Source organism: Carassius auratus, chromosome 27, assembly GCF_003368295.1.
Source record: "Carassius auratus strain Wakin chromosome 27, ASM336829v1, whole genome shotgun sequence".
Lineage (NCBI taxonomy): Eukaryota > Metazoa > Chordata > Actinopteri > Cypriniformes > Cyprinidae > Carassius > Carassius auratus.
Window position 1 is genome coordinate 25,039,658 of NC_039269.1, and position 284,049 is coordinate 25,323,706.

Below are 284,049 nucleotides of genomic sequence, written 5' to 3' on the forward strand. Positions count from 1 at the left end.
CTCAGATGATATAAAAAATAAAGAATTTCCACTCTTGCCTGTTTAAGGGTTAAACTGTCACAAAACATGTAATAAGTTGCATAATACCTGTGTAGCAGAAATGTCACCACAAGCACAAATAAAAATTCATGACTTGCTTGTTAGATTCTCCAATGATTTATTGTACTTTAGTTAATCAGCGAGTTACATCACTGTACAGGACACCGCAGTTTAGAGGATAGATTAGAAGCCAAAAGGGGAGATTTTACTTTTTTTAAACAATGCCTTTTTTAATAAATGGCCCAAATGCAGAAAAAACACTGTGACACTAGAGATACTGTTGAGGAACAATGCACTTTGTGAGTCAGGCCCCTGTGTACTGTCATGTCTGGTTTGCTTAAAAAAATCAGCTGCACAATTGCGTCTCACAGTCCCGGTTTCCTTCGCAATCACTGGTCATCCAAACAAAAAGTCCTCTGAAATGCTTCGAGTATCAGCCCGTGTATTCAGATTACTGGATGTTTTTAAACAATACAGAGCATTGCTGGTAACCAGAGACAGGAAGCAGCAGATTAGAAGCAAAGCAGCTCGCTCTCACTGAAGTGGATATTTCTAGGGCACATCCCAAGATACTCATTCATTGCCTTCCAGAAACCGAATCCCATTCCAAATACCCAAAGGAAAAATCAACTCTCTTTCACAGACTTAACAGCATTTTATGAATGTATTATTTGTTTGTGTGGTTATGTTACCGTCAATGTGCAGAGTTTGTACAACAATATTCAAAAGCGCACTATAATCCACATGGGAGGAAAAGAATGTCAATGTAAACTAAATATAATCTGTGAGTATCATGTTTGTCATTTACCAAAGGCCTTGAAATATGCAAATTCACATGAACTCCAACATCTTAAAAAGTTTTTAAATGTGTTTATTATTTTGTTCTGTTAAAACTTATATGGTAATTTATGACCCTATAAGCATATTTTGCATTACGTGTATGTATGCGTGTGTGTGTGCAGCAGTAAATGGTATATGAGAATACAAATTTGTATAATGACATGGATATGACATACCAGTCTGCTGATCAGCTTTGACCATCCTAGACCAGGCTGGATGAGCAGCTAAATCAGCCAACCAGCAGGGTATGTAATGAAAAAGTTATTTTCAATTGTAATAACGCAGCTGGCTCAAACATTCTGTTATATTGCAGTCGTATTCTTATGTCAGCGGGATATTGCCAACATAAGCTCATTGGAAATACTTGCCTCTAAATACATTTCTGGAAAATTTCTAGGTTACTTGTGTACCCTCGTTCCCTGAAGAAAAGAATGGAGATGTTATTGACATGACGTTGAGAGTGACCAACTGAAAGGGAACGTCTTAGTTATGTATGTGACAGACTGAAAGGGAACTGAAAAAAAAACAACATACCTATACATAAAAATCACTGCAGTTTCCAGCTTAAATAAACACTACAGACAGTAAAACCTTTATTCCTTTTCACACAAAGTATGATTTTCAGGTCCACAGTTTCGGTTAATAAAGTATAATTTTCACACAATTACTTGAGGAATATAATGTTCAATTCAAAACAATTATTACATGCATGAAAACGGATACTTTTGAACGTCAGCATCACATATCCAGCTTCATATATATATATATAGGCACAGTTGCATCAACAAATTAGTTTTTATATCGAGTAGTGTTAGAGCATTTCATTTTAGCGACTCTCCCCTGATGTTTGAATTATGAACCACCGCAATTCATACGTAACACGTATGAATGTAATCAAACGTGATAAAAACATACCAGGGTCACTGTGACGAGTGGGACGGTGCCAAGAGCCGTGGGAGCGGAGCGAGTCCCGTGGAGGAGCTCCAGAATGATAAAAGGAGGAGTGACGACAGTGAAGGAGGAGAAAGGACCAGGCCTGGACTATTTCTGTTGTTCTGGTTCTGTTTGTACGCAACTGTCGTCCATGAGGGGCTGTCGTACTATTTTCAGTTAAGTGTTTATTTTGTTATTAAAGGTCCCGTTTTTCGTGCTTTTTTGAAGCTTTGATTGAGTTTACAGTGTGAAAAATATAACGTGTTCATGTTTCGCGTGTAAAAAAAAAAGTATTTGTATACCGCTGTTTTCACTCTCACAAAAACGGGCTGATGACTTCCCTGTTCTATAAAGTCCCTCCTTCAGAAATACATAACGAGTTCTGATTCGGCCAGCGGTTCCTATGTTGTGATTCGACAGCAGCTTAGAGCAGGTTACCCTCCTGGTAACGCAATTGGACTAGTTTTGAGAAGCAAGTGGGCAGGAGCATGTGCTGGAGATGTACTTATAATCACAGGTGCGTTTTTACTAACGAGATGCGCATGAAAATCGCATTCGTTTTTTTTTTTTGCACAGCCCTAACATCTAGTTAACAAAGCTAAACAGTGTTGCCCTTTATGTAGTAAGCTACAGAAACTGTTAAACGCACTAACTTAAATAATAAAATACACTTACCAGTTGTGGTCAATAAACAACGCCTTCTCCAGACAAAGAGGGAACTGTTCCATCTTTCAAGAATAATCTTTTTGCTAATCCGGCATTAAACTGATTGAGATTGATAAAGTTGTTCTCAGCAAGCTGTCCTCAGCAAAATGTGCTGCACATAGTGTTACATGTGGATTATAATTTTCGGGAACCAAGTTAAACATAAATTGATCTCCATTGATCTCAAAGTACAGCGTCCCTGGGAAGCCCAAACAAAGATGATTGGACTCCGAGATGAAAATAGCAGCGTTTCAACGACATGGCAAACTCAAACGCAGCTCTTCTTCTTCTCCGTCGGAGCGCACCAGGGCCACGCCCCCTGTTCGTGAATTCATGTGGGCGGAGGTTAGTCAAAAAACTGTTTTAGTGACGTCATTACTGCAGGAACTAGAGGGCTGTAGTCCAACGAATTTTCATTTTTCAGTGAAGTATCCATTTAGGTATTTTTCTAGCTGTCATAAGGTGGTTTCAGTTTCTCACCTCAAATTGTACCAGCACATTAGTGAATATGTGTAAAATAGGAAATATGTGAAGTAGATTTGTATGATAGATAAAGGGACAAAGAGTGAAGCTTTAAATAAATAATATTAATACATTTATAAAGTTGAAGTCATTATGGTGTGTTGATTGTGTGCTTTTAAAAAAAAAACATATATATGTATATATATATATATGCCTAAAGCTGTAACATAAAATATATACCAGAGCGAGAGATAAAAGGTCTGTACACCATTGCTGTCATGACTGTAGGTGGTTAAGAAATTCAAAGGAATCATATGAAAACCATGACAAATTACTTTTCTAAAGTTTTCCAGCTCATTAGCAATACTCAATTCAGCTCATGTTTATTTGTATAGCGCTTTGCATGATACATCGCGTTTCAAAGCTTTACAGGATATGCATGTTTCTACATTAAGATTAAGAGTAATTTGTTATTGGAGGTGACTAAAGTACTGTTCATTTGAGAAAATGTACTGTTGTAAAAATGTACACATACTCTCTCTCACAGTATGAACTCCACATATGACTGAATGCAAATATAGAAACCTCTTCAGTAAGCTGGATTAACTTTATGATACATGTTACTGTACTTTATATGGCTGCTCATAGTTTTACATTCAGTTAAAGTCCCTTCCTGTCTAGTCTTTACAATGAAATCTCTGGTTCTCATTACTGAAACAAAGTTCCCCCTAAAATGTTCTGACATTATTTAAGGGCCATTTACACCAGAAAACAATCCTATAATTATAACTATATTGTAAACATAATGCACTGTGTATGTTTTTGAATTTTATTGTTTTGTTGATGTCTCTATCATTAAAAAACACTCAGGTTCCTCTGTGCCATTTTCACTGGAGTTGTTTTGTGAACTCCACTGTTAGAATGATTTCTCCAATCTCAGAATCACGCTCATGTCGTTTCAAACCAATATTCTGTGGAAGTCAAACGGAGAATTTTTGAAGAATGTTTATGTAGCTCTAGTCCAAAGATATTCTGGCCACCTAGTAAAAAGAAAAAAAGGAACATTACAGAATATATTTGATGGGATTTTATGTGAGATAAAAGTTTTATAACCTCATTTTGATTCAGATGTGTCCAAAAGTGGTTTTGTGATATCAACATATAATACACTCTGACAAATAAAGCTTCAGAATAGGGGTTTTCACAGCAATACCATCACTGCCAATAAAGAACATAAGGTATGATCATATTAACAGTATACACTACCAAACGTTTGGGATCAGATCAGATCTGGTAGCTGTTATCTCTCATGTATGGGAAAATGTTGTGTATAATGGGGAACTGCAATGACGCTTCACTTTTTCTGAGAATATCAGCATACAGGTTATTCTTGTAACGTTTTCTTTTGTACGTTTAGTTGTGTCATTTCAGAGAAGAGCTATGTTTTTGTGTGAAGCGCTACTGAATAGCAGACATGCTTCTGAATGTATGTGGTCACATCGTTCTTTAAACGCATCACAAAGTCTCAAGCTTTTGTCTCACTGACTTTGCACAAGAATATCTGGGTTTGATGACACAAAACCAGTTTTTCTCTGCCCCTGTCTGCACTATGCTAACTATACTTACTATCTTTAGTTTTCTCCTCCTGTACAATTAACACACTACAGCGAGGAGGACCAGAGCAATTAAAACCCCCAGGCCCCCCTACACTTCCCTCCACAGAGAGCTGAACTCTCTAACCTCTGACAGAGAGAGGGAGGGGGGGGGGGTGAATAGGAGGAGGAATGTAAATTGAATACTTTTCTTTTCTCTCACGTCACTTTGAAAATGACTTGCCAAATTGCAAAATGTGGAACGTATATATATATATATATATATATATATATATATATATACAGTACAGACCAAAAGTTTGGACACACCTCATTCAAAGAGTTTTCTTTATTTTCATGACTATGAATATTGTAGATTCACACTGAAGGCGTCAAGGGCTATTTGACCAAGAAGGAGAGCCATGGGGTGCTGCTCCAGATGACCTGGCCTCCACAGTCACCGGACCTGAACCCAATCCAGATGGTTTAGGGGTGAGCTGGACCGCAGACAGAAGGCAAAAGGGCCAACAAGTGCTAAGCATCTCTCGGGGAACTCCTTCAAGACTGTTGGAAGACCATTTCAGGTGACTACCTCTTGAAGCTCATCAAGAGAATGCCAAGAGTGTGCAAAGCAGTAATCAGAGCAAAAGGTGGCTACTTTGGAGAACCTACAATATGACATTTTCAGTTGTTTCACACTTTTTTGTTATGTATATAATTCCATATATAATTCCACATGTGATAATTCATAGTTTTGATGCCTTCAGTGTGACTCTACAATTTATAGTCATGAAAATAAAGAAAACTCTGAATGAGAATGTGTGTCCAAACTTTTGGTCTGTACTGTATACACACACACACACACACACACAAACATACATATATATATATATATATATATATATATATATATATATATATATATATATATATATATATATATTCACGTTCCACATTTTGCAATTTGGCAAGTCATATAGAGATATATATAAATATATATATATATATATATATATACATATATTTTTGTGTGAAGTCATATATATTCCACTTTCACTGTACATAAGAAGTATGACTGCCCAAGGACATTCTATCTATAGATCTCTTTTCACAAATAAAATAAAATAATGCTGGGTTTGAATAGCATACATCGCATACTAGTTGTTTTGAAACTATCCCTTAGTTCTCTGACATATATCAAAGACATTGCCAGAACTCTGATAACAATAACGAGTGAAGTGAACAGCGTAAACGGTTCTTTGTGGATCACACCCTGTAAAGACATCACACTTTCATTCAGAGGGTGTCTTGGAGGCAAATATCTGTCATTTTTATTATTCTTGCTGACTTGCATACAATTCTACGTAGGCTGTACCAAAGCTAAAAAAAAAAAAAAAATACAATAGACACCACAACAATTAGGCATCCACCCATAGTCACCTTCTTGAAAAGCAAAATATGGTATCTTCAACACTGAAACCAAGAAAAAATGGACCGCTATCAGATTTGATATCAATTTTCACACTCCATTTTGACTGCATCTGAGTCAAACAAGACAGATCATAATCTAAGAGGCCTGATTTCGACTGCATTTAGTTGCATGCAAAGTATGAGTGAAAAATTGAACCAATGTTCTGTGAACGTTATTTTTAAGGAAGTACTAAAAAGAAAAATTCCTTTATTACTCACACTCGAGCTGTTTCTTCCTTCCAGAGCACATGGTCAGGTCGTTCACATTGCTCTGTGACACTGTGAAACTCAACGAGGACTGGAGCTGACAAGCCAACAGACCAACAACTGAGTCTCTCATTTGTAAAAATCTTCTCGTTCACTGCGGATTCAAATCTTACTTGCATATATTCAAATGTGGGGCTTTGACACGTCACACTAGTTTTCAACTTCTATCATGCAAATGCCGTTGTCTACCATCGCCATTGTCATTTCATAACTTATCGCAAGGTAATACGTTTGAATGTTCATGAATATGAATGAGCTTTGAGATGTACTGAGGGGAAATTTTCTTTGAATAATGACTTATTTGGTCTGTTTCTCACACAAGGCTAAAAATATCTTCAGGAAACTTTGAAAAAGCACACAAATGGAAAACGGAAATCAAAGTTGATATCTCTTAAAAAAAAGTGTGCTGGTTAATTATGAAATGAGACGGTAAATAATTAATGTGGTTTAACAGTGTTACTCTTCCTTTACTCATCTCAATCTATTAAATATGACTCTATTTTGACTACTTTGATTAGTTTCTGCAGTATATAGCATGTATACTCCAATTCCAGTGTGAAGAATGAAGCATATATATACAGGTGCTGGTCATATAATTAGAATATAATCAAAAAGTTGATTTATTTCACTTATAACACTGAAAGTTAAAGGCCTTTGCAGGTGTTTTGAGTTCATTAGCTGATTAGAGTGTTGTCATGATCTCAGTGGGGGCTGAGGCCTTTTCTGTCCTGGAGCACATGATTTGGGTTTTGCTGGCTCTCCAGGTGTTTCACTATTCTCGCTATGTTTTCTCCGCCCCTCTTGTTATCCCTGTTAACGTTTTCTCCCTCACCTGCACCCTGTATTACTCTGATTATCTTCCCTTTATCTTACCCTTGTGTTTGCTATCTTGTGTCAGTCCGTAAGCGTTGCTAGAGTAAGCTTCTAGTTGCTTGTCTTAGTTTGCCTGACTTCGGTTTTTGTATCTTTTCTCTATCTAGTCGGCCTGTTTTTTGTTTTTTTCCCTGCCTGCCTTTCGTACTCAGTAGTCCTCATCAACCAGGCGGCTGTCTCGACTCACCTGTGCATTGCCTTCGGACGCTTCGGCTCGCCAGCGTTGATCTGCCACCTGTTCCTCCCTGCTGTGGCGGCGGTCGCCGTAGGGATCTTCGAGCTGGCTGTACATGCAGAGCGCTGACTCTCTCATGCTCCAAGGGATTAAGTCCTCTGAGTAACTCAATAAACGCCTCATTCATTCTACCGCAGTTGGGTCCTGTTCCTTTTCCTGACAGTACGGACTGACCAGAAATGGACCCAGCGGGTGAAGAGTTCGTTCGATCGGCTATCGCTCATCAAGGCGCTCTCCTCGGCCACCAAGCCAGCCAGCTTTCGTCCACCGCTCAGGAGGTAGAGACACTCACTACCCAAATGGCCGAATTAAGTGATCGCTTCCGTGAACTACAAAGTGTTCTGTCATCCGCCGCCCCGATGGGTTCCCAGCCTCTCGCTCAGCTCGAGCCCGAGCCGCACGCTAATAATCCGCCCTTGTATGACGGAGATCCGAATTCATGTCGGGCTTTCCTGTCTCAATGCGCGTTGGTGTTCGCGCTGCAACCGCGCCGTTACGCTACAGAGCGTTTGAAGATCGCTTATGTCATCACACTGCTGACGGGAAAAGCTCGCGACTGGGGAACGGCTGTTTGGGACGCGAGGGCCCATTTTTGTTCAAACTTTGAAGATTTTCGCTGTGAAATGATGAAGCTGTTTGATCGCTCCGTGAAGGGGGATGAGGCTGCTTCCCGACTCGCACGGCTCCGTCAAGGTGGGCGTTCTGTTACGGAGTACGCCATCCAGTTTAAGACTCTAGCGGCCTCTTGTGGTTGGAATGAGGAGGCGCTGCGGGCTATGTTTCGGGAGGGCCTGAGCTTTGACATTCAGGACGAGATAGCTACACACGAGCTGCCCAAGACCCTGGAGGATTTTATTGACTTGGCCATTCGAGTCGAGAGCCGTCTTCAACTACGTCAACGACGTTTGACTTCCCGTCCATCTTGGGGGCTAGAAGATACCCAGCCATTCAAGCCCCAACAACCGCCTCTATCACCCCAGATGGATTCTGAACCCATGCAGCTGGGCGACTGCATTTGTCGGCCCAGGAGAGACAACATCGGCTGGTGAAGGGCCTCTGCCTGTATTGTGGAGGGTCAGGTCATTTTGTTCAGTCATGTCCATTAAAAGCCAGAGCCCACTAGTCAACCGGGGAGTCCTAGTGGGCGTTTCTCCCCTCATCTCCCCTCAGTCACGTACCCAACTGTCTGCCACCATCAAGTACCAGGGCTCAGATCACTCCTGCAAGGCTCTTATTGATTCTGGCGCTGAAGCCAGTTTCCTGGACTATTGCACTGCAAAGAATTGGGGCATTCCAGCCGTCTCTCTTCCTTCTCCTATCACAGTCTGGGGTCTTTCTGGTCAGCCGGTCGCCACCATCACTCACACCACTCCTCGTGTAAGTCTTGTTGTTTCGGGCAATCACCATGAGTCCGTTGTGCTGTACCTTCTGAAGTCCCCTCATGCCAGACTTGTTTTGGGACATCCTTGGTTGGCTCAGCACAGCCCTCATGTGGATTGGTCCCGCAGTCAAATTGTTTCATGGAGTCAGTCGTGTCATGCATGTTGCCTTGGTTCTGCCTCTCCTCCTGTGTCTGTGCCTCCTGTTTTTCAGGTGGAGCCTGCTGACCTCACTGGGGTACCGGCGGAGTACTTCGATCTGCGGCTGGTTTTCAGCAAGTCTCGAGCCACTTCGCTCCCTCCTCATCGACCGTTTGATTGTGCCATCGATCTCCTTCCAGGCACTTCTCCGCCCCGGGGGCGCCTTTTTTCCCTGTCAGGTCCTGAACGAGAGGCCATGGACTCATACATTCAGGAATCCTTAAGGGCCGGACTCATCCGCCACTCATCCTCCCCTGCTGGTGCTGGGTTCTTCTTCGTTAAGAAGAAGGATGGCTCTCTGCGTCCTTGCATTGATTATCGAGGGTTAAATGACATAACTATAAAGAACCGGTACCCCTTGCCGTTAATGTCATCTGCCTTTGAACTTTTGCAGGGAGCCAAGGTCTTCACTAAATTAGACCTCCGCAACGCCTATCACCTCATCCGTATTCGTGAGGGCGATGAGTGGAAGACAGCCTTCAATACCCCCACGGGACACTATGAATACCTGGTCCTTCCGTTTGGGCTTACTAATGCTCCGGCTGTCTTCCAGGGCATGGTCAATAACGTGTTGGGAGACATGATTAATAGGTTTGTCTTTGTGTACCTTGATGATATTCTCATCTTTTCTCCCTCCCCTCAGGTACACACTCAGCATGTGCGCCAGGTCCTCCAACGGCTTCTTGAGAACCAGCTATATGTCAAAGCGGAGAAGTGCGAGTTCCACGCCAAGTCCGTTTCGTTCCTGGGGTTTATAGTCTCAGAAGGGGAGATCAAGCCTGATCAGGCCAAGGTCAAGGCTGTCGCCAAGTGGCCAGTCCCCAACTCCAGGAGGGCTCTGCAGCGGTTCTTGGGCTTTGCCAACTTTTATCGGCGATTCATCAGGAATTTTGGCCAGGTAGCTGCACCCCTAACGGCGCTCACCTCCATTAAGGTACCGTTTACCTGGAGTACGCAGGCTCAGGAGGCCTTTGATAAGTTAAAGTCCCGGTTTATCTCTGCTCCTGTTCTCTCTGTTCCAGATCCTGAACGGCAATTCATTGTTGAGGTGGACGCGTCGGAGGTTGGGGTAGGCGCGGTCTTGTCCCAGCGCTCCAGTAAGGATGGGAAGATGCACCCTTGTGCATATTTTTCCCATCGCCTTAACCCGGCTGAACGAAACTACGACATAGGTAATCGTGAGCTGCTGGCGGTGAGGTTGGCCTTGGGTGAGTGGCGCCACTGGTTGGAGGGGTCGGCGCTGCCCTTCTTGGTCTGGACGGATCATAAGAACTTAGAATACATCCGTTCGGCCAAGAGGTTGAGTCCGCGCCAGGCCCGCTGGGCACTCTTCTTTGACCGTTTTAACTTCACCCTTTCGTACCGGCCTGGGGCTAAGAACGTCAAACCTGATACTCTATCCCGTCAGTTCGAGCGCCCGGGAGAGGAGGTGCCTACCGAGACCATACTCCCGGATGGAGTGGTGGTGGGGGTGCTCTCCTGGGACGTCGAGCGGCGGGTGGAGGAGGCCGGACGAGGGGTGGAAGTACCAGTTGAGTGTCCAGCGGGTCGGTTGTTCGTGCCGGCAGTGTTACGCCCCGAGGTCCTTCAGTGGGGGCATGAATCTAAGGTCACCTGCCATCCAGGAATCAGGAGGTCTCTGGCTGCCATCCGTCAGCGATTTTGGTGGCCCTCAATGGGCCAGGATGTCAGGCAGTTTGTATTGGCTTGTTCAGTTTGTGCCCAAAACAAGGTCTCTAACCGTCCCTACATTGGCCAACTTCAACCCTTGCCCATTCCTTCTCGCCCCTGGTCACACATTGCCTTAGATTTTGTCTCTGGCTTGCCTGTTTCAAATGGTAACACTGTTATTCTCACAGTGGTGGATCGCTTTTCTAAGGCGGTTCATTTTGTGCCCCTCCCCAAACTCCCCTCTGCCAAGGAGACCGCCCAACTGGTAATTGACCACGTCTTCCGTATCCATGGGCTTCCGGTGGACGTAGTCTCTGACAGGGGTCCCCAGTTTGTCTCCCGGTTTTGGCAAGAATTTTGTCGACAGATTGGGGCCTCTACAAGTCTGTCATCAGGATTTCACCCCCAGACCAACGGTCAGTGTGAACGAGCCAATCAGGATCTCGAGCGAGTTCTCCGCTGCCTGGCATTCCGTAACCCTGCCTCCTGGAGCCAACAGCTCACGTGGATTGAGTATTCCCATAATACTCTTCCAGTAGCATCCACAGGTATGTCACCCTTTGAATGTTCTGTTGGTTACTCCCCTCCCTTATTTCCCTCTCAGGAACCCGATGCTGCAGTTCCGTCTGCCCTAGCCTTTGTTCGAAGATGTCGCCGCATCTGGAGGAAGGCTAGGAAGGCCCTGGCCCAGGCCTCTAGGCGGACCAAGGCAGCGGCTGATCGCCACCGGACCCCAGCACCCCGTTATGTCTGTGGTCAGAAGGTATGGCTGTCTTCCAAGGACCTGCCTCTCAGGGCTGTCTCTCGCAAACTGGCACCCAGGTTCATTGGCCCATACCAGATCACCAAGGTCATTAATCCGGCTGCGATACGGCTCAAGTTGCCCTCCTCTCTTGGTCGGGTTCACCCTGTTTTCCATGTATCCAGGGTTAAACCAGTTTTAAGATCCCCTCTTAATACCAACAGTTTCTCCCCTGCCCCCCCTCCCCCTCGTCTAGTGGATGGTTCTCCTGTCTATGCTGTTAGGAGATTACTAGATGTTCGTCGTCGTGGCAGGGGCTTTCAATACCTGGTGGACTGGGAGGGTTACGGCCCGGAGGAGAGGAGTTGGGTCCCAGCTCGGGACATTCTGGATCGGTCGCTGATCGACGACTTCCGCCGCAAACACGGTAGGCCCCTTCCTTAGGTCGCCTGGTGGCGTTCCTGGGGGAGGGGGTACTGTCATGATCTCAGTGGGGGCTGAGGCCTTTTCTGTCCTGGAGCACATGATTTGGGTTTTGCTGGCTCTCCAGGTGTTTCACTATTCTCGCTATGTTTTCTCCGCCCCTCTTGTTATCCCTGTTAACGTTTTCTCCCTCACCTGCACCCTGTATTACTCTGATTATCTTCCCTTTATCTTACCCTTGTGTTTGCTATCTTGTGTCAGTCCGTAAGCGTTGCTAGAGTAAGCTTCTAGTTGCTTGTCTTAGTTTGCCTGACTTCGGTTTTTGTATCTTTTCTCTATCTAGTCGGCCTGTTTTTTGTTTTTTTCCCTGCCTGCCTTTCGTACTCAGTAGTCCTCATCAACCAGGCGGCTGTCTCGACTCACCTGTGCATTGCCTTCGGACGCTTCGGCTCGCCAGCGTTGATCTGCCACCTGTTCCTCCCTGCTGTGGCGGCGGTCGCCGTAGGGATCTTCGAGCTGGCTGTACATGCAGAGCGCTGACTCTCTCATGCTCCAAGGGATTAAGTCCTCTGAGTAACTCAATAAACGCCTCATTCATTCTACCGCAGTTGGGTCCTGTTCCTTTTCCTGACAAGTGTGACACCGGGTGTCTTCAATATTGAACCTTTTCACAATATTCTAATTTTCTGAGATACTGAATTTGGGATTTTCCTTAGTTGTCAGTTATAATCATCAAAATTAAAATAAATAAACATTTGAAATATATCAGTCTGTGTGGAATGAATGAATATAATATACAAGTTTCACTTTTTTAATGGAATTAGTGAAATCATATTTTTGATGATATTCTAATTATATGACCAGCACCTGTATATATATATATATATATATATATATATATATATATATATATATATATATATATGTGTGTGTGTGTGTTTCTTTTTTTTTCCTTCTTTTTTTAATTATTATATAGTTATAATTGTAGAAATTTTAGTCTTGGAACTTAAGCAGATTTTATTTCACTTAATTGCCAATTAAGACAACATCTCAAATGTGTGTTTACATTTTTATATATATATATATATATAAAAAATATTTGAATTAATTAATTAATAAATAATATAATAAATAAATCTTTTTTTTTTTTTTTTTTTTTTTTTTTTTTTACCAACGCTGGTTCTGATTCACACACTATTCCAAAAAAAAAAATCCTATTATATTATATTATATAAAAGTATATAGTAGATACTGTGCAGTATTCATAAAGCAGTAACCTAGTATTCCATTCACTCAGAATTTCATAATATAGTGACACGTGTCTTTGTATATCAGTCTCTTATCTGACCTATTTTCGTAAGCCATCTCAGAGAGCTTTTTATTACAGAATGAGTGCTCGATTGTTCAGTCTGGCATTTATAATGCCATAACTAATTCACATTCTTGTTGCATAATTGTAATAAAAAGCAGTTTTGTTTTATACGAATGTACTACTTCAGACCCCTGATTCTGAAAAGATTTCCTTGTGTCTTCCGAGCCAGTGGGAAAACCACTGCAAATTCCCAGCAAGCCTTATCTTCACAGGCATCCCGCAGAGAATCCGATATAGGTCATGATGCCATTGTCCCGGCATCAGACACACTCTCACTTCTCCTGTTACTCTGTCCATCTCTATCTCTCTCTTTCAGAGCCACCTGCTACTCTGCCACTGTCTACTGTGGACTACTGGCTTTGAGCGAGAGCATGTGTCATGCCGTGTTACTCACACCTCTGTCTGTCTGGCTCCGGACTAAAGTGAAGTCTCAGCAGATGTAATCTTCACTTCCCAGACCTATTCACACTCAATAGACATTTCACAGAATTGAATTGAAGTCAGCTTGGGCTTCGCGAGAGTGACTGCTACCTTTTTCCTACTCCCCATGACGCTTTGCATGAATAATGGGTGTAACTTCCATATACAATGTAAATAATCAGAAAAAAGTTTGCTCTATAAACGCCATAATAAATATTTTCAAAAACTGGGTATGGGGTAACAGTAGTTTACTCACCTTTAAACCATCCATCATTAAAAGGATATTTAAAAGTGTAGAAGCATTAACAAATTACTTTCAAAGTCTGATTGTATCCACAGCAGTATCATATATGTTTTATGGATAATATATAGTGTAGTGTCCTTTTACTCGTGAACGAATCAGTCTATTGTTTGTTATCTGGCTCGGCTCGGTGTTCATCTTCAGTTCTCTCTTTACAGCAGTTCAGTCAGTGTACTGTTTGAGTGCATGCATTACTCCGGGATATTAGTTTGTTTTAACTCAGAGGGAGTGTCAGCCACATTAAAAAAGTTAACAGCTTAAGTCATTTGTGGATTAATGCGTATTAGAGATGCTAACCGTTAAAAACTATTCATATTCGATTTGGTGAACTGAATGATTCGTTCGCAGCCGGATATCCAGACTGCTTTGATTTGAACTCTCTCTCACAACAGACACGAAAGAGAAGACAATGCTGAATAAAGTCATGGTTTTTGCCACTTTTGGACCAAAATGTAATTTCGATGCTTCAAAATATTCTAACTGAACCTCTGATGTCACATGGACTACTTTGATGATGTTTTTCTTACCTTTCTGGACATGGACAGTATACCGTACACACAGCTTCAATGGAGGGACTGAGAGCTCTCGGACTAAATCTAAAATATCTTAAACTGTGTTCCGAAGATAATAGGTCTTACATGTTTGGAACAGCATAAGGGTGAGTTATTAATGACATAATTTTCATTTTTGGGTGAACTAACCCTTTAATTTGGAGTGGCTTCTTTGTGTCAAATATGTGTCTCTTTGCTCACAGCCGATTGGTCTCCTTTCAGTTTGAGATCTCTTATCCAGAGCGTTACCTGCCCCGGAGCAAGTTAGCCATTACTGAACACCGGCAAAAGCGTAACCATATGATGCCTACAACCCAGCGCTAGCACAAGTTAAACTGGAACTCAGCTGGCAAGCCAGATAAACAAGTTTTAAGGTATATGCCCCTGGAGTCAAAAAGAACAATAGACGACCATGTTGATGAACGCTTGAGGGTGAATTAAGAGATATCTGACATTTTAGTACAACATTTTCACTGTTCATAACTTTTGGAGAGAAATAGTGCAGACACTCGTTTTGTTCCAAACTTGTATGACTGACTTTCTTCTGTGGGACAAATGGACCTTTTGTTCCAGGCACATGCTGGCCCCAATTGTGAGTTCAGCTGGGGGTCCATAATAAAGGTCTTGTACCTAACTGCGGCACTGATAACAACTGTTTATCCCAAAAACTAATCTTCCTGTTCTACCCACATATATGACATCTTTTTCAGACAGTGCAATGCTCATGATAACTTTCGTTAACTCTAAAATAAGTAAATCCACCAACTAATAGCCCTTTAACAGTGACGCTACAGAGCTACAAAATGAAGTTCAAGGACATAATTCTAAAGATGGATGCGCACACGTTTCTCTATAGCCTAAGGGGATTATATTAGTATGCATACTGTATGGGAACCACATAACAAAAAAATATATAATCATTGTGCTTTCGTAACCCATGGCTCTAAGATCACAGGTTCCTCAATCAAATAGGTTCTCATAAATGTTTAATCACGAGATAGGTTGTAAGTGGAAGCAAAGCAGTGGAATCAGCATACTCAGAGCAGGCAGTATGCTAATTACACTTCACACCCAGGTCAGCGGAGATACGAGCCGATGCATATGCATGTCTGCATCTGAGATGAGTCTAAAGCTCTCCAGTGTTCACTAAAATACGACAGGAGCTCTGCTAACTAGAACTCCAATGTATTAACACTTAGACCATTTCACATGCATTTACCTAACCAGTGCTGCTAACAGTCGCTAAACTGCTTGGAAAAGACATCCAAAAATATGGACAGCATGCTTCATGGTTTAAAAAAATAACTCAGTCTGGGAGGGCAAAAATGAAGGGGATTTGTATAATAAGTGCTTATTGAGAATTAGCAGGGATTTTGTTAGGGAAAGATTCCTTTTGGAGCCTTTTATTCCCCCAGGTCATCTAAATACACTCCATCTTCTCAGCTGTCCTCGTCTGCATGGCCACCATCTGCTCTATTTGCATGATGGGCATCACTGACCAAGTAACCATGACAACTGCATTGAGGACGGTCTCTGTGGCCCTAGCAATGTGTGTGGAAGTAGTAGACAATGAGACTGAATTTGGAGAGTTAAACACATTTGCGGTCACAAGAGTAATCAGTCAAATTACCACTCACAAACCTCATGTTTATCCCAGGTATGACTTGTGTGTGTGTGTGTGTGTGTTTATAGTCTATTTTTACTTCTCAGCCTCTTCAAGCTGTTAAAGTCAGCATTATATTCTTTGTGACAAAGCCAACAGTGTCAAAACAAGTGTTGACATTTCTGAATATTTGGTATACTGTATATGCATTGCCAGTCAGTGAATACACTTTCTCAAAATAAAATAAAAATTAAAAAATAAAAACCTTATTTACATTCACATTTTAAATATTTGCTACAGTGTGCTTATTATACAAAAGATTTGCCTCTAAAAAAGGTTAGGGTTAGAGTCATACGTATGATTAGGGATAAAAACGGTCAACTGCAGGACTCCAAATAACCAAACCGTATATGAATATTGAATATGAATCTCACAAGACTCAACACACCACCGTCCCCTCTTTTCCTCAAGTGCAAATATCTGTTTCTGTTTAGCGTAAGTACATATTTACACTGGAGTGCAAATTGAAATGCATATTTCCAATAGTAAAAACAATATGATCAAAGTTTATAAAACTTTTAAACATTATAAATACACTGCTGTTCTAAAGTTTGAAAGTTTCTTATTCTCACCAAAGCTGCATTTAATTTGATTAAAATTTTTAATAAAATAGAGCTAAAGCAGTAATTTTACATCTATCATCATTACTCCATTACTCACGACATATTTCAGAAATAATTTTATTTGCTCAAGAAACATTTTGTATTATTATCAGTACTAAAAATAGTTGTTTAATATTTTAATATTCACTGTTTAATATTTTTATTACTAAAAAAAATATTTATTTGCAATCAAATTATTTGTGACCAACATTAAAGGGATAGTTTACCTCAAAATGAAAATTCTGTCATTAGTTACTCACTTATGTCATTAATGACTTACTTATGTCGTTCCAAACCCATAAGACCTTCGTTCGTTTTCAAAACACAAATTAGGATATTTCTGATGTAATCTGAGAGCTCTCTGACCCTCCATAGACAGCAACGCAATGTTCCCAGGTTCAGAAACATATCAAGAACATCAGTGGTTCAACTTCAATTTTTACGAAGCAGTGAAAATAATTTTTTTTGCGTACAGAAAACAAAAATAACATAATCTATTCAACAATTCTTCTTCCCAAATTACCATCTTCTGCAATTTTGGAGAGCACCACAACACATGTGCGCTTTGTATTAAACATAATCAGCATTGTTTACGTTAAGCATGTGCCTATTTTCTCCTGAACGTAACAAACAACGCTGAAATGTGGGAAATGAGGCTTATATTTACAGTAAACACCCGATTCTAAACTTCCTGCTTAACTTGAAGTGTAACAGTATCATTAGCGACATCCCAGAAGTCATTTGAGGTTTCTCCGTCACCGTTTACAGCAGCAGGATGAGGGCACAGAGATGGGGAAGGGGCAGGGCACTTGCCGGGACCCACATTGAGTGCCAACAGATCTTCAAGCCCAGCCATTCAACACCCACTCCCCACCCGGCCCCCTGCTCCGACCCCTCAGGGGCCTCCCCACCCGCAGCTGCTATTTGTGGAGAACAGAGGCTGCTCTCTCGTGGCTTCCCATCACTCAGTCGCTCTCACACACACTGCTGTAAACCACTTCACAGAATCAAGGATTCATAGTCACTGGATACCCCTGAGAGACAGACTGATCAGCGAAGATTTGTGGTCTCCTACAGCTGACAGTTTAAAAAGCGTCTACATCGATGACGTTAGGAACAGGGCAGCTGCCATTGCCGTTTCCCTGACATTACAGACGCTTGGCTCTTAAAATAGCTTTTGAACTGGTACAGACGTCACTATAGATGCATAATGGTAACCTAGTTTATACTAGAAAATATAAAAACTGGTGCAGATACAGCAAAGCACACAAACACATATACATTTCACATACACACAGTATTTTTTATATATATATACTGTTTTTGTATACTTTATGCTCACCAAAGCTGTTTTTATTTGATGAATTTTTAATATTGTGAAATATTATTATAATTTAAAATAACTGTTTAAAATGGTATTTATTCCTGTGATGCAAAGCTGAATTGACAGCATATTTACTCCAGACGTCAGTGGCACATGATCCTTCAGAAACCATTCTAATATGCTGATTTTCTTCTCAAATAACATTCCTTATCATCCGTATTGGAACAATTGTGCTGCCTATAATTTCTTTTGTGGAAACCATGATTTTCAATTAAAATGTGTCAACGTGCTCTATGATTTAAATCACAGGCTTACGATGCAAATGTGAAACTAGGAGATGATAAACACAGCCGTCAATCTATTGCGAATCTGTCCAGATTTCCAGCAGAGTTTAACATAAATGAGGGAAATGCAGATTGCATGTTAAAATATTTGCATACTGTCAGTCACGTGCTCTTTTGTTACAAGGGAGGCTGTATTTTTGAACGTGTTGGGATATCTACGCCTACCAAACCCAGAAGTGAAGATGGTCATAGAAATATTCTATAGAATCATATGCTGTGATCACAAATTAATATCCTCTTTGATTAAACCAGATTTGCATGCCGAGAAAATTAGCTAAATTGAAACCAGTGTTTTAAGAATGCAGTTCTATGAGCCACATTCAAATCTGGGCACGGCCCTAACCTTATTTGTATTAATGATGACAATTCTGCATCAAAAAATGGAAACCCAGACTTCTTGTATGGCTGAAAGAAAGCATGCAGCTGAGAGTGACTTGTAAAACTTGTTACATAAACCACGTTAATGCAATGATTGGGTCATTCCAGTTAAGCAGTACCTTTGAAGCTCCCTAACTTGTCAGCATTTCTATTAAGGAGTGTAGAAAATTTTAGAAGTATCAGGTTGAGCTCAAGCACTTAAAATGTAATTAGATCTTACATAACAGATAAAATGAAGTGTTAAAGTTAACCATGCTCCGAGAGACTGACTTACAGGAGGGTGTCAACTTAGAGTTAATGATTTCTGTCATTTTATCACAAAAAAAATAAATAATAATAATTGAATTGCTGAGTGTACAAACCGAATAATAGCACAAAACATCACACAATTCATGAAGTACACTGCTAATAATGCTACTGCTGTTTTCTTGAAAATAATTTAACTTCCTGAAGGATGATGTCATTAAGGAACTGGATTTTGTGAGTTAAAGTGATATTTCAAAAGAAAAAAGGACAGATAGAGAGACAGATAGCCAGACAGACAGAAAGAAAGACAGACAGACAGACAGACAGACAGACAGACAGACAGACAGACAGACAGACAGACAGACAGACAGACAGACAGACAGACAGATAGATAGATAGATAGATAGATAGATAGATAGATAGAGATTCACCCTCATGTCGTTCTAAACCTATATGACTGATTTTATACGGGGAACACAAAAAAAAAGAAGATAGTTTAAAGAATGTTTCTGATGTTTTTGTCTATAAAGTGTAAGTAATTGTAATTCAAAACAACATGTAACACATTCTTAAAAATATATCTTCTGTTGTTGCTTGGAAGACAGAATTACGTATATATTTGGCTAAGCTATACTTTTGGTAAATGCCAGTTTTCATGTTAAATTCACCCACTTCATTGTAATACTGGGGTTAAAAAAAAAACCAACATGATTTCCACCTTTAAAAATGGTTTTAATGTTTCATCCCTTAAATTAAGACATTAAAATGTACTGCATAACAAGAAGGACCTGTTTATGGATATGTTAACCCAGAGAAAAAGTCTACAGGAACTGGTTTAAATTAGACACACGGGACAGTGAGACTATTGCTATTTAGATAGATGTCCCTTTAGTTTAAACAGTCCTGAAATCAGGGAATGCCAGATCTAAATGTTTGGATTAAATAAATATCTTGGCGTAGCTTTAATGATCCATGACACATCATACACAAAGTTGTTTTTTTCTCTCTTATTTGGTCAAACATGTGGTGATGCACAGAAAATATTCTGGTCCCAACATACAATAAGTGGCTGTGCAAAGTATGATGCAAACATATACATTCCACTGAGCCATTAAGCACTGAACATAAATAGCAGTTGGTACAGAATGAGTATCAGGCTGTTATCAGCACAACTGCAAAACATCAAAAGTCTTTGGCGGCGGTGGTTCATATTTTGGGCACTGTCAATAATGGTCTGCTCAAATCCTTAGCCTCCCCGGCCGTGCGGACGCGCAGGTATCCCAGCAGAGACATGGCATGCTGACAGTACTCCTCCACCTGTCTGATCTGCTGGTAGTTCAACACAGTTCTCCAGGCGCTGGCCGCTTGTGTGGCGTTCCTGGAGGACACGATGAAGGGTTTGGTGGAGGCGTTCGGTCCTGTCGTCATATTCATAGCAAAGATCTCAATGTCGTGATTGGCTGAGAGATTAAAGAAGCGGTAAACACTCCGAACCGTTTTGATGGGGTTCTCCACCAGGTCCTCGTAGCGTACCGTCAAGTACTTGCCTTTGAACCAGGCGGGAGGCTGAAGAGCGGTTTTCAGAGTTCTAGACATCTGTTCGCAGATCACCTCCATGGCTCCAATGGAGTGGTAATCGGACCCGTCTTTTTTGTTCATTTTGTGGTTGGGGTCCACGAATGGCACGCGACGAAGCTTGGGGTCTCGGCTGCGTACGACTTGCAAATTCTCCCGTATGAGTCCGTGCCGGGATTTGATCCTGGAGTTGGCCACCGCCCTGGGGTCTCGCACCAAATGAATCACTTTCAGATTCAATGAAGGGTCCTCCATCAGGGGGGCCAGAACGTTGACGTCCAAAATGCGAACTCCCTTGATCACGATCGTGTTGTACTTTAGACACTCCTCCTCCAGCATCTCAAGACTCTGTGGAGGGCACTTTCTACAAACCTTCTCGTCCACCATTCCCACCACATCCTTCCTGTAGGACGTGCAGAAGGGGTACGAGCAGATGACCTTATTGATGGCGGCCCCAAACAGTCCGAGAGTGGTAATGTTCTTGCCCCCAGGACTGTTGTACAGCTGGAAAACGGAGAAGTCGCACCTGTAAAGAGAGCTTAGCATGTCCCTGGCCGCTCCCTGGAGGGACACGGCATCCCCCGGGTACAGCTTCTGCCAAATATGCCACATGGGCTCATACAAGAAAAAGACATCTGGGTTTTGGTTGAAGAGCTCCCCGAAAAATGATGAGCCGGACCTCCAAGTGGTCAAAACGTACACCAGCTGCCTTTTCTTGACCTGCGGGGCTTTGTAAAGGTGACGGATGTCTGATCTGCTTTGGAAGTTCACTCCCTGCATCGGCTGGTTGCACTGCTGTGGCTCTTTGGTCCATTTGTAATTAGCCAGGTTCAGCATGGTCAAAGCCACCAGCAGAAAATAGGCCAGAAACATAATGATCTTCTTCCGCCGTAGCACTTTCATCACAATTCCCGGGTTGGCGATTATTTTGGGGTGGTTTCTCGAGCAAGACTTGTGTTTCCTTCCAAAGCCAGCATTCTTCTCCCATGGTGGTGTGAATTTTAGAGGGTAGGGTTTGATTTTCATTTATGACACAGAAGAGCCAGTGATGTTACAAATAGGGCTGCGGTGTATCACGTGCAGCGATGATGGCACAGAAGAAAGCGTGACATCTGCCCCAGGTCCACGCAATCGGTTATCGATTAGGTGATGCGTGGGAGATGAGGGGATGCCCGACGCTCCAAAATACGAGACGAAACCAATACAAACCGCACCGCAATGCGCAGGCTTTCATTCGGATGCCAGACAGCGGATGCCGCTCATGTTATTTGCCGGCAAACAAAGCTAAGCCAAGCACATCTCGTTTTGCTTACCGATGGAAAGCGGCGGGGATTCATCCCGATAACATTTTGCGTCCAGTGCACGCGCTGGTGTAAAATGGCGATATACGTTCGAGCGCGATCATTTGCGCTCAGAAGAAAGGAAGAGCCGTCCTCAGAAAGTTCATTTTAAAAGCACTGAATCATAAGAAAAGCCATCTCCCGTCAGAGTGGTACCCAATCTTAGCTGTGTTGTCCGGGCGTGCGCTATAACTAATTGTACTGCACGAATTACACGGCAGCAAAGAACCAAAAGTCCCACCTCCTCTAAACGCTGATTGGTGGAGTGAGAGCGTCTTGACTTCTACAAATGACACTATTGGTTCGTATCGACGTCCGTCAAATCACACATACAGACAGTTAAGCCGACATTGAAACATTATGCACTATATATCATAACACATTTGGAGATTTCAATCACTTTATACGCGACCTGTTATAATTTTAGATTATGAAGTATCACATATTTCTTTTTCTTTACATTTCTGTACATGTTTTAATACTTTTCTGTGTAGATGTTATGCGTTTAGGGGTTTTTAAAGATCTGCCATGAATATAAAGCATGCATAGTCCTTCTAGTATTTATTATGTCTTATTTTTAGTTTAAGTCATTAAATTGTTAAAGTATATAAATATATTTACATGTATTATGCATTTTATATATAATGTCTGAGAATGGAATGCATCCTAATGTTTTTAATGAACGTTTTTAGACTTTATTTATTACTAGGGTCTCTTGGCTGGTCTTGGTGGGGTTCTCCGCATTTCTAAATGTTGAAAACCGAGTATTAACAGAATCTTGGGGATTAAAATCATTGGAAGCAGAATTGTGTTACATAAATTAAAAACAAAGTCGTAGTGGCAGTCAATTCACGACAAAAACAGAACCACAACTACAATTCTTTGTAGTTAGCGCCACCTGCTGTTTGTTCCTCTCTTTGTTCCCTCCACTTTTTGCATTCTACATTCAAACTCCCACATATTATGGAATAATTCAGATTTATAAATGAGGTTGGTATAGCAAAGGTGCTATTATTCACTCTGTCACTCTCTCACGTGTTTTTGCGAAGGGAGATGAGGTTAATACAGTAGACAAGCCTTTGCAGCAGCGCACTGGAGTCCTGCCATACTGTGAAGGAAGTCATTGCTTCAACCCACTCAAAAAAAAAAAAAAAAAAAAAAATGGTGTCATTGTGTGGAAACATTATTGCACAGAAGGGTTGAAAATAGGTGATGCATGGATCAAACATAACCTCTATAACATGCATAACCTCACTGTCCACTGAAATAACATTTTATTAAACTAGAGGAATTATTGGTGACATCCTTATCCCATGGCCCACAGCAACGACTTTGGAAACGAGGTAACGGATCCTCTTCTCAGAGCAATCAATAATGCAGGTGGCAACCCAAAGGCTGATGAGTCTCTTAAGGAGGGAGCACAGTATTGGGTATCAGTGAAACATTCTTGGCCCCTGAAACTGCTGCTTCTCAATCTGCTCATTCATCCAAAATATTTTTTAAAAGACCTTTTTTAACTAAGAAGAGTATAATCTGCATTGATTCTTTATTATGGACTGTTCGAAGCTCTTTTAGTGCCTATGAACTGTTGCCTGGATCTCTTAAACATTTTTTTTTTTTTTTAATTCAGGAAGCAAGGAGCTTTGTAAGTGGTAAGTTATATAATGTGTGTTACTTTAAGGGTTTGTGTCACTGACTCAGCTTGCATGTATTACAGTGTATTACAAGTGTATTAAAATCCATGATGACTTCTTATTCTCCTGGAAAGATTCTTTTGGTTGTTCTTTTCTAAAATGTATTCGCCCTATTTTCTGTGCTAATGTGTGTGATTTATCGTACTGTTTGGATCATCTATGTTTACTTATAAAGTCATTAACCGCATAACAATGTAACACTAAAGAATGTTTTCATTCTAATTATATAATTCTCAAAGTTCAAAGTGGTCAAAGTCCAATTAATTTATTACTGCTCAACTTGCTTTTACCTTTAAATATATGACAAAAATTTTTCCCCTTTTTTTCAGATTTTTTTTTTTTACTTTCAAATTTTCTTTTTCTTTTCTTTTTTTGCCCAGGTGCAATATTTTGCAGCCTTTTATAATCTACACCTTAACTATTTGTAGAGTACTTTTATAATGTTTCAGTCATTAAACTGTACTTTTTTAGTCATGAAATGAGGTTTCTTTCCATCCTCACCATGTGCTCGTACTGTAGTGTTTAGGGTCATGCTTAAAACATGAAGATCTGCTGTCAAACATCTGTCAGCTGAGGTTTCTTGTTCGGTCTCCAGTGAGTTGAACAGCGCGGGAGGGACACTAAAGTGCTAGAATGTTGTTTTCCAGGTCATTCTGATTCCTTCCTTCGATCCATCATCAGGTCATCTGATAAGGTCTGACTACAAAGCAGCAGGCAGCTCTGCTGTAGGCCTACTTTCAATCTGCTTCTGTATCTAATCACTCTAGTTATATTACCAATTAAATAGCTCTTTTCCCATAAATCAAAGAAGCCTTGCAGGTTTACGGGTGTGTGTTTGTGTGTTTGTGTGTGAGTATTGTGCAGTGAGTGTCAAGCTAGTTAACAAAACCAGTGAAATGTGAAGTCGTTTTGTTAGGTCACAAAATTAAAGACAAGTGTCAAGTGAATGATAAAGTATAGCCTCTCACGTGTCACTTTCGCAGCTAGAGTAAGTACAAAAAGCAAATGTCATGACAGCTTCAGCTGACACAGCGTTCGGTTGGGTGTTAAACGTTAACTCCAGATCTGTGTTAGTACGAAGCCATCGCCTTTAACAGACATTACGGGTCAAAGGTCTCTTTCCTTACCTAACACATCTCCACATACGCTCTGGAGAGGACAGGCGACGCTGTCAACGTCTCGACTGGAATATTAACATCTTTTCCAGGTTAATCTCAAGTTTAGTCTTGAGACGTTTAGGAGAAAGGTATCGTTTTCATCTAGCCTAATGTAATGGCAGCATTCATAAAGCTTTGATTTAATTCACAATCTAGTCGCAGCGAATTTTGCTGATGTTTATGTGTTCAATAGCTTCCGTTTTCGCTGTATGTTGTTTATTCACTAATATTTCTGTGATTGATGATTGAAGACTTGTATCTGTGGATCTGACGTGAATCACCGCTGGGATGTTGACACGTCATGTGGTGTGACTTCATAGCGTTTTGCTAATTCTCTTGTTTTGTGTCTTGCAGCTTTTATGGTCTCATATTACTTGTGCAGTACTTCTAAAATGCATTTATTACATCTTAGCATGATTTAAAACGAACATTGTAAAGGCAAAATGTGATTACAAATGCTAAAACCTAAACGTTTAATGCTGATAAAAAAAAAGATAATTTACAAATTATACATTATATAACAGAAAAATGTAGGGCCAGTAACATTTTTAATTTGAATATATGAATATTTAAATATGAATGTTTTATAATTAATACTTAGACTAATTAATTTGATTAAAAGTGAAATTAAAAAAGTTCAATTCAGTTTCAAATAGATTTTGAACTGTATTCAACAAAGAAAAATCCTCGCTCAGCTGTTTTTAACTGATGATATTAACAAATGTTAAAATTCCTTATTCCAAATTAGCCAATTAGAATGATTTCTGAAGGATCACGTGACTGGAGTCTGGAGTAATGGCTGCTGCTGAATATTCAGCTTTGCGTCACAGGAATAATGACATTTTAAAATATATTCAAAAAGAGAACAGTTATTTGAAATTATAATAATATTTCAGTTTTTACTGTATTTTCAATAAAACAAAGTTTTGTGTGCATAAGAAACTTGAAAGCATGAAAAAAATGGTACCAAACCCACACTTTTGGATGGTGGCACACGTCTGTAAATGTGTTTTTACCAGTTGTGTCCACCATGGATTTGCTTATCATAGAGATACAGCTGTGGGCAAACAGGTTTTACACCACGCAAACTCTCTGTGTGGACTTTTTAGGCAGGTCTTTTGCATGGTGAGAACTGCTGCATTGAGAACAGCATGGACAGCAAAGTGACACAGATCTCCCGAGAAGATCTGGAGGAGCTGAGAGAGGCTTTCAACAAAATCGGTCAGTTCAATTCTGTCTGAATCTCGCTGTAGTCTTAGTAAACTGTGCATTGGAACGAGTTTGGATCATCTGACTTGGTGCTTGTCAAACATTATCAAAGCTGCAATAACTGACTATAAATGTCTGTTTTTACGGCTGAGCATTGCCTCACGCAATTCTACACATATCATTTTAATGCTGAAGTATTATGTCCAACCGTTTGCTGCAAGAATGGACAACTGTCAACGCAAACTGCCGTTTTTTCATTGCAGATATTGATAACAGTGGCTATGTGAGCGATTTTGAACTTCAGGAGCTCTTTCGAGAGGCCAGCTTTAACATTCCTGGATACAAGGTACGGGAGATTGTGGAGAAGTTCATGGAAGGGGACACCAACAAAGACGAGAAGATCAGTTTTGAAGAGTTTGTTGCGGTAAGCCTGGCTATGGGTTTTTGTCTTATCTTAAAATGCTGGTGAGCTGGTCAAAGGGCCTGATATGTCGATTGTGCCATGCACTTTGAAAGCTGAGATCTCGCTTTATTCTTCAGATTTACCAAGACATGAGAAGCAAAGAGGTGAGAGAAACTTTCCGCAAGGTCATCTCCAGGCGGGATGGGATTCGTTCGTTTGGAGGAACATCGAAGATCTCAAGTGAAGGAACTCAGCATTCTTACTCAGGTGGTGGCGTTTACATCCTCACGGAAGTCACTGTGAAACAATAATGTGCTTAGTTATGTTATGCACATTTATGCACATTTCTGTTTTTTATGTAGAAACGGTTTGTCTAATTTTTGCCCACCTCCATTCTGCTATACAATGCCCAACTTTCTCCATCCAAGGAATTCCTGCTGCCTAAAATCAAGTCCAGCTCTACATATTTTCATATTGAATATCCTGTTTCACTTGGACATGTGTAAAATGTTCCTGCCATACTTGAGCACTACTTCAGAAAAAGTGAAAACCTGAATTATTTGAGATTTGTCAATGGATGACCCCTGACACATGTGGACCAAATGCCATTTTACTAATGTTTTGTTTTTGAATCCGTTCTCAGATGAAGAAAAAGTGGCCTTTGTGAACTGGATCAATAAGTCCTTGGCAGACGATCCTGACTGCAAGCATCTGATCCCGATGGACCCGGAGACAGACAGCTTATTCAAATCTGTGAAAGATGGAATATTGTTGTGGTAATATGAGATGAACTCAGTAATGTTTGTTATGCTGTTAAATGCACAGAGGGATTCATTATTCATCACAGTTCCTGATAAATACCAGTTCATGTTTAACAACATCTCGGCTGTCTCTTTACAGCAAAATGATCAACCTCTCACAGTCAGACACCATTGATGAGCGGGTCATCAACACCAAGAAGTGCACTCCGTTTACAATGGCCGTAAGCATTCTCACATTTGAGACCCAACAAACATCAAAAAAGTAGATCTTTGAAAATCTCACTCGATAGGTCAATCTACCACACACACACACACACACACACACACACACATGTTGGGTTTTCATGCATGTTTTACAAACTGTATTTTCTATCCCTTTACCCTAATGTTTTCCCTTAAACCTACCTCTCACACGAAACCTAGACATATTCTTAACTAGTTGTTTAAGATAACCTCAATGCGTTTTATGTATCTTTTATATTGTTTTGTGCTATTAAATTATCTCTAAGACCCATTAACACTTATTTCTGGGTGAAATATAACCAGGACATGTTCTTAACTAGTTTTTAAGATAACCTCAATGTGCTTTATCTATCTTTTTATATTGCTTTGTGCTATTAAATGATCTTTAAAACCAGTTTACAATAAGCATGATATCACTATATTGTTATAGATATAGCTATATTTAAAATCCTAACATAAGCATCCACATCACCACATGATAATGCTACAATATATTAATATTTTTAATGCATCATTGTATGAATACATGCAAATACAAGTTTTTTATAAGAACCATTCTTTATTAAGTTTTTCTGAGATTCTTCCTAATGCACTTTCTGTATGTTTATCATCTTTAGACCCACACACACTGAAAATGACAGCTATAAAGATAACACTATCTATATATAGCATCCATAAGATCACACGATAATGTTCCGTTTATTATAAGCGTGTGCTGCAGTTTAGGCATCTGTCATTTAATGCTCCAGCTTTTTAAAGTCAGGCGGATTCTGATTGGCTGAAAGTGACTCTTGTTTATTTGTTTTCTTACTGTTATAGTTATATATGCTGTCACTATTATCACACAATCAAAACGATTATTAACAATACTTGTAGTGTGAATGGGCCTTCAGTAGCTTTCGGATAAAAGATGTGTGCATTATATTTTGACCACAAATAGTTCTATCTGTTGTTTCTACAGGAGAATTTGGTGTTGGCTCTCAACTCTGCGTCAGCTATTGGCTGCACGGTGGTCAACATCGATGCTCAGGACATGAAAGCAGGAACCCCTCACCTCGTGCTTGGCCTCCTCTGGCAAATCATAAAAATCGGCCTCTTCGCTGACATTGAGATCTCACGCAATGAAGGTCATTACTCTGCTGCAATAGCATAAATTGTGATTTTTATAATCATGGTGCTGTCCAATGGGGTGTTGATTGCTGCCATAAATAAATAAAAGCATGCATGTGCGTGAGTGACTGATTTATGCCTCTTAAGAGGTTTGAGTAACACGTGTCTGTGTATTTATGCATCTGTAGCTCTAATTGCTTTGCTGGATGAGTCAGAGGATCTGGACCACCTGATGTCAATGTCCCCCGAGGACCTTTTGCTGCGATGGGTCAACTATCACCTCAAAGCTGCTGGCTGGGAACCAATCAGAAACTTCAGTGACGACATTAAGGTAGTTTATAAGCTTCATTAAAGATGCCCTCATTATCAGTTGCTACTGAAAATGGACATCGCCCCATTATATACAGTATATATACATATATCAATCAAATAAATGCAGCCTTGGTAAACAAAAGAGACCCCAAACTTTTGAACTGTAGTGAATATCCTAAATATATTAATTACAAATAGCATAGATAAAGGTAATATATTTTCAGAATTTTAAATGTATTTAGTGTAAACTTTCAAATGCAAAAATAAGCAACACTTTAGAATACTGTTTCTTACGTACTGCAGAACTAATAAGGAATTATTGAAGAACTAACAGGTAATCTTTCATTAACACTTAACTCACTACTTAAGAAGATGTGTTAATTAATCAGAATGTAATATAATTGTATGATTGTGTTAAGTAACAGTTGGCTAATCACTAACTAATGAATTATGCCATACCTCCTGAAGAACTACTATTAATTATCTACTAGTTAGGGTTTAAGAAAAGTAACTATGAAGTAACTACTAATGAACAGTTATACACAATTTCATTGAATTGTGACCCTTTCATATAAAAGTTATTAGCAGTAGTAGTAGTATGAAAATGCAATATTAATAAATGCAATACATTTTACAGAGGTTTTGCCTGTGTAGTGAATTGTTTTGTGAGTGTGTTTTGTAAGAAATCAGTTTCCAGTAGGAACCCCACCATGACGTGATAACTTACCTTAGTTTTTATATTTTATATACAGTACAGTACTGTATGTTTGCCTCATCAGCATATACCACATTATTTTTTTATTCAATTTCTGTATGTAAGGCAAAGCCTGAGGAAAAGTGAAAATACACGTAACAAATTAGTAATTAATAAAGAATTATCAAATAATTCTGCAGGACGTATTTCGAACCTGAAACAGCAGGCCTATTCTAAAGTGAAATTATACCCTTTAGTAATTAATAAAGAATTATCAGATAATTTATATTTTATTCAGTTTTAACATGCATACTGCCCACATTTAAACTAATTGAACAAACATTTTATAATCAAAGCTTAAACATTTAGAAGCAAACAAAATGCATATTTCATTTCCATTATAGGCTAATAAGTGGACTGTAACAATGTTGCTAGTGTAGTAGTACTTTGTACTTGTCCTTTTACTCAAGTCATTTTAAAAATGAACAGGCCTACTTATAATTTCACTGGAGTAATATTTTATTGGGGTATCTGTACTTTTACTCAAGTACTTGATTTGAGGGCCACAGCCTGATTATTATAGTGATTATTTGCGTATAACTGTTCATTAGTAGTTACTTCATAGTTATATTTCTTCAACCCTAACTAGTAGATAATTAATAGTAGTTCTTCAGGAGGTACATAATTCATTAGTTATTGATTAGCTAACTGTTACTTAACACAATCATAAAATTATATTAAATTTTGATCAGTTAACACATCTTCCTTATTAGTGAGTTAAGTGTTAATGAATAATCACCTGTTATTTCTTCAATAATTCCTTATTAGTTCTGCAGTAAGTAAGAAACAGTATTCTAAAGTGTTACCCAAAAATATATTACAAAATGCACTTCAGGGTTTAAGAAAAATATATTTAGTGTATAAATATTTTTGGATTTATGAAATATAAACGTACATACATGTTAATATATATTTGTTAAATATATATTTAAAGTATATTCCATATGGTAAATGAATCACAGGCCTATAGGCAGTATAAAAGCCCAGCCTTTGATCTGGTTTGACATCAAATTCTATGAGAATTTTTATGTCAGTTAAGATTGACTTGTGTAAATAAACAGAGCCTTTTTCTGCTCTCAGGACTCCAGGGCATATTTCCACCTGCTCAATCAGATCTCGCCTAAAGGAGACGTGGATGACGAGATGAGGATTGACATTGACATGTCTGGTTTCAATGTAAGTCCTTCTGAATGTTCGGTCTGCAGCCTTTGCCTTTTTACTGAGGAAGTCAACATGCTGATTCGTTTCCTGTGTCAGCGACTGTTTAGCACTTAATGACATGATGTAGTGCAGATAAGAAACTTCTTGACTTTTTGACACCCAACACTGATTGCTGCCCAAACAAAGCCAAGGGAAATATGAGAACAAAAAACAATAAGACAAGGACCTAAAAAAGGGAGAGCGGTTATGAGTGTTGGGTTTGTTTTTGTAAATCAGAATTGGACAGGTTTATTCGTCTATGAATTATACATATTTGTGGTGAAAATGTCACTATTGCTATTGCACTATAACTATTTTTCGAATCCCTTTTTGGTTTTGACACCCCAAAATACAACAAAGACCTTGTCCAGGTTGGTGCACATCTCACCACACATCACGTTAGTGACTCTCAGCTGATCCATGTCTACCTAAAAGAATATGACGCCTATCACGTCTCCCTTATATAAGGTTAATTCAGTATTATTCAGGAGCCAGTTATCCTTCTCCATCCCCAGCTCCGCTTCTCAATAAGCATACACTGCAGTTTTGTTGTCTGTTGTTTTAAATTATTGACATCTTTAAGGTCAGACGTATTCTGGGTAGAATATAACTATTCACTGTGTCCTTGTTACAGTATAATCACACAATTAAGTACTGAGTAATATTAATTAGCTACATGTACTTACTATATGATTAGGGTTATGATTAGATTTTGGATTAGGGTTACTTGCATGTAATTATGCATAATTATTTGTTATGAATATAGTAAGTACATGTTGCATGTGTAACAAAGACACCTGAAAATAGTGTTATTGTACATTTTGAAACCCTTAAGCCTAAGAATGACATGCCAAAATACCATGGAGTACATATTATCAAAATTTACTTAAAAAAAAGATAAATAAAAACAAAAAAATGTTTTTTTTTTCATCATAATGCATAATGTTTTGCTTATAATGGGTTTCTATCAGTTATTCTCGATGGTGATTCTCATTGACGCCCCAAATGACTTATTGAATTTAACTCTAAAACTGGTTAAAGTATAATTTTTTAATAATTTAATAGCCTTACAATCACCTAGAGAACCCTTAGAGCACATAAGTGCCACAAAAGTTTTTGTATAAGCAAGAACCACCTAAATTTTATTCAGACAATGCAAACTGTAATTTGAGATCTTATTTCGGCTCCAATATGTTAGTGCGTCGACATATAGCACAACTATGTGATTAAAAAACGGATTCAAAAATTTATAAAAACTATACTACTAACTACATTTTGTGCAATACAATGTTTATAATGTATGGGGAAAATCATGCAAATAGGGTCTATTTTTCATGCCAAAGAAAGTGACTGAATGTGGGTGTAAAGCGTATTGTTTGTAATGTTACACCTCATATTGTCCTATTATTGTGTTACAGAACATCCATTAATCACGTAGCAGATGTCTTTTAGATAATCACCTGCTCCAGATCTCTTGTTCTTTAGGTTTAATAAGTCTCTGTTTTAGGAGCGTGATGATGAAAGGCGAGCAGAGCTGATGCTGAAGCAGGCGGATCGTCTGGACTGCAGACAGTTTGTCACTCCCAGTGATGTGGTGGCAGGAAACCAGAAGCTCAACATGGCCTTCGTAGCCAATCTTTTCAACATGTACCCGGCCTTGAACCGAGCCGCCAGTAATGGCATTGATTATACAATTGAGGGTGAGTTGCATTATTTTTGATATGTGAATGTGCCAAACATGGGACGTGAGAAAGGTGTTGTGTATGCAGCCTGGGGCTTGCTGACTGCCTGTGATGAATGATGCTGCCTTATCTTTGCTCTACATCTGAGCTCACATCCTGTCTGAATTACCAAGCAGACATTTCCAATGATCAAAACAAGAAACATACTCAAACAACCGCATCCATGAAAGCACTTATTTCAAGCAATACATTCATCACGGCATACAAGTTCAAAAAAAAAGTCAGTATTTTAATCTTTATTTTGCAATGGCTGTATTATCTTCACCACCTACATATTATTCTTCTTCTTATTATTATTTTGTAACACAAAGCTGGATATAATAATAATAATAATAACTTAATAGTGTATTGTTTCCTATCATATTTTTGAGCATTTTTTTTTTCTTACAAGATTAATTCATAAAACCTGATAACAAACAGGAAACGTTCAAATGTAATGTGACGTCATAGGTGAGTTTTCAAGATAATCGGTTACAGGTTACATTTTATGAATACATAATTATTGAACTGATCTTATCGAGGTTTTCCTTGCACGCTCTGGAGTTAAAGCACGTGCAGTGTTCTTAGTGAGCAGCAGGGGGCGTGCTGTGGCTGTTCTGCACGTGTGTGTAAGAGGGTCACACGTGACATCAGTAATTGGGGTCACTGGGTTCATCTTACTGTCTGTTTATCTCTCTTCTGTCCTCCTGATCTGATTGTTCCTTTTTCTTCTTCATTCTGTCTCCTTGAATACAGTAGTCAATGCCATCAAGCCTACACATAAGTAGATTTGCCAGAACCTGTTAACTGCCTTTTCTCTTCCATTTACATTGCAAAAAGAGAAAAATTATAATTTTACCGTCATGCCCATTGCTTCATTCATAACAATATTTATTCAGTCCGCAGCCTGGTTTTATTGTTAATTATGACAAAGGTCTATTGTGCAAACTAATAATATTTAGCTCAGACTATCATCATGTAATCATGTAATCATTCAGGTTTAAATGGTTTTATTAAAAACGTATTTACTAAGAGTTTATCATGGGAAACTAATCTAGCTTTTTTTAGATCTGGCTTCATCCCTAGTTCACTTTTATGAAAACAACTGAAAAAAATCATTAGCATATGACTACCCACATTAATGTTGGTTTGTCAGTCTATATTTAGAAATCATAAAGGTACCACAGCCAAAGTAGCCAATTTAATTTTATGAGATGGTGGACAGTTTGTGCTTATTATGCGAGTATGGTATAAACATGGACATCCAATCAAAATAGTCAACATATAAAAACATAAAAATGCATAATAATCTTGAAAATGAATCCCATCGACTGCAGGGGAAACACGAGAGGACAGGACGTTCAGAAACTGGATGAATTCTCTGGGAGTTGCTCCACATGTCAATCACCTGTACAGGTAACACAGCCATCTGTTCCAGCTTACAGTAATGCCAGAGCTTTCTACAGCGACACTGAAACATAAGGGCTAGTCTTGGCCCTGGAAACAAAAGCTAAAAACAGTATAAACCAATAGGGAACACATAAGACTTTATTTTATTACTTTTTATTCATAACTAAATGATGGATCTGCAGGGAGGTTGTGAGATGGTATACCTATGGTGTTATATACAAAATATTATTTTACAGTTTTTAGTAGTTCTTTCTAAGGCAGGCATCCCTATTGGCAATGCTTAAACTTCCCAAAGTATTACATTTGGGCAGATACTGTAACTTGTGCATACATTTAGATTCATATTACTTTATTTAGCGGACCTTTTTTTTTTTTTTTTTTTTTTTGGTGTTACATTAATTTCATGGACATTTCCATTAACTCTAAAGTACAATCAAATGCAAGTTAAACGTTCCAAATTCCAGAAAATTTCCTTCAAATTACTTTTACTTTATATTAACAGTGTGGTAAAAGATTAAACAGGAATTATTGTTATATTAATCGATAGATGAAAAGGAGTGACTGGAATTTCTTTGGGCTGTAACTATATAACAATATTGTAATGTATAATTTGTGCGATAGATATGAATAAAATTGCAGATCATACTGTTGATCACAGTAAAGGTGGACTATCACTTACTTTTTCAAACTATTAAGTGATGATATATACAGTTTTCATCTGGTGAATGGTTTAACAAGCAGATTTAATATGGTGTGTTATGAAGAAACTTCCTGACAAATCAGTGGTGGTCTGCACCTTTAAACATAACTCATATTGATTCATTGTCTTTACTTGAGCGCATTATAACCAAGAGAGTGAATTTCATCATTACCATCTTCTTCTCCAGTGATCTGCAAGACGGTCTCATCATTCTTCAGCTGTATGAGAGAATCCAGGTTCCTGTTAACTGGACTCGAGTTAATAAACCTCCCTATCCTATACTGGGATCCAACATGAAGAAGGTTTGTATTGAAGTTTTATATCAGAGTTTAAAAAAAGAACAAGAAGCTACTGAATGTGTTAAACAACTGGCTTTTTTTACATCACATTAATAATGGGTCAAAATCTATTTGTTTCTGACAGCAAATTAAATACGGCTGTATTGCAACATGTTGAATTTGTGTCCCTGCTGAAATGATTTGCACAGCTGCCTCAGGGTACCGGCTAGCTGCGTTCAGAATTCAAAATGCATGCTTTCTTCCTCAAAAAATGCTATTTATGTATGGAGACCTGCAGTTGTTAGGGTTGAATTATACATGTCATGTTAATTTGGTTGACATATGTTTGTTTTGTAGCTTGAGAATTGTAATTATGCGGTCGCACTGGCCAAAAAGGAAGCAAAGTTTTCCTTAGTAGGAATCGGTGGTGAGAATATCAATGAAGGAAGCTCCATGCACACCCTTGCGTTGGTCTGGCAGTTAATGAGAAGGTACTTTATTTTTACAGTTTAGGATTCAACACAGTCCAATGGCAATTTGTAACTATTTTACATTTTGCGGAATTTGTGGAAAATTCATGACTTGTATTAAAGGTGCTGTATGTAGGACTGACACAGAGTGGTTGAACTAGGTATTACAGTCCAAATTCAAAATAATGGAGATTTTTTTTTCACCCGACCCCTCCTCCTCAGACTTGAAGCACGCAGGTTGCCAGATTGATGACACAAACATAAACAAGCGCACTTGACAATAAATGAATTACACGGTGTTTTCCACCAACTGTCAACCCAGGCTGCCGAAATACAATTGGATTAACCACCAGTGAGCGGGTTTGACAAACCAAAACAACTACAGACATTCCGTTAACAAGTATGTTAACTTAGCATGTTTCTTAAATATCAGCAAGCATATTATGGTGTTTTTATGCTTTAGTAGAGTAAAAATCTTACATACAGCACCTTTAATCTAATATTTTTTTCTACCTGCTTACTCCCCACTGAGTTTTTCTTATATGGGTGGATCTTTATTTTATATTTTATTGTATATATGTTTGTGTGTGTGTGTGTGTGTTAAAATATATAAATATATAAATACACACATAAAGTATATATTTTGAAAATAATTACATGTATATACAATTATATATTAATAAAATAATTACAATAATTAGATAATTATAATATATATATATACATATATATATATATATATATATATATATATATATGTGTGTGTGTGTGTGTGTGTGTGTGTGTGCATGTGTGTGTGTGTGTGTTATATATAAATATAAATAAATACACACATACAGTATATATTTTGAAAATAATTACATATATATACAATTATTTATTTATATTCTTATATTATATATATATATATATATAGATAGATAGATAGATAGATATATGTGTGTGTGTATATATGTGTGTATATATGTGTGTGTGTATATATATATATATATATATATATATATATATATATACATATATATATACATATATACATATATACATATATATATATATATATATATATATATATATATATATATATATATATATGTTAACAAGATATTTTTCTAAAATATATGCATGTGTTTGTATTAATATATACATAATAAATATGCAAAGTATACAGTCATATTGTGTAAACAAAAACTTTAATTTTGGATGCAATTAATCGCAATTAGTTATTTGACAGCACTACTATATATATATATATATATATATATATATATATATATATTAGAGGTGGGCATAGATAAATTTTTTTAATCTAGATTAATCTCACTGTGATCTTGAAATTAATCTAGATTAAAATGGCTCATTCGAATTCTGCCGAAGGCATTCAGAATATGTGTTACCCAAATAAAATTGACAAACAGTAAGTCTTTGAGAAGGGGTTCATCAAGCTAGGTGGTGCATTAGAAAAGGGGCTCATCTCCTGTTTCCAAAATGTATCACAAAGTGCTTGAGAAAGCTGTAAACTAATTCCACATTGCACAGGGTGCAAACAACATTACTCCTGTTTCACACCAATGTTTAAGTTTTTCAAGTTTGTAGGTGTCAAGGTACAGAAACCAAATAATAGCACTGGATAGTCTTCAATGAAAAAATGAAATATACAATCAAACCTACATTTATTCAGACACCTTCATTTATCACATTATTACAGTTTTGCTATGTATATATCAAAAATTATATCTGCTGTCTGAATATGTTTGGTTTGACTGTTAAAACTAATGCAAATTAATTCAGTCAAGAGCAGTGAGTGATTTTCATTTTCATTTTCTTGGATTAACATTACAGCAGCCAGTCGCTAAATTAGGCGCGGTCCCTTTAAGAGACCATGAACGCATCCAATATAATACACATCCTATGTTTTCCCTCAATTGTTAACGTTCACTTAAGAAATAACTGACAGTTTTTTCGAGTATAATTTCCAAGGTGGATATTTTGACATATTTTGTATGTATTTGTCGGCACAAGAGCAAAAATAAGCAAATTCGATGTTCAAGTGTATTGAGACGCCTTTCTCTGCGCGAGCCCTGAACACCAGAACACCGTGGTGTTGAATTGGGCTCTTTCACATCTTTTTGTTTGTTCAAACTGCGATTTGCATTTGTTCGTTCGGGTGCAGGAGGAATTTCGAGGTGAACTTCGCAGAAGAGAGCTCGGTTCAGTGTCGCTGTCCGTGATACGCGTCTCTCTCTCTCTCATGCGCACCCTAAGGCACGCGCTACTCTGATCAGCTTTTCCGCGTCTAGTTTTTGGATGCTTTAATGTTTAAATCGACAAGCGGTACGGCTTAACAACACGTGAGAAAGATAAGCGTTTTCATGAGCAGTGGCCCGTCAACTGTCCTGAGCATCTTTTTAGGCTGTCCTCAGCGAGTCAGTTATATAAAATATCAAGGTGAAAGTCATCATAGCTTGCTTAGTATAGACCCAGCTCCCAACCCAACTTTGAGAATAGATTAACGGCGATATTTTTTTTAACGCCCGATAAGAGTCTCGCGTTAACGCAGCACGTTAACGGCGATAACGGCCCACCACTAATATATATATATATATATATACATTGTGTGTGTGTATAATCTAATAAAATTTTTGTATAATTCGTTTGAAATTGCAAACTTATTTATTTAGTTATTTATTTCTTATATATAATTAGGATTAGGCTGAAATAATTATTTAGAATTTGATGAATACAAAGTTCAGAAGAACAGAATTTAATTGTTATAAAATTTTCTTTTGTTATATTATACATTTCTTTACTCTCACCTTTGGTCAGTTTAATGCATCCCTGCTGAATAAAAGTATTGACTATATATATGCCATATGGAGATGGTTATGTTATGGTCACATCTATTCTTGTTGAATATTGTTGATATGAATTATTTAGTCAGTTCATTACAATGAATAACTCCCGCAGGTACACACTGAAGGTTCTGTCTGACATCGGTGATGGGGAAAAAGTCAGTGACCAAGTTATCATTGACTGGGTGAACAACACCTTGAAACAAGGCCAGAAAGACTCCTATATTAACAGCTTCAAGGTGAATCCCGTTCACTATCAATGAATTCAATATCAAACATGCCCAAGTTGAAAAGTTTTTTCACTTAAACCTTCTTTGTAATCTATCATTCCAGGATAAATCAATCAGCACTAGCCTGCCAGTGATTGATCTGATCGACACCATCGTGCCCAAAACCATCAAATACGAGATGGTGAAGACCGGAGAGCTGACGCCAGAGGACAGGCTAAACAATGCAAAGTAAGTTCTCCCCACAGCTCCTCATAAATTACCCCGATACACATCTGACGCCAAATTGCCTGTTGTCTCGCCACCAGCAACCTTATCCGTATCTCTGCTTCCCACTCGCAGATATGCAATCTCAGTGGCGCGAAAAATCGGAGTCAGGGTGTACGCCCTGCCCGATGACCTTGTGGAGGTCAACCCCAAGATGGTGATGACGGTGTTTGCATGCCTTATGGGAAGAGGCTTGAAGAAAGCAGATGGCTGACCTTCTTGAAGGACACTGTCAGAAAGCACAACCCTCACTTTGCACTTTTTCTTCTCCCCACTTTCCTCATTCACCAATCCTTTCATGCATTTGTTTTTTGAAACATTTCTTCATGAATATTTTGTCTTTGATTAATTGACCTCCTATTAATTACATTTCGCTGATTGTTTCATTTCTCCTAGCTAATATGCTTCATGTAGATTATTCAGAGATGATGTCATTTTCTTAAATGAACAGTTCATCCAAAAATGAAAATGATCAGAAAATGTACTCACCCTCAGACCATCCAAAATCTAGATGAGTTTGTTTCTTCATCAGAGCAGATTTAGAGAAATGTAGCATCACTCACTTTCTCACCAATGGATCCTCTGTAGTGAATGGGTGCCGTCAGAATGAGAGTCCAAACAGCTGATAAAAACACTGCAACAATCTACAAGTACCGTATTTTTTGGAATATAAGTCGCACCTGAGTATAAGTCGCATCAGTCCAAAAATACGTCATGATGAGTTAAAAAACAAATATAAGTCGCACTGGACTATAAGTCGCATTTATTTCGAACCAAGAACCGAGATAAAACATTACCGTCTCCAGCCACAAGAGGGCGCTCTATGTTTTCAGTGTAGACTACAGGAGCACTGAGCAGCATAGAGCGCCCTCTGGCCGCTGGAGAAGGTAATGTTTTCTCTTGGTTCATTTCTCTCGGTTCATGTCAAATTAATTTTGATAAATAAGTCGCAGGACCAGCCAAACTATTAAAAAAAAGTGCAACTTATAGTCGGGAAAATACAGTTATCATGCACACGAAAAGCTGCATGCCTATAGGAAACAAATCCATTATTAAGATGTTTTTAACTTTAATCCATAATATCTGGCCAAAATACATGTCCGTAATCCATAGTAACACTGTGAAAAAGTCCATCTCCTGTTGTCCTCTCACATCAAAATCCTCTGACATATTTGTTTAGAACTGTTTTGGACTGCTTGTAAATAAATATGTGCATATGTCTCTCCTGATTCAGACAATATTACTTTTAATATTAGAGATTTAGGACTCATGTTTTCAGTCTTGATGGATTTGTTTGCAGACTACTTTCTTGTGGATTATTGTGATGTTTTATCCGCTGTTTGGACTCTCATTCTGACGGCACCCATTCACTTTAGAGGATCTATCGGATGAGCAAGTGATGCAATGCTACATTTCTCCAAATCTGTTCCAATGATGAAACAAACTCATCTACTTCTGGGAAGGCCTGAGGGAGACGGAATCGCAAGGAAATTCTGATTTCTGTGTGAACTGTTCCTTAATAATTGTGCATAACTGTTTTGATTCATTCATTGACTCGTTAAGATGATTCTTTCGGTTGAGCCAGATTGTAAATAGCTGGATATTTTTACAGTGCGTCAATAAAGGTGTCCACAAGAAATATTTGAGCCATGTACATATCTGCGCATTCATTGCGTTTGTTATTTAATCAAGCTTAGATGCAGCTGGCAACCTGTTTTGGCTTACAGACCCACATTTTGGATGTCAGTCTAAACAATATTTGCTCATCCAGGGCAGCGCATTGTAATCCAGAGGAGGAAATGATACGGTGAAATGTGAGTCGAAAGCAGAACGAATGCCAAAATCGAAATCTTTTCAAGCCATTTCAGCTCTCCAAATAGACAGAAAGAATAATTAAACCAGCATCCACGTCATTTAACAGTGGCCAGAGATGTATTTATAAAAGCAAACACTTTCCTGGACTCTGCCTCCTATTTACATTCATCACTGCCACCGTTGAGCGAGTCCAGCTCTCCTCTAGAGAGAGTCTCTCAGTGTCACTGTGAAACTCCAGATGTGTCGGAGTTTCTGGGATCATTTCAGCCGAGCTGAGTGTTCCCCTTTGACAACTGTACCATCACGTTGAGCTACGCTTGATTTCCCCCAGGAGAATACCGGAAGCCCCCTCTGGGCACAGTGGATTCACTTAACAATGTGCCTCATTCTCTCTACTGCATTATATTACTGGAGAGAAACTCTAGCAGATCTCAGTATTTTAATGAGTTTGCTGCCTAGTTCCAACACTAATATGCCAGTTTAAATGCCAAAGTAGATTTCTTCAATATATATATATATATTTCTTCATTCTTATATATATATAGATACCAATTACACAGTGCACTTCATTTTGACAACATTTCATTTTGTCATCTTCAATCTTCTTTCGTTACTCATTACAACACTAGATAGATTAGATAAATGTCAGATTCAAAGGCCAGCATGTCGAGATCTCCCGGAACGTAAATGTCACCACCCCGCAGCGAGTGCAAATGACAGAGTTTGTTTTGTAGCGAGTGCTTTCATTCATATACAGGTTTTTCTAGAAAGCTCTGCACTAAATGTGAGGGAATCGTTGATTCATGTGGTCAGATATATTTCAAAACACAATAAATGATCCTCAACGTTAAAAACAAAACAAAAACAAACATACAAACTATAGATTTTTTAAATGTTCTGTATTGGAGTAAACGTGCTTCAGAAATATGAAACCAATTAGACCACTCTTAAATACTGAAAGAGTCCTTCAGGTATGAATGTTATCAAAAGCGTGAAGTGATAGAAATGAAGAGTCATGGAGGTGACCTGTGTGCATTAGCAGCGTATGTTCTTCAGCACTCCCAGATCCCGTTGCTTCTTGGTTTTGAAGGCCATCACAAAGTTATGAGGAGACACAACACCTTGTCCCTGTTCTCCTGTCTGTCCCATGACAATATAGTTAAGCCCTGAAACCAAACAAATGAGTGGATGAATTAAATAGCAGTTCCATATGTTGCTCAGTGTTTCAGTGGTTCTGCTTTGACTTGTTAATGTTAAAGTTATTTTAAATGTACATTGCTTAATATTAAACTTTTCACCCAAAATTGAATCTTCTGTCAACTGCTGGTAAAAATTTTTAAAGCTGTACCAAACCTGTATGAGTTTCTTTCGTCTGCTGAACATAGAAGATATTTTGAAGAATGTTCTTAACCAAAATAACTCTTCTTTTGTGTTCAGCAAAAGAGAGACTTTCAAATGGTGAAAAATTATGACAGAACATCTTGTTTATTGAACTATTGTATAAAACCTGTATCACAATCGTGCTGCGTTTATGTTCTGTAAAAAAAAAAAAATAATCTAATTTATAAGAAAATATGGTTATGAAATATGGTAAGAGTGTACTGTTGTACATTGCAATGGTAAACAAATATATCTTAATACAATTTCTATTGAAACTTGTATGATGTGTAATTAAATGTATTTACAATAAGTAATAGTTATGATGAAGTTGCAATTTAGTACATTTAAAATATATTACAATCAAAAATTATATCAAATTAAAATTACAATTGTGCTTTACTATGCTCATAAACACATCAAAACAAGTTTACATCTTTAAAGCATGACAAACGTAATGATTTCAAATGTACTTTAAATTAATTTTAGCAGTAAATGTGTGCAGAGTGCTCTGTTCTTTAACTCTTTCCCTGCACGCATTTTTGAAAAAATGTAAAGTATATTTTATTATATTATAGTATATTTTGCTTTTGAATATGCAATACACCAAAATAAAGATCAGAGCCTCTACTTTTAAACAAAAATAAATAAATCTGTTTTATTCTAGCTTAAAGCATTCCTTTTTTATCAACACTTAAATATAGGTAGGCTTCATAAAAATGCATGATTTTGAGCAAAAAGCTGAGAAAATCGCATTTTTGTCAAAAACTTTATCTGGCTAATATTCAGTACTATTATTAAAGCATCCAGTAAATGGCTAAGTAAATGTCCGGTGCGACTTATATACCGTATTTTTCAGACTATAAGTCGCACCTGAGTCGCAACTATAAGTTGCATCAGTCCAAGAATACGTCATGACGAGGAAAAAAACATATAAATCGCACTGGACTATAAATCGCATTTATTTAGAACCAAGCACCAAGAGAAAACATTACCGTCTACAGCCGCGAGAGGGCGCTCTATGTTTTCAGTGTAGACTACAGGAGCACTGAGCAGCATAGAGCGCCCTCTGGCCGCTGGAGAAGGTAATGTTTTCTATTGGTTCATTTCTCTTGGTTCATGTCAAATTAATTTTGATAAATAAGTCGCACCTGAGTCTAAGTCGCAGGACCAGCCAAACTATGAAAAAAAGTGCGACTTATAGTCCAGAAAATACGGTATGTTTTTTTTCCTTGTCATGATCTATTTTTAGACTGATGTAAATTATACTCAGGTGCGATTTATAGTCCGAAAAATACGGTACCACTTCCTAGATCAACATTTTACTCCGTAACATTATGCAGTTTTCATTTATATGCGGTCTATTACTGATCCACGTTATTTTTAATAAGCATCTGTTTACATAAGAGACTCCTTGTTTCTCCATCCTGTTCATGTGTGGGGGGTTTTCGGGAGGTTTTGTACTTGTTCAGAAGATGTGTAATAGAGCCCCCGAGTGTATAACAGTGAAAACACGAAAAGCCGTAAAAACTCATTGATGGCGGGGGAAGCGTTATCTTCTAAATGACGAGATAACTCGGGTAAAGAGTTGAGTACAATTATCTGTCCATTTAACTGTTTTATGACAAAAAAACACAGCCATGTACTGCGTATATATGATATCACCTTCATATAATGTGAGGCAAAGTATAAAATATTTTGTTTAATCCCTTGCTTCTCACCTCAACAAAGGTTCCACTTCAAACGATTAATGTTAAACTGTTCCTCTCAACTGCCAAAAACTGTTCCTGCATATTTCAACACGCATTCCTCTATGGCACATTTCTAGAAATTTCCCTCAAAACAAAACAGTTGCTTTGCAGATTTTCCGAGCAGTGGCCTGATATTTCGACACTAAGTGATCTGAGGTGAAGCATGGCACAATAAAGTCCCATACCATCCATGTGGTTAAAGAGAATTATTATTCTAGCTGTCCGTGATTCAAGGAAACCAACTGAGGCTCTCTCCTGAGCGAGCTTAAGTTACACACCGTGGCGCTGAAATGGCATATCCTGCCGGAAATATCTCAACACCACAAATAGAGCCAAAGGACTTTGGGGGGGCTCAAAACTTTGCAAACGTTCACCTTCCGAAATCCACCTCAATCAACTTCAAACATCTGCTGGACTGGCCAAGTGTTCATCAGGCTGGGATGGTTTCAGTTCAAATGATTAAGGTTGGACGTTCTGTAGATCAAGGTCAGGGTAAAGATACTCGCCTCTTCTGACCAGAGGGCATTTTTTACAGAGGACCGTGACTTTGGTGCTCATGGTCTTCCCAGCCTGTTGGATGGCTAAACTTCCTTCCTTATAAAGGTGCAGGATGGAGAAGGTGGCGAGGACGCTGTGGTCCCTCATGGCTGCTGAAATAAGGGTGGCGGTAATCACTGTTGGGGAAAAAAGACCGTATATTCACTGAATCATGCTTCGTCTTTGAACAATTGCATAAAACGTGTGTGCACGGTAATGTATAAAGAATACATAGTTCTGCTATGCATGCTGCCATTTTTACAATGCTCAGCAGCTTTACTGCCACTGCAATTAAAAAAAGAGCTGAGTCTCAGTATCAGCCTGAATACATTTTCCATCTATAAGCATTATTAAAACAGAGACGGAGGCCGAGAGGTTTAGTTCACTTTTAAAACCAGCATAGTGCATTGTTTCTGTGAACAGAATTATACTATTATACTATTTTTTATTTAAGCAACCTGTTTGTAAATTACAGATTTATTTATTATATCAAGTTATTATAAAGTGATAGCAATACACTATCGGTCAAACGTTTAGAATAATTGCAGTGTCTTTGGTTTTTGACGTTTTAAAAACATTGTGAAAGATTATTACAATTTAAAATGACTTTTCTGTTTTAATATATATATAAAAAAAATGTATTCCTGTGATGCAGAGCGTAATTTTCAGCATCATTGCACCAGTCTTCAGTGTTACATATGCTGATTTGGAGCTCAGTTATTATTGGTAATCAGTCAGCAATAGTTTTTAATATTATCAGTGTTATAGTATTTTTTTTTTGTCTTAAATATTGTAAGATAAATGGTTTTATTGTTACTTTTGATCAATCTTAAGCATCTTTAATGAATAAAAGTATTTAAAAAATGCTCTTGTTAAAATCATACTTAAAATTTTGAATGGTGTATCATGGTTTCCACAAAAATATTAAGCAGCAAAATTGATTTCAAGAAATGTAAGAAACGATTATTTCGCACCAAATCCATCTTTTAAAATAATTTGTGAAGGATGAAAACATACAAGTGATTTGTGTCACATGAATACATTACATTTTCAAATATGTTCAAAAAGACTTGCTCAAATGTTTACTGCATTATTGTATTTATTTCAAATAAATGCATGCCCTGGTGAGCGTAAGAGACTTTTACAAATATGAAACATTTTACTGGTATTTTTCCTCAAATCAAATTGTGATTATACAGATTGTGAAATGATACTTCATAGCTAAACAAGACTAATTTGATTAATGTCTTTGCCCTAAATGTGTGAAAAAGTGCCTGAAGCTGGAATATCAAAGAAACTCCCAGAATTCCCTCCTGTTATTTTGTTTTGCATAAAGCAAAAACACATTTGCACCCAAAAGCGGCCACTCACCAAAGTTGCTCGAGCAGTAATGGCTTTCAATTGTTCCAGTCCTTTTGCATTTCTGCTTGCAGAGACCTTCTGAATATGTAAGGGCTTTTTGGAAAAGAGAGTGGAAAGATTAGCTTTTATAATGCCCAGCTACAGTATGTCCTTATGCACTAAAATGGAGTATAAACCACAGCAAAAGTCACATACATTTATTTCTGTTAAACCACTTTAGTTACAAAATAGAAGCACATTAGTCTTCTGTGTGACTGAACTAATGCTTTCCATATGATCCAAACATAATAAATCTTCAATACATTCCAATGTCATTACCTACACACGTTTATTCCCATAACGTGCAGCAGTTTTACACCGCGCCGCTACTTGCATTTTTCATTTGAAATGAAACCTTCTGGAAAGTGGGCTGTGGACTGACCTGCGGGCGGTGTGGTGGGTGGGACAGTGCTCGTGGGGGTGAGGGGGGCACTGGCTGTGCTGAAACTCCGTGATTTAAAGAGGTAATGACCGATGAATCCATCCGCAGTTAGACTCAGGTCTGACAGGAACAGGATGAAGAGATGATTGCCATCAGAAGAAATTGGCCTAGAAGACAAAATAAATAAATAATGTTGGAAATTATCATATATCCTTCATAGTATCTCTGAAAAATAAAACTTAATCTACCGTGTGGACACACTTTATTAATCATAAAAGGCTTAGTAGGTGTATCGGAAAAGAAGGCATTGCATTGACTGATTAAATGTACAGTACTGTTCAAAATTTTGGCAGAATTTAAATTTGTTTTTCAAAGACGTCTCTCATGGTCACTAAATTTGCATTTATTTAATGAAAAATACAGTAAAAAGAAAAAAAAGAACAAATATAGGGAAAACAGAAATATTGTGAAATATTTTTACAATTCAAAATGTTTTGTATTTGAATATACTTTTTTTTATTCCTGTGATGCAAAATTTTTAGGCAGTCATTAGTGTCACAGAATCCTTTGGAAGTCATTCTAATATTCTGATTTGGTACTCAGTTATTTTCAATTATTATTGGTGCTTTATTATTAATAATAGTTTTAATTATAATTTATTATTAGTGCCAAAAACACTAATAATATATATTTTACCATGATACATTTTTTAAGGATTCTTTTATGAACAGAAAGTTCAATAAACAGCACTTGCATGAAATGAAAATCTTTTGTAACATTTAAAAAAAGTGTTTTACTGTCAATTGTATGTAATTAAATACATTTAACTGATTCTTGCAGAATAAAAGTAATAATTTATTTATATTTTTCCTTACTGACCCCAGACTTTTGAATGATGGTACATTACATTTTTCACAAAAATATTCAGCAACACAACTGTTTTCAACATGTTTAATAATAATGAATGTTTCTCGAGCAGCAAATCTGCATATTAGAATGATTTCTGAAGGATCATTAGACACTGAAGACTGGAGTCATGATGCTGAAAATTCAGCCTTACCATCAAAATAATAATTCACAAATGTACTGTATTTAAATAGAAAACAGTCACTCTAATAGTATTTACATTCCTAAATAAATCAAATAAATGCAGCATCTTCCACAAACATTCGAAACTGTAGACCTGTTACACACTCAAATAAGACTCTGTATTAAATAGTGAGGAAAATTATAATAATGTTGCATCGACCATTGAAAAATCCATACCAGTCTAAATACTGGAGGTAAATTGTGTATTGGTGCATATTATGTGATGGACTGAGGGTCTCACATGGGTGGGCTGTCTCCACAAAACTTCCCAATCTTCCGTGACTCATTTGTTTCTCCACCATTAAACACAGCCACATGGTCATAGCGGCAGTAGCTGTCTCTCTCCACATCAAACTTCTCAAACTTCAGCTCAATGATCTGAGAGGGAGAAGTTCGTTTGCAATTTAAATAAGATATCTATTCATACTCATCCTGTCAAGGTGCTGCCAGTGACGCATGACTTGTAACATGATCTGAAAAGCATGGAAATTATGAATTATTACCTGGTCTTGAGGTGCAACAATATGCCAGGAACAAGTTACTCCTGCTGGGTAGTCTTTATCTGGCCAGTTAGGGGTCTTTATCGTCCCAGAGGGTTCATCTAAAAGACCCCCACAATAACGGTCACCTGCTGTGAACAATCATTAGATTACCATTAGTTGGATGACATTGAATACAGATTTGAGGCGAAATCTGGCAGTTTTAACAAACATTTTCATGCACTTAAATAAATCAAATCACTAAAATGCACTAAAATGCATCAAAATCACTTGTTTCCCGGTAATAAATTCAACAAATTTGCGACAACTGAACATAACACTTCTGACCAGCCAAACATACTAGTCTCTGAGTAACGTAATGTATTTAAACACGAAATAAGCATCATTCCATAAAATAAGTATAATGAACTATGTCTCCAGCATGTTTCGAAATTCAAGCATTTTACCCCTTTGCGCACGTTATCATGTCTGTCAAAAACGGTTGGAATATTATAATTTAAAACATTGATATAAAACACTCGTAGGCATCAGTCACTAAACTGAATACTCACCAGCTAAGAAATCAATAGCCTAGTTATTATCTTATGATCAGTCAGTTTTCTAATTCACATCATTTAAATATCACGTCATCTCTGTCTGTCAAAAATAACGTGCACAATGCAAGGTCCAGTGAGTACACTACCGGATATATTGACTACTTCATCATTAAAAGAGGATAGATTTTGATTACCCCTGCAGATTTTGGGACATTTATTTGAAATACGGAGGTCTGTAGTAAAAACAAATCCAGAAATGTAAGTGTGCATTTACAGTGCACTAAACACAGACTCTATTTTCGGAGGATTCAAATGACCTGATGAGCAAAATAAAGCACAGTCAAGCTGAACTTAAATAACAGGGAAGGGCACTTTCTATATTTGGATGGTAATGAGTTGTTACCGCTTTCATTTGGGCGAATCGCTGAGTATACAGCAAGGAAACCACTCCCATCTGTGTTGGCATCTGACACCATGACCACTTGCATCTTGTTTCCATTGGTGACCAGCGCTCCGGGTTTGGTGGTACCACAGAAGCGGCCGAGACGCTGCCCATTGATGTGGCCATCGTATACATCAACAAAGTCATATCTGCAAAGACTGTCACTCTCAAGATCCAGAGCTCTGAACAAGAGGGAGACAACCCTCCCTTGAGGGACCTGGAGATGGTTAAAAAGAGTCAACACAGATGGCATAAAATGTAAAACAGTTCCATTGTATTGTAAGATTAGTTTGAGAAGAATAAAGAATGACTTTTTAGCATAAATATCTACCCACATCTTTACCCAGCTTTCTATATTTGAATTAAAACCGCAAAAGTGGCACAGAAGCGCTTCTGAAGTGGCATATGGGTGTCTTTAAACAGACTGTTCAATGCGGCTCAGAGGTGGCATAAATGAATTACAAATACAAACACTGATGAAGCGGGTCAGAGAAGGCTTTTATGTGCATTATGTCTTTACAAAGAATTTTGAGAAGTCACAGAGTAGCCTTAACTCTGCTGTGTAATGATGACTTAAAGTTGCTTAAAAGATGTAAATATGTAATGCCACATTAAATCCTGACTAAATAATGCCAGCTCTGACCCACCTTAGCCCCAAAGTATACGGTTATCATTGCTGTATAAATGTATTAATGCCACCTCTTAGCAGCTTTAAACAGTCCGTGTAAAGCTATCTAAATGCCACTTCAGATGCATTATTGCAGTAAATTTGACATTATTCCTCAAAAATCGTATTAGGTCACAGCTAATTAAATAGTTATATTAATTATTAAGCTTGTTTCTTTGAGACAGAGAGAGATGAAGGGTGGCAAATCATAGTGGGAAACATCTTCTTTGATAGAAAGGCCTTTTAAAGACTGATATCTCCCACACATCTGTCCTTACAGTAATTCTCCACACACATTTGTTGTTGGGCGGGTAGACACCGGGATACCCCTGACTCCCAATCAGTCCTGTGTCTCCAGTCAAGTTCCCGCCACATGTGAAAACTGGTCTACAACGGGGACATATGGCAAAGCACATAGTTTGGAACTCATCAGGACTTCACAAGGACTTCAGTGCTCCTATTACTCAAATTATGCGCAACATTAGTACTAGATAATAATATTAATGAACAAAACCATTTATGCTTTGATTTGCTGTTGTAGTAAATCAGCAAATAATATAACAGGCTACAGGAACTATGTATAATGTTACAACAAACCGGATTCGTTGTATTCTTCATTCGTTAAAAATCATATCAGAGCTATAAATTCTTTATGGAGCATAATACAGAGTTCTAAATATTTATTTAGGAACTTACCTTCGATGTCGTTGGGTAAAAATGACGCTGAACAGGAAAGTGCTCGCGATGATCCAGATTATAATCCTCATTGTATGAGGCGCGTTTGAACAAATGTGACATTCAGAGAGAAAGAGAAGTAAATTCTCCAGAGATATATATACTGCTGACTGACTGACTGCTGCCTATGAATGTGCTGCTTGTTCTGTGAGAACTGCAGGGAGCAGTTTCCCTAAAATCCTGAAAGTGAGAGCAACTCGTTTCGCATTCACGCTCAAGCATTGTGGAGGTAGTAAAGTATTACAGCTGCTGCTGTAGCTACGTTTCTTTTATTAGGAACCTAAATGCGATTCAGCTCCAGAATGCGTTTATATGATGCAAATAATATAGCCAGTCTAATAACAGGGATTTAAATGTGTTTTGTGCAAATTATTTACTAGGCCTACTTCATGTCTGTAATGCGACTTTATCTCCGTATAGCCAGCAATACCTATTTTTAAAATAACATACTTTTAGATAGTTTAAAGTGTAGGCTATCTAATCATTTGATTTACCTCCTTGCACTTCACACTGATGGAAGACCACTAGATGTCTACCTTGTACAAGATTTTATCAAACTTCCTATAATGTATTTTTAATATGGCCAAACTATGTTATGTATATAATAATTATAATTTATGAGCAACACCTCGGCTTAGACCAATAATAGGCTAATGTATAAGTGGAGGCTAGTCAGGTTAATCAGAAATGAGTTAAAGATCAAACTGACCCTACTGAAGACCCCCCTGGCCTATCAAAAACATTCAGCTGTTCATCTGCTGCATTTGTTCTCACTTGTTATGGCTGCAGTTTTGATTTGATCCTGATTGGTTATCTTAAAAATATATTGATTGTTGCTGTGTCACACCAAGCATGGGGTTGGAAACCTGTGAAATTCCAAAAGCAGTCAAAGTTTAGCATTTTTTCTTATAAACGAAAAACTAAGTAACATGAACACGGTGTTACCAGTAACCAGATGCAATATAACTCTAAATGCTATTATGTTTTTAGGTTTTATGAGCATAAGTCTTCCCGGAGGAAAACTTTATTGCTCCACAGTTGCTCTTTCACAGCTCAGGAGATGATTTCCCATTTTAGTTTCATTTAGATATTAACTTGAACACGATTTTACAAGTAATAAAAAGATAAGCACATGGGACAATCGCTAACAAACAATCTTGTATAGATCTTGTATCAAGGTTTGCAGCATTAGGATCTCTACTAAAAGCCTATTGGAGTCACGTGATAATAATATCGTCTTTTTCTCCAAAGAAAATCCTTCTCAGAAGTCTCCATTTGTTTTCCAATTAATCACTTTGTCATCTAGGAGAACCTATTAAGATGTTAAAAAAAGATATCATTTATTATTTTTCTGATTCTGAACAGATTTGAATCGCAAGGCACATTGTGCGTTCTTCTCGGAAAGACGACAACTCTTATCAGAGAGCCACATGTGGGAGGAATTCCTGCTTTACTCTGAATATTACATACAGATTTGAGCAATTTCCTGCAGACCAAATGTTTGTTGATTGCCCTCTAGCATAGCTTGGCCCACCGCGAAATGAGGATAAGTGATTTTTACGATGCACTTACAAGGCTTTATTTATTATACTTGTCTCTGAGCCCTGGCACCACTATTGAATCGGCCTCTGGCACCACAGACAAGGGCTTCCATTTGGGACGAAGCCATTCTACGGATTAATATCAGGCTTAATGGAACGAAATGTAGCCTTACAGCCAAGTCGGTGACATATAATTCATTAATGCAAACTGTTGGCCCAAGGGAACGAACTGACCTAGTAATATTTACTCAAGTGTAAATTAGCATCTAATGACTCCACTACAGGTATTACGCGCAAAGGGGAATCGACGGTGAAACCGACAGGACTCCTTTCAGAACCTTTCGCCATGCTCTCTACCTTTGAAAGAAGATCGGATTTCAGTGCTTTTCTGAGGTTTTACCCAGATGTGGGTTCACTGGCCGGCTCAAAATGGATGTCAGTCTGACTTTATGGGAAACAACTCTGTAAACAATTTACATGTAAACAATTACAGGCAAATTGAAGGAGCCCACCCCTTTGTCACGGGGACTAGAGTTTCAAGTATGCACATGGAAGTCATGAAGACCATTACATGGTTTGTTTTTGTATGCGAGGGTCCAAATATCATATGTCAGCTTGTGCTTCTGCTGGAGTCTGTGTTATGGTGAAGCCAGTTCTGCTTTCCCTGGATAGTTTGTGAGTGTGCGGCAGTCATATAGAACAGCCTCGGTAAATATCCCCTACCCAGCCCCCCGGTAAGCTGGTTTTCATTCACACTGTTATCTGAGCCCACTCCCAAAAGACACACAGTCAAGCGATGCCAGACCCTGCTTGGTGTTTGATCTAAAGCTTTAATTGATTGAAAACTACGATGGTGCCTTTGAGGGAGGCTCACAAAGGCAACGTTAAAATAGGTTCAAGGATAGAAGGAGACACGGATTTGGATGATTTAGCATTTATACCAGCTGTTGCCAATTCGGTGAAAATGTCTCAAAACAATGCAGTCTCACACTGGATAAATAGCAAATGGGAACACAGAAGGCCGGGAAATTGATTAATGGCACTGAATTGCATCTTATGTTCAGTATCAACCGTGATGTCAGTTATTGAGTTGCACCTGTTCAGTACTGGGATTTAGTTTAATAAACCGACTGTATGTTTAAAAAAGAAAAGAAAAGAAGAGAAAAAGAGAATGGCCGGTGCCAGTTACTAGTGCTTGGGGATTTGGTTAAAATGAAATCTTCCATAAAAAAAATAGTTTTTTGGGTGATATTAAAATTAAAAAAGGCAGCTGTGAACCCTTGAAGAATGGAAAAAGGAAATCTTTGAGCACTGCATTAGGAAAATGCTCCAAGTCTGTCTCAGTACTGTTTATAGCAAAACAACAGAAAAAAAACTAATCAGTCCTAGGGACAATTATTAGTTCAGAAAGATATTGGTCGGTTAATTTATAATGTTGTTATTGGACAATGTACAGAGAAACGTTTTACTCAGCTGGAGCAACAAATCAAATCTATCAAAAATGAAGCAATTGGTTTTGTGCCACGTGAAATTCAATCATTTCAATAAGCATGAAACTGCTTTTAAATGTCAGTGCAGATTCAATTGCTTCCATTTTAGTAATTGGTTTAGTTCATTCACCAGGATTTATTTAGCATTGTCTCTACCATTCAAAAGTTTGGGGTCAGGACGAGTTTTTTTATTTTTATGGATGCATTAAACTGATCAGAACTATTACATTCATACAAAACATGTATTTTAAATAAATGCTGTTCTTTCTAACTTTCTATTCATAAACAAAATTATTAAGGTTTCCACAGGAATATTAAGTAGCAAAACTGTTTTCAAAATTAATATAAGAAATGCTTCTTCTTGAACACTAAATTGTCGTGAATGACTTCGGAGGAATCGTGTGACACTGAAGACTGGAGTAATGATGCTGAACATTCAGCTTTCCATCACAGGAATGAATTACTTTTTTAAATGTATTAAAATATAAGAACAAACATTTTTCATTGTAATAGTATTTAACAAAACAGCCCCCAAACTTTGGAATGGTAATATATTTCCAGATGTTTTATTTTCAGTAGGAGTTTTAAACAAACCCTGATTATTCGCCAAAAATTCCTGCAAATTTAATTTAAATGTGAAGACTGCCGTGAGAAGCCACAGGGATCACAAACCTCAAACCATAATCCCACTTGAACTAAGCGAAACTTCATTCACATTCCCACACAGGGTAGATTAGTGAAAATACAGTGTAAAAAAGTGTTAAAACCCAAACATAATTTCCTCTCCACAAGGACCTAGTTAATCAATGCTACGGACATGTGCAGACAGGGGGAACACTCTCCAAATGGAAAATGAATTCTGAGTCAGCCCACTGGAGATTAAAAACGGACAGCAAATGAATAATGGAGGAAGACCATGAAGCAAAAACAGCGCAAAAAAAAAAAAAAAGTGCTGAATCATCCATATTCCTTATTGAGATTGTCTCCCAATGAAAAAGCATAGTGAAAAACAAATCCTAATGGAAATGTTTTTGCTTTCTTTTTGTTGTCCAGTTAAGGTATCCGTTCCTAATGTAGAAAGCTGGGTGATAAAGAGATTCACATTATCTTCCCTGGACTCATTTGTATAAAGTGTCTCAAAGTAAAAGTGCTGATATAAGATATCCGCCAAATCTCATTCCACAGGAGAGGACCAAAAACTAATCCAAAATCACCGCCCCTGCCTTGAAACCTGACAATTGTTTACTGGTGTGCATCTAAGCACAGATGACAGAGGCTGCTCCAAACCGCTGAAAAGCGTGACTGAATATTTGTTTAATGAATGTTAAAGACTAGAAACCTACTCAGTGACTTCCCAGTGATTAGTATAATGTACAGTATATAGTCATGCACATTTGCATGTTTTATTGAATTTAGTAATACGGCTTAGCAAAAATCATAAGTCCAATGAATGGAACACATGTGTAGTATGTCTGAATTTATGGGTTTCATATTATAGTAGGCAAAGAAATTACCCAGATGAAATATTTTGCCGTATGTTGAATTTCATTCATACTAAACACATTTTTAACCATTGTGAAGTTAGTATTTCATAGTACAGAGATTACTGAAAAGTCTTCTGAAGTGAAATGATAAATGTATGTGTGAAAAAATTAACCTTTTGTCTGTTTATTGTTGCAATAATGATCTTGGACTTGGTCATGTGATCTCAAAATGGCACACTACAGGAGACAATAAAACAGCTTTTATTGGTCTACTGATATGACTGGAATCATCTAATGTGAGTGGACATTATTTTAAACACCTCAATTAATTGTAATTATTTTCAACACTTTTTTTTTTTACTGAGTTCACCTTTTAAAAAAATTAAATAGCAGAAAAGCAAAAATATATTTAACGCCCTGAATGTCTGAGCTTGATTTCATATTTTTATAGGTGCACTTAGTATTTTTGCCTCCTTAAAACAAATACATAAAAATAATTAGAAGTAATTCAACTGTTTCAAAAAGTTGTAATTCAAAAAGTTGAACATTTCAGTACATTAACTGATTAATGGAAAACATTCTTGAGGAAAGAGGTCAGGGCTTTCTAAAATCTCTCTAAACGCTTGCTGTCATTTGCTGCACCCATGATGTGTTGCAAGTCGGTGTTTGGTCCTTGTCATTCCCTAGCCGCTTAAATCATAATTGGGGTCAGTGAGGCCTTGATGATCATCACAAAGAAAGGAAAACAAAGTGTGTGATGAAGTGTTTTGAATAGAGAGGAAGTAGGTCGCAGCTATGGTCTGTTGCTTCTGTAATTATCAAATGCGTAAACGACTGAATAAATAGCCATTATCTGCTCATAGTTTGCCAAGTTAGAGCAGAAGAGAGCAGTGACCTTTGAAAGTGAAAGTGACATTACATTCAGCCAAGTATGGTGACCCATACTCAGAATTTGTGCTCTGCATTTAACCCATCCGAAGTGCACACACACAGAGCAGTGAACACACACACACACACACACACTGTGAACACACACCCAGAGCAGTGGGCAGCCATTTATGCTGCGGCGCTCGGGGAGCAGTTGGGGGTTCGATGCCTTGCTCAAGGGCACCTAATTGTGGTATTGAAGGTGGAGAGAGAACTGTACATGCACTCCCCTCACCCACAATTCCTGCCAGCCCGGGACTCGAACTCACAACCTTTTGATTGGGAGTCCGACTCTCTAACCATTAGGCCACGACTTCCCTTTATTGCAATTGGATTTAGCAGCTCTACTCCTGTTCTCTGAGGAATCTCAATATTCCTGTTATTCGCAGGCTCAGTGGTGACAAACTGAAAGCTGTTTTCATCGCCACGCCAGTTTATTGCACCCGTACGGCCCGAGTAGCTCTATATTTCAGCAGTGTCTTGAAAGCGAGCCACACAGGGAGAGCGCTTTATCCACCTCTGTCAGCTTACTGTATTGACTATGTGCCTGTCCTCCGGCAGCCTCCCTCTGTTCTCCTTCATCTTTCTTTCTTCTTCCTGTCTTCTGTTCCCTAGCCAACCTCTGCCAGTGGCTAAGTGTCCAAACACTAAAAAACAAGCTCCTGTTGACATCTGCCGCTTGAAACAGATGTGAGGATGGCCGAGGATTTGAAGTCTTGCATGTATTACAAGGTCTGAATTTATGCTGCACGCCGCTTGATACTTTGATCAATGTCTTTGAGCATCTGCTGGTGAAATCACGACTACATCAGATGATCAGACCGTACCAAATCCCTGAGATTTGAACATTCTCTGAACCAGGTAATATTTGCATCATCAAAGATTGTCTTACCTGAAGATTGAAGCTTTTTCCCTTAAGAGTCTGAGTTGCGTTCTGTTTACTGCAAATCTCTGAATGATCTCCCCTAAATTCCCAGGTTCCATGATGCAATGATTAGGTTAAAATGCTGTAGTTCTTCTGCCGAGTTTATTTCAGAGTATGAATCATATATTTTCCCAGAGATTATATCATGTTCTTTGTGGTTGTGATTACTTCAGACTGAAGTAATCACAGCACTCCTCAGCAAGTTGAGGTGTTAAGACCAAACAAAGGATTTCGCAAGAAAAAAAGAGGGGAAATTGGAACGCATTCTGAAAGGGTCTCTTAAGAAAGTTCTTTAATTAGCAGCAACAAGGGAATAAGAACATGTTTGTTTCAAAGTGGGAACTCTCAGTTTGCACTTTTATAGATAATTCCATAGTTAAATATTCAAACGAATCAACACAAGTATTTAATCATTACAAAAATGACAACAACTAGAATCAGACATATACTTAAGTGCTGTTCATTAAGCAATATTTTCTCCAAGACAAAATAAGCAGTAGCACTTTATATTAGGTTCTCTTAACTAGCTGCTTATTATCATGCATATTACTAGAATATTGGCCATTTATTAGTACTAATTAAGCACATGTTAATGCCTGATTCTGCATGACCTTATTCTACATCTCTAATCCTACCCAATACTGAAACTTAACAACTGCCTTACTATCTATTAATCAGAAGCAAATTAGGAATTTATTGAGGGACAAGTCATTGTTAAAAGAGAATAAGGTTTACCAAATTAACCAAAGAAGAAATCTAAACAAAACATATACTAATTTCATCCTTTTATTTATTTATTTTCTGTAATAGCGTTCTCTACGTCCCCAATTGGTTGTGATTACTTGAAATGGAATATCAATTATAAATTGTTTATGGTAAATTATACATTGTTGCAATCCTTGCTGTATCAAATTAGCTTAGTTATTACCATCACAAAAGACTCGTTTTTACTAGTTCTATTGTTGTTTAATTTAATTTAATTGTTACTCCATGAGTGTTAATTGGTATTTATAATACACTTCGAAATCAGTGATTAGGCTTTCGTGAAAACATGTAGATAATGAAAGAAACTGTTTGTGCTGATAGTGTAGTTTAAAGAATATTTTCCTCTATTTATGTTTGTGTTTTCAAATTAGTACAAGATTTTGGATGTGTAGCTGAATAAATAAGTTACTGTAGATCAAAATGAAGTAAGTGGTAACCAGACTGGATTTTATGTAATAAAAAAAACTGTTCTGAAGTAATATTCAGCACTGTGCATGATATCACTAATGTAGAGCTTTGAAGATTGTTAACTGTATCCCATAACATTCCTGTCAACATGCAGCCCATTATTTAATCAGCAGAAAGCTGGATGATGATTTTATTATTGGTGTTGGGTGACTGTTACACAAATATCCTGGTGGCCATTTGCCAAGTCACTCCCTTCTTAACTACAGTACACCAATTCCTGCAGTAAACAAACAGTGAGTGGCGCTGTGCAACAAAGAATACTCACACATTAGCAATTTGCCACAACTCGATTTATGGGGATTCTGGAGCTTTGTTTTGCCTTATAGTGGCATATACAATAAAAGAGTTGCACGTCGATTTAACACTTCTCTAAAACAAATAATGAAATGCATAAATAAAAGAACGTGGGGGAGTACTTGGTCTGTAAGTTATCAGCGGTATCCCGCAGGGTTTTGCCTTGGGACCAATAGAGCTTTCGCCCCCCATCCTTTCTCGCAACTGACACTCCTCCGTGCAGTCGCAGAGAATCAACAGCTTCTTTCACACTGAGGATGAGGATGATGCCACACATGTAGACGAGCATGATAGACCGCGTTTAGGATCGAGATCGTCCGTGGATTCCTTTGCGCAAAAAATTCTGAATGAAAGACGTGCATTTTTTTCTCCCTGAAATTTCTCAAGGCGTGAATTCGCTCCTCAAGTCCGTGAATGCTGAGATTTAACGAGACTTTCTATCCCGGTGTCAAATAGACAACAAGCTATTCATGTTGCAACCTCAAGCTTCATGACAATGGATTATTCGCTGTTATTATACAGCCTTTGGGTACCCGTTATTCTCGCTGTAGAGGGTAAGTATAAATGCTCTTTGTTACAGGGCTACTCGGTTTCCAAGCTGCTGTTAAATGGGCATCAGTTGGCTATTCCTTTTATTAATTCGATAGAATGTGTAATACAAAAAAATATATATTTACATAACTAAAGCATGTGATCTCCAGACCGCGCAGACTGTACTGGCTCAAAAACTTCTCGTTTGACGAAAACTTAAATAAGCCTTAGTGCGATTTTGCCTTTTATTCGTAGGGCAGGGATGTAGACGAATATGTAAACGGCTGCAAATGTAAAAATATTTTATGAAAGTGAATAAATGAAAAGACTAAACATATTAAGACCGTTTAGGTGTAGCCTTTACTGATTTGATTTTAGGGTTCATATAATCATTGCCAGGGCTCAGTGTGTCCGTTTCTGAATCATTACTGCATTTGTTTCCGATTATTCTGATAAATCCAGTTTCCGAAGGGCAGTTTTGTGGAAATGTTTTAATCCATGTGGGACCCTGTTTGTGGAAGCTTTACACAGACCTGTGAGGTGTTTGTGTTATGGTATGTTCATGTATTTTATACAGACGATGCTGTCTGTCCACATGCTCCGTACCTTTGTTAATATAGCATACTGTAAAACCATAGACTAAACCAAATCTAATAGTTATTGTTGAACTAAGGTGCTTGTATACATTTAAGCATCTCTTTAATTTGATTGGAAATGTAGAGTCCTGTGAATGACAGTGTACTGCTTTGATCGTTACTCTATTAAAAATCCCATGTAGCTGTTAGATTTTCAGATGAGCTTTGTGCTGAAAGCCCCCTGTTGCTCTGGTGTGACACATTTCACCCCAAAGGCTTTTAAGTCACCCAGATAGTGATGATAGCAGCATCACTTCAGTGTAATTGCCACACATGATGATTGGCTTGCATGATCACAGCTGTTCAAAGCACTATATACTAGGTGAGAAAAGGGAGTCGCTTCAAAGTAACAATGCATTTCGAAATTAAATCCAAGACAGTTGTTTTTTGAAAACAGTGGTTAGGTGAAACGTGCCGACATTGAGCCTAGGTGTGGTTTCTGAAAAGCTATTGATACCTTTGAGGTTTGTTCACTTCACACTATATTCTTGTTAAGGACTCTAATGAATGGGTTACTGTCCCTTTCATATTTTCTAGCCCTGAAATTGTAAATAAATATATTTTTACATTTGTAAAATTAGTTGTTTGCATATTTAAGAAAAATGCATGCAAGCAGTTTGTCTCTCTCTTTCTCCATGTAATCGAATGCTTGAGAATGATTCATTTCATATTCAAAACAAATTGCTGATGGGCAAAAATAAGATTGTTCCTTGTTGCAAAATTACAGTCTCCCGGCAGGATTTTGTTTGATATTATGCATAGCTGACTTCATTATGTACCTCGATCATATCCCAATAATCCTTAACTACAGTAGAGCCAGATACTCCTTCACCTTGGCCATGACTACCTCAATTCTTCATCACTTTCAATGTGAGGATCTCGATCGATAATGTGTGAGAGAGAGAGTAGGTGTTTGACTCATAGGTCTAGTTTCCGAGCAGGTTTCTTTGCAGACTACATTAGTTACACTTCAGACGGAGGTCAAGTGGGGCAAGCACCTCATGACAAGAGGAAAAGTATAAGGCTGCATCCAGGGTCCCCTGTGTCAAGTCAGTCCATCTGTCAGAAGCCTTCCAGGCACTATGGTGTCTAAATATAAAACAAACCATACGTAACTTGACCCTGTTAGTTAGTATCATTACTGTGGTCTAAAACAGGGTGACAGTTTTTGTCATTACAGTTTTATTACAACACTTTCTTAATTTACATGCACAGTCATCGAGCTACGGTTTTATTTATTTATTTTTTGCATTCCACTGCGCTGCTTTTCCATTGTTTTCCATAGCACTAGACAGACACATTTTACCGCTGTGTATTGCATATTTTGCAGTGTCTCGCACGGCACGGAAAAATGTATCTCTGTACATTTCTTTTGTTCATTCCACTACACTACATCGCATGCTGTTAAATACAAAAACACTTTTCGTGTGAATGGCCACTTAATCCGGGTTTCCAAGTACATATGACACAATGCACGAATAATCAGTACAGACCAGTATTATACCATGCTTGTGTTGCATCCATTGCACGTCAGTACTGTAAATTTACAACAGCAAGGCAGATTGCGGTCAGATCAACACATTCTGGATGAAGCCAAGTTACAGTCACATAAATAGGACTGTTGAGGTGCATTCAGATTGATGAAATGTCTGTGATCAGATTCGTTTTTACAGAATATGCATGCGGAAATCTGTGGTTTCCTGTTGAAATGACTGGATTTGGAATGGCGTGAAAAATCGCTGAAAAATGATCAATTTGAGCACACCTTTAGTCCAATTTTGCAAAAACGGTATTTGTATGATTTCATTTGGACTAGAGGTCCATTCTTATCAAGAACCAGATGACTATAACATGAAATATATTTTCATCCTTGTCAACGCACAATAATATTCTGTTTATTCTAATGGCGCGCTTCAGTTATGTCATGTTATGAAATGCTCAAACTCTTTAAAGTCAGGTAGATTCTGTTTAGCTGTTAGTAGTTTATCATTTATCACCTAAAAAAATTAAAACATGTTTCCAACCATATTGTTCCTCTGTGTTGTTGTCGTTGTGGTGCGAACTTCCTATTCTCACTGAATTAGAGTGATTTTTAAAACTTTATAGTGTTCGTTATTGTTATAGCCATCATCATCGGTGAGAACATTCCTTAAAGCATTTACAGTCCGACTGAAATCAAATATTGCATGTAAACATTTAATAAAACGAATAAGCACTATTCTTATTTTACTCCTTACAGCTGCCCCTAAATGTTGTTTGTTTCTCTTTATAGTCTTACGTTCTGATAATAGTGGAGAAACAAAAGATTTGAAAGAATAATGAGGCGTTTTGTACATCTGCTGACTGTACAAAACAAAGTTTCAAAGAACGTCCTGTACACTCGTTTGTTTGTAATAGACTGCGATGAGCTGCGTTGTGTAAAAAGAAGTATCATGACGTTGTTTTCCACAATGCAGCCAAATGCACAGATGCAAAGAGCCTTAAGGAAAGACTGAATGCGGTCATAAGGAATTGATCAAAGCATCAAAAGAACTTCCCTCCAATTTGATGAATATTTCACACGGCGAGATGCCCTATTTCATCACACAATTAACTCTCTCTGTGATTTACAGCACTGTAAAAGCGAGGTGTACAATCCACATAAACGCCATGTGTACGTTTGCCATATGCGTATTTGCCGGGGCCTTAATCAGCTAAGTTGCTGTTCTGCTCTAAATATTCCACGGATTTGCTGCGCAGATGTGTGCGTGTCACATTAATTTGAAGTGAGCGCTCGGCTTCATCGAACACTGACTTACAAAGTGAATAAAACATTCGTATGTGCGGTTCATTGGCGGAAGCTGGCTCATGCAGTCTCGCTCCACTGATCGGAGTGTATTTAGAGAACAGCGAGCGCCTGGGATGCAGAATGTCACTGTGCTGCGAGCATCCCTGCGGTACGCAACAGGATCTGTTCTCAGATCAGCCACAGGCCAGAGCTGGAGTGGGTAGATAAATGCGGATCACATTATTAGTGTGCGGAGTGAAAACAGCGATTAGGCCTTCCGCAGACTATGCGGGGAATTCAAATGAGTGAAGTGCTTTGATATGTACGCGTTTAAATGACAGGTTTTAGCGCGCTGATGCTCTGTTGTGTTTAGAATGGAGGCTGATGTTGCCAGAGCCTCATTGATTGCTTGTTTTACAGAGACTCTTATGGACAGCAGGTGGGCTACTACAGAGCTGGCGTGGACCACCTATCCAGAAAGCGGGGTGAGTTATAGCGTTTTCCTGTTTGTAATTGTCCAGAAGGGTGGATATTAATCAACCCATGTATTGACGAGACAAATGAAGGGTGGCCATTAACAAGAACGATCGCTCACAACCTCTCTGTTGGCAAGCAGCGGTTTATTTTACACTTGTGACTGGTGAAGAAATTAACCACAGCGAGTCTGACCTTAAGCGCGACACCCCCCCCCCCCCCTCCACCCACCCAAATCCACTCGCTCCCGTAGTATGATTTGTCTTTGGAATGTGCATGCGAAGTCAGTCAATGGAAATGATGGGTTGCCATGGCAACAATCTTAAGCAGCACAGCCCTTTCCGCAGGCTGGCGCTCGATGTCTGGCATCTCAAAAGCCGTGCATCATCATAAGTAATGTGTTCCTTCACACCTGGAGATAAACACATGCTACCCCTCGCTGTGATGCCTCTTAATTGTGTTGTGAGAAGTTCAGGCAACCCGAATGTCACCTTTGAGAAAGCATTTCTATTTACCCTAACTAGCGACATGAATTTAATTGAGCATTTGAGTCGTTCACTAGTCCTACTTCCATTTAGTGCTGCTTCGAGGCAACTTAGGTATTGTCTTCATAACAATCCCTAGATCCAGATCATTTTAGGATTTTTAGGTTTTGTGTGACACTGTGTCCTAACCAGACATGACGCAACACTTTTCCAATGATAATTTATCAGTACATGGTAAACAAGAAATGTGGCATGGTTATTAAGTCAATCTGAAAATATGTTCTGTTTATATACAACTCAATGACGAAGAATGTCTATGAATGTCAATGGCATGTGCCGAGTAAAAAGTCATATTTTCCTGGAATACATGGAGTATACAAATCTCAAATGTTGTTTTCATTTCAGTAATTTAAGGCAAAAAGGTAACCCTTTTCGTATTAACAAATATGAATTATTAATTCAGATGTACTTTTTTGAGTCGCACCACTTGACATTTTAAAACCAGAACCTTTCGTAAAGAAAATGATCTGACATTTGAAGAGACTCATTGACATTGACACATTTTCGAAGGTCCTTTCTATGAGATAATTTTAAAAATATTAAAAAAGCTGTGAAGCAGCATTTTTTTCTAAGGTATAATAATACAGTACGTCAATGAAAATGCAAATATTGATTGATTGATTGATTGATCATGTCAGGACAGTTGTATCATCCTTATATGTTTGACTTTATAATATCCAAATAAATTAGAATTTAGAAACTACAACATGGTCATTAAAAAAAATAACAACAGCATTTATTTTTCCAAAAAAAATGAATGCAAAGTATGTCACTGACATGTACAATTGTGGATAAATGTGAACTGTACTGTCATGGCCACATCATATTGAGAGAAAAACTCATGATAACAGTGAAGATGGCTTTATTAAATTGCACCTGGTCGGGACACTGTTAGATTATTTCTAAACTTTATATATATATATATATATATATATATATATATATATATATATATATATATATATATATATATATATATATATATATATATATTTAGGAATTCACTACATAAAGAGTAAGCAAAATCACAAGGTACTGTACAGCATCACTGGGTTTCATGGTCTGCTCGTTTCTTTGGAAGCAAACAACTCAATAAGACATTTTTCAATTGAACATTTCATTTCAAGAAATCATTGTGCAGCAGGTGACAGTGTTTTCTGCCCTTCTCAGTGGGAGGAAGTGAGTGGATATGATGACCACTTGAGCCCCATCAGGACATACCAGGTCTGTAATGTACTGGAGCCCAATCAGAACAACTGGCTCCGGACAGACTTCATCCCCCGTCGAGGAGTCCTTCGAGTCTACGTGGAGCTCAAGTTCTCAGTGCGGGACTGTGGCAGTATTCCCAATATTCCCGGCTCCTGTAAGGAGACCTTTAATCTGTTCTACTATGAATCGGATGGAGACATGGCCACAGCAAGCAGTCCACCATGGAGGGAGACCCCCTATGTAAAGGTCAGCTGGAATGATGACTTCTTTTAATTTAAGCCTTTGCATGAGTTTACAGTGTTTTGGTGACTGGTGCTGTCTTAACTATTTAATTGGGAATATAACAAATATTTAATGATATTGTCATCATTAAATCATGTTGTTCCAATCCTGTTTGATATTTATCTTCTATATGTGACCCTGGGCCACAAAACCAATCTTAAGTGTAAATTTTTCGAAACTGAAAACCGAACAAATAAGCTTCCCATTGATGAATGGTTTGTTAAGATAGGGCAATATTTGGCTGAGATACAACTCTGAAAATCTGGAATCTGAGGGTGCCAAAAAAATCTAAATATTGAGAAAATTGCCTTTAAAGCTGTCCAAATTAACATGATCTTTACTTAATATCATAATGATTTTTGGCATAAAAGAAAAATAGATCATTTTGACCCATACAATGCATTTTTGGCTATTGCTACAAATATACCCCAGCGACTTAAGACTGGTTTTGTGCTCCAAGGTCACATATATTATATCAGTGTATGTTTGTCTGTTTAATGAACATCAGTGGTTTAAGATGCGGTCACATTTTATGGGCAAAATCCAGTCATTCTGATAGGATTGAGTTTTTGCAAGAGGAAAAAAGAATTTGTGCAGATTTCACAACCGGTTTGAGTTGATCATGTGGATTTGTTACGCTGACCATCAGAAAGCTGAATTTTGTGGTTCATACATTGCTACACTATTGACAGTTAGACAATGGACCAGTGAAATGAAAAAGAAAAATCACCAAAGTGACCATAGAATGATTTAGGCAAGTAAATGATGACAGAATATTTGGCTCCCTTCTAGATGCATCTATGGAGAAATAAATTCACATTCCTGTGACTGGACCAACATATCTTCATTCTCTATCGTCTTTTGTCCCAGGTGGACACCATAGCCCCTGACGAGAGCTTCTCATTGCTGGAGTCTGGAATCGTCAACACCAAAGTACGGAGCTTCGGTCCACTTTCCAAAGCTGGTTTCTACCTGGCCTTCCAGGACCTGGGCGCCTGCATGTCCCTCATCTCGGCCAGGGTTTTCTTTAAAAAGTGCTCCACCACCATTGCCAACTTCGCTGTCTTCCCCGAGACGGCCACTGGTGCCGAGGCCACCTCTCTGGTCATCGCCGCCGGAGCCTGTGTGCCAAACGCCGTAGAGGAATCGGTCCCTCTAAAACTGTACTGTAACGGAGATGGAGAATGGATGGTTCCTGTGGGAGCGTGCACCTGCATGCCGGGCTTTGAGCCGGCCAAGAAAGATACTCAGTGCCAGGGTAAGTGTTTGGCTTTTTAAATCAGAGGAAAGCGGATTCTGGTTAAAGCTTTTGAGTGTTTGCTGGCAGATGCTACAATATGGATTATAAAAATCTATCTGAAGCAATGCAAAGGTTACTTGCAGGTCAGAGAGGTTTTATATTCTTTTTTAGGCAGTCACTGGCAAAACTCGTTTTTTGCAAACACAATACCCCATACTGGAGAACAGAATTACATTTTCACATTAAGTAGCTTCTTTTTGACGTTCAAAGAACTTTTTTTCATAATGTGGACTAGCGGTTTTCAATTTTTAGGTTAAAAATGAGTTTGTATTGACATGTGGCTCCAATAGACTTGAAGTTTTCATGTTTCTGTAAATAAATTTTTAGATATGTGACAGTGTTATGTATCATGATCATGTTCAATTGTATATGTTGTTAACAATTGAAGCAATTCAGCTTTGCCATCAATGAAATCAATTACATTTTAAATGATAGTAAGATAGAAAACAAATTGAAATAATATTTTAAAATTTAAAATGTTTTGCTGTATTTTGCATCAAATAAATGCAATCTCAGTACAAATATAGACTTAACGTAAGTTACTTATCAGCCTCAAACTTTTAATTACAGTGTACTGTACAATTTTTATCAATAAGTATGCTTTCAGATTTCCCCAAAACACGGATTTTCAGATATGTCCACACAAAAAACAACTCACAACACACATAAAATTACATGCATAGTTTACCCAAAAATTTAAATTAGTATTCTGTTTTCCATTTAATACATGTAAATGGGAATCCTTTATTTGAGTAATCATATTGACTGCTTTTATGAAACCTTTTGTGGTGCTTCTTTTGTTCACTTGTGTTAAATGAATAGCACAATCTGCAGTATTTCACTATTTGAATTCAATCGAAGAAAGAATGTCATTGACGCAAGTAGTGTTATAAGACTATTATCTAATTGGATTTCTCTTTGCATTCTGGGGTTAAAGGCCAAAACGGCTAATAGGATTTTTTAGGTGAATATGAGAAGGCCAGAATTTAGGAGCTCAACAAGACTAGTATGGCTGCCAGTCCAGAATCTGGAGAACAATGTGAGGATTCGCTGTACTGATCTACAGTCTCCCCGCAGACTTTATCTGGGCTCAGCACAGAAGAGAGAGAGTCTCAGTAATGGGTGGAGGACTGCAGTGGTGTCAGAGAACAAAGCTGCCAACAGCGGCAGCCCACAGCTTCCACTGACACATCTGATAGGGTCCTAACAGAGCGATATACCAGAGACGGATAGTTCTGCAGAAGGCGAGACCAATTCGCAGACGCGAGTCTGGGAGAGTAATGGGGAAAATTAAAAGAGAGTCTACAGAGAGAGCGGGGGAGGAGAGAGAGGGAGTGCGAACGAATGATGAGGTGGGCTCCGAGTAATAAAATGTGAATTGGATGGGCCTCCTGGACTGTTCTCTGGGAAGGAACTGGTGGACAGAGGGGAACTTCCTTTGAGATTGCCAGTATGTGGCGGCTCATTTGTTTCCATCTGGTTGTTCAAGGTTAAGAGCTTGCCTTAAAGGACTGATAAACGACTCTCCCGGGCCGCGCTATAGAGCCGTGAGATGTGCCGTGGCCAATGGAGAGTGCGTCTAATTTCCTTTATCACCTTCCAGCTTTAATCCGCAGGCCCACTCGCGCACACACACACACACACACGCAGAGAAAGGAAACATGTTCTCTCTCTCTCTCTTCTCTAAAAGCTCTTTCTGACTCGTTCTTGTGCTCGGTCTGAATGCGTAACGCCACGCGTGTTAAGGCTGGGAGCAGGGGCCACTCGCTCGGATTTTCCACTGTCTTATTACACTAGCCGTGAAGCGATATGTGTCATGGGAGGAATACTGAAGATGATTTTTTTTTTCTGCATTTGCTAGAATTCACCTGAGGTGTCACATGCAGACATGCACATCTCTCGGCACGGTCCCCATTAACTGCAGTGTGTTGTGTGGAGACACGGGTGTGGTGGATTGTTTACAGGAAAAACTGAAAGCAGCCGATTCCTCAGCCAGACTGTTACATCAGCCGTTTTCTTCCAAATGAAACGGACTGACTTTAGTGCATCATTATAGCACAGTTTGCCTCGTCGGTACGGTTTCTAAAAATTAGAAAATGAACTTTATCTAAACCTGGGTGATTCATTCTTGGTATAAATGTCTTGAATTCTATTCAAAAAATAAAATATTTTGTTATAGTATCTGAAGTATATGTATAAATATAGTATATGTAGTGGCGACACAATACTAAAAAAGTGTTATATAGAATATTCCAGGTTTAATACAAGTTAAGCTCAACTAATAACTGATCATGTTAATTACTACAAGAACTCTGTTTGTCATCCTTCTCATTACCTCCATTACAAAAAAGAAAGAAAAAAGAAAAGTTGTGGTGCGACGCACAATACAAGCCAATTTCTGGAGGATTTAAAAGTAAGGCAAGTCACCTTAATCTGTTTATACAACAGAGATTGTTTCAAAGCAGCTTTGCAGTATAATAAACAGGAAAATAATGGAATCAGTGATTCAAACTTCATCAAATACAAGAAAAAAATAAAAATTCTGCTGTAAACAGCTCTGGAAAGACAATAGTGTCATTATTCAGCTCCAATCTGTTCAGTGTTGATTTAAGCAGAAATGTGAAGCTTATATATTGAACACATTAATTCTTCTACTAAAACATGAGTATTTTGTTAGCTTTTTTAGGGTTGTATCTTGTAATGGCAATGACATTTCTGTAAGGCATTTACAATGGATGTGAATGGGGCCATTTTTTGCAGGATTCTGAAGCAGAAAGTGAAGTTTATAATATAAGACATCACATTAATTCTTCAAGTATTATTTTAGCTGTAAAGTTGTTCTTGTAATTGTGATGGTTGTTTTAGAGTTCTGGCATTATGTTATCATGGCAATGGATTGATTTTTCACCCTAAATAACACTAGATTTAAAACCCAGTTTTAGCCCATTGGCTAGGTAAATAGACGACCCAGCACATGTTAGACTAACCTTACCCAGCAAGTTGGGTTGTTCATTCAACACAGTGTAAAAATTCAATAATAAAATAAATCTAACTTTGTATGGTTTATTTTTGAAAAGGACATATTGTAACACACCGTTTTCTTTATGACCCTTTAGCGTGCACCCCGGGGACCTTTAAATCCAAACAGGGCGAGGGTTCTTGTATGCCGTGCCCTTCCAACAGCCAGGCCAGCTTTAGGGCATCCAGCATTTGCCCTTGTCAAAGCGGCTACTACCGCGCTGACAGCGACCCCCCAGATGCCGCCTGCACTAGTAAGTGATGATCATCAGCAGCACTTGTCAAATTAACATAGCTCCCACATTGTGCTAATGATATGTTGAAAAGGTCTGTCCCGTGCATTCGGCCCATTTGATGTGGCGACTAATGACACAGGAAAGCGTGTGGATAAAAAGGTCATGATCGCTAATGTAACCCTGTCGGTTCTCAGCATCTAGCACATAAAGCGTGCGATTACAACCGGTTAGCTTCAGCGCTATTGAATCTTGACATGTGGATTTAATTGGAAATATCACATGAATTCACACATTGATGCAATGTGTTGCAAAATCCCCAAGTTGGAGAGCTTTTTTTTTTTCAGCTGCGTTCTTTTGAACGCTTTCAGGAAGCCTGAATGTTGTTTGTAATTTAAGAGTAAAAAAAAAGCGCAATTGTGCTGGAGGTAAGCACAAAAAAAGGAAAAAATATTTATTCCTTTTAAATAATTGTTAGCAAAGCTTGCAGTTCCTTAGGCAGTTGTGCTTTGAAAATCCAGCCTCTGGATTTAATTAGTTTACATCATGATTCACTGAGCCAGATTTGTTGGTTAGAGATTTGACCCTGACAATTTAACTATGGAGTGCATTGTAAATTAGACGTTTTTGAAAACAAATATGCAAGAATAATTAGATAATTTAACCAATGACAGCCTTGATTTTTCATTAGACTTGGAATACTGTGTGTTTCCTGACTAAACATGGACTGTAGGGTATGTGCAGAAACTGTTTTGCTCCAGGACATCATATTTGGCCTGTTAAATTATACATGTTTCACGAGTATAACTTTTTTACCGTTGTCTTCCTAGCGGTTCCCTCGGCTCCATTAAACGTGATCTCCAGCGTGAACGAGACTTCGGTGTCACTGGAGTGGTCCGAGCCGCGGGATTTGGGCGGGAGAGGTGACGTGGTGTATAACGTGGTGTGTAAGAAGTGCCTGCACGATGGCGGGTCCTGTGCTCGGTGTGATGATAACGTGGAGGTGTCCCCGCGGCGCCTGGGTCTGGCCGAGAGGCAGGCGGCGGTGAGGAATCTACAGGCTCACACCCATTACAGCTTTGAGATCCAGGCTGTCAACGGGGTGTCCCCCAAGAGCCCATCCACCCCGCAATATGCCACTGTCAATATCACCACCAATCAAGCAGGTGAGAAATTCATTTTCAATTGTCTAATAAACCAGGAAACCACAAGAGACAGATTAAACTGCACCAATAACGTCAAATCGAAATAAAGCACAGGCTCAACTGGCTTATCGTTTTTAGAAAACATTGTCGCACGGGTCAATGACCAAGAACAGTTTTCTCATAAAGAAAATGAGAAATCTAGTACATCTTTGAAAGTTCTAAGAAATGTACTCTTTAAAATCATGTTAGCCTCATTTGGTTTTGAAAACATTTTTAAATGTAAAGATTTCAAATGTGATGAAGTTTAAATTAAGAACTGTAAAAAGTTTTTGGGGATACATACCATATCTGAACTAAGCTTGCCTTGCCATAAAAATGTGTAATATGATATGATATGATATGATATGATATGATATGATATGATATGATATGATATGATATGATACGATACACTATAATATAATATAATCATTCATTTTGCATGTTAGTCTCACCACATGAATATTACTTGGTGGGCAAAGGTTGTAAAAAAAATATATACCTATATATATACCTCATATTTTGACGTTGATTTTGGGATTGGGGGGATTAAATTATCAAAACATGCTCATCACAGGTTGCATGTATGAATCTTTGAATAAAATAAAAATAAATCATTGTCATTGTCATTGCCCCACAAGAAATATGATAAAAATGATCAGCAAATATTGCATTTTTAATTTTTCTGTTTATTACACACAATAATCAGAATACACTATTCTTATATTGCATAGTTGGATTCATCCACTTAATCCAAAGTCCTGTAAAGATCGATATGCAGTGTTTTCTCTTCCGATTTTGGTTTTATTTTAGTATTAGCATTTCGTATTTTATTTCCCAGCTGTCTGTTCTATCAGAACTGACTAGAGACCCTTTAATGGGTCCCGACCCACCAGTAAAGAGTCACAGCCTTAAATAATCTGCTGTTATTCTAATAAAGTTATTCTGCTTTTTCTCTCTCCATCTCTGAACAACCTCCAGCTCCATCAGCGGTCCCCACCGTCCACTTAATGCGGGCCACAGCTGGCACTCTCAGCCTCTCCTGGCTGCCCCCAGAGTGGCCCAATGGCGTGATCCTGGATTATGAGATCAAGTACCAGGAGAGGGTGAGGAACTGCTGTGCATCTAAATCACCCCTGACTGAAGAACTCTTGAACCCCAGCCAGATGACATTACACCAGGCACCCAGCATGGGTTAAACTGGCTTGAGCTCAAAGTAGCCCTGGCTCGTCTTAAAGTGGAGTACAATGGAACAACAGATGGCCACTGGTCAAAACCCAATGGCTAATTCTAAAAAAAGTGGAGCTTAATTCGTCTATAGGATTTACTTGCAGTTGAGTGTTTGGATGACAGTTTTAGCCCAGGATTGTCTTTTCAAATACTTTTGAGCCGCTAATTGCAGTGAAAACTGTTAACTAAACATTCACCCTGCGCATTCAGTGACTCAAGAGTCTAGTTTCAGTCTTTTAATCTCTACGTGTTTCTGTTTCTCAGGGAGAGTCGTTCTCGCACACCGTCACTGCACAGCACACTTCTGCCAAGGTGGAGGGTTTAAAAGCTGGCACGGTGTACGTCGTGCAGGTCCGTGCTCGGACCGTAGCAGGTTACGGACGCTATAGCAGCCCAGTGGACTTCAGTACAAGTTTGTATGGTAAGAACACAGACGGTTTCTTTCTTATGCATCTGTTACAAAGATACTGAGTGGCTAAGTGCATTTTTTATATGCCAAACCATGTAAACCTACTCATAGGGAGAAAAAAATCACAAATGAGATCCGAATTCATTATGAATTGAAGCATTTTGCATCAGATTCTTTCAAGGCTGTATGATCTGATGCCATCCATAATCATTTATTACCTTGTCAACAGCAACAGTCTATTTTCCTTCTTCCTGATAGATTTGAAAAGAAACATTGCATATGAAGTGCAGTTATGCATATTTTACCATCATTGGTATTCTAAATGTATTTCTATTCATGTGACAGATGACCCGGAGCGGTCAGTGCAGGACCTGTTGCCGCTCATTGTGGGCTCTGCCTCGGCTGGATTTGTGGTCATCCTCGCCATGGTGGTCATTGCTGTTGTCTGCCTTAAGTAAGTATTATTATTAAACACCCATACATGACTTCATGTCATCATTTAGCCACCCTCATGTTGTTCAAAACTAGATGATTTTCTTTCTTCTGTGGACCATAAAACAAGACAAATTTCGCATTTCGCTGCATTCTAAAGTTCAAGTTTGGTGAACTCTGACCTGCGAATTAGCATCACGTGAAGCTGTGGGACAAGTAGAAGATCGATACGTCACTGCGTGACCTCTCTGTAACGTTACAGAAATTCAAAAATGAAGGAAGCGCTATATAACTTTAGCTGTAGTGCAGCGTCCTATTTAATATAATACACATTTTAAAGATTATAAAAATAAAATAAAAAAAGAAGCTGCATGGTTCGCAATGTCAGTGTTTTATCTTGCTCCCTCCCATATTCGCAGCGGCGTCCGAAATAATTTCGCACGTTTAAAGTCTAGTGTGACCGCCCCTTTATGCAATTTTCCTTTTTCCTATTGGAGGAAATGGGAGCACAAAAACTATATTTGTTGTCATTTCTGCTCCCCACTATAGAAGTTTAACCAACTTTGACAAATTGCGTTTCTGAGAACCCTCCAAATGTGAAAAAGATGCAATCCATCGTGCAATCAAGAATTTCCCATGCAGATTTCGCAACATATTCAAGTCGGATTCACCAGACTTACCGAGCAATAGCTGCTTGATTTGAAAATGAGCATAGAATGCTACACTGTTGACAACAGACAATGGCCTTTTTGGCTGGTGAAATGTCCACGCCTTTAGACCAGGAACTTGTAGTAAGAAAGTAAACAGGGTCTATTTAGATTTCATGTTGATTTAGCAAAGAGCTATTTGTATTGTTTATCATTTCAATGCCTCAGTACTTGGAGTCAAACAAACTCAATAGCCCAACAGCAAAATGTGATCAGATAGCGACTGCAAAACAGACTTCAAAGTGCGTCTGACTCCGGATATTTATGAGACTCTCACTTGATGCTCATTTGAGGCCACTTCGCCCAGATCCGAGCAAAGACTGGGACATTGCCAATCACTCCAGAGACGACAGACTGCCACAGTGTCTATTTGACACATTCTTCTTGACTGTGACCGCCTTGTTGTGCCAAAGCGTCTCCTCCTCTCCGCTTCAAGCTCTTTCTTCTCTATCATTCATGCCCTCTGTGCTTGTATCCTAATGTGTTCTTTGTGTGTGTGTGTGTGTGTGTGCGTGTGCGTGTGCGCTGGAGCGTCATTCTTTTCCTTCTGACATTTAAATTGGAGATGAGATGCTAATTAGCAGCAGGCGTCATTGTTAGCACAGGTCAAGAGACAAAAGGGATCCCACAGATGGTGAATTCCAATAGGCCCCTTTGCTCCCGTTCCCTTTCAAACAAGCTACTTATGCAGAGTTAGCGAAACAAAGAGATCTTAATGAGAAGGCCGAGATTTAAATACACTGTTTACTGTCTTCAGACACTTGATACAGGCATGAACCCAGAACAGATTAGTATGTATGTTCTTGGGCCTGGTTATTTGTTCCTCGCTTAAGGCTCAACCTATGATTTGGTGTTAATTGACTTACTGTTTTTGGGGGACATCCTACATTTTGGCTCATCTGAACCGTGTAATGGAGCGGTTCTGGTTTGAAGTGGCGACAAGACAGTCTTGACGGTTGATCTTTCGTGCTGCTTGTTGTGCTGACCCGGCCTTTGAATCCTGCTCGTACCGTATTGCAATTAGGCGGAATGGCAAGAAATCATAAATGCATTACCTGTGTAAGTTTAGATTGATAAAACTAGCTTTGCGTGCAATTTGAGGGACGTAATTGATGATTGAAGCATATGAAATACCTAAAGCACTCAAATGTTCTCTTTCACAAAATGCCCCAGTTACTTTTTTTGTGCCTGTAGTGTGTAAATCCAGTCTAAAGCCAGACTCTCAGTGTGTGTATAATCTGGTTACAGACGGCAGCGTACTGGCTCTGAGCTGGAGTATACTGAAAAACTGCAGCAGTACGGTGAGTATATCTGCACTGTTTGCCAAAAACATATTTCTTGCTGTGACCAGAGAAAGCTTGTGAAAATGATGTAGTGACATATGGGAACAGCTCATAGTTCAAGATTAATTTCCACTTCTACACTGTTAAAATGTTCATTATTTTAATAATGAACTTAAAAATGTCCATTTTTTTAAACAAAGTATATATAGTGGGAAAATAACAAAACATAATTTTACTGTAAAATATATGTTTTTTTTTCAAAATTTAATGTCAAAATATAATATTTGTATTTAACAAGAATACAGCAGAAAATTATGCCGTTTCTGATAAAAATAAAAAAAGAAATGTTTATCTTATTATTTATAATGAAAAACAATAATAAGTGCTTAACTATATTGGCACATTGGGCTGTATTACATTTCCCTAAAACATTTACATCACATCAGCGCGTGACGTGTAATGTACGAGTCGAAAACGCTAGGCACGTTATAATTTCACTGAAGCAAGCGAACGATCTCAGCGTCAACGCGGAAAGTGAGGAACTAACTGATCTCTGCTTCATTACAGTTTGCACATATTTTTTCGTAGCAAACGTTGATCTTCCTTCAAAACAGCCGGTAAAAGAGTCGTGCGATAACACACGTCTTCACGACACGGAATTAGATCTGGCTTTTGTTCACACAGCGCTCGTCCCGGGTTGAATCTGGCAATGTTATTAGGTCACAGACCCGGGTTCAATGCGGGAATCAATCCCGGGACGTGGTTGCTTTCACACAGAAGGCAACCCGGTAATGTTCCAGTAATATGCCGGGTCCGACGTGCAGTGTGAAAGGGGCTTAAGGGAATTATTGCACTTTACACTCTTAAAAATAAAGGTGATGCCATAGAAGAACCATATTTGGTTCAGTCAGTGTTTTTTCAGATAACCACCTCTTTCTTAACTTTTTTATAATCTGAAGAACCTTTTGTGAAATAGAATGGTTCTTAAGATGTTAAAGGTTCTTTATGGAAGCAATTAGACAAAAAAGTTTCTTCTATGGCATCATGAAGCACCTTTATTTTTAAAGGGATAGTTAATCCAAATAGCAAAATTATGTCATTAATAACTTACCCTCATGTCGTTACAAACCCGTAAGACCTCCGTTTATCTTCAGAACACAGTTTAAGATATTTTAGATTTAGTCTGAGAGCTCTCAGTCCCTCCATTGAAGCTGTGTGAATGGTATACTTTTTTGGGTGAACTATCCCTTTAAGAGTGTACCTAGCCTATTTAAAGTAATTACAAAAAGAATGAACTGAAAAACATTCTTGGTCTTTTGGTTTTAGTATCCCCCGGTGTAAAAGTTTACATTGACCCTTTTACATATGAAGACCCGAATGAAGCCGTCCATGAGTTTGCCCGAGAGATTGACATCTCATGTGTGAAGATAGAGGAAGTCATTGGAGCAGGTAAACCACATTTATCAGTATTAACAACAGGCCTTTCTGATTAATGAAGAATATACTAACACCTAATATCTAATTTTACATACAGTATTGTTCAAAATAATAGCAGTACAATGTGACTAACCAGAATAATCAAGGTTTTTAGTATATTTTTTATTGCTACGTGGCAAACAAGTTACCAGTAGGTTCAGTAGATTGTCAGAAAACAAACAAGACCCAGCATTCATGATATGCAAGCTCTTAAGGCTGTGCAATTGGGCAATTAGTTGAAAGGGGTGTGTTCAAAAAAATAGCAGTGTCTACCTTTGACTGTACAAACTCAAAACTATTTTGTACAAACATTTTTTTTCTGGGATTTAGCAATCCTGTGAATCACTAAACTAATATTTAGTTGTATGACCACAGTTTTTTAAAACTGCTTGACATCTGTGTGGCATGGAGTCAACCAACTTGTGGCACCTCTCAGCTGTTATTCCACTCCATGATTCTTTAACAACATTCCACAATTCATTCACATTTCTTGGTTTTGCTTCAGAAACAGCATTTTTGATATCACCCCACAAGTTCTCAATTGGATTAAGCTCTGGAGATTGGGCTGGCCACTCCATAACATTAATTTTGTTGGTTTGGAACCAAGACTTTGCCCGTTTACTAGTGTGTTTTGGGTCATTGTCTTGTTGAAACAACCATTTCAAGGGCATGTCCTCTTCAGCATAGGGCAACATGACCTCTTCAAGTATTTTAACATATGCAAACTGATCCATGATCCCTGGTATGCGATAAATAGGCCCAACACCATAGTAGGAGAAACATGCCCATATCATGATGCTTGCACCTCCATGCTTCACTGTCTTCACTGTGTACTGTGGCTTGAATTCAGAGTTTGGGGGTCGTCTCACAAACTGCCTGTGGCCCTTGGACCCAAAAAGAACAATTTTACTCTCATCAGTCCACAAAATGTTCCTCCATTTCTCTTTAGGCCAGTTGATGTGTTCTTTGGCAAATTGTAACCTCTTCTGCACATGCCTTTTTTTTAACAGAGGGACTTTGCGGGGGATTCTTGAAAATAGATTAGCTTCACACAGACGTCTTCTAACTGTCACAGTACTTACAGGTAACTCCAGACTGTCTTTGATCATCCTGGAGGTGATCATTGGCTGAGCCTTTGCCATTCTGGTTATTCTTCTATCCATTTTGATGGTTGTCTTCCGTTTTCTTCCACGTCTCTCTGGTTTTGCTCTCCATTTTAAGGCATTGGAGATCATTTTAGCTGAACAGCCTATAATTTTTTGCACCTCTTTATAGGTTTTCCCCTCTCTAATCAACTTTTTAATCAAAGTACGCTGTTCTTCTGAACAATGTCTTGAACGACCCATTTTCCTCAGCTTTCAAATGCATGTTCAACAAGTGTTGGCTTCATCCTTAAATAGGGGCCACCTGATTCACACCTGTTTCTTCACAAAATTGATGACCTCAGTGATTGAATGGCACACTGCTATTTTTTTGAACACACCCCTTTCAACTAATTCAACTAATTGCGCAATTGCACAGCCTTAAGAGCGTGCATATCATGAATGCTGGGTCTCATTTGTTTTCTGAGAATCTACTGAACCTACTGGTAACTTGTTTGCCACGTAGCAATAAAAAAATATACGAAAAACCTTGATTATTCTGGTTAGTCACATTGTACTGCTATTATTTTGAACAATACTGTAAACCTATAAAATATGAAAGTTTGGTGAAATTCTATAACTGTGTTTTCAGGCATTCCTTGGAGCAGTGGTTTTAAACTATTTTAGCTTCAGGAACCTGGAGTAACAAAATTATTTATCATACAAAATGAACCAAGTTAAAACTAAACACTGCTGTATATGAATATTTTTTTACATTTTTATTAATTTAGCTGACGCTTTTATCCAAAGCGACTTACAATTACTATATATTTCAGAGGTTGCACTCCTCTGGAGCAACTAGGGGTTAAGTGTCTTGCTCAGGGACACATTGGTGTCTCACAGTGGATTCAAACCCGGGTCTCCCACACCACAGACGTGTGTCTTATCCACTGCGCTAACACCACCACAATATTACCATGAACTGCATATGTCTAACAATGTAAAGAAACATCATACACCAGTGTTCAGTGTTTTTGTCTTTTATGTCCATAACCCCTGTAAGAACAGATGTGCAACCTCCCAGCTAAGAACCACTGCCTCGGAGGAAACATTTTAAAAATATGTATTTATAATTGTTTATAACAAACCATATTCTTGAGAGATGAGTTTATTCTGTAACTAACCATATGCATGCTGCTTGCTGCCTTTACCTATGTTTTATTATTATTATTATTATTTATTTATTTATCCCTGTGCTTGTGTTTTGCTACTTCCATGTTTTTTACGATCTGAATCAATCCCCTCCACCTCATTTCAATCCTGCACATCCAGAATCCAGGCCCAAGACTCCCACAACCCTTAAATTCCTATCTCCTCCCTCTCCACAACGTGTCCCTAAACTCCTCTCTCCCCCTCTCTCTCCATCCGTCCCCTGCCTATTCAAACCCTAAACTGCTGCCATCCGTTCTTTTCTCTCGTTTGCACTTCCCTTGGTTTTCAGCGGTGCATCATTTCTTCCCTTGAATGATTTTTTGATCCTGAGCTCAAACCAATAATCCTCCCTCTCCCTCTCCCTCACACCCCCACTCCACTCCCTCTCTCCTCTTCCTCCGCTCCATTCATCCAGGAGAGTTCGGGGAGGTGTGTCGAGGCCGACTCAAGCAGCCTGGCCGAAAGGAGACCACCGTGGCCATCAAGACGCTGAAGGCGGGCTACACGGAGAGCCAAAGACGAGACTTCCTTAGCGAGGCCAGCATCATGGGCCAGTTTGACCATCCCAATGTCATCCACTTGGAGGGAGTTCTGACCAGGAGCTGCCCGGTGCTTATAGTTACAGAGTTCATGGAGAACGGAGCGCTCGACTCCTTCCTTAGAGTAAGATCTTTAATGCAAAACTGCTTTATTGCATTAGCCTTACTTCTCAGTAAACAGCATCAGGAGCTGAGCCCATGGGCATTTCAGACATCATTAGTGTGACCCGACTAAACTATCCAGGTCCTAACCATGTTAAATTTCCTCACTGGTACATTTGACAAAAATATTGGCTAGTTCTTAAAAAGGTTACCATTCTTGTCCAATTATTCCTCATAATGGATAATACACTTTCATTTCAGCATTTTAAAAACTGTATTTAACAACTGTATTTAATCTTATAAAAACCCTGTAAAAAATCTTAAAAGTATTTTAAATATTTTATTTGACTTAAAATTTGGGTCACACTTTATTTTAAATTCCAATTATTGCTATTAACAAACTATTAGCTACTTTTTTTAAAGGGTTAGGGATGTAGAATATATGCTTTGTCAATATGTTAGTTATGAGCATTTTAAAAAGCAACTACTAAATAGTGAGAATTTTGTTCGTGTGTTTTCCTGAAACTAAAACAATAGAGTGCCAGCTGCGCAAAGATTGATTCTTGGCGAAATGCACATGCATGAACTGATAGTTCAGATTTAGTAGTTGAGAAACTATTTTTATTGTTGTTGTACACCTGCCTTTAATCATGAAATTTGTGGGCCAAACTTACACGTCAACATGAAAATAGCAATAGAAATTGTATATGCATGCTCCACAACATTTCAGAGAGTTGAAACTTTGCAGGCATGTTCATGACCCTAAATGAGAAATACACAATTAAAAATGTGTTATGGATCAAACTGATCCAGGGTTAATTAAACACCTGCATCTCAGTCAAACTCATCAAATCAGTATTAATGCATCGAGTCTAATATTCCTTTACAGAGTTGAAAATTCACTCTTTATCCCTAAATTATTTCCTTGTACCTGTCTATGGTAGCATTATTGCTGTGAGTGATTCAAAATGACACATTTCCCTGGGAACATTTTCAGCTGAAAAGCACAAGTGCCCACTGCTAGACATAAAATAGACCAGTTTAGCTTTGACATTTAATTAAAAATTATCTTACCTGCTTTATAATAAATATAGAGAATGTTGTAGTTTTTTTACTCTAACCTTAAACCATCCCACAATCTGTGTCTTTGAGACTCAGGCCCCGTCCACACGGAGACGCGTTTCTGTGTATACGCCCAAATTTCTTATCGGATAGGCGTTTCGTCCACACGCATCCAGCGTTTTCATCAGGTGAAACCGTTTTTTTTTTGAAACCGGGTCCCAGAGTGGATAAATTTGAAAACGCTGTCTTTGCGTTTTCGTCTGGACGGCTAATCCGTATATTTTCTGAAACAATGACGTCATCAGCCCACGTCTCTCCCCCTAGTCAGACACCTCTACGTCACGTAACAGCAACAAAAACATGAACAAACACTGAACGATTGTCTTTTTATTAACTAACATTAACACTGATTAATAAATGTATTGTTCCATGTTCGTTTGTGTACCACGTTTGTTTATGAGCATAGTCCAAGTCTTCTTCTCTGTTTTTAGTGTATCTCTGTGGCAGAATTACAGCGCCACATACTGGTCTGGCATGTATACTATATCATTATGCGGTTTCGTGTGGACGCGGATATTTCTTGAGACAAGGAAAAAAAAGATCGGATCGGGGTAAGCTCCGTCTCCGTGTGGACGGGGCCTCAGTTCTAAACAAATTCAAAGCGTTTAAATTGCACCCCATTTATACTGCTGTCAATGCAATGTGACGAACTAGAACACTTCCATTATAATGAAAGAAACTGTTGAGTCGTGTTGCATTGCTCGCTTGCGGTCTAGATGGGGTGTTAAAATACATCAATCGCATATTAAATCAAGTACCATTGCAATAAAAACTGCTGCAGTGCATACATTAAAAAGAATGAAAGAAAAAGACCCAGCGTTTTCACAAAATATGTAGCTTTTGAAAAATATCCAGGGCTATGCCTTTCCTTAGCATGGTGCTATAAGAAAAAAAATGCTTGGCTTCGTAATCTTTCATCAAAATGAGTCAATTCCCACTGGACAAAATCAAGTTTCACTCAATATTCTGTTTCAATCTGAAGCACGTCACATTACTTTACATAATTTAAAAGTGAGCCAGAACTTCTTTAGTGCTGACAGGGGGATTTGATAACCCCTCAGCATTAAACAGTTTTTCATGGTGCTTTAGACAGAGCCTCGCTTCACCTTTAACTTGTGTCAACATCTGGCATTTCAAAACCGTAAAAATACCATAATAATCTAGTGAGACCTTGTATAGCCCCTCGGTTTCTACAGTAACACTTGATAAACAGTTCAGACGTCCAGAAGTGCGTCTTGCTCTGTCTGACTAGATGACACAACTTAAAGCCCACCCAACCAGTCCGTCATCTTCCTACGGCACAGCTTGTACTCACACAAAGTCCAGCCAGGGACACAAGCGCGCTCATTTCCACGCATACACACAAACTTGCGTCTAAAAATATCTATAAGAACAAGCTTTGGCATGATTCATCTTCAACTTTAGAAGTAGAAAAAAGCATCAACATCAAAATCTATCTCGTAGCAGAAAGTTTATTGTCACTGGAGCCATACCAAGTGGGAACGGCTACAGACGTGATGATGTCCTTTAGCTTGAAGGCTTAGCATGAACCATGTGCTATTTGTGAACAGTAGACTTGTGAATTTCCCCTTAGAGATTTCTTTAACAGCAGATCTTGGGCTGCAGCGTTACTGTTTCATGTTGGACATAAAACCTTAATAATAGACAACATCTCTCTTATGCTCCCCAAAGCTGCATTTATTTGATCAGAAATACAGTGAAAATCTTAAATAATGTTACGTAATATTTAAAAGTAGTTTTCTATTTTCATATGTTCGAATGTAATTCATTCCTGTCATATAAAGCTGAATTTTCAGCATCGTTACTCCAGTCTTCAGTGTCACATGATTATTCCAAAAAGTTTTGAATGGTAATGTGCATTGGTTTGTTATTCATTTTTAAAACGTCTGTTATTTCATTGTATATTCTAGGTTGCATGTGACCTGTATTTAATGTAGTTTAGATCAAATTTTCTAAAGATTTATTTTAATGCACCATTGGCAAATGGAGTCGCCAATAAGCCCATTTATTTTGCTGTCCCAACTCTGTACGATAATATGGTCATTTGCATTTTATTATTAGAATTTAGCATTGTTTTATTCCGGCTCTGACCCTACCCGAAACAGACTTGCAGCCCAGCAGAGAGCCACAGCTTCAGAGTTTCTCTGTTCAGAATATGAAAATGAAAACATGTGGCTTTGATATTCTTTGTGAAGTGTGTAATTGAATTACGCTTTCAAACATTCAGTGCTATTGCAAAGGAAATTCCTCCATAAGGATTAGCTTTGTGGAGACACTTCTTCATAGCATTGGCATCCTGATACTCTGAAGAAGATTACGGGCTGCTGCGAGTAGAATTAGTCCAGCGGCTCTGTCAGAGTCAGGCTGATTGGAACAAGTCGAATTGGTGCGGTGTCGTGTTTACATCTGTTAATGTCACTCTCCCTCTTCTATTGTACTGTTCCCGCTCAGCTGAACGATGGCAGGTTTACAGTAACGCAGCTGGTTGGCATGTTGAGGGGGATCGCAGCTGGCATGAAGTATCTGTCCGACATGAACTACGTCCATCGTGACCTGGCTGCCCGTAACGTGCTCGTCAACAGCAACCTGGTGTGCAAAGTGTCCGATTTTGGCCTCTCTCGCTTTTTGGATGATAACTCGTCAGACCCCACCTACACCAGCTCACTGGTGAGTTTGATTAAGGTCACGCATGTTTGCTCTTTTTATATAATAATACAAAATAAATACTCAAAAACCCATCTTTTTTCTCTGGCTGATTGCATATTAAAATGTGCTGTGTCTGGTGTTTTCTTTTCTGTAATTCATGTTGTTTATGGTGTTAATGTTAATGATATTTGAATTATTGTACAGCACCTTGGTCAACAATTATTGTTTTTGTTGGTGCGATATATCTAAAGTTGAGTTAAGATACAATTTTAAAAAGCATAATAATAATTCATGGTCCATTTTATTGACTATTATTATTACTATGTTATTATACTATTATTACTATATTATTATTACTATTATTACAACTAACTATGATAGCTGTTTATGTTAGCATATATGATGGTGCTAGGATTTGTATTTTAATTGGTATTCATGATATCAGTTGACAATACCATGGTACTTTGCTTTACACCATGATTTTGAATGATTACCATACCATGTTATTTCAAACGATACTACGATACCTTGCATACTCTAAGGTATTTATGGACTTGATACATCTCCAAAATCATGTTAACATGGTGCTGTTTGGAATTTTTTTAGTTGTTGTTGTTAGTTTATTAACCTGAAAGTCCCCATGAAATCACTTTCTGCGGATTCAAGTCTCTGAGGGAATTTTCTGAGAGCATTTTATCGAAATCCAGGTGCCTGACAGAAATGTAGCGATATCTGCGCTTTACAGATACAGTGTGCATTAAGAATTGATAAGAACAGCCTTGACCATCAGAATCGGGAGTACAGATGGCATACTTGATATGTGGGAGAAGCCTGTCTCTATCTCTGTCTGCTGGAAACATATGGATGTAGTCAGTACAGTACGTGATGGCTTGTTCAGTGTGTCCGACATTATAAGCTCTGGATAAGGGATCTAAATGACTAGAGTTCTGTATAAATCCTTTCACTTTATTTTTAGCATCTACATCAACTCTTTTTGCTAAACATGTTAAGTAAACAGTTGTGTCTTTACCGGGCATGCTAGTAGACAGTGAAGATTTAGCACTAGCATGCTAGTTTAGCTCGTACTTTGCTTGGATTAGTGTATTGATTAGTCTTCCCATTCACGTTGTCTGTTTGAGGGATAGATCAAACCGTTATGTTTCAAGTTAGATTCCTGCCATTTTATTTTTACTGGTTTTCATCTCAGATTAATGAACCCAGCCGGATGGCCCGTGGGGAGGAAGCCATGAGTAGGGGCTGAGTCTTAGCACTAATTAGGCAGCTGAAGACTCGAGCCGTGTCGTTGGTTTTAAAGTCTGTGTTTGAATTTAATGGCTTCTCTGTGTGTATGTGTGTAATTGTGTAGGGGGGAAAGATCCCAATCCGCTGGACCGCCCCCGAGGCCATCGCCTTCAGAAAGTTCACCTCTGCGAGTGATGTGTGGAGTTATGGGATCGTAATGTGGGAGGTTATGTCATTCGGGGAGCGCCCATACTGGGACATGAGTAATCAAGATGTATGTCAACCTTTTATATTACATTACAAATTAATCTCCTGAAATCTCATGTTTAGGTGACATTTTAATCCAGAATGACAAGAAATGTGGATGTTTAAAAGATTTTATATTGTAATATTATACATGACAATTAGTCATATTTCTTTCGGAATTTTGATTACTCTAATGTATCTGGATGTATTCTCAATTGTGCTTTCATATTTATGCAGAAATTTAATTTAAAAAATCATTGTCTTACAGTATTAATAACAGAAAAAATACTGTAATAGCACTTTTATTTTTGAATAATTTTTTTAATCAGCTTACATAAAATGTAAGTCAATAAATACTACACTAAACACTTAATATTTAATATTTAAATGATATATTATTTGTTTGCTGTACAGCAATGATAATTACATTTTTCAATGCATTTATTATAATGGATTTATGATTATATCTATAAATTAATTATATAAATTTATAGTTATTCTATATTAATATAATGAATATATTAATTCTTATTTTTATTAATAGCAATTATTCATACTTTTATTTTATTTAGTAACAATAAAAAACAAAACTTTGATCAAATAAAAGGTAGTGTTTTTTGTCATTCAGATAATTCTCAGTGGTGATTATCATCTGCAGGTGCATCTAAAAAAATTTAATATTGTGAAAAAATTCTCTCTTATGTTGTAACTTATTTCTAAAAGTGAAAATTTCATATATTATAGATTCATTACTTGTAAAGTAAAACATTTAAAATACTTTTTTTTATATATATATGTAATTATTATTATTATTGATGATTAGAGCTTACAGCTCATGAAAGTCAAAAATCCAGTATCTCAAAATATTAGAATATTGCATTTGAGTTTCATTAAATGACCATCCCTACAGTATAAATTCTGCCTATCTCTTGTTCTTTGAAACCACAATAATGGGGAAGATCACTGACTTGGCAATGGTCCAGAAGATGACACTGACACCCTCTACAAAGAGGGTAAGTCACAGAAGGTCATTACTGAAAGGGGTGGCTGGTCACAGAGTGCTGTATCAAAGCATATTAAATGCAAAGTTAAATGAAAGGAAGAAATTGATGACCAAAAGGATGGCCAAATACTTGAGAATACTGCCAAGTAAAGCTGATTCAAATACTTTGGGAGAGCTTCACAAGGAGTGGACTGAAGCTGGAGTCACCACGCTCAGATGACTTCAGGAAAACAACGTCAGAAGCATCTTACCTGGGCTATGGAGAAAACTCAACTGTTGCTCAGTGGTCCAAAGTCTTCTTTTCAGATAAAAGTTAATTTTGCAATTCATTTGGAAATCAAGGTCTGGAGTCTGGAGGAAGACTGGAGAGGCACAGAATTAAAGCTGCTTGAAGTTCAGTGTGACGTTTCGGAAATCAGTGATATTCGGGGTGCCATGACATCTGCTGGTGTTGGTCCATTGTATTTTATCAAGTCCAAAGTCAGTGCAGCCATATACTGGAAGATTTTGGAGCAAGCTTTAGATATGCTGATTTCCTTTTCCAGCAGGACTTTAGCACCTGCCCACAGAGCCAAAACGACTTCCATATGGCTTGCTGACCATGATATTACTGTGCTCGATTGCAAACATGCCTGGCCTAAACCCCATATGGAATCTATGGGATATTTTCAAGAGAAAGATGAGAAAGAGTCAATCCAACAATCCAGACAAGCTTAAGGCTTAATAATACCTCAGAAGAGCCACAGGCTGATTGCTTCCATGCCACACCACTGATGCTGTCATTTGTGCTAAAAGATCCCCAACCAAGTATTGAGTGCATCAATATTCAACATACTTTAAAGAACTTGATTTTTTCTGTTTTGCAAATACTTTTTTATATTTGTTTATTTTTTTATTGACCTTAGGACATATTCTAATATTTTCAGATACTGGATTTTTTACGTTCATGAGCTGTAAGATCTAATCATCAAAATAAAATAAAAAATACAAATAAAAACATTGTGAAATGTTTTACTTTACATGCAGTGAATCTGGAATGTCAACATGAAAGTTTAACTTTTTGACATAAGTTAAAAAAATATATATATTCACGAATTTCTGATTTTCAGAGATGCACCTCTGTATACTGATTTAGATCAATCAGCATTTTAATAAAAAAATCACTATATATATATATATATATATATATATATATATATATATATATATAATTTTTGTCCAAGCAAAATATTATTATATTCCTTTACTTTGACTATGTGGTGAAATATGTCACAGACAAATTCATGACAGATTTCATGAGATCCATCCTTTCACATTTAATACTAATCTCTTTTATCAAAATGTTTATTATCTCTGTTCGGTGCTATAGTTTATGCTGTTTTGTCTATATTGCAAGCATCTCAGATGCTCTTATTTTCAACCCTTTTGACTTTATTATGGTTTAACGCTTATAACATTCTGGTCATATACTGTATGCCTAATAAAGCTCTGGATAATGCAGATTTTGTCCTAAAGCAAAAGCACAGTGTAATTGCTCTGTCTGTTGATGCTGTAGGTAATGAACGCAGTGGAGCAGGACTACAGGCTGCCTCCTCCCATGGACTGCCCCGCAGTGCTGCACCAGCTCATGCTGGAGTGCTGGGTGAAGGAGCGGAACATGAGGCCGCGCTTCGGACAGATCGTCAGCACACTTGACAAGCTCCTCCGCAACGCCGCGAGCCTCAAAGTGCTTACCAGCACAAACTCAGGGTGAGCAGAACACAGGCCAGATTAGACACGGGTCAATTATGGCTTTGACTTACACGGAAAGACTGGTCTTCCCACTCATATATATTTGTGAAATCCCAGTTGGCAGAGTATGTGGCAAATAGTACACTGTTATTGCTACTTTTACTGCTGAACACAAATTTTTTATATAATGAAACAAAAAATTTTATTGCTCAGATGTTGCTTTTTCATGATTTAGGATAAGTAGTGGAGTTTGGAGGTATATTTCATTTAAGTATCAACTTGTCTCAGATATATGAAATTAATTGTCATATAAAATAAAATAAAAAATACATATTAAATACATTTTAATCACATTTTCTAAATTTTTATTTAAAAAAATTTACTTTGTCACTAAAATGACTAACAAGTTGCAGTTGCAAGATACATTCACTTTTGCACAATATACAGTTTATATTACAAGAAGTAAAGTCACAGTTGTGATCACATTGTGCTACGTAAAGTCAGTTACAAGAAACAAACTCAGTTTCAAGACAAAGTAACATTTTGATATTTAAAATCACAATTAGAAGTCGTAATGGTGCGATATAGCCGCCTAGCACAGTATAAAGTTGAAATTACAAGAAATAAAATCAAACTATTTCCAATACAAAGTCACATTGTGAGACTTATAATGACATTTATGAGAATGAAAGATGCAATGTGACCAATATGTAAAGTCACATTTTGGGATATAAAGTCACAATTATGAGAAACAATGTTGCAATTTGAAAAAGTCAAAGTTCCAAGATAAAGTCACACTGTGACTTTTAAAATGACATTTACAAGAATCAAAGAGGCAGCTGCGATATTTAACATTGTGGGATATAGTCACATTTGTGAGAAACAAAATCACAGTTGCAGTAGTCACATTGTCACAAAAGAATCACATTGTGAGATTTTAAATGTCAACTAAGTCGCAATTGAAAGATATCTTTTGTGCAATTTACAAGAAAGTCACATTTTGAGATTTGAAATACCGTGGCTCAAAACATCTATAAAAATAGCTCAAAATAGAAATAGTGGTATATAGTGAGGGTATAGCATTAAAAATGAATAAGCGCTAAACTGAGATAGTTCAGTCTTGTAGAGAATTGAAGAAGATAAGTTCTCGAATTTCGTGACATTTAACTGATGTTTGTAAATATAAGCACAGTTTGAGACATTACTGAGACCTCGGCATAAGGGTATGTGGGATTACTAGGGAGAAACGTCTGAGAAACAGGAAACTTTGCTCTTCATTCTGTCTCACTGCAGCCTAGGAGACACAATGGAGATATTAAAAAGAGATCTATCTTTCCTCCGGGTAAAGCACAAGCTGAACGTGGCGAAAAATACCTATCACGATAAGCTTACCCCACCCCGCAACTCACTATGCAAATCATTGTTTACCGTGTAGGGCTCCTCACGAAAAGCAGTTTCAACCACATAAATTATCCTGCAAATAAATGCAATACATAACACTGCTGAGTCTTAGTCAAAATAAGCAAGCTCATTTCACTTGCGTTTGTAAACGCTGCTCTCGCCTCGAGCGCTTTGCACCGCACCGTCTTGGGAACGGAGTAACGGCTGACTTACACACAGTGCAGTGCCCTTTCCTCTTCACTGGCTGCTGTGTCTGCTCGCTGGGGAAGCTGGTTCGGTTCAGACTAGGGCTAGCGGAGGTGGTGGAGAGAGCTTAATAAGGGAGATGGAGGAGATGCTAAAAGAGAGCAATGACTTTAATTAGTTGGCTAATAAGCTTTTTAATGTGCCAGCAGTGGAGCCTCATGCCTAACGGTCGAGTGTGTACGGGTGCGTGTGTGGGCACGTCATGCCTCCGCGTGACGCTGCATGTTGATGGCCTATGTATGATTCATTTAAGTTTACATCTGTATGCACCAGCAGCCCTGGTCAGGCTGTTGACATGCCATGATCCAATCTCCAGAGACAGCTGTGTGTCTGTGTGCGTGATTACTGTTTTCACTCCTCAGTGAGAGTGTACACATTTGGCCTTTTTTTATTAGAAATTGAAGGAACAGTTTACCTCAAAATGAAAATACAGACGTCACCCCTCTCATGTTGTTCCAAACCTATATATGCTGATATTTTTCAATGTTAATCAATATAAGGATATTTTGAAGAATCTTTACACGACTCTTTCTGCACCAGAGTAGTACTTCATCCTGAATTGAATTGAGAATGGCTCCAATTCAGTTTTCTAAATTAAAATATAGTAGCAGAGTGTACACATTTGGCCTTTTTTTATTAGAAATTGAAGGAACGGTTTACCTCAAAATGAAAATACAGACATATATATATATATATATATATATATATATATATATATATATATATATATATATACATATAGGTGGATGGATGGATGGATGGATGGAAGAAGAGACAAATATGGCTGAATTTGTTAAGAAATGGCTGGCTGAATGAAGAAACGTGGGTGGATGAGTTAATGGATGGATTGATGGATGGATGGATCGATCAATGGATGAATGGACGGATGGGTGGATCGGTGGATAAATTGATGGAAGAACAAATACATGGCTGGATGGGTTAATGGATAGATAGATAAATAGATAGATAGATAGATAGATAGATAGATAGATAGATAGATAGATAGATAGATAGATAGATAGATAGATAGATAGATAGATAGAGACAAATATATGGGTGGGTGGATGGATGGATGGATGGATGGACAAATATATGGGTGGGTGGATGGATGGATTGATAGGTAGTGATGGATAGATGGAGGGAGGGATGGATGGATGGATGGAGAGACAATTATTTGGAATCATGGATGGATATATATATATATATATATATATATATATATTAGGGGTGTAACGATACGCGTATTCGTATTGAACCGTTCGGTACGACGCTTTCGGTTCGGTACGCGGTACGCATTATGTGTACCGAACGGTTCGTTGGACTAATTAATTATATTTGAAAAAAAAAAGAAATATAAGAAATATAATGATATGCGTTCAACAAGGTAGCCCAATAACCCAAACGACGTAACAGGCAACGCCCCTGACACTCCCGAAGAAGAAAAAAACACCAACTTATATGTTTATGTTATGTTATGACTCAGTCAGGCGCTCGCTCACTCAGTACGCGCTGAAGGCTCGTTGCAAAATGGCCAATGCGTTTAACAGACTAGAAAAAGAAGATGACTCTCAAACATATTGTTTGAGATGCATGATTCCATCTATGAGCTGCTCGATCAGAGTGACATGAGAGCCCCTCCTTAGAACATTATTTGTAAATCCATGTTATGGTAAGTGTGCACGTGAAGTCTTTGCACACTTTCTGAAATCCACACTGTGGTAAGTTTGCACACTACACTAGTGCTCTGCATTCTTTCTAAAATCCTATATAGTGAGGGCTTCGCGCTGTTGCTTCATTGCTTCAAAAAAAAAAAAAACACCAGCGGGAATACTTGAAACATGTCAACTCATTTACGCCGACATCACCTTATTGTGTCAGTATCTGGGAAAAGACGAAAAAAAGGAGAAACATGCACGCAAGAAACTATGCCTGCAGCATTTAGACACCAGTATTATAGCTTGCAGGGAATCCAAAGTGCACCCAAACACCAGACCTGTTGGTTATTTTAGGATCTTATATTTCTGGTCTGTTAAATGCATTAGACATTTTGCAACGAGCCTTCAACGCGTGCTGAGTGAGCGAGCGCCTTAGGGGCCGTTCACATGTCGCGCCTAAAAACGCGTGGAAAACGCTAAGCACGTCTTTCTCCTCCTTTCCAAAGCCTCGGGCAGAAGCGCTCATGAGGCGTCTGTCTTTGCTAAGCAACAATGACGTGCTCTCTCCATGAGACGCGGAAATTTCAGCGAAGGATAAATGGATTTGCAGCTCTAAAAATCACTTGCAGTAGCTCTGCTACTAAATTTATTTCAAAATTGCAATCCATATACAACTATGATCAGCTGTTCCTTCATCTTGGCTGAGTTTTCAACGTTGTTATGGGAAAGGATGAAGCTGATTGGTTAGTTCTTGTCACATGACCCGCGGTGCGCTTGCGGCATTCTGAAAAGTTGAGATGTTTTTGCATTTTGCTGTATCTAAAACGTACCGAACCGAACCGAACCGAACCGTGACATCAGTGTATCGTATCGAACCGAACCGTGAATTTTGTGAACCGTTACACCCCTAATAGATTATAATTAATTTGTAATGTGGTGTGTGACAAATTCAAATCAAATTGAAAGAGTTTTTTGACATTAAATAACTATGCTTTGAAACTAAAACCTTCAGTGCTGTCATATGTCAGTGTTTCTGTTTCCTGCATTAGCTGATTTTTGTATTTTGTACTTCCCTTTCTGTAGTGATCTCTGTCGAGTTGGCGGGACTCTGCCGGGCCATCAGAGGAAGAGTATAGGAGATGCACAAGACATGAAAGAACAAATGAGCCAAACTCTGCCCATACGGGTTTGACTGATTAAAGAAAACACCTGCTGAGCCTCCAGGCTAGCAACAAATTCCCATTTGAAGAGTAAACCTGACTGGGACAATCCATAAAAAGCCAATGGAAAATTACTGGAGCCGACTATTGCTTGAAGAGCCAATGGAAAACCTGTATACAATTTGGGACAGTGTTGCACCCCTCCCAAGGAGCCTGTGGAAAACTATGGCGTGTCCAATGGAAAACTCTATGGGCCTGACGGACAGCCTGTGTATGGGGCACCTGGGGAGTGCTGGGAAAACACAGCACATGTTAATTGGAATTCTGTATGATGGCGCCTGAGGCAATCGTCTTTGTTCTTTCCTTCCCTTTTGTCATGACTTTCTCGTGTTTACACTGAATTTTAATTACATGGATCAAATTGACGACGTTTCTACTTCTCAGGTTTAGTTTGCATGTTTGCATGTGTTTCTCTAATGGCAAAAAGCGATCACTCTCTTCCATAACTCCAATCCCTTCCATTCTTCCTCTCATTTGCTGAGGCCACAAACGATAAGATGGACTCGGGAATTATAAGATAACTGTAATAATGTTTTAAAAATGTATTAAATGTAAGCCCGGGCTGTTTGATGTTGGCTTGAGGATATTTTGCCGCTCTTTTTCCCTCAAAGACTTGCTTCTTCTGATCTTTTCTTCATATTGAAGAAAGGAAGAGAGGAGTGGAACACATGAAAGTTTCGAACTAGCCAGGATGGACTCAAACTGAAACTTTCAGAAAGGGAAGAGGACATTTTCAAAGAATGGAAAGTCCTTTAAGGGCGAGTTGACTTTAAAAAGCAGACTGTTACGATTCAAGAAAAGTGTTTTATTTACCTCTGTTGTATTTTGTCTTCCATGAAACGCTCTTGAGAGATTTCTCCACATGGAGGACTTTGGACTGTGATTTAAAAACTCTTGTTTTCTCTGCCTGTGAGCAAGGGGGAATTGTACTCTTTGTGTGTATACGTGTGTGTGTGTGTGTGCGTGTGTTCAGTATGCTAATGTATGCTTGAGAGAGCCAGTCAAGCTCTACAGCTTTACATGCATGCCATATTCCAAACTCAAACCTATCCGAGAGGTGAGACAACGGCAGTTTGACTCGAGAGCTGTTGTTTGATGAATATTCCACTTATTTTAATTCAGTCTGTTCAAATATGCATAACTGTGTAAATAAATGCCTCATAAGAACTGAAGAGTCATCGAAATGATTATAATGGCTGATTTACGAGACCCATGACACCCACATGAAATGTTCCAAACTAGTTTATTCAGTGCATACTGCAACAAAACGCTACATTACTGGTTTTTGTTTCACACCCTATTGCACATGCAGCAATAGGCAATAATCAAATGACAGTTTCCCCTAAAATATTTACCCTCTCATATGAAGCATTAGGAAGTCAAGTTAATGTCAGTGAACGAGTTTGTTCAGACAATTCATATGGTTAAAAAATAATAATGATATCCATATTTAAAACTATTCTCTCACTTCCGCTAACTGTAGTACATGCAAGACATTCCAGGCAGAAGACGTAGGATGTATGTATTGTGCACGTGCTTAGAGCAAAGGAAGAAAGTTTCCTTATTTCAGCAAAGGAAAGCCAGTCAACTCTTGGCTTATATCGAATCCTCCTACATTTTTATTTACAAATCCTTGTTTTGTGCTTCTAATTCATAATCAGTGTTTTGTTGTACTCTCTCCTCCACACTTCTGTGTTCATCACTAATCACTGGCAGGTGCACCTACATCCTACGTCATTCGACAGTTAGCGGAAGCATGAGAAAAGTGTTTATAACGTTTTGAATATGGATATTTTTCATACAAAAACGCATGGATTCGCTACAGGTGGCCTTTATTTATCTCCCCGGGCCATCTGAGGCACGTTTTATTATGGATGATTATTTGAATACTTTTGGAATATTGAAGAAAAAAAATGCCCAGTCCAAGCTCGGACGCATAAGGACAATTTTTTATATAAATCCAATTGGATTTGTCTGAAAGAAGAAAGTCATATACACCTAGGATGGGAGGAGTGAGTAAAATAACCCTTTAATATTGCAGTTAATATTCGACATTTTTACATATATATCAATTCAACTATTCAAAGGTTAAATATAATAGCTACATTTTGTTAGTGGCTCTTTCAAAAAAGTAGCTTGACTTGAGTTTAACTACATTAAATTTTGATTCACTTGTTGTTTTTACCAACTAATTTCAAGTTTCCTCTATACTGCCAACATAACACCATTCCATGTGCGGACTGTCGTCCAACTTCCAATTATCCACAAGTTTGCCCTTATATATAATAAAGTATAATCCCCCTGAATCGCCAGCACTTATTTCTTTACGAGCAGACTTGGAAGGCTGTTTGTCAGTCTGATCAGAGCTTCTCTATCTCTTGTGTATCTCCCTGATTTCCCAAGTCAGATCTCCCTCTGCGTTGAAGCTCTGCATTCCCCACGCTGCACAAAAGCACGTTTGATCTTTCCAATTACGCCGGCCGTTCTGTGCAAGCCTGCAGATCGGAGAGAACAGCTTGGCAGCAGAATTGGTTGCACATCAGGCTCTTTTACTGGCGGAGTTATTCGCCCAGAGGTTCAGATCCATGTATCTGCCTGTGCTGCTGCCTCATCAGGAGAAAGGGACTGTTTGGGCCAAAAGTGCAGTAATAATCACAATGCGTGAACTCTCATTAAGATGGTGGAGGGATGTGTGTGTGGGTGGTTGTGTGTTTGTGTTTATGTGTGTATGTCTGTGAAAGAGGAAGGGAGAGTGTTAGTGTGGGTGGTTGAAAAACAGTAGCTTTGTTCCAAAACCTAGTGAGCTGTCGTGCTGTTTACTGCCTACATAAGCATCCTGACAGTAATGAAACCTCATAAGTGACCACTGCAGAACACTACATAGGCAGGATCTCTACATATGTACAAACAAATGGCTCAGTGCAATGGCTCTATATGTTAGCATGCTGCCCACCAGGCTATTGGTGCTGTACTGATTATATTTTAGCATGTTGCTAAGCTAAACATCTTGAAAGTCAATTATTGACTATTTTGAATTATTGACTATTTAAAAAACAAACGGCATTCATGCATTTTAATAGTTACAAGTTAGCATGTGACTATGCCTAATCTTACAAGTGACCGCTACTACATAGGCAGCAACTCTATATGCTGCAAATAGAATTTCACACAGCCTTGATTTTCCTCTGATTTTAATGGTTGCATGCTTGTTGCTAATCTAAACAGCCAAACACTTGGTGAAATCATAACCTCACAAGTGACCACTACAATATGTTCTACAAAGGCTTCATTTTTTAAATGGTTTAAAATATGGTGACCATATGAGCCATTTTCCCAGGACGCGTCCTTGCCTTCTATACTGCCTAAAACATCCAAAGTAGTTTGACCAATAACATGCAGGTATGTTACATAATCAACCAATCGTGGCCTGTGAGAAGGTGAGATCTACAGAGAACGATCAAAGCAATGCAAATACACATACATGTTAGGTGTTTGTTCGTTCATTCAACTTGAAGCGTTGCTGCGAACTGATCATTGTATGACACCAAAGTACCAAGAGAGTGATTTGAATGCATAAGGAGCCGTCTGACTGCTCTCTATAGCTCTTATGAATGTCATACAATGATCGAGCTGCACAGCACAAACAGCCAAAATCTGGATATTTTAGGCAATATAAAAATCCTGGCAAGGACGCGTCCTGGGAAATGGCTCATATGGTCACCCTATTTTAAAAGGCTAAACACCATGTTGCTAAGCTAAACACCCTGGAAGTCATAACCTCACAAGAGGTTGTGATGATAGGCTATCTCTGCATAGACACTAACTCCATATATGCTGCAAACTTATAGGACACCATCGAGAAGTCTGAATTAACTGTTACTTTTAATGGTTGTATTGTTTGTTAACATGTTGCTAAGCAAAAAACCCTTAATGTCATAGCCTCACAAGTGATCGTTACAATATATTCTATAGGCAACAATTCTTCATAGCATTCCACACAAGAATGTCATTTTTCCTTTCAATTTTAATGGTTGTATGTTAGTATTTTGCTGAGAAACTCTGTACATAGGCAGCACCTCGATATGCTGCGAAACAAACAGCATTTCACACAGGAACCTCAATTTTTTCTCAGATTTGAATGGTAATAAAATTTTAAGCCAAATACTGTCAAAGTCAAGTGACCACTACAATATGTTCTATGTAGGCAGCAACTCTAAATATGCTGCAAGCAAAAAGCATTTCACACAGAAGCCTCAATTTTATTTTTGAGATTTTAATGGAACACGTTAGCAGGAAGCTAAGCTAAACACCCTGAAAGTGACCGTTACAAACATACATGTTGCAATTTTAGATATGATGCAAACAAATTGCACACAGGAGTCTGATGTTGTTTCTCTGATGTTGATAGTTTTATGTCAGCATGTTTCTAAGCTGGTATTCAGTTACGTTAAAATGTTAAAAAAGAGGTCTTAGTGTTTGTTTGCTAATCTAAACACTCTGAAAGTCGTAACCTCACATGTGACCTCATAACTTTTTTTTTTACTATTCTTATTCTACATGTTGTGGGTGTCATTTTAAATTACTTTGAAATATAGTTTAATTATTTTCAGTATTCACTTAAGCAAGGCTATTTCTAATCTAAAAAAAATTCTCATTACATCCTACTGGATTTATTTTTCGCTGTGCTTCTTGAAGTGCATTCTGGGATTGCCATCTCTGTGGAGAATACATGTGATGCTGCTTTAGAATTTGGCCAGAATTAGATATCTAATGAGGCAGCATAATTAAGATTGGAATTAAGGTTTGGAACAGCCTTCAAATCGGGAGCGTGCCCATCATGCCTTCGAATGCTGTCTCCATAGTTTTGGAACAGTGCATGTAGGTTTGTGGGAGGACAAGGAAGACGCAGACAGACGGCCCGAGAGTGTGTTAGCATCTGTGCTGCAGGAGAGAAAGATAGCAAATAAGAGTGAATGGTGGAGTGTAACTGCGTGCTGAAGACTCAGGGGGTTGTCAGAGACACATCACGGCATGTTGCAGAAGTCGCGTCGACGTATAACTAACGTTCTCTCTGTACGTCTGTAAGTGGAAGCTGTCAGGACATGCTTGTTGACTGTCGGCTCAGGCTCGAAATTCCAATTAGATGGACATGGCAGATTCGGCATGTATACGGGATGGAAAACAGCTCGCGGTACAGTTATCGCTACAGATGTGGGAGGATGTGCCGACCTCTTTCAATTTCCATGGGTTTTACACTGATGACAACAAGATTTTTTTTTATTTCCGAAGAAAATGATCGGTGCTTGCAGTGCAAAAAAACAAGCTGCCATGATGCTAAAGCATTTTGGGTGACTGCCAGAATGTTGCTATGCAGTTTACAAGGCGTTCTGAGTCATTGTTATCACGTTGAGAACAAACCGTATGAATTGAGGCATAATTCATGTCTTTAGTGTGGAATGAGTTACACAATGAACATGCCTATATACGTATAAGCACAAATAACAGTAATGATTTTACCCCAGCATTTACTGCTAATTACAATTCTGTGCACTGCTTCAGTGGCGCTGCGTAATTGTCTGTAGCATCGCACCTCTCCTAATGGATAAGATTATCTTTCTTAGAGACCGTTCTGCCCCATTGATTTCCTCCCACATACACACGAGAGCAACACTGTGACACCATCACAGCATCTACTGACATTCATGCTCCTTCACAAGTGTTTATCCAGCGTCTACATGACAAGACAGTGCAAAAAACAGGCGGAGGTGTAGATATGAATGCACTGTTGGTTTGTACTTGTTTATTTAATAACCAGACACAAGAATTACATGCTTGTTACCTGCCGCCCATGTAAAGGAAACTACATAGAGTAACTACTGTATGTGTACGAATTGCTATTTGGGGTTTCTAGTAACTACCAGCAGTATAATAAGTTAAAAGTAATTGTACCTATTTCTGTGGGTGACAAGTAAGACAACCTAAGCCAAGTGAGTTGTTGGCTGACGGAGATTGATTACCATTTAGATCCAAAACCTGCATTTTCAAATGCATCATCTGTGACGGCTTTTGTTCTCCTTTAGTTCATCACACTCTATAGCTTTTGTGAGAGCGCAGTGTGCGGCATGCAAATATGACTGAATGAATGATGTCATCGCGCTGCTTACGAGTGAGCGGGAAATCAACCAAAAGTAAAGGATACAAATGAGAACGCTGATTTCGCAACAACCTAATGAGGTTTGAATCTAATGTTTTGGTGCACTTTCTCAAAGCACTCACATGTTTGGTTGTGGCAGTTTGAGTACATTTGACCACATAAACATCTACACTATGAAGGTCTTCCGTTTAAATGTATTTTCTACCTCTGGAGGAGGTTAAAAGTAGACAAGCTGGCCACTCCATTCACACCTGTATTTAGCATTGTCTACTTGTGATCGGATTGATGAAAACACATCTTAATATCTGTGTAAACAGAGCCCTAGTGATGGCAATGAAATGTCTGAACACTAGTCAAAAATCACTTGTAAATAATTTTTTCGGCAATAACAGTATAGCTATTGGTTAACATTATTTTCCCTGCCCACACAGCCTTGATGACATCAGCTATAAATGAAAGTTGTTTGAGATGCGGAGCCTTCATTTTGATGAAAGAACTTTTTTAGAATTACATGCACCAAAGAATCATAACAGTAAGTCCAGTGTGTGAAGAAGATAAATAACATACATTTTGATTCCATGAGATTTGAGGCACTCCATAAGATTTAAAAAAACACAGATGGCGCTCTTTTATGAAGCTCAGCCTGTGCATTCCCCACGTGAGATCTCAACCTTTCGTCAAACACTCCTTGGATTATTAGTGTGGACGTCAAGCTCACCTAAACCTGCAATGTTTGAGTCTTCGGGGCACAGGGGGAGCTGACCTGAGACCAGCCTTTAAAGGCACATTTAATGCCTGTCATTTATATTTATAGGGCACTTTGACTTAAACACCTAGTGAAGCGCTGCAGTCTTTCACTGCCCGCCTGAATGACTGAGTGACTTTCACCTTAGAAGGGCGACATCCCTCAGAATGGACTTTTAAGTGCTAGCACAGGGGCTTCCAGGGGCCAGATAAAGACTTTCTTACACTAGAGCTCAGTCACATTTTGGAAAGCACAGATTAGAGTCCCTCTGTTTGCCGATGGGATTTCAGGGGTTTGAGACCCCCCCCCCCCCCCCCCCCCCCAGTGGTGTTCCTGCCAGCAAAGCCAGATTGTAAATCAGAGGAGAGAGGCAAAGAGAAGCAGGAATAAAGAACCAGCTGGAAGCTCATACATTATCCTTGACGTCAACATACAGTAGGGATATAGACCTGTGGAAAGCACAGAGGGTTCTTTTCAGAGGCCTAATAGGCACACCAGGTCTCAGGGACCTGCTGAGGAGACCACCCTGCTCAATTCCTATCGACTTTGACAAAGTGAAGTGGCCCTCGGGACATTGGTGGGAAACCCTGAGAAAATCTGCACCGCATCCCTCCGAGTTTCCCTTCTCCGCCCGTTGCATTTTTTTCCACCTTATTTCTCTTGTTCCTTATTCTTTCCATCCGAGCTGCAACTGACATTTGCCACCTGAGTCATCCAGACAGAGATGGACCAGATACTCCCTTACGATGAAGTCATGCCAATGACCCTTGTCCCTCCCCCACCTTCCATTTGCGCTCCTATCCTCGCCTTCAGCAGAGATATTAATAGCATCCGCTCCTGCCTTCGTTTGTTTACCGGCAGTTGCAAAAAAATTGTCTATAATACAGTACGCTGTGATATATGAATGCTGCATATAGGCTCTGTTCCAAATCCTTTGGGCTGCCCTTAACATCCTAAACGTCTTGGAACCTCATATGTGACTCATTTAGAAATCTCTATATAAACAGCTACACAAATAGCACTCAACATGGGAGATTTGATTAGTGATCTAAACTGAATTTGACATTAGCATGTTGCTAATGTTGTGATTACCTAATAAGTGCAAAAATACATACAAAATTGAGTAAAATGAATTGTTACTTTTAACTGATTTACATCTATCTATCTATCTATCTATGTAGCTAGCTAGCTAGCTACCTATCTATCTATCTCTTTCCCCTTTTTCATGTGCAGGGCTCCATAGGGGTTAAGAGAGAGTCTTCCTGTCAGGATGTATAGTATACTTACATTTTTGAACTTACAGCCTTAAAAGTATACTCCTTTTTGTACCGAGCAGTCAGCACATGCACAATAGAAAATGTCATCCTTGTCCCATGTCTCCACCATTTACATCCCAAAATTGCAGGTGATAAAAATTTATTTTTACTTGTTTAAAATAGAGTTGCATGAATCTCCCTATCCACTCATACAAGTGTTTATTAACGCAGATGTCTATCGTTGTCTAAGTATTCGACCAATAAACTTCACCATGATGGTTTCTAAATTCAGATGAACTGTTGTCCACAGGGACCAGTGTTAATACTGAGTAAAAATAGAGACTGAATTAACTAAATACAATTTCTTTGATTAATACTAAGAATAAAATTTAGCTGAGCGTCAAGCTGTGTTGTTGTTGATGGCTGCCACAACAACATCATTAAACTGTATGAATTCCTGGAAATTACTTGTTTTTGTCACCAACAATTTAAAAAAGAATGTCCATGTCATATGCATTCGATTCCATGCCAAAGACTGATGAGAGATAATGATCATTTCTTGCAGTGCTTGTTAAAATAATCCCCAAAGAAGAAATATGAGTGCTCTTATCATTTTGTGGACAAAAAGCACTCCAAACTTCACAGCGATTCAGAGCTATATGTAGGAAATAAACGCCCACCTGTTATCTATGTAGTTAACCTCGGGTCGCTATATGTCATCTACCCACTCAATAAACTTTGACAGGCAAGGCACTGCCAAAAGATGATCATTACGAAAATGTAAAGTCTCAATGCTATGAAAAATAATTTTTTTTGAGCTGTTTTCATAGGTTTTACGTTACCGGCTAGGGGAATATGCTTTGACTAAACACCAGTAATGTAAAACAGATTCTGGTAGGAATAAGGCGAGACTTCCACGTTCAGGAAAGCGTGGACATTTGGGGTTTTTAAATGCTGCCTCCATAGACAGCTCACCGGGTTTTCAAGCACAAAATTCCACGTGTCTCTGATGATGAGGCCCACCTTTAAGAGCAGCATTATGCACTTGTCCACTCTAGATGCACTCTAGTCATTATAAAAATGCTGTGAAATTCCACTAAAATATAATCAAGAGCATTGGATATTTTAGAGGGCTCTAGTATACAGCAAAGATGGTGTTAAAACGAATCAGTGGCACAAATTAGTAGAGTCCACCCTAACCCAGGGTCAAATGTTTTTGGGGATGATCCAAAAAGCAATTAAGAAGCATGCGAGAGGAAATGCGATGATTGATTGTTCTCAGAGGGCCGTGTTTTACAATGCCCCTGTCCTTGCCGAATGGTTGCTATGGCAACAGGAAGAAGGAGGTGGACTTCAGGAGCGGGAGAGGATGACAGATCAGTTTTGGAGAGTATTGACCCTCTGTTCTTTTCAACTTGTCTTCCATTCGAGGCTGTAGCGCGGAATACTGCATTTTAATCACCCGATTTAAAATGGGATTCATGGAACGGCCCCAGCAACTGCTGAGTCACAGCTTTCATAAGACAAATGAACTTTCATATGTGAGTGGTGAATGATATATGCATCGTGCAAGACGTCTGAGCTCTCGGAGATGGATTTACATGCCATTTGCGAGTCCGTTTAATGCCGTTTCACCTCTCAGGGAAGTGACGTGCGTTCATGCGGGCTGAAAATATCAGCGTACCTGAAGTCACGAATTAAACTGTTTGAGTTGATGCAATGATGACGGCCCTGACATGCTTTGAAGTGCATTAAAGTCAATTAACGTGTCTATTGCGCTGACACGGTATGTAGATTTAAAACAATTATAGATGCAGTTAACCTTTAAAAAAATGACGAGGAACCAGGGCACTTAAATCTCCAGAGATGGCAGTGTACATGTTACCTAATCTTATTCTCGAACGAATCAAAACCACTTATTGGAGTTGTTGCATTTAAAGAACAAAGTGGCAATGATCAGTTTAGCATTTGGCCTTATTTGTCTTAATTGGACTAGTCAGTGTACCTGTCTGTTTGTTTGTTTGCTTGCTTGCTTTTAAGGCGTGAGGAGGAAGTCTACTTCAATCCCATCAGGGACGACCACCCAAACAGCAGCTGTGCTTTCTACCACCCTGAAACTGCCAAAGCCGTCTTCAAAGCGGTGGGACAGATGTGCCCCGAGATTAGTTTTTGGCAGACGAAGTGCGTCTGTTCGGGCGGCTGATCACACAAGGTTGAGTACTTGTATTCAGATAAGAACTTGCTTTGGAGGACCAGGTGCGTGATTGCAACAAATAAACTGACTGCAAATGGATTCCTATTGTCCACAAGCTGCGTCTGGCTATAACGCCCAATTACATGAACTGTGTGTGTCGCCGAGAACAAAGGAGGTAGAGCCTAGGAGAGGGAGATATGATCAGAATGGAATATTAGTCTGCCATTTACTACACAGAATATACCCTGTACTACATTATGGATTAATAAATATAGGTTACATTGTTGTCACATGACCTCACAGAGCACAACAGTAAAATTCACATTCATTAGAGTTAAGTCCCGTTCACACCAAGAACGATAACTATAAAGATAACTATAAAGATAACGATATTAGCGTCCACACCAGCGAACGATATCGTCTGTTTATTCTGAGCGCACGTGCGTCTGCCGCTTTAAATCCTTGAGCTCGTTATAGCAGGGTGGATTCTGATTGGATGTGTCAATATTTGTATTGTTCATCAGCTGGAAAAAAAATCATTCTGAAAATGATTCCAACGATACCGTTTCTCTATGCCTTTATCGTTATAGTTGTAGTGTGGACTCTGCTATTTATTAATATTGAGAACGATTTTTAGAACTATATCTTTATCGTTATCTTTATAGTTATCGTGCTTGGTGTGAACAGGCCTTTACTATTACATGGCCATGAATAAAGAAATAGGATTTTTGCTTGCATAATTGTTTCGTTACATCATCGAATGCATTGCAATGTGGAAGACAGAACCTAGTGCAATGTGCTTTTTGCTAAATGTAATAGGCCACTTGGTTATTCATACCAGAAAATTTGCATACCATGTACTGTACACACTGCATATGTCAGAAAATAGAACTATGCTAGGATGCTATTCTGACCACAGTCAAGAGAAATGTCAAAATAGAAAAGTGTGAGGGGGAAAAAATCAGCGGGTGTATGAGATGGGGAAGACGTGATGTTTGAAATGTTGGATTTAGTGGCATCTATTGTGGAAGTCAGACACCACCGGAGGAAAAAATTCATGGAGTTTTGGCACTGGAAGATATAGATGTTTGTGTCAACCCTTTATAAACTCACTTTAGGGAATATTTCCAGTTAAGGTTCAATTCTATTGACAAAGTGTCAGAGTAATGTTCAAAAATAACAATAATTCATTCCTTTGTTTGAAAACACTTACATCTCAAAATTACAGTATGGATGCACAATAACATATCAGTTATCTTTCTATGCAGCTAGTGTTTTTGTATTATTATTATCAATCGTATCAGACAACATAATTTTTTTAAGTTGTACATGCTAATTACCAGATTTTTTTTTTCCTTTTTTGTCATCTAGCACTTACTTTTTTACAAATATTGTTCAATGTAATCTTTAGCAAATCTTAAAATGAATATGGGGAGCTGTGCATTCTTTGGTAATGCATAACCAGATGTCCATCCACCAAAAAAAGTACTTCCAGCTCGAAAAGAACAATTTAGACGAGTTATAGATCAAATACTAGACAATTTTACTGAATTATTCATATAAGTGCTTTAAATAAAAATACTGCCTTCACATTTCTGCCTTTAATCCCTCTGGCCTTTGTAAGTGCACTACTTTAAACAAGACTTTCTGTTTGTTTTATAAAGGAATGAGTCAAGTTGTTTTCAATGGTAATTGACAGCATACCACAGATACTGTTGCTAGAGTTTGAGCTGCATTTAACCCAGAATATTCTTTTAAACAAATCACAGGGGACAGCGTGAAGCCAGTAGGCCCTCGGGGGGGACTTTGACGCCCTTCAAACGTCAGTACTATCGTTTAACAGCATTATATTATGAACCATTTAGAGCAACCTACTGTGGACCAACTGTGGAGTTGTAACCCCCTGAATTCATAAAAGCATGTCCTTGAAGAGTTTTTCCCAAGAAAGGAGGCCCTCTTACTTACAGTTAGCAAAAACAGACTGTGAAAGTGACACTGCGGCGGGGCTAAATTGGATTGATTATGTGATTAATGGTGACACGGAGGTTAGCTGGAATATTCCTTTGCTCCTGCAGTGACACTGTCATCAAAGCTCTGGCATGTAGACAAGACTGAGGTCCCTTTAATCAGATTTGCTAAAGTGAAAACTCTCCTGTGCACAAAGGCACCATTGATACGTGGTGGGTGTCAACAAAGGAAGAGCTTCGACAAGGGGAACGGGGGGTAGCTGGAGAAAAGAGTGGAATCGGATGGGGGGAGGGCATGAATGAATGGGTGCATCTCATTGTAAAGTTAACATTTGTATGGGCTAGACGAATCTGCCGGAGGACTGCTGAGGAGCACAACTGTCACTCAAGCAGCAACTCAACATGTCAGCAGTATCTAAAACTGCTTAAAAACATAATGCAGAAGATACATGGCTTTGGGAACTTGACATAAGACATCCGAAAAAAAATTGGACTTGTTGGTCACTTATGGTCTTCACATTTTTGCTTTGAGAGGAATTGGATTTTAGAAATTTTCTTATTTTATTTTTTTAAACAAACAATAAGTCATGATGTATAGATCAGAAGAAAAATATATCTTTACTTAGTATTTCTACTGAAAATAGTCTTTACTCCACATTCTTTTTAGTGTATTGGCTTAAAGGTGCTGTATGTAGGATTTACACCGAGTGGTTGAAATAGGTATTACAATCCAAATTCAAAATATTGGAGATGTTTTTTTTCACCGGGCTCCTCATCTTTAGACTTGATGCACATGTAGGTTATTGAAAATGAAATAGTATTTTCCGCCAAATGTCAACCCGGGATGCCAAAATACAATTGGTTAAACTGCCAGTGGACGGGTTTCACAAACCAAAACAACTACAGACATTCCGGCCCAGAACGTACATTTTCAAAGGAGAATAACTGACTGTAGCATTGTTTTTTCAGATAAACAAGTATTTTAACTTAGCATATTCCTTAAATATCTGCAAACATATTATGGTATTTTTATGCGTCAAAAACTTACATACAGCACCTTTAATTGAATTATTTATTGCATGCATAATTGCCACTTGGGTTTGGTTAATCAAATTAGCATTAGTCAAATACATTTGTGCTACCCTGAACAGTTTAGAGCTCAATCTGCTGTCATAAATGGGTTGTTTATTGAGCGACTCATTAACTACAAGTTCACCTACGTGCTCTGGATTCATGTGCAGAAAACATGGCATTTGCCATCGGTTTCCAATGTAAACAGCGTGTCTCACATTATATTCCGGATCAGCTGAGGACTAGTATACAGCACCAGAGGTACTTTAATCCAATTCTGGAAGTCTGAATTCATTGCTTATATTTCGCCCTGTGTCTCTGTCACGGTATTATGTGTGGTGGCAGGGCGCACACAAGCTCCCCTTTCACAGAGAAAATCACACAAGGCTTTGGAAATGAAGTTACCAATACAGGGACAGCAGATTCAATTAGGGACAAAGCCCTGGACAACAGTGACCTTCCACTGGCCTGCTTCTCCTACACTGTATTCCAGTTGGATTGAATTCAGTGGGAAATATCCTTAATCTACTGTAAGTGATATCAGATGATCTTTAGCCCAGCAAAAAAACATTCTACAGTTCTTGCGCCAAACATACCCTCACTGGATGCATGAGATGTGGATTATTATGAGTTCATTTTGGAATAAGTGGAAAATTTTTTCCAGATATTAATATCAGCGTGTAATGTTTCTTTAATGATGAGGTCTGGACGCATCTATCGTACGCAGATTTTCCCAGCTCCGAGGGAATGCGTGCAAAATCCCGGCAACGCATAAATTAGTTTTCTCAACAATACCTGGAACGTCTACCACAAAAAAATGCATTCCTGCTTTGAACAAAATAAAAGGCTTGCAAAAACGGATATGAAAGATTCTCATCAAATTTGATTTTCAAGGTGTGCAAGCGTCTCCGAGACGCCAACCCTAAAGAAATGTAATTTCCACACTTGCATATTTAAAAGACCCGCTGGAGTGAAGAAAGAAAAGGAAGGAGAAGCTTAAAATCTTTGTGGATACAAAACAAATAGACGTCTAAATTGTCAATGCGCAGTGTGGCTAGGGCGACAAAGCCGCCTGCACTTCAGGTTCAGTCTTAGTGCCAAGAGGACAGCTGGAGGGCCGCCATGTTTGTGTTAAGGGAGAAATGGTGATACACAATGGCAAATTGGACTGAAGCCCCCCAGCTGAGCCATTGTGTCTCCCACTGAGTGCCGAATGAGAGAGATTCCTGAGAAAATGGCCTGTGCTCCCAAACGCACGCACATCCTCGTGCAGAAAGAGGATCAGCGAGGTGTGCGTATAATAAGTCCAACACAAAACCAGACGTGCAGAGGCTTAGACTTGCAGATCCACCCTGCCTCATCGCAGCGCCATAACCTAAACCTGTTCTCTATCAAAATAAAGCTGCATAACCGCAGTAGAGTTCTCGCCTGAGCAGTTATTCAGCGCCATTTCTGCGGTTCGACTGTTGCGCTCAGTGGTTAATTGAAAAACATCAATAAGACCCTAAGATACATTCATTTGATTGTTTCATTCGGGTGCAGTTGTGTACTTCACAAGTGGACAAATGGAATCATTGTTTTAAACAGCTTCTGGACAGCTGACAAAAGCAGATTATGTACATTTTTTAAAGTTTACCCCCTCTAGGCTAAGACGTAGCCAGTCGCTAACTGCTATCTTTGTTATTGCTGAGTAGCACACAGACTGGCTATTGTGTAAGGCAAAAGATAGGATTTGCATGCATGCTAGACAGGATTACACACTCCAGAGTCTGGGTTGAGAGCCTGGGCCTCATTTCCAATGTCCCATTGTAGACATATACTGAACCAAAGACTAAAACATCCTCAAAATGAAGCAAACATTACAAGTTTACGTCTAAAACAGCACCGAAATTAGCACCAGACTAAATCCCACAACCTTGTTTGGGCAGACTTGTTGATTCGTGTTGTTACGGGCCGGACAGGACTAATCCATTAATCCCTGGTGGCTGATATACATATCAACTGCATTTTAATCCCCCTCCACAGGACCACGGGGCTGAACGTTCAACCTCCTGCATAATCCATTTGATTTCACGTCTGCAGTTAGCACGTACACAGCCCGTATACATGTCCTTTTAGAGGCGACAGGATTACTTTGACCGAGTCTCCTGTGGTGCTAGGTGTGAATTTGCCCAAGTACAGCTATTGCTCGCACACCTCACGGTGACCTGCAGCATTAAATATAAATGACTTTTAAATAATACATTGATACACAGTGGTGAGATATTTTCTGCAGTGCTGCTATCTGTGTGGGGTGTCAGCTCAGCCATTATCTAAAAGTAACAAGTGAATTTGTCATGTGAAGTATTACTTAAGTTGAAGGCAGAGGAGGAATTATGCAAAGTTGGACTCTTGCAAATGCACAGGAACCAAATGGATTGCTTCGAATGAATCTTCTTGGTTCTAGGACAAGTTAAACATTTGTGGAGTAATGTTGATAACCACTAAAATGTATTTATGCTTGTTTAGAAGTAGTAGTGATAGTGATAACTCATTAATAAATAAATACGTACATATGTAAATAAATACATTGCATTACTATATTTCTGAAGCAAAATTTCTGTAATAGTATTAATAAACTGGATGCGTTTCAAATACACAATAACCAGATTTATATCCTGAATAAATCCAATATTAAATTCAATTTCTTTCAACCTCATACTTTAAAAATCTAAAGTGAGTATTGCTTATTCCACAGCTAGATATATTGTAACCATTCTTTACTGAATTAACATATTTAAGATGATTCTAAGCAATATGAATAATTCATTTTGAAAATATATTTTATTACATTCATAATATTAATAACAATTGAATGAAATGTAATAGTAGCAGACTGTGCCTTTTTGAGTGTAAAAATACATTTATTTCATTTATTTTCAAATATGCATTACCTTAAGTGTATTAGTTATTTTAAAACTGTGTAAAAATATTAAACTTCTAAATATTTTTTTGGTGTACAGTGAGGCACTATTACAGATTCAATAGCATTCCCATAAGATGCAAAGAACAAGACTGTTGACATGATTTTAGTGTGGAAAAATCATAAAATGTGAAATTATATTAAATCTTATATTCAATTCAAAACTCTGTCGCCATGACAAAATTCCATAAACCTTAAAACCCCAAAATCACATTAAAAATAATAGTTTTAAACAGTTTTACAGCATGAAAAATACAGAGGACCAGAAGAATCAATGTTTTTTATAAAATTCTAAGCCTCACATTTCTTCCTTTAAATTCCACATAAATTGGCCCCATTCATAATTCACAACCTTGATTTGTGCTTCTTTTTTAAAGGACGAGTCAAAATGTATTTTGTGGTAGAACAAGGCAGAGGCCTATTCAATTTCCCCCCAAAAAATTTTTTTAATTAATTTAATTAAATAAATCTCCATTTGATGACTTTTGAAAGAAATAAAAAAAAACATTGTTTAGCAATGTTTTGTTACAAGGCGAATCTGTTGGTCAGTCTAAGTCTTTTTAATACCATCCCACTGGATTTATTTTCATGATAACATTCGACGAAGGGAACCATCTGACTGGTTGACTGGCTCATTTTGTCATAATGACTTATCTAGGGTGGATGAAGTCCTGGGCACAAGCCCCGGCAACATGGCTGCTTGGCTCGCAATATGGCAGCGGGGATTATTAAAACTAATAGATTACCTGCCAACCAGAATGAAGACAAATGGAGGCGGCTGCATCACTTCAAGGTTGATTTTTATTTTTTATTTTTTTTTTCGTGTGCCGTTTTTCAACTGACGCTGCATAGCTGTTATCGGTGAGCTAATGAAAGGTATTTTTCCTCACATGTGAGCACAGGTGATGCGGTTTAGGATCTAGTGAAAGAAAAGCCCTTTTTTTTCAAGCCATGAGTGTTTGTTTGTGTGTGTGTATGTGCGTCTTCTGTGCCCTTCAAGACGACGACGATAACGCAATTAGTCATCGATCTCTTGTTGACCTCCCATGGAGTCCTTATCAATTTGTAATAACTTCCATGTGCACTTCTAATGCAATCAAGAGGCGGTCTGTGAAAAGCACAGCACAGGAACGTCCATCTGAGTTCCCACAGAAACCAATCACAGCTAATTGGTAAGAAAAACAAAGCTGATGACAATTTAGACACCAAAATCCTGGTTTTCGCTCCAGCCGACTCATCTGTTAGAGGGGCTAGAGAACACTGCAGAACTGGACATTGCCTAGAGAAGACCCACACAAAGCCAACTGTTGCTTTTTAAACACCAGTCAAAGTCATTAGGAATTTGTTAGTATAAAGTATGAGGCCTTGATGGTAGAAGGTATTATGAAAAAGAAGTGCACTTAACTGTACTGAATGTGCATTTAAACCTTAAAAACATAGTCATTTTAAAATATTTAAAATACATATAAATTAATTTTGTTTCAATATTTTGTCATTCTTCAGAGTGCACTTATTTTAATGAGCACAAGTACTTGATTAGAATTTCAGCTGTAGAGAGTTAATTAAAATGTTTTTAATTTTCTAACACACACAGACACACACACACACACACACACACACACATATATATATATATATATATATGTGTGTGTGTGTGTGTGTGTGTGTGTGTGTATAGACTACATACATACAAGTTTTAATAAAAATGACTTTAAAGTATATTTTAGTTTGCCTTAAAGATTCTCAGTACATTCTAAACACATTTCAAAAGCAATAGTAGTGAGTTTGAAATTATATGTAAATATGTTAAGGGATTGAACTAATTTAATTTAATATAAATGTAGACTATAATACATTTCTGTTTAATAGCATATGATATCAAATTAAGGGTATACTTTATTTATAGAAATATTTACATCATTTATAATGCCGAGTGCGTTTGTCAAACTTAACCGTTCAAAATTGAACAAACAACTATTTTTGTTCAGTTTATGGGAAGAATCACATATAGCTAGTTTCAAGGAGACATGACCTAAGTTCAAGAAATCTTACCATGGAAACTAACAATACAATATAAGATGCTTAAAAACAGTTATGACTGTGTTGAAATTTGCCTAACCCAGACTAAGCTAAAACTACTATACAGCAGGTTTTTTTAATATTTATATTTTATCATTGCTTCCTCATTTTGTAAATTAAAAACATCTTGGTTTTATGTGTTTAGCAGCTGACCAATTTCTACTTCTCTCTTTATGCCATAGACTGAAGGCTGCATCTCATAATGTCAGAGCAAACAATTAATTTGTGTTGTTTTGAGATAGTCTTGGTTTGAAGGGGGTTATGAATGTTTGCCATTACATGCGCGTCCCGTACACAGCGCAGAGCTAATTGCTCCACCACCCGCTGCATAAATGTGATTCCATTTCTGATAATTGCTCCAAATGTGGTTCATAAACTAATCATAAACCAATTACTTACCATAATTTACCTTAAACCTGATTTCCCTCCTCCACAAATACTAGCTACTCCTCACTCAATATGCTACGAACATGTGCAATAAATGCTACTTCTCCCCCGTCTTTTCACTTTAAGGTTTTGGCAAAAAATCCAACTCTTCTCTCCAGGCCCCGAAATTCTCTGGTAGCACTGGCCTGAACTCTTTCGGGTTACCCTCAGCGTTTGGCCGACATGTTTAATCCCGAGCTGCTTATGACGTCTGGCACATATTTGTCAAATAGGATTTAAGAAATGTTATTCTGTGATGTTGCCGTGGCCACAACCTGCTGGTTCCAAATGACATTTTCAAATGAAGAGAGAGGAGCTGTGCAGAGATGGCACGAAAGCCTCTTGAACGCAAATGCCAACCCACTGGCAACCCATTATTCTGATGCCGAACATCCCGCAGGATAAAAAGCTGGCATTAATTTACTAAAAAAGATTTTTTCTTTTTTTCCCTGGCGCCGTCATTTCTGTCATTATCCTCTGATGTCCGAGGAATGCTTCTCATTAACATAAAATCTTGATGTTTTCTAGATGCCATGACCGGTATTGTGAGGGAAAGTCACCCGTAAACAATTTATAAACAGTAAAGCTATCAGGAAATAGATTTTGCTTTTAATATCGCCGAGCGGCTATCAGAGGACACCACTCAGAACCAGACGGACGTCTGATGTCTGGCAGATTTATGACAGTGTCATGATTATAACTGTCACAGTTGCTCTCAATTACAGGGACACGGTGCAGCCTTCTTCACGCTCAGCCTGCCCATCACTTCTACAGACGTGGACACGTATGTGGGATTGGGATTATAATCTTCTCGCAGGATTATGGAATCATGTGGATTGAGGGGTGAACGGTTAAATGCTAATTCTCTGATGCTCTGCGGTACATTGAGGGGAATGAACCGGGTTTGGGAAAATGGGAGACCAGCACATGTTATTGCAGCATTCCCTTTTACAGCAAACTGAAAAATTAAAGAGATAGTTCACTCAAAAATGAAAATTCTCTCAGTATTTATTCACCCTCATGTGGTTTCAAACCTGTATGACTTTTTTGGTAACATGATTAAATTCAAGATTATATTTTGAAGGATGTTAGTAACAAAACAGATCCGGTTTCCATTTACTTCTATTACAATGGAAGTCAGCATTTATTTATATATATATATATCTTATGTTCTGCAAAAGACAGAAATGCATACAGGTTTGGAATATTGAATTAGGACAGAATTTTCCTTTTTGGGTGCACTATCCCTTTAAATTTACACAGGGTACACACTGACCCTTACAACTGAAGAGATATCAGTCAAAAAATAAATGTAGTCTTTCAATAATCCTGGATCACTGTCACCATTTCCCATTAACTCTTTCACAGCCGTGATAACTTGTAATGCCAGTATAATATGACACAAAGTAGTGATAGCTAAATAATGAAGCCTACAATAAGCAAGAAAAAGATTGCTAGATTTACCCTGCTAAATTAAAGATGAACTACATTACTGAACTCTGTGAAATGGTACACAATCCAAAATGGTCATGAAAAATTTACAACACATGAATAAATAATCAGTGATAATGTATACATATATAATTAACCTTTAGGTATAGGACGAAAACAGGAGATGTAAGGGCGTCTCAGCAAAAGGAGAACTATTCAGTGACAGGATGAGAAAATAATGTTAGTGTTGATTAATTTCGTTTAGAGCTTCTGTATTTGAACACAGATTTTAATGAGTTTACAGTAATAATATTTCAAAACGATCTACAAACGGCAGATCGTGCGCTCCAGAGGACACATAAATATTCAATCCCCCTCTTAAGTTGAGTAAATATCCAAGGAAATGAGCGATGATCTGTGCAGAATAATCGCATGAATCATTTGTTTTTGAGAAACTCGGTTTCTTTCCCTTTGTCATTCCTCTCTCTCTCTCTCTCTCTTTCTCTTACACACACACACACACACGCATATAGAGTCCTGCAGTTAGTTGTTCAAAGTCAATCTCTTTAAGGAACGATAGCGCCATCATGTGTTGATTCAATACAAATATCAACACTCCATCACATCCCCAAATCAGGAGATCCTCAAACCATATAAGACATTTACATTAAAAGAGTCACTCAGTAAATACACTATGCAAAATGAAATCAGAAATAATAAGTACATTATAAATCATAACAATTCAGAATATAAAACCTGCAGGATTAAACCTATGTCAGAATTATGATCTTTTATATCAAATTTAATGTGTGTGTGTGTGTGTGTGTGTGAGCCCTTCTAGCTGTTTGCGGTCTGCTAGCCCTGGCGGGGCCTCTCATGTCCCACTGTTTCAGCATCTGCTCTGTACAGCCCCACACGAGCGCTAAACTTTGGCAGACGGACCGCAGAGAGAGGGGCTCCTGGTCTGTGCTGAAACATGAAAACCACACAGATAAATTCATTTACCAATGACAGCTTTCGTCAGACTGCAGAGAGTGTCATTCTGTGTTATAATGTCGACTGTCGCTATTCGTTATTCAGTGGCCCACTTCTTTGCTTTTAGCCCCATGTTTTGTCCTGTGTTCCAGTCCGAGCTGTTTCTGTATTTTGTGGTTTAAAGCTGCATGGCTGGAGTCTGTGGCAGTTTAACTCAGTTAGTGCAGACAAAATAAAAGTTATGAGTGGAATTTCCGTCTGTGTTCAAGTGACAATATGTCACCCTAATACAGATCGCACACAGTGAACCAGCAGATGGCATTTTTGTTTTTTTCTTTAAAGATAAAATGTGAATGCCATTTTTTCTCATGTCAAAATTGTTTTCCTTGTAAAAAAAGAAATACACTTATGCAATAAGTACACAAATTGACTCATTATGGAAATAATACTGTAAAAGAATATACTTCAGTGTGAACTGAGACAGGAGACCTAAATGCATGTTATTTGTAAAATATATATATGCTTTTAAGATTTGAAGTGCGCATGCAATACAGTTATTTGCTCTTCTTTTTCATAAGTGTTCTATTATACAAGCTTATTATACAGAGACAGCTATAAGACATTGATGATAAATGCTGTGGCATCAAAACATTCATTGCTCTGAATGTTTGAACAGTTTTACTGGCATGACACAGCAATATTAGCTCAGTCAAGGAGCTCTGAAGAATATAGAATAAGTAGATTGTTAACTTGTGCAAGAACCCAGATAAATGTGCTGTTTAAAATCTGCAATCTTATACACTGTGGCATCCAGTTTTTGTGAGCCAATAATATGAGTCATAAATGGAAAATGGTAGAGCAAGGGAAATGACATCATCATGATCCTGATTAGCTGATGGCATCACAGACGATCCTTTACTATGATGTAAAAACCAGGTGAAAGTTAAAAATATAAATCCATTTCATGCTTTTAAGAACCATCCAAACCATTGAGAACTGTGTCGCCTGTGTGCTGTGTAGTGAAGGGTGTCTGTGTGTGCTCCAGCAGCTTCTCTTAGAACAACACCATCATGATCTGAGCAGCACAATCAGTGTCAGTTTCTCTTACAAAAGACATTTTTCACATCATTAAAAATTCTGTAATATTATTTAGTTTTACATTTAATATATAAACTTAGCATATGTGGATGTATTTTTTTTAGTTTACATATTATTAAAATTATTGTTGCCATCATAATATTTTATTTAAAAAAATTAAAATATTATTAAAAAATCTACAAATATACTCTGCTTAGGACAAGTTTCCTTTTTTTCTTATTTATTCACTTAATTTTATATTTCCGTTTGTCTGAAAGGGACAATCTTAAATTGTCAAACCTTATTCCTATGATTTTTTGAACAGTACATAATTACTAATTCAATATGGACATTCACTGGAATTTCAATAATAACTTTTTATACTAAACTTCTTGATGTGCCAGGACCTTGGGTACAAGACCTTGATACTTGTGATAGCACTGTGCAATTTCTTAACATTTTTCACTATCTGATAAAGTTTTTTAATATCTTCCATTTATACGTATTTCCAAATCACCTTTTTGAGAGAAACAGTCCATAAACTCTAATGACCCTGCAATCTCTTTTAACAGAGATTTTTTCAGTTGACTGGATCTATAATAGTCACTGTTTGCACAAAGCAATAAACGTAACTATAATTGAGCTGGTAAATGTGGTTATGATGACATACTTAGGGAAATCTCTGATAATGATACAGAATCAGTTATAAAGGGTCTGTTCACGCACCATGATGAGGGTCAGTAGGAGCATCATCATACCCAGCATCACATATAGATTTCCTATTAGACCCCCGGCCCACAGGGGGCCGAGAATGGGGCTAGCCCCCCGACTGAACTGCACACCCTGAATAAAACCTGCACACACACACACTCACACAAAACACAACACACAGTCTTTAGAATCAGCACATAGTTTTTGAATATTTAAACAGTGACAATATGTGACATCTATACGAACATGAGTGTTACATGTTGTCTCAAAATCTCATCTATCTTTTTCTTCTGTCTCTTTTTGTATTCTCCATATCGTTTATCACCTTGTGTTTTCTCAGCTGTAACCTTAGAAAAGAGGGACACACTGCGACGAAAGGAAGTTCCAGTAACTGCAGGAAGTAACTGCAGGATGGAAGGATGGAAAAAAATGTTGGGGAGTGGATAGACGGATGAATGGATGAAAAGCATAGATAGATGGAAGATGGACATTTATATAGAGGCATGGATGGATGGACAGATGGATGCATATATAGATGTATGAATGAAGAGATAAATTTATAGATAGACAGACAGACGGACAGATAGATAGATAGACAGACAGACAGACAGACAGACAGACAGACAGATAGATAGATAGATAGATAGATAGATAGATAGATAGATAGATAGATAGATAGATAGATAGATAGATAGATAGATAGATAAACTAATAATGCATATCATTGAGTTGGCACCACACTGAGCAGACATATTGTGTCTGTCCATGCCCAGGTGTATGCCAGTTTCTCTGGACGTCTGCCACACACACACACACACCCTGTGGATTGGCCAGAAAGACGAGGCACCAGACACAAGCCATGCTGCAGATGATCAGCACCACCAGCACACGGCTCAGCCAGCGCAGCAGGAAGAAACCTGCAATTACCTCCACCCCACACACACTGTTCCCCAGCTCACCCAAGCCAAAGCACTTCTGCGTCAGAGGGGTCACCGTGGTCTGGAGACGAGAGAACACAGACATCAACCATTCAGAACACCATAGCAACAAGCTTAAAACAACTAATAGCAAATCTTACATGCTTCTGGCAGTGTAAAGTAAATGCAAAAATATAATGTGTCTGACATGTGATTTTTCGCATAGAAATTTGATTTAGTGTGAAAGAATAAAAGATAATGAAAAGGAAGATTATGAACTCTATAACCAGTTTGTCATGTATCTAGGTCAGGCAACCGGCAAGGTAAATGTGTGTCAATTTCAAATACCTGATTATATTAAATCAAAGCTTAGATTAGATTACATTAAATACATTTGTGTTCCTTCTACTGTTATCCTTTATCAATCATAATTGGAAAGACACTATTTATTAGCTCAGATGAATTTAGGACAGTGTTGGGGGTCTGAAAACTGCCTTTCAGAAGCATTGTGCACATTCAGAGCACATCCTGTATATAACTTCACTGTTAGACCTTACCAGGTTTTTTTTACAGTAAAATACTGGCAACACTGTTGCCAGTATTTTGCTGTAATGAATCTTTAACAGTGATTAACTGGCAACAGTGTTGCCAGTATTTTACTGTAACTGAACCATTACGGTGACTAACTGGCAACAGTGCTGCCAGTTATATACTGTAAATAAAGAATTACAGTGAATAACTGGCAGGAGTGTTGGCAGTTATTTACTGTAATTACACAAAACCACTCAGTATAATACTGCATATAAATTTACTGTATATAATATTTGTGTAACACCAGAATGACAATATTTTTATTTAATTTTTTTTTCTTTAAAAGAGAATGCATATAAAATGTTCATACAAATATATTTTATTCATTTGGGAAAAACAAATACATAACATGAAATATATCGCAAAATTTAACAAATCAGAACATATACTAAAATGAAAAAAAAAACCACACACACACAAAAACAACCACATTATCTATAGAATTGGCTAAATAACATCTTACAACATCAGTAAAAATATAAACAAAATACAAGTATTCTTATTTCCTTAACAATATAATAACAAAAGTAAAATAAACAAACAACAACGCCAGTGTATGTTAGTAAGTTAATTAATCAAGCATATTTTCAATAAAAGCAAATTAATGAAATCAATATTTACAAAAAAATTATAACCAAATAGAAATAATGTTTTCTTCCTTTACAATATTACACACACACACAAAATATGTAGTGCCAAAATATAATACTCAGTCACCATTGACCCACATGTTGTTCCAAACCTGTAATAATTCAACAAAAATGTAATTACCAGTTTATGTCTTTATAATGAAAGTCTTAAGAAATACTTCTTTTGCTTACTTAATCATATGTTTTCTATTTAAATTCACTATGGCTCTGCAAAAATTTATGGTCATGTGGATTCACATTTTGAACCTTTCTTAAAAAAGAAAAAATTAATTAATTAAATACCTGTATTATGAGAACCAAGTACAACAACAAATACATACTGGCAAAAAAGATATTCCTTAATTAAAACCATGATTGGACATAACGATTTTTAACACTTACCTTTGAATAAGCTCAAGTGTGGCACTGGCTGACTCCTGGTACCCAATATTAAAAAAATAAAAGCAACCAAAAAGCGCAGAGAGTGCTGCAGCAAAATCCAGCTTCTCTTCAATGCAATGTGTCACTTTCCCCTCAATGCTGACCATCCACTTAGATGAGGTTAGAAGTTTATCTCCTGAAAAATGAAAAGTCACCCTAAAAACTGCAAAGAACATATAGGTTGTTTACTATATGTTTTATGCTTACCATGATGAGCCTTGGTGTGCTGGTAGGGTTTGCTCAGTCTCTATTGAAGTTTCCTTGAAAACAACATTATTTATTTATTTATTTTAATAAAAATATTACTCAGCAAAAACGTAGCAATGTTCCCTTTAAAAGGGTTTATTTTTATAGTTTTATTTAATTATTTAAATAAAATTAGTGCATTAAAGGGAGTGAGCAAACTTTTCTACCATCTCATATGAATTTGCAAGTGGAAGCACAGCTCTGAAAAATTACAAGCCACAAATGCACACCCTAGGACCTGACAGTGGAGGTTCGCCTGTGGATGCCTATGTATAAAGTTATCTTGTTTTTATGACTGCCTGTGATTTCTATGCATATGAGACCTAAACGAGGAGAATTTCTTAAATGTACAAGGGAACTTCTGCATTCCACAGGCATATTGAAAATTTGCTCTATGTTGGTGTCTTTTTATATGTGCATAAAAAACACTAAGCTGGTGGAAAGGCACATTGCACAGTTTGCATCTGTACATTGTGGCAAATGTTGACTAACCAATTAAATGAATAAATAAAAAATTACTAAATAAATAAACAATCTGAGTTGGTAAATTTTTGATCAATTCAATATTTTGCAACACCAAGGGATGTCACTCAAAGTTTTGAAGAGAGGCTCAAAACTCAGCTAACCATATAGCATTCTGGAAACAAAGGAAGTCCAAGAACAAATAATAACGACAAAATAATTTAACTTCACATAAAGTATTCTAGAAACCACACTTATATTTGAACAGTTTACTTACTCCTTGTGTAAGGTTCCATTTAAAGGCTTAAAAACGTGAAAATGTCACAGCTGGTTGACTAACAATGCACGCTGAAAAGTAAACAAATGACTTGACCTCCAGGCTGCCTTAAAGAGGCAACACCTTCACTTTTAGGACAAGGCAGTCAGTGCGTGTGTATGTGTGTGTTAATGCATATTGCATAAATCCTTGGTTTCTGCCTGAATATGTGTACACTTCACAATATAATGTGGCATAATGCACTTGAGTAGTGTTGGAGGACAGTAATTTACTGATTAATGTTACAGTTGGTACCTGTAATGGGTACATAGAGTAATTTACTGTAATTTATTATTTGAGCTGCATAAATTCTTAAAGATGCACCTCATATTACAGTAAGATATTGTTCCCAAAAGATACAACAAAACACTGGCTATTTTACAGTTATTTACCCTAGAAAATACAGCAAGGGTTAACAGTGTTCATCATAAAAGTATTATTATTATACTTATTTAAACTACCTTATAGAACAAGGGATACACATTTTTTACAGATATTAGCTTCAGACTTATGCTTAAAATTCTCCAAATATTGGCCACATAGTACGTGATTATTTAGATTATTGTTATTATTAAATGAAGTACAAGTCAAAATAATTGTATAATTTTATAATTTTACACATTTTAGCATGTTGTATGATGAGCATGATGTTAACAGCATGTTTTAACATGTTGCTAGGCTAGCACATTTTGATGTTAACATTTCAGCATATTGCTTACATTCTTTTAGTGTGTTTAACATGTTAATATGCTGCTGTCATATTTAAACATGTTGCTAGTAGATTTTAGCATTTTGTTGCTCACATATTTCTAACACATTTAAGCACATTGCTATACCATGTTTTACACATTTCTAGCATCTTAGCATTTTCTAGCATGTTTTAACATGTTGCCATTATGTTGCTAGAAGCCTACACTTATATTTTAATGTTACTTCCATGGTGTTAGTGTTTTTTACATGTACTATATATGACATGTTAGTGTGTATTCATTGATTATTGTGGTAAATGACGTCAAGTTGACCATGCGTCAGCACATTTCTAACAGATTTTAAAACATTATAATATGATTTAGCATGATTCAACACATTGCTAGCATTTCCCAAGCTAGGCTGATCTAGATATGTTTTAGTTGCTAATAAGTGTTTTTATCTCCTATAATCATCTGACAACAAGGCACTGCCACTGGTGCTACCTTGAAAAAAGTAGATGGATGATGCTCCTGATGAATTTCACCGCAAGTGCTGTCTGACTGAAGAGAGTGATGAACTGAGCGGTGAGGAGAACCACCACCTCCTCCCTCAGAAACTCTAGAGAGAGAGAGAACGTTATAGATCTCAGGCATTTCAAAGCTGCCAAGACAGGATTGAATATAAAGGAGATATCTACCATGCACATACACACGCAGACACACTGCAATCGTAGAGCAAAGACAGAATGAGCTGATCGATGAAGCTTTTTCAGGCCACTACTCTCTCAGATTAGCACCTCGGATACAACAAAGAAGGAATCAATGCCACACCAACTTAAAATCCTCTGCCAAAAAATAAAGACAGCACTTTTGTCATTTGATAATAAACACTGGGCTTCACCTTGACTGGCACTGAAGATTTCAAAGGCGTCAGAGGTGTCTAGAGAGGGGGAATCTGGAGGAGAAGGTGGGAGTTCAGATGAGAGCTGGGTCTCAGTGTGTTCTGGGCTGGCAGAGCCGTATGAGTCCTCTGTTGCAGCCCTGTTTTCATCTTCCAGACTCACAAGGGGATCATCTTCTTCATCTCTGACCTCTCTGATGGGCATGTACTGCACAGGGAAGGAGTCCAGTGGTGGGATGTCCCAGTACAGGACCATTAATGCATACTTTATAAGCACTCACATCTCAAATATGAGGAGCTAGGTCAAAAAGAGAACAGGGCCAGCAATACTGAAATAAACAGGCCAACTTACATAAAAGGGCTTAAAAATTACAAACAAATAAATAAATAACTGGTTAATCAAAGAACATGTCTAAGAACATGTCATGTCATAATTTAGATATTTTTTTCTTATATATATCTTTTAATTTATTTTATTTAATATTATTGAATTTAATTAAGCTTAGTGTAGTCTAATTAGTTAATATTAAAGTTTGATTAATGTTTTAATAAACGCTGAATTTAACATTATAATTAAAATTACTAAATGCTTTAGGAGTATTTGATAGAATTTATTGTAATGTGTTACCATTTTATATTATTTCACTTTTCTTTTCTTTTTTATTATTTTATTATTTTTTGTATCACAGTAAATTTAAAGATAAAAGTAGAAGAAAAAAAAATTTTTTGGGAGTGAAATATCAGTTGGAGTGTCGGACATGTCTCTGTTATTTGATATAATAATACAAACTCTAATTATGATCTGAATCATGTCTGTTACATTTGAAAACATCCAAAATGTGCAGTGTTACCATGCTGTGTCAATCATGTGCCACATAATGTGTTCAAGTAAATTAATAAGAAATGAGCCAAAACAGACAAACCCAGGTGAGGTGTACGTATTTACCACAAATGGACCCAGTTTGAAAACACACAATCTTAGAAAGATATTGAAAGCAGAACCTCAAAGTAAAAATGCACAGTGTCTAAATATAACATGGGAGAAAGAACTTTTGCCACTTATTATGTAGATCACTATCTCACCGATCAGAAGTGACGGCATGCCATGACAGCTGCAAAGACTCTTGCTCGCTCATCAGGGAGAGTAGTACGTGTGAGGAACCCAAAAATTGAGGAACCAGCTCCTGCTCCAATACCTGATGGAAGAATGAAGTAATTTATATGTGGTGTGCTCTGCATTCAAAAAAACTTTTTTTAAATATCTAAAATAAAATAGAATTTGTATGTTGTGTACAGAAAACAAATACAGTTTTATTAGGACTTGTAGGAACCCTCCACCTCCCCCAGCTCCACCTGTCTGCTACTGGAATTATGTATAACTATTCATGCAGTATCGGCATATCTTAAACACACACATGGACAAAAGTATTGTGACATACCTCTTTATCACTAAATTCAAGTGTTTTAATCTAACCTATTTCCACTGGTATATAAAATCAAGCAGCTAGCCATGTAGTCTGCTGTGAATTTTAGCATTGATACCGGGGAAGGTTGCAATCTTTGCAATAAGTCAGTTCATGAAACTTTTCCCTGCTACAATATCTTCTCTTTTGACCTGGCCTATGTGCTACTCAACTTCAGCACATATATGGGCTACATTTGTGTAAGTGCAACCACTCAAGCTAATTAAGTTTTGTTTTAGAGTTTCCAAAGTCTTCATATGTTTTAACACAATTTTGTTCCATACCATACAAATAAGTGACTTTAAGCAATGGTGTTTGGTAGCACTTTACTAACCCTGAACCTACTCCTAAACCTAACCCTACCCCATGTAGTTACCTTATATTACCAGAACTTTCTTAGATAAAAACACTGCAAGTACACTATAAGTACATGTAAGTACACTAACTGTAAAATAAATTGCAACCTGGTGTTCAATAGGGGTTGAATATAACAAAAAAATTTAAAATCTTATAACTCAAAATTATTACATTATATATTAACATCACCACTTTTAATAGGATACCAAACTGTTATAAATGCAATTTCTTGTAAAACGCTTACATTTGTAAATGAATACAGTCTCTTGGGGGTTGAATACTTTTGACCGCAATTGTGCGTGTGTATATATATTTTATATTTTTATATATTTTATGCACTTAATTATACATAATAGATTCATACATCTAAACGAGTTCTTGTGTCTGGTCAGGATGATTCAACACTGCAGTAATTACAATCTAATGAGAATCATCAGTCAAACAACAGTTCTCTCTGTTAGTATCTGTTTGATGTCTCAAATTAGATTAATGTTGATGGTTTGCACAACAGGAGCAGAGAAGTTCACAATCAAACAAAACTCATTAAGACTAATAAAACAGTGCAACTTTAAAATATACTCACCTGCAACAAGATGGCTGGACAGAAGAAGCCATTTCGAAGATCCCATGAAATACACAAAGTTTCCTACCGTATAAGACAAGTGTGTTGCAATGAGCAAACAGATCACAGCTGCACAAGAACAAGGGATATCTGATCTCTTTCAAAACCCACATCAAATTATACATCTCCATTCTACAGCACTGAGCCACAATTTCCAACACATTGGAGAAGAGGATGATGTTCTTTGTAGTTATGGTCTTGTCTGACCAGTGACCAACCATTGGACCAGACTCCAGCCCACTGAAGCTGAACGCAGACAGACCCAAGCCAAGAAAATAAGATGGTGCCTCTTATAACTGCAGATATCGCCATATAACGGGCAGAATGACAGCTGGGAGAGAGAGAAGACAATTTAAACAGAAGATGTGCAAAATACAATCAATACATTCACCATTTACACATTAATACAGTTTAAGGCTTTCTCGAGGATATTAAGCACTATCGATTCAAACAAGCAATCTTGCTGCATGGATTTTTTTGTATTAGGAAGAAAAGAAAATATAAAATATACCATATTTACTTATTTACTTAACATATTTCATGCCACTCAAAAGAAATATCAATCCAGTAGTCAGAAAAAGCATAGTGTTTCTTTAGGTTATTTTCTTAGCACTTGATCATTCCTCTTCCTCATGGTCCAATTATTTTAACGAGACGGATGATGTTCTCCATTACTGGCTCTGGTATGTAACCTTGTCTTACTGTAAGCTATATCTCTTTTTTTGTTGGTCATTGCAAATTAACTTAAAAGAAAAACTTAAAACCATGTGTTGCTGGTGAGTTCGGGAAAGACTATAGGGGAAATAAACGGGGCTCAGACACTTCCAGGAGTCTCTGTACACAGAACAAGCACCAGAGATCTAGTGTAACCTGTGGGCTGGGATCCATTATATTTCATGTTCAGGTGAAGTGAACTATAATTCTACTTCCTTAAAGCTGTATCTTCACTACTTTGGATTGTTATTAGAGAAATTCAGCTAATTACTTACTGACAATGATATATATTTATGCAGGGTGGCATTTCATAATAACTTCATTAATTAGCCATTAAGAGACATTAGCTTAGTTTTTATTATTGGACCACTAACAAAATGTAATATGGCATTGCAATGAATTTTTGACACATGGAGGTTTGTATAATCATATCGTGGTAATCATATCAAAGTACCTTGATTTTACCATCTGCTACCATCAATGTACCTTTTTATAAGGGACCTTAGAAATTTAATAATAGTTTGATTTCTATATTTAATCACATAATTTATTTGTTTTTGAATGTATCTTCCCTTGTGAAAATAAGTGTGCTTATTTGCATTAAATGTGCACTTATAGTGCACTTATAAGTGTATTGTTAAAAAGACTGTATACTTACACTACAGATTATAATATTTATTAAATAAAAGGCTACTTAAAGAGGCTATGCTTGAATACATGACTGTTTGCTTTAGAGAAGTACACTTTTTTGTTTAATAAGTTTAAACTTATATTTTATTAATTTTATTACATGTATTTGCTCATTTATTTATTTAAATGTATTAAATGTATCTTTCTGAAATGTTTAACTACACATATATTTAAATACATGACATACTGTACAGGATTCAACAGAAATTAAAGCATAAGCATATTTTAGTTTACCATAAATTCTTGTCAGTACATTTGACAGTACACTTAGGTTACTTAAATTATTAAGTAATTATTAAATTAAATACAAAGATATGCTGATTGCATGTAATAAATGCTATAATATGTTTAATAATATACATTTTAATTAAGTTTCGAATTAACATGCAATTAAATGTTCGGAACCCTTGCATTCAGTTTGCACTCAAGAATATTCTTTTATTAACGTGTAAAGTATTTTATTTTCATATTTAGTATCCTAATAAGAATTATGCAATATTTGTTAATGACTTCTTAGAACATTTGTTTTAAAAAATCTTCCTGTTCCGTGTTTTGCATTTAAAATTCAATACAAAATTTGGTAACTCTTTATTTTAAGGTGTCCTTGTTACACATGTTACATGTACTTATTTTTATAATAACAATAAATTATGCATATACATGCAAGTAACCATAATCCTTACCATATATGATGTACATTTAGTTAATTCATATTACTCGGTACATAAACATATAATTACACTGTAACAAAGACACCTTTAATTAAAGTCCAACCCACTATTTAAACCAATATCACTTTTGTTGTCTATAGCAAACTAACAGCCAACTAGTAATACCTTATAGTTACTGTCTCACTATTAATGCCAGAACATAAGCCAAAATGTTACAAAAACGTAGGTCAATATATCAATATTTTGACATTTTACAACTTAATTCACTGTAAACTAAAGCTTAACTGTTTAAAACGAATAACATTTTGTTAGCCAGTGTTAGATTTAGTGTACTTGCTATACATAAAGGCAACTCTGAAACACATTCATGTTTATTGTAGTGTTTTAATTATACATCATAAAACAGTATTTGTTCTTCAGATCAAGACTTGACTGTCAATCGGAGATGGGCTACTCTTTAAACAAAATGGTTTGTTTTTGTTTTTTGTTTAGTTTTTATGGTGCTATTTACTTTTAGACAAACTGAACAAAATAGGTCGGAAACCATGATATCTTATTAGACCAATATAAAAATGAACTTTAAGTAAATGAGAGTCATTTCACTTATTTTCAGGAAGACAAATCAGAAAAGCTAAATCAAACACATATTAGCACCTAAAAAAAAAAACTTGAATGTTATTTCTATAAGCTGCAATACTTACAGCCCAGCTGCTGATCAGGTGCACAGTGTTGTTCCAACAAATTGTTTACCTTTTCATATACAGTAAATCATTCATTAATAATTAACATTATTTTGGATAAAAAACTCATTTATTATTGATGCACTGTTGTTCTCATAAAGCTAAAACTCCTAGTCTTGTCATTCAGTGTAGTGAATCGTTTAGTCAGTCTTGGTTAATAGTTACATAAAGCTATCATGCACAGAAGAACACATGTTTTGAGGTAAGATTTGAAACTTAAATCATTTAAGAATCTGTGTTACAGGACAGTAAAGATAAATCCATGAGTTCCTGCAGACAGGGTTGGGAGTACACTTTTACACAGGTTTTTGTTTTTTGCTCTTGGTGTTGTTTTATATGTATTTTTGGTAGGGGGTGTTCATTTACTTCATTCTTTTGTAGTTTATATGTGAAAATAGAAAAACAAAATCAGGAGTCCCATAGGACGTAATTATGGTCTGGCTGCAGGGGTTCCTATAGAAACCCTCTGTGGCATCCCTGTTCAGGCAAAGGAAGGATATTCCGCTGATCTCATCTGGATGAGAAGAAAACAATCCCTTAAGAGCACGCTATTGTGCATTACAGGTCTGAGGGCTATGCAGCACGCTGCTTCAGTGTCTGGATGTATACTACATTGACCTTGTCAAACTGGGGTCAGTGTTGTGTTAATTTAGTGCTGGAACCCAGTTAAGGGTTACTTAGTAATACAGAAATGTTGCTGAATCAGTCCCCGCGGGGGTCTTTCAGTGTTCCTGTTAACATCAACCTGCAGGGCGCGCGGCGACGACACATGCGGTACGTAAAGAGATCACATCCACTGCCTCAGTCTTTGTGATGCTAGTATGAGATACCAATGTATTAAGCATTGAGTTATTCCAAATATATAGTAACCGACAGTCCTTCATCTACTTCATCTCCACTACTGTTTTATATTTAACCTTAGATTAATTTAACATCATGAAGAGATTAAATTTGCATAATTTATTAACTCTCATGTTATTCCAACCTGTGAAAAAGTGCTTAACTGTATTAAAAGTGGACTTGTCGTGTACTTAAAATCTTTAAAGTGTATTTAAAAAAAACTGTAGTTACAGATAATATAATAATTAAATAAAAGGCCAATGTACTTAAAGAGAGCACACTTTCTTAATGCGTAAAAACACACTTTGTTATAATGTCAGATAGTTTTAAATCACTGGTGTCTTAACTTAAACACTAAAGCATTTGTAAAGTACTGCACTTGATTAATAGTGTACTTGATTATAATTTCAACTGTACAGTAGTGTGTTATCTGATGTTACATTAACGGTTTATAGTTTAAATATAGACTAAATATACTAAATTGATATATTTAAATGCGTACAAGTTATTTAAATTGCATTTAATAAAATACATTTTCATTTAATTGTATATAACATGCAAGTAACTGTCCAAAAACTTAACATCCAGTTAACACTTAATTATATTCTTTCTATAATAAGTATTCTTTAAGTAACCCCCCACCCAAGTCATAAGTCATACAATATAAATAACTATGCAAAATGTATATAGATGTTTATATGTATATTAACTCCTTTGAGTTGCTTTTGAAAGTTTGATCTGCTTTTATGGTTTTATTGGTTTATGTTGTTGTTTTTTAGCTTTAGGTTGCCATGATTTTCTGATGGTTCTTCAGAATTTCTCCTTTTGTGTTTCATGGACAAAGAACCGCGTATGAAGTTATGTAACGTAAAGTTATGTTTGTTTGTTTGTTTGTTTGTTTTTAGAGACGTCATTCAGGAAAATGGAGGCAAGTGGAAGAACGCGCGGGAGATGAAGGGCAACGAGAAAGCCAGAGCTCAAATCCCCGAGTCCAGCGTAGGAGAAGACCGAGCCGTTCTCTTGGGCTTCACCATGATGACCTTCTCCATCCTCACATACTTTCTGGTGGGAATCGTGATGGTGAAACCAAGTCTCTACAGGTCAGTTTCAGTGCTTCAGGACAAGACTGCTTACTAATAGAATAGGATCCTTTCATATTGTCATTTTCTTTTTTGCTGAACATCAATTGCTAATATCAACACAATGAATTATGATGATCTTAAGCATGTTCCTAACTGACACTTTTGTGCTCTAAAATATTTATGAAAAATTGTTTTATAGCATAGCCATACTTTTGAAAATTTTTTAGATTGTAAGCCTTCACATCATTTGTTCAATGTGTGTGTTTGTAACAGTGACTGGAAACCTAAGAACTGCACGCTGGTGAATATTGATTTGGTAGATGAAGTGATGGATTGCCGTGGCATTGATGGCTTTAAATGCCTGCGTGTTCTGGTGAACAGCACCCCTGAAAAAACACTTCGACTTTACCACGATGAAGACACTGTCAAACAAAAGCCAAAGGTACTTGACAATTTAATCACCCTGTCATTCCTTCTTCTGGTTTTATAGACTATGATTGTGCTGCCAAGCTCCAAAAAAAGCATGATAAAGGCACACACAGACTGTAACTTCAAATTAGATTTGACGTTTTAATTTACGAGTTTTATTTCGGTTTGCTCCTTATTACACAAATATAAAAAAAAACGAAATAAAAAATTTGTGAAATAATTTTGCATAATTCTAGAATTAAAGCTCCATTTGCATCTTAAAAGTCAAACAATTATACATTGAACTATATTAACTATTTATTTTATCTTTATCTGTTTGTCTCTATGTATTTGAACTTCTTATTTTATGCATGGTCACACTGAATAATTATATGATGATGATGGTGATGATGATGATGATGATAAATGACCAATTCATTAACTTAGATAATTCATCAGTATTTTGAAATCAATTTTGAATAACTGAAATTTTGAACATGATCTAAATTGTATAATCATGCATGGCAACTATGTATCATAAATGACAAAGAAGCTCAACATTTCAAATGGCTTTTTAATAAGTTCTGCATTATTGATACTGGAGTATCACAAAAACCATCTTTAGCAGTAATTTTAAAATTTCTGACAATTTTTTATTTAAATGAAGAAGAAAAAAATGTTAAATATAATACTAATTTTGACATTTCAGTGAGTCAAAAACACTGTATTTTACAAAAAATCTTTTTTTGCCTTTTTCATTTACTATTTAAAGATTATATATATATATATAGTTAATTTTTTATAGTCTTTGACCATGTAAAGGTCTGAAATATCTATTTCAATTTTAGATTTCATTAATGCTTGGCATAATCTTTCCCTCAGTGTTTCTACATTCCGAAATGCCAACGAAACAAGACAGACCAAGAGGCTGAGGCCAGTAACATCACAAATGGGTTAAAGCTCATGGAGAATGGGGAGAATATCACATGCTATCTCAGTGCTGCACACCCAAATGACGCCATCTTCAGGAGGAAATACACCGTTCAAATGGCCTTGTACTACCTGCTGTGGCCCAGCCTCATGTTGTTCGGTGGAATCCTGCTGGTGGGGCTGGTGAAGCTCAACCAGCATCTTGCTTTCCTCTGCACTGAGATCAGAAGAGAGGAGTTACTGGGCAAGCAGAGTAAAGTGACGGAGGGAAGGATCTACAGGCTCTTAAGATGGAGGCCTGGAGGACCCACGGAGCAGCAGGACCCAGTTAGATAGAAAACAGTAGAAAGTGCCCCTACTGCGGTGGGCAGGTTAGTAGTCATAATTACTTTTTTCAGTGTCTTATGAAGTTAACATTAGTGCCTTACACCCTGTGGCCATAGCTTTTTATAACATTGTGATTGTTCATTATAATCAATGAACCAATTCAAGAGGTTATATATTTGCAGTTAAGAGGGTAATTTCAATTAGCTGAATGTATAGGAGTTTGTTGCATCATTGGAACTGATGTTAATAATTTTAGCATTACAGTGAATGGGTGCCAACAGAATGAGAGCCAGCTGATAAAAACATCACATTAATCCAAAAGTAATCCACACCACTCCAGTCAAGCAAGTAATATCTTGTGAAGGAAAGGCTGCAAAATAAAAATGTATTTATTTTAATGACAGTGAGAAAAAGAAATCCGTAATATAATATGCTGAAAAAGGAAAAGATTACTGACATTTCCTTCAACCTTTAAACACAACACAATGCAATGCATAATTCAAAATGTGCGTGAAAAACCAACACAGAAAAATCAGTTCTTGTTTCTTTTGAAACAGACAATTTTCCTGATCCAATCTATGAAATCCTGCTGTATAAAACCAAGCCCCGTTCTACGTTCTCCCTGTTCAACATTTTGTATCACTTCACATTGCATGTAAATGGGTTGTGAATTAATTGAAGTCAAATTATTATTATTTAAAAAAAAAAAAAGATTGTATGAAACAATTCAATAATAAAACTGCTTAATATATGAATATTTCCCATTCAATGAGATATGACACATCTAAAAAGAACATTAGTCATATTCATCAGTGAACTAAACATTAACAAATGTCAAATATTGCATGTATTTGAAAAAATATTATAATAATTAATCAGTCATTTTTATTCATTAATTTCAATGAATTCAAATGAATTTTTTTTCAATTATTAATAAAAAAAATAATCAATAATAATAATACTTCCCAAGGCTTATAACAGATTAGAAATAGTGTCAGAAGGTTAGATTTTCGATTATATTGCACAATGACTCTGTATATTGTATCACACACATTAATAATGCCCTTCTACACAGCACTAACTCCATCTGGAATAGAGCAGCACTTCAGAGAAATGAGTTGTGGTTATGATAAAGCTTAGGCATGGAAGACTACCGTATCAGTTTCCAGTCAATCCTTGAACAGCAGGAGGCCAAAAAAAAAAACATTTGAAGAAGAAATGAAAGCTCCTTCATTCACTTCACGAAATCTGTCTATCAGTGTGCTTTGGGGCTTTGCCAGTTTGTTCATGTATGGAAAGGTACTGAGCGATCTTGACCATGAGTATGATGAGGGTTCCTCCAGATTACATGCAACTCTTTTTAATCATATCTTCTTAATTTTTTTCAAGCTTCCATTTGATAATAATAATAATGACAATTGTATTTCTAAGAGATTGCTCAGGAGTTTTCAGGATTCTGTTTGTGATTTAATCATTTTTGCTAACTTTTAACATTTTGTAATGTCAATCACTCTACAACCCTGCCCTCCAAAGGCTAGTTAGCCAATCCAACGTCTACACATCTTAAAATGCAAAACGACTGAGAGTGAGCATTTCTGAACGTCTAGTTTTTGGATTGGCTTCAATTCCTTATTTTCGCATCTGCATCTCTGATGGTCTGGGGTTGCATGAGTGTGTGTGGCATGGGCAGCTTACACATCTGGAAAGGCACCATCAAGGTGGAAAGGTATATCCAAGTTCTAGAACAACATATCCTCCCATCCAGACGTCGTTTCTTTCAGGGAAGAACTTGCATTTTCCAACATGACAATGCCAGACCACATACTGCATCAATTACAACATCATAGCTGCGTATGATGAAATGGCCAGCCTGCAGTCCAGATCTTTCACCCATAGAAAACAATAGATGCATCATAAAAAGGAAGATGCTACAAAGAAAACCTAAGATAGTTGAGCAACTAGAAGCCTGTATTAGACAAGAATGGGACAACATTCCTATTCCTAAACTTGAGCAACTTCTCCTCAGTCCTCAGACGTTTGCAGACTGTTATAAAAAGAAGAGGGGATGCCACACAGTGGTAAACATGGCCTTGTCCAAACTTTTCTGAGATGTGTTGATGCAATGAAATTTAAAATGAACTTATTTTTCCCTTAAAATTCTACATTTTCTCAGTTTAAACATTTGATATGTCATCTATGTTGTATTCTGAATAAAATATTAAAATTTGAAACTTCCACATCATTGCATTCTGTTTTTATTAACAATTAACTTCTTTTGGAATCGGGTTTGTAGTTATTGTTTTAGTTCACAGCTTGATATTATTAAAGCAGTACTGACATAACACTTCCTGTCTGCATAAGTACGCACCATGGTGATACAGATCACAAAGTACATCATGCCCGAGATGAACACCATTCCCAACCCCAGGAGAATGGCTCTGTCCTCCGCAGCCCTCTGCGCCGTTTCTCTCCTTCTTTTTTTTTTTTACCTTCAGATCATTTCCCCACAATGTTTTATAAATCACCCTGGGAAAAGAAGTCCAAACTGTGAAATAGTTTATAATTTATAAAATGTATATACAGTAGTTCCAGTCCTAGGTGCTGATTGGCCACAGATGACACCAATGACAATCACACAAATGACAGTTAAGGTACATAGAAGTATTGTGCAGTTTTGTTGTTTGACTTCTCTTCACAAAGAACATCTTGTCTGATACTTGTCAGTGAGATCTGGAAGACCTAAAAAACAGAGAAATCATTGGATAACGACACACAAACATTTTACATTCTGTCACACCAGACACTGAACTTATGGTAAAAGGCATTTGAATATTACATTTTCTAAAAAATGTACATATTGAAAACGATTTGAGTTTATAAATATTTCATTCATACCTTCATACAGCTCTCTGACTCGCTCACAGTTTAACACATTGTTTGTACAGAAGCCAGTAGTGTTGATTTTACAATAGGCTGGTTTTACTTTTTATATTTAAAGAATAAATTAACTACTGCATAAATCAGCAAGGAAAGATGGTCCATAACTCCGTGAGTGCAGTTTCTGAATAAATCTGAGAGGATATGGCCTTAAGAAAGCTCGAGGGGCAGACTGAGCAATGCCTCAGCAATATCAAGTGGTTTGTTTGAGTATGTCTGCTTCCATTAAAATCTCAATTAAGTTCGGAAACAAAATCCTTTTTAAATAAATATTTCTCAAATCCCTTTTAACATTGACTTTAGACAAACTACAGTTTCTGGATTTTCAAGTATGCCATGTCCAGCCTAATTGGAAATTATTTGGAACAGGATGCAGATTTATATTTGAATCTACGTGCATATATTCAGCATCCTGTGAGATGTGGCCTATTCCACTCAACTTAATTCTTAAATAGGAACTGTGTCCATTCTTGGTCGTTTTCTAAACTAATCAACTCAAACTATTAGCACTTTCACAACATACAGTGCTCAAACATGATTAGCACGTTTGAAAGTGCTCCCAAAACATTTTTTAAGGGTGGCCCATGCATATTAAAATCAAGTCTATTCATATTCAAACAAAGCTTGAGCACTCTTATTTGCAGCTAAGAAGAGCAGGTCAAAAGAGGGCAGCAATGGAGTTGACGGCTGATAGAGCCCCACTTTCAAGATTGCCTTGTTATTACTCAGAGCATCAGGGCATGAAGAGAATTACATTACTATTACAAGTACACACTCACGTATACATGCTGTATCGGCAATGTCAACCATTTCTTAAGCGGAACATGCTTTTGCTAAATGCAGAACCATGCCAAACATAAAGCATTCTAGAGTAAATGCATTATTGATTCACTGACCCTGGTTTGGAAAATAGCCCAAATCCTTATCCCTGAAACAAGGAGAAGGAGTCTACTTGGGCAAAAAATGCTAAAGCTCTTTCCTTTTGTCCAATGTCATATGATTTTTAAGTAACGAGATGATTGAAAGCACTCATATTTTTACAAGTTCCTGCTGAGAATGAATAGGCCTTTTTTGTCACAACTAATCGATAAAGGTTTTTAGTTGATTGAAACCGTCTAAAAACGTTGCATCCATTTGATAAATGGATTTAAAAATCAATGCACACAAAGTCCTGTATTCTTTGGAATTCACAAATAAAATCTGTTGTTCATTCACGTCAACAGACAACGGCTTAGTGGCTTTCTATTACATTTTTCTATGTCTCTCACTTGACGTGGCTTTGTAGAGCAGTCACGTTTGACTCCAGGACAACTTGGATCAAAGAAAGTACATGAGTGACAATGTATTTCGGAAACATTTTCCCTTCACGAAATGTGCTCTGCTGTCCTCTGAGTGCTTATCAAAAGGCATAGTAGCATTTAAACCCAACATGCATGCTCTGTCTTACTAATCAATATTCTTTAATCCAAAGCTTTCCGTTTCAATCCGTTGCAAGGCCAAGGTCTCTATACATACCTGTATTGATAGATTTGAGCCAAAGTAGAGCAATGAAATTTCAAGAAAGCATGTTGAGTCAATAACCGTCGGCCTTCTCTGGCTCTTCTTGAGACCTGTAAGGGTTTTTAAAATACCCGATAATGCTGCTGGCAGATTTGTGGCTTTGTGGGCCGTGTGCCAGTGTGGGAAACTGTGTAGGGCAGCAATTTCCTGCCAAATGATGTGCGGAATGAGTCCTTCCTAGCCTGCCCGACACCCTGACCTCGCCCCTTTGAAGCATGGAGGTGAAGAACTGAACAGAAATAACCATGTGCCACTTTTCGTCAAAGCCCTGTCATTGAGCTTGGATGGATGATCAATGGCGTTTACTAAAGCAAGCATCACCACTATGATTACTCATACTTAGGATTAGTGATTTGATCCCCTAAACCTAAGGGCAGAAACATAAAGCATTTTTACACTGTAAAACCGAACGATTCTGAGCATGCTAAGGGAACGGTTCCAGTTGCATTTCTGTTTGGACATGGTCAAACTCCCTTTCAAGGCAATTTAGTTCCTGAATGGGGAAATGCAAAAATCTAAATGTGCTAAAAAAAAAAAAAAAAAAAAAAAAGACTGCTCCTACAAGTTGTATACCTTAGAATATAGCACAACAAAGAGCAGAGGCTCAGCACAAGTTTCACTAAGGACAAAGCGGTTTTGTTTGTATCTAACTTACTTGGGAAGATTCGCTTGAAACAATTGACATAACAGTTGACCTGAAAGGGAACACTGACTGTAAGAAAAAAATTAGATTACGGCACGATTACAAACTGCTCTCTGCCTGAAATTCTCAGCACAGTTAGCTCTACTCCTATAAATTTTGCTTCTGAAAGGAAAACTCCTACAAATGCATGCACTATAAGATCATGTGCATATGCAAGGTTGATAAATAAACTATTTTTACCCCACTTTACACACTGATTTTGCAATCACTTGCTAAGCGTATGATGGGTGCAAACTCAACATTTATTTTGATTCCATCCAGTTGGAGGATCTGAAACACGATTGAAATTTTGAGTTGATTTTAGAACTACAGTGTGTTCAGCTTCATCGCTGGGAGATGCATGTTACTGAATGAAACCAATTAAGTCCTTCAGTCCTTCAGTGGATGATGCCCAGTTTTTCCTCTGTAGCCGTTTACAAAGTCTGCAAATGTTTGATGCCTAGTGTTTCCAAATCTGTTTGATTCGAAAAGTCGAGTAGTTCAGCTGTTCACTTTCTATTAAAAAAGAAAGATGGTGGACTTATGCCTATAAAAAGCCAGACGCTCTTTTGCCTTATGCTGGAAAAATGTTAGCTGCCCTTTCCTTGGCAGAAAAACGTAATATCAACCTTGGCTCTTAAAAACTTACAAACATATGCAGTAAGAAAGAAAGCATCCAAAGTTTAAGGACAGCGTTTTTGGACTTTGAAGAGGTTCTGGATGTGTTCTGTAACTAACGAATGTATGGTATTAACTGTCATATGTTTATGCCCTTTTTCTTTTTACAACACTGCCAGGGGTTTACTCTGGGAGAGGGGGGTTGGCGTATACGGCGGATCATAAAAGCATACTGGCAAATATTAAAAACAATGCAACAACACATAGCAACTTTCCAGAATGCCTAAGCAACCATATAACAATATACTAAAAAACCAACCTCTGATGACAATTGAACTAGCAAGCGCCACTACATCGAATACAAAAATACATTATGTTGAAGATAAATATAAACCTGCGAAATATTCAGTGGCAATGACAGCAAGCTCTTCAGTGACGGATCACACATGTCAAACATGGCTTTATTCTAACCTCCGTAAGACAGCAGGCTTTCTTTGCTGACTAAAATTCACTCCATATCTGAAAGATGACAGATATATCATTTTGTCCCAAGGGCAAACTGATGAGAAGAAGCCAGAACTGCTGTGCAAGAAGGCACACTCTTTTATCTCAGTGCAGTCTGTCCGTGTGAATGCACATAGGGATGATAATTGGACTTTTTGATGGACTCTTTTAAATTCTGAAATCCATTTAACACTTTTCACACTTCGTCGCAAATGGAATGGAGTCAAATCTTTTCATTTTCCTTTTTTTTTTCTGCAAAGAGCTCGTGTCTCAAAATGATGCTATCTTCGACTTCATCTCAGTATACTCTGCTGAGGCTCACTAGTTCTTTTTTGGGGAAAAGTACTAAATCCACATTATTTTCTAGATTCCATAAAACGTAGAACTCCCAAATCTTTAATTTTACAATCAGACCAGTCACACACCCTTGTGTGATTTACAGATGCTTAACGGTGGACATTTACACCTGCTGTTGGCAATCGTTTTTCAGCTTCTTCTCTTCATGTGCCCATTCAACCCTCTATATAATGTTCCAGGTAGTATTTTCTGCGTAGTGTTGGATTATTATAGCATCAAGTGTTCGGATGAGTTGAAAGGTCTTTAAGTCCTGTCTCATAATCACAACATTCAAAACACATGTCAGTTGGTTTTGTAAATATACCGTGGCATCACAACATGTTTGTTGGCTTCAGTTTGTTTCCCGTGCTCTCCACCGAAGGTCTGTTGTGGGAGGATGTAGCGATACTAAATTCTTTGAAAAGGGCAGATTAATTTATGACATCAATACAATGCATATGCACAGCTATTCTAGTGATATACTTAGAAAGGTGAAGTCTTTCATTCATGACTATAGGGGAAAGAAGAAAGTCATATACATGTCTTATTATTAATATAAGCATGCTTCAAAATATCTTCTTTTGTGTTCAACAGATACATTTTTTTTTCAATCATACATGTTTGGAACAATTTGAGGGTGAGTGAATGATGACATAATTTCCATTTTGGGGTGAACTACCCCTTTAATATTTTTGTGGAAACCGAGATACATTTATTATCAGAAAAGAACATTTGAAATGGAAAATCTTTTTTTAACAATTGTTTTTACTATTACGTTTCACAAATTGGTCCTTGCTGAATGAAAGTATTTATTTAATATCTTGAATTAGATTATTATGAGTTACATTTTATATATTCTTGAAAATAATAGTTTAAACTAGCATTATGAGTCAGGGAGAGAGAAACAAAATGTACAGTGTTGAACTGAGGGGGGAAATAGGCTCAGTGCCAGTGTGCACCACTGGGTCTCTCTGTTGGTGTTCATGCCTGTGATTTCAGTACTGGCTAAACACATGTCTGTGTGCTAGCTCTGTTTGGGTGGAGTTGTTCCCTTTTCCCTCAACTCATACCTAAAATTACCATTAATAGGCCTATTTTAAATCTAAACTTGATTCATAGGTCAAGACATTAATCAAAGAACTGACAAAACTGGTTACTATGTGCCTAAATGTTGTTTTGAGTCCAGTCTGACCTGCTTGAGGAAATAAAGTCCAAGCATAATTTGTTGCTTTTGCACTAAATGCCTCCCAGTTGCAGCAATTACAGATTTTAGTTTTTATATATACAGAGACATGCTGGGTTTGCAATCTGTATCTACAGTGTATTTATGGAGTGCTGCGAGTTATGGATGTACTGCTATTTTAAGTGTGCCATCTCCTGGTACCATTCATTACTCAGACATAATATTTCAGGTTAATGGTGCATACGGCACGTTTCACAACACTGTAATCTCGGGAACACACAGCTCTGGAAACCATCCATCTAGTAGTTATTGTGATGGCAGACTCAGACTTCGCTGCTAAGACCGATGACCTTTCCACGATCAAAACCGAAGTCACATTTAGATGGATTGGGCAGTTTCCCAGCTTGGTGGTGCATTAAATCTGGGGTTTATGCGATGCAGCATAATGGCATAATGGGGCCTGACACAGACGTGCTTGGATTTTAACACGTCGAATGACTGTGTTTCTTATCTGAATTCATCTATTATCATTTTGTTTGAAATTACATTGATTTTAAAGTCATTTTAAAGGCCATATTTCCCCCTGCTTGCCAAAAGCATTGCTCTTGCTCTCTCATTGTTGGCCAAAACAGTCCCACAACTGGATTGCAAAGGTCTTGGTAATTAGGGACTTCTATGCAAGACAACCAAAATGCATCGCTTCCAATTCTAATTAAACAGACAATATGTGTTTTGATAGGAGACCAGTGGCTGAGAATCTCATCCAAATGTGTGATGTTTAACTCCATGCTAAATTTGGTGTAAAATGGATAATCGTGCCTGGCTCAGAGTGTTCCAGTTTTTACTCTCTCTTTCCCCGCTTTATGTTCCAGCATTAATTTGATTGCCTCATTTACAGCCAGCTCCAGTACTGTTGCCAAGGATACAGGAAACACTTTTATTGGTCTGTTTGTATCCAATCTTTGTATGGCTGGTATTGAAGCGTGGAAAACTCTACAAACATCTGACACAATTGCCAAGGGCAAATATGCATAGAAGAGACAAGGACAGAATTATTTGCACATTAAGCCACTCTGAGCGAGAAAAGGGGCAAACCTGATTGTACCGTCTTTTTTAAACCAAAGTTGTACTATTAACAACAGAAAAACATTAATTCCTCACTTATTAAAGGAATATTTCACACAAAAATTAGAATTAGAAATTAGAATAAAACCCCTCTGGTCGTTAATGATAAAGATGAGTTTCGTTCTTCATCGAAACAGATTTGGAGAAATTTAGCATTGCATCATTTGCTCACCAGGATGGTCTGCAGTGAATGGGTGCCGTCAGAATAAGAGTCCAAACAGCTGATAAAACAGCACAATAATCCACACAAGCAATCCACACCACTCCAGTCCAGCAAATGACATCTTCTCAGGCAAAAAACAGTGTGTTTCTAAGAAACAAATCCATAATTAAGATTAACTTTAAACAGTCACTTCTGGCTATTTTAATTTCAATTGTATTTATTTATTTCACATTACAAGTCCATTGTCCATAAAAAAAGCTTCATCCAGTGAAAAAGTCTCACATCAAAACCCACTGACATATTTGTTTAGACCCTTTTTTTTTACTGTCTTCATGTTTGATCTGTGCATATTTCTTTCCTGATTCAGACCTTTTCACTGGAAAAAGCAATATTATGTGTAGATGACTTATGGAAGTTATGTTAGCTGGAAGCAACCGTTTTAAGTTAAAAATAGACTTGTTTATTACAAATAGATTACACATAGATTTTTATTATTGTGATATATTGTGATGTTTTTCTTAGCTGTTTGGACTCTTATTCTGACACTGGCACCCATTCACTTTAGAGGATCCATTGGTGAGATAGTTATGTGATGCTTAATTTCTCCATCAAATAGTTTCTGATGAAGAAACAAATTCTTGGATTGCCTGAGGGTGAGTACATTTTCAGCACATTTTCATTTCTGGACAAACTATTCCTTTAAAACAAATTAATGAGTGATCGGACTGACCTTTACTCTTAGGTCTGTCAGAGAGTGATTGCATGTTCATTCAGAAATCAATCACACTGCACAGTATAAATTATTATCGGTATAAAAAATCAAATAAGCCAATCATTCCTTGGCAGAAGTTGGCACTGTGACATTCATGATTTAAGATGCATTCCTTCAGTACCACGAACATAAACAAGTCACGTTCTTATACACTGATACTAGCTCTGCTTCCTATATAAATACATCTCAGATCAATTTTAGTAATGTCCAAAATGTGGTCCTTATATAATGCGCATAAACACTGATCTCATCATAGCCTCCTGTCTGAGAACAAATTATGGAGGAATCACAACAAAATGATATACAGTATGGATTATGATGTGTCAAGCAGTAATTCAAATGGACAGGTGGTTTATCTGATGGGTTCTTAACCAGCAGAGATGTTTCATAGTTGTGTCATCATCTCCCAAATGGGGGGGGGGGGTTGTACAGGGGCTCCTAAATTAAAATAGGCCAGACTTTATTTGTGTGTGTGTGTGTAATATATATATTCCAGCTATAGAGGGAGAAAACAGGTGTAATACTCAAGGGACTGATTGTAAGTCACTGCTGCGATGCTTTTAGAAAACATATGGTATATTCAAAATAGCAGTGTAATACGCAGACCAATGATGTCAGTCTGTTATTGAATGACTGAGCGGAGGAGATTGTGGGTGTGGCGGAATTACTGGCAGTGACCAGCCAGGCAAAAAAAAACATTTGTTTCAGTGGTGGGGGTTGGGCATTCAACCGTGTTGTTGATCATCAATCCGATTTTATTAACTTTACAGTTTTTTGTTCCATTTTTTTTATTAATCATGTTTAATAAGTTTGTTTTTAATTTATTTGCTCGTTTTTTATATATATTTATTTTTGTGACTGGCAGGAAACCCCGTTGGTCCGATATCCAATTTTCGCCTGGAAAGTCTCCGCCCAACTGCTAGTCTGAGGCCGTCGGCTTCCTCTGAAGCGCTTGGCTGTCCATAAGCTGCTAAATGTTTCTTTTATTCCTTTATGTATCGTACAGACAAGCAGGAAAATAGATATTATTCGAGGACAGAAGTATCACGGTGGATTTGAAAGGTCGAGGGATACCCTCCTGTCGGATCTGCGTCGGCACTGTGGCACATTTGTTCAGTGTTTTAGCTCCAGAAGCTAGCGGTTGACGAGACTGGAAGCATCGGCACGAGTAAGACGAGCCCCTCCGTCGCCCCAAACACATCCCGTATCCCAGTTGTGCGGGCGCTGACCGTGCCGTTCTCCGTTTGCGTTTTTAGATGGCTGAACTGCATTTATAAGCCATTAGAAGTGTGGCTTTTACAGAGTGAAACTGCAGCGCGTGCGGCCGCGCGGTGGGGGATGGGCGCCCTGCTTCCTCGCGCCGTGCACGCGAGATGGACGTAGACAACAACTAGCTTTTGTTCAACCGACTAGTTAGCAGCGTTGCTATGGAAGCAGCCACGTGCTTGAACTAGAATCGCTCATTTTTTGCATTTGTTTGGGGAGTCTGTTGTTTCCGGTGACGTTTATCCATGATGCGACGTGCGTTAGCCGTAAGCTAATAATCGAATGACATGCAATGGCGCTTCCGGGGTGAAATGTTCCGATCAGATAAAAAAACAAATATATATTTCTATTCAGTTTTTTAATTGTGCACTAAATTGTTTTATTAACTAAATATATTAATGCGTATTAACTATTAGGTAATTTAACTTAATGACGTGTTATAACTATTAATTATCTAAGACTTGACTAATCGACCTGTTTAACGATGATGATGATTATATATGATTATATCAGCTGTGTAATTAGAATTTTGCTCTGTAGATATTGTAGATAAAGATATTGCTTTGTTTAATCTGAAGTCTGAAGGACATTTAGCTATTTGATACAAATACAATACAAATTTGATTAAAAAGTTAAAAAAAAATTTTAGTGCCCCCCCTCTCGCCTTGACCCCCCCCCCCCCCGATTAAATAGTTTCTTGTATTAAGACCCTATTTACGCTATTAAATATTTAGCTTATAGTAGGCTATCATCTTACACTGCTTTACTATTAATTATTAGAACGTATCTAACATTGAAAAACCCTGTACGAATGACACATTCTTGAGTCACATCCTTACAGACTTTCAAGTTGTTCTGAACATACAGATTCATGGCAAATACATGTCTTTGTTAAACACAACAGAAGATTTTTTGAAGAATTTTGTTGGTCTCCATTGACTTCCATAGTAGGGAAAGAAATACAGTCGAGGTCAGTGGGGACCGTCAACAGTTCGATTACCAGATTAGTGTCAGTTCCAATATCTGCCAACAGCCTGACTACTACTAGTGGATAATGCAGTTCTTTTCAAATATTTCTGATGGATTTTGAGTAAATATTTTGCATATCTTTCATGTTTTATATATCAGGCAGTGGTCAGCCATTTAAAGCCCATATCTGTCGACTACTAGTGCAGTGCAAGTCTCATTCTTGTAGTTTCAGAGGCTTGTTTTAGGTTGATCTCAGCATTGGCTGCCAGTTCAGTGGTTTGATAGCTGTGTGATCAGAGCCAGACTGCTAAAGCGAAATAGGTCACAGCCTGCCAGTATATCAGATACTTTCTAGAGACCGCACCGGTGTCTTTATGAATGAGTAATGATGAGTAATTTTGTACTTGTGCTTGAACTGTGAGAATAGAATAGTATCATTAGTTTGAATGGCCAGGAATGTTGATTTGATTGTATATACATACACATACAGTAGTCAACATTTGAAGTGGATCAAAAAAGTTACCCTAAGACTATATATATATATATATATATATGTATGTATGTATATATAATGTATGTATGTATATATGTGTGTGTGTGTGTGTGAAATATAAACAACATTGAATTAGATGAAGACAAATTGCAATTTAATTTTCACTTGAATTCTGTTGAACTGTTGCCTCTTCTTAATGAAAGAGAAAAAAAATAAAAGACGTACTGTACTTCTGATTGTATCTAATACATTGTCTTTTATTGACAGGCTGATTTGACTTTGCTCCTATGGATCGCAAGAGAATGAGCATCTAATCAACGCTTGGTATCATGGTAAGCAAGTGTCATACTATATTAACAGGGATCTTTAAAAATCATGTATATATGTTAAATACAACCTTGTAAAATCATAAGAAGTCTTGAATATCATTAATTGCATAAAAAGTAGTTTGAAAAGGTCTTAGATTGGATGACAGAATTCAACTTGTGCCAGTTGAGTAACTACTGTTTAGATTAATGGGTATTAAAAAAACAAACACAAAAAAGACAGTTTTGCTGTCTGAATAATCATTGCTTTTTTCTTAAGAAAGTAAGTGTTCTGGGGTGTGATTTATAAAATTCTCTGTAGATTTCATCCTGAAAGTGTACATATGCATAAAAGCTAGATTTTGTATATGCACAATATTTTTCAGATTTATAATACCATGCGTACGCTAGAAATGGTGCAAAAATCCCTTCATAAGTCCCGGTCAGGGGAAGATTGTGCATACACGTGCATCTCCACCCCATTTCCCCGAAATCATCACATATGGAGCTTGAAACGCCTAGTTTTACTTTGCATAGCCTCAGCTGCGTACCATTTCAGTGCATTTTCCCATCCACGTGACATCTTGTTTAACACCGTCAAAGATACAAGACATATTAAGGAAATCTGAGATACGGACTATAAATGCCAATTGTGCCATAGCCATACATACAGTTTTATTGCTAAAAATCATCGTTTTAGAATAAACTCATCAAAATATCCATAAAACAAAACTGTTTAAAATAGTAATCAAGATAAATATTGTAGAATAGAGTTGATCCCGTTCTTTTACATGGGCCCAGTAATATTTCAATTGTTTAAACAATTTAAATCAAATGTATGCAGATTTGCTGATGAAGTGAACATCTTTAAGCTCTTTCTAGTGGAAACCGATAAGCCTATATATATTGCAGTGAAAATAAAGTATTCTGCGTCAATGACAAAGTATTTTAAAAAGGAAACATTTAAATTGTACCGTTTTCTTCAAGTTGTATTCTTCAAATATCCTTCTTTTGTTGTTTTTGATTGCTTCCACTGTCCTCATCTGTAAGTCGCTTAAGATAAAAGCGTCTGCTAAATGAATAAATGTAATGTAAATACAGTGGTATGCTATTTTTCATAATGTTGATGTCTTGTGAAGACATCGCTACAACATCTCTGTGCAGCAGCAGTTGAACAGTAAGCTATTATCATTAGACCTATTCAAACCAAATCAGTATCTGCCGTAATATCAAAGTAAGTGCGCATCGTTGATCATTGTTCTCGCGAATGTTTTCTCACAACACGAGTTTAGCCGTTTAGTTTAAAGATGAATTATTGTGCACCTATAGCACTCCTCGCTGTCATTAAAACATAGAATGCCACAGGAAAAGTGATCAAGCACATCCACTACAAATGTCTAAATTCATATAATTTTGATTTAACTTCTGCGTAGTGACTACATGTAATTTCAGAGCTTATCTCCACTAACGAGGGTGGAATATTTAATTTAGATGTGTATATTGATATGAAAACTGAGTTTAAAACGGTTGTTTGCTTCATTAATTTTCTCACTCCAGAGAAAAGAGTTTGTAGTCATAACTGGGTGCTGGTGTGTACATTTTCCCGTCAAGTTTTGCATAGGAAGTGGCATACGCTTCTTTCAGGGCAAATAAATGAGGTCTCTGGACAGTGATTGCTATGACTGTCTGATCAAATAATTTAATGTAAAGACATTTAGGCAAAATTGATTTTGCACTGCTTAAGAATGTTGTGTAAGCACATTTTCTTTGATTATCAATATGAAAACCGTTGCACTTTCGGGGCTGGTGACGCGTTGTAAACAACAGGGAGTCGTGTTATATATGATGGGTTGCTGTTTAACGTGAAGGCTTATTAGACTGTGAAAGAGGCTTAAAGACCGAACAAGAGGCTGTACGAGTTCTTCTGGAGTATTTCCTCTTGTTTAACACATGCAGTTCTTCCTATCACAATATCCGTCCCTACTGTGTAGCTTCCTATCAGTTCTTTCCAGTGCTGAGCAAATGGCTGGAAAATTTCCCCAGGGCTCAAATGGGCTTCCATGAGAAAGTTCAGTCAAAGATGGCAGGTTCAGTTCTCTGTTTGGTTACAAGGTTTGTGTTTACTAATTTTTACTGAGAGCAGGTTTACTACATCTAGTCATTCTGTATGGGATGATAAAAAAAAAAAAAAAAAAATTATAAATTGTACAAGCCAGTCAGATAGATTTACTACATCTATCTATCGATCTATTAGGGGTGGGACGGTTAGCTGAAAAAAAACTTTCGGTTCACCACACGGTTCGTTCGGCACGTGCTGGGACCGTGGTTCAACTTAAATCTGACAAAGCACCTGTAATATGTTTTTTAAACAAACAGGGTTCAGCTAATATATGTTTCTGTTGATCGATGCACATTCTGGCTTCCCAGACATTACAACAACAGCAATGAGGAAAAAATATATATATGAGCAGTCATTTATTCTGTCATCACCCGGGTGGTGAAAGTGCGCGCTTACAGATGAGACCTGAACAGCACATGTTAATGTGTTTAAACTCATTTAAGCTTTGCCAGTTTAAACATTTAAGGACGCAAACTTGCGCAATGTTTAGCTGATTTCTGAGACATGTTCACCGACGAGAGCAGTCTTGACTCGGCTAGTCCTTCTGACATTTGTCGCTGGCTCTGATGTCTCTAGTTGTTAAACATAAAATATAATTCATTTTGAGTAAATCTAACAGGTAATCTTTGGTCTGTATTCAATTTATCTAGTAATATGTTTAAATGAAAATGAAAGGAGGCAGTGGTATTTGATATCATATTTCATCTTATTGTAAATATACAGTGAGGAAAACTGCAGTAGTCAAGACGAGCTGATGTTGTCAAGTACGCACGCTGCTGTTTGCAGAATTACAGGACTTGTGATCACACTCCTGAGTCGAACACGCATATCTATCTACCTACTGCTTAAAACCTATTATTGTATGTTTTTTTATGTCAGGAAGTTATAACATATAAAACATTTAACTTTATTTTATATTTTTTTCACATTGGTAAAACAAAAAAAAGTGTTAAAGCAGCAGGCAAAATTCAAATACTAAAATTATGAAGAAAAAACCATAACATAAGTAATGTGCATGTTTTTTTTTTTTATCAGCTGGTGAAAAGTTTGGTAATATTGTGACCTATACAATTTAAATGATCAATTTTTGTGTTAAAATATTTAATAATAACATTTTATCAGCGTCCTTACTGGTTTGCTGCCTGTTATTTTTTCTGGGCAACCAAATTTCTTTAAAGTATTGCATTTTAAGGAGTCTAAAAAAAACTTTTATTTGAAGTAGAAATCTTGAAACATTATAGATTCCTGTCCATGTTTTAAGAAAATATAAATTTCTTTACAAAAATCTAGCTGCCCCTGAACATTTGCCAGTAGGTGTGTACTATATGAAGTGTGTCCAGTAAAGTCCATGCTCTGTGCTGTTGGTGAAGCACAGTAACACAGCGTGCCTTTGTTTTTTCAGGCCCTACTCTCGCCTTGACCTCTTGGTTCACCCAGGATCCAAAATGAGCGTAAGCAGTGATGAGGTCAATTTCCTGGTCTACAGATACCTGCAGGAGTCAGGTGTGTATCATACTCTGTATCCTGTTTCATATTGCATGCAGTGGCAGGTTTTTGCTCTCTGTCGTGTTTATTTCCTAGGAACTAATTTTTGGTTCCTGGTTCGACCACCTAACAAACCACCCAGAACACCCTAGAACCCACAAGACATACTAAAAACTACTGTCAGAGCTAATATCAGTGGTATTTCACTATATAGTTCACTTTAGTTAGTGTACTATTTCAGTAATTTCTTAACAATTTGCCTCCTGCAATTTACATCCTAAAAAACTGACATTTAGTCGCCTAGCATTAAAGCTGCAGTAGGGAACTTTTGACGCTCTAGCGGTTAATAAACAGAACTGCTTGCGTCTTGCTGAAGAACATCGTAGCCGGATCTACTTCTCTCTGTTTATGTCTATGAAGAATCACAAAGGTACTGGGTTACTCCGCCGCGGTATCCCCGAAGCAATCTAAAATAGTCTGAATATAAACACTTATTATAGATGCACCCTAGTGATTCAGGACAAGCTAAAAACACGGTTTGGAAAATGGATTCATGGTGTACTCGCTTATTATATAAATTTTTCTATATTTTGAACACAAACAAAGTTACGGACCACAGCTCTGATTGGTTATTTTTTACCGGGAGCGATGGAGTTTCTGCAAATGGCAATAGGACCACTGGGAGGAGCCAGAGGAGCTTGATTTTTTTCACAGATTATCTGTCTCATATTCTTCTGTCAGGACATAATGACAGGTTTAACAAATATGTAAAAAATGTATATTTACAAAAGTTACCTACAGCAGCTTTAAATGAATTTGTATATGCAGGTGATTTTCTTGAAATGTGCAGGGTTGTTTAAAACACAAATAGTTTTATTTTCGAGTGTTTATTATCATTGATTTTCTATTGTAGATTTTTATTTTGTCACTTTAATTTTAGTTCTAGTAATTTTGATGTTTTTTTTTATGTCTAAGTAGTTTTTATTTATACAATTTATTTATTTTAAAATAAAAAAATTGCCTTGGCAGCTAGCTAAAATAAAACAAGTTAACTGTTCGTTTAGTCATTTGAATCATTTAATTTCAGTTATTTAGTTTCAAGGAACAAAATGCTTTTATGGTTTTGAGTTATTGAGAAAAACCCTGTTTTGAAATCAGCTGCCTGACAAAATTGGGTCAGGAGGACTGTTATCAATTATGTAACATTTTTAAAGTTTCTTTGAGTACGGATACTTTTGACCTCACTATTCACAAATACTTGTTCCTAAATGGTAACAGGAGCTGTCTTCCTTTCCCCTGCAGGCTTCTCGCACTCAGCGTTCACCTTTGGCATAGAGAGCCACATCAGCCAGTCCAACATCAACGGTGCTCTGGTGCCCCCTGCTGCCCTCATCTCCATCATCCAGAAAGGCCTGCAGTATGTGGAGGCTGAAGTCAGCATCAATGAGGTCAGCGCTGGTACCACTACCAGATATGGATATTTCACAGTTTGCCCATTACATATGCAAGACGTGCTCAATCTGTACTCCGTGTTCTTGTACCTGTTGTGTAACGTGTCACAGGACGGTACTCTGTTTGATGGACGACCGATCGAGTCGCTGTCGTTAATCGATGCAGTGATGCCAGACGTGGTGCAGACGAGGCAGCAGGTGTATAAGGATAAACTGGCTCAGCAGCAAGCTGCCGCCGCCTCCAGCACCACAGCGGCCAAGAATGGAGAGAACACAGCTAATGGAGAGGAGAACGGATCTCACACGCTGTCTAGTAAGCTCACGCCCCACATTACTTTGTCAAAACTGTTGGAATTGCCAATAAGGAAAGCTATTTAGTCCATAACACGGTTGAACCTGTGACTTTACCAAAAACAAACAATTGGCACCGCTTACCCACCCTTTTCACAATATTAACTATTGATGATTAGCCATTAACCCCTGGTCATTCTCAATTCTGGGTTTAAGTGAATCTTGGGTTATTGTTTTCAGTCTTAACCCTGGATTAGGAATTAATCTTGGATTGTCAGGTTGCAAGTTTTCACACAGTACATTTGTAAACCCCAGATTAATGTTTTTTACATATTTGTGGCATTGATGAAAATTTGGGGTGCACAATAAATATCGGCCGATCGTTAATGCGCATCTCGTCAGTAAAGCCGGTTCTCTAATCAGCGGTAAAGTCCATCAGGTGCGTGATTTCACATCGAGCAACTGTTACTACACAGTGCCGTTATTAACTGACAAGCTGCACAAATCCACGTTTAATTATCAGCGTTGATTTGCGCAGTTTGTCGGTTAAACACAGCTTATATATATTTTTTGAGATTATACTATTATATTTTGGATAAGCTTGTATTTGCTAGTTTTTGAGTTCCCATTTTAGTTTATTGCTTTTTTTAATTATTATTCTGATTAGCTTTATTTTTATTACTATTTTTATTTTTTTAAATAAACTAACTCAAGCTTATTTTAGTTTAGATCAAATTTTTTAAGTTTAAAAAATATGCATTTTTAAAGAACATCATGGCTATACAGTTAAATATAAGAATAACACATTATTAACACTGTACATTATTGTAGGTCCTTTATGCCCTGCCTCTCTCAAATGCGTTGTTTTCTACAAAGTCCCTCTTTCCAACAAGCACAATCTGCTCTGATTGGCTGAACACCACAAGCACTCGTCGGAAATGTATTGACCCTTTCCATAATCACAAGCTTGATCTTTCAAAATAAATGTAAGGACAGTTAATAATGTTCTTAGTTTTATCATCAGTTCAAGCCCAAAAGGGGAACAGAGTCGTGTGACATACACAGTGATGAAGCTCGTATGTGTTTGTAGTATACAAGCCATGGATGGTTAAGACAGCTGAACCGTCTCTTTCTCTCACGCACACGCGCAATGTGCCAAACTCCGCATTTGAACAGTCAATAGCAAATACTTAATAAAAAAGCATACTTCCAGTAGCTGATTCAGAAGCGCCAGATTGTCGTATCAATGTCAGAATGACCTCCTCTCCAAGGTTCACGAAACGGTTGTACATAAAATGCATTGCTGTTCTGTTGTAAGTAATCTTAAAGATTTCTAAATGCATCTACTTTCAGAAGGCCAACTAAAATGCTTTTGTTTTCGCCTAGATACACACAGCATCTCTCTGACATGACTGCTTCAACACTAACTGTGGTTACTGAAACCACGCCTTATTTCTTTGCGTGAACATTTGGACGGCATTACGCAAATATTTACACATAGTGACACAGACATGTGGGGCGTGTTTGAATGAGCCGTTTTAGGGGTGTGTGGCAGAGTCTTAATTTTGATAAAGAATATCTCTTTGGATTTGAGACTTTAGTCTTTGCATCTTTACAGATCTCCACTATGTATCAATAGCTTGTAACACTCCAAAGAGAAAGGGAAAATTTAAATCGCATCATATAACTCCTTTAAATCAAAACATGTTGAGAATTATTAACTTAACTAAATAAATATTCAAAACATCAAAGCAAGTATAAATAAATGGGGGGAAAAAACTCATTACATGCAATGAACAAAATGTGTTTTCAGTGTCTGAGAGTGTTTTAAGTATCTACATTTTTCCAGAAAAGCACAGTATCTTTTTCCTCAGCATTATTCCTGTCTGACTATTACTGCTAATGTCATAGACGGCTGCAATGCTAATAGGCTGTAGTCACACTAATGTACAAATCTATTTAAACGTATCAATGTTTTATCCTGTCCTGACTGACATAAGACATAACTGACTGTGTTTACATTAAAATCACAATCACATAATTGCTTACATGAAGTCACGCACAACCTTATGCTCCAAACTAACTTTCAGAACATAGACACAAAGGGCACTTGAGCATTTGAAAGCAGATGTCTGTCCGTAAGTGAGCTTAGTTTATCAAATTATACCTGCATTCCGAACAGCATAAAAGAGGCATTCGTAGAGAATTCGGAAAGAAAAAACACTGAAACCTCACTCGCTCAAGCAAAGTTTCTCACAATGTGTATATACTGTGCGATAAAAGTCCATGGTTTTCTTGTATTTGGTTTCAGCCATGAAAAGAAGTTTATTTACTTTATGGTTTTGTGTGTTTTTGGGCATAATTGGCAGCAAACTGAGTACAACTGTCTCTAGTGTACATGAGTGTGTCTTCTCACACGTACAGAAAAAACGATCTCAGAATCATAGAAGAGAGAATTGTGATCCATTGTGTAATCTACTGTTGTTGTCTCTTCCCTAATAATCCCTCTTGTTTTGACAGATCACCACTCCGACATGATGGAGGTGGACAGGGCAGTGGAGATCCCAGCCAGTAAAGCCATGGTGCTGCGGGGCCACGAGTCTGAGGTCTTCATCTGTGCTTGGAACCCTGTCAGCGATCTGCTGGCATCTGGGTCGGTACTAAGCCAAATCCACGGTTTATTATCTCAAACTGTGAATTTGAATACAAAGTTCTGTCATGAAACTCTAGATGGTTGCAGCATGATAGTTTCTATCTCAGTCTGATATAATGAAACCATTATTCACATAGCGCAGCTGACTGATTTTTTTCACATCAGCAGCCAATGAGTTTGCTGCACAATGTTCAAATACTTGGCTAGAGCTTGCTGTAGAAGTTGTAGTGCGCTTTAGAAACCCTCCTCAATCCCCAGCTCCACCTGTCTGCTACAGGGCAATTTTATATGTGCACCAGCAGTATCTCTTACATGATCTGTACAGCACGTCTGTGCATGTATTGGCTGTAGCAAGTCTCTGCAGAAGTGTAGCAGATCTGTTCCATCAAACTCCAGTTATTGTTATTGAAGTCCAGTTATTGTTTTGCATGTCTTAGCCTAATGTCCTGTACTTTTTGAATGGGAATTCATCTGTTTTGTTGTTGCCATCAGCTCTGGAGACTCAACCGCACGGATCTGGAACCTGAGTGAGGGCAGTTCGGGAGGATCCACTCAGCTGGTGCTGCGGCACTGCATTCGGGAGGGGGGGCAGGATGTACCCAGTAACAAAGACGTCACCTCACTGGACTGGAATGTGAGTGCTGGGACTAGCGCTTGTGAACTGCAGTAACCCTGCATGCAACGTTTGCATCTAAGCCTCTTTCTTTTTTCCACACACTTCATGCAAAGAACAAATCACTCCGACTGATATTTTTCTGTCTCTTGTGTTGGACAGAGTGAAGGTACACTTCTCGCCACAGGATCCTATGATGGCTTTGCCAGGATATGGACTAAAGATGGTGAGCTTTATACACAAATCATAACATCATCAATTACAAAATCCTGTTTATCTAATAGGTATCCCATAACTGTCAGGTAATCTTGCCAGTACACTGGGGCAGCACAAAGGTCCCATATTTGCTTTAAAGTGGAACAAGAAAGGGAATTTTATCCTCAGCGCTGGTGTTGATAAGGTACAGTATAATCTTATGTGGTTATCATATACTGTCAAAATAAGATGATGTGGTGAGGTTAAGATGCTAATATGATTCTGCACCTTTCAGACCACCATTATTTGGGACGCACACACAGGAGAGGCCAAACAGCAGTTTCCATTCCATTCAGGTGAGTAACAAAGATCACCACAAGCAGGAAATTCATTTATCTAGAGCTGATCTTGACCTTCTTGCTAATACAGTTGAGAACTAAGAGAAAACTCTTTGTTAAATACACTAATTAATGCACATTAATAAGCATGCATGGCAGGTTTTCTCAGCTGTGTTGTTTGTGATGTGAACTGCAGGATCTTCAGAGTATTTCTGTATAGCTGTGGGATTCTTCTTTTCATGCCAACTTAGAAGGGTTTCATTATTCTATAGAAAGAAATGTACTTTTGGTTTCAGTTTAGAAAACTTTTTCCTTGTCACCCAAATGTACATTTAGCTAGTTTCAAAAGAATGGTCAGGAATGATGTAGTTTGCATTTGCCGCCTGCAGCTCCGGCTCTGGACGTGGACTGGCAGAGCAACAACACGTTTGCATCCTGCAGCACGGACATGTGCATTCACGTGTGTAAACTGGGCCAGGACAGACCAGTCAAAACATTCCAAGGCCACACAGTAAGCCACTTACATTAGATGTTCTACCGTTGCATATATTCTATTTTTAATCTTCGTCAATATTTACTTGTTTTTTTTTTCTTTTTACATTGACTCTTTAGTCTCTCAGAAACCCTAAAAAGTGATATAGACCCTGTAAAGTTTTGCAGACAGAAATATCACTTTTTTTTTTTAAATCAAACTGAACAATCAAAAAAAGCAGTGTGTGTGTGTGTGTGTGAGTGAGTGTACACATACATACATACAAATATCTATCTCACATTTGAGGCTTTTATTTATATATATTTTTTGTAAACTAAAAACATTTTGGTGGTCAGAACAATGGATGAAACCAAAGAAATTATATAAATATATTTATTCTTATTAATATTTAATCCAAAGTAATATAATTTACACAGACATAAAATGGATTGTGAATAAATAAAATTAACGTTGCAAAAAATATTGTAACAGAACAGGTTGCATATTTAAAAAAACAGATATAATCTTAATAAAATGACCTTAACAGTTTCAATTGTTTGAATTCACTCATAAATGTTGAGTTTTATTATGGTTGAAAATGCATTACCATGATGACTGAAATACATGTACCCATTTCATTTTCAATAGACATTTTCAGTTTTGTTTTTAATTTGTCTCGTGTACGAAATATTTAGTAAACAAATCCAAATTTCTGCATTTGGCAGGCACTTGTATCCAAAGTGACTTACGCTGCTTGCAGACGACACATTTATAGTTCAGGCATTATGTGGGAATCAAGCCCATGATATCAGCATTGCTAGTAGGGCTGTGTATTGCCAAGAATCTGGCAATACGATATGTATCACGAAACAGAGGTTGCGATACGATATGTTGCGATACATAGCAAAACTGTCAGCAAGGCGATATATTGGGATATTTTTTATTTTAGGAAGAGGATCTGTTTTTAGGAAACCTGTCATTAAGAACAGTTCAATTCAAGTTTATTTGTATAGCGCTTTTTACAATACAAATCATTGCAAAGCAACTTTACAGAAAATTAAGTTTCTACAATATTAAGTAGTCGCTTATCAGTGGTGATTGTCAGTTTAAGAACATATGGCAGAAATGTACCGAAAAATCAATTAAGTACATGATCAAACAGTCGATGAACACTGTTAACATCAATTATATTATATCATGCAATCAAACTTATAGCAAAAATTGGCAGTTCTTTATGTTGTAAGAACACACCACCATATGCAAGCCTTAGGAATAATTAAATAAAAATAGTTTAACCAGAACACATTGGATCTGCATTTGCAATAATCAGTCCCTGTAACATTCAGCGTTATTGAACCAATTTTTGTGCAGGACGAGTAAAGGGTTGGGGGTGTTGGGAATCAAAGTACTTGCAGGATCCTTTAGTTAAAAGTGTAATGCGTATAAAATGGATTACATCACTGATGATTTGCACTCCTTTATCCTCAGAATGAAGTCAATGCAATCAAATGGGATCCAACAGGAAATCTCTTGGCCTCCTGCTCTGATGACATGACCCTTAAGGTGAGATACAACCAATCATCTCACTGTGGATGATTTAGCTCATTTTAATTTCACTTATGTGTTTGCATTAAAGTGCTCCTATTACGCCATTTTTATGGTCCTTCAAATTGAATTTATTTAAAGTCTCCTACAAAAGGATTACATGCTTGCAAGGTCAAAAAAATCTTTAGTTTTCTCCAAATATGCATTTAATATCACCTCATTTTCCAACGATTCTCAAACGATTTGTTCGAAGCTGTTCAAAGATTGATTCTCTCTAAACCCTTCCTTTTCTGTGAGCCTGCTCTGCTCTGATTGGTCAGATGGCCCTGTCTGTTGTGATTGGTTTATGGCGTACAGTGCATTTAGAAAATGATACTCCTATTTCAATAGTTTGTATATTGAATGCTCTTTAGAAAATATAAACCTCATTATTTATCATACTTGGAGGTTTTGATTCAGTGGAACAGCTGGTCCAAATAAAAAGGGTACTGATCCATCTTTCAACAGCAAGTGTTTTGTGAATCTCGCGTTGAACTCCCTGAGATTAAAGAAGCAGTCGTCAGTAGAATGACGTGTTTGCGGCCGGCCAATGGAGAACATAACACATTTGCATAATGTATGTCTATCCTGAAGTGGTACTAACGACTCGTTTCAGCTGTTCAGAGTCAATTCTGTATTTTTTACGAGGCAATAACTTTATTTATTGTGCACTTTCAGCTTTTTTACTTTGCAGATCATTTACATTCACATACAGCTACATTACACATTGCATGACAAGCAATGTTGGAAATGGCATAATAGGGGCACTTTGTGAGTGAGTAAGTGTTATAATCCAATGATATTGTGATTTGTATCGAACATTAGCTTTGGAGCATGAAACAGGACACTTGTGTTCATGACCTGCAAGCCCACAGTAAGGAGATCTACACCATCAAATGGAGCCCAACTGGCCCTGGAACCAGCAACCCCAATGCCAACCTCATGCTGGCCAGGTACACAACCAGCCACCACTCAGTTCAGTTCAAGTTTATTTGTACAGCGCTTTTCACGATACAAATCGTTGCAAGGCAGCTTTCAAGAAAATGAAGTTTCTACAATATATTTAGTAGTAGCTTGTCAGAGGCGACCATGTGAAATTGATGTACATGGCAGAAATGTACAGTAAAATTCAGTTAATGACTTAATCAAACAGGCGATGAACACTATTAACAGCAATGATTATATGTTGCAATCAAACTTGTAGCAAAATTTGGTAGTTTATGTTGTTTCAGGGTTGGCATCATCTGAGGTCCTCTGAGGGTCAGCATCATCTCTTCTCAGGTGTTCTGGATCCAGACTGAAGCTTGTGTAAATCCTAGTTATGCAAAACAGAGAAACAAATAGAGACATAATTTAGCATAGCTGCAACCAAGCAAAAAGGACTTGTTCAACCCAAGCTAAAGAATAATAACGCATATTTGATCAGATATAACTGCAGTACAAGATTATGAGATGCATTATTTGAATTGAATCCAGATTTAAACAAAGAGAGTGTGTCTGAACCCCGAACATTATTAGGAAGGTTGTTCCAGAGTTTGGGAGCTAAATGTGAAAAAGCTCTAACTCCTTTAGTGGACTTTGCTATAGCGTTTTTAGACCTTAGGGAGCGTGATGGGTTGTAGTGTGGTAGAAGACTAGTTAGGTACGCAGGAGCTAAACCATTAAGGGTCTTGTGGGTAAGTAATGATAATTTGTAACTGATACAGAAGTTAAAAGGTAGCTAGTTCAGAGACTGTAGAATCGGGGTAATATGATCATACACATCACCACCGTCACTCTTCATTTGGAAAGCCTGTCCTTTTTAAGTATTATTTAGATTTTGATTGGCTAAATGTAAAATCTGTATCTATTTTCAGTTTATAACTTGTATATATTATACACATTGAGTAGCTGTTATCTTATTTTCTGCCTCAAGTGCGTCGTTTGATTCAACGGTGCGTCTGTGGGACGCGGAGCGTGGCGCCTGCATCCACACACTGACCAAACACCAGGAGCCCGTCTACAGCGTGGCATTCAGCCCAGATGGGCGGCACCTGGCCAGCGGTTCCTTCGACAAGTGTGTCCATATCTGGAACACACAGGTACTGTAGGCTCTTGAGCAAACTAATACTCATTACATATTCACATGAAAATATTAAAGTCTTCATTTTATTAGACACCGTTGATTTGGCCGACTGTTTTGTAAAGAGAATGATTTGAAATGTCTTTTGTAACTTTTGATAAATCTAATGCATCCTTCCTGAATAAAAATATGATAAAAAGAAAAACAATCTCACCAACCCCCAAACCTTTGAAAGGGTGTGTATTAGCTGATAATTCCTTTCATGAACAAATAAAATGTATAGAATGAACAGGTTTATTAAAGATTAACTATATATGAGAATTAGAAGACGTCAAAGGAAATCTAAATGCAAAATCTGTAGAAATCATTGTGTATTATTAAATACCCATTGTTGACTGATACAAGAAAGAAAACAAAATACATCTAATACAGTCCAATGTTAATAATATAAAATGCTAACAGATAATATAACAATGCAAATTCCATTACAGCCTTCACAATCACATCTAACTCATCCATTTCATTTTTATTAGTGTTGTCAAATGATTAATCGCATCCAAAACTGTGTTAATTTTGACAGCCATTTTTGATTTAGTCTTAACCTTTATCTTGAGACGAAAAATGCTTAATATTTTAGTCAAACTGCAGTTAACAACATTTGTTTTGGTAGCTATTTTATATGTAGTCTTCAAATTAAAATAATCATGAATTCTTCTCTCTTTAGACCAAATCAATTAAGCTTAATTTGAATTAAGGATTGAATTTGAAAAAAATTTCATTTTTGTGTGAACTATCCATTTAAAGAGTAGTGAAAAGGGAGCAACTTATAAAAATTCTAGTTGTTCATATATAATATAGATACTTTATTTTATTTATTTTTTTTGATACAGTAGCTTTACTTAACGTATACATTTATTTATTTTTTTTAAATTCCATTAATGACACGGATAGGTACGTAATAGGAATGCTGTTCCTTTAAGACAGAAGGCATACATGTAATACTGACACACGTTCAGTTTTCACCCTCCTTTTCACATTCACTTAAATAACTGTATTTAGGCCTACGTGAGATACTCTGTCTACACGACAGACATCTGGACTGCTGTTGTTTGGGCACTGAGAACTGATTGTGCGTTGTATATGAAAACCGAAGAAGTGGCGCGCTAAGTTAATCAACAATGAATTGTGATTCCTGGGAAAAACGGGACGTCTGGTCACTGTGTCCCTACCCCTTCGGGTGCTGAGGCCATCATTTCACATCGCTAATTCAAGTTTTGGTAGTCTATCCATCCACTGCGGCTGCCATACCGAGACTAGATATGCGAACACCCCTTTTCCAATCCAATAACAGGGACGCACAATTTTTTAAGGACAGACTACTATAGGATGTATATAGAATGTCCGGTAGTCCGCCAATAATACTATTGTCCTTCTCGTCATGTTAATGAGGACCGGCATAAATTTCATCATTGTTGTGATCATCAGATATTAGGTTTAGCTCGTCAATGTCTTATCTTAATCACAGACGTCCTCGTCTTCGTTGACAAAATTAACACTGATCCAAAATTTAACTTTTTGTTTACATTGTGTGTGTATATTTATGTGTATATATAAATACACACACATGCATGTATATATTTAAGAAAAATATGCTACATTTATATATTTAATATATTTTTATGTAATATAAATTAATTATATATTTTCAAAACGTGCTGAATGTATGTCTTTATACATAAGTGTAAATAAAAACTTTTTTTATTTTGGATGCGATTTATTGTTTGACAGCACTTATAGTTTCATTTTTGTTTTGTAAATAAAATAATTTAATATTTGATTGTTTTTAATATTCAGTTTTAAAATGTTCTACCTTCCAACTTTAGTTTAGCCGTTTATACCCTAATTTAGACGTTTAGGCATAAGACCAGTCTATTGAGTGTTTTGATAAATATACTTCAGTGTTTCAGACGTAAGTACTGTTCACACCATGGATGATAACTATAACGATATAGTCGTTCTCAATATTAAAGTGTGCACTTCGATTAAACAGAATGGATTTCATCTGCTCTCCATTAACTGGGCTGGCTAACATATTGATCTGTCACTATGATTGGTGTTTTTAACTTGGGTTTCATTTTCCTCCCGACAGACTGGTGCTTTAGTCAACAGCTACAGAGGGACAGGGGGGATTTTTGAAGTATGCTGGAACTCCACTGGAGACAAAGTGGGCGCAAGTGCATCAGATGGATCGGTGAGTATCTGTGTTGCAAAGCAAAGTCACTTAGATGTCCTTTGGCTATGATGTAGACTCCGCTTGAACTGAATCTGTTTGAAAGCCATTATAGTTTTAAGTAGGGCTGCATGATTAATTAAAATTAAACCAAAATAATGAACCTTCTTAAACGTAAGCGGTTCATTATTCACCGGTGTTGTCAGTATCAGTTAGTTTGCAGTAAATGCTGCTCCATCCATTTTTCGGGTTCGGGTCGCTTTTACATGCATTTGAGAATGCAATGTGCCAGCGTTCCTTCCTTACTTGTAATAAGCACAAAAGTAGGGCCCTATGAAATCCGTTTAATTTTTTTCCCAAATTCTGGATTCCATTTTTATCCATTTAATTTTTTCTTGACTCCTTTATAATGGTTGAATAAAATTGTATTAATCAAAAAGCATGTTTATTAATTAAAATCATGAAACTTAAACAATTTAACCTCTATGTATTAAGTTTAACAAAAAATTACATTTTGTGCTCTGAAATGTTCTATTTTTTCACACAATATGTTTTATTGTTACCAAATTCTGTTTTAGCATGTCTAATTATTTGAATGTGTTAAAACAAGTCATTTATTTTTACAATAGCTGTATGAAATTATTTATTTTTTTGTTCCCTCTTTATCTGTCAAACAAACTAAAAGCAAAAGCACAATATGGCTCAATCCATTCATCAAGTCTGATTTTGCTGCACGTTTCTAAGTGAAGTGCACACATTTTTGGGGCGATCAGCTTGTGATCTGGTGTTTGTTTTCTAGGGCTGTGTATTGCCAAGAATCTGGCGATCAATACGTATCAAGATACCAGGGTTGTGATACGATATAGAGCTGCAACTAACGATTATTTTTTTCTGTCGACTAATCTAACGATTATTTTTTCGATTAGTCGACTAATCTAACGATTTTTTTATTACAATAAATGTATCTAAATGTTCTTTTTTTTAATTATCTTATGAATCCTTTGGATAACTTTATAAAAAAAATATAAGTACAACTTCTAATATAATATTTCAACCTTTATTCATTTTCATCCAATGTGGTTGAAGTTTTTACAGTATAAACTAATAGAGGCGCAAAAAAAATTATTTTACTATAGTAAATATGAGTTTATGATAGCGTTTATAATTAAACCACAGTAGCCATAAATGTACAGTTGTCTGAGACGTCATGAAATGTTCTTTAGCATCACAAACCATAAAATGTAGTCAGGGTTCTGCTATGGTTTAGCATGGTTTCCAGAGATCTGGAGCTGATTCGGGGTAGCTCGGTGGTTTGTGACTGTTGTCTTGCAGTAGGCTGTCTTCTAAGGGGCCGTTTGCATATCACGTCTTTTGCACGCTCAAGTTCATTATTTACAATGTAGGCGCGCGATAAGCTAGCTCATAATGGAAGCTTGTTTTTTCCAGGCGCGTCCACACCGCATCGAGTTAAAAACATCTCAACTTTTCAGAATGACGCAAGCGCAAGAATATCAGACCTGAACCAGGTAGTTGGTCACCAGATCACACGGTAACCAGTTAAACCATAATTTACACCGGAGAGCGCCAAGATGTTTTCCTCTGAGGTGCTCGGGCATCGCAGTTGTGCTGCTGTGGCACACCATGTCAGTTTTGCAAAGGGAACAAAGGGCCATTTTATTTGTCCTCTGTTTAAAGTATTCCCATACTTTTGATAACAGTGGTCGGTTTTTTTGATAGAATGCAACTTTCTCCATTCCCAGTATGCCATTACGCGAGATGTAAACAAGGAGTGTGACGCGTCGACGCATTTCACGCACGTCGACGTATTTTTGTAGTCGACGTAATCGATGACGTCGTTGCAGCACTAATACGATATGTTGCAATTACTATAATCAAGGCGATATATTTGGACAATTATACACCATATGCAAACCTTAGCAGAAAATTAATAAAAATAGTTTAACCAGAACACATTGGATCTGCATTTGCAATAATCAGTCCCTGTAACATTCAACCTTATTAAAACAATTTTTGTGCAGTACGAGTAAAGGGGTGGGGGGTATTGGGAATCAAAGTGCTTGCAGGATCCTTTAGTTAAATGTGTAATACGTATAAAATGTATTTTATAAAAATATATATTTTTTTAGACCCTGCTTTAAGGGTTCACGCCATGCCATAACATTTTGATCTGAACAAAATAATTACATCTGCTTAATATCAACTTCCAATTGGATGCTCTTCTGTTTTGGTCTCCATATGAACCCATTCAAGTAGTGCCCATCTGTTTTTAATGTAGCTAACATCGGCAGCATCTTTGTGTCATCTACACACACTCATGAAGCTGTGAGCAGTGGGGCAAATGACAGTCATTGTGACACTGTGAAGTGATGGTGCTAAGGATCCATGTGCTTTTTTACAAATATTTATATATATAAATATTTTAATAGGTTTAACATTAGATTATCAGCTCAGAATATACACTTATTTGATTAGAAACACCGGAGACCAGAAATTCAAAGCATCATTCCAGTTAAGAATCACTTCCATATTCAGGAAAAATGTCTATTAAAAAAAAAAAAATTCTGATCTGCAAAGAGTCATAATTGTTGTGAGAGAAAAAGTATTTTTATTTTTTTATTCTGGGCCTTATAACCAGAAAGATTTGTGAGGAAAGTTGCAATTTTAAGATATATAACCGCGGTAACGAGTTTTATTACGCTTTTTTTAAATCCCGCGGTGGAAACGAGTTTCCATAATAATCCATAAATCAAAGTGCATCTAATTCATAATCACTTTTCTTCCCTTTCTCAGGTTTGTGTATTAGACCTAAGGAAATGACACTGCCACTTGGAAGCCATGGACCGACTATGAATGTGTGCAACGGTGACACTTACGACACAAACGAAATCAGTGTGCCAGAGAACTGTTATACACGGACACAATGGACACAAGAGAAATACACCACTTATGCACACACACCTCATTAGTTCCTGTGTTCCTCATTCCAAACCCAGAGGGCCACGGTCCACACCGCTGTCGTGCACATATTGCACACGTCAGCGCTTCAGTGACGGTTTAGATCTAACTGCATGAGTTCTAGAGCAGAGCAGTTGAATATGGCCAACTCGTGGCCACGTGATATCGACAATTCAGAGTATTGGCACTGTATGTTTAGTGGCTCTGCGACTTTTGGAACTGTTCTCCAAAAATGCTCAAGGATTTTTTTTTTTTTTGCCAAACTTTGAGAAATAATTTGTTTTTTTTTTCTTTGTTTTTTTTTTCTTTTTAAATACAGAGTTATAAGAGTACAGAAATCCTATTAAATTACTCGACTATATTTTCTAAAACGAATGCCCTGTGTCATTTTATACAACCTATGCAACTTTGTGGAAAGACAAACCTGAACTTGCAGTGCATGAATGGGTGAAACTCATAGCTGAAGTCTGGACATTTAAAATATCTGATAGGCCCACCCTAAAAACGCAACGGCACATTCACTCTCGCTGTTACAGAAAACATAGCTATCAGGTTATTCATTCTTTTTTTTGGGGGGGTGAGGTGTCATGTTAAATACTAGTGTTTTCCTACATTGGTATTTAACATGACACCTCACTTAAAAATGTTTATTACAAAGATTTGTTCCTCCGGTTTGATGTCCTTTCTTTAGTGTTGCATTGTTAACTGTTTTGCTATAGAGGTTCGAACACTGACTGATCCGGTCTGGTCATTACTCCTTCAGTGAACTAGTATGTGTGTGATTGTAACTTATGGGTCGGTGCGGTGTCGGTTTTATTCAGTTCCAGCCAGCCAGTGGTAAAGTAAAAGTTCAAAGTCCGGCTCCGTTTTCTCTCATTTTGCTCACTCTTTTCCTTTGTAAAACGATGTCATTGCGCAGTGATGGTATGGGTGTGAACAGAAACTGATGTGGAAAAACGTAAACGTGACCACAGGTATTTTTATTATTACATGCTACTGTTGTATGGATTTTAACGTTTGGGATTTCTCAGTGCCTGGTTTCTTCAGGTGCTGGGACGCTGAGTTCACGAGATGCTGTCACGTGTCTTTATAAAATACCATTAGACAGTCATAGGCCAGAGAAGCAGCTTTTCTCCAGCTCACTCGTGTCGCCTCTCAGCACTTTACAGCACATACTCCAATGAAATCCAACGAGCACTTAAAAGATTTTTTATCCTTTGGACTGAAATTACTTGAGTGACATTAAACATTTACTTGAATAAACCAGATCTTCTGATGATTCTTAGAGGTGAGGCGGCTGGTTTAAATCTTTATAACAGTTTTTTTTTTTTTTTTTTTTTTTTTTATAAGCGTAGTCCAAAATGCTAACAAATGCCTTTTTCTTTCCACGGATCAAGTATAACCTGCATCCCCTCCTAAAAGTATCAAAATGTTCTGATTTTTCTTAACTTTTTTTTTTTTTAAGATGAGTATTTTGAAGCTTGCTCTAATATAATCAACAAGTAGATTGTACGAAAAGTTTGCTATTTATTATATTGTCTATGACAGTGGAATGGTATTTTATAATGTTTTAATTTGAGAGAGATATAGTTTTTACAGTGTGCGTGCAAGCGTGTGCTTCTCTTGGTCCGCGAAGCCTAGCACTCTGCTTGCTGTGTCCACAGCCCTTTGAAATTTTGTACTTTAAAATCTTTTGTAATTCTATTGATGTTTTTAGCTCTAAGCTAAGGCACGTACATGGGCATATCAAAACATCTTGGACCATGTAAATACTTGTTCAGTGATTTTTGTCTCACTTTAGGTAATCTTTAATCTAGTTTTTTTCTCTCTCTTTAGTTATGTTTCCTGTTTTGCTCACTCTCTAGCAGAAATCACTCACTGCAATGTTGATTTGACTGTTGTGATTTGAGTCAGATTAAATGAAAAGTCCAGAATAAAATATATTTTGATAATAGTGTTCTCTGTCTGTGCTTATGAATGTCTTTGAATGCAGAAACACTGCCTCCAATGTCATCAAGAGTATTGCAGTAAGATAAAGTCTGATTACTAGAATCTAGTAGGTTTGTCTCTCTTTGGTTTTAATTACAGCAGCACTCAAGCTGAATGAACTCCTCAAGTTTGTGTAAAACCTGATGATCATGTTTTCCAGCTAAAGAACGATTCTGTCGAAAACAAGAACATCTGACTGTCTGTATAAAGGAAGTCACATGATCAGTTACACAACTGCTTATTTCATCAGTGATGTACAAACAGAGCACAATCATCATTTGGTCTTTATTTTCTTTTCACCTTCAAAATCTTAAACAAAACAAAAAAATCACTAAAAGCATAATATGCCTGCACATTATGAATGTTATACAGAGTAATATATTCTAAAATCTAATAAGCCTAAACTGATACAGTGATGTTTCTTATGGAGGTAGACTGTGCTCGAACACACCCTTTACAGTCTATGGACCACACAAAACAACACAAGCAAAGACACAAAGGCAGCCTCCAACAAAAAGGCCATTTCATTGCAAAACAAACAAACAAAAAAATATTCAGTGTATTTAAAAAGCCTAAATGGATAATTAAATTTACTACAGTCTTGGAGTGTCTGGGTCAGGAATGGAAATAATCTTGTATTTAGTTGGGTTTAAATTTTTTTTTTTTTATTTGTATTTAGTTGGGCTTAAAAAAAAATGTGTGTGTGTATATATATATATATATATATATATATATATATATATATATATATATATATATATATATATATATATATACCGCAAAGAACAGCAGGAGGAGAGATGAGCACTATTATCATCATTTATCAAGAGATTATAAATCGCATCAGTTCAAAAATACGTCATAGGAAAAAAACAAAGATAAGTCCCACTGGACTATAAGACGCATTTATTTAGAACCAATAGAAAACATTACCTTCTACAGCCACGAGAGGCCGCTCTATGTTTTCAGCGGTAAACTACAGGAGCACTGAGCAGCATAGAGCGCCCTCTCGCGACTGTAGACTGTAATGTTTTCTCTTGGTTCATGTCAAATTCATTTTTGCGACTTATACTCAGGTGCGACTTATAGTCCGGAAAATACGGTAGTCACATACTAACTCTTCATACAGTTGCCCAGTATTGTTGCACATCTGGCTGTCTTTGTTGTTTTATTGACTGTTTGTACAGGTTCGAGTAACAACAGGCTTCTTCACACACGTTGTGCATGTGAGGTGGTGCTTTTGAAGACTACAGAGTACGTCTGCTCAGAGCCTCCCAGACATACTCTCCAATGACGACTTTTACGTCACGCCTACCACTCGGACCTTTGAGTCTCGTTCAGCAAAATGAACAAATCTTTTTTCGAGTCATTCTGTTCATTTTATCAAAATATAATTAAAATGTTATGTTACTTCCCTACCATGTCTACTAGTACTTACGCAAACGTTGATCACATTACAAACAATACAAAACTATAATGCTATAATAAACAGAAAAGATGAATTCATCGTTTACCTGGCACTTCAGTCCATGATTAATTCACCTCACCTCTTTTCTGACAAGTCTTCGGGTCTGAGTCATTCTTTCATCACGTGACTCACCCATAAGCTTTAACCATGTACTGTATAAAAGGCTTTAAAGGGATAGTTCACCCAAATAGCAAAATTATGTAATTAATAACTTACCCTCATGTTGTTCCAAACCCATAAGACCTCCGTTTATTTTTGGAGCACAGTTTAAGATATTTAAGAATTAGTCCGGGAGCTCTCAGTCCCTCCATTGAAGCTGTGTGAACGGTCTACTGTCCATGTCCAGAAAGGTACGAAAAACATAATCAAAGTAGTTCATGTGAATTTTTTGAAGCATTGAAAATACATTTTGGTCCAAAAATAGCAAAAACTTCCGTGTCTGTTGTGAGAGAGAGTACAAAACAAAGCAGTTTTTGATATCCGGTTTGTGAACGAATCATTCGATGTAACCGGATCTTTTTTTGAACCAGTTCACCAAATCGAACTGAATCATATTAAATGGTTCTCGTCTCCAATACGCATTAATCCACAAATGACTTAAGCTGTTAACGTTTTTATGTGGCTGACACTCCCTCTGAGTTAAAACAAACCAATATCCCGAAGTAATTTATGTACTCAAACAGTACACTGACTGACTGCTGTGAAGAGAAAACTGAAGATGAACACCGAGCCAAATAACAAACAATAGACTGACTCGTTCACGAGTGAAGAACCAGTTGCATCGGTTTTCGCATCACCAGTAATTCTTACGGACAATTTGATTCAATAAACCGGTTGAAGAAAACGGTTCACCGGTTCTTTTGCACTCTATGTAATGGCATCATTGGTGATTGCCCTTGATTCAAGCCTTCGGTTTACCAGCGCTCACAACATTAGCACAGAATCAATTCAGAATCAATCACCAAAGAATCAGTTTGATTCAGATGCTCTGTGTGTCGGTCTGCTTCACGCTGAATCACACATGCGCAGTATCATCAGCTCCTCGGTTCTCGAATCGGACGCGTCCGACAGAAACTGTTCTTGACTCGAGAACAAGTTCGTTATCTGGCTCGGCTCGGTGTTCATCTTCAGTTCTCTCTTCACAGCAGTTCAGTCAGTGTACTGTAATAAACCCCTTTGTATGTTGCAGAAGAATACAATGTCCAGTCTTGATTATGTTCTTTGAACTTTTACTGGAGCTATTGGTGAACTTGTTTACAACTATTCAGTAGCCACACTATACACACACACTTTACGTCTTTCTTCCTATACGTCATCCATTACGTCATACATTCAGACATAACTAATCTTTATTCTATTTCATCTCCCCCTTTTCAATCTCTTGTTCGCCTTATAACAAACAAATGTTTATTGTTACTTCAAGCATACATGTAACATTTAGGCAAAATATTTCCTTCCAAATGTAGAACATACACAGTCTCTAATGAAACTATATTAACTTGGGTTTATTGTGAACTGCATTTAACATCTCAACATTTCTCAGAGTACCCATACTATACGATTCTGTCTCTTATCTTTCTTTCCTCATTTATAGGTCCAGGACTTGTGGTGATCTGCTAATCCTGCCAGACCTGCTTCGTACCAGTCCAGGATATGGATTTATTCCATATTGTTCTGGAACATTTGGTGTCCTGACAGCACTCAGTGTTGTTGGTAGTGCGGTCTCATGCTGTGGGGTATTTACAGATGTTGTTATTGGTTCTTTCCCCACTGGCACTTCCTGTAGGTGGCGTCTGTTTCGGTGTAACATACCCCCTTGCTCTGTCTCCAAAAGATAAGATCGTGGTGTGACACTTCCCTTCATCACAGTTGCCTTTGTCAGCCAGGATTTTTAAGTTACCACTTTGGTGAGGACCTGATTCCCTGGATATAGCAGAGGTATATAAGTAGTAGTAATAAGCTTGTTCCTTTTTTTTGGCTGCATCATTTCTCTCGATAACTTTTTTGTTTGGCCATTTAGGTAGCAGATTAATATCAAGGGTGGGTAAGGTTGTCCGAATTTTCAGACCCATCAAGAGTTCTGCTGGACTGGCACCTGTACTACTGCATGGAGTAGATCTGTAACACATAAGCGCCAGAAGGGGTCTTTTTGCTTTAAAATTCTTTTGTACGGCTCTTTCAGCATGCCCATTTCCTTGTGGGTGATGTGGGCTGGAGGTTATGTGTTTGAAATCTAGCTAACAAGCCAGTTTCAACTCCACACTGGTGAATTGTGGCCCATTGTCACTGACCACCTCCTCAGCTATACCATAGCGGGCAAAGGTGGCTTTTAGTTTTCTCACTACCTGTGTACTGGTAGTTGTGGGCATGTGTAGAACCTCTAGAAAGCGTGAGTAGTGGTCGGAAATGACAAGGTAGGTATGTTTGTTATGTTCGCAAAGATCAATTACGATTCTCTTCCTTGGCCTTTCAGGAAGTGGTTCTCTGGGCTGAGCTCTTCTCATTTCTTGGCAGGACTGGCACGACGAGATTTTAAGCTTAATTTGGGAAGATAAACCAGGCCACCACACCGATGTGTTTGCTCTTTCCCGGCATTTGCTCAGTCCCTGATGCCCAGCGTGTATGCGATCTATGATCTCCGCCCTCAGTTTTTCAGGTATGATCATTCTGTTGCCCCTGATGACAATTCCATCTAGAATGGAAAGTTCATTTCTCACGAGGAAAAAGTCTCTGGCCATCTGATGCACCCTGGTTATTTGTTTAGGCCAACCTGACTGAATATATGTGATTACCTTTTGCAGGCTTTCATCTTCGACAGTTCTAGACCTGTTGATGTCCATCTTTTCCTTTGAAGCTGGCATGTTGTCAATAATGGATGCCACATAGCACTCCACATCTAAATGGGTGTCACTACAGTCCTGTAAACCGTCTGAGGGGCTGCTGGACAGAGCATTGGCCACTATGAGTGTTTTCCCGGGTGCATATTCTGCAGTAGGGTTGAATCTCATCAATCGCATCAGCAGCCTCTGGCAACGGAGTGGAACCAAGTCCAGGTCTTTGGCGTTTATTAGTGGCACCAATGGCTTGTGGTCACTGATAAGCTTGAACTTATTTAGAATCTCTCACATGACCAGACAGCTACCAGACACTCCTTTTCTATTTGAGCGTATCTGGTTTCAGCTTCGCTAAGTTGTCTGGAGAAATAAGCCACTGGTCTCCAGTTCTTGTTTGTCATGTTGCTGCATCAGTACACCACCGATTCCATTGCTACTTGCATCTGCTGACACCATTGTTGGTTTTCTCGCATCATAAAATGCTAAGGTAGGTGAGGACATGAGGAGTCCTTTTATCTCCTGCAAAGCTGCTTGTTGGGCTGGACCCCATGTCCATGTTGCTTTGACTTTCAGCAAATCGTAGAGTGGCCTTCACACATCTGCTGAGTTAGGGATGTACTTTCCCAGGTAATTGATCATCCCGAGAACTTTTTAACCCCTGGGTGTTATCAGGTGGAGGCAGTTTGTTAATACCCGATAGCTTGGCCGGGTCCAGCCGTATCCCATCAGCACTGATTTCATGGCCTAGGAAGTGTTTCTTCTCTTGCCTCATCCTACATTTCCCTGTGTTTAACCTTTGGCCAGCTGATTGTAATCGTTCCATCACTGACTGTAGTCGTTGGTCATGCTCCGCCACATCCCTTCTGTGGATGATAATATCATCCATGTAAACGTTCACTCCCTCCAGGCCTTCTAGAGTTTCCATAATTTTCCTTTGGAAGATTTCAGGAGTGTTGGAAATTCCAAAGGGAAGACGTTTGAAGCAGTACCTGGCTAATGGAGTAATAAAGGTTGTCAGTCTTTGACTGTCTTTATCCAGCGGTATTTGCCAGGACCCTGCAGCTGCATCCAGTGTGGAGAACACTCTTGCGCCATTCAGTGTAGCTGTTATCTCCTCTGCAGTAGGTAAAACAAAACTTTCTCTTTTGACAGCTTTATTTAACTCCTTGAGGTCGACACATATACGCACCTGTCCGGACTTTTTAGGAGCTGGCACTATCGGGGCACACCACTCTGTGGGCTCCGTTACTTTCTCTATGATACCCTCGGCTTCCATGCTGTTCAGTTCCTCCTTCACAGGTGTCATGAAGGGGATTGGAATCCTGCGCGCAGTATATACTGCATAGGGCTGTGCATTTTCTTGTAATGCAATCTTCACTGGCTCTGTTTTTAGTAAGCCAACTTCCATTACAGCACTGTGCACCTCCAGAATTCTCTTCACCAGCCCCATCTGCTTGGCTACTGTTCGACAAAGTAGGCTGCTAGGGGTCTCTCCTATGATAACATACACTTTGAATGAGTACCGCTTATTTTTTAATTCTGTGTGTGCTGTAAACTGACCGATAAAGTCCAGACGGCCACCTGGGCTATTCAGTACAGTCTTAGCAGCGAGTAGTGTTTTCTCAGGCTTGAGCATTCTAAATTCTTCTTCAGTCATAATGCACACATCAGCACGGGTGTCTATTTTAAAGCTAACCGGTGACTGCCAATCTCTAATTGAACAGTCCATTCATTGCAGGAATATGTGCTATTAACTGAACCCAGAAAGTGGTAATTATACTCTTCACAGCCTCTTACTTCACTCACCACTTTGCTCTTGCACATCTTTTCCCAGTGTCCCATTTTCCTACATCTGTTGCATGAGGATTTCAGTGCTGGACAGTCAGATTTTTTGTGCATTCCTTTTCCACATCTGCCGCATATTTTCTCTCTTTCATTGTCTCTGGCTTCTTGTTTAAACATTTTGTCCTGGAGCTTGTTGCTTCCGATGTGTGTATCGTTTATGTGCTACCTCTTGAATTGCGCACGCAGCAGCTTCTCCTTGCGCGCTAACTTGTGCGTTCACTTCCTCCGATTGGCGGCTTTCTTGCACCGTCATCTCGAGTGTGAGATTTGAAATTAGCTGCAACTTGCGCGACAGCTCCTTGTCCTGAATTCCGACCACAATTCCGTCTCTGTGTTCCTCACGAGCGGCCCCAAACTCGCAATGCTCTGACAATTCATAAAGGGAGCAGATAAAAGATTCCGCTCTCTCCCCTTGCCGAGCACCAGTTCGTATTTGTCCTCATCTCCCTCCTCCTCAAAGGCGAATGAGCTGAAAATATTCTCTGCTTCGCCTCCCAGGGAATAGATAAGGGTGCTTACTTGTACACTGCCGTCCTCCTTATCCAGTTTAGTCGCCGTTCTGTAACGTGTAAATCGCTTTTTCCAGTCAGTCCATTCCACGGGTCTCTCAAAGCAAAAGCTTTCAGGTGGGTTAAACTCCACCATCCAGATGATCGGCACTCTGACACCATGTAATAAACCCCTTTGTATGTTGCAGAAGAATACAATGTCCAGTCTTGATTATGTTCTTTGATCTTTTACTGAAGCTATTGGTGAACTTGTTTACAACTATTCAGTAGCCACGCTATACACACACACTTTACGTCCTTCCTCATATACGTCATCCGTTACGTCATACATTCAGACATAACTAATCATTATTCTATTACATTACTATTTGAGTACATGAATTACTCTGGGATATTGATGTCCTCCTTCCCCACAGTGTCTGTCACGTCCTGAACCACATTCCCCACGATCTCCGTCTTCTCATTGCACTCAGCTGTCACTAATCATTAATCATTGCACTCAGCCCATTCCCCATTAGCGTTTGTCATTTCCCTGTGTATTTATACCCTGTCTGTCTTAGTATGTGTCACGGAGTCTGTAGAGTTATCCCGTCAAAGTCTAGTCTTGTTCTTGCCCGTGTGTTTGTGTCTGTCTAGTATTGTTTGGATTGCTTCTTTGGTTTTGACCCCTGCATGGACTGTTTACGATTTGGATTACCCATAATAAAAGACATACTAACATTTGGATCTCTCACCTTGTTTTCCTGTATCCTGGTCGTGACACCGACATTGTGTACTGTTTACCAAGTACTGCAGTCTCTGTTTTCGGATGAGTGCCACATTACTATTTATGTAAATGTGTGTTTATATGATATTTATTGTAATATTTACTTAGATGTTTCATCTGTTTAAAAGCAACATTTAATTAGGTACTATATTGGGTAAAATAAATGTATTTCAATTAGGCTTTAACTAGTAAAAATTACTCTATTTTATTGGCAAAATTGCTTGTTGTCTTTGTTAAATTTACTTAGTTAAGTACATTTTACTTAATTGGAAATGAGTTTTTGAGTTTTTTATTGAAAGGATCCCCATTAGCTACATCATTAAATTAAATATAATTATGTAATATTAACCTAATTTCTTTATGAATGTTAAGTTCAATAGCAAGTATATTGTACAGAGTAGTAGCAGTAAAATTTACTTCGAATGTGTTAAAATTAAGAATTTTTTTTTCAACATATAGAACAAACATGCACTTTAAAAGAAAGTTGTAAAAAGAAACTTTATCATGGATTTTAAAATAAATGTTTGTGCTTTCTGATTTCAGTATTTGACTAACACTTTAATTTCAGGAAGTGTTCACAATAGTATTTTCTGACACATTTCTTATAAACTGGCATGAACTGTAGGTAATAATTCAGTGTAATAAAACATTTATTTGTTTAATATTTCATCCTCCCATTGTTAAATTGTTTGGGTGTTTCTTCAAAGATATTCAATCTTGAAGACACATTACACATAATGCATGTAATAAAATATATATGTAAAAAATGAGCACAGCTGCATACAATATATTTAAATAAACAAAACATTATAGAAGAGAACAGAAAACTGTATGGTAGCTTTCATTGTTTTAAACATACAATAATCAGCTTTAAAGCATAAGAATTATTATAAATAGAGTGAGTAACCTTTAAAATACAGAAAAACTAATTGGTTTGTGATCTCCATCCAACTTTGTCAGGTCTAAAAGCTTTTATCTTCAAATCGCAATCACGATGATAACATTAACAATAATAACAAGGGCAATGCCACTGATGATATAATTCACGATGAGTGCTGTCTTGGAGTACCTCTCTGCTAATTCTCGCTGTCCTGAGTAGTTGGCTTTTCGAGTCTGAAAACAAAAGTAATGGCAGATGGGGATGTTCAATATTTATTGTTCCATTTAAATTTGATGGAAGAGCTACAATGAAAGCAAAATTGGTGTAAAAACATTTACAACTTTAATTTTATGTAGAAATTGCTAGTAAGTTTGAAAGATACATTACATAATCATGAGAAATAAACTTGTAACTGCCATAAAAAAAGTTGAGTTTTAAGATAAAAAGTTGCACTTACCTTTACTAAAAATGTACTATGTGCAGTATTCAGTTATTAAGCCATTTAGCTATGTTTGCAGCAAATTGTACATTAATCTAACTTTGTGAAGTTGTCAATGGTTTATTTTAATCTTTTCTTGAATGTAAACAGGTTTTTGGATAGGTTTGTTAATGTAGTGCTGTTTTATTATGCACATTGATAATCAAGATAGCATGATAAAGAGTTAAACTATAATATAGGCATCATGCCCATTTAAACCGGGCACATGCCCCCTCAGATTTTCGAGCCAAGTGGCTATGGAATGCAGCTTCCAAAAAACAAAAAAGGCTGAATAATATTTGTAGTAATTATGGCATTTTTTGAGAGTTCTTGAACTCTGGCTAGACTGAAGCAGCTGCAGTTCTAGACCTCGATAAAGGTGGTGGTGGCGGGGTTCGATTGGGGGGTTAGATGTTGCAGCCAGGAAGCGGCCACTTACGCTTTTGGGGGCCACACTTTTAAAATTGATTTTATCCTACTTTCAGTATCAGTATTAATTTAGTAATTTTTCACCATGTCATGCATCACTGCAATCTCTAGAAGTAAGCTATGACAAATTCAGCTCAAATGTAGTGTCAGGGGAGCCATGCACTCTTTTTCGTGGGGGTGAAGAGGGGAGGCCTCGTCATGTTTGTCATATGACACAGAGAAGCCACAATAACACTGTAACTGATATAGGCTTATGTTTTTATATATTTTTTCCTTTTTATTTGAAATATTCCCAGACATGCCACCTATATCATGAAAAATCTTGATTCTCAAATATGTGCAAGTAAATTTACATATTTTTCAACTTTAAAGATTATGTTAGTTTATCTAAAATGAGCGATATTAGTAGTATAGTGTGTAGCAAAGTAGTATATAATGTAATCTATTAACTATGAATAAAAACCCAGCTTTTTACTTAAGTACCAAATATGGGTGTGATTTAAAAAAAAAATTTTAATATGACTTTTAATTTGTTGTGTGTGTTTGTGTATGTAGGGAATAATTGATGGTGGGCCATTGAATTATTAGAAAAATAAAGCACACCCGATGTGGTGATGCGGCCAAGATGCGAAGCAGAGTTACACCGTTACACCTCGGGTGTGCATTATTTTTCTAATAATTCAGCAGCCCAGAGTCAATTATTCTGCTTATACTATGGTTACCACACCTCAAGACGTCGATCAGATGATATATTTAAAAGGATTCGTCTGTTTTTTGTACTTAAGTACCTATTGTGAGTAGGATTTCTTCTGCATAGAGAGAGAGCGAGAGAGCGCTTGTGTGAATTAGGCTAACAGACCTCTGTGCATCCCTCAACACTCTTCTGCTGTAGCATCTCTAAACAGCACTGTTATTACCTCGCTAGTGAGAAATGTCATGTGTAGCCTTTAATTTGATACACTATATTAACTACCTGACAACACCTTTGTGCAAACTGTGTGACCGTATTTAAAAAAAAAAATAAATAAATAAAATCTCTGTTCAAATTTTTTTACTGGTACTTTATTTCAAAAAAGTTTGGTCACTGTTAAAAATGTGAGTAAAAAAGGAATGGAATAATTAGCAAATCTCATAAAATTATATTTTATTCACAATAGAATATAGATAACATCAAATGTTGAAAGTGAGACATTTTGAAATGTCATGCCAAATATTGGCTCATTTTGGATTTCATGAGAGCTACACATTACAAAAAAGTTGGGACAGGTAGCAATAAGTAAATAATAAAAAAATGTTTTAAAATTGAATTTAAAGTATTGAGTAGGGTAGGGGTAGGGAGGGCTTTATTGTCCCAAAAAGGTGGCATCCATTTAATAATTAGAATTCAAATTAAAATGTACACTCGATAAGTTTTTATTTCAAGTTTGTAATGTACTACAATACTGAGGTGCAGATAATTGCCACTATTTGCAATAAGTAGTATAAATAGCAGAAAATCCTGTTATTTTAATATATATTTGCACTTAGACAATAAAAAGTGTTAAGACCAAGGCTGGCGATGCAATGTTCCCAGATATTATTATTAAAATAAACAAAATCCTATAAATCAAATAATTTAAAATATTTTGGAATTAGATAAGATAAAGTTATCGATGACCCTCAGCCGCAAATTCCTACTTTTAAGTAACTTTAGTAACTTTACAAAGATTAATGCACATGGACTAATATACTTACAGAGCATGAGTAAATCAGCCCAACAATGCCCAGAGGAAAACAGCACAACATGATAAAGATGGAGTAACCCAAGTAATCTGGCACTGGACTGGTCAGTGGAGCAGTGGTCACAAAAACTGCAGGCTGTACAGCGACGTCGGACTGTCCTGAATATGGCCCCTGGGTGTAGAGGCCCTGGGGGACCGGCTGGTTTGGAAGGAAAGGAGGATATCCAGGAGGATTGTACTCGTATGCTGGTGGGGGTGTTGCAGGCAACGCTGGATCCTCAGATGAATTCCAGGCTTCTGGAGCATGACTGAAAGACTTGCTGGGATCCATTCATCTGATTTCTTGATTTTGATTGTAATTTTCCTTTTGCCTTGGGCTCTGGAGCAACGTATTTATTACGGCACACTGCTTGGTCTTTTCTGTGCTGAAGGTAGCCAACAAATGGGAGGTGAGATGTCGATCATAGGGGAGGAGTGACAAGAACTTTACCACCGTTTCCGTTACACTCTGTGACTGCAGACACCAACTTGTGGTTTTCAGTTTACCCTGATGAAATATTGAGTGAGTTAAAAGGATTATTTCATCACACCCGAGCATATTTTGGGGACCTTGTGGAAGTGAATCTTCCTCTTTTTAATTTTTTTTCCTTCTGTCACAATTGCATTTTTTTTTTTTTTTTTTTTTTTTTTTGTTGTTGTTTTAAGAATTAGATTTTTTTTGGCCAAATCATTCCTCACCATGCCTGCAGATGAACTCATGTCAAGTAAAGTCAAGTCACCTTTATTATACAACACTGATCGTGTCAAACAGGAAAATAGTTTGTTAATAATGGAGTAATATTTTCCAGCTAAAGTCAGTTCATTTATGATTCCGTGATGTTATCATACAGTTCAGCTATCTTCCTGTAATTGACTTAGGTCGTCCTTTTGCCTGAATTACTGCAGCATATTGCATCTTCCTCTTCACAATACCGGTCAGGTGAGTTTGCTGGCCAATTAAGTACTGGGATACCATGGTCCTTAAAAAGGTACTGGAAGCTTTGGCACTATGTGCTGGGGCCAAGTCCTGTTGGAAAATGAAAAATGCATCTCCATGAAGTTGGTCAGCACCAAGAATCATAAAGTGCTCTAAAACTCCCTGGTATACGGCTGTGTTGACCTTGGACCTCAGAGAACACTGGACCAACACCAGCAGATGACATGGCACCGCAAACCATCACTGACTGTGGAACTGTACACTGGACCTCAAGCAACGTGGATTGTGTGCCTCTCCTCTCTTCCTCCAGACTCTGGGACTCTGATATCCAAAGGAAAATGCCAAATTTACTTTCATCAGAGGACATAACTTTGGACCACCTAGTAGCAGTCCAGTCCTTTTTGAAGCGAGACTCTTCTGACGCTGTCTGTTGTTCAAGAGTGGCTTTGTAAATCTTCCGCACATTTTTGAATGGGTTTTGTTTCACAATCCTCTCCAGGGTGCAGTTATCCCTATTGCTTATAAACTTTTTTTTCTACCACATCTTTTCCTCCCATTCACCTCTCTATTAATGTGCTTGGACACAGAGCTCTGTGTACAGCCAGCCTCTTTTGCAATTACCTCTTGTGTCTTGCCCTACTTGTGCAAGGTCTCACATGATTGTGTAGCCTACAGAACTAGACTGAGAGACCATTTAATGGCTTTGCATGTGTTTTGAGTTAATTAACTGATTAGAGTGTGGCACCATGTGTCTTCAATATTGAACCTTTTCACAATATTCTAATTTTCTGAGATACTGAATTTGGGATTTTCCTTAGTTGTCAGTTATAAACATCAAAAGTAAAAGAAGTAAATATAATAATGTTTCACTTTTTGAATGGAATTAGTGAAATCAACTTTCTAATTATATGATCAGCACACACACACACACACACACACGTTTGTTTTTGTGAAAAGTGGGGACATCCCAGAGGCGTAATGGTTTTTATAATGTAGAAACTGTATATTCTATCGCCATTCACCAACCCTACCCCTAACCCTAACCCTCACAGGAAACTTTGTGCATTTTTACTTTCTCAAAAAAACTCATTCTGTATGATTTATAAGCATTTTGAAAAATGGGGACATGGGTTATGTCCTCATAAGTCACCCTCTCCTTGTAATACCTGTGTCATACCCATGTCATTATACAGAGTTGTGTCACAAAAACATGCCCACACACACACACACATTCTACTCCACTCCTACTTCTCGTTTAGACACTGTTTGCCCCTTGTCTTCCAGCCCGTACCACCCCTTCTGCCCCTTGGTTATCTGATGTTCTATGTGAACACCATTCTAAGCTTAGAGCTGCTGAAATGGCATGACACAAATCCAAAAATACTACTGACCTTAATGTGTATCAGTCACTCCTCTCTTCCTTCTCTGCTAATGTCTTCACTGCTAAAATGACATACTACCATAACAAAATAAACAATTCATCTCTCTCATGCTTTTCAAAACATTTTCCTCGCTCCTTTGTCCTCCTCCTCTCCCTCCTGCTTCATCTCTAATTGCTGACGACTTTGCCATGTTTTTCATTAATACAATTAAAAACATCAGTGCAGAATTTTCCACACCACAATCCGTCAAATCCGTTTCTAATCATCCTACAACTTGCCCGCTTGATCCTATTCCATCTCATCTCCTTCAAGCCATTTCTCCTGCAGTTGTACCTGTACTCACTCTCATCATTAACACATCCCTCCACACTGGTGTTTTTCCCTCGTCATTTAGACAGGCTCGTATAACTCCATTACTTAAGAAACCCACCCTCAACCCACCTCTTTTAGAGAAGTACAGACCAGTTCCCCTTCTTTTCATTGCAAAAACACTTGAATGATCCGTGTTCAACCAAGTCTCAGTATTTCTCACACAGAATAACCTCCTTGACAGCAACCAATCTGGCTCCAGAAGTGGACATTCAACTGAGACGGCCTTGCTCTCAGTTGGTGAAGCCCTAAGACTGGTAAGAGCGGAATCCAAATCTTCAGTACTTATGCTGCTTGATCTGTTCGCTACTTTTGACACAGTTAACAACCAGATCCTCATATCAACTCTACTGGCAAAGGGCATCTCAGGAACCACACTTCAGTGATTTGAGTCAGATAGGTCCTTCACAGTATCTTGGAGAGGTGAGGTGTCCAAGTCACAACATCTACAGTAACTACTGGGGTGCCTCAGGGATTAGTTCTTGGACCACTTCTCTTCTCTGTCTACATGTCATTATTAGGTTTTGTCATTCAGAAACGTGGCTTTTCATTCCACTGCTATGCTGATGACACTCAACTCTACCTGTCATTCCATCCTGATGATCCGATGGTACCTACTCGCATCTCAGCTTGTCTAACAGAAGTTTCTTGCTGGATAAAGGACCATCACCTTCAACCCAAACTTGCCAAGACAGAATTGCTTCTGGTTCCAGCACACCCATTATTTTATCAATTTCACCATTAAGTTAGGCACATCAACCATAACTCCTTCAAAAAACAGCCAGAAACCTCAGAGTTATGATTGATGATCAGCTTTCTTTCTCAGACCACATTGCTAAAACTGTCCAGTCCTGCAGATTTGCTTTATTCAACATCAAGATGATGTCACGGCGTAGTAGGGAAGGCGCTGTGGAAAGAACAGGGTCTGGGTCCAAGTGCAGGGAAGAAATTACTTTTTAATAAATGAGAACAAAAAGGCCAGCAAGACAAAAACAAAACAGAAACAAATCACGGTGACAAGAGCAGACGCAGCCAAGAACAAAAACACGAGTAACCAGGAACACTTACAAATCACTGTAAACAGAGCAATTCCAATAGGGTCCTCGCACTGCAGTGCTCAGGCCCTAATTAACATTACACGATTAATCCAGCCAGACAGAGTGGTGTGAGAGTGGAGAATATAAAGTATTGTTCAAAATAATAGCAGTACAATGTGACTAACCGGAATAATCAAGGTTTTTAGTATATTTTTTATTGCTACGTGGCAAACAAGTTACCAGTAGGTTCAGTAGATTGTCAGAAAACAAACAAGACCCAGCATTCATGATATGCACGCTCTTAAGGCTGTGCAATTGGGCAATTAGTTGAAAGGGGTGTGTTCGAAAAAATAGCAGTGTCTACCTTTGACTGTACAAACTCAAAACTATTTTGTACAAACTTTTTTTTTCTGGGATTTAGCAATCCTGTGAATCACTAAACTAATATTTAGTTGTATGACCACAGTTTTTTAAAACTGCTTGACATCTGTGTGGCATGGAGTCAACCAACTTGTGGCACCTCTCAGCTGTTATTCCACTCCATGATTCTTTAACAACATTCCACAATTCATTCACATTTCTTGGTTTTGCTTCAGAAACAGCATTTTTGATATCACCCCACAAGTTCTCAATTGGATTAAGGTCTGGAGATTGGGCTGGCCACTCCATAACATTAATTTTGTTGGTTTGGAACCAAGACTTTGCCCGTTTACTAGTGTGTTTTGGGTCATTGTCTTGTTGAAACAACCATTTCAAGGGCATGTCCTCTTCAGCATAGGGCAACATGACCTCTTCAAGTATTTTAACATATGCAAACTGATCCATGATCCCTGGTATGCGATAAATAGGCCCAACACCATAGTAGGAGAAACATGCCCATATCATGATGCTTGCACCTCCATGCTTCACTGTCTTCATGGTGTACTGTGGCTTGAATTCAGAGTTTGGGGGTCGTCTCACAAACTGCCTGTGGCCCTTGGACCCAAAAAGAACAATTTTACTCTCATCAGTCCACAAAATGTGCCTCCATTTCTCTTTAGGCCAGTTGATGTGTTCTTTGGCAAATTGTAACCTCTTCTGCACGTGCCTTTTTTTTAACAGAGGGACTTTGCGGGGGATTCTTGAAAATAGATTAGCTTCACACAGACGTCTTCTAACTGTCACAGTACTTACAGGTAACTCCAGACTGTCTTTGATCATCCTGGAGGTGATCATTGGCTGAGCCTTTGCCATTCTGGTTATTCTTCTATCCATTTTGATGGTTGTCTTCCGTTTTCTTCCACGTCTCTCTGGTTTTGCTCTCCCTTTTAAGGCATTGGAGATCATTTTAGCTGAACAGCCTATCATTTTTTGCACCTCTTTATAGGTTTTCCCCTCTCTAATCAACTTTTTAATCAAAGTACGCTGTTCTTCTGAACAATGTCTTGAACGACCCATTTTCCTCAGCTTTCAAATGCATGTTCAACAAGTGTTGGCTTCATCCTTAAATAGGGGCCACCTGATTCACACCTGTTTCTTCACAAAATTGATGACCTCAGTGATTGAATGCCACACTGCTATTTTTTTGAACACAACCCTTTCAACTAATTCAACTAATTGCCCAATTGCACAGCCTTAAGAGCGTGCATATCATGAATGCTGGGTCTCATTTGTTTTCTGAGAATCTACTGAACCTACTGGTAACTTGTTTGCCACGTAGCAATAAAAAAATATACGAAAAACCTTGATTATTCTGGTTAGTCACATTGTACTGCTATTATTTTGAACAATACTGTATACTCATTGACAATGGGCACCAGGTGTGTTTGATACCTAAGACTAGCTTGCTCTATGCTTTTTCTATTCTATCGGTTTTCTTTTTATTATATTATTTAAAAGCCCTTGCTACGTGTACTGTATTTAAGCTAATTGAGACTTGTTATAGCACTTATATATCATTACTCTTTTGTTGTTTTTGATTGCTTCCATTGTCCTCATTTGTAATTTGCTTTTGTCTGCTAAATGACTAAATGTAATGTAAATGTAAATAGAAAATTAAGCATCATATAAACTTGTCCTAAATTCCTGAAACATCAGTTTCTCATATTTTAGAGCAGTCAATGTAATTCGGGAAAGAAATCTAATAAATCTGAATTTGGGTGTGTGTGAAAATATTCAGTTGTATCCTCCTTTGTAATTTACATTACATTTACATTTACTAATATTAATAAGTAACTGTAATTTAATTACACATTTTTCCTCAGTAACTGTAACGGATTACAGTTACATTTATTTTGTAATTAAACTACCGGTCAAAAGTTTGGGATAAGAATGATTTTTTAATGTTTTTTTTTACAGGAGTTTTTGTCTGCTCATCAAGACTGTATTTATTTGCTAAAAAATACAGGGACAAAATGAAATATTGTGAAATATTATTATGTTGTAAAATAGCGTTTTTCTGTTTTAATATACATTAAAATGTAATTTATTCCTGTGATACAAAGCTGAATTTTCAACATCATTCTTCTTTATCCTTCAAAAATTACTCTAAAATTCAGATTTATTATTTTTTTAACTGTGATCATGTTTTTTATGATTCTTTGATGACATAGACAACGTCAAGCTGTTGTGGTCACGTTCTCGCCTGAGCAATGGTGTGTAGCACGTCCCAGAGGAGGCTTGAAAGCTCCCATCGAGGGACCATAGGTGCAGAGCCCAGAGTTCTGGCTGTAGATGCCAGATTGTCCTGTTCGCCTGAGAGAGGAGTTCCCGCATCAGGGGGATCGGCCATGGGGCTTTTGTGGAAAGCCTGAATAGCTCCGAGGACCAGACTTGTCTCCTCCAGAGTGGGGCCACCAGGACTCTGTGCTTGTCTTCCATGACTCGTCTGATGACCTGAGGGATCAGAGCAATCGGGGGGGAAAGCATAAAGGAGGAGGCTGGGCCAGTTGTGGGCCAGCACATCTGTGTCTTTCAAAAAATAGGTTGGGCAATGAGAGTTGCTTTCTGAGGCGGAGAGGTAGACCTCTGCCTTCCCGTAGATCTCCCAGATTCTGAGAACCGTCTGGGGATGGAGCATCCATTTGTCCGAAGGGACATTGCTCCAAGATGGCATGGCTGCTCCCAGATTTGTCTTGCCAGGTATATGCGTCACCTTGAGCGATTCCAGCCTAGGTAATGCCCATTCCAAGAGGTGCTTTGCCAGTGCGCAGAGGTGGCTGGACAAAAGGCCGCCTTGGTGATTTATGTAGGATTTATGTACTGTCATGCTGTACAATTGGACTAGGATGTTGCACCCCTTCAGAATCGCCTGAAAGGATTGAGGCAGTTGATATGGAGATGGCTCTACTCATGTGACCACGAGTCGAAGGCTGGTCTGCCCTTGCACAAAGCGGCCCAACCCAGGTTTGACGCATCGGTAGAGAGCACCATCCTTCAGGAAACCACCTGCAGGGGTACTCCACGACTGAACCAAACAGGGTTCGTCCAAGGTACCAGAACTTCCAGACAGGCCTGGTTGACCCTGATACGAAAGCGGCCATGCCGCCAAGCATGTGGTGAAACCCGGAGTTCCAGCCAGTATTGCAGGGACCGCATTCGAACAAGGCCAAGCTGTAAAACTGGGGAGGCAGAAGCCATCAGCCCTAGAATCCTAGAACTTCAGAGGGAAACGGGCTTTGTTCCTGGTGGAGAACGCGAGCTGCTGAATTACCAGAGTGCAATCTGGTAAAATTAAAGCCCTCATATGGACTGAGTCAAAGGCTGCTCCCAAGACCATGATACGATGTGTGGGGAGCAGTGAGTTCTTGGCAAATTAGAGTGCCTTGGACTCAGAGTCAATGGATCTGTGATGGTCTAGTTCATTTTCGTGACTGGGCAAGAATGAGTCAGTCATCGAGAGTTCAGAGTACTGATTACCGTCAGTCTCAGAGGGGAAAGCGCCTCGTTCCGGCATTTCGTGAAAGTGCGAGACAGCTGGAGACAGTCCGAAGGGAAGGATTGTATACTGGTAAGCCACACCCTCGAATGCGAATCTCAAGGATTGTCTGTGATGGGGGGCTATCTGGATGTAAAAGCAAGCATCTTTCAGGTCCGGAGAGAAGAAACAGTCCTCGGGGCAAATCTGCATGAGGATCTGTTTCAATGTCAACATCCTGAACTTCTGTCTCATGAGAGACAGGTTCAGGAGTCTGAGGTCTAAGATGGATCTGAGACAGCCATCTTTCTTGGGGACAAGGAAATAATGGCTGTAGAACCCTGATCTGCTTTCTGAGGGAGGAATTATCTCTATGGCTCCCTTCCTCAGCAGAGTCATCACTTCCGGTTTTTCCAAAGTGGGAATTAACCCACAGAAACGCGGGGGTCTTCTGGTGAACTGCAGTGAGTAGCCGTGTTTTATTATCCCCAAAACCCACTTGGACACTCCGGGGATGGCCTGCCAGGCCTCGGCCCGTGTGACAATAGGCTGGATAGTGTCGGATGTCAGGCCGCTGATCAGGGGCCTTTATCAGTTGTTTATTATTCATTTAGCAATGCATAGACCTATTACTGTTATAGTTTTCATTAATAACCATTGCTATATAGATGATAACTTGGTCTAGTGCCCTTATGAATTTTGTTTGCCCGACTGAAAATTTAACAACAATATGAAATGGCATAGACGTAACAGAGTCTACTTGTTCTACAGATCTCTGTAGTGTTATATGCCTACTGCATACTGTTTTGATACCGTTGATAACATTTCTGACAGATAATATCATAATGTATTTTTTTTCTACAAATTCTGCCAACAACAGTAAATTTGGTGTTATCTATATTAGATCTGATCAGGTACAATAATTTGATTAGACATTCTAATCCTAAGAACATTGATATTTTGTACAACATTATATCATCTATTTTTTTGTTTGAGCCCATACTGAAAAAAGTAGAATATCTTTTTATTTGATAATTTATTTTAGTAAATATCAAAATGATAAAAGGTGTGCATTACACCTAGAAGAACACTTTATTAGTTCTTATGACTGTATAGTTATTCTGCTCAAATGCTACTGAAGTTAGAAAATTGTAAACTAATATCGCATGTAACTTCAGAGACGGTCTCTACATTTTTGAATATTGAACGTCCAACATCAAGCCAGTTTCATGCCAGTGCTACAAGCTCTTGGTGAATAAAGAAGATCTGTAAAGTTGCAAAGACGAAAGACTCAAATCCAAAGAGATATTCTTTATAAAGGTTGAGACTCAACCACACCCCCTGAAAGGCTTATTCTTACATGCCCCCACATCTCTACAATATATCTGCAATATTTGCATAATGCCCCCCAGATGTTCAAGCAAAGAAAGAAGGCATATCTTTTATTCTCATTGTAGTATTGTTGTTGCCACTGCTGCCCTATCGTATAGACACTGTGTGTTTCACTGTGAAAGCTAAACTACTTTGTTTGGTCTTCCAAAAGAGGACGATATCTGCTTCATCATGCCTGGAGCTGATCCGTGCTGGTTGCTGAGGAAATACAGTTACATTACATTTACATTTAGTCATTTAGCAGACGCTTTTATCCAAATGAGAACAATAAAAGAAATCAAAATCAACAAAAGATCATTGATATACAAGTGCTAAAACATAAATGAAAAGAAAACAGAATACAAAAAGATTTGAAAGCTAGTTAGATTTTTTTTTAAGAATATAATTAGAATAGTGAGTGCAAAAGTTAGAAGGTCAAATAAAGATGGAAGAGATGTGTTTTAAGCCGATTCTTGAAGATGGCTAAGGACTCAGCTGCTCGGATTGAGTTGGGGAGGTCATTCCACCAGGACGAACATTTAATTTAAAAGTCTGTAAAAGTGGCTTTTTTGCTTTTTTGCGATGCCGCAATCAAGTGACGTTCACTTGCAGAACGCAAGCCTCTAGAGGGCACATAAGTCTGAAGTAACGAATTTAGGTAAATGGGTGCAGAGCCAGTGGTAGATGTAACAGAAATGAGTCGAACCAGACAAATTAAAGAGTCTATCAAAGCCATGTTTGAAACACGAGAGCCGAATTCCTCAGGAAGTCATAAATCAGTTCTAGTGCCACATGAACCAAGCAAGATGACCAACCAACTTGTTCACACAACAGCTTCCAACATTAACACCACTAGAACTATCATTGACAATTTCAATTAGAAGAAGAGAAATTTGGTGTCAAATGTGTTGTTCGTAAGGGAAATGCAACGCTTGACATCACATGTAAACCCAGGAAATCAAGTTAAACACTTCCATTGACTTCCCCCCACCTAGCAGAACCAGACTGAAATTCCTAAGGGGGGGACGGGCTTTAAGCCTCTGTCTCTACAGAACATCCCTATGTCATGAGAATGGCAAAGAAACTGCTTTTTGTACATATATATGGACCAGAATGAACTCAAAAAGACTTATGAATGAATCAGTCCATCGCTTCACTCCATATTCATTTATGTGTAACCCACACATTTGACTATCATGTTATAATCACTTATTGTGTATGTTTTTTTTTAATAACTATGGCATAGCTTAACGATTTGTAATTATGTTTGGTATGTCTGTGATTGAATTTTCTTGCTTGATATTGTCCTGACAATCATTTATTTGTAAAACATATCATAACTTGGTAATAGGAATCATGTCCAAAATTACACCCTGCAAGGCAGGAAAATTCAGACCACATGCTTGGTAAGATAAACAAATGATTTATCTGATTGACAATATCTGATTGGTCAAGACAACATTTGAGGTGTGGCCAAGAGGCCACTTTAAATACTTTGGACACCATGAAATCTTGCTTTTTAGTTCTAGCCTTGCTTGTGCAGTCATGCGGGCTCTTAGTCTGCTTTTAGTTCTAGCCTGCTGCTACTTAGCCACGATGAGAAGGAACAGAACCTAGTCTCGTCAAACTTTATTTCTTTTCTTTTCCGTTTGAGAGTTTCGTGTTCTGAGTTAAGTTTTGTAACGTCGAGTCTCCGACGCCTGACCTCGGGTGCACGTTTCAACTTCAACCAGCCACACGACTCATCTTCAGCCAACGCCCAAACATGGGCTTCCCAAGACGTCACTTCAAGGACTACTGAACTTCCAGCCAATCAGCGACAACTTTTCACAGGAGACACAAGTAAACTCCAGACTGTGACCTTTACTGGTGTATCTAATATAATTTTAACGTCATTGAGGAACTCAATGCGAGCGCTAATTACGTGTTTGATGGTTGTTCATGTCTATGCAATTTAACGTATTGCTGTAAACTTGGGATTCCATATTTCCATTCTCTTAAACTCATCTTTTCCTAACTTTCGATCTTCATGCAACTTGTGTGAGTGCGTGCGTTTATGTGTTAGATTAGTTTATATGTCTTAGATTTATCTAATAAAGCCTTATTCATATTGAAAAGAAAAGTATCTTGTGTTTTGTGCTTACAAGTTAATGTCTTAAACTGCCGATCTTGTTACTGTGCTAATTGATAGTGTTTCACTATAGTTTGGATATTAATATCCAGCGCAGATGTTAAACGGCTTGTTCAATGAATCGCAGGGCGTCTCATTGATCAGCCGTGAAACAGTGATTCTGTTCAAATTCCCTTTAAAATCTTAAATGATTCCCTTTGAGCTAATATTGACCTGTTTTCCTTACATAGTTTTGTAGGCGAACATCAATGCCTTGAATTTTATGCGAGCAGCTATTGGAAGCCAGTGTAAATTGATAAACAGAGGTGTGACATGTATTCTTTTCGGCTCATAAAAAATGTATCTTGCTGCCGCGTTCTGGATTAATTGTAAAGGTTTGATAGAACTGGCTGGAAGACCTCCCAAGAGAGCATTGCAATAGTCCAGTCTGGACAGAACAAGAGCTTGAACAAGGAGTTGTGCAGCATGTTCCGAAAGAAAGGGCTTGATCTTCTTGATGTTGAATAAAGCAAATCTGCAGGATCGGACAGTTTTAGCAATGTGGTCTGAGAAAGTCAGCTGATCATCAATCATAACTCCAAGGTTTCTGGCTGTTTTTGAAGGAGTTAGTGTCACTACTTTGTTTTTGCTTTCTAAAAGAAAACACAACTAGAAATCATGTTGATATCACATTTATAATGGGTTTTATGTTCTTGTCTCGTCGCTGTGGTCGGACAAAGCTTCACGATATATACGGTGTGTGTGTGTGTGTGTGTGTGTGTGTGTGTGTGTGTAAACTAATTTAACCATTTATTGGAAAATACATTTTGAATGGTGAGTCGTGAGAATGATCTTCTAGTTTTTAAGAGACTATTTAATCTTATCCATATAATCTGTTTGACACTCAACTTCTATCCTAAAAGAAAATGCGCCAAATCCTCACATCTAAAGTGCTGATGCAAATGCAAATTTGAAAAGAAAACAGTCCTGAAGGTCTCTGTTCGTGGAAACCCAGTGAAATCACAGAAAGACTTCAGGGCCCATATTCATAAAGAATCTTAATGCAAAAAGTAGCTCCTAGTGACAAAATTCTAAGAAAATTCTTAGAAATGTGGGCGTTTACTCTTAAAATTAAAGAAAAAAATGCAAAGTTTTCTGAGAGGATTCTTAGAATCTTTATGAATACAGGCCCAGGATACATTTGGACAAGAGAGATACGTCAGAGCACTGAGTATCCAACAAATACTTGGCTTAACCAAGATATCAATAGTGTAATATCATGTTTTAATCAAAATAAATGTCGTAGTTTAGTACTTTTTGGTAGTTTCGCACAAGACAATGTAAAATCACACACAGGCAGAACCGTTCTAAGGTTTCCTAAATAATAAGGTACCTCTGAAACTCTCACAATGCTAAGAACTGTTAACTCGTTGAACATGAATAATTTTAACATCACATAACAACATAGAGTAATCAAGTGTTCACCAGTATTCATCTGGGACATGTTCATAAAGATTCTAAGAATTCTCTCAGAAAACTCTTAATTTAGCTTAAAAACTTTTATGTTGGAGTCTTAGCTTAAGAGCAATTCGGGACAGATCTGAGAGCAGCTCTGAGTAAGGAAAAGACAAAAACGTTCATCTTAGTGAGGAGGCGGGGTTGACCCCGTTGCTATGTATGACACAATCTTTTGAAGACTGTGATTGGTTAGTTGTCCAAGAAGGAAAAAAAAAAAAGTGATTTTAAGTATAGGTCTGTTCTAATTCTCACTTTAATTTACATGCGTCTGTCTCTCTCTCTCTCTCTCTCTCTCTCTCTCTCTCTCTCTCTCTCTCTCTCCCACACACCCACACTATATGTGTGTATCTAAATCCTTCTTTTATTTACCATGCTTTTAATTTCCTATAAGGTATTTGATTGGCTTAGAATAATAAAAATTCTTCCACTCTTTCCAATTACAGTGATTGCTGTCCTATTTAAGTGGCAGTTTGAATGTTGGTTTTAATGTATCAAACATGGAATCAAAACCAAGAAGGGCGAGAAAGCCAAACTGGACAGAGGAACAGTGTTTACTGTTAGCCCAGTTATATGAACCTGAAGAGAGGGTGAAAAAAATCAGAATGTCGTCTAGGTAAACGAATACAAAGATATTCAGCATATCAAGAAGAACGTCGTTTATAAGTGCCTGAAAGACGGCGGGAGCATTTACGAGTCCGAAAGGTAGAACCCGGTATTCAAAGTGCCCGAGAGGAGTATTGAATGCGGTCTTCCACTAGTCACCCTCCTTTATGCACACCAAATGGTAAGCATTGCGCAAGTCTAACTTTGTGAAAAACTTTGCCCCCTGCAAGATCTCAAAAGCGGATGACATAAGCGGCAAAGGATATTTATTCTTTACCGTAATGTCATTGAGCCCCCGATTATCAATACAGGGATGCAAGGACCCGTCCTTCTTTTTCACAAAGAAGAAACCTGCGCCGGCAGGAGAGGAGGAGGGAACAATGTTACCCACATTAAGAGCTTCTGAGAGATAATTCTCAAGAGCTTCGCACTCAGGAATCGACAGAGAATACAGTCTACCACGTGGTCATGTAGTACCGGGAAGGAGATTGATGCTACAATCATAAGGGCGATGGGGAGGGAGAGAAGTGGCTCGGGAACGACTGAAAACCGCTCGCAGATCGTGATACATCTCCGGCACCCCAGACAAATCACCTGGCTCCTCCTGAAACACAGAAACAGAAGAAACAGGAGGGATGGCAGAGACAAGACATAACACGACAGGTTCTATGACAGAATAGTACCCTTAGACCAGTTAATATGGGGATTATGCTGAACTAACCAGGGGTGTCCTAGCACTATGGGAGAAAAAGGAGAACTGAAAATTAAAAAGGAAGTAGTCTCACAATGGTTTCCAGAGACCGTGAGAGACAATGGAACAGTCTCTCGGCAGACCTTTAGAAGGGAACTACCATCTAGGGCAAAAAGGCGAGTGGCCTCCTCTAGGTCAATGAGAGGAATACCTTGCTTGCGGGCCCAGGCTTTGTCGATAAAAATCTTACTCGGCCCCAGAGTCAATCATGGTGCTGGTAGAGACAGATAAACCCTGCCAGTGCAGATGTACCAGAATGGTAGTGTTGGTCTTGTGAGAAGTGACCAGAGTAGCGCTCGCCAGTACCCCTCCCATTACTGGCTAGTGTTGGCTTTTACTTGACACTATGACACAAAATGCTAGTCGGAACCACAGTAGAGTCAGAGGCGGTGCAAATTCTCCGTTCTCTTTCCTCCGGAGAGATATGTAAGCCCCCCAGCTGCATGGGTTCTGGAGCAGCTTCTGCAACTGAAGAAGATGGAGAAGAGGATGGGGGCGGAGAGAAAGAAACCGTTTCAGTATACCTCACCCGTTGTCGCAGGTGGAAATGCTTCTCCACTCGGATGGCGAGGTCGATGAGTGGATTGAGAAGACTGGAGACCTCCCTGGCGAGGATCTCATCCTTGACCTCTGCGTTGAGCCCTTCCAGGAAATGGGCCACCAGCGGCGGCTCGTTCCAGCCGCAGGTTGCAGCAAGAGTGCAAAACTCTATAGAGAAATCCGCAGCAGAACGTCTGCCATGGCGAAGAGATGAGAGCAAGCGAGAGGCCTCAGCTCCCTGTGCGGAGCGATCGAACACACGAATCATCTCCTCCTTGATCCAGAAAGTCTGCTTCCGAATCCCAGCTGGCTGCTCCACACTGACGAGCGCATCCGGTGAGGAGAGAAATCACAAAGGCGACCTTGGCACGATCCCTGGTGTAAGTCAAGGGTTGAAGAGAAAAAAAATTTCACATTGTGTCAAAAATGAACGACACTGGGTAGGCTAGGTGGTAACAAGGTGGATTATTAATTCTAGGTTCAGGAGACGGGCATTTGAGCTGTTGAGGAGGACTCATGACGAAGATGATGCAGCTGCGTGGCGAGATCAGACACTTGCTTCGTGCCTGCCCAGCAAAGCACCTTGATGCTTGACAGCAACTTGAAGGGATGTCTGGTTCGCTGGGTCCATCCTGGTCAGATTGTACTGATAAGGTGTGAGAGAGGACCCAAAAGCGAAATGACAGTCAATAGATTCTTTAATAAAAGGTAAATGAGGCAGCCACCAGTAGGGTAAAAAAACTGAAATCTTCTTGACAAAAAAAAAATCACAATGAAAACAGCCAAAAAATAAGGCCAGTAATCAGCAACAGAGAATTCTTCTTGGAAACAAACTTAGGCAGAGTTCAATGAGGAAGCTCGGGCACAGATGGTGGCAGGCCTCTGGTCTCACAGAAGCGTACACAGAAGAAGCACAGCAGTAGTTCTATCCAGTGCAGCACTGATACAGAGCAGAACATTGGTAAGAGCAAATAAAAAATACTAGCTGCTAGTTGAAACCACGACAATACAGGACAGGACTTATCAGTGGTTAACGAACAAGCTAACAAAGAGACAGGAGGAAGAAAGGGGAGAAGTAGCAAACGTAATCAGGGGGAAAAGGGGACAGGTGTGTTGTACTTAGAGTAAAGCAGGAGAAGATAGAGAGCAGCTGGGAAGAGGAGAGTGAATGATTGAGTAGACTAAAAGGCCGGTGGCCACAAGAGGACGAAAAAAGGATAGAAAGAGCCAGGCTCATAACACTAAGCCACAGTGGCCACAAAAAGTATCTGGACACTTACATAATTAAAATGCATTGTATTTGCATTTATAAATGCATCAAACCAAAAGTAGCAACACCAAACAAATGATGCTGGACTTCTTATCAAAACTAACTTTGCTTGCCTGAGCCTATTATCAATTTAATAATTAAATTTAACTAAGTTGTGTTTTGCCAGGTTACCTTAATGTCAGGCATCTTCATTTTTGATTGATTTCCTGGTCCCTTATCTCCTCACTTACTGGTGATTCTTGTAAGTCCACTGAAGTTGTCATGTACGTTTCTCTTTCAGACTTTGACAATCACCGTGGAAGCACCTCACTGGCCTTTTGTCTTGACAATGGCTTCAACATCAATGGCAGCTGAACAAGCACTGTACCGGACTGTTTTCTCGTTTCATATTGGAACCCAGACTTGGACACAATATGAAGGCTGCTGTGACTAAATGAGTCAGGAATCTTATGATTTGCAACAGAAGCCAAAGTTCATAGGAGCCATGATATTTTTCATAATGCCTAGATTAAAAAAATACCAACTACGGCTAATAATAATATGCTTTAGTACTTTAATGCTCATGGTGTACTGGGAACAGATTGACAATAACCTTGTAACCTATGTAATGTCTTTCTCGTACCACTACCTTCTCAATAGCTTTACGTTCATTAACGCAAGCTTTAGAGTCAATCCCGAAGACTCTATCAAGTACAAAATCGCAGATACCTAATAAACCACGAGGGGAAGTGTGGTGAAAAGGACGTTCTGTTCCTGCTCTTTGTGAAAAGCTCCTCTGGGAACTTTGAGAGAAGACAAGCCATTCGCTCTACTTGGGGAAACGAGGCATACATTGAAAGGACGCTGGGTGTTACTGTAAGGGTGTTGTTTGCTCTTGGCCTCCATCCTGAACCAGAGCAAAGAAGACTACTTAAGATGCAGCTGCAGTTTGAGGACCAAAGATATCACAACCTCATCCAGCAGGACTTCATGCACTGTAAAAAAAAATATGCCTCTCCAACATAAAAATTTCTAGTGACCCGTTGCACCTAAAATTTTTAGTTGGCCCAATTTAAGTTGCGGAAACCAACTTTTTTGTGTTGTGCTGACAACCCCTGAATGTAGACTGAACTAGAAATAGAATGTTGTGTCAATTAAATATTTTCTGTTGACTAAACATAGCTTGTTGGGCCAACAAGCAGACTCAAATTGAAATAAAATGTTGTATTAAATATTTAATCTTTGTCAAAATAGTCTATTTTTCATTATTTCAAATAAATTACACACTATGCTTTGATAAAGAACATTTTGTAGTACATTCATGGAAATCATGCAATCATTGACCAAACATATTTTTCTTTTTTGACACAACCATTATGTTGAGCCAACATGTATTTCCTCATTTGTACAACTTTTTGCATCAGTAATTTTTTACAGTGTGGACACCTTCCACAATCTTACTCTGAAGCTACTTTTGCAGCTTGGCTGGAAAGAAACCTACTACCACCGTGCCCAATTTCTCATGTCTGCAGATGACGATGTCTTTGTTCACATTCCCAACTTAATTAACTTTTTGCAAGGGACTGGCCACAGTAATGCCAAGGACCTGTGAATAGGAACTCTTCACCACGGTTCACCACCCATCCGAGACAAAGAGAGCAAGTACTACGTGTCCTAAGACTTGTACCCATAGTTGTCTTACCCAGATTACACCCCTGGATCTGGGTATGTCCTCTCCAGAGATGTGGCTACCAAAATCTATCAAACATCACCTTAAACGCTTCCTTTCATATCGATGATGTCTTCCTCGGGATCTACGCCACAGTGCTAGGAATCGCTCACAAGGACCATGTGTTCTTTTCAGGAGAGGGAAAAGCTCCTAATCACCCTTGTATCTACAACCAGATGATGACTTATCATGGACACGTCAAAGACATTTGAGAAATGTGGAAGCTTGTAACAGAAGCTGAAGTTTGTCAGATAACCTCAGGACTGATTTGGAGGCTCTACTGCACTGATGCAAAAGTGAGGCTCCTATGTGTACCATTCCTGTCAAACTCTTACCCGTGTAAGGCAGCTTTTTTTTAATACAACAGTTATTAAAATCGAAAAGACCTCTCAGATTACTAGAGTAACTTTGTAGTCTAAGTTAAACTTTACAAACCTACATACTATTTTGATTGATTTTGAAATAAAGATTAGCAATGTCATAATACTGATCTGAAAACATTCTTCTATCATGCCACTGTCAACTTCAACACCAGTGTCTTTTAACATATCTGTGCTACAGTTTTCATGTGTACTTGCTTTATAGAAGCAGATTAAATATGTCCTGTCCAGAATACTTCCATTTAATTAGTTTCAGCCTGTCTTTGACATATTCACCTTATAAGACTGGTATAAAATTTCTGAATACAATATGAACGGCTGTTGTTCTTTTAGTGTACTAGGTTTGCTTTACTGGTCTCTTTAAGGCTTAGGATACGTCCTCTGTAGCCACACATAAAAATCGGCAGATTTGGATTTCACATGTGCTCAACAAGAAAGTTTAATATGATTATTGTCCGATACATTATGCACCTATACATTACATGGCCAATAGTATGTAGGAACCCTCTACTAAATAAATGCTGCAGTGAGGATATATTTTTGAATGCCAACCTGGAAGTTAATCACCCTGGGGTGCGTTTCCCAAAAGCAACTATGGTCACAAGATTCATCGTTACCAATAAGAGTTCACTGGAACTTGCAACTATAGTTAACTTAATGCTTTTGGAGTAACCCCCTCACCCCTGGTTCCCTCAACAAAACCCCATTAGGATTTTTCCAAAATAAGTTGTGGCTGACAAGCGTATGAATCTTAAAACCATTAAATTTGGATAATGGTCTTGAGAAAGTCAGCAAAAGGAAGTGGGAGTGTGTGTTCCATTCATTAAATCGTTCATTTATATAAAATTTTTATAAATGAACGATTTAATGAAATATATATTACACACACACAAAAAGAAAATTCAGTAGTTACTCCTAGTTCAAAAAACACTGGACAACAATTCATTAACAGAATAATCCGCCTCTTTATTGTCAAATGGGCCAAACACTACATGGAACATAGTTAATGTGTTAAGACCCACCTTTGAAGAGGACTTCACAAAAGTACTTTATAATATACATTTAAAGTATACATTCCACAAAACTAAAAAGTGCCATATATATATATATATATATATAACTAAATAGGTGATGTCAACAAAGTTATACTGCACACATATGTTAGCATAACATAATTGGCAGACTTAATACAGCACTTATATCTTTTAGTCCACAAGTAAATTACTAAACGATGAAGAACATCCAACACGTACATTATGAACATACTAGAGAAAAAATACCTGAAAAAGAATACATGTAAAGAACGCATGTTTTGTAAACACCACCTCCAGTAAATACTGATTTGGTTGGAGTCTACAACCGTCCACACAGAGTCAACGTCACGTATTGAATTTGTAGGTCAGATCCGCAGCCAGCATTGAGGAGTGTAGGTTTTTTTTCCTTCCAATAAAATAAGCGCAAATGGAAGTGATCATTCAACGGCTATCCCTGCATTAAAACTCCAAAGTTTAAATCAGGTCAGCGACATTCATGGGCATCTCCTCAACAGTTGTGTTGTAAAATGTCTCTATGTCTCGAAGAATCCTTTTGTCTTCTTCAGTAACGAAGTTGATGGCTACACCTTTTCTACCAAACCGACCTCCACGGCCAATCCTGAGAAATGACAATTAGAACAATCAACATTAAAAATTAATCACTGAATGCAGACACTGTCGACACCTGAAAAATTTTACTCACCTATGAATATAATTCTCCCGATTTGTTGGCAAGTCATAGTTGATGACAAGTGAAACTTGTTGCACATCAATCCCACGAGCCTGAGGAAAAGTGATCTCAGGGTCAGTAATGCTAAATATGCTCAACTTTTTTGATATTGTAGTCCCTTAACACCAAGCCCTCTACGAGCCATTTAATGTCCAGGCTATAAAACTTAAGCCATTTGTAATAATTTAGACAGATTCTGGACAGACTATTAAGTTTTCCATGGATATTACTAGTATACAATAGTTCTCAGAACACTAGAAAATTTAAAATGTTCAAAATCGGTCAATTTTCTCATACAAGTAATGTGCTGAATCTTACCACTTCAAACCACTAATATTTATCTTAGTTTTATGGCCATTTGTCCCAATGCTTTTAGAAACTCTAAAAATAGAAGCCCTACTCACCAGTAAATCTGTAGTTATGAGCACTCTGCTAGAGCCAGACCTGAACTCTCTCATGATTATGTCACGCTCCTTCTGATCCATGTCTCCATGCTTATTAAAAAAAAAAAAAAAAAAAAAAAAATTCCTTTAACCAATGCAAGTCATCACAAAAGTCACACTAGTTTGGAAACTCTGGACAAGTATGATCAGTAATGTTTAGAAACAAATCTCTCCATAAAAGGTCAGTCCCGAAAGATGGTAGACCATCATTTCATACTTCATCCAGCATTAAACCTGATGTGCAATCTCTCATGTCAATACCTGGCCTATCATGAACTATTAAGCCATTTCTCATGTTTCATCCATTAACATGTACGTACATCAACTTACCAGAGCAGACACCGTGAAGTCTCTGGCATGCATCTTCTCAGTCAGCCAGTCAACCTTTCTTCTCGTGTTCAAGAAAATCACAGCCTGGGTGATTGTAAGGGTCTCGTAGAGGTCACACAGCGTGTCCAACTTCCACTCCTACAGCATAAGTTATAAATTAGCATTAACAGAATCACCACAAAGTGTCCGCCTACATCAACATCCCAATTTCATAATATGTATGGCACAAAATCTTGAGACCTTGGACACCGGACATTAAGAAAGAGGTCCTTCCTAGACTCATTTCCAACCGTGTGCTTTTGCTCTACCTTCTTTAAGATTAACCAGTACTAGCATGAACACCAGAGCAAGACCAGAAGGCCTTGAGCTGGTGATTTTAGTATGGCGCTTTTAAAAGAAGGGAAACGAGACACTAAAAGAGACAACCAGTGCCTCACCTCTCGCTCTACATTGATGTAAAACTGCTTAATACCCTCCAGAGTCAGCTCCTCCTTTTTCACCAGGATGCGAACAGGTTCACGCATGAACTTTGTGGTCACCTCCAGCACATCAGCAGGCATTGTGGCCGAAAGCAGCACAACCTGGCAACAAAACACTATTAGAACATGAACAAAATTCTGGGTCAATTCTGAAAACACTAGTGACAGATTCTGCATTTAATAACTGGTAATGGGGGAAGACTTTAGCAGCGTAGCTGAAACTAAAGCATTGACAAGTCAACAGTCTGGCTAACTGCCCAAGTTCGTTTTTTTTTTTTAAGCCGCAGTGTTTCCCCTTACATGGCATTCAAGATTTCTTCCAGTTGAAAATGTGATGTTGCTCTGGACCTTGAAACATAAGCCACTGGACATTAAGAAAGAGGTCCGACTCTGTTTCATTTCCGGTGCAGGGCTATTGCTCTTCTTCCACGTGATACTCTGCTAGCATTATTGCATAAACCAGGAGAACCTGGAATCTGCAATTTTAGCACAGTTCTTTTGAGCGGAAGACACCTCCATTGAGAATCTGGCATCAAGACATGGACTTACTTGGATGTTTGTGCTTAACTTCTGGAAAATCTCATAGATTTGATCCTTGAACCCACGACTCAGCATTTCATCAGCCTCATCAAGAACAAACATCTTGATCCATTTGGGAGCTGTTAATAAAAACAAAACAATTTTGTGTAATTCAAACCCATAATAAACAGTTAAAACATGGTAGTCAAGTGTATGATCAGTTAGGTTGTAAATGTCTCCATAAACAGGTCAGTCCCGAAAGATGATACCATCACATCATACTGCATCCCAACTGGGTGTGCCTGTTTTAGTCCAATTTATTTGCATTCACTACTTACACAGGTATCTCCTGTTTAGCATGTCAAACACACGGCCTGGCGTGCCAACGACGATGTGTGGAGCCTCAGCCTGGAGTTTTTGCATTTCGTTCCGCACGTTGGTGCCTCCAATGCAGGCATGGCATGAAGCGCCCATGTAGTCACCTAAGGCCAGGATAACCTTCTGAATCTAGAGAGCAGAGAGATAGAAGAAAAATACAAATTTAAAGAACGCTTCATTTCCTCAAGTAATGCTGTTTGTTGGTCAGCATGCACTAATAAAGCCAAACATTGGACCGGTTTGACCAGATGAAAAAGGTCAGTTTGTCTACAATCAACCCATGGAATTCACCTGGCAGTCCAACAACCAAACCATTAACTAAAGTCTAATTTCCAGCCACATACAGTAAATTACTCTGGCTGAAGCATCAAATAATTACTTCCTGCTGAAATAAAAATTATACAGATGAAAATTACATCCACATTTAATGTCTGAGGAAGCAGGAAGAACAGCGAAAGAGTACCTTGAATCGGGCTACTGCCAGAATATGCCGCCTTGGTCTGAGACACTAAGTTTATGGTGACCTCAGGTACAGCATACCTGCTGAGCCAGCTCTCGGGTTGGTGCCAGGACCAGAGCCTGAGTCTCTTTCTGCTCAATCTCCAACTGCTGCAGAATGGAAATGGCAAATGTGGCTGTTTTACCAGTGCCTGACTGGGCCTGAGCGATAACGTCATATCCTATGGACAAGTGAAACAGCAATTCACACTAATGCATAACACATCGCCATCAGTTTAAAAGGAGCAGAGATACACACTTTAAATATAGCCTACATTAGGCAAGTTGCATACAAGAAATCTTTACTGAAAAAGCATATTAAGCAAATGTTAAAATGTAACAACTTTTGTACCTTTTATGCAAGGGATTATAGCTCTCTGCTGGATTGCCGAGGGTTTCTCAAAACCATATGCATAAATTCCACGAAGGAGAGTTTCCTTCAGGTTCATGTCATCAAAATTGTCTGTAATCTCGTTCCAGTTGCTCTGTAAAATCATGTGTATGAGATCTCACTTAATACATGCAGCTCACAAAGCAGAGAAAATATCCTTATTGTAAACTGATGGGACGGAGTAATATGCCGCCTTCGAAATCACAAACAATGAGTACACATGAAAAGCACTAATATTGTAATTAGAATTTTCAATAAACACATTTGTTCTATATTGGGGCATATCAATTGGTCAAGTTTTATATGGCAGCAAAAGCCCTGATTGTTCTCTTTACAGGTTCTCAATCTTCCAACTTCTGAATTCGTAATTAGGAGTCAATGCATTCAAGTGTTTGTAGTCGGAAAGAACAAGAATCTAATTTTCTTCTAAAAGACTGGTCATTATTTTGCACACATAAAATGTAAATTGGTCTAATTTGAATCTGAAAATCAAAAAGCCTGACCCACTAGCTGTTTGAAGGGGAAAGAGACTCGGGACAAAGGCTGAGTTTATGCAAATGGCTCGTTCATTTTTGCTTAAAATAATGTTACTGCAGCATTAGTTTCTTATTTAAATCACTGATTGTTTACATGTCCAGCAAGCTTGAGTTTTGTTTCTTTAAACTGAGGTTAGTATTAGTTTGTGATACTGACACTTGTGACAAGTATAACATTTATATGGTATCAAAAGGTTGATGTCAAAAGACCTTATTAAAAAAAAAAAAAAAAACTATATTGTGATAGTTACCAAGAAATATTTCGGTCATATCACTCCCTGAACTCTCAAAAATATCCCCAAGTTTCCCAGACACTGTGACTTGAGACCATTCATGCCCCATTTCCAACTAGGAAATTTAAAAATACCATAATTCAGACCTCAACATGTAAATGTGCACTCAACATTTATTCTTGCTAGTTAAAATCCAGTGGGTTTTACAGGAATCTGTGCAATCACACAGAATTTGTGAAGAAAAAAATCTAAATCAACTCCTATTTACTAAATCACCCCTCCAGGCTTCATTAGGATACAGACCTCGATGACACCATCAGGCTCCATTCCTTCAGGCCCCCCATGGTCTCGATCTCGTGAGCTTAAAATATAAATAAAAACAGTATAAACTTGTAGTTCAAGTAGTCGCTGAAACTAAATAAGTTATATTGATTGTTAACGGTCGTCCACGTGTCTTTTTCGGAATGTGAACTCGCGTTTCCAGAACTGAAACTTCAGGAAACGCGCGTGCAAGCCAGTGCACGTTCCAAAAATGCCACGTGGACTACGGTTAACAATGACAACAGTAAATAGCCATTTTAACGAATAATAGGTTGTAATCAGTGAAAAGAACCAAGTCAGGGTCTACAATAAAGCCCACGCCCATATTTGGTCCGACTTGTTACAGTAGAATCATATCGTCACGTTTGATGTGCTAAAAGCGGTCCTATAACCCAGAATTATATCAATTATTTAGCTCCCGAAACAGAAATGGCAAAATAAATAAAATAAAAAGACAACTACGTATTTATGAAATACAACTGCAGTGATTAAAGGCAGTGAACACGGTGTGAATGTAAGGCCTCAAGCATGGAGGCCACGAGTTAGATTTCAGGGTGGGCGCGAAGACTAAATAGTCATCATTTCGATCTCTAATGTCGGCACTAAAACACACAAAAAAGTATTAAAATTTAGTCACAGACGCATATGAGCGCGGAGTACGTGAGAATACACATGTAAGCATAACTTACACACCTAACAGGCGTTAGTTAGCCGCGTGGCCTGCGCCACGACAAAATGCACAGCACCGGCGATATAATTAGCCCAACGCCTCTCTCGTTCGACAAGATACACATTTAGGGTCAGTATTTGACAAAGTGAATGAAGGTTACGTGTCTAAAAGAGTTTAACGTTACCTGTTGTAATCAGCAGAACCGGTAGACATGGTCCGTTCGCGACCTCGGCATTCACTCGGAAAGGAAGAACATGTCAATCTCCGGCGATTTTATCTACGCGGAACTTCTTTTTCTTCATTTAGAGTAAAACTTTATAAACGATAAAGCAGCTACACGCGATTTACGTTTTATCGTTCGCGACAAGCGACGCACTGCGAGCTAAATACGTATCAATTTTAGCTGTCTTTATCTTTGTTATGTCCAAGATTGTATGGGACTATTTGAGGAAGCGCAAGGATATTGCACCATTGATGGGGAGTAGTGGCGTCGCTACGGGGTCTCCACAGTTGGGACTCGCTTAAAGTGACAGTTCGCCTTAAAATATGGAGCCAAAAGAGTCTCAATAAAGATAAATGCACACAGTACATTCACATATGCACACACAGGATTCATACATGCACACACATGATTCATAAATACACACACAAGATACATAAATGCGCACAAAATATACAATTGCACACACTACATTCACATATGCACACATAGTTTTCATACATGCACACACATAATCCATAAATACACACACAGGATACACAAATGTGCACAAAATTCACAAATGCACACACAAAATTTAAAAAGCACAGAAGATTCACAAATGCATACAAAATTCAGAAATGCACACACAATTCTGAAATACACACACAATTCAGAAATGCAAACAACATTTACAAATGCACTCAAGATTCACAAATGCACAGGACAAGATTCAGAAATGTATTTCTGATGCACACACACATTTATCTTGATTTACAAACTGCTTGCTGTCTGTGAACTTCACTGCATTTGTGTGTGAATTTTGAGACTCCCCTGACTTGGCTAGACACACAAATGCTTTTTTTTTAAACAGTTAAAATTACAAGAATGCACTCCACGTGGGGGATTTTTTACTTATAAGCCAATCACATGAACGTGTTCACAGAGCCAATATGCCTGGGCATATTATAGCCTACTTATTTATGAAATTGTATGAAGATACAGATGTTTAGATTACAATTCAGGTTTATTTTCTATTATTTTTCACAAAATATAAATTAAAAAATGTCTCAATACATTTAGCCCAGTGACTGCAGAAAAAAAAGTTAACCATGGATTCATAAATTTGAAATATTTTAATGAAAGTAAAAAAAAAAATGCTACACCTTTTTGAATATTTAAATATATCTAAATATTATTTTGGATGCAATATAGAAGTCACTTTAATTATAATATTCGGTCCCTACATGAAGAGAGAGTCAGTGGTCCGCTGCGAGAGGAAAGTGACTCTCCGGCTGCGCAAAGTGAGTCGTTCGCTGAGGAAAGTGAATCGTTCGCTCAACTTCGCTGCGTGAGGAAAGTGAGTCGTTCGCTGAGGAGAGTGAATCGTTCGCTCAACTTCGCTGCGTGAGGAAAGTGAATCGTTCGCTGAGGAAAGGGAGTCGCTCGCTGCATGAACAAAGTGAGTCGTTCGCTGCGTGACTCGTGAGGAAAGTGAATCGTTCGATGAGGAAAGTGAGTCGTTCGCTGCGAGAGGAAAGTGAATCTCCGGCTGCGGAAAGTGAGTCTCCTGCTGCGCAAAGTGGGTCGCCGGCTGCGCAAAGTGAGTCGCCGGCTGCGTGAGCTAAGTGAGTCGTTCGCTGAGGAAAGTGAGTGGTTCGCTGCGTGAGGAAAGTGAATCGTTCGCTGAGGAAAGCTAGTTGTTCGCTGAGGAAAGTGAGTCGTTCGCTGCCTGAGGAAAGTGAATCGTTCGCTGAGGAAAGTGAGTTGTTCGCTGAGGAAAGTGAGTCGTTCGCTGATTGGCTTATAAGTAAACAATCCCCCACGTGGGGTGCATTCTTGTGATTGGCTAAAACAAGGGAGATATCTGATTGGTTGCAGATCATTCCCTGTTTAAATAAAGACATTTGAGTGTTGAGCCAAGTCAAGGGAGTCTCAAAATTCACACACAAATGCAGTGAAGTTCACAGACCGCAAGCAGTTTGTAAATCAAGATACATGTGTGTGTGCATCAGAAATACATTTCTGAATCTTGTCCTGTGCATTTGTGAATCTTGAGTGCATTTGTAAATGTTGTTTGCATTTCTGAATTGTGTGTGTATTTCTGAATTTTGCGTGCATTTCTGAATTTTGTATGCATTTGTGAATCTTCTGTGCTTTTTAAATTTTGTGTGTGCATTTGTGAATTTTGTGCACATTTGTGTATCCTGTGTGTGTATTTATGGATTATGTGTGTGCATGTATGAATCCTATGTGTGCATATGTGAATGTAGTGTGTGCATTTATCTTTATTGATACTCTTTTGGCTCCATATTAAAATGTAGGTTTTAATTTATTCACCTTCATGTTGTTCTAAACATGAATGTCTTTCTTTCACCGTGTAACACAAAAAACAATTAAATTTAACTGTATGAAACACTACAAAGGAAGTGAATGATGACTACAAATATTGTATGGCTAATAATTAAAAGTTTTTGTGTGAACTATTCCTTTTAGTGATAGAGGTTGAGAGCCTTATTTATCTTAGATTTATTTATTTATTTGTATTTAATTATATACTATAATTATTTGTATTTGTATGTAAGCATTAACAAAGAGTAATACCTAGTTATTTAAATATTATTAAAAAAAAGTATTAATCAACGTATACTGATTTTAACTTTTAACATTCTGTTACAGTTTTTCTCAGTCGCTTTGGTACATTTCTCGAATCAAACTCACAATTTGCAAAACAGTAAGTGCATTTCTCAAAACAATTTGTACAAATAGCAAAACACCATGTATCTCCTGCAAAAGCCAGTCTCTTACTCAAAATCCTTAGTTCATCTCTCAAAAGTGAATATCTGTGTCAATGAACATGTGTCAGTGCCATCAGAATGACAAGTCCTTGTGTCATTGTGTGCGGATAAGACAGTCAAATTGTTTAGTCATGTTGTTACAATTTTCTCAGTCACTTTGGTACAATTCTCAGATCAGAATTGAAATTCTCAAAACTACCTGTTCAATTCTCACATCATTTTGTCACTTGTGCACATCATAAAAGCAGTTTCTCATTTCTTTGAACAAGTTACAAATGCTTTTGTACATCCATGCAAATGATTATGTACAACTCTCTGTTGTTTCCTACATTATCAGTTGCTAATGTCATGTTGCTCAAAGTGTATTATATAGTTTTCTGTGCAATAGGCTTACCCCTCAAAACATCTAGTCTTTAGTTCATCGTATAAGTCATTAAATGCATTTAATTTTTACACATTATTATTAGACTTTTTGTCAATTTGCCATGAATTGTGTAAGTGAATCTTTACTAATGAAGAGAATGTAGATGATAAACCAATGACAAACCATTTCTCTAAAATAGCTCAAAAGTTCATCTCATGAATCTTCAGTTAGAAAGCTTATACTGTATAGACAGAGGACAACACAAGAGTTACACATTCTGACAATTGACTTATTTTCATCTTTGTGCCCATATTTCTTTTTTCTTTTCTATATCACAGTGACATTGTAAAGGTTTTTTTTTTTTTGGAAAGACCACTAGTACTGTAAAAGTGTAACTGGGAATTCAATCCAGTCTCTTTCAGTCAATACCCCACACACAGTAATGTGTACTTTTGAAATGATTATATGGCATACATAAGCATATGACATACTGTTCAATACAGTGACTGTCATCTAAAATGTTGCCATAGTTTACATCAAAACATCCCTCCCGAATAAACTGTTCGACACTGTTAGACGGCTCGACACAGAGCTGGAGAGCCACTGACGGAGCCACAGAGGTCCTCAAACAGTGCAGCACATATAATAACATCAGAAATGCCTATTTCAAACAAATAGCTCTAGTGTAAGCGAGCAACATAGAAAAACGATTTTATATTCTAGGAGAGAAAGAGAAGTGTATTCACCTGGCGGCACAGTATATATCCTCCTGCCATCAAATGAGGGACAGATGCTGATCCCTTTTTTCCATTTTCCATCTGTATTCATTTACGTTGTTTTTTCATTACAGTTTTTCTCAATTGCTTTGGCTCAGTTCTCAAATGATTTTTTTATTTCCCAAAACATTAAGTTCAGATCTCTGAACAATTCGCTTCTTTTTCACATCAGATTGGAATTTCTTATTGATTTTAACAAATTGCAAATGCTTTGGCACATGTGTGCAAAGAGTACATACAACTGTCTGCAGTTTGGACAACAAATAATTGCATATGGCTTGTTGATCAAAACTGATGACTCGATTCTCAGTTACACTGTCAAACACTTCAGAACTTCTCAGACATTTTTTATTGTGTAAGCCATCACATTCAAAACGATCTATTCAATTATCATAATTAGTATACATGAATGTATATTCTAAAATATATCTGACATTGGCATTATTTGTAATGTCTGCTAAATTGGCAAGTTACCTCTAATTGCATTCGCAATCTAATTGCAAATTACCTCTAATATGAATCAACCATTTAACCATTTACGTAACCAATCAACTTTGGGAGTATATATATATATATATATATATATATATATATATATATATATATATATATATATATATATATATATATATATATATGTATATATATATGTAGATTGCCCACAGCACAATCACTGCTGTAGAAGTTTTTGAGAATGGAGGATGTTCACAACCCTGAACTGCAGCAACATGCTCGTGGAAGAGCAATTGGAAGGCGTGTAAGAAGGTGGTGGTAGAGGAAGAAATAATCGAGGAAGAGGTGGAAATAGAAGAGTCAGAGTCTCTGATGAAATCCGAGCCACGCTTGTGGGTCATGTCATAAATCATGGTTTTACAATGGAAGAGGCTGGTCGAAGAGTACAGCCTAATGTAAACCGGTCCACAGTGTCATCAATTGTGCAAACCTTTCGTAGGGAAAACGGGTAAATATGTTTTTTTTTTTTTTTTTTTACAGTATGTAAAGTGTTTTTACAGCATAAACAACAATATTGTAAAGGTAAATTGCAAGTCTATTTGTTTATTCTATAGAACTGCACGACAACCTCGCGCCATTTCAGAGAACGGTGTGAGCACACATATTCCACACGCTGGGCCCTATAATACCCAAATCCTGGCCTTCCTAAATGCACTTTACAGAGACCTGATTCCAGAAGAAGAAAGAGGTTGTCTGGGATAATGTCAGCTTCCACCGAACCAACAGTGTTAGGGACTGGTTTGCTGCACATGAAAGGATAACAGTGGAATTCCTTCCACTATACTCTCCATTCCTAAATCCAATAGAAGAGTTTTTTTCAGCATGGAGGTGGAAAGTGTATGATCATAGACCACAAAATCAGATGTCTTTGTTGGATGCTATGAATGCTGCATGTGAGGACATCACAGCTGACCATTGCAGGGGATGGGTGCGGCATTCAAGGAGATTTTTTCCACGGTGTGTGGCAATGGAAAACATCAGATGTGATGTTGATGAAAGTCTCTGGCCTGACCAACGTGAGCGACAAGATGTCCACCAAGAATTTTTTTTTTCATGTTATTTGTTGTATTTGTGGTAATACACAAAAATGAAATGTAAAGTGAAATCTTGTTACTCTTGTAAGTTACTTTACATGTACAGTAAATACACTTGTATTGTGTGTGTATATACACATGAAGTACAAAAATAAACACTGTAAAAATACAAATGTTCATAGACTTTTTTTATTTTTTTATTTTTTTTGTTTAAACCCTTAATTTTCATGGTTGACTGTTGTGGGGAATAAACAACTAAACATTTTGACCAGCGTGAGTAACACAATGACAAAAATACTTTAGATTTTGGTGGCCTTGGCCAAATTATTGACACAATAACTAGGTTTTGAAGCATGAGTTAAATGTTTTGGGTGAGTAACTACATTTTGCAGACATGCTATAAAGTTTTGAAGTTCCTGCAAACAGTTGTGACATTAGCACTCACAGTTTAGAGAATGTTAAGACTGTTTAGAAAAATGTGCCAAAGCAATTGAGAAAAACTGTATACAAACATTCTGGTGAATAATTGTGTGATTGTGTGACTCACACTGGTCAAAATGTTTAGTTGTTTTTTCACCACAATGGTTAACCATGAAAATTAAGGGTTTAAACAAAAATATCATATTTGTTGAGAAAATTCAATAGCATGTAGGAAAAAAAAGAAGTCTATGAACATTTGTATTTTTACAGTGTTTATTTTTGTACTTCATGTGTATATACACAATACAAGTGTATTTACTGTACATGTAAAGTAACTGACAAGAGTAACAAGATTTCACTTTACATTTCATATTTGTGTATTACCACACATACACAAACAACAAATAACAGTCATGGGGGAAAAAAAACAAAAAAACAAATTATTCTTGGTGGACATCTTGCAGTAAAGTAATACAGGTAAAGTAATACAGGCATCTTAGAAAAACAGGAAAACTCACTAAGTGCACACCAATGGTTTTCCTCTACCACCACCACGTATTCTTACATGCCTTCCAAGTGCTCTTCCACAAGCATGTTGCTGCAGTTCAGGGTTGTGAATGTCCTCCATTCTCAAAAACTTCTACAGCAGTGATTGTGCTGTGGGCAATCTACATATATATATACATATATATATATATATATATATATATATATACTCCCAAAGTTGATTGGTTACGTAAATGGTTAAATGGTTGATTCATATTAGAGGTAATTTGCAATTAGATTGCGAATGCAATTAGAGGTAATTTGCCAATTTAGCAGACATTACAAATAATGTCAATGTCAGATATATTTTAGAATATACATTCATGTATACTAATTATGATAATTGAATAGATCGTTTTGAATGTGATGGCTTACACAATAAAAAATGTCTGAGAAGTTCTGAAGTGTTTGACAGTGTAACTGAGAATCGAGTCATCAGTTTTGATCAACAAGCCATATGCAATTATTTGTTGTCCAAACTGCAGACAGTTGTATGTACTCTTTGCACACATGTGCCAAAGCATTTGCAATTTGCTCAAATCAATAAGAAATTCCAATCTGATGTGAAAAAGAAGCGAATTGTTCAGAGATCTGAACTTAATGTTTTGGGAAATAAAAAAATCATTTGAGAACTGAGCCAAAGCAATTGAGAAAAACTGTAATAGGCCTACATATTTGGCAACATTGTGAAATTTTATATAGTCATGCTAATAAAGCTCATTTGAATTGATGTTGAAGAGATGTTAGATAGATAGATTTATATACAGACAGAGAGATAGATAGATAGATAGATAGATAGATAGATAGATAGATAGATAGATAGATAGATAGATAGATAGATAGATAGATAGATAGATAGATAGATAGATGAACAGACAGACAGAAATCTAGATAGATAGATAGATAGATAGATAGATTTATAGACAGACAGACAGAAATATAGACAGACAGACAGATAGATAGATAGATAGATAGATAGATAGATAGATAGATAGATAGATAGATATATGATAGATAGATAGATAGATAGATCATAAGAAAGATAGATAGATAGATAGATAGATAGATAGATAGATAGATAGATAGATGGATAGATAGATAGATAGATATATAGATAGATAGATAGATAGATAGATAGATAGATAGATAGATAGATAGATAGATAGATAGATAGATAGATAGATAGATAGATAGATAGATAGATAGATAGATAGATAGATCATAAGAAAGGAAAACGCCTGAGAAGTTCAGTTCAGTAGCCTGGTCATAGAACATATTTCAAATATTCAGCTTATTCATTTTAATATAATATTACAATTCCTTATTACACAGGTGGACGCTAGATTTACCTCTTACAGATTGCCGTTCATAAATAAATACATACATAAATAAATAAAAGTATTTCGTATATGAGCATAGCCTTCCGAGTGCCGTACAAGTGTCACTGCGCATGAGCGGAAGTAGGTGCAGGGCAGAGAGGGATAGCGGAAGAGGGAGTCTGGAAATCACAAACATGGTAAATGTGTAAAAACAACAACAAAACAATTATTTCACTAATGTGTGTTGCAGTCTTAAAATACCCATGACGCGCTACGACGAATCACGTTTAGATATTAGGCTGTTTTGACGTCGACATTCCTTTAAATCTACCCAGCAGGACAGTGGGTTTATTGATGAATTGATGTCAGACATCTATACAGAGCAGGTAGCTTTGAAGCTAGCGAGGTCAAAGCTGTTGGACAGCAGGGCTGTCAAGTTCATTGTGCAGATGAGAAGCCGGACTAATGGGCCACAGTATAGGATTATTTGTTTGTTTATCGGTTACGAACCCTTGTGCAAACAGTGTCAAATGCTGCTGAAAGGCAGTTCAGTAGACAAGCGCTCGTTATGTATGACGTCTTCGTGGTATGTAACTTATATTCATACTTTCTAGTATATAGCAGATATATTATTTCTATGACTAGTCATTAAAAATAAAATTATATTGAAGGATATGCCATTTAGTGTCAATATGCCATTGAGAGACAGATTCTTAACACAGACTGGGTCTATATACAAGAACATGCTGCTGTATTATACAGTATCTTACTACGTGAATGTGACTTTATGCTTTTTCCCTTTTACAGAACAAGCTGAAATCCTCTCAGAAGGATAAAGTTCGCCAGTTCATGATCTTTACCCAGTCAAATGAGAAAACCGCATTGAATTGTTTGTCACAGAATGATTGGAAACTAGACGTTGCTACAGACAACTTTTTCCAAAATCCCGACCTTTACATACATAACCTAAAGGGAACACTAGACCGGAAGAAGTTAGAACAGCTTTACAATCGGTACAGAGGTAAGGATTGAGCAGCATATCATAACTTTTTAAAATAGTGTTTTGTGTGTTAGAAAATAGTTTTATTACAAACACACTAAACCATGCTTTGTGTAACTTTTCTGTGAGAAAATGTCTTGCATTGTTTTCATTTTACAGACCCTCAAGATGATAACAAGATTGGTATAGATGGAATCCAACAGTTCTGCGATGATTTGGGACTTGATCCAGCCAGTGTAAGTGTTCTGCTAATAGCTTGGAAGTTTCGGGCGGCAACACAATGCGAGTTCTCCAAACAAGAATTTATGGAAGGAATGGCTGAGCAAGGGTAAAACATTTTTTTTATCACATTTGAGCTCCCTGAATCATCTTTTCCCCTCATCCTGTAACTTGCATGCTTAAAAATAAAAATCTTTGCCTTTGTTTTGTCAAGGTGTGACAGTATAGAGAAACTCAAAGCACAGCTACCCAGGATGGAGCAAGAGTTGAAGGACCAAGGGAAATTTAAAGACTTCTATCAGTTCACATTCAACTTTGCTAAGAATCCAGGACAGAAGGGCTTAGGCATGTGTTGGGTTCATCCTCATTTGTTCCTTTAATTTTTATTTATAGTTAACTAGTGTTTTTTCAGTTTTATTGTTTTGTTTTTCTCTAGACCTAGAAATGGCAATTGCATACTGGAATTTAATATTGGCTGGGCGTTTTAAATTTCTAGATCTATGGAACAAATTTTTATTGGTGAGTATTGTTCTGTTCATGGCTTTAAGTTTTTTATTGATCTGACTATTAACCTGAATATGTTTTTTTAAATCTATACTCGTATAGCATCACCAAACTGAAAAACACATAGTGCTGCCCTAAAAACACAACACTTAAACATGCACTTTGTTTCTAGATGATGCATGACTATTTTAATATGTGTTACAGAATAGGCTCAAAATACCAAACATGTTTGGATGGATTCATAGTGTGATGCTAAAAAAAAAAAGAGTCTGTGCCCATAAAACACTGTGAAATCTGTCTACTCTGGCTACACTAAATCTGCAGACTGTCTCTGGTTTATGATAATTATCATTGATGTTTCCAGACTGACAATTGGGGCAAAAAGTTGTAATCCAGTCTTAACTGGTAAAAGTAATGTTTAATCACTGTAAAACTGAATGAAAATGTTTTGTTTGCTTTTGCTTATGCATTACAGGAGCATCATAAGCGATCCATTCCCAAAGACACATGGAACCTCTTGTTAGATTTCAGCACGATGATCACAGACGATATGTCAAACTACGATGAGGAAGGTTAGTTTGAACTACTTTCACTTAATTCATCTTTTACCTGTTTATATAAACTCACTGGTCACTTTATTAGGTACACTTTGCTAGTACCGGGCCGGACCACCTTTTGCCTGCAGAACTTTATTTGAGTAAAGTGAACTCATGAATTGTCATGTTCAAGAAACCAGTTTGAGATGATTTGAGCTTTGTGACATGGTGCATTATCTTGCTGGAAATACATGCTGGGTACAGTGTAGTCATAAAGGGATGGACATGGTCAGCAACAATACTCAGGCTGTGGCATTGAAACGATGCTCAGTTGGTACTAAGGAGCCCAAAGTATGCCAAGAAAATATCCCCCACACCATTACACCACCAGCAGCAGCCTGAACCGTTGAGACAAGGCAGGATGGATCCATGCTTTCATGTTCTTTACGCCAATTTCTGACCCATCTGAATGTCACAGCAGAAATAGTATAGTGCTGCTTGAATATTTGTGAACCCTTTACAGTTTTCTGTATTTCTGCATAAACATGACCCAAAACATGAGCAGTTTTGCTTAAGTATTGAAAGTTAACAAATAGAACCAATCAAACAAATAAGTCAGAAATATTTTCTTTGTCATTTATTGAGAAACATTATCACATATCAGTGAGTTGGAAAAGTATGTGAATCTTTGCTTTCAGTAACTGGTGTGACCCCTTAATGCAGCAATAACTGCAGGGAAAGTTTCTAGTAACTGCTGTTCAGTCCTGCACATATTTTTAGCCCATTCCTCAGTGAAGAAACAATTCAACTCTGTGATGTTGGTGGTTTTTTTCCTATGAGCTGCTTGCTTCTGCTCCTTCCACAACATTTCAATTGGATTAAGGTCCGGACTTTGACTCAATCATTCCAAAACATTAGCGTTCTTCTTGTGTGCTTGGGGTCGTTGTCTTGCTGCGTTGCCCACTTTCTCTTGAGACTCAGTTCTAGGACAGATGTCCTGACCTTTTACTTTAGAACTTGCTTGTATAGTTTAAAATTCGTCGTTCCATCAATGATGGCAAGCCATGCTGGCCAAGATGAAGCAAAACAGGCCCAAACCATGATACTACCACCTCCATGTTTCACCATTGGGATAAGGTTCTTATGCTGGTATATAGTGTGCTCTTTTCTCCAAACATAACGCTACTCATTTAAAACAAAAAGTCTTATTTTGGTCTCATCTGTCAACAAAATCTTTCTCCAGCAGCCTCGTCCACATGATCTTTAGCAAACTGCAGACTGGCTCCAATGTTCTTTTTGGAGAGCACTGGCAGTGGCTTTCTCCTTGTAACTCTGCCATGAACACCATGGATGCTCAAGGGTTCTCCTGAATGTGGAATCATGAACATTATCTTTAGCCAATGTGAGAGGCTTTTAGTTACTTAGAAGTTACCCAGGGTTCTTTTGCACCCTCGCAGACTAATACACATCTTGCTTTTAGAGGGATCTTTGTTGGTTAACCACTACTGGGGAGGGTTACGATAGTCTTGAATTTCCTCCATCTGTACACAATCTTTCTGACTGTGGATTTGTAGTCCACACACTTTAGAGATGGCTTTGTGACCTTTAACAGCCTGAAGAGCAACAGCAATTCTTTTTCTAAGGTCTCCAGAGATCTGTTTTGTTCGTGCCATGGTACACTTCCACAGACTTGATTAAACTTTGATTGATTCCAGTTCTTTAAATGAAACTGCAGACACTGAAACCTGATAGTCATGGACTCTAACTTCACCTTCAAATTAACAGCGAATCCTAGAGATACACATACTTTTGCAACACACCAATATGGGAAACTGGATAATTTTTCTCAATAAATAAATCACAAAGAAAATATTTTTGTCCCATTTGTTTGATTGGGTTCTATTTGTCTTCTTTTAGGTCACATTTATACAGAAATTTCTAAAACTGTTTGCAAACTTTCAAGCAGCACTGAGTAGATACATGTGTGTTTGTTTATATATATATATATATATATATGATGTCAAAGCATTAGACTTAGTGCTTGTTTTAATTTTGCGAGTAAATTAAAAAATGAAGTTTGCATTCGTACTTCTGACGTTTTCTGTTTTTTGTTTTTTTTTAGGAGCATGGCCAGTACTTATTGACGATTTTGTGGAGTTTGCGCGACCGTACATTGGCACCAAGAGCACAGCTGTATAAGGAGACTTCTTCTGAGGACCATCTGGACCTCACTAAAAAAAAAACAGCTTCTGCTGAGCACAGAGGACTGGACTGAGATCTGCAATGCCTTTTCCAAGCTCTCAGGACTGAGACATTTATACGAACCAGAGACATTAAAGGCATCTTTTCTCTTCAGTCGTCTAATGGTGGTTTGGGCTTTTATCATTTTGGGCCGGTTTTTGTTTTGACTTCATACAGGATCTTATTCAGTCCATGGGACTTCAGTGGTCTCATTCAGATGAAGCGGTTTGTCAAACAAGCCGTCACAGATACAGTTAGGAAATGTCAAGATCTTAATTTTAGTACTCCTTGTGCATTCTTGCTTTGAATGTTTGTTTCTTTCCAATTGTTTTTTATGAAAATTATACGTCAGAGTTTGTTGATCGTTCTCTCTTTTTTATAAAACAGAGTAGCTGGTGTCTCGAGAGCCAGAGTCACGTTCATGCTTTCTTTTTGTGTTTTTATTGTGACTTAATGTACTTTGTCTGTTGATATCCAGACAGTGATTTCACTTTGCTTGTTTGGTTTTGATTAAATCAATAGGTCATAATAACTGAGAATATTATATTTGACAGTCCTAGAAATAATATTGATTTGAACATTACCTCAGTTTTCCTTGATGAATGACTCCATTTGATGTATTGATATACTGTGTTTGCAGTTCATTCAGCACTTTGATAAGTCACATAATCCATACAATAAAATCAGGTTATAGTTGATGAATAAAGTCGGATGGCCTTGAAAATATTGTGCATGTGTTTGTGTGTGGTAGTTCAGTGAGTGTTTACACACACAGTGCAACTTCCTTGTAAAGTTATTTGAATAATTTATGATTCCCCCAAAAAGGAAAATCATCATTTACTCCCCTCTATGTTGTCAGTCACAAACCTGTATGACTTTCTTTGTTTTAAAGAACACAAAACATGATACCAAACAGTTTTGGTAACCACTATGGACTTCTGTTATAAAATCATATAATATATTATATGTTCTCCAGAAGAAAGTTTCTTACAGTTTTAGAATGACATGTGGGTGAGTAAATGATTTCCAAAACTATTTTCTAGATGTCTGATTTGATATTTCATTGTGAAGAAACTCTTAAATCACAAAATTAAACCACGATTTATAGTATTTTTTTCAATGGCACAATAACGAGGTAATACATAGTGCTTTTAAAGCATTACGTTTTCAGTCCTTTTTTTCAGGTTTCTATATAATTAAACGTCATTTTAAAAAAAGAAGTGAAAAGTGTGTTTGGCATGTGATACATTTCTAGTAAAATGAATAACTGAATAATACTGCTCTTTAAAAAAAAAAGCAAATCTTCAAAATTCACAGGTTAAAGATTAGTGAAATGTTTACTAATGAAATGTTTAGTTGAAATCTTTAAAAACATACTGGATAAATCCTGTGTAATATTTAGAAAGACGTTTTCTTATAAAAACAAAAACAAATCTTAATTAGCGTCACCTAACGGCCGATAGTTAGCGTCGTTGCTAGGAAACAAGTCTTTAAAACACAACGATAAACGACGGCGTTTCTAAATGACTAACGTTAGCCGGTCTAATATCAACGAGCAGTTTAATTTTTACTCCTGAACGTCTCTGAAACAATAAAATGTCTAACACCCTGTTAGCAGAAGTTGGTTGGGACGCGGGGTTTGCCATCCCAGTAGCTGACGCAGAGAATAAAGCATTAGAAGAGGAGGTGAGTGAGAAGTTAAAATAAACGTAACGTTACTTGACTAACGTTAACGTTCAGGGTTTCCCATACATTCATTAATCTGTGGAGGCCCGCCACAGTATCAACGCTGACCGCCACGGATTGATTCAGATTTTTAAAATATTTAATATGGGTACAATTGTATTTTATTGTAGAGCTGCGCGCTGCTTGCTCCCTCCCTCTCACAAACTGACAACGGAGGCACGCACGACCAGCCCCTCCTCTTCGAACACGATCTGAATCAAAACATGAGCATGTGTTAGTTAGAGGACAGATCACCGATGCTTAATGCTTATTCCCCCAGCGAAGATTCCAGAATCAATCCGGAGTTGAATGGTTAGTAATGAACACTGTTGCTCAACATAACTCTGAGAAGTTAGTCTACGTTAAGCGCTGTCGCGTTTGCATTACAGATTCGCGCTAATTGGTCAAGTATTTTTTTTCTAAATATAGATAAACAACTATTGCGAAATGACGGCGTTTCCATTAACCGATATTATGCGACTAAAACTTCATTTTTTTCCTCTCGCGATCAGGCATTCCAAACATCATGGCAACGGACGTTGGTAGGTTTATATATATATCACAGCCACCAGACTAGACATTTATATAATTATTATCTCCAGGTTCAGGTTGGTGTGTGTTGGCTTTTGTCCACCACAATCTCCAGGTTTGTGTGTGAGCCTGTGTGTGTCTGAGTCTGTGTGTGTGTGAGTCTTTTTTAATGTTTGAGTGTGTGAGCCTGTGTTTGAGTGTGTCAGTGAGTTTGAGTGTGTGTGTGTGTGTGTCCATCTCCAGGTCCAGGTTTGTGTGTGAGCAAAATTTGCAACAAGAAGTCTGTGGAGCAGTCATAGCATAGAAAGTGTAGCAATGGCATAGCAATGTAGCAATAGCAATGTCTTTAAAGGGATAGTTCACCCAAAAATGAAAATTCTATCATCGTTTACTCACCCTCAAGTTGTTTTACAAACCTGTATGAGTTTCTTTGTACTGCTGAACCCAAAGGAAGATATTTGGAAGAATGTTTGTAACCAAACAGATCTCGGTCCCCATTGACTACCATAGCATATATTTTTTCCTACTATGGAAGTCAATGGGGGACCGAGATCTGTTTGATTCTGTCATTCTTCCAAATATCTCCAAATATAACCAAATTATCAAGTTATCTGACACTAAGTGTTGGCAATGAAAATGTGTACTTGTCACAAAAAATATGATATATATATATATATATATATATATATACACACATGATATATTTAACTTAACCCCCCCCCCCGGTCCCTAAACACCACACCACCACAGATAGAATCGAATTTTGTGGGAAACACTGACGTTATATCACAATAACGGATGTTTAATAGAATCACCCCCCCCCCCCACAGCTTCAGAAGAAGCAAAAGGAGCAATTCAATCTCGAGAACAAAATAAATAAAACCAAGGATGTGATAAACGCCTTGACTGAACACCTCACACATCTAAGGCAAGAGGTTTCCCACACTCAGGTAACGTTAACTTATGAAATTATTGTGGAGGAACTTGATTCTTCCTTTATTATTCCTTTTTTTTTTTTTTTTTTTTTAAGATGCGGTATTTGAATGTGTTCAGGCATTGTGCAAAGCCAGAGAGAAGGAGACTGAATCAGAGGTGCATTTCAGAGCCCTGGCGGAGCGAGAGACAGGCCGCTTGAAGCAGGAGATCAGTCAGCTGGAGAATCAACTGAAAACACTGAAAGAGAAGAAGAACGCACAAGAGGTGCAGCAGACACACACACCACCCATATAACACAACCTGCTCTTACAGAACTAGAAAGAAACCATCACTGTCTGTATACAAGTGGGATGCGAAAGTTTAGGAACCCCTTGCAGAATCTGTGAAAATGTGAATAATTTTAACAAAATAAGAGAGACCATACTAAGTGCATGTGTTTTTTTTTTTGTTTTTTTTGGTACTGTCCTGAGTAAGATATTGTACATAAAAGATGTTTACATTTAGTTATTTACCATATAATTGTGATTTTTTTTTTGCTGAAATTATTCAAAAAACCCCATTCATGGTTCTTAATACTGTGTGCTGTTACCTGGATGATCCACGACTGTCTTTCTGTTTTGTGATGGTTGTTCATGAGTCTCTTGTTTGTTCTGAACAGTTAAACTGAGTACTGTTCTTCAGAAAAGTCTTTAAGTTCCCGCAGATTCTTCAGTTTTCCAGCATCTTTGCATATTTGAACCCTTTCCAACAGTCACTGTATGATTTCGAGATACATCTTTTCACACTGAGGACAATTGAGGGACTCAAACACAACTGTTTAAAAAGATTCAAACATTCACTGATGCTCCAGAAGGAAACAATGCATTAAGCTGGGGGGTGAAAACTTTTGGAATTTGAATATCAAGGTACATTTTTACTTAATTTGTGTTCTGGGACACATACAAGTATCTTCTGTTGCTTACGAAGGGGAGAACTAAATGGAAAAAATATATATTTCAACAATATAAGAAAAATGTGGCCATCTTCATCGTGTTCAAATGTTTTCGCCCCCCAATGCATCTTGTTTCCTTCTGGAGCTGTAATCTCACAGACTACAAATGTATACAAACAAACTACAGTTAAAAAGTCTGGGGTCAGTAAGTTTTTTTTTCTTCATGAAATTAATGCATATTACAATGCAGTACTCATTAAATTGATGTAAAGTAATAGTTAAGACATTTATAATGGCACAGACTTTATTCATTTCAACACTGATATTATTAATAAATGTTTCTTTAGCAGCAAATCAGCATATCAGAATGATATGTTTGTAATGGCTGCTGAAGGTGCAGCTTTGCCATCACTGGACAATATTTAAATTTCAACTAGATTAAAAAACAAAGCATTCATTTTGAATTGTAAGAGTATTACTGTTCTAATATTTCTGACTCCAGATGTTTGAGTTGTACTGTACACATGATGTTATTTTATAATGTGATTAAAAACCTGATGTAATCATCTTCACAGAACAGCATCTTTAAAGCCACTCAGAAGCTTGATGAACTGAGGAGTCAGCTGAACTGGGATCAGCAGACCCTGGAGGCCTGGCTGCAGGAATCAGCTCACAAGGATGAAGACACCATGGCCATCATCAAGTATGCCAAGCAGGACGAGAGCAAGATTCGAGTGAGTTCCCACTAACAGTGGCAGGATCAGCTCTTTGAGTCAGGTTATAGCCAGTTCGGCTGTCATAAGGCAAATGTAAGAGGCTGCCTTGCACAAGCTGTCCTTGCTTTAATTTATTTTATTTTATTTTGTTTTCTATTATTATCATCTATTATTATTTTCTTATTATTATTTTATTTAATTAACTAATATGATTTTTTTCTGCATGAGATTCACTCACTTGTATGGCACATATTTTTTTATTAATTTTTTTTTAAGTGGTGTGCTGTTAAGTTTATAGTTAATGGAATTGGCTGGTTTCATAAACGGCTTAGACTAGTCTTAAAAATTTTGTCATCTACTTTGTTTTCTTAAAGACTGGTCATAACTTTTCATAAAGACAATTACAAAATAGTAGATTGGCCCAATTACTATCCTTAGAGTAAATGACCCCTTGGCTAACTGCTAGTTGGTCAAACTAGTTCTTAAGACACAGTCTTACCATAGGGGCCATGTTTATGCTGTTTATTACTGGCTCAATGTCTGCCTTTCGAAACAGGAGTTGACGCTGAACATTGAGAAGCTGACTCTTGAAGCCAACCAGAAGAGAAAAAACCTGGACAGTGAAGTCACTGAGACTGTTACAGCACAGGTGATAGATGTTTTTCTTGGTCCCTCACGTTTTGTGAAAAAACATTTTTAGGATTTGATCGTGCTTTTAGACTTGCAAATGCACTTGTATTTTGGGATGCAGATTGCTCTTGACAAGACAGCCGAGAGCTTTCGTCAGGCTCACACTGAGAGACAAGAGCTGATCAGCCAGTGGGAGAACACCATTGAACAAATGAGAAAAAGAGAGCAGGAGATACAGCAGTGTGCCATGGTAACCTGAAGATGGCACTCTTTTCATACAAACACATGAATAAATCCACAGTGTTTCTTTAGATGAAAACCTTTTTTTATTACTGAGAAGCATTTAAATCTCAATATCTACAGTTTAATTCAGAAAATGGTTTATTCAACTCTGAATGCCAATCACTTGATCTTCTAGTCGCAGACAGAGGTGAACCAAGTGATTAGAGAGAAGAATGATATGCTCAAAGAGAGGAAGGACTTCATGGAGCGCGAGATAGAGAACAATAAGGAGCTGGAGAGGAATATAAGCACGGCTGAACGTCAAGCGCTTCGACTGAGGCAGCAGCACCAGGAAGAGGAGAGGAACCAAAGACGTCTGCATGATGAGGTGGGTCTACCAAAGCTTCGCAACACCGCAGCTCATTTCCTAAATCCATGTTTCCACGCTCCACTGTCCTCAAGCTTATGACCCAGAAACCAATCAAAGTCTATCAAGATGAAGGGCGTACCATGGTTTTATCATATTATAATATTAGTGTACCATGTTATAGTACATCTATTTGTTATAGTGCATATTAATACATCAGTATTTCATGTAAATTAAATGGAAATGTCTTTATTAATTTTATTAAACTTATCGAATGTGGTGTTTTGCTCTCAGGTGGATGTGCTGAAGGGAACTTCAGACCGAACCGCCACAGATGTGGAGTCCACCAGATCTCAGTTAACCAGCATGAAAAAGGACATTCAGAACACAATAGCTAAGTAATGCTTTTTCTTTTTTCAGACAGCTACTCAGTCCAGCAGACACTTTCTGACTTGTTTCTGTCACTATCTCATCTAATAAGCAAATCCATTCCAAGTAAATCAGAATCAGAATAGAACAAACAGACCAAAACAAGTTCTTCAACAACAAAACACACGGAATGTGGGGCCTAAAGTCAGATCTGACATTGAATAAACAATGTAGATTCTTTGTAGGAATATATGCAGTTCTTCTTTGTAGAGTTGAAGAGGCAAAGCTGCAAAACTCTGCTCTGAAGGAGAAGCTGCGGTTGGTGATGGAGGCGGTGCTGGATGGTGAAGATCAAGCAGCACAGATGGAGCAAGTGCATAAAGAACAGGAACAGAACATCAAAGTAAGTTTCACTTTGACTTATTTTAACTCTTCAGCAATTCACTGCCAATCTGGGCATTATTTTGTTCTGCACTGAATAGCCATATGGCTCATAAATAAAAGGAGTTTCTCTCTCTCTCTCTCTCTCTCTTTCTGTTTTTATAAATGTTATTATATTGTGTGCCATTTATCGACCATTCAGTGTCCAGGAGTAGAATTATGCAGTATATTATTATTATTATTATTATTTATTATTATATAGATTTAAGTTTTCATTCAAATTTTGAATTAACTTTAATTTAAATGTTTTATTTTAATTAGTCATTATGTTATATTTTCCATTTTGTCATTTTTATTTGTATATATTAGGTTTAGGTTTAATCTAGTTTTTATTAAAGTGTTGTTTTATTAATTTTTAAAAATTAATTAATTTATTTCCAGTTAGTAGTTTTAGTTCAAGTCTACTTGAACTAATTTTATTTAGTTGCTGAAGCAACATTTATAATTTTAATTTCTTTAGATATTTCATGACATATTTCAGCTACATTTTAATTAAATATGTTTTTAATAGTTCTAGTTTTAATGACCAATAATAACCCTCATGCAAAGTTTTGGAAAGAATAGAACACACATTGCACTATTGCAGTCCATAACCCAAGAACACATTTTTTTTTCATAAAATAAAACACTAAAAACTAAAATCAGTCATTCTCATTCTACAAATGATTTTAGTAATCACTATATTATAATTTACAGTATGAAAAATTGATATTTGACTCCAAGTTTTCTAAAGATTACATTTACTTGTGACATTTTGAGTACAGTATATTTTTCAGCAAACGTAACCTAAATGTTTAAAGTAGTGGAAATGTGAAATTATCCAATATCGACTGATACATATACTTTTTTTTGTTTTTATTATTTGATTGTATGTAAACTACACATTTTTAAGCATGTTTGATAATCACCTGTTCATGAAAGTTGTTCCAACTTTTCCATTTTTCTACAGGTCATATTGTATTTGCTATTATAATAATTGTTATTTAATAAAGCATTAGTGCATAATCCTAGACTGATCAATACGATTTAGTAAACATTTAGGATGTATGAGAAGACAGTGTCTCCATGTTCATCTTTAATTATATTTGTAATCAATTTTATGCTACTCTTTGTGTAGGAGATCGATACTCAGCTGCTCCGGCAGAGAGAGCTGATGTTCAGAAAGAGTCAGGAGCTGCAGGGAATGAGTGATAAAGAGAAGAACATCACGGCTGAGATCTGCGCCACCCGGGCCGCTGTCTCCAACCTGGACAGCAGACTCAGCAAACTGGACCAGAACCTGCTCAAACGGCAGATGATCGTCTCCAACCAGGCAAGAGAACCATGTCTCTGTTAACAAATAGTTATTATCATCCAGTTAACACAAACTGGATGGTTGCTTTCTAAAAGTTGACAAACGACTTGAGTGGTGTTCTTTTGTTTGATCTAGGATTTTCAGATCCAGATGCTGGAGAGGAAGACTTTACATTTGCAGGGGAAAGTGAACACAGAGGAGAAGGCAGCTCTGGAGAAGAGGGCCTCTGATCTGGAAGAAGCTCTAGAGGAAAAGAATAGGACAGCCACCACCCTCAACACACAGCTGAAGAAACTCCAGGTGCGAGTGTGCACTGCACTATATATGTGTATATACACACACCTTAACATTTAAGAGTTTTAGATCAGTTATGTTACAAACTGAAAATTTAGTTGAGCCAAAACAGGAATAAATTGCATTTTAAAATATATTCAAATAGAAATCAGTTATTTAAAATTGTGAATATATTTGACAGTATTGCTATTTTTTTTAGTTTTTTTTTATCAAATTAATGGAGCCTTGGTGAGCATAAGAGACTTTTAAAAGCATTAAAATATCTTACCAATCTAAAACTTTTCTAAAACATGACCTGTTTTGGTATGTGTATTCTCAGGATGATATCCGCTGTGTTAGGAAAGACACAGAGAAGATCGGAACTGAAAAAAGAGAACTGACCACCAAGATCAATGAGGTGGAACTCTTTATTGACAACTCTGAGAAAGATCAGAAGAAACTTAGGCTCAAAAAACAGGTGAATAACTTGATTGAACCTGAAAGAATCAGAATTCTTCAGTAAAGAAACAGAAATTTGCAAAACTCTTGTCTAAGTACTTTTGGTAAATTTAATAATGCCTTCAATTATCAGTTTCTCAATAAACAGAATTTATATTCCACACAATCTCCCACACCATCAACACTTTTTATCACTTCATTAACTAATAAAATGTCAAAAATATTTTTAATCTATTGCAGATTACATAATATAGCAAAGGCATTTTAAATGTCAGCAGTGAAAAATAGGATAGAACAACAAAGCACATTTGTGTCCATTTCACACGTGTGTATGTCTCCTCCCTTCAGGACAGCATGGTGGAGAAAGGTCTCCTGAAGTTGGAGGTGCAGCGGCTGAGAGATCTACTGTATGACCGAGCAGATGGAGTGCTGAGCCTGGAGAAGAGACGTCTGCAGCTGCAAACAGCCATGAAAGAGAGAGAGGAGGAGATCCGTGTGCACCGAGAGATGCTTTCTAAACAGATCAAGCTCACTGAACAGGAGAGACAAGGGCTCAGGTAAAACACTGCTGACTAATGGAGTCTTAAAATGATTTCAATGTGAAGTGTGGCTTTAAAAGATAGATTTATACTAAAATGAATATATAAATAAAATTGAAATAAATGAATACCGTGATTTATGATTACTAACTACTATTCATTTTGTATTTAAACATTTATAAGTGATATATAATCCTCTAAGTTGTACATCATTTTTAGGGATCAGGTAAAAGGAGCCCAAAAAGAGAACTTTGTCAGAACATTGGACTTGTCTGTGTGTGTTTTTTCCCTGTGACCCAGTTTCTGTCTCCTTGATTGTTGATTGGTGTGTCTCCTTAGTTCCCTCAGTATCCCATCTTTATAAGCAATGTCCTTTCAGTTCAGTTTTGTCGGGTCTATAAGTAACTTTTGTGTGTTTTCCTCCTGTTTTCCATGTTGGAGTTACCCTTGTGTTGGATTAATAAAGACTTGGCTCTGTGTTCCTTCCGGCACAGTAGTGTGACAGAAGAACCGACCTACAACAGTTTATTGCATGTCTCTCCTCTGTTTGTTCTTTACATTGTGTTTCATGGATCCCCTCCTTCACTCCGAATTCCTCCTCCTCCTGCTGGAGCAGGAAGGATGATGGATCTCTCAAGGACCATATTAGACATTTCATGTTATAGCTCACATCGCCAGTTACCAGGACGACACACTCTACGCTTTCTATGACGCGTGCCTGAATGCTGAGTTAAGAGCGTCGTCGTCTGAGATGGTCCTCGGGAGGAATTTGCCACCTTTGTGGAATCAACACTGGCGAGAAACAGGGCCCCCTCTTACAATCTGCCCCATGGAGGATCCACTCCCCACCCAGAGCTCAGCCCACTATCTCCCCACGGTATGGAGCATAATCCCGAGCCCACCGATCCGACCAGGGCCACCGGAAGGGAGAAAGCCGTGGACAGTGTGAGCGCGGAGTGGAGTTTCGCTCCCTCCACCACGGCTGAGGTTGAGATGAATTTGGAGCTCCAACAGGGCCAAAATAATCTTATAGATTGGGAATTGGAACTTGAAAATGAACTGCCCCCTCTCCTCTCTCCATCTTCTCCCCTTGTCCCATCCATCCCTCCTTGTCCTTGGTTTCTTCATCCAGCTCTAAGGGGACTTCCGATCCTCCAGTGCCTGTTCCTAGAAAGTGTCCTCCACAGGCCGATCCTCCAAAATGCCCGCCCTCCCACCTGCTCCTGCCTCCTCCACCGCTGTCATCTGGCAGCCCCTCTGCTCACCCTGAGCCCACCATCTATGCGGTGCGAGTCCCGTGGGAATGCCATCCTCCAGCCTCACCATTGTCAGAGTCTCCCTCACCTTCGAGGCCCGGACTCGGTCCCAACGGCTCCATCTTGACTCCTGGCTCCCTCACCTCCACTGTCAAGTGTAGATCCATCTGCTTCGCCTGACTTCCTCATCCTTCCGGCTCCGCCTTGGTCTGGCGTCAACCATCCTGTGTCTTGGGACTCCATTCCTCTGGCTTCGCCTCGTCCCTTTGGCTCCATCAGGCTCCTTCATCCCCTCGGCTCCACCTGGGTCCTTAGTCACTCTGGCTCTGCCGTGGATCTCTGGATCTCCACCTCATCCTCGGTCGCCAGAGCCCTCACCCTGGCCCCCCAGATCCTCGGCATCCCCTTGGCTTGTTGGCTTTCTGTCTCCACCTCAGGCTCCTCCTCCACCTGCTCCATCGTCATTGGTCGGCCCCTCTGGAGTCGATGACCATTCCTCCTCATTGGCTCCTCCCACCGTCAGCTCCACCTTGGGCAGTCATTATCCCTGGTTCCTCCCTCTGTGGTCTCTGTATGCCGGCCCCCTCACTGGGCTCCGTCCTCCACCGGAGCCTTCTGCCAAGTTCCCAATTACGCCTCTTCCTGTTGTTGCCTAAAGTGCAAGGATCCACCTTCTGGGAGAGGGGTGAAATGTCAGAACATTGGACTTGTCTGTGTGTGTTTTTTCCCTGTGACCCAGTTTCTGTCTCCTTAATTGTTGATTAGTTCCCAGTTGAATCTCCTCAGTTCCCTTATTATCCTGTCTTTATAAGCAATGTCCTTTGAATTAGATTATCCTCGGCTCTGTGTTGGGACTTCATTTTTAGTCCATTTCTGCAAGACTTCAGCTTTGAATATGGTCTAAAAATAGCACTTGAGACTAAATGCTTCCTGATGGTTTTTTGCACATTATTCTTCACATTAATTCTTAATTCTTTAGCAGTTAATTTGTCTTTTCGTCTCGACCAGTTTTTCTCAATGTGCTGACCCAATAAGCATTTTAGTGTCCAATGGTCATGTCTTAAGTTTGCACAGTCTAGTATTGCATCTTTCTCATGGGCATTTAATAAGTTAAATCTTATCTGATACCTAATAAATATGCACACCTGAATATAAGATTTTTTTTTTTTCTGTTCCAGCCTTCATGGACAATTATAAATCTATATCACTTATAGATAATTAGATATAAATGTAATAATAGTTATTAATATTGATGTTGTTTGAAATTGGTAAAATATGCTTTGAAAAAAAATATGATCAGAATATCAACGTGCTTAATAATAATGCTTACACTGTGCTATAGAACTTATATATTTTATTTTTATAAAACCAGAAGAAAATAGAATAACTGCATTGATTTCATGTCATATATTTAATATATATGTGTGTATGTGTGTGTATATATATATATATATATGTATATATAATTAATTTTCTACACTCTGTTGGTTGTGACAAATGCCCTCAGTGCTGCGGTGAATGAGAGACTCTTCAAAATTGACAAGATGAGGAAAAGGTATGAGATCCTGACTGTTTCTTTGGCTGTACCAGAGGGAGAAGAGGAGAAATCCCAGGCCTACTTCATTATAAGGGTATAATACCTCTTTATTTTATTCTGCCAATTAGATGCATGGAGCTCCATCATGTCCAAAGTAGATTTAGAATAAAATAATTAATATTGCTCAATGCATCAGATTCCTATATAAAAAAGGCTTAGATCTGTAATCAATAATGTGTGATGGTATGCTTAGTGAAGTGTACATGACTGTTTTTATTAAAATGATTTCTGAAGGATCATGTGACACTGAAGACTGGAGCAGTGATACTGAAAATTCAGAGAACACAAGAAAATATTACATTTTAAAGTCTATTAAAGTGTAAAATGGTTCAAATTAATAAATCTAAGAAGAAGAAGATGACTAGCTTGGGTCTTTTTGAATTCAAAGCTTTTCTACCTCGTGACTTTTTCATGTCAGAATGAACATTACCACTCCAGAAATCTCAATATCTAACAAATTGTGGACTTTTTCTGAAGGCAGCTCAAGAGAAGGAAGAACTCCAGCGGCAAGGGGATGATTTGGACAACAAAATCCGCAAGACAGAGAAAGAGATCCATGCATTGGAGAACACCCTGCAGGTCGTCAACAACTGCAATACAAGCTATCGCAAAGCCCTGACCAAAGTCACAGAGTCCAGTAAGTACATTCATGTCTTTCACCTAATATATTTCCATATTTACATGTTATATCAACAAAAGAGGAGGTTCAACCAATAAACAAAAACTCTTGTAAATAGTACAACGGTGCAACACTCACTCTTAAAGAATTACAACTTTTTGTTGGTTAAATAACATGCAGTGTTTCAGCTATTGTCAAGCCCTTCTCTGTGTTCATTAAGTCAGTCTCATACACAATAACTCACTGTCAGCGTCTTACAACATTCTTAATCACTAATGTCACCACTTTCCCACACATGCATTGATGTGTGATTCTGATGTTAAAGTGGTCTGGTAAACTGATCTGTGAAGAATGAGGAAACAGATGTAACTATGCTTGAGCAACACGGTTATTCATTTACATGTGTCACACACGATTATGTTCTGTTTAGTTTCTAGATTATGGATTTCATTGTCTGTCTTTGCTCGAGTTCGCATTCATTTGTTACCATGGTTTCTTATTAGTTTCACACCTGTTCCTTGGTTCATTGATTATCATTCCTCAGCTCATTATATGCTGCGTTCCAGACAACTCAAAATATGGATTTTTCCCGCCTCCTACTTGGAAGTAACATCTGGAACGCTGCTTGAAGTTGGAAATCTGTCTTGTGAACTCAAGGCAGATTGATCAACCCAACCTCAGCGAGACGCGTCATTTTATGTCACTTCTTCCTATGAGCAAAGTGTGGAGTCGAACTTTAAAACATTAGACATTATGTGTATAAAATTATACTTAAATCTTTAGCTGTTTTACAAAACGAACGGCAGCATTTTATAATTTTTTTTCCATTTTTGCAATAATTGACACAAAAACTTGTTGTGTCATTGAGACTAAAACTCCCTGAGGTTGGATGTGGGACATTTAAATTTAAATGTATTCTTTTCCAACCTTCTCAGTTTCTCTGTTCATTGTTCCATGTTACGTTTGTGGTTACTGTGTAGTGGTTCTAATTTTTAGTTTACAAACAATTTGTCTCCATCTCCTTTTTTTTTTTTCACGAAAATGTAAAGTGATGATATACCACATCGATACACACCTAGAATACCAACTATTTATCTTTCAATGTATTTGGGCTATCGAGTTATTGTATTACAAAGTTTCTCACTATTTTCTGACTATGCCTTAATTTACTGCCAGCATTTTTAATTATATTCACAGTTCCATCAGTGGCAGGGAAAGAAAGTCTCTTAGTTCATTCTCATTCATAATTCTAAACTACCTGCAATCGTGACAACTTGTTTTCAAATGAAATATATTTAGCTTAAGCCATACCGCTTGGCAAATGTCACTTGTTCACAATATCTGGAATTTTGCAATGTATGTAATCACATAGAATTTCACTGTAAACTGAGAAGTGCTCCATCTCACTGTAGGTCCTGCGCACCAGGAGAAACTGAAGCTGGAGGAGCAGAGACGAGCAGCCGAGGAGAAATACAAATACAAGAAACGGCAAATCCGAGAACTGCAGGAGGACATTGAGGTAAATATTTCTACTCACATAATCATTCCTCCAGACAGACAGTGCAAAACACTGTTCTTTCGCTTTTATATTTATGTTACTGGGCAACATAAGAGTTAAAAACACTGGTTGACATCATTATTCACAACAGGTCAAACAGGTTTCTGCAAACCTGCCCTATGAAAAGTGAAAATCTTAAGGTTAATTTGCTAGGTCTGGTTGGGTAATAACAATTATTATTTTGAAGTGCATTAAAAACCAATTAATTTAGATGATAGTCCATGAAGCATGTTTTTTCTACATATTTCAGAGCATGTCGCACACATTGGATGGTCTTCTTCAAGAGGAAGCAGTCCAGAATGAGAGTGTTGAGAGGACTCAATCCCATGTGCTCTCTCTCAACAAAGACATCCTCTCTCAGGAGGAGAAACTCAATCGAGCCAGCAAACAGGTCTGACCGCCCTCACATATCCTGCCGTTTTCCTGCTTTATCTTTTCAGATTCACTATCAAAAAATTTTTCAATAAGTATTGAATTTAACTAAAAAAATAAAAATAAAAAGTTTACCAAAGCCTGTTAAATGGAAGGTTCCATTGTGACAACATGCCCACTACTTAAAAACATTTTTTATATGTATACACACAGTATGGGCATTAATGACTGATTATATCCATATTGTTGTGATTATCCATTATAAGTTTGAGCACCTAATCTCGAAACTATTGTTCTTTTCTCACAGTGTGCCAAATATGCTAGGGAAATTCGGTCTGCTAAAAACACCAATGAGAAGACCTTCGAGGAGCGTGACATAGAGCTACGAGAACTCAGAGACGTAAATAAAAGCGTAAATAAGATGCTCCTGGAAACCATGGAGGAGAATCCTGACCTGTCATCTGCACTGCAGACACGTATTATGCAGGTACAGCGCGACAGGAACAATCCCTCTTCATCATTTATAAGCCACATGCAGCATTGTAAAAACAACTAATTGGTTGAAAGTAGAAGCGATGATAAGTTAATTGCACTTTTCAACTGTAAATGGTAAAAATGTAAAATGTAATGTTAAGAAATTAAATGATTATTTATTTGGAAGAAATTAATAGTTTGATTCGGCATGCATTCATTCAACTGATCAAAAAGAAAAATAAGAGATTTATAATATTTCTGTTTCAAATAAATACACAAATAAAATAAACCACAAACTTTTAAACAGTTTAGCATTTTTACAGATGTGTCAGCTATCAGAAGAATTCCTCTTGCTTTAGTAATTACTAGTTTTTTTCATAGAATTGCGGTTACTTATTAACTCTTATTAACTTATTAACACTTAATGTGGTTATTTTCCTCTTTTAAGACTGGTCTGTCCCTGCCTTCTCCCGCGTCCTCTCTATCCAGCCGTCTGAGCTCAAAGATCAACTCAGCCCGCAGTTCTGCTTCACTCCGTCGGTATTCACATTATCATGCTTTTATCCACAAACTAGTGATTTATAACCCACATATGCATCTACTCCTATTACTGCATAATTATCCAGTCAAGTGTGACAGTTTAAACCAGACAAATAGGCATGAAATGCAGAAAGTCCTGATTGGTTTCTTATGTGCCCCATATACACACCAGACCCTCTAATCCATCAGCCAGCAGCAGTCCCAGAAGCCAGTCTGTCACGTCCCCCGCAGTGAAGACCCTGGGTTTGAGCCTCTCCGTCACGTCCCCACAAGGATCTCAGCCCCCCAGCGCTGGCAGCAGCAGCAGGAGCAGCAAGTGCAAAAGCCCTTAGACAGAACCAGACACCAGTCTCTCTGAAGACCACAGAAGTTATGTCTAACTATACCAGTGCCACCGTTCTTATTTAATTACTTCAACTCAGTGTTTCTTTAAAACGGCTTCGGCTGTTTAAAATTATTTTTTTATGTTTCAAAGATAACTTTTAGACTTTACTGTAAACACACAGTTTGATTCTTGAGATTTTTCTTTTGTTTGGAAGTACAGACTCAGGTCTAGTTTCATTTTACTACTCACTTTGATTGGGTTAAATGGCAGCAACAAGAAAGAAACAATAAAACCCTACATTCATGAAATGCTTTGGCCCGTGAGAAATCAAAGGTATCGGGTGAACAAATCAGAAATCAGATGAACTTGCTTTGTGTTCGTGCCGTCGGAGCTGGGGTGTGTTCAGTCTCATTATTCGTGGAAACCCATGAGACGCAGACCGCCCTCAGACAGCCTAGAAACCAGAAGAGCCACTGAACGTTTATTCAGACACGTTTCTCTTGAAAGATCAGAAACATGGAGAAAGTTTGCGTCCTGTTTGTTGGATTTCTGTGTTTTTCTGTGGGACAGTCGAGCACTACTGGTGAGTGGCTGATCAAACTCCTACTTCTCCTCAAAGTGACAAAAATAATGGACAATTAATCTTATTATTCTGACTGAGGCTCAACATATTGCTAAGTCCTTTGACTCTGATTCAATTCAGGATATAATGGATAAAATGCTGAAATATAGATTTTTTTAATTTACATCACTTGCATATCCACTGACAAACCTGAATTCTGTTACATACAGTTGATCCTACAACAACAGAAACAACATCAGCTCCACCGACAGACAACTGGGCAATGACTTCTGCACCATCAACTCAGCAGCCTGGTACAATATCATAATATCATATGTTGCTGGTCACTATAGTTATAGGTATAATATCACAAATTATGAATGAATGTCATCTATATTTGGAACAACATGAGAGTTAGTAAATTATGATAGAACAATAATTTTCAGGAGTGTAATTTAGCTTCATAGTAATTTTGAGATTAGTTTTGTTTTTAATATAACACATTCTTTTCTCATATGCCCTTCAGTAATTACTGGCTTGAGAATAAATGTCAAATCTCTGGTTGATCTGTCCAGTAACTCACCTGAGATGGAGCTACTTGTGCGTCAGGTATAAATCCTTTAGTCTTTATTTTCCACCTTAAAGTGTATCTCAAGACGTTTAAAGTGTTTACACTGTCACATTAACGAAATTTCACAAGCAAAGAAAGATGATTGTCTGTTGTCACTTGTGTAGCAATGTATGAAGTTCAAACCAAGCAGCTTTCTGCTGGTCAGCTCTTGTGACAAACTTGAACCCGATGTAAAATTTGCATGAGAAAATATTTCACCCCAACTTGTGTCAATGTGAAAATTCGCTGAACAATGATAAATGTAACCAAATCTTACGCTTAAAATGTTAAAACAACAACAACGAAGGGCTTTTTATTTGAAACCTTGCTCAGCTTTAAACACCACACACCTGGTGGACAGCTGTGGAAATTTGAGGAGAAATATTCACAGAAATCACTAAAACACCAGCTATCAAAAGATACTTTTAAGTGGCTCATGTAATATTTCTTATTTGTTTTACTGTATATCTTTTAATTAGATATGTAAATAAAAAATTGCACAAAGTTTTAAAATGCTCTGTCATTTCAGATTGAAACGTGGATTCCTTCTCAATACAAAGCAACAACGTCCATTACTGTGAGAAGAATAAAGAAAGGCTCCATAGCTTTTTAGAAACATTCATATATTGTGAGCTTGTATTCATATCTCAGCAGGGTCAGATATGTAATTACTATTGATATTTATTTGTGTAGTTTTATCAGAGCACATACATGAAGGTGATTTTTATGTACATGGATGTGTTTATAAAATTCTTTAAATCAGCAGTAGTGTCATAGTACAACAAGGCACATCTTTAAGATTAATTGTTGTTAATGAAATACTATTAAGCTCTGAGTCTGGACAGCAAATAAACAGTCTTTTTTCTGATAATAGTTTTTGCTTTTGTTCTATTCATTTATTCTATATGTAATATTTTGACTGTACTAAACAAAAATAAATAAACAACAAAAACCCACCAACCATAATATATTTGCAGATATTTAAGGAACGTGCTACATCCACATCCTCTTTTCTCTAATAAACAATGCTACAGACAGTTGCGTGTCCTCAATCTGGCAACCTCAATGAGCTTCGAGGAGGAACAGGAAAAACACCTCTCTAATATTTTGAAGCTTTCAGTATCATATCCTGCTCCTTTAATAGATCTCAGACTCTTTTGTTCATAATAGACAATGGATGTCTCAGATACTATCCAAAACCCAGCATTTTCTGAAGGAAATCAAGTCTATGATCAACTTACACTATGTATAAAATTACAAAAATGAGGTGGAAACATTTGCAACAAGCACAATACTTTAGAATTGGTGCAGTTCAACACAACTGTTTTTATTCATTTGTCATTCTAACAATAATGCATTGTGCTCTCAAACACAGTGATATTGTCAAGCTTTATTAACAATGAACAACTACACTCTTAAAAATAGAGGTGCTTCAAAAGGATCTTCAAGCGATGCCATAGAAGAACTGTTTTGGTTTCACAAAGAAACATTCAGTCAAAGGTTCTTTAAAGAACCATCTCTTTCTTAGCTTTTTATAATCTGATGAACCTTCTTTTGCCACGAAGAACCTTTAGTCAAACAGAAAGGTTCTTGAGATGTTAAAGGTTCATGGAACCATTAAAAAAAAAAAGTTCTTCTATGGCATCGTGAAGCACCTTTATTTTTAAGAGTGTATTAACTGTATATGAGTGACAGCTAAAATACTACAAGCTACATTTGCTTTGTTGCTTTACAAAGGGTTAGTTCACCCAAAAATGAAAATGATGTCATTAATTACTCACCCTCATGTCATTCTAAACTTGTAAGTCAAATTAACACAAGATATTTTTGATGGAATCTGAGAGCTCTCTGACCCTCCATAGTTAGCAATGATGTTACCACAATCAATGCACAGAAACGTAATAAGGACATCGGTAAAGTAGTCCATGTGATATCAGTGGTTCAACCATAACTTTACGAAGCTACGAGAATACTTTTTGTGCGCAAAGAAAACAACAACATCATTTATTCAACAATTCTTCTCCCAGAGTTACCATCTTCCACTAACAGTCCGTGTTGTTTACATTCAGTAGACAGTGTGCGTATGCTGGATATAAACAATGCTGAAGATGGAAACTCGGGGAGAAAAATGGCTGAATAAATTATATTATTATTATTTTCTTTGTGCACAAAAAGTATTCTCTTAGCTTCGTAAAATTACGGTTGAACCCCAAATGTCACATGGACTACTTTACCGGTGTCCTTGCTATGTTTCTGTGAGTTGATGGTGGTAACATCATTGATGTCTATGGAGGGTCAGAAAGCTCTCAGATTCCATCAAAAATACCTTAATTTGTGTTCAGAAGATGAATAAAGGTCTTATAGGTTTGGAACGACATGAGGGTAATTAATGACAGAATTAATTTTTGGGTGAACTATCTCTTTAAATCCTATCAAAGCCCAGCAGATCTCATCAGTAGATGGTGCAGTTGGCAGTCGAGTAGTCCAGACAAATCCATTCATTTGTGTACTGCTTATAACCCGCAGCATCCACCAGCCCGCTGCCTGTGAACACACAAAACAAATTCAATAGTTTCTCTGAGTGACCAGAAAAGAATAAGCAGTTTTTCTTTATCACAGCATATAAAAAAGGTCAAATGCTGTCGCATGGGACGGGGTCTCACCCTCAACGAGGTTGTAGAGAGTGCAGTATGTGATGCCGTTGTCTTCCACCCTGGCCCACGCTTTAGAGATAGAAAACCCCTGTGGCATTGGCACATAAAAGAAGAAAAACATATGAAAGTCATTGAAAAGGAATAGTTAGCTAGAGGAAGAGAAGTAGCACAACTGTTTAGAACCTAAATTATAAGAAATGCGCATACATATTACGTATTTTTAGAAACAAATGTATGTATTTATTTGTTTGTTTGTTATGTACCACAAAATCACATTTTTGGAAACTGAGATTTATTCATCATCTGAAAGGTGAATACGCTTTCCACTGATGTATGGTTTGTTAGGATAGGACAATATTTGGCCGAGATACTACTATTTGAAAATCTAGCATCTGAGGGTGCAAAAAAAATAAAATAAAATAAAATAAAAAATATATATATATATATATATATCGAAAAAATTAACTTTAAAGTTGTACTAATTAAATCCTAAGCAATGCGAATCACTAATAAAAACTTAAGTTATTATATATTTACAGTAGGAAATGTATCTTCATGGAACATAATCTTTACTTAATATTCTTATGATTTTTGGCATAAAGGAAAATCGATAATTTTGACCCATACAATGTATTGTTGGTTATTGCTAAATATACTCCTGCAACTTAAGACTGCATTTGTGGGTCACATATTTTGTTTATTTAAATTAATAAGAGACCTGGAATAGAGATTAAAATAGACATATATTTGCGGCTTTCTGTAATTTGCTATTTTTTATATGAATAAAGCAATAACAGAAACACTGAAAGAAAGGTATAATAAAATGTTTTTGATATTATAAAAGGAAATATTGGCAGCAGAGCATTTTACCGTCACTCTACACACAGATTCTTCGGTTGACACCAGGTGAAAGTTGAGATCCTCTTTGCTGGTCCACTCTCTGTTGGTGTGTTTGGCTGTGATGTGGAAAGGTGTAGCAGACACCAGCTGAAGAAGACAACAACAGTTCACCAGATTTTTACCAGAAATACCAGATGTGTGTACAGAAACCTTACTGGATTATTACAATTAATGGCAAAAATCTATACAGTAAGTGGTTTGATACAGGTTTATGTTTTTGTGAAAACATTTTGCACAGTATACTAGATGGCAATAGAAGTTTGACGTAGCACATTTAAGCACATTAAAGACGTAGACGAGTTTGTTCCTTCATTCGGAAGAGATTTAGAGAAATTTACAGAATTTGACATTTAAGTTTCATCAGCTGTTTGGACCCATTTCTCCAAATCTGTTCTGATGAGGAAAACAAACTCATCTAGGTCTTGGATGAACTGAGGATGAGTACATTTTCAGTAAATGTTCATTTTTGGGTTAACTATTTATTTTAAAGCATGAGCAATAATAATAGCGATACTTCAGAAAACAATCCAATAGATGATCTTACCTCATACAGGCATCTCTGTCCAACAGTTATACAGCCGGACATGCCTTTCCAGGCCTTGATCTGGTTCACCAAACTCACATGAACGTTCTGGCATGGGATCGCAAAGAGCCTGACAAATAATGAGAGACGTTTCAGTGCAATGCCATGTTCTCGAGACTGATTGTAACCACTAGAGGTGGTGTGAATTAGTACATTTTGATTGTGGATCTGGGGCATGACTAAAGGCATAGTATTCAGACCACTGACATCCTTAGGCCTGCATCATGCCTGTCAAATGATGTTTATGTGGAGGGTCAGGCACTGTGAGTAATTTGCATGGTGGATGATAGAGATGAAAGATTAAAGCCTTGTGGTGCTAGTCACAAATTTCTGATTCGTCTTGGTTTCTATGCAGCTCAGTCATAAGATTTATAGAGTATAGGGTATCCAAATATCCCAAATACCATAAACAATGTCAAACCAACTGTATCCAGGGCTGGACTGGGACAAAAAATCAGCCCTGGACTTCATCCAGACGGCCCACTATGCATGTAAACATGCGCGCGCACTACATGTCTATACATACATTAATCTGCATGTAAAATTACTGATTAGAATGTATTATCAAAACCAATAAAAAAATATTAAAATAATAAACAAAGAAAATGCAAATGATTGTATCAGGCTTTATTTTAAATATCTAAAGGTCTTAATTGATGTGCTACTTATTAATCTAATAGTGCAGCAACATAACACTTGTTTTTTTTTTATATTAATTTACACACATTACCTCTGACCTGTTGGCTGCTTATAGTAGGCTAGTATTAAGACCATGATCTACAGTAAATGTGATTTATAAAGACCACTGATCTACAATAAAATAAGAGTAATTAAGACAAAGAACGTTGTGTAGTGATTTATTTTAAAATTTTCTTAACATAATCAAAGGCCTTTAAAAGTCCTTGAAGTAGACTGGCTTATATATTCAAATGCAGAGCTCAATGCTAGGGTTCAAAACTGTACTTGCCCTGCCAAAAATAAATACATAAAAATATAATTGCTATTGCTTATTTTGTAAATAAGCTGCAATCTCATTTCACAATTCAAATTTCAATACCACAATAAACACTAACTATTAAGTTCAAACATTAATGAAGACAAGTGAACAGTCAGTAATAAAATAAGAAAAAAAGATCATAAATAGCACCATTTTCAGGTACAGATATTGCATGATCATATGTAAAATACTTCACTTAACACACACACACACACACACATATACATACATATATATCCTTGTTGAAGCTGTTATTCAAGAGCAGTGAGTTATTTCTCTTTGTCTTTTGTTCACATTAATGACACAGACCGACAGTAGGTATAAGGCTTCTGCCTGGCACTTTAAGAGATTTTTTTCTCAATCGATTACAAATTGAAAAAATATATCTCACATAAATGCTGTAAATATACAGAGACGTAGAGCATCAGCTGGTATTATTAAATGTTAAAAATAATTAAATGTAATGCAGTTTTCATTATAATAACAATTATTTAATGACAGGTGAAAATATAATAAATATAGTGCACATATTTAGCAAAATACTCCTTTCTTATGGCTATTTTTCAATCTCAACTAACCTTGCTATGGTCTTTAAATGGCTTTCTTGAGGTAAATGTAACGTTCTGTGACATAATTGTTCTGCTGCTGTTTTGACTGATGACTGATTGATCGATATTATTTATGAGGCATAAATACATTTCGGTAAGTTATACTTTATCTTTAAACAGAAAGTAACAGATCGGTTTACTTGAAGTGAGGCGCTAAAGCGATCTGTCACGTCACATTTTCTGACGCCAAAACGGTATTGTCTGAATTTTGTAATAAAATGGACAGAACCTGAGAGCTGAGAATTTTAAATGTAATTTATATAGATCAGTGAGTGGTGGCATATTACAGCTGGAACATCGTAACTTTTTGAAACAAAACAATGCAGTAGCCTACGTGTATCATTACATTTCTGTTTCACCTCAGCAGTCAAGTCCCGCCCTGCTGACGTCTTCACTTAAGTCTTTTGCCTTCCAGCAAATAATTTATATATCTTGACACATTTGGTGGCATCTGCCTCAAGTGCTTGTCGTTTTCTCTCTCTTAACATTCGGCCCCTCCATTACGCTTAGATATTTTATTATTTAACATATTGAATTTCGTTGCAGTTGTAAAGCGGCCGCTTTTCAAGGCTAGAACTTGATTCTGATTGGCCAATGAGCAGTGAACACGTCACGTCTCGCAGCTCGCATCAGCATCATGCGCACGCGTCGTTTTCGTTTTATCTGTTCTTTATACTGCTTTTTGTAATGTTTTAAATAAATTATTGTGACTAACGTAAAAAAAAAAAAAAAAGCATCATGCAGCTTCATGAGAGAGACACATAAGGCCGGAATTGTACCATACAACAATATAATTACGAATATATTTGCGATTATTAATGATTTAAAAACAAAATACATAACGCACCGGCCCAACCAGACCGCGGCCCACCGGGAATCTCCCGGTAGTCCCGATGGCCAGTACATGCCTGACTGTATCTACAGGAACAATTATGCTGGAAATTTTCTCAGAAGTACCATCACTTTTCAAAGCACTTTAAAAATAACTTTTACTTGACTATTTTAAACAACAATTTACAGATGCGTGTATACCTTTGTTTAAAATCGATGCCATTTGATTTGATGTTTTGTGATACATAACATTCCTTTTGAAGTGATTTTTTCTTTCATTCAAATATTTTTTGTGGTCACTGTATAAAATATACAAATGTATGCTATTGTTATTCAATACATAATAAAACATACTGAGATTATGAACCACTTTAAACCCTAAAGGATCGCATAAAATAAAGAACAATACAAATGAAATACAACAGTAGTGTATTTGCCTCTCAACCACACTTTAATATAAAAACAGCCTCTGTGCTTGCTTTCTTTTTCAGAATATAGATCACTAAGCTGACTGAAAACATATGAAAAGGTGACGTGAAAGAGTGATAATTATTTACAATTATAAATGATGCAAATCCCACCCATAAAACTGAAAATTACATAAGAAATGAAAGAAAAAGAAACGAGAAAGGCACTCATTAAACATTTTCAGATTTTCAATAAGTGTCATGTCGTCTTGAAAGGAGCTAGAACATGGAATCCAGTGTTATTGGAATATGATTTATATAGGTTTTTATTCATGTGTTAATTTATATTTTTATTGATTGCATGTATATTAATATCATTTGTATTTATGTTATATTGTACTATTATATTTAATACAATTTTTTAAAAAATAGCAACCGAAACAGTTGACGTATTACACTATAACATGAATGCAGACACACTGACAACAGCTGAAACAATATTTCCAGTATATGCACACGAAAACCTCCAGGTGAACAGCATCTTACCAGATGACCTTGCACTGAGCGTGAAGCGGTTCTCCTGATGCCATCATGCTGATCCCCAGCGTCAGGGTCAGACTCAGCAACAGGATTCTCGTTTGCATGGTGAAGATCTGTGCGTCCTGTCAGTGCACAGATAGAGATGTGCTTGAGTTTTATACTGAGGTCTGATGTGTGTGTATAGAGCAGCATCAGATCTGTCATGTGGGGTCAGATGAGACGAGGATTGATTAGTAAAGGACATGTCGCTTGAGGAGCACAAACAGACGTGTTTGAGCACTAAATGTGTGTCCTGTTCTTAGAGATGCCTGCATTAAATGCATTCATTCACTGAATGTCAGCTGATCTCATGGCTGTTTTTAAAGATTTATGTTCTTTTTGAATGCATAGAGGCAGTTAGCTAGGCTAATATGTGTAACTTCTGAGGATTAATATGCTATTTATTCATACTATATACACAAACAGCCTTTATACTTATAAAAAGAGCTATAAACCGTAACATATAGTCATTTCAAAAAAGAAAGTTTCCCAAGTTTGGTTATAGACGGCAACAACTGCACAAATGTCTTTGTAGTAGTCATTATATGCATGCAAGCAATGTAGCCTATTTTACAAATCATTTGGGGTCAGTGAGTTTTAAAAAGAAATTAATACTTTTATTCCACAAGGATACATAACATTGACAGTGACAGTGTAAACATTTATGATGTTACAAAAGGATTTTTTTATTTCAAATAAATGCTGTTCTTTTAAAACTTGTAAAAATTTATCATGGTTTATCCAAAAATATGAAGTTAATAAAAATATATTGAGCTGTTTTCCACACTGATTATATTAAATGTTTCTTGACCAGCAATCAGCATATTAGAATGATTTCTGATGGATCATGTGACTCTGAAGACTGGAGTGATGAATGGAAAATTCAGCTTTGCCATTACTGGAATGAGTATCAAAATATGTTAAGAAATAGTTATTTTATAAAAATAACTTTTTTTTAGTAATTTTTCACAATATTGTTGTATTTTGGTATCTATTAATTTTTATACTTTTGCCTTGGTGAGCACAAGTGGAAAACGTGAGCATAAGAGTAGGCTACATAAGAGACATGCAACAAAAACTTTTGAATTGTGGTGAAAGTGTTTACATACAGCGTAACGTTAGCTGACTACAAATGTTTCAGCGCAAATTTCAGTCAGATTATTAGTCACCCTGAAGAGAAGCATTCGCCTATTATGCTACCATCATAATCATTTTATTGTAGATAAGAAAATAAATTCAGTCTCACTCAGTCACATATCCAAACCAATTTAAACAGTCCTCCAAAAATACAATTTAATTTACAAATTACCATAGTAGCCTAACTAGCCCTACAGTGAATGTTGTGGCGGAGCAAGAAAGTCAAAACACATGACGTGTCTTATTGATTTACTCCACCAACGAATGGGAACTGCATCATAATCTGAAAGCAATTGAGGAAATTGTATTTAAGGAGGAAGGACGGCGACGGTGACCGCATATATCTGTGGCATAAGACGCACGGTTATCTGAGTGCGCATTTTGTATGGTGCTGGGCGATCGATTTAGTGTTGTGAGGACGAATTGATCTAAACTAAAGATACCAGTACTGGGTGTTTTCAGATTCGGGAACTAAAGAGAGTGTTGCCCAGATACCTTCCTTCGTAGCCTCCAATTCACCCTCAAAGCTGAGTTCAGAGCCTACTTCTGGGGAATAGCGGCTCGTCTGTACGGCTGACTGGTTGGCTTCGTCTGCACACACTCGCTCTCACCGCTTTCGCCACACACCTTCAGTGTCCTTTGAACTGGACTCTTGAACGCTTGAATATGTCGAATTAAATGTGTGAATAGAGTGGACCGGCATCGCCAGATATCCCCAGCTGTTTTTTTTCCCTTTCTTTTTGTCTCTCTCTTTTTGACAAGGTGTACCAGTGCTGTAACTTTAAATTGCTGTAAAAAAAATTTTTTTTTTGTGTGAAAATATAATGTGATTTTGGAACGAAAGCCCTCGATTTTGTGTGCATTTATTCTATTTATGTATTTGTGTTAAATTTATTTTGGTTTGTAACCGGTGGATTTTAGAGCTCATCTGGGTTTATGTAAATATTGACAGGCTTATTCCTGTCTGGCGCCCGAACATTTTAATTTTGTTAATTAAGTATGCATTTAAACTGTTTTCTGGGCCCACCACCGTCACAGAAGTGGCGCCCGAACTATATATATATTAAAAAAAAACTCAAAGTGAATTTTTTATTTTTTTTGAATGTTAACATTTAAATAATTGTATTTACTTGAATTGAGTTTTTCTTGCAAAAGAGCTTGTGGAAAAGAAAATGTGCAATTAAATTTCAGTCTATTGTGGTAATTGAGTTACTCTGAAAAATAAAGATGTGATTAATTGTTATTGGTATAAACTGTGTTGATGGAAATGTCTCTGCTAGGAAATTTGTAATCCTTTAGAAAATGTTGTTCTTCAGCACTGTCTCTACACCACTCATCCTGTTCCCATTAAACAAAGGGCCTATCGCTTGACACCTGAAAAACAAGCTGTTGTGAAAGAACAGTTAAAGGAAATGTTGGAAAAGGGCATCGTGGAACCGTCACATTCTGCCTGGGCCTCACCTGTTGTGTTGGTTCCCAAAAAAGATGGAAGTTTGAGATTTTGCATTGATTATCGAAAAGTTAATGCCATCATTTTTAAACAAAAGAAGTTTACTGTTAAAATGAATAATTAGGAACAAATGTGATTATTCCTTTAAAATAAAGATTTATTAATATTTATTAGTAGTAGTAGTAGAATTGTTGTTCCATTGAGTCTTAAGACTGCTAAATATTAATATAATTTTTGACAGTTTCTTCACCCTAAAATAAACTTTTATTTTGACGGGTTGCTGTGAGGAACTTGCAGCTGCTGTGTATTGTGGAAATTATGGTGCCTTTACGCGTGATGTCAAATGCTTCCACAGATTTGTAGTATTACTATAGAATTTTACCTGAGCATTGCAATTCACGCTTTGTTCTTGGTTCTTGCAAAGACTACAGAATGCAGAATAAAAAAACTTTTTAGACTTGGTTCTTATGAACAGTCTCTCCGCCATGATAAGCACTGAATGAGTGACAGGCTTTCTGTTGTGACTTTACTCAAGGTAAATAACAGGGTGACATGTTACACCATTACAAAAAGGGGGCGATCCATCTATTTTGAAAAACTATAGGCCTATTTCTAAGCTGTGTATTTTAGCTAAACTCCTTGAGCGCCTAGTTGGTGAGCAACTAAAGGAGTTTTTAAATATACAGTATTGTTCAAAATAATAGCAGTACAATGAGACTAACCAGAATAATCAAGGTTTTTCGTATATTTTTTTATTGCTACGTGGCAAACAAGTTACCAGTAGGTTCAGTAGATTCTCAGAAAACAAATGAGACCCAGCATTCATGATATGCACGCTCTTAAGGCTGTGCAATTGGGCAATTAGTTGAATTAGTTGAAAGGGGTGTGTTCAAAAAAATAGCAGTGTGGCATTCAATCACTGAGGTCATCAATTTTGTGAAGAAACAGGTGTGAATCAGGTGGCCCCTATTTAAGGATGAAGCCAACACTTGTTGAACATGCATTTGAAAGCTGAGGAAAATGGGTCGTTCAAGACATTGTTCAGAAGAACAGCGTACTTTGATTAAAAAGTTGATTAGAGAGGGGAAAACCTATAAAGAGGTGCAAAAAATGATAGGCTGTTCAGCTAAAATGATCTCCAATGCCTTAAAATGGAGAGCAAAACCAGAGAGACGTGGAAGAAAACGGAAGACAACCATCAAAATGGATAGAAGAATAACCAGAATGGCAAAGGCTCAGCCAATGATCACCTCCAGGATGATCAAAGACAGTCTGGAGTTACCTGTAAGTACTGTGACAGTTAGAAGACGTCTGTGTGAAGCTAATCTATTTTCAAGAATCCCCCGCAAAGTCCCTCTGTTAAAAAAAAAGGCATGTGCAGAAGAGGTTACAATTTGCCAAAGAACACATCAACTGGCCTAAAGAGAAATGGAGGAACATTTTGTGGACTGATGAGAGTAAAATTGTTCTTTTTGGGTCCAAGGGCCACAGGCAGTTTGTGAGACGACCCCCAAACTCTGAATTCAAGCCACAGTACACCGTGAAGACAGTGAAGCATGGAGGTGCAAGCATCATGATATGGGCATGTTTCTCCTACTATGGTGTTGGGCCTATTTATCGCATACCAGGGATCATGGATCAGTTTGCATATGTTAAAATACTTGAAGAGGTCATGTTACCCTATGCTGAAGAGGACATGCCCTTGAAATGGTTGTTTCAACAAGACAATGACCCAAAACACACTAGTAAACGGGCAAAGTCTTGGTTCCAAACCAACAAAATTAATGTTATGGAGTGGCCAGCCCAATCTCCAGACCTTAATCCAATTGAGAACTTGTGGGGTGATATCAAAAATGCTGTTTCTGAAGCAAAACCAAGAAATGTGAATGAATTGTGGAATGTTGTTAAATAATCATGGAGTGGAATAACAGCTGAGAGGTGCCACAAGTTGGTTGACTCCATGCCACACAGATGTCAAGCAGTTTTAAAAAACTGTGGTCATACAACTAAATATTAGTTTAGTGATTCACAGGATTGCTAAATCCCAGAAAAAAAAAATGTTTGTACAAAATAGTTTTGAGTTTGTACAGTCAAAGGTAGACACTGCTATTTTTTTGAACACACCCCTTTCAACTAATTGCCCAATTGCACAGCCTTAAGAGCGTGCATATCATGAATGCTGGGTCTTGTTTGTTTTCTGACAATCTACTGAACCTACTGGTAACTTGTTTGCCACGTAGCAATAAAAAATATACTATAAACCTTGATTATTTTGGTTAGTCACATTGTACTGCTATTATTTTGAACAATACTGTAAATGGTATCTTATCACCTTTTCAATCAGGGTTTAGGAAACAACATAGCGCCATATCTGCAGCATTGAAGGTGATAAATGATATTGCTGTGGCATTGGATAATTGGAAAATATGTGCTGCGTTGTTTATAGATCTTTTGAAGTCTTTTGATACAGTTGATCACGGCATTCTTGTGAACATTCTATCAAATGCTTGTCTAAGCATTTGATAGATTGGTTTGCAAATTATTTGTCAGGTATAACCCAATGTGCTCGGATGGCTGGTTCTGTGTCTTCATTTTTGCCTATTTCCAAGGGGGTTCCTCAAGGCTCAGTATTAGGGTCCATATTATTTTCAGTTTATATAAACAAACTTTGTGAAAATCTATCGAATGCCATGTATCATTTTTATGCTGATGACACTTTTATTTACTGTACTGCATCATCTACTGCACAAGCCCTTGAGCTTTTGCAGTCTGCATTTAATACTGTTCATAACCGTTTAGAACAACTTAAGCTGGTCTTAATGTACAAAAGTCAAAAATAATGGTATTCACAAACTCAAGACAACTTCCAGTTTCTTCTTCAAACATCTCAACTTTTGCAGGAAATGAAATTGAATTAGTTAACAGTTATAAATATTTGGGTATAATCATTGATTTAAAAATTTGTTTCAGAACCCATGTTAGCAATCTGGTTTCTAAGCTTAAGATAAAGCTTGGCTATCTCTACAGATCAAAATCATGCGTATCCGTTCGCGCTAGAGAAAACCTGGTGATGGCCACTTTTCTACCCATATTAGATTATGGTGATCTGATATAAATGAATGCTTCTGCCCAATGTTTGAAGAAACTGGATGTTGTGTATCATTGTGCATTGTTTTTTTTCACTGGTTGTGGTTATAGGACACATCCTTTATTATAAAGCAAAATGGCCCTCTCTTTATGCAAGAAGGTACACTCACTGGCTATGTTTCATTTACAAGGCACTTCTTGGACTAGCTCCTACTTATTTGAGTGTCCTTTTAACAAGTAATCATGGCCATTATGGATTACGTTCAAATGATGTACTACACTTGTTGGTACCCCATGTCAAAACAGAATTAGGGAAAAAGCACCTTCTGCCTGGAACCTTCTTCAGAAATCATTGAAAATGACTACCTTTATTTCTTATAGACAGCTTGTTTCAACTCTGAAGAATGTGGAGCAGGTGAACATTGGTCAGTGTAATTGTTCATAAAGTTATATTAAGCCTTATTCAGCACTGGGTCTTGTGTTATTGTGTGTACAATATATATATATATATATATATATATATATATATATATATATATATATATAATGTATGTATGTATGTATGTATGTATGTATATTTCATGTGGGTTTTTTATATGTTGGAAACTGTTCCTTATGCTTTTTTGTTTGTTTGTTTTTTGTTTGTTTGTTTTTTACTCTGCATCTTGGCCAGGTCTCTCAAGTAAAATAGATTTTAATCTCAATGAGTTTTACCTGGTTAAATAAAAAAAAAGAAAAAAAAGAAAGTATACTCTTAATAATAAACTAAAACTGCCAGTAGGTGGTGGTAAATATCTTAATGATTAAGTAATCGAGTCATTTATTCATTCATTTGATTCGTTCAAATGGCGCATTCATTCAGGAGTTAAGTAAATGGTTTTTTATGAATGGTTCATTCAGTATCGCAGCTCCCCACACGCAGAGTACGCTGTTTGCATAGGGCACCAACTCCCAAGGCGGCACCATCCAAGTTGCACAAAAAAACTTTTTTTGTATATGACATGTATGTTAACATATACGTATATGTAAATAAGCATATAAACATGAACATAATTATAAAAAATGTGTTTTACGGTGAAGGCAGTACAGGCGTACCATTCCCACATCTGCACCCGCGCTCGCTCTCACCTCATGCTTGCGGCCGACTGCAAATGATCATAACTGATGGACGACTGTCGAGAAAAGACAACAATAGTCCGGTGGCGAGATAAGAAAAAGAAAAAAGCCCAAGATGAGGCCTGTGTATCACTTTTAGGTACTTGATCCTGTTAAACTTTTTGGATTTTGATAACATTAAGTTAATAACGTCAGTTTAATGACGTTTAATGTCAGTGATAATATCACCGACGCATCTGCCTTAATATTCTCTGAGTTTCCGTGTTCCCTTCTGAAAATGAATTTTACCATGGCTTTGTTACTTTAAATCGCTTCAAATAATAATTTACAAAGTTATTCAGATAATATTTTTGTGGTGATAAAAACAGACCTAAACGAACAACATTTTAAAATGTCATAAGGCAATAATTATTGGTTAATTAATAATAATTGAATAACACTGTTAAAATACATAATGTAATACAAAATAAACTTCCTCATATTAGTCATTAATCGACTGTATGAAATGGCAAATGATCAACATAGGTCTGGGGCGAGGCAAGTGCGTTAAATGCATTAATAATTTTAAAGCGTTTTTTTTCACCATAATTAATCAATCTAATTAAGGCGTTAAATTACCAGCCCTAATTTTTACTAGTAAGAATTAAATTGCAAAGCTCTCTAATTTCTTACTACTAAAAATTCAGTTGTAGAGCTTTGTATTTATGAATGAATGGAAGTCAATAGAGACATTACTAGTAAAAATTGAATCGTAAATTTCTTTAATTGTAATTGTTACTTGTAAGAATTAAATTATAAAGCTCTCTAAAGATAATTGATACTAGTAAAAACTGAATTGCAGATCTCTATAACTGTAATTTTTACTAGTAAGAATTTAATTGTAGAGCTCTCTAGTAGACTTTTAGTTTACCAAGTGTTACTAAGATAGCATAGTCTGGAGGACTAACGCTGGAAGTATTTTAAGATAAAACGGCTTGCCATAAATGGATGTCACTGAAAATATATGCTTTTTGGACTTGTGTGTAGTTACAGTATCTACCAGCAGGGGCTAACAGAGTCATGTTCACCTGACTAATGCTTCAGGAGTAAGATTAAATAAGTTTATGCTTCTTGCTACTCCTTTTTAGACGTATTCAAGTCCAGTTTGTTTTGTATTGTTTTTGTTTATTAGTTTTCATTGTATTTATTGTTCGAAATAAAGTATCAAATAAGAAATAATAACAATTGAGAGGAATGGGAATGGGACAATATTCTTCACACTATATAAAATTAGCAGGCGTTTTTCAAGAGCAGACTACTTGTCATTAAAAGGCATTAAGAATACATTCAATGTATTTAAAAGTGATATTATTTTTTTTTTTTAAACTGGTACTGCATTCCCACATCTGTTTAGAGAACAGGACTGTTTGAATTGATCTTGAGGTGAGGAGTTCATTTTATTCAAATGACTAAATATGTTGAAACTACACAGAAGCATGACACATGGTGAAGTCAGAAGTTCAGTTCTGTTTTGACACATCCTCTGATTTACTTTAATATCAATCATGTATGAGACCAGAAAAAAAAAGAAAAAACATTAGCTAAATACATCAAAGTTGAACATACACTGACAGAGGTGTGAGATGGAAATGACATCGAATGATATCATAAAATATTTGGATTTTCTCATGTTGTGTGTCAGAACTAAACGCATCTCTCACCATCAACACCCGGCACTGCAATAGTTTTCTCTATTTTTAGCTTCTTTTTAGAAGTCATGAGCCATCAATCACAACATATTCCAAATCAACCCAGCAATATCTATTAATATATTTAAGGCGTTCAAATAACATCTGTAAGGCAAAAAGGCAAATCAAAGCTGATCACTTTCTAGGAACATTTAAGTTACGTGAACACTCCAGACATATTCAGTGACGTTTAAGTGATACTTTCTTTTGTCAAATAAACAAAGGACATCAAATACAGACATCAAGAAACTAATTGTAGTCATCATCCAGAAAAAAAGTGCACTGATACCAAAATGACAAAATCACTTATCTTTGAACTCAATATAAAAAACTTTTTCCGTTTTTACTGCATTTTACAAACAGTACAAAAAAAGGTGCTTTTTTTTCATGTCCCACAGGTCTATACCATCGTCCCAAAATGTCATCCAGTTTGCAGAGATGTATAAAGTACTAGAGAACCATACTTGAGTAAAAGTGCAAGTGCTCTATCAAAAAAGTGACTTGAGTAGAAGTAGAAGTGCTCTTTAAGCACCACACTTAAGTAGAAGTACTAAAGTATTCAACATTTTTTGTACTTAAGTATTGCAAGTAGTCTATTTTAAAATTTACTACTCAAGTACTGAAAGTAAAAGTAGAAGTATTGTGTTATGTAGCTATTAAAGAAAGTAGTCAAAAGTTTGAACATATTGTTTTTTACTATTTCAAATGATTAACCTAAAGGACAATCACAATTAATTTGACTGTAACTTCTTGTAAACAAAAACCGGTTACTAGGGTTAGTTAGCCCAATTTGCAAAATGATGTCATTAATGTAACCAGGTCAAAAGTTACAAAAGTTATCACTGGACTGATTAGTAAAAGCTTGATGTTAAGGGACTCAGCATGTATCACACTGTAGCATGTTCCATCCAATACGCTAGCCCTTTAAGAAACGTGAATGTGTGACGTTCTGGAAGTGTCGCGAGATTCGCCGGTAAACAGCGCGTTTTCATAACGTGTTTTGAATGCTGCTCATGCGGTGGAGTATGGCAAGCCAAAAGGGTCAGAATTACGCCTAGATTAAACGCGTTTGCAAACAAAACGCCGTTTTTTACGGCGTTTAAAACGGTATAAGCGCCGTCAAATACGCCGTCCTGATAGCAGACGCCGTAAAAAACGCGCGTAAACCGTAAAAAACGCCGTAAAAAACGGCGTTTTAATGTTTGTAAAAAGCGCCGCTTTTAACGCCGTCGGCTTGCCACAGGACGCCGTAAAAAACGCCGTTCTGAATGCACAAAAGCGCGCGTTATTTACGGCGTTTTCCTTCTAGTATAATGAGCCACGCCTGCTGATTTCCACAGCCAGTAATAATGGACTGTTCTCACCCAATCAATGACGAACAGAACCAGACCAGACTAATTTACCACAGATCGTTTAAGCGGAAGAAGTGCCTGTGAACTGATAGGAAATATTAAGTAACTTTTTATAAATTTGAATCGCTACAAACATTGAACATAGGCCGATTACACATCTTTATCCTACTTGAATGTAATTGTTAATTATTTAACAATTATAAACCCTAGTTTATATATAGTTTACTACCCAAATACCTTTTATGTATATACATAAGTGGTTCGAAATATTAAATTAGCTTTGAGTAATTTAATTTCCAATACAAGAAATCATACATAATAACGGAAGTCAGAGAGTGTGTAAAAGCTGTGCAGCTACAGAAGTAGGAGGCAATGGTCCTTAGTTATTTTGACCCCTATACACCGCTACAACCGCTGGTTCGAGCCCCGCTCCAACCGCTGGTTCGAGCCCCGTTCCAAACTGATTCTGGTGGGGAGTTTATTTGCTGTTTAACAAACAAATATACGTTGAGGCATTGCTTCCACACATATCATTTTTTTCCGCTCATATGATAATAATGAGTTGTGTAGTTAAAACGACATATTTTCTCGTAATAACGATATGTTACGTCCTTAAAACGACACATTTCTTTCTCAACAACATGTCATAAAAACAATATGATTTTCCCGTTATAGATTACATAATGTGAGCAAGCTAAGCGATTGTCCGAGCTGCTGTCGCCGCGGTCCTGACATAAAAGAGCATCTGCACGCTACTGAAATTAGAATAATACAGTTTTAAATGTATTGTAATATTTTTATTGTAACGTCATGTTTATAAGGATTAATCTCCAATCTTACTACAATATTCTATCCAATAACTGCATTCAGACCAAGAGGATATGACATGATCAAATCAAACAAGTTACAAAAAGAAAAAAAGAGAAGTGACAGTTTGTTTTATTATTATTACATCACTATTATTAATATTTCGTTCTGTCTGAAAAACGGAAAAACGAAAATTAAGCTATATTTTTCGTATTTTTTTGTTTGTGGATAAAAAATGAGCTTATGCATTTGTGCGTGAGCGGCCCTGAAACGCCACTTTTCAACTAAGCCTGTCTTCTGTCTGTCCTAAAGCAGAATAAGAGTTCATCTGATGTACAGCTCTGCAATTTAGTCACATCGTTTCTTCATATTGTTTGGCTGTTGCGACTATATTTCTTGCAAATATAGATCTCATATAAAGAGCAACACTGCACTTCGGCACTTCGGCTACAAGGCAGCGTCTGAGCTTCTCATCTGCATTGTCCTCGCTGCACACCCACGCTCAGCGCAGCCTATTCCTTACAAAGCCTGTAATATACCCCATGCCCAAAGATTCGATGGGACGCATGGATCGATTCAGGTAAAGATAGCAATATATAGTCAATAATATATAATAATCGGACTAAAAATGGGCCTAACGCCGCCCACGCATGTGAAAGAAATATTAAAGAATAGTCTAAGCTTATTTGTTTTTACCCACGAAAAAAAAACAAAAAACCTTCTAGCTTAATTTCATTTTTCCGTTTCTCAAACAAAACGAAATAACAACAACAATAATAATAGTCTAATAATTATAAAATCAAACCGTTTGTCACTCAAAAAAAAAAAAAAAAAAATTTAACAGCAGAGAGAAGTGCATGTGGGTGACATAAAACAATTGCATGTGCATGTCAGTGCTTAATCAGGGTATCTTCCGTCCATTCCAAATCCGTTTCCAATTAAAAATCAGAAAACGAAAGACTCAAGAGGATTCAAGTGAGAGAACATGAATTCAATAACGAGAAATTGAAAAATGGCTCGTTTATTCGTTATTCCATCTAGGTAAACAAACGGAAAATGAGTTTTTGACTTGAATTCTCATTTTTGTCGTTTGGGGTTTAAAAAACAGTTTATGGCTTCAATATTTCATACGCACTTGTGGGCGGAGCTGAAACGCTCCTTTCATCTGATTGGTCGAATCGCTCCGCCTTCAACTCGATCTTACATTCTTTCAGAATAAGAGTCTTATAAGAGTAGTGTCTGAAACCACCGCTCACTGTTAATTAACATAATATTTGAGTCAGATGTTGCTGCGCACATAATTCGTGCTGCTGTGACTTGCAAGTCACGCCTTTAAATTATTTCTAGGTTATAGTATTGTATGAATATTGTCCCACTGTAAATACAGTGCAAATAGTTTTGTCTCCTTGGATAAAAGTGAAGTGGAAATAAAAATCAATAATAGACTGAACAGTTCCATGATAATATGTCTGTAACATTTACCACTCTCATCTTTTAAGTCAAAAGACACTTGGTAGGTGTGTGTGTGACATTAATAATTAATTGGGAAAATTAATATAGTTAAATTTATGAAATAAATTAGTAGTATTAGTTTTATTCCATACTTAATTGAATGGTTTTTCTTTTAGTCTTCTTTGTTGGCCTTGAGAAAGCCGACATATATTTGAACATTATTATCATTTATTATGAGAGTAATTGACAACGACTAAAATTTTAATGTTTCACCAAATTTCCTTCTCAAAAAATCCTAGTGACTTTCATTATCTGAGCAATGAAGGTCTTACACTTAATGTCCACTAGAGGGGGAGACAGGATTTCTGTTTACGTAAAATGGCAAATAAATACATTAATTTCATGTGTACTACAATGAATATGCCATATCTGTGTACACGAATAAACTTCACACTTCAAGCTGTACTTTAAAACTTCCCATTCTGGCTTTTTCAACCTACCTCCAAATTTATTTTAAGGTTTATTTTTGATTCACACTGGTTTATGCATTTAATGTTTGTCCATCTAGATCTTTTATTTATCATGAGCTGTACATTTTAAGATGTACTCAGTGTTGATAAATCACATGCACTGAATGTAAATGCTAATGTCAGGACTCTCAGTCCTCCTCCTGGATGGCCAGTGTCCTGCAAAGTTTAGCTACCCCAAATAAACACACCTAAGCTAAGCAAGGTCTTCAGGATCAGTAGCAATGTCCAAGCAATTGTGTTGGAACTGAACTCTGCAGAACATGGTTCTCCCGGTTCAGGACTGGGTTTTAAATCTATAAATGAATTTGTACAGTTGGGTGTCTGCATGCAGAGGTGTACTTCAGTAAGTACAATGTAAACTGTAATCTATAAAGACAAATCTTCAGATAAGCATTTAGGCCACTGCCTTGAGGTTTCCATCCATTGGTCAAAACAGACCTCGCACCCCACCACACTCCTGCTAGCTGTCAACATTAATTGCGGCTGGTGCCAAATAAAAATTATTATGCATCCCTTGTGCATTGTTCAAATTCACTACCCTTTCGTTATGTTCGGGATGAAAACATTCACTCAATTAAACTGCAGTAAGCATTAGATAAAAAACTTTTTTTCCCTTAATTTATTGTTGGTGGATGTTTTTTCACTGACTTCCATTATAATTACATTTTTGATTGCAAAGCCATGACACATAATCATGCATTCTTGATTGTTTGTGGTTTTCCCTGTTGGTTTTTTCAGATACATCAAGGTAAGTGCACAAAGGTCTCTCTCACCCTCTCTCTCTCTCTCTCAAACACACACACACACACACACACACTATAATTTGCTGTTAAACTCCATATAACTCTATATACAGGCCAGAAACTAAGCCTTTTTTCGCACAGGCCTATCTAAAGGGTTAATGGTCCCACCTAGTGATCAACTGTAAAAATAACAAATGTTACCTCTTCCCAACAGGGAAAACCACCAACAATCAAGAGTGCATGATTATATGGTGTCATGGCTTTGCATCAAAAAATGTCGTTACAATGGAAGTCAATGGGACAAAAACAGCCACCAACAATAAATGAGGGAGAAAAAATTAAAATCTAATGCTGCACAAAAACTAACAATACATCTAAGCCAATCTACAGTTACTAATCTTTGACATGCCCAAGACTGTCATAAAAGGTAAAAAAAAAATACAGTCCACAATTACTTTTTATATTGAAAATGTCATTTTGTGTGTGTTTTTTCTTCCCAAATCAGTGACATCATTTATGAACTTGGTAATTAAAGAGTTAAAATCTTGGATTTTCTTTTTAAACATTTGGTAGTTTTGATCAGGACTGAGGGTGATTAATAGATTTATGCAAAAAAAAAAAAAATCTTTATCTGAGACATTTTTACAGCATTTTAATTTAGTGGGTGTTTTCATCCCGAACATAACAAAAGGGTAGTGAATTTACCCACAGAATACTGTTGAGTTTTTGAAAAATTTCAAGCATTTTCCCAAAATAAGTGTAAAAATAAGATTTGTCACCAATCATTCCATTAGCTGCAACACAGAGAAAGTTGTGGCCAAAATAAGACTTAACTTTACCCCCTAGTGGACGAAAACGTCCCCAACAACGCATATGGGGTATTATGTAACAGTAAGTAATCTGTGCAAGTACATTTGACTTGCAGTTTTCCAAAACTTAATCATTTTTATTTGGTACCAGCTGCAGTAGTTAATGTTGTTTTATATTATACAGCTATCATTGAGCTAAGGTATACCCCCCTACCACCCCATCTATCATTGAAGAACCTGTGTTACACAGATATGGATATGGCATATTCATGGTAGTACATATGAAAATAATGTATTTATCTGTCATTTAAACTTACATAAACAGAAATCCTGTCTCCCCCTCTAGTGGACCTTAAGTGTAAGACCTTCATCGCTCAGATAATGAAAGTCACTAGGATTTTTTGAGAAGGAAAAAGTCTGACCAGTTACAGCGACGAGTCAAACAAGTCTGAAGATCTGAGCTGAATTTGGTGAAACATTAAAATTTAAGTCGTTGTCAATTACTCTCATAATAAATGATAATAATGTTCAAATATATGTCGGCTTTCTCAAGGCCAACAAAGAAGACTAAAATAAAAACCATTCAATTAAGTATGGAATAAAACTAATATTACTAATTTATTTCATAAATTTAACTATATTAATTTTCCCAATTAAATTTTAATGTCACACACACACCTACCTAGTGTCTTTTGACTTAAAAGATGAGAGTGGTAAATGTTACAGACATATTATCATGGAACTGTTCAGTCTATTATTGATTTTTATTTCCACTTCACTTTTATCCAAGGAGACAAAACTATTTGCACTGTATTTACAGTGGGACAATATTCATACAATACTATAACCTAGAAATAATTTAAAGGCGTGACTTGCAAGTCACAGCAGCACGAATTATGTGCGCAGCAACATCTGACTCAAATATTATGTTAATTAACAGTGAGCGGTGGTTTCAGACACTACTCTTGTAAGACTCTTATTCTGAAAGAATGTAAGATCGAGTTGAAGGCGGAGCGATTCGACCAATCAGATGAAAGGAGCGTTTCAGCTCCGCCCACAAGTGCGTATGAAATATTGAAGCCATAAATCGTTTTTTAAACCCCAAACGACAAAATGAGAAATCAAGTCAAAAACTCATTTTCCGTTTGTTTACCTAGATGGAATAACGAATAAACGAGCCATTTTTCCATTTCTCGTTATTGAATTCATGTTCTCTCACTTGAATCCTCTTGAGTCTTTCGTTTTCTGATTTTTAATTGGAAACGGATTTGAAATGGACGGAAGATACCCTGATTGTGCTTCTATATTGTTAGCTAAAACTCTTTAAAGGCTCAAATGAAATAAAATAAAAATTTAAATAAAAATAAAACAAATCTATTAGATGAAAAACTTAAACTGAAAATAAAGATGCTGCTTCGACAACAAAATAAGTTAAATTACTTAACTAAATTAAGTAAGTTCTAAACAACAACAAAAAATCAATAAATATTCTGTCAAATACAGAGTTTTAAACAGTATCTGTGCCGCAAAATACGTCGTTGTGATAACAAACGGCGTAAAAAACGTGCGAAAATACGTCAATGACGCCGTATTTGACGGCGTTTTAGTGTGTATGAAAACGCCGTTTTTTACGCCGTTCATGTTGCCATATGACGGCGTAAAAAACGCCGTTTTGGTTGCACAGAGCGCGCGTCATTTACGGCGTTTTGCTAATAGTATAATGAGCCACGCCCACTGATTCCTACAGCCAGTACGTATGAACGGTTTTCCAATCGGCCAATTGTAATGCTGCTCATTAAAACTGCTCGGTCGGTGCCAAATTATTTTATATTTGCCTGTTACATTTTTATTCTGAGCAAATCTGAGTCGTGATACTCTGTTCGTGTTTTCTGGATAATGGCAAATGTCAGTACAATTTAAATGAATTAAAGATTGTTTAAAGCAGTGGTTCTCAAAGTGTGGTGCGAGTAGCACTAGTGGTACTCAGGCTCCCTCTAGTGCTACGAAGAGGAATCACTAAATTAAACATTTATGAACGTTAATACATTTTAATTTGATCTTTATTTGAGTAAAGTTGTTTTTTGATTGTGTTGTTGTTGTTTTACATTTAAGTACAGTACAGTTTTTATTTCACTTTTGGTACAACAAATTTTAATTCAATCATTTTTTTTTTCATTTACCGGTATGTAAGCACAGTACAGTGTTCATGCTCAAACTGTGTATTTACAATGTTGAAGTGGCTGACAACAATAAATAAAAATGCCTCGTGTAAAACTGTGCAGAGCTGTAGCTGAATAGTTAGGCCTACTATGCTGCTGAAATGTAATGTTGGTCATCATGGTGCTGCTTGGAGAGCCAAATATTTTCTGAAGTGTTTGGTATAAAAAGTTTGAGAACCACTGGTATAAAGAAATGGTATAAAATTAAATCCTGCTTTTTAAGAACTTCTCAGTAAAACATTTCTTCTTTCCCCTTGTAGAGTCATCAAGGATCCGGCTTATTATTGGCACATTGCTAAGGAATTGTTCATCTGCTACATTGCACTGTCACTTCTGTTAGAGATTCATTGACCTTTTGTGATAGGTTGTGATTTTACTTGGTTTAGTAAAAATGTACTTAATTTGATTTGAACAAATACACTGTATAGTTAGGATTCTGATTAAAACAGTATAACTGAGGGCTCTGAAAACACTGCTTGTGAATGATTTTTAATATTGCAAACATTCATTTGAATACATTAAATAAGTGTTCAGTGAATAGTGTTGTGCACTAACCACACTGTTATTTAACTGTAAAGCGAAAATTTTGTATGTGATATGTTTTGCATTTAGTTTCCAGCAAAACATATCAAAGTTGATATTTTATGACTATTTAGTACAGGACCAAACAGAAAGCACACAAGTGGGAGAGAGAGGAGGGGACGGCATCAGAAAGGACCTAGAGCTGGGAAACTTTCAAGGATCACCCGAAACACAACCACACTATATATATGAGGCTGTTGGTTCTAACATTTTATCAGAATTTAAAGAAACATTTCTTCTTAAAATATTTAATGCATTTCATTCAAGACAAGGTTTTCTTGCGTAAAGAATTTGAAAGAGACTGTCTCTTGTCAAATTTAGTGCCACCACAAATCAAGAAAGGTCACATGCTCCTATACCTCTTTACCACCGACACGATTTCTTTTGCAGGTTCCATTTTCAAACTGTTCAACATTTTCACTGCACAAATCTCTTTTTAAAGAGACACATTTTCACAGAAACTATAGTTTTTCACCAAAATAAAAGATCACCTGGTTTTAGTCGAAAAAAAGTACAAGGGTTTCTCTTGCAAGTGCAGCGCTAAATATGCATATTATTTTACAAAACCTTTTTTTTTTTGTCTTTAAATATTGTATTTGGATTTTTCTTCTTTTTTTATCAGTATGTCCAAGCACTAACACAGAATATCTTTGAATATACATTAAATGATTAAAAATCTATCTATATCTGTAGTGGTAGTCTTGATAATTTTTTTTGTAGTAAAACCTGTAGCAAAGATCACTGATCCATAGTGGACAGGTATAGTTTTTACCATAGCTGTTCTGACAAGAGCATTAATAATTTTACCTTGATAATCTGTTTCTACATAAACCACTCTTTGTGACTTATAAAACTTGATAGGGTTGAAATTATTTATCATTGTTATTCTTGCAGTCGGTTCCAGTTAGCAGGCTCCACTTACCTGTAGTGGAGGTAGAGGAGTTCCCCCTTACAGCATCACCAGAGAGCAACTTTTTTGAAGTCATGTGGCTTTTCTCTTCGTTCCATAGCAGATTCTGCAAGTGTCTTTGGCTAGTCAAACGACGCATGAAGTTGCATCAAAATAATTTCGTTTTAAACTATTTGATGTGCATAAAATGAACATTGTATTTACAATTATGCATCTGCATTCAATTCATGCATTTTTTTTCATTTCATGTATTCCATGGGCATCAAACCCATGACCTTTGCATTACTATAGCATCATGCTCTACTATTTGAACTACGAGAACATCTTTAGGCAATGATCAACATTATCTTCTTGATGATAAACAATAGTTGTTTGTATTTTTATTTGTTTATATGGAGGTTCCATTTGAATTGCAAGTGATGATTCCCTTGATGACGTGATTAAAAATATTGTGGCTGGGAATGATCAGCTTGGATCTGAGGCTGTCAGGGGACAGTTACAGCCAGGTTGAATACGGGTGCAGAGAGACAGAGTTTAATTCGAACGAAGCCCAGGGAATCTACACTAAGGGCAATGACACAAAGACCACAGAGGCAAATGTAAAGCATAGCAGGACCAAATCCCCTTCGGCACCTTGACGGCAACCACAAATTGATAAGGTAGATATACACGTTACATAATTTATTCTAAACCCTTCTATACAGCTTTTTATAAACCTGTATAAAATTCTTTTGTTCTGCTCAACAAGACATTTGAAAGAATGTCAGTTAACAAACAGATCTCATCCCCCATTGACTGCCATAGTAGGTAACACAAGTACTATGGGGAAATAAGATCTGTTTATTTTGTTTTCTGACATTTTAAAATGTGTTGTGTTCAGCAGAACAAAGGAATTTTATGAGGGTTGAGAGTAAATGAGAGAATTTTCATTTTTGGACCAACTATACCTTTAAGTACAGTGTTACTGTTCATATCTTTGTTTACAAATCACTGAGTATTTAATGTGATTGACAGATGAAATAGAGGCGTTTAAACCCACCTGCCCAGCCCCTGCACCAAGGAATGCAAGAACTACAGAAGATGAGAGGAATGTTGGCTTTAATAACTCAAGTATACCTTTAGTATTTTATATAAAATGGATGTTAAATAGAAAAAAACACTTTTAAAAATCCTTTTTTTTTTTTTTTTTTACATTTTTAAATGACAATTCCGGTAAACATTTTCTGGTGATGTACAAGTAAATCAGAGGACACTTAATGTGGGAAATATAAACTTTTATTTTCAAGTTCCAAATGGTGACCATGCTATTTGTGATGTTGCTATAAAATTTCACACCATCTTAAAGGGTTAGTTCACCCAAAAATGAAATTTCTGTCATAAATTACTCACCCTCATAATGTACCAAACCTGTAAGACTTTTGTTAGTCCTCAGAACACAAATGATAGATATTTTAGATTAAATATGAGAGTAATTCGAAACAAGATTCATAAAGAATCGAAGCTTCGTGAATTAGTGTTGTTAAAGTTGTTTTTGCACACAAAAAGTATTCACGTCACTTTATAATATTAATGTTGAAACACTATCAATGTCTTTTAACACCCTTCTGGACCTCAAAAGATGCAGTACCATTGCTCCTTATGTGGATCATCCTTGGATTTTACCAAAAATGTCTTAATTTGTGTTCTGAGGACAAACAAAGGTCTTACAGGTTTGGGGCAACATGAGGGTGAGTATTTAATGACCAATTTCATTTTTGGGTGAGCTAACCCTTTAACCATACTTACATATTGTAACAGCTACTCAATATATAACTTCAAGTGGACCTATCCACACCCACAACAAACTTCAGTGCTTGGCTCACCAAAAATTCAGTGTGCATATAATTAGTCAGTGGTGACCATAATCTGCGATTACAGAAATAACCATTTATCTTTCTTTAACGTTGGGGATTCAGAGACATCATAAGAGACAAAACATTTCGAAGGACATCCACTCCGAGTTGTCCCCTTGAACCACCAAGTGGATTAATTTGTGCAACAAGTTGCTCTAAGGCAGCACTCTCCAATGTGAAGTCATTTTGAGGAACAGCTACTCCCTCTGGCCAGTCAAACACTGGTGCCTCCTGCGAGCTTGATTCTGCTGCCGGTGCCTGAAGAACAGGTTCATTTGCTGGCCCAGCTGTTCTGCCAAATATCTCTTCCATTGCAGTGGTTCGCTGTCCTTGTTGTTCCAGGCAGCCTCGAACAAATATCTGCATGGGTGTCTGGTGTTGTTCTGTTCTGAGCCCATGGTTGTTCCACTGTTGAGTAAAGGCTGATAAACGCCTGTTGATCCTCGGCACATAGACAAAGTGAAGAGCCCATATGTGCATTTCATTGTCTATGTCCAAGATACCTTCATCTTCCAGGAAGCGGAAGAGATTGTAATATACATTAGTCAATCCCCGCCACACGTCATCCCAGAGCCTCTCAATTCTTTGGTTGTGAACGCTCCTGCCTCTTATTGCGCTGCCTCTCTCTGAGCCCCTGAAAATGTTCATCATCACACAGACATCATGGTTTTCTCCTCCATGGTCTGTTCTGACCCTAGAAGGCACTCCGTACCTGGCCACGGCATTCAAAAAGTAACTCATTACAGTGCTGCTGCGGTTGTTGTTTGAGGCACGGAGAAAGACTATGAGACGACTGTAGCCATCTATACCACCGTGAATGACAATTCTCCATCTAAAACAGAAGAGAAAAATGGTTTTATTTTATATATATATATATATATATATATATATATATATATATATATATATAAAACGAACAAGTCAACTTTCAAAGTTCATAGTATTTTTGTTTTTATACTATAGAAGTCAATGGCTACCAGCATTCTTTTTAGTGTATCATTTTGTGTTCAAAGGAAGAAACTCATACAAATTAAGTGTGAGTAAATGTGACGAATTTCATTTGAGTGGACAATCCCTTTAACTAATCTTACTTTGATGGATCAGCAGCTATGCTAATGATGTCTGTATTTTGTTTCTATGTTTCGCCACGGGAGGATTTACACAAGCTCCAGTCTGGATCCAGAACACCTGAGAAGAGATGATGCTGACCCTCAGAGGACCTCAGATGATGCTAACCCTGAATCAACAAACAGAACTAACAAATATTGATACATGTGTGACTGCATCATATAATAACTTAATTAATAATATTGATAGTTCATCGTCTAGCTGACTACGTCTTGTATTATTATTATTTTTATTTTTTCTAAAATCCTGTCAAATGTGCACAAACTACTAGCTACTACTAAATATTGTAGAAACATAATTTTCTGTAAAGTTGCTTTGTAACGATTTGTTTTGTAAAAAGCGCTATACAAATAAACTTGAATTGAATTTAACATTTGATTGTCTTTTGCTGCAAAACCAGCCAAATCCAAGCATGAGTTTTTTTTCCCAGAAACTCTTTAGTTTATGCAGTACTCACAAAACCCTGTCATTGCCACTGCAATGCTTTTCCTTAGCCTTAGAAGGGGCAGAATCATGAGGTTAATGTATCCCTTTTGCCAGTGACAAACTATGATAGGTTCATTCGTTCAATCATACACAATTTTATTTAGTTAAAAATCTCTTTGAAAGGATAAAAACTAGGGGTGTGCAATATTGACAAAATTACATCAATACTTTCTGTGGTTTTATTGTTAATGATAATTGGAGGATATCTTGCGGAGTGTGTTATTGTGCTGGTACCTTAACAAATAATATTTTCCATTTTGTTCTTAAATTTCATCAGATTCAATTAGACATAATAGGGTTGTTACCAAGTGAATTAAACTAAGTAGAGGAAACCGATATCTACCTTATCAATTTGTGGTTGCCATCTAGGTGCCACAGGGAGTTTGGACCAGCAACACTGTACAACCTTCTGTGTGGTCTTTGTGACATGGCCCGTAATGCTGCTGCCCTTGGGTTAATTCGAACCAAGCTCCTGCGTACTCTGTGTCTTTTTACACGAATTCCACCTGCCCGTAACTGTCCCTGACAGCCTCCGATCCCAGCTGGTCATTTCCATCCACAATTTCTGTGATCATTGCATCGAGGTCTACATCGGTTATTTCAGAATACGTCAGAGCGATTCAAATGGAATCTCCTGGAACAAACATGTAAACATAAGTATTATTGCTTAAACTAATTTTGAACAATTCATTCTAAATGCTCTTTTCATGCATGACAAGTCATAAAAAGCTAATTCTAAAACCAAACTTACTTCATGCGGCGTTTGACGGTAGCCAGAGATACTTGCAGAATCTCTGCTATTGAAGGAAGATTAAAACCACACGTCCTCAGAAAGGAAAGCTGCTCTCTGGTGATGCTGTAATGGGGTGCACCTCGATCACCACTACAGGTAAGTGGAGCCTGATAACTGGAACTGGCTGCAACAATGAATTATTGTAACTGTATGATCTGTTTTAGGCCACAATAGTTTATACAATATTAGGCCAAAAGAAAAAAAGGATTTTAAATGTACTAAGATTTTTAAAGTGATGAGACAATCTCATCTGAGAGAATCTCATCTGAGAGAATCTCATCAGAATGGCTAATGTAATAAATTCTGTTCACCATTTCAATTAATCTTTACTAAAAGTTAATATGGGATCTTTTATACTTAGATCCTGCTAGGCAGACAGTTTGAAAGCTGTAGCTAGAGGGTTCGACAGAAGACGAATAGCTCAGAAAAGACGGTTTAGAGAAAGAGTTATTTTAGACAGGTTTAGAAACAATAGATGGATAGTTTAGAAAAGATAGATGGATAGTTTAAGAAAATGGTTATTTTAGAAAACTATTTGGATAGTTTAGAAAAGATAGACTGGTAGATATAAAAGATGATAGTTTAGGAATGATAGATAGTTTAGAAAATAAATAGACTGATAATTTAGAAATTATAGATAGACAATTGATAGATGGATAGTTTAGAAAAAGATAGAGAGTTTAGAATATAGATAGTTTAGAAATGATAGAGAGAGGGATTTTAGAAAAACAGATAGGTAGACAGCCAGAATTGTAAAAAAGTTCAACATATATAAGATACAGTTTAGAAATCACTTACCTTGTTATCCATGCTGCCTATGCTCTTGTACCTCTGCTATATATTCATTGAGATCCTGGAGTAACTCGTCTGCTTCTGGTGCCGTGATCAGCCTTCCTCTCGCCCATTCAATGCTTCTCTGCATTGTTTCTAGCCTTTAAAAAAAAAAGCCACTTATAAGTACTGAATTTTCAGGATGCAAAATGTTCAGCAATATAATAAAATGGATAAATAAGAATAAAATAAGAACATTCAACTTAATGGGCTAAAGACAGCACACAAATTCAAGGTTCAGAAACAGGGGTCTCTTAACTCAGTCCTAAAAGATCACTGTCCTGCAGAATTTAGCTCAACTTGCAATACACTGGACTAGAAGTTTCCAGTATGCTGTTGAGGGCTTGATTAGCTGAATCAGGTGTGTTTAATTGTGGTTGGAGAAAAATGGTTTCGGGACAGCGCCCGTATTTTATATAATCTGAAACAAAGCAATCCTTACCTCACTAAAGTTGATTGTAGTACACCAGAATCTTCTGTCAGTAGAGTACAATTGTTCAGCGTCTGCTGACAACGCAAAATAAAGATTCTCCTGGCCATCTTGATGTCAACCAACCAACCAACCAACCAACCAACGGAATGATTAAAATAACAATCGAACTCGGATGTAAACTAGTCTGGTCTGAGTCAGGTCATCATTGATTGGATGAGAACAGTTCAAACTTATTGGTTACTGAAATCAGCGGGCGCGGCTCATTATACTACAAGGAAAACGCCGTAAATAACGCGCGCTTTTGTGCATTCAGAACGGCGTTTTTTACGGCGTCCTGTGGCAAGCCGACGGCGTTAAAAGCGGCGCTTTTTACAAACATTAAAACGCCGTTTTTTACGGCGTTTTTTACGGTTTACGCGCGTTTTTTACGGCGTCTGCTATCAGGACGGCGTATTTTACGGCGCTTATACCGTTTTAAACGCCGTAAAAAACGGCGTTTTGTTTGCAAACGCGTTTAATCTAGGCGTAATTCTGACCTTTTTGGCTTGCCATAGTATGTGCCATAGTGGAGCGTCGAAGCCATAAAACTCCGTGTTATTATCAATATAATGAGAGAGATGCACATATAGTGACTGGAAAGCCTTCTTTAATATTTTGTTCATGCGGATGGCTGTGTATTGTGCTGAGTGACCGTGATTTCTGTCGAGACACGTACCCATGTGACGAAATCAGATCGACAATAGATCTCGAAGCGTAAGTGTTGAACTATCATCAATGCCAGTTTACTATTGAGATAATTTTTTTGTGCATGATGTGATTTGAACATTAAGTGATTAGTGGTCATCCTTGGTCGATTATAGAGGGGAGAAGAGAGCTCTGTAGGCCTTCTGTTTCCTCAGGCCGAGTGTGAAGCAACAGAGTGAGTGTTATTAATTAATCCATTCTAAAAAAAATTTAATACTCATGCATATGTGTGGTTTTTTTGTAACCAGTAGATTGTTACAGTTGTTCTGGTGTCGTGTTTTCCAAATGTTAAGAACCAGTGTTGTATTGTGTCTATTACTGTCCACAGAGGGGAAATTGAGTTCATCATTGGCTGTGAAAGCGTGTACAATGCTATGGTGATGCTATGATGATGAACAGTAAGTTTGAATTATTTGACGTTTAAAGTGTACAAGTGTTAATTTACTGTGATTTGAGATTGAGTGAACATTAGCCAGTGTAATGTATTAATGTTCCTAGGAAATGTGGCTTCTAATTTCATTTTTATGCATGTTATGTTACATAAGCAGCCTTATTTGATCTTCTATGCATGCTGACAAATTTTGTAACACTCTGTGTATTTGTTTTTTTCAGTATAAGAGTCCACTATCGTTGTCTATGTTGGTTATATTCATGTAATTGACCTGTTAATGTGGTGACTGAGAACAAAGAGACAAGAGAGTTTGATGTAAAGAAAAAATAACATCTTTATTGATTTCAACCACTGTAACAAGCCTTACTATGTAACACCCTTAAGATTTGCATAATTAACGCTGAATGTTAAGTGCAGTCTGGAATAAACGATCCCCTTAAAAAAAATTAATTCCTGTGTCCGGTGTAGTCACTAACACTCACACCGGGCCACAGAGAATTTTGTTACCAGGAGTGGGGTTCCATTGCTAATTTTGGGGTGACAGTCAGGTGGATAAGGAGAAACATAGACAACGGTAGTGGTGAAGAGGGGTCGAGTTAGCGGTGCCAAGGAGGTTGACGACGTGAAGTGGGACGTGCCTGGAGAGCCTGCGGTGAAGCACGGGACCAGCTTTCAGGAACGCAGGAGGGTGTTCACTTCGACGCTGAGATCGTTGACAAAGGCGACTGCAGAAAATAGCCCCTTCAGGTTAATCCGCTGTGACTGTGACTGTGTTTTGTGACTGTGTGCCATTCGAGGTAGAGACATTGTAAGAGCATATCTCGGGTTTACTCCGGAAGGGTGTCATCCAGGAAAGCTCGAGTTCCTATGCTTCACCCATTGTTCTGGTGCGCAAGGCTGATGGAAGTCTCAGGCTGTGCGTGGATTATAGGAAACTAAACTCCAAAACCAACCGTGATGCTTTTCCATTGCCGCGCATCGATGAGAGCTTGGATGCACTGGGTGGAGCACAAGTTTTCTCGACAATAGACCTTGCTAGCGGTTACCATCAAGTTGCAGTCCATGAAAAGGACAGACACAAGACAGCCTTCACCACGCCGTTTGGCCTCTATGAATACCATCGGATGCCTTTCGGGCTATGCAATGCGCCCGCCACGTTCCAGCGGCTCATGCAGGCCGTAATGAGTGACTTTGTGTTCCAAATTGTGCTTATCTACTTGGATGACTTGTTGGTGTACTCGTCCACCTTTCACGAACATCTTGTGCGACTTGAAACTGTGTTTAGAAGGTTGAAGGAAACTGGGCTGAAGATTAAAATAGAGAAGTGTCATTTCCTGCAGCCGGAAGTGAGATTCCTTGGCCATCAAGTTTCATCCCAAGGCGTGAGTACAGACCCTGATAAGATAAGTGCAGTTCGGGAGTGGCCAGTCCCCGGCACTCTCAAGGAACTCAGATCGTTCTTGGGGTTTTGTAGCTATTACACGAGATTCATCGAAAGTTTCTCCCAGATAGCCGGGCCGTTGCATGATGTAGTGAATGCGTGCCTTAGGGAGACAAGTCACGTCAAGGCAGCTCAACTGTATAAGAGTTCCTGGACTTCTCAGTGTCAGACGGCATTCGAACGTCTCAAAGACAAGCTTACCAGTGCACCAACGCTGGGGTATGCTGATTTCACTCTTCCCTTTGTGATTGAGACTGATGCGAGCAACCTTGGGTTAGGAGCAGTCTTGTACCAGCATCAAAAGGGTAAGAAGACAGTCATCGCTTATGCCAGTAGGAGGTTGAGAGGGGCTGAGAGAAATGATAAAAACTACAGCAGCATGAAGCTGGAACTGTTAGCTCTTAAGTGGACGGTCACTGAAAAGTTCCGAAGTTATCTGCTGGGGTCCAAATTCACCATCATAACGGACAACAACCCCCTCTGCCACCTCGGGACTGCCAAGTTGGGAGCCATTGAACAACGCTGGGCTGCTCAACTCGCTGTGTTTGATTTCGATGTCAAGTACCGCCCTGGACGATGCAACACTGCTGCTGACGCCCTTTCCAGGATACCAGGATCCGATGAACCAGACTTTGAAAGTGAAGATGCAGAGTATGATGGCTGTGTGGCAATCTGTAACTCCCTCAGGACAGGAACAGCTCTGGGACCAGACCTCGTAGCAGTAGGAGTTGAGGGTGGCAAAGTCTGGCAGTTAAAGGCATCTTTGGCAGGAGAAGAGGATGTTGGGTGTGAGAATACCCCCACTTTGCCAGGATATTCAAAGTCAGAACTTCGTCAGTTTCAGGAGTCTGATCCAACTCTCAGTGTGTTCAAGAAGTTCTGGAGCCGTCAAAGGAAACCTACCAAGGAAGAGAAGTTAGGTTTGTCCAGGTCTGTGCGTTCTTTGCTGAAACAATGGCCAAAGATCAGAGAGAAGGATGGTCTCTTATACCGTGTTATCGATGACGTCCACACTGGAGAATGTCACCAGATGTTGTTACCCACCTGTCTGATAGAACAAGTCCTGAAGAACGTTCATGATCAGATGGGCCATCAGGGTATAGAGAGGACATTAGCCCTGGTGAGACAGAGATGTTTCTGGGGAGGAATGTATGAGGAGGTGGAAAGGTGGGTGAAGCGATGTCAGCGCTGCGTGTTAGCAAAGATGCCGCAACCCAAGATCAAGGCGCCTTGGGCTTCATTCTTGGCTTCCCGGCCACTAGAGGTTGTAGCAGTCGACTTTACAATCCTGGAACCAGCCACGGATGGGCGAGAAAATGTTCTAGTGGTGACTGATGTGTTCACAAAGTTCAGTCAAGCATTTCCCACACGGGACCAAAAGGCTGAGACCACTGCCAAAATGCTCCTCAGAGAATGGTTCCTGAAATATGGAGTGCCGCAGCGTCTGCATTCTGATCAGGGCAGAAATTTTGAAAGCGCTGTGATTGCGGAACTCTGCAAGTTGTACGGAGTTAAGAAAACTCGGACGACACCACATCACCCCCAGGGCAATCCTCAATGTGAGAGGTTCAATAGAACCCTTCATGACCTTCTGAAGTCTCTCCCACCCGAAAAGAAGCGCAAGTGGCCAGAACATTTATCAGAGCTGGTCTATGCATATAATGTGACGCCACACTCATCCACAGGGTACTCACCGTACTATCTGTTATTTGGGGTTCAGCCGCATCTGCCAGTTGATGCTCTGTTGGGCCAAGAGCCTATAACGGATGACAAACTTGATTGGTTAAAAGTACACCAGGAACGTCTCCGAGATGCCCATGTTCGAGCAAAGGAATATGCAGAAAGGAAGGCTGTGGAAAGAGCAATTCAGCATGAGGAGAAAGTATATTGCCCCACGGTAGAGATTGGACAACATGTGTACCTGCGACACCGACCACCAGGAAGAAACAAAATTCAGGATGCATGGTCTTCCACCGTTTACAGAGTGGTAGAGGTTCAGGGGACCACATACACTGTGGAGTCTGTCGAAGGAGATATGGTAAAAAGAGTGCACAGATCCAACCTCAGGCCCTGCAATAGTCCAGTCCCAGTGCCCATTCCAAGGCGTCGGAAGTCCCCTGTGCTGGAGGTACCTACCTCACCTGCAGAGTCAGAAATCCCCTCATTGGAGACAGAGTGCGTTCTGGTGGAGGAAGTTCTGTGTCCTGGGGAGAAACTGACGTTAGTCTCAACTTCGGAGTCTGCAAAACAGCCCGTTCCTCAGCTCGGAGACTATCTCAATGATCAGGAAGAGGAATCTGGTATGAGCGGTGACTGGTCAGGACCAGCGAGTCATGAGACACATGATGATAACCTGGAAGTGACGCCAGTATTTCGGGAGCCAGAAACCGAAAGTGTCCACTTACCTGCTGAGAATCCAGCGATGAGACCGGTGCCTACCCCTAGAAAGAAAAGAGAAGAGTGTGTTAAGCCAGAAGTGCCTTATCCTGCTGTACGTAAAACACCTAGAACAACTGCAGGAGTGCATAGTAACCCAAACCGATTACCCAAGTCTACATGTAATGCAGTGTCTTTTAGTCCTGATGTGCTCTCCCAGGTGCTAGCTGGCATGGTCCTCTATACCACAGGGAAGCTTCAAGGGAGACAAGATGATTAGGGTTGGTAGTCACCGGGGACGTCGACTATCAGCAGGGGAGAGTGTAACCAGGTCAAAAGTTACAAAAGTTATCACTGGACTGATTAGTAAAAGCTTGATGTTAAGGGACTCAGCATGTATCACACTGTAGCATGTTCCATCCAATACGCTAGCCCTTTAAGAAACGTGAATGTGTGACGTTCTGGAAGTGTCGCGAGATTCGCCGGTAAACAGCGCGTTTTCATAACGTGTTTTGAATGCTGCTCATGCGGTGGAGCGTCGAAGCCATAAAACTCCGTGTTATTATCAATATAATGAGAGAGATGCACATATAGTGACTGGAAAGCCTTCTTTAATATTTTGTTCATGCGGATGGCTGTGTATTGTGCTGAGTGACCGTGATTTCTGTCGAGACACGTACCCATGTGACGAAATCAGATCGACAATAGATCTCGAAGCGTAAGTGTTGAACTATCATCAATGCCAGTTTACTATTGAGATAATTTTGTTGTGCATGATGTGATTTGAACATTAAGTGATTAGTGGTCATCCTTGGTCGATTATAGAGGGGAGAAGAGAGCTCTGTAGGCCTTCTGTTTCCTCAGGCAGAGTGTGAAGCAACAGAATGAGTGTTATTAATTAATCCATTCTAAAAATTGTTTAATACTCATGCATATGTGTGGTTTTTTGTAACCAGTAGATTGTTACAGTTGTTCTGGTGTCGTGTTTTCCAAATGTTAAGAACCAGTGTTGTATTGTGTCTATTACTGTCCACAGAGGGGAAATTGAGTTCATCATTGGCTGTGAAAGCGTGTACAATGCTATGATGATGAACAGTAAGTTTGAATTATTTGACGTTTAAAGTGTACAAGTGTTAATTTACTGTGATTTGAGATTGAGTGAACATTAGCCAGTGTAATGTATTAATGTTCCTAGGAAATGTGGCTTCTAATTTCATTTTTATGCATGTTATGTTACATAAGCAGCCTTATTTGATCTTCTATGCATGCTGACAAATTTTGTAACACTCTGTGTATTTGTTTTTTTCAGTATAAGAGTCCACTATCGTTGTCTATGTTGGTTATATTCATGTAATTGACCTGTTAATGTGGTGACTGAGAACAAAGAGACAAGAGAGTTTGATGTAAAGAAAAAATAACATCTTTATTGATTTCAACCACTGTAACAAGCCTTACTATGTAACACCCTTAAGATTTGCATAATTAACGCTGCACTGTTAAGTGCAGTCTGGAATAAACGATCCCCTTAAAAAAAATTAATTCCTGTGTCCGGTGTAGTCACTAACACTCACACCGGGCCACATTAATAACTTACCCTCATGTTGTTTCAAACCCGTAAGACATCAGAGGGTCATTTAGAATTTTTTGAAGCATCGAAAATACATTTTGGTCCAAAAATAGCAAAAACTATGACTTTATTCAGCATTGTCTTCTCTTCCGTGTCTGTTGTAAGACAGTTAAAAACAAAGCAGTTAGTGATATCTGGTTCGCGAACGAATCATTCGATGTAACCGGATCTTTTTGAAACAGTCCACCAAATCGAACTGAATCGTTTTAAACAGTTCGCGTCTCCAATACGCATTAATCCACAGATGAATTAAGATGTTAACTTGTTTAATGTGTCTGACACTCCCTCGGAGTTAAAACAAACCAATATCCCGGAGTAATTCAATGACTCAAACAGTACACTGACTGAACTGATGTGAAGAGAGAACTGAAGATGAACACCGAGCCGAGCCAGATAATGACTCGTTCACGAGTCAAGAACCGTTTGTGTCAGACGCGTCCGATTCGTGAACCGAGGAGCTGATGATACTGCGCATGTGTGATTTAGCGTGAAGCAAACCGACACACAGAGCGTCTGGAACCGAACTGTTTTCTTTTGGTGATTGATTCTGAACTGATTCTGTGTTAATGTTATGAGCCCATGTGCAGTCAACGCCAATGACGCCATTGCATCGAGCGCAAAAGAATCGGTGAACTGTTTTCTTCGACTGGTTTATTGAATCGAACTGTCAGAAAGAACTAACGTTACTGGTCATCCGAAAACCGATGCAACCGGTTCTTGACTCGTGAACGAGTCATTATCTCGCTCGGCTCGGTGTTCATTTCTCTCTTCACAGCAGTTCAGTCAGCACGCGCAGTCTCGCTTGATTCGCTTAATGATGTGCCAGCTTCATCAAACCTGCCATCTACAGTTCTGGCAGTGGTTTGTAATGGAATGATTCGTAACATTATTATAATTGTAACGAGTAACGATGCAGCACATAAAAAAAATATCGGAGTAAAAGTATTAAACTCAGTGAAAATATGTACCGAAGTAAAAGTGGAAGTAGGAGAAAAAAATAATACTCTAGAAAAGTACAGATACCGCCTTTTAGTACTTAAGTACAGTAGTGAAGTAGTTCTACTTCGTTACTATACATCTCTGCCAGTTTGCATGTACATTCATCTTCTTCGACCCGTTTTCTTTCTAAGTCTGAAACTAAAAAGAAGTTCAGTGTCTCCCAGTATCTTAAATCACAATCCTTTTCAGTCAGTGGTTTAACAAGGAACTTCATTTAGACCTTGACAGAATAAATTTAATAAAAACTTGGCAACAAGTGATGAAACACACCAGTATGATAAATTACACACAGTATTTTGCCTTTCAGTTAAACTGAGCTATCTTGGAAATCTTGGAGATATGGTATAGATATAAATCCATGAGATAATTGTGTTCGACAAATAGTGTATTTTTTCTCAGAGATGAAATCCATGCTCCAGACATCCTCTTGAAAGAGTTATTGGGTCTTCGGTTCGGCCAACTTCTCCTGCTCCACATCCAAGTCAGTTAAGCAGCAGAAGCACATGATCTGAGTATATTTGGTGACAGAATCTGGCATGGAGGACAGAGAGAGAAAACGAGCAAAGGGTCTACACTGAGCGGGGAAAATGATTATACATTCACCTATCATTTACCCTGCACAATCCCACTGGAAAATGTTTTCTGATTTGATTTTAAGTTTTGAGATTTCTTAAATTTGAGTAGATATTAATACACTGATTGAGTTTACAGTTGGAGGATGAAGTAAGTATTTAAGAGACTAGAGCTGCTGTAAACATGATATGTCTGACACATTGACTTCCTTCTTTCTAGACTATTGTTGTGGAGTAAAGGTGTTGCACAATGTATTTTTTATATATATGCATGATCACGTTTAATTGCTGTGTTTTTCTTTGGAGTGAATTGTTTTTCTTTCGTGTGGATTTGCTGTGTTTGTATTTGGAAAACAGTTCCCTATAGCCACACCTCTATTCCTGATAGATTAATGAACTAATAAGTGATGGATACTGGGCGGAGCGGGTAATTTGTTCCCTTATAAAAAGACGTAACAGTGACTGACGGATGTGGCAGCATTGTGTATTCGTAACTGGAGTTAACACAGTGTGCGAGAACTCCTGTTGTGCCTGCATCAGAGCGTGAGTGTTGGTGTTCCACTCATGTTGAGACGGCCTATGGCTATGAGAGACTGCAGTGCACGGGTAGACGAGTGACCACAACGTTGACAATTCGCGGAACACTGTTGGATTGGCAGCGTGTGAGACGGGCTGAGGGCCGGCTGCGAAGGATTACCGGGAGTGTTGGGAGACGATAAGAAAACGACGTGGTTCTTCTGCCGTGAATACATTGGACTGGATAGCAAGGTTGCTGTCCAGTCATGCAGTGAGTACGCTCTGACTTCTACCTTGCGGTGCGCCCATCCAATTTAGTTTTACTGCCTCATAACAGACGAAAACCATCCGTTGTGTATAGTTGTACCTGAGTGACATCTGAATCGGCCGATATTGTCAAGGACATTTTAGTTGTATTTTAATAAGTTTTTAAACTGTTGATGTGAATTGGACCTCGTATGCTGGCAGCTTTTTTTCTTTTTTGTCTTTCAGCATCGGGCTAATACTGATCTCTATGTGTGACTGTGTGTTAACGGACAGCCGCTGTAATACCGGGGTCTAGTAAAGACGGAGTTAAAACCCTGCCCTTGAGCTGAAGATTTGGACTTGTTTGTTGTTTGATAAATTTGATGTTTTCCTTGCAACTAATTTTATTGTAATAAATTGTTCTTCTACTGTGCATTTCTGGGTGTTGGTTTCCACTGTTCCCTCCTCCGATAATGAACCGTGTGTTAATATTGGGTTCCTGGGGTCTTAGTTCTACTCTAGGTGGCGTAGTCGGCTACAAAAGTTAAATGTTATAGACACATTCGGCCACTGACATAATTTGGCGTAGTCGGCAGGGTTCGGATACGGGAACGGTGGAACAGCACTTGATAGAATATCTAAACAAAAAATAATAATGATGATGCCAGTGTTTCCTGGTGCCCCTTGGGTGCCCAAGTTTATGGGTGCTGATTGTGATTTGAAGTATGGAGATTGGAAAGAACAAATGCAAGGGTTCTTAGAAGCACAAGAAGTACCTGAAGCAAAGAAAGTTAAAATTGTAATGGGTGCCCTGGGTGGTGATGCAAAGCGGGAAATAAGCGTTTTGGCTGATGGAGATAGGGATAAGGCCAGTAAGATTTTTGAGCATTTAGACATTTTGTATGCTGGAGAAATACCTCTTCCTGTCCTTAGGTCACATTTTTTTAGTTGCAGACAGAGACAAGATGAATCTTTTAAGATGTTCGTGTTGCGATTACGAGAACTCTATTGTAGGTTGCGGCGACGTAGTCCAGAAGGGGCCCTTGTTGAAGATCAACTGAAGGAGCAGTTGTTGTTGGGGTTGGAGGATGGACCTTTTCTGAGAGCTTTGAGAACATATGCACGCCGAAACCCAGAAGGAACCTTCACAGATTTGCATCAAGAGGCTTTACTGTTGGAAGCAGAATACCGTCAACCAAGGTATGAACTGGCTTGTGCTGCTATTAGTGGGCCTGGTAGGGTTGATTCTCGCTTACAGGAGACTGACTGGAAAGCTCAATTAAAGCGAGAAATTCTGGAGGAGGTTAAGGGACAGATGCGAGAACTGACACAGGAAATGATGAAGGAGTTGAAGTCATCTAGTCCAGTGGCACAACTAAATCATGCACAACCTAATTATGTACCTTTCCGGCCACAAACTGTTTCTTCTAGGCGACAAAGGGGGCAGTCTTCTTTGAATATGTGGGATGCAGAGGGGAGGCCGATCTGTCGGCACTGTCAACAGTCAGGACATATAGCAAGGTATTGTAAGGAAAGTGTGCTGCCTAATGGAAATTTAAACTAATTTGCCCTGCTGCAGAGGTCCAGGCGGTGGGGCCAGTAAGAGTATCAGAAAATTCAAGGACCATTTCTTCTTTCATTGGTGGTTGTCCGATGGTGAGTGTTACGATTCAGAACATTAAGTGTACAGGACTGTTGGACACCGGCTCTCAAGTTACGCTGATGCAACAGAGTATGTTTGAGGAGAAGTTCCCTCAGTATAAGTTGGGCCAAGCCCCTGTTTTGATTTTACGAGCTGCAAACGGCTTAGAAATCCCCTATATTGGATATGCTTCGTTTGATTTTAATGTTGCTGGAGTCCAAGTTTTAGAGCGGGGTGTTGTCATTGTAAAAGATGAATTTTCTACAAACCCTTTAATAATTGGTATGAACGTAATTTCACAATGTTGGAGTGCTCTCTTCCAGAATGAGGGGCATTCTTCATCTTTGTTCCAAAGTACCAGAGAACGACAAGCATGGCAGCAGGTCATGGCAGTTTGTCAGCGTGTTGCAGCATGCACTCACGAAGATGGGTTACTGGGCAATGTGTGGTTGGCTAACAGACGAGGTGTACGTGTTCCACCAAGGAGTGAAGTTGTGGTTTGGGGACGTGCTCGAATGGGTCTGCGACAGCGTGATTACTGTGGACTTATGGAGCCTGTGTCTGAACAACCTGTGGCTGCTGCACGAACGATTGCCGTGGTAAGGGGTGGTAGAATCCCTGTGAGACTCTGTAATATACATCCATACAGTGTTTTTGTAGGAAAATATCAGAAGCTTGGACGGCTATATGAAATCAATAGCTCTGATATTCATGGCTGCAAGGATCTTGGATTAACTTTGAATACTGAAGGCGTTGTGGAGGTGAGGCTTACTGAAGCTAGCCTCCCCGTAGAAGATGCAGTTTCCCCTGATATAGGTCAATTTTCTCAAAGATCTGATTTGACCACACGGCAGTGCCAAGACCTCGATGCACTTTTGAGAAAATGGTCTAAAGTTTTCTCTGAGAGTGAGGAGGATGTGGGGTACACAGAAGTGGTACAGCATAGGATCCACACTGGAAATGTGCCTCCCATTCGGGAGAGGTTTCGACCATTGCCTCCTATGATGTATCAGGAAATGAAAGCCTTGTTGGCTGACATGTTAAATAAGGGAGTCATCTCTGAGAGTGCTAGTCCATGGGCAGCCCCAGTGGTGATGGTGAAGAAAAAGGATGGGAGTTGGAGATTCTGTGTGGACTATAGGAAATTGAACGCCGTTACCCACAAAGATGCGTTTCCTCTTCCCAGAATTGAGGAGACTCTGACCACTTTGAAGGAGGCTGAGTGGTTCAGTACTCTGGACCTAGCAAGTGGGTATTGGCAGGTGGGTGTAGACCCAGAAGATCGTCCTAAGACTGCCTTCGCCACCCCTTTGGGGCTATACGAATTTCGGCGTATGCCTTTTGGTCTGTGTAATGGACCTGCTACATTTCAGCGGTTAATGCAACGTTGCCTAAGTGGCTATTTAATAGATTTTTCTCTGGTGTACTTGGATGACATTATTGTGTACTCCTCTGACTTTTCTACTCATCTTAGCCATCTTGAACAGATATTCCAGCGGCTGTCTCATTATGGGTTAAAATTAAGATCTGACAAGTGCCAGCTCTTCCAACAGCAGGTGAAGTTCCTCGGCCATGTGGTGGACAAGGCTGGCGTACATCCTGACCCTGGAAAGACAGCAGCAGTCCAAGGTTGGCCTACCCCTACCACAGTTCGGGAGGTAAGGGCCTTCTTGGGCCTTGCAGGTTACTACAGGCGTTTCATTGCTAATTTTTCCAAAATCGCTCAACCTCTAAATGCTCTCTTGGTTGGCATTCCTGTAGATAAAAAGTCTGGTACACGTCAGATTGAGTGGACCACTACATGTCAGTCTGCATTTGAGACCTTGAAGTCTTGTTTGACAAAAGCCCCTGTATTAGCCTATGCGGACTTTGCCTTACCGTTTGTTGTGTACACCGATGCCAGCCACCAAGGCTTAGGTGCTGTTCTGTCACAAGTGCAGGATGGAAGGGAGCATGTGATTGCTTATGCTAGCCGAAGCCTTCACCCTGCAGAGAGAAATGATTCAAATTATAGTTCCTTTAAACTAGAGTTACTAGCATTGAAGTGGGCTGTAACAGAAAAATTTAAGGACTACTTGACTGGATCAAAGTTTACAGTAGTTACAGATAACAACCCTGTGGCCCACTTACAAACAGCTAAGCTCGGGGCCGTGGAACAGCGCTGGGTGGCCCAACTAGCCAGTTATGATTTTGTAGTGAAATATCGGGCGGGGCGGGAAAATGACAATGCAGACAGTTTGTCCCGATTACCTGTGTCCATAACAGAGCAGAATCAGCTTGCAGAGGTCCAACAGATTGATGCCAATGGAGGTGCTGTCACTCTTGGTATTTTGGGGATCGATGAGTGGCGAGAGGCACAACAAGGGGATGATGAACTCCAGGTGGTTATGCGGCATGTAAGGTCTGCCAGTGTACCAACCACCCTTGAGAGAAGAGCACTACCTCTGAGGGTACAACAGTTGCTTCGCCACGTAGCACGACTTGTAATCCATGATGGAGTGTTGTACAAAAAGATGATTGATCCAAATACCCAGGAGTGTCGATTGCAGATTGTTTGTCCAGCTGTCCAGCAAGAGGAGGTGTGGAGGCGATATCATGAAGCATTGGCCCATGCAGGTGTTGGACGTACGCTGACCAGAGTGCGGCTCCACTTTTACTGGCCTAAGATGGAGGAGATGATGCGAGGGTTCCATTCTGGGTGCGTCGCCTGTAGCCTGCAGAAGGGTAGGGACAGTCATAAAGCACCCCTTAATCCCATCACAGTGTCTTGTCCATTAGAAGTGGTGGCTTTAGACTTTTTGTCCTTAGGACGACCTACTGATAGCTACCAAAACATATTAGTTATGGTAGATATGTTTACACGCTACGCATGGGCAATTCCAACAAAAGATCAGACTGCCCAAACCACTGTGAGGGCCCTTTGGACTCATGTGGTGCAGACCTTTGGCTGCCCTTTGCGTTTTCATTCAGATAGAGGACCAAATTTTGAGTCTGAGTTGGTTCAGGAGTTTTGCCTGTTATATGGAACCGTGAAGAGTCGAACTACTTCATATCACCCTGCAGGAAATGGTAGGGTAGAACGTGTTAACCAGACATTGTTAAATATGCTCCGTACATTGGGACAAGAGAAACAGGATAGGTGGCCTGATTTCCTCCCTGAGCTGATGCAAGCCTACAACAACACTATTCATAGTGCCACAGGGTTTGCTCCAGCATATCTGATGTTTGGGCGTACAGTGAGGATCCCGGTGGATTTGGGGTTGGGTGTAGTGTTTGATCAGCAGAAGTGGGATCATGGAGGGTGGGTCCAGGACCATTATAAAAAGTTAAAGTGGGCTTACGCCGTAGCTAAGAACAACATGGATCAGGCTGCTGAGAAAATGAAACAGACTTATGATCATGGGGCTAAGGATGTACCTTTGTTAGATGGTCAGCGAGTCTGGGTTAGGGACCGAAATAGGCAAGGTCGGGGAAAGTTGTGTGGTTGGTGGAGTCCAGTGCCCCATATTGTAATAGGAACATTGGGAGAGACTGGGTTGGTGTATCGGGTAAGACCTGAACAGGGAGGGAAGGAAAAGGTTCTACACCGTAATGCACTTAAATTGTGTGTTGCCTCTGAAGGGGAAGTTCTAGCAGCCCCTAGTACCGTGAATACCACGCCTATAGTCATGGCTCAAGACCCTGTACCATATAGTGTTTGGGTTGCTTCAGAACCTGTAAATCTGGGGAATGAGACGGTTAGACGATCTATACGTACAAATTCCGGACAGCGACCTATGAGATATAGAGAGTGATTTGAATAACTTTTGGGCAGGGACTGCTTTTATTTTACTGTGGGGGGGTGTTGTGGAGTAAAGGTGTTGCACAATGTATTTTTTATATATATGCATGATCACGTTTAATTGCTGTGTTTTTCTTTGGAGTGAATTGATTTTCTTTCGTGTGGATTTGCTGTGTTTGTATTTGGAAAACAGTTCCCTATAGCCACACCTCTATTCCTGATAGATTAATGAACTAATAAGTGATGGATACTGGGCGGAGCGGGTAATTTGTTCCCTTATAAAAAGACGTAACAGTGACTGACGGATGTGGCAGCATTGTGTATTCGTAACTGGAGTTAACACAGTGAGCGAGAACTCCTGTTGTGCCTGCATCAGAGCGTGAGTGTTGGTGTTCCACTCATGTTGAGACGGCCTATGGCTATGAGAGACTGCAGTGCACGGGTAGACGAGTGACCACAACGTTGACAATTCGCGGAACACTGTTGGAGTGGCAGCGTGTGAGACGGGCTGAGGGCCGGCTGCGAAGGATTACCGGGAGTGTTGGGAGACGATAAGAAAACGACGTGGTTCTTCTGCCGTGAATACATTGGACTGGATAGCAAGGTTGCTGTCCAGTCATGCAGTGAGTACGCTCTGACTTCTACCTTGCGGTGCGCCCATCCAATTTAGTTTTACTGCCTCATAACAGACGAAAACCATCCGTTGTGTATAGTTGTACCTGAGTGACATCTGAATCGGCCGATATTGTCAAGGACATTTTAGTTGTATTTTAATACGTTTTTAAACTGTTGATGTGAATTGGACCTCGTATGCTGGCAGCTTTTTTTCTTTTTTGTCTTTCAGCATCGGGCTAATACTGACCTCTATGTGTGACTGTGTGTTAACGGACAGCCGCTGTAATACCGGGGTCTAGTAAAGACGGAGTTAAAACCCTGCCCTTGAGCTGAAGATTTGGACTTGTTTGTTGTTTGATAAATTTGATGTTTTCCTTGCAACTAATTTTATTGTAATAAATTGTTCTTCTACTGTGCATTTCTGGGTGTTGGTTTCCACTGTTCCCTCCTCCGATAAAGAACCGTGTGTTAATATTGGGTTCCTGGGGTCTTAGTTCTACTCTAGGTGGCGTAGTCGGCTACAAAAGTTAAATGTTATAGACACATTCGGCCACTGACACTATTACTTCTGGATGTGTTCATAACAATCAAAACAATCTCATAAAACAGACCACTCCTTTGTTTACATTTAATTACTAGAGTCACACAGAATAAATTAAGCAGAACTGTAAACTTGCATGAACAGTAGTCACATGTTTGATGTGGTGAAGCAGCGGCTGCTATGGTTATAATGCTTTCACCGCATGACTATATGAACAAAAAGGAAAACAGTTAATTGCTGACAGAGCGGACATGTTTCCTTTCACTGCTTCTTCATATTCCATTTGAAACCAAAATAATAAATAAATAAAAATCTGTAATGTCATGTATTTTTTGTAGAATTTTTTTCATGACCATGTTACTCTCTCTGACCCACAGAATTACAAATCAAGAAATCACTGCTTCTTTATATTCCACATTTAAATAACAATAATAATAATAATAAAAAATAAAAAATTTAAGACACTTCCTCCTCAAACTTAGTGTGAGTTAAATGCATTTATTGTCTGACATCAGGAATTTGGTGATCCGTTCATATCAATAAATGTAAAATACGATTATCCTCACCATTCAGTTTACCAAACCATTTTGGTTGTTTCTCTTTGGGCAGGTATACACATAGATAATAAACCAGCACTCCAGATGCGCGATTCCTATGAGAGAGTTAATGGTGTCGCTGTAAAGAGGAACGATGATGAGGAACACACTGCACAGGGAGTAGATGAAGGGAAAGAGCAATGTGAGCTCATGGAGAAAAAGACTGAAAACTGCAGAATCTACAAACTCACAGAATAACACATACTTTTAATAATCAGATGTGAATGCTGGACCACTGCATGGATCCGGTTACCTTGACCGGCCTGTGTCTGTCAGGCACTGAAGCTGAAGTAGTTAATAAGTTGGAACACATCCTCCACACACAGGAAGATCAGACCCATCACGCCCTGCAAACACCCACAAATCCAGTTTTGCAAAATTGGCACCAGTAAGCAAAAACAATGGCTTTAGGCTATGCGACATCCACACCACTAGGTGTCAGCATAAATGTCAAAACAGTCACATTTACCATTGCTTTGTGAAAGTTTGTGGATGAAATCCAGTCATTCCAATAGTAATCTGCTCTCTCTGGAGTTTCTCACATATAATTTGCCCAGGTTCATGTTGGCTGAACAACATAAACCTGCTTTCTTTGCAAAATTATGCTGACATTTCACTATGTGACTACATATCAAATCAGAGTCAGTTGCCATATTGGTTGGTGCAACATGAACAAAAATTACTGAGTGCACCTTTAAATATACAGCAGTAGAAATATGGTTTCACTTTATTTTGATTGTACCTTTGCACCTATGTCTACTAATAAAGCAATAAACCCCAAAAAGCCGTGGTTTTCAGTGAATTTATTTACTTAAATTGTGTTCCAAAGGCGAACAAAGCTTTTATGGGTTTGGAACAACGTGGGGGTAAAGTGATTAATGGCAATTTTCATTTTGGGGTGGAGTGCCCCATTAAAGTCAGTAGAATATCTGTTTGGAAAGTTAGCAGACATGTAGATGCAAGATTACTTACTGTAAGCAGAATGTTCAGGGACCATCAAAATAAAGTGTTACCAGAAATCTAGATTAATTTTCAAGGCAACAAAAAGGCTTGAAAGCAACGTGTGAAACTAAATTGTGACTATTTTTGTTATCTAAGTGAATTTTAGTATTTAAAAACAAAACGATAATATGACATCACCAGTAGTGAAGGAGCTTTTCAAAAGTCTTAATCAATTGCTTTTCAAAATAATTCTGCTGCTGTAAATGCAGTCCAAGAACATACATAAAATATATTTTACAAAGCAGTTTGTAGGGCCTATTCTGTGTGTTTTAGAGGCCATTAAATACTACTCTTCCCTTTTTAATACACATATATTTATTTTAAAATGTCTACAATTTGTAAAACATCATTGAGATCAGGTTAAAAAAAACATACAGACTCAAAGACTCAAAACCTACTTCCTAGTTCTTGTCAATTTCTCTTATTTACTCTAATAAATCCACCCCATCAGTATCCTAGAGAAACTACTTTTCCCGTTAATTATCTTCATGATGCCCACTGTGATGACGAGGAGCAGAGACATGAAAATATCTTGAACCAAAGTGTCCCACTTCACATAAGCACTGTTAATGACGATCAGAATACCTGAGGGAAGAGAAATAAGGTGGAACACATGAAATGCATTATGAAATCAGCTGCGCGCGAATCAGAACATTTAACATTAACACTTAAGTCCAAAGATGACTCACGAAATATTACATAAGAGGTTGTTTTTTTTGTTTTGCTTTTATTTTCTCAGAAAACAGAGCAGGTACTGTCCATGATTACAGGACCACAAAACCAGTCATAAGTGTCAATTTCTCGAAATTGAGATTTAAACATAATCCGAAACTTAATAAATAAGCTTACCTTTGATGTTGGTTTGTTAGGACAATATTTTGCCGAGATAAAACTATTTGAAAATCTGGAATCTGAGGGTCCCCAAATTTCAATGGAACATCATCTTTACTTAATATCCTAATGATATTTTGCAAAAAAAAAAAAAAAAAGAAAAATCTATAATTTTGACACATATACAGTGTTTTTGTTTTTTGGCTATCGCTAAAAATATATCCCAGCGATTTAAGACCGGTTTTGTGGTCCAAAGTCACATTTGCAACAATTTAAATAATTCAACACTATATTACTGACAGTTATTTTACTGATTAAACAGTATTTAATTTATAGTGTTAAGAAATCAGCTTTGTCCCACATTTTATACAACAGAATGATTTACAAAATAAGGATTTTTAAAATTATGACAATAAGGAATCTTTTCTTAGTAACACAAATTTACACAAAGCTCAACCATTAACATTATTTTATTTTTTATTTAATTTGATAGAAAATATACATTTATGTACAGCTACAAACAACACTTGGTCCTTTTTTTACATTTTATTTTACACTCTGAGAAAAGCCCATAAAAAAAGGGGCCAAATTATTCTTTTAACACTTTTCCCAAGGGTGTTCCCCCATTATTATAATTACACATTGCATTGTGTTTCAGGATTAATTAATAATTAATAAAATTAACTAGAACTTTTTCATTTTTTCTACAAAAGATAAACAAATAAATAAATTTAAATAAATCAGCTCATTTAATATGCAGTTTGATCTGAGGCTGACATTTAACATTTTCTCAAGGTTAAGCAATAAGCATTGATATTTGCCGAAAATAAACAATTGCTAATGTATTTATTTTTTGTCCCCTATTCTTGTAAAGTGCCAGGTCCCATCTCAGTTAGCATGTGAATTGTGTGTGTTGTTATAATTTGTCCTCATGCACGGGTGGATCATGTCCCTTCCTTCTGAGAACACATTTAGCTCTGACTGGAAACTGTGTGAATGCCACAGCTGCTGAGAAGGAAAGAGAAACAGAAACACCTCCTCAGTCTCGTGCGCAAAAGTGAAAACTGGGCAAATCGGAGAAAAGTGCCACATTCATCATCCTTGTTCTGCTTTCACGTTGTTTTTGCTCGCAAAATACATTTTTTACACGAACTGAAAGAAATTTACATAGGCCTTTAACAAAAACCATTACAAATGAGTGTACACACTCAGGCTTAGACAACATGAGTCACTCACCAACAAAAAAAAGTTCACGGGTTTTTGGACATGTCATAGGGATACCATAGTATTTTTTAATGCACCTTGCAGTTCCTTGTAAATATAATAATGCATGAACATGGTAATCATTCATATTATCTAAAACCAATGCTGTATCATCACTTTTTAGTAAGGGTTGTGTCATTGATTTTTCACCGAAATACCAGAGTCACAGGAAAAAAAAGATTTGTGTGCGACTAAACTGGTTATCAAGGTGTCACAACAAATCGTGCAGAAGAGTTAAGGTAATAGATACTACCTTAACTGGGATCTGCTGAAATATGTACTCCGTATGCGCTACTGAGAGACAGGTTAATCGTGCTTGTTTGTTTCTCATCTTTCTTGACACATAGATTCCCTTGCTTAATCATGCAGAGAACTGTGACGCATGTTGGATGCCTAAAGTTCTTTACTATTCAAACGTGATGAAAAGCACATTTCATCTGGGTCATGTGATGTCTCATGTGGAACTAGATGCTGTGAGGAAGTGTGTGCAAAACAGAAGCACAAAACAACAGCTCTACACTACAGCAGGAGTCATATCTGTGCAATGCTACACTCAAGTTCTAGAAAGAAACACACTGAAGAAAAACATTTTGTGTGTAAAGAAGGGCCTATTTATTAGTATTTGACTGTTTATAAGTGCACAGTATTCTAAATGAAAGTAAATGTTGGTCTTCACGATCTTCTCATTTCACTACTGAAACAATTTCCCTTTTTGGCTGAACGACCACAGGTCTTTACAGGGGTATTGGTTCATTCTGGCATGACTTTTCACACTCCAGTTTAGTTTTTTCACATCACATTAGGGAAGTACATTGGTGGCCAATGCTATTTCAGACAAAAGGGTATACTGTGTGTGTCTGTGTTAGTTAAGTAAAAAAAAGACAGCGGAAAACTATTTCACTCACACACACTAAAAATTTAAAAGTAAATAAAATCACTAAAATAAAATCTACATAAATAATGCAATTTCTAAATTTCATTATTCTGTAACAAGATCATATTTTAAAGAACGCTGGGAACCAAACAACATTGGAGTTCATTGAAGTATTGTAAACACGGAAACATTTCTAAAAAAAATAATAAAAAATATATATACAGTATATAGCATTTAACAGAATAAAGAAAGATAAATGGACATTTATGGGTGAAGTATCCATTAGTCATAAGACTTTTTCTTAAAGAGTAAATGCTACGCTAAGCTAATTAGCTAAACTATTTGAAAACACAAAGTTAAAAGTATGCTTTGGTAATATATGTAGGCTACTTTAAATAACAAACACATTTTTTAATGATTTATGAAGAAAATAATACTTTTTTGTCTTTCTAATCAAGCACTAAATTGGACACATATAGTTGTCTGAGGTAACACAATGGCTTTGGGGTGAAAGGGGGACAGGATCTCACATGAAACAATCAACTGAAAAGGAAAGTTGTTTCAGAGGTGGTTGATGACAGATTAAGAAGGTCTTTGGAATACTTTAAAGAGAAAGCAGACAAGACTTTACAGAGGGAGCATTCACAATCTCTCTCACACCGAGGACTCGGAGACAAGCTGCTGCTATCTGTCTCACAGCATCGTACGGAGGCTGACAGGATGAGAGCTTCCACCAGACAGCTGGCAGACGTCAGCGAGATGACCAGCAAGATGGACGTCCACAGGAGAATGAAAGCAAGGACACCCCCGAAGGCCTCCAGGATGTATACATAACTAGCGCCAGACTTTGTGATAGTGGTTCCAAGTTCTGCATAACACAGTGAGCCAAAGACGGAAAATATATTCCAAGGACGTTGGAGGCGCTGTATATCAGCACACCCTTGGGCGACACAGAAATGCTAACGGAACAAGAGGTCAACAGTTATTACAGCTGTAATCACTGGGAAAACTCGTTAATCAATGTTGATGATGAGCATTGTTTTTGTGTTTTAGTTTGGCATTAACATCCCAGATATCTGGTTTGTTTCTGACTCATTTGCCGAACGCAAAATGATTGACATTTTTACTTCTGTACCAAAGCGGCTTCCAGAACAACCAAACTATTTTGTCTAGTGATCTAGCATATTGTAGAATGAAACAAATTTGTGATTGGCATTAGATATTATATAACATTTATTGGTGACACTTTACAGTAAGTGTCCGTTTGTTAATATTAGCTGACTACATTAATCAACATAAACTGATAGTAAAAAAATATTTCTGTTGCATTTATTTATTTATCATACTTTTTAATTTTAACATTAAATAATACATTATTAAAATTACGTTTTTCTATTTATCATAATAATTAACAATTGTAATATACACACAAACAAACAATTATTAAGACATAATGCAACAAATGTATTGCTCATTGTTAATGCATTAGCTATTAAATTAGGACTTTTCCTCATTAAACTCCAAATCTGCTGCTTATAAATGTATAGTAAGATAGTTGTTAAGTTTAGATCTGGGGTCATAGAGAAAAAGGCACTGATATGTGCTTTAAATACTAATTAACAGTCAGTATGCTAGTAATATGCATGCAAATAAACAACTAGTTAATAGTGAGAATTGCTCCCTAAAGTGTTACCATAAATTTAAATTGAACTAAGATTAATAAATATTTTTTGAAGTATTTAATGTTGTCTTAAGCACTTTTACAAATGAGTTTGGGAAACCATTCAATTAAAAACAGCTTAAAAGTTAATTTTATTTTTAATTAATAATGACACCAATAATAGAAATCACTTTCAAATATACATATTTCCTAAACAAGCAATGCCCTTACTGTAGGGCCACTAGTTTGGGGTCGTATTTGATCTATTTAAATATCATGCCAAAATCAAACTGTACTTTACCTTTAATCATGTCAGAAGGAATGCTGTGAAGAAAAAAAGAAGAAAATGTATCATGGAGAGGAAGAGTAGAGTTATGCAAATTTCCAGAGTGACCGTGATCCTGGTCAGTATGAAGAAAGCTAGACTGTCAAGAGTATAACGGTGTGTCACAATCCCAGACCGCAGACCCTGATGTGTTTTTCCACCGGAGGCAAAATGACTTCTTGAGTTGCCCGGTCTATTTTAAGAGGTCTGTACACAGATAGAGAGAAACAGAGAAAGCCTGTCCCTTCCTATTGATGGCAAATGTAGCTCAGCAAAACCCTGTTGAAGTAAAGCTTGCCTTGGTCATCTGATCTGTTTAAAGACAGCCTGTTTGCCAATTATTAAAGGTGTTTGCTAAGGAAATCAGCCTCTATGTTCTGAAGAGTTTTGCTTTAAAGCGGTTTACAAAACTACCAAGAAATGTTTTACAAAAGGAAATGAGGGAAACCTGAAGATAAGAGGAGGAGGCAGAGCTGCCTTCACTGCTATGGGCTGCATACACCCATATACTATACACTGTATATGTGACCCTGGAGCACAAAACTAGTCTTGTGTCAATTTTTCTAAATTGTGATATATACATCATCTGAAAGCTGAATAGATAATCTTTCCATTGATGTATGGATTGTTAGGATATATAACTATTTGAGAACCTGAAAAAAAAATCAAAATACTTAGAGAATCGCCTTTAATGTTGTCCAAATGAATGTTCAGCAATGCATAAACCTTCAGAACTGGCTTAATTCTACGTGGCATTGATTCAACAAGGTGCTGAAAGCATTCTTTAGAAATGTTGGCCCATATTGATAGCATAGCATCAGTTGATGGAGATTTGTGGGATGCACATCCAGGGCACGAAGCTCCTGTTCCACCACATCCCAAAGATGCTCTACTGGGTTGAGATCTGGTGACTGTGGGGGCAATTTTAGTACAGTGAACTCATTGTCATGTTCAAGAAACCAATTTGAAATGATTCGAGCTTTGTGACATGGTGCACTATTCCATCAGAGGATGGGTACATGGTGGTCATAAAGGCATGGACATGGTCAGAAACAATGCTCAGGTAGGCCGTGGCATTTAAACAATGACCAACTGGCACTAAGGGGCTTAAAGTGTGCCAAGAAAACATCCCCCACACCATTACACCACCACCACCAGCCTGCACAGTGGTAACAAGGCATGATGGATCCATGTTCTCATTCTGTTTACGCCAAATTCTGACTCTACCATCTGAATGTCTCAACAGAAATCGAGACTTCCAGTCTTCAACTGTCCAATTTTGGTGAGCTCGTGCAAATTGTAGCCTCTTTTTCCTATTTGTAGTGGAGATGAGTGGTACCCGGTGGGGTCTTCCGCCTCAAAGTTGTGCGTGTTGTGGCTTCACAAATGCTTTGCTGCATACCTCCGTTGTAACGATTGGTTATTTCAGTCAAAGTTGCTCTTCTATCAGCTTAAATCAGTCGTCCCATTCTCCTCTGACCTCTAGCATCAACAAGACATTTTCACCCTCAGGACTGCTGCATACTGGATGTTTTTCCCTTTTCACACCATTCTTTGTAAACCCTAGAAATGGTTGTGTGTGAAAATCCCAGTAACTGAGCAGATTGTGAAATACTCAGACCAGCCCGTCTGGCACCAACAACCATGCCACGCTCAAAATCGCTTAAATCACCTTTCTTTCCCATTCTGACATTCAGTTTGGAGTTCAGAAGATTGTCTTGACCAGGACCACACCCATAAATACATTGAAGCAACTGCCATGTGATTGGTTGATTAGATAATTGCATTAATGAGAAATTGAACAGGTGTTCCTAATAATCCTTTAGGTGAGTGTATACATATACATATACATATGGGTTGTTGACGTGTCTCTGTCCCACAAGATAAAAAGGAATAGAATTAATAGTGGTTATTTAAAATGCAGTAAATGGTTAAACATTTCTTTGTCCTACATGGACCTATTGTTATAAAAGCTGCGGTGTTATTAGATTTTTTAAAATCTAATAGCCAAATCTCAAAACTGTCCTATGATGTGACAGTCTCAAGCATGGTTCAACAAATTACAACTTTTATAAATGAAAAAGTAAAGCATAAAAATGTAATAAATACCTTTGGCATAATTGTATTAGTGTCTATATTAGTAAATGGCAATCATTTTTCAACCATACATTTCTGAAAGCAAAGGAACTTGATACATTTTGCCTCTGAAAACCATGTCCTGTGGTGTGACACCATATCCTGACTTTAAATCGGCCAAGTTCAGAGAAAACTTTAATTATTGCAAGTACCCATTCAAGGTCACACTAGTATCAACTCTCATATAAACAGTGCAGGAATAGAAGAGTTCAGAATGTACTTTCAGGCAACACAAAAACAAGAAACCCCACACATTCAGGAAATTCTACACATTTTAATAACACTTCAAAGTTGACCAGATTTGTGGAAGTTCCTCACACAGTACCAGAGCACAGATGTATGCTACTTGTACACTGCTACATGTGCTCTACATTATTTTCATTTTATATTAGATTACAAGCCATTTAGATCTTACGTCTAAGAGCTTCAAGGCAATACAAAAAAAAGAACATTTATATCAACTGTAGTCAATTAAAATGTGATATGAACAAAAATGCAACATTTTCTGCATCCAGACCTAACAAGCCAATTTGGCAATTCAGTATTTGTCTGATATATTGCTGAGATGAGTGCTAAAGTATATTCAGCCTCTGAATAATCTAAAGCAAGTGATATTTTCAAAACTATATACATAATGTTACAAACCACTTACGATGCATGTAAATGATCACCAAGAAACTCTAAAAATAAATACAAAACTATAACAGACCACAAATACTCTTTATATTGTAAATGGTCCCGAACCCTGGACAGCCAACATAAAAATCTGTAATAAAAAGGCTGTGCCTTTCTGCTCAAAATATTTAAATAATAACTAAAAATCAGGTTCTTGCATTGATAACCAGTCAATAACATCAAACACTAACAGCAAGACGGGTTTCCGACATGCACCGAAATTAAAACCAAAACTACAGCATGACTGATTTAGAGAAGGAAACATAAAACAATCAATTTCAGGGGACTCACGTAATCAATCTAAGCAAAATACATCACCTCTTTAATGATATAAGGCCTCTAAAACAATGTCTGTTTGTACAGACGGGAAGTCTATAGCACAGACACATGCAATACCCACCGTCTCAGGAATTCAATGCCAGAAAACACACACACACAAAAGAGAAAACATAGCAAAACACTTCTCAAATGTTTCATTTAATCAAGTACATGACTGGCTCATCCGTCAAGCAAAAAAGATCAAAGCATCAGCACATATATAATTCAGCATTATGAATTCCTGTTTGTGTTCTGCTTAAAGATCAGTAGAGCCGATATTTTCAGTGCTAGCTTGAGGCATTCCCTTTGGTTTCGTTTCTAAAGAACTTCAAACTTAAAACATAGGAAGCATAATTAACATTGGAAATCAAAACTTCGAACAACATGGCAAAAAACTGCTGGTCTAAATGGGTGACGGTGTAAACGCTATTTGTTCCTTGATAAAAGTGTCTTGCTAGTAGCATTTCTTAAAATCTATCCAGATGTGATGTAAACATCATTATATTCAATACAGTTGCCTCATGCTTTTATGTATTAAAAGTGCTGTAAACTATCCTCTGTCTGCTGCTACATCTGGAGTCAATGATAACCAGTGCAAACTAGGCTACATACTGTAGATGGCACAAAACTTACTAAGAAATAACTTATCCAAGACACTTATCTAAGCTGAAGTGTGAACAACCCTGGGCCACATTTAACTGTTTTATCTCACAATTCTAACTTTTTTTCTCAGGATTGCATGACAAACTCGCAATGACGACTTTCTTCTGAGAATTGTGAGATATTGCAAGTTATTAAAGTCCTAATTTTGAGAGGAAAAAAGGGTAGCACTTTATTTTACAGTCCTGTTCCCCATGTACATGTTTACTTATTTTAGTAATTACAATAACTATGTAATAACTAGGTACTAACCCTAAACCTACCCCTAAACCTAACCCTACCCCATGTATTACCAGAACTTTTTTAAATAAATACACCGTAAGTACACGTACTGTAAAATAAAGTGCAACCGAAAAAAGACTGATATGTTCTCACAATTGTGGCATATAAACTAAGTTTCTGACAATTCTGACTTTTTCTGACCTTGTAATTGTGAGTTTAAAATCATGCAATTCTAAGAAAAAAGCCTCAACTGTGAGTT

General features: G+C 37.8%; 11 protein-coding genes, 2 long non-coding RNA genes, 4 other non-coding genes and 3 pseudogenes across 21 annotated transcripts; 10 read left to right on the forward strand and 10 right to left on the reverse strand.

Moving 5' to 3' along the window:
* Positions 1-19,744: 19,744 nt before the first annotated feature.
* Positions 19,745-22,161, reverse strand: LOC113046011 (carbohydrate sulfotransferase 2-like). The gene has a single exon (XM_026206833.1). It carries the CDS (start codon positions 21,632-21,634, stop codon positions 20,240-20,242), a length of 1,395 nt encoding a protein of 464 aa, XP_026062618.1. The 5' UTR covers positions 21,635-22,161; the 3' UTR covers positions 19,745-20,239.
* A 2,543-nt stretch (positions 22,162-24,704) lies between these two features.
* Positions 24,705-39,150, forward strand: LOC113046010 (plastin-1-like). 2 transcript variants are annotated; one of them, XM_026206831.1, is made up of 16 exons: positions 24,705-24,888; positions 25,909-26,020; positions 26,272-26,432; positions 26,549-26,678; positions 27,055-27,187; positions 27,312-27,393; positions 28,377-28,542; positions 28,714-28,856; positions 30,672-30,767; positions 32,299-32,491; positions 33,850-33,928; positions 34,810-34,924; positions 35,258-35,391; positions 38,335-38,458; positions 38,553-38,677; positions 38,789-39,150. In XM_026206831.1, the coding sequence occupies exons 2-16, from the start codon at positions 25,951-25,953 to the stop codon at positions 38,925-38,927; spliced, it is 1,890 nt and encodes a 629-aa protein (XP_026062616.1). In that variant the 5' UTR covers positions 24,705-24,888; positions 25,909-25,950; the 3' UTR covers positions 38,928-39,150. The 2 variants fall into 2 exon arrangements, with proteins under 2 accessions (XP_026062616.1, XP_026062617.1); XM_026206832.1 differs by having other exon boundaries at positions 24,705-24,849.
* A 2,161-nt stretch (positions 39,151-41,311) lies between these two features.
* On the reverse strand, positions 41,312-56,461 carry LOC113046012 (procollagen C-endopeptidase enhancer 2-like). 2 transcript variants are annotated; one of them, XM_026206834.1, is made up of 9 exons: positions 56,280-56,461; positions 49,489-49,597; positions 48,505-48,760; positions 47,569-47,696; positions 47,307-47,443; positions 45,977-46,143; positions 45,565-45,648; positions 44,163-44,330; positions 41,312-41,694 (listed from the first exon to the last, which is right to left on the reverse strand). In XM_026206834.1, exons 1-9 carry the CDS (start codon positions 56,369-56,371, stop codon positions 41,564-41,566), a joined length of 1,272 nt encoding a protein of 423 aa, XP_026062619.1. In that variant the 5' UTR covers positions 56,372-56,461; the 3' UTR covers positions 41,312-41,563. The 2 variants fall into 2 exon arrangements, with proteins under 2 accessions (XP_026062619.1, XP_026062620.1); XM_026206835.1 differs by lacking the exon at positions 56,280-56,461 and adding an exon at positions 49,907-50,199.
* A 1,396-nt stretch (positions 56,462-57,857) lies between these two features.
* On the forward strand, positions 57,858-91,003 carry LOC113046013 (ephrin type-B receptor 3-like). The gene is made up of 16 exons (XM_026206836.1): positions 57,858-58,393; positions 62,193-62,257; positions 63,962-64,246; positions 65,153-65,540; positions 68,699-68,854; positions 69,664-69,999; positions 70,999-71,123; positions 71,512-71,668; positions 72,002-72,110; positions 74,044-74,096; positions 75,405-75,527; positions 78,264-78,511; positions 82,084-82,299; positions 83,645-83,794; positions 86,325-86,518; positions 90,886-91,003. The coding sequence occupies exons 1-16, from the start codon at positions 58,330-58,332 to the stop codon at positions 90,992-90,994; spliced, it is 2,778 nt and encodes a 925-aa protein (XP_026062621.1). The 5' UTR covers positions 57,858-58,329; the 3' UTR covers positions 90,995-91,003.
* Positions 91,004-110,591: 19,588 nt separating this feature from the next.
* Positions 110,592-122,288, reverse strand: LOC113046468 (uncharacterized; annotated as a pseudogene).
* A 2,922-nt stretch (positions 122,289-125,210) lies between these two features.
* LOC113046433 (calcium-activated potassium channel subunit beta-3-like) lies at positions 125,211-128,207 on the forward strand. Its single transcript, XM_026207288.1, has 4 exons — positions 125,211-125,293; positions 126,265-126,459; positions 126,715-126,887; positions 127,718-128,207. The coding sequence occupies exons 1-4, from the start codon at positions 125,211-125,213 to the stop codon at positions 128,113-128,115; spliced, it is 849 nt and encodes a 282-aa protein (XP_026063073.1). The 3' UTR covers positions 128,116-128,207.
* A 10,618-nt stretch (positions 128,208-138,825) lies between these two features.
* LOC113046014 (F-box-like/WD repeat-containing protein TBL1XR1) lies at positions 138,826-159,392 on the forward strand. 2 transcript variants are annotated; one of them, XM_026206837.1, is made up of 16 exons: positions 138,827-139,154; positions 140,982-141,046; positions 144,541-144,641; positions 145,926-146,071; positions 146,186-146,387; positions 148,886-149,018; positions 149,511-149,652; positions 149,794-149,857; positions 149,934-150,031; positions 150,122-150,182; positions 150,554-150,675; positions 152,125-152,199; positions 153,046-153,173; positions 154,136-154,301; positions 156,432-156,533; positions 159,324-159,392. In XM_026206837.1, the coding sequence occupies exons 3-16, from the start codon at positions 144,584-144,586 to the stop codon at positions 159,348-159,350; spliced, it is 1,524 nt and encodes a 507-aa protein (XP_026062622.1). In that variant the 5' UTR covers positions 138,827-139,154; positions 140,982-141,046; positions 144,541-144,583; the 3' UTR covers positions 159,351-159,392. The 2 variants fall into 2 exon arrangements, 1 of the variants encoding a protein (XP_026062622.1); XR_003276050.1 differs by lacking the exons at positions 156,432-156,533; positions 159,324-159,392 and adding an exon at positions 153,453-153,528 and having other exon boundaries at positions 138,826-139,154; positions 154,136-154,269.
* Positions 159,393-169,431: 10,039 nt separating this feature from the next.
* Positions 169,432-173,038, reverse strand: LOC113046434 (synapse differentiation-inducing gene protein 1-like). Its single transcript, XM_026207290.1, has 2 exons — positions 172,421-173,038; positions 169,432-170,012 (listed from the first exon to the last, which is right to left on the reverse strand). Exons 1-2 carry the CDS (start codon positions 172,736-172,738, stop codon positions 169,878-169,880), a joined length of 453 nt encoding a protein of 150 aa, XP_026063075.1. The 5' UTR covers positions 172,739-173,038; the 3' UTR covers positions 169,432-169,877.
* Positions 173,039-188,535: 15,497 nt separating this feature from the next.
* LOC113046469 (lactosylceramide 1,3-N-acetyl-beta-D-glucosaminyltransferase B-like) lies at positions 188,536-189,234 on the forward strand (annotated as a pseudogene).
* A 295-nt stretch (positions 189,235-189,529) lies between these two features.
* LOC113046470 (lactosylceramide 1,3-N-acetyl-beta-D-glucosaminyltransferase B-like) lies at positions 189,530-190,269 on the forward strand (annotated as a pseudogene).
* A 989-nt stretch (positions 190,270-191,258) lies between these two features.
* On the reverse strand, positions 191,259-197,203 carry LOC113046016 (eukaryotic initiation factor 4A-II-like). The gene is made up of 11 exons (XM_026206838.1): positions 197,064-197,203; positions 196,192-196,249; positions 195,081-195,213; positions 194,771-194,910; positions 194,191-194,359; positions 193,883-193,992; positions 193,292-193,435; positions 192,855-192,992; positions 192,486-192,575; positions 192,055-192,134; positions 191,259-191,970 (listed from the first exon to the last, which is right to left on the reverse strand). The coding sequence occupies exons 1-11, from the start codon at positions 197,090-197,092 to the stop codon at positions 191,826-191,828; spliced, it is 1,236 nt and encodes a 411-aa protein (XP_026062623.1). The 5' UTR covers positions 197,093-197,203; the 3' UTR covers positions 191,259-191,825.
* On the reverse strand, positions 192,665-192,741 carry LOC113046513 (small nucleolar RNA SNORD2). Its single transcript, XR_003276111.1, has one exon. It is a non-coding gene; the product is annotated as a small nucleolar RNA SNORD2 (small nucleolar RNA).
* LOC113046509 (small nucleolar RNA SNORA81) lies at positions 193,071-193,256 on the reverse strand. The gene has a single exon (XR_003276108.1). It is a non-coding gene; the product is annotated as a small nucleolar RNA SNORA81 (small nucleolar RNA).
* Positions 193,666-193,843, reverse strand: LOC113046508 (small nucleolar RNA SNORA81). Its single transcript, XR_003276107.1, has one exon. It is a non-coding gene; the product is annotated as a small nucleolar RNA SNORA81 (small nucleolar RNA).
* Positions 194,064-194,134, reverse strand: LOC113046514 (small nucleolar RNA SNORD2). The gene has a single exon (XR_003276112.1). It is a non-coding gene; the product is annotated as a small nucleolar RNA SNORD2 (small nucleolar RNA).
* A 7,747-nt stretch (positions 197,204-204,950) lies between the features above and the next one.
* LOC113046017 (DCN1-like protein 1) lies at positions 204,951-209,880 on the forward strand. Of its 2 annotated transcripts, none has more exons than XM_026206839.1 (7): positions 204,951-205,045; positions 205,656-205,869; positions 206,008-206,176; positions 206,282-206,412; positions 206,504-206,586; positions 207,047-207,143; positions 209,230-209,880. In XM_026206839.1, exons 1-7 carry the CDS (start codon positions 204,980-204,982, stop codon positions 209,304-209,306), a joined length of 837 nt encoding a protein of 278 aa, XP_026062624.1. In that variant the 5' UTR covers positions 204,951-204,979; the 3' UTR covers positions 209,307-209,880. The 2 variants fall into 2 exon arrangements, with proteins under 2 accessions (XP_026062624.1, XP_026062625.1); XM_026206840.1 differs by lacking the exon at positions 204,951-205,045 and adding an exon at positions 205,056-205,434.
* A 942-nt stretch (positions 209,881-210,822) lies between these two features.
* LOC113046471 (coiled-coil domain-containing protein 39-like) lies at positions 210,823-225,529 on the forward strand. Its single transcript, XM_026207316.1, has 20 exons — positions 210,823-211,034; positions 212,435-212,554; positions 212,658-212,804; positions 214,047-214,205; positions 214,744-214,836; positions 214,939-215,067; positions 215,236-215,427; positions 215,701-215,804; positions 216,046-216,178; positions 217,334-217,528; positions 217,646-217,810; positions 218,124-218,261; positions 218,591-218,799; positions 221,545-221,668; positions 222,112-222,271; positions 223,666-223,772; positions 224,062-224,202; positions 224,491-224,670; positions 225,106-225,197; positions 225,370-225,529. Exons 1-20 carry the CDS (start codon positions 210,945-210,947, stop codon positions 225,527-225,529), a joined length of 2,838 nt encoding a protein of 945 aa, XP_026063101.1. The 5' UTR covers positions 210,823-210,944.
* A 28,237-nt stretch (positions 225,530-253,766) lies between these two features.
* On the reverse strand, positions 253,767-256,194 carry LOC113046018 (uncharacterized). The gene is made up of 2 exons (XM_026206842.1): positions 256,024-256,194; positions 253,767-254,898 (listed from the first exon to the last, which is right to left on the reverse strand). Exons 1-2 carry the CDS (start codon positions 256,107-256,109, stop codon positions 254,112-254,114), a joined length of 873 nt encoding a protein of 290 aa, XP_026062627.1. The 5' UTR covers positions 256,110-256,194; the 3' UTR covers positions 253,767-254,111.
* A 2,114-nt stretch (positions 256,195-258,308) lies between these two features.
* LOC113046019 (uncharacterized) lies at positions 258,309-259,256 on the forward strand. The gene is made up of 4 exons (XR_003276051.1): positions 258,309-258,490; positions 258,598-258,656; positions 258,810-258,879; positions 259,094-259,256. It is a non-coding gene; the product is annotated as an uncharacterized LOC113046019 (long non-coding RNA).
* Positions 259,257-263,636: 4,380 nt separating this feature from the next.
* On the forward strand, positions 263,637-264,224 carry LOC113046435 (uncharacterized). Its single transcript, XR_003276081.1, has 2 exons — positions 263,637-263,784; positions 263,999-264,224. It is a non-coding gene; the product is annotated as an uncharacterized LOC113046435 (long non-coding RNA).
* Positions 264,225-284,049: the final 19,825 nt, after the last annotated feature.

Coding starts and splice junctions, on each gene's coding strand:
- LOC113046011 (XM_026206833.1), bottom strand. CDS start 21,634: ATGAAAATCAAACCCTACCCTCTAAAATTCACACCACCATGGGAGAAG.
- LOC113046471 (XM_026207316.1), top strand. CDS start 210,945: ATGTCTAACACCCTGTTAGCAGAAGTTGGTTGGGACGCGGGGTTTGCC. Junction 211,035..212,434: donor ATAAAGCATTAGAAGAGGAG/GTGAGTGAGAAG, acceptor CCCCCCCCACAG/CTTCAGAAGAAGCAAAAGGA. Junction 224,203..224,490: donor TCAATCGAGCCAGCAAACAG/GTCTGACCGCCC, acceptor CTTTTCTCACAG/TGTGCCAAATATGCTAGGGA.
- LOC113046434 (XM_026207290.1), bottom strand. CDS start 172,738: ATGGATCCCAGCAAGTCTTTCAGTCATGCTCCAGAAGCCTGGAATTCA. Junction 170,013..172,420: donor GGCTGATTTACTCATGCTCT/GTAAGTATATTA, acceptor TTTTGTTTTCAG/ACTCGAAAAGCCAACTACTC.
- LOC113046013 (XM_026206836.1), top strand. CDS start 58,330: ATGACAATGGATTATTCGCTGTTATTATACAGCCTTTGGGTACCCGTT. Junction 74,097..75,404: donor TGAAAAACTGCAGCAGTACG/GTGAGTATATCT, acceptor TTTTGGTTTTAG/TATCCCCCGGTGTAAAAGTT. Junction 75,528..78,263: donor AGAGGAAGTCATTGGAGCAG/GTAAACCACATT, acceptor CCATTCATCCAG/GAGAGTTCGGGGAGGTGTGT.
- LOC113046010 (XM_026206831.1), top strand. CDS start 25,951: ATGGACAGCAAAGTGACACAGATCTCCCGAGAAGATCTGGAGGAGCTG. Junction 28,857..30,671: donor ACTTCAGTGACGACATTAAG/GTAGTTTATAAG, acceptor TTCTGCTCTCAG/GACTCCAGGGCATATTTCCA. Junction 32,492..33,849: donor CATTGATTATACAATTGAGG/GTGAGTTGCATT, acceptor CATCGACTGCAG/GGGAAACACGAGAGGACAGG.
- LOC113046012 (XM_026206834.1), bottom strand. CDS start 56,371: ATGGAACCTGGGAATTTAGGGGAGATCATTCAGAGATTTGCAGTAAAC. Junction 46,144..47,306: donor TGTGGAGACAGCCCACCCAT/GTGAGACCCTCA, acceptor TTTGTCTTCTAG/GCCAATTTCTTCTGATGGCA. Junction 41,695..44,162: donor ATGCCCTCTGGTCAGAAGAG/GCGAGTATCTTT, acceptor GTTTGGTTTCAG/GGCTTAACTATATTGTCATG.
- LOC113046433 (XM_026207288.1), top strand. CDS start 125,211: ATGTTGCTGAATCAGTCCCCGCGGGGGTCTTTCAGTGTTCCTGTTAAC. Junction 125,294..126,264: donor GCGCGGCGACGACACATGCG/GTACGTAAAGAG, acceptor GTTTGTTTTTAG/AGACGTCATTCAGGAAAATG. Junction 126,888..127,717: donor CAAACAAAAGCCAAAGGTAC/TTGACAATTTAA, acceptor AATGCTTGGCAT/AATCTTTCCCTCAGTGTTTC.
- LOC113046014 (XM_026206837.1), top strand. CDS start 144,584: ATGAGCGTAAGCAGTGATGAGGTCAATTTCCTGGTCTACAGATACCTG. Junction 149,019..149,510: donor AGCGATCTGCTGGCATCTGG/GTCGGTACTAAG, acceptor TGTTGCCATCAG/CTCTGGAGACTCAACCGCAC. Junction 149,858..149,933: donor CAGGATATGGACTAAAGATG/GTGAGCTTTATA, acceptor CATAACTGTCAG/GTAATCTTGCCAGTACACTG.
- LOC113046016 (XM_026206838.1), bottom strand. CDS start 197,092: ATGTCTACCGGTTCTGCTGATTACAACAG. Junction 196,250..197,063: donor GGTTCTGCTGATTACAACAG/GTAACGTTAAAC, acceptor TTATATTTTAAG/CTCACGAGATCGAGACCATG. Junction 195,214..196,191: donor AGCCTGATGGTGTCATCGAG/GTCTGTATCCTA, acceptor ATGATTTTACAG/AGCAACTGGAACGAGATTAC.
- LOC113046017 (XM_026206839.1), top strand. CDS start 204,980: ATGAGCGGAAGTAGGTGCAGGGCAGAGAGGGATAGCGGAAGAGGGAGT. Junction 205,046..205,655: donor GTCTGGAAATCACAAACATG/GTAAATGTGTAA, acceptor TCCCTTTTACAG/AACAAGCTGAAATCCTCTCA. Junction 207,144..209,229: donor GTCAAACTACGATGAGGAAG/GTTAGTTTGAAC, acceptor GTTTTTTTTTAG/GAGCATGGCCAGTACTTATT.
- LOC113046018 (XM_026206842.1), bottom strand. CDS start 256,109: ATGTCACAAAGACCACACAGAAGGTTGTACAGTGTTGCTGGTCCAAAC. Junction 254,899..256,023: donor GGCAACCACAAATTGATAAG/GTAGATATCGGT, acceptor CTTCTGTTTTAG/ATGGAGAATTGTCATTCACG.